General features: G+C 51.4%; 4 protein-coding genes and 1 long non-coding RNA gene across 9 annotated transcripts in view; 2 read left to right on the top strand and 3 right to left on the bottom strand.

The window, feature by feature from the left end:
• Window positions 1-2002, top strand: part of LOC140895970 (uncharacterized) — a 14810-nt gene extending 12808 nt beyond the window's left edge. Inside the window, exon 4 of the long non-coding RNA XR_012154403.1 lies at window positions 1750-2002. This is a non-coding gene — a long non-coding RNA (uncharacterized lncRNA). The remainder of the gene's footprint in view (window positions 1-1749) is intronic.
• SLX9 (SLX9 ribosome biogenesis factor) overlaps window positions 1-110804 on the bottom strand; it is a 117211-nt gene extending 6407 nt beyond the window's left edge. The window contains exons 1-4 of one of the 2 annotated variants that reach the window (XM_073306966.1): window positions 110622-110804; window positions 97822-97930; window positions 13801-13869; window positions 4150-4303 (exon numbers count right to left, since the gene is read on the bottom strand). In XM_073306966.1, the coding sequence (XP_073163067.1) occupies window positions 4150-4303; window positions 13801-13869; window positions 97822-97930; window positions 110622-110750 (461 nt within the window). In that variant the 5' untranslated portion in view covers window positions 110751-110804. Of the gene's footprint in view, window positions 1-4149; window positions 4304-13800; window positions 13870-14210; window positions 15077-97821; window positions 97931-110621 lie in introns of those variants that run through there. The other variant, XM_073306967.1, reaches the window with a different exon arrangement.
• A 30959-nt stretch (window positions 110805-141763) lies between these two features.
• ITGB2 (integrin subunit beta 2) lies at window positions 141764-192432 on the top strand. Of its 2 annotated transcripts, XM_073306964.1 has the most exons (17): window positions 141764-141859; window positions 143145-143308; window positions 162682-162742; window positions 168773-168861; window positions 169983-170166; window positions 173794-173964; window positions 175456-175697; window positions 177003-177158; window positions 177948-178043; window positions 178722-178811; window positions 183252-183392; window positions 185011-185195; window positions 186505-186749; window positions 188191-188410; window positions 189216-189418; window positions 190236-190402; window positions 191342-192432. In XM_073306964.1, the coding sequence occupies exons 3-17, from the start codon at window positions 162685-162687 to the stop codon at window positions 191405-191407; spliced, it is 2313 nt and encodes a 770-aa protein (XP_073163065.1). In that variant the 5' UTR covers window positions 141764-141859; window positions 143145-143308; window positions 162682-162684; the 3' UTR covers window positions 191408-192432. The 2 variants fall into 2 exon arrangements, with proteins under 2 accessions (XP_073163065.1, XP_073163066.1); XM_073306965.1 differs by lacking the exons at window positions 141764-141859; window positions 143145-143308; window positions 162682-162742; window positions 168773-168861; window positions 169983-170166 and adding an exon at window positions 170179-170331.
• A 3328-nt stretch (window positions 192433-195760) lies between these two features.
• Window positions 195761-241697, bottom strand: KMO (kynurenine 3-monooxygenase). 3 transcript variants are annotated; one of them, XM_073306961.1, is made up of 15 exons: window positions 241555-241697; window positions 235264-235333; window positions 229290-229387; window positions 228149-228238; window positions 227262-227310; window positions 223882-223969; window positions 222589-222754; window positions 220651-220722; window positions 218489-218610; window positions 210135-210282; window positions 204760-204817; window positions 202714-202796; window positions 200440-200541; window positions 200286-200345; window positions 195761-197499 (listed from the first exon to the last, which is right to left on the bottom strand). In XM_073306961.1, the coding sequence occupies exons 1-15, from the start codon at window positions 241693-241695 to the stop codon at window positions 197329-197331; spliced, it is 1518 nt and encodes a 505-aa protein (XP_073163062.1). In that variant the 5' UTR covers window positions 241696-241697; the 3' UTR covers window positions 195761-197328. The 3 variants fall into 3 exon arrangements, with proteins under 3 accessions (XP_073163062.1, XP_073163063.1, XP_073163064.1); XM_073306962.1 differs by lacking the exons at window positions 235264-235333; window positions 241555-241697 and adding an exon at window positions 229955-230056; XM_073306963.1 differs by lacking the exons at window positions 195761-197499; window positions 200286-200345 and having other exon boundaries at window positions 200449-201889.
• A 14993-nt stretch (window positions 241698-256690) lies between these two features.
• C11H21orf58 (chromosome 11 C21orf58 homolog) lies at window positions 256691-284132 on the bottom strand. The gene is made up of 8 exons (XM_073304720.1): window positions 284055-284132; window positions 283944-284001; window positions 281432-281505; window positions 280615-280758; window positions 266000-266114; window positions 263410-263549; window positions 257379-257617; window positions 256691-256736 (listed from the first exon to the last, which is right to left on the bottom strand). Exons 1-8 carry the CDS (start codon window positions 284130-284132, stop codon window positions 256691-256693), a joined length of 894 nt encoding a protein of 297 aa, XP_073160821.1.
• Window positions 284133-285156: the final 1024 nt, after the last annotated feature.

The raw sequence follows: 285156 nt of genomic DNA, 5'->3' as shown, positions 1-285156 counted from the left end.
CCCTTTAAGAGGAACCAGTGCATCTGTGGCCGGTCAGCTGATGCCCCTGGAGCTTAAAAAAGGGCACTTGGGCCTCCATGGAGACCTGGCGAGGGGGAGCCTCGGTGAATCAGGCTGAGAGCTAGTCAGGGAAGGGGCAGAGAGTGGGGACCTGAGGCTCTCGCTGCCAGTGCCCCAGGGAGCCAGAGCCCTCCTGGGAAAGTGGAGCCCCAGGGAGCCAGAGCCCCCCAGGAACAGGGAGCAAGAGGCCCCTGAGTCCCCTGGGAACAGGGAGCCCAAGGGAGTGAGGGCTGCAAGACCCCCCTGGAATGGGGAGCCCGAGTCCCCCAGAGTGGGGAGCCTCGGGGAGCAAGGGGCACCAGAGCCCCCCCAGGCGAGGAGGCAGCAGGAGCCCGGGAACTGAAGGGGGAGCCCCTGGAGCTAAGGAACTGTGGGTTATTGACCTAAATTTGATCAGCAGAACTGCACAAAGAGCCCGTGGGCGCAGCAGTGAGTCCTTAGCGAGCAGGGGAGAAGCCCTGCTGTGTAACACCCCCACGTGCACCTCTCCTGCCAGCCCACCCGAGCAACAGAGGGTGCAGCAGAGAGGCCGACCCCCCATCCTCCAATGAATGAGGAGTAGGGGCTGTCCACACAGCTGACCCCCAGCTTGCTGCCCGGAGCCACCGGCCAGAACGTGATGTAACACAACCATCATTCGTCACGTTCCTCAGACGGGACTCGGAATTCGGGCGGGGAACAAACAGCAAGAGCAGATTGCGCCCCCGTAGGAGTTTGTCAGCTTGAACACGCACGCAGGGTGTAGGCGACCATCGCACTGCTACATCCACTATTGTTAAAGGAACATCAAAAGCTGCAGTCCCCCAGGAGAGGACACATCTCCATGTGCTCAGGGTATTTACGTTGCACATGGGACAGCACCTTGTGAGCAGTAAATTCCTCCCTTTCCCTGTCACTGTCCCCTGTTTACCTGGGTCACTGACAGCAGCAGGGATAGAAAACATTTGTTTTTTAAAGTGTGATTGCAAAGCTACAAACACAGGCAGGGAGGGGTCAGAGCAGAGGCTGGGCCTGCTCTAAACGTACTTCACACTCAGTTTCTGAAAGGATTAGCTTTGAAGGTGGCATCTCTCCAGGAAACAAATCCCATTTAAAGGGAAGAGTTCCTAGAAACAACACCTACTGGAGGCAGAATTGCTCCGCACAGTGTCTCTGGGCATTTCCCAGGAGAATCCAGCAGCTCCTGAGAATGCACAATTCTGGCAGAAATTGCAGCAGTTCTGTTTGCAGGCATACCATGCTTCTGATCCATAACCAGACCCATCAGATAGAAATCTCAGAAATATGGGGGGAAGGGTCTCGAGAAGTCTTCAAGTCCAGCCCCCTGTGCTGAGGCAGGACCAAGTAAACTGAGACCATCCCTGACAGGTGTAACCTGTTCTTAAAATCCTCCAGCAACGGGGATTCCCCAACCTCCCTGGGAAGCCTGTCCCAGCACGAAACTATTCCTACTATCCATCCTAAATCCCCCGCACTGCAGATTAAGCCCGTTAGTTCTTGTCCTGCCTTCAGTGGACATGGCTGAAACAATGGATCCCTGTCCTCTTTATAACAGCCCTTAACGTATTTGAAGACTTATCAAGCCCCTCCTTAGTCATCTCCACCCAAGACTGAACATGCCCAGTGATTTAACCTCTTCTCATAGTCAGGTTTTCTAAACCTTTGATCATTTTTGTGGTTCTCCCGCAGACTCTCCTATCTGGCCATCTCTCACCAAGTGGCCGCTGTCCTCCAGCTGAGGCCTCACCAGGGCGGAGTCCATGGGACAACGGCCCCCCGTGTCGGACACAACACTCCTGTTCGGACAGCCCAGAACAACATTAGCCCTTTTCGCAAGGTGTTTGCCAGGAGAAGTGCTTGCTCCCCACTCCAGCAGCGGGGTCCTGAGATGCCGGCCGGCTCGCGCTGGCTATGAATGGCAGCCTTGTTTCATTACACTTTGTTGCCTTCATTCATTATAAATTAGAATAAAAACCTCACTGTGATGCTCTCTTACCCAGCAGGAGATCAAATTCCTGGAGCATCTAATCTTTTATTAATAATGCTGACAAAATCACCGGAGTATTACCCTGCATTTACGCAATGCTTCTAGCCCTATCAAAGCCTCTGCTGGTGATTTCAAACAGCCACACGCACGCTGCCAAAACGCAGGGAAAGCCTGAGCTGGAGGGGGGCTCTTCCCATGGATGGCAGGCAGTGCGGCTGCTCCTCCATGCCGCTGTCTTAGCCCTCTGCCGGCTGCGCTGGCTGGCCGTGGACCCCCTGGCCAGAGCGGGGTGTCTCTGTGTCACTGACACACTGGGCTTTCTGTCCCCCGCCCCATTTACAGAAGAGTTCAGCGTCCAGCGGAGAGAGTACGCCAGGGTAACAACCCTCTCTGTGGGATCCTCACGCACAAATGCAATGCACATTACCCAGCGCTGCCAGAACGGCCTGGCCAGTTCACACAGCTTCCCTGAAAACCCCCGGGGGGAGGTCCCAGTGCTCCACGCCCAGCTGAGGGGCACAGCACTACGGTAGCTCTGTGGAAGATAAGGATTCACCACAAATCCTGGCTCAAAATTCAACCGGCCCAAACCTGAACCCTTGGAAAAGTCTGAAACAACATAAAGGAAAGGAGGGCTCGTGGCACCTCAGAGACTAACCAATTTATTTGAGCAGAAGCTTTCGTGAGCTACAGCTCACTTCATCGGATGCATTCAGTGGAAATAAATGGGTTAGTCTCTGAGGTGCCACGAGTCCTCCTTTTCTTTTTGCGAATACAGACTGACACGGCTGCTCCTCTGAAACCTGTAATAACACAGTGCACTTCTGCACTGGGGCTGGAACCAGAAATCTAAAGGCAGCAGTATGAGAAGTGATTCACGGAACTGGGGATTAGGGGGTCGACTTCCGGGGGCTGGTTTTCAAAGGCACAGCTACAAGTTAGGTGCCTAATTGCTCCCTAACCTCCCCCTTCAGAGGGAGCAGCGGACGCATGGTCTGCGTAGGTGGGGAGCAGTCCAATCCAGCACTCTCTTCCAACTAGCCCTGGAATAGCACGAGAGCTTGTGCTCATGGTGTCTCCAGCCTCGCTCCGTGTGCAAAGAGATTTGAGTCTTCACCAAGCCATCTTTGGAGCCTGGCCCGAATGTAAATCCCCACCAGTTATGGCAACTGCACGTTCCCAGCTGCAGGCCCAGCAGAGTGTGTGCCGATGGGGATACGTTTACATAGAGCATGAACACTTCTCTCTCCGATTTGGCTACTCACAAGATAAAAAACCCACACACCACCTCAGGGAGGCCACACACACGCTGGTCCAAGGTCACGGCTGGCACGGGGAGACAGGCGCTGGGTTAGAGAGAAGTCCCAGGGATGGTTCCACAAGTGCAGGGGGTAGGGTGGGAAGTCAGAGAAAGCTCAGCAGCAGGCGAGGTGTTAGCTACTCATGGTCAGAAGAACAGGAATGCGCACGACTGCTCCAAGAGAGGCTGGCTGCTGCCAAAGGAAGCCCCTTGTCTGTCTCGGCACAGCTCCGCAGAGTCAGCTGCAAGCGGGGCCCTTTCAGCCGGGAACGCCAGGGCCTAATTTATCAGGCACGTCTGTGACGGAACCACCCCCAGCCTCTGTAACCCAGGGGAATTAGCAGCGTGTCCCTGGGGAACTGGGAGGAAATCCCACCGTGCTGTTAGGGCCAAGGGAACGCGCTCTCGCATTAAACGGTCGCCCGCGCGTGGCAGGAGCCTCAGCATGGCTGTGCTGCGACACTGGCCATACGCACAGGGCCTGTCCTGTCTTCGGGGCTAGCTTGGGAAGCGCCTGGCTGTTCAGAGCCTGCCCCCCTGTGCTGCACACCCTGCTGGGCCACACCAGCCTCCCTCCCCTCCCAGCAAGCGACACGCCGTGGCCACGGGGAAGCACCATGCCACCGCAGACACCCAGGCATGCTGCTGCCCCGTGCTTCACGCCGAGCACGGACAGTCCGAGGGACTGAGCGAGGGGAGCGGCCCACCGTGCAGCCCCCAAGATGACCGGCGGGCGCTGCCAGGACAACAGTACCCGCTGCAGGAAGTAGCGCAATAAAGCAGCCCACCAGACGGCACCTACATCTTGGGCTGCTTCCTGGCCTTGCTGGTCGTGGTCAGTTCGGAGAGTTCAGGCAGGGCTTCCATCAAAGGCTGCAGGTCTCCGACCACCGGCGTCGCTTTCCGCTTTGCCTCGGCTTTTTGCTTCTGTCTGGCCAGCTTCACACCTTCTATTTCTGATTCAGAAACAAGACCGTAAAGAGACTGTCAATTTCCAAGCAGCCTAACCACTTCAAGCTCCGTGACACGGCTAAGGAAGGACAAAGATGATTTAGATAATGGCCTGGAGCAATGGTTCTCAAACTTTTGTACTGGTGACCCCTTTCACATAGCAAGCCTCTGAGTGCAACTCCCCCTTATAAATTAAAAACACCTTTTTATATATTGAACACCATTATACATGCTGGATGCAAAGCGGGACTTGGGGTGGAGGCTGACAGCTCGCGACCCTCCATGTAATCACCTCGCGACCTCCTGAGGGGTCCTGACCCCCAGTTTGAGAACCCGTGGCATAGAGAGTACATTGATAAAGTTTGCGGATGATACCAAGCAGGGAGGGGTTGCAAGCACTTTGGAGGACAGGATTAAAATTCAGAATGATCTGGACAAACTGGAGAAATGGTCTGAAATAAATAGGATGAAATTCTATCAGGACAAATGCAAGGTACTCCACTTAGGCAGGAACAATCAGTTGCACACATACGAAATGGGACATGACAGCCTAGGAAGGAGCACTGCGGAAAGGGATCTGGGGGTCATAGTGGACCACAAACTAAAAAGGAGTCAGCAGTGACACACTGTTGTAAGAAAAGCGAACAGCATTCTGGGCTGTATCAGCAGGAGTGTTGTAAGCAAGACACGAGAAGTAGTTGTCCCACTGTACCCTGCACTGACTGGGCCTCAAGTGGAGCATTGTGTCCAGTTCTGGGCACCACGTTACAGGAAGGATGTGGACAAATTGGAGAAAGTCTGGAGAAGAGCAACAAAAATGATGACAGGTCTAGAAAACATGACTTGTGAGGGAAGACTGAAAAAATTGGGTTTGTTTAGTCTGGAGAAAAGAAGACAGAGGGGACATGATAACCTTCATGTGCTTGAAAACAGTTATTATAAAGACAAGAGTGATAAATTGTTCTCATCTACTGAGAACAAGCCAAGAAGCAGTGGGCTTAAATTGCAGCAAGGATGGTTTAAGTCTAGGTCGCACATTAGGAAAACTTCCTAACTGTCAGGGTGGTTAAGCATTGGAACAAACTGCTGTGGGAGGTTGGCTAGCAAGAGAACTGTATTTCCCTCCTACGCACAGCGAGGGGGGGACCTGCTAAGAGTCGGGAAGAGGAGCACTGAAGACCTGAAAATAAATCAGTGTGCTAGAATTACATGGACCCTCCAGTGAGATTGGAGAGAGGAAGGGGAAGGTCCAGGTTTGGCCTCCCATCCTTGACAGATGTCACTGTAACCATGAACCTTACTGACTTTGGCTTTATTTACAAGGGGAAGGATGGTCTTGTAGCAAGTGTCCTAGGTTGGGACTCACAAGACCCAGGTTCAATTCATGGCTCTGGGCCAGTCACCTGGGACTCATCTACACTGGGGACTTCAACTGGTTGGCCAAAACGCAGCATTTGCATGCCAGGCACCCTGAGTGAGTGCAGAGGCCGGGGCCCGCAGGGCAGGCAGCGAGCCCAAGAACACAGGGACTGGTGATGAACTGACAGCATGTGAGCTGTCCCACGGCACTGTCACGCTGCTGGGTGACTCTGCCCTGTCGCTGCAGGGAGATGGGGGAGGGCTCCTGCTGCAGGGCAGGGAAAGAGAGTCATGGGAGCTCCTCTCCTGCCCAGGCCCTGCAAGGCTGTGGGAGCCCAGGGAGAGCAGGCTCTATCTGAGCCCAGTGGATCCAGCCGGGGAGAGGAGGAAGAGAGTGGAGAACCAACTGCCAGTTACAGCTCCCCCATTCTCTGCCCCAGCTGACACTGGTACCCAAGGAATCAAACCCAGGTGGGGACAGCCAGCATACAGTGTGCTCCAGGCACCTCCTGTCCCTGCAGCCTAGGGGGCTGGCTAGCCACTCTCTGGCCCCCTGGGGTCTTCCCCCCACAGCAGGGGACTCCCCAGGAGGCAGCTTCGTAGGAAGTTTCTGCTTCCTTTGCATTTCCTGAGTGATTCTCAGGCTGTGGAACCTGCCCTACAGTATCGACTGTGGCCTTGACCTTCGAGATCGCGCGGCCTGTGTCCAGGCTGAGAGTCAGCCAGTTAGCGCAGGAGCACTGCATGGCCCTGACCATGGTCATTGCCTGATACGTCTACCCCAGGAACCTTGTGAGCCAACCTTTTAATCATTTTCTCGTTTGCTGAACCAGTGAGGTGCTCTACCATCAACAGTCCTGGGTGAGCTGTGATTTCTGCAGTGCACAGAGGTTTGTGAGAAATCTGGATTGTAAACACTGTTCCTTGCAGGCGGCTCTACCAGGGGCCCTGGTTTCTGTTCTGCACCACTTCTTTTTTTGGTCTGGCTTTCTGGAGCGGGGCTACTTCACAGTGCTACCATGCATTACGCTCCTGACGCATCAGAGCAAACAGCCCAAATTCTTCTTCTATGAAATCTTCTTCAGTAAAGGGGCCAGGCATGCTTCTAATGGCCAAAGCTTTGCATCAGTTTTTCCTTAGTCTCTTTCTTATGATTTATTTCTGCTTGGAACGGAATATGCGCTGAGAGTTTTGCATTACACTCTTGGGCTGAACTTCACTGCACTCGGTACTGGGATTCGATGCCAAAAAATGCAGGGAGAAAGGGCACCCAAGAAAAACAAGCGAGTTAAAGAAAAATAATTCATTCCAAGATTACAAAAACAAACAAGAAAGAACAAGTAGCAAATTGCTCCCCACCACATGTAAGGGTGTTTTTAGAGGATAATCCTGGTGGCTTTGTAGGGAACAATGTAATAAACAGCATCTGAGATGAATTAACTGCTCAAGGGAAATCCAGACATTCATTGCAACTCAGGGCCATTTCCTGCGTGCAGCCTGTACCGCACGGCACGGAAATAAATGACTGCTGATCTGTAATCAACCAGAACACGCCAGGCGGAAAAAAGGGCAGTGTCGCTTGTTTTCTTGGATTTCCCCTGGGGCTGTGAGTAAAGACTGAATGACCGATCAAGGGCTCGTCTCAAGCCTTGGAGTGAAAGAGTGATGGACACACATCAGTTAAAGCTGGTGAAGCAGCGACAGACGGGGGCTGTTTGGGTTGGTTTATTTAAACTGTGACTGAATGAAGTTCTGCTCTTCGACAGGAGTTCCGGGAACCACTGACGCACGGGCACGTTTTCAGCTCCCCTGTAAGCCAATGGGATGGAAGGATACACTCCAAGTTAAGCAAGTGCTTACCTGCTTTCCTGTATCAAGGCCTCTATTAGTGCTGGGGCTAAAAGAACTAGTGTTCCCGAGTTCCAGGAACCCGGCTATGCAATCAAGAGAGGACGCTGTGGCTTCATGCAGCTAAGCAAGCTACTCAAGCAGAGAGTAATTTCCAGGCAGTGGGATGGACGCGAGAAGCTGCCGACTCTGGGACACAGAAATGAGAGAAGCAGCCAGGGAGGGGCTGAAAAGTTCCCGTGAGGAAGCCTCCCAATGTGCTTGAAGCAAGAGATGATCACGTCCAAGCAGGACCTTTGCATCACTACTTCTAAGAGCCTGGCAGTGCGATAGCTCCCCAAATACTGGCCCAAGGGGTCCTGGCCCTCCGCTTGGCTCGGCTACTCCTGGGAGCAAATCCCTCAGGCACGCCGCAGACTTGGCTTAACTCACAAACCTCGTGTGAACCTGCCACCATGTAAAGAGTTTGGGGAATTAAAAGCAAAGCTTTAGATTCTGAAACAGCAGCAGGGTTTAGTCCTCAGTAGCAGTCACAATAAACAGCATGGAACCAGCACTGGATCAGATTCTATTCCTAGCTCTGCCACTGAGCTTAGACAAGCCTCTGTCCTGCTCTGTGCCTCAGTTTCCTCACCTGTAAAATGGAGCTAATTATGTAACTATCTCCATGGCAAGGTGCTTTGAGATCCATGGATGAAAGTGCTATTCAAAAGCAAAGCATTGGCCTCCACATTGCTGATCCCCAGCATTCAAATATCATGAGGTAACTCCCAAAATCAGGAGATTGGCCTAAAAATCCTGATTTTAAAATAATAAAGGTGTGTGTCCTGGGTGTGGAGCTTTGGGGGGTGCGGAGCTTTGGGGGGTGGGGTGGGTATCACATTTTCAAGCCTCTCTCCACAATCACAGGGAAGAGAAACTTAAAACCACAAGTGAAGCTGAGACTCCCCAGGATACAATCACTTTTTACTTATTAATTAACCCAGAGTAAGTATTAATACTGGGGGGAGGGGGGCAAACAGCTGTGCATATCTCTCTATCCGTGCTATAGAGGGCGAACAATTTATGAGTTTACCCTGTGTAAGCTTTATACAGGGTAAAATGGATTTATTTGGGGTTTGGACCCCATTGGGAGTTGGGTATCTGAGTGCTGGAGACAGGAGCACTTCTAAAGCTGTTTTCAGTTAAGCCTGCAGCTTGTGGGGGACGTGGTTCAGACTTGGATCTGTGTTTGTAGCAGGCAAGCGTATCTGGCTCAAACAAGGCAGGGCACTGAAGTCCCAAGCTGGCAGGGAAAACAGGCTCAGAGGCAGTCCAGGCACATCAGGTGGCAGTCCCAAAGGGGTCTCTGTGACCCAACTCATCACAGGGGTGTTGACCATTGTAGCAGTGATGTCTGCAGATTTGACATCTTTTGTTCTGGCAGGGTCTGGTGTCTCTTTGAGTTGTGTGTCTTGGTCTGTGGGGAGCTTGCTTCTAATGATGAGCTTGGTGAGGCGCGGGGGGGTGGGTGTTTAACAGCCAGAAGAGGGGGTTCAGGAAAGATTTCTTTCAGGATGGGGTCCCCATCAAGTATGGGTTGTAGTTGTTTGATGATACCCCGAAAGAACCTGCCTCAATACAGGAAAAACAACCACGCATTGACTGCATACGCCTAGTTATCACCTGTCACCAATACAGTGCATACACCTAGTTATCACCTGTCACACTGGAACCCATATGGGGTGACAGGTGATAACTAGGGGTATGCAGTCAATGGGTTGCTGTTTTTCCTGTACTGAGGCAGGTGCTCTCGGGGTATGTGGGTGGCCCATTCCATGATATGATCTACTTCACTAATGTGAGGGTCTTGTTTGGTGAAGGCAGCTTTAAGCATGTTAAAGGTGTTTACCTGGACTTTCTCTTTGGAGCATATTCTGTGTGCCTGTGTGTTTGGGGTGGTTATTGGATCCGTGAAGGTCCATGTGATGATCTGTGAGATTCTTGCATATAGCTGACAGTAGGATTCTGTGGCTGAAGTTGATCATGGTTTCTGGAAAGCTGATACTGGTGTAGGACTGCTCTAGAAAGAGCTGGAGGGAAGGATGGTGGGTTTAAAGTTGTGGAGGAAATCTATAAGGGAGTTTAAATCGTCTGTCCAGAGGATGAAAGTATCATTGAGGTATCTCTGGTATTCAGTGGTTTTGTGGTCTGTTCTTCAAGACATTCTTCCTCAAGGTGGCCCATGAAGATGTTGGCATATTGGGGAGCCATCCTAGTACCCAGGGCTGTTCCCACGGTTTGTTGTTGAATGTATCATTGTTCTGGGCGAGGATGAAATGGATGAGTTTGGCAAGGTGTTTGGGGTGGAGATCTGAGCATTGTCCATTGTCTTGTAGATGTCTGAAGCAGGCTGCAACCCCACACAATGAGGGATGTTGGTGTATAGGGAGGTGGCATCCATGGTGCCAAGGGTGGTGTTCTGAGGGAGGTTGTTAATGTTGCGGAGTTTCTAGAGGAAGTCGATTGTGTCCTGGAGGCAACCGGCCCTTTGTGTGGTGAGTGGTTTGAGGAGAAGGAGCAAATTATTAGGGCCTGCCTACACTTAACATGCTACGGCAGTGCAGCTGCAGCCTTTCAGTGGAGACACTAGCTATGCCAATGGGAGAAACCCTTAACTACGCCGCTCAGGGGGGTGGATTTTTAGTTATGCCGACTTAATCTTAGTGTAGACCAAGCTGTAGTCTCTTATCATCGATTGAGCATTTTGCGAGATCTCCAGGTAGAGTCACAGTCAATTTCCTATTTTTGGGTTAATTCCATTTTCTCATCCAGCACTTTTAAAACATTATATTAGGATTATTATTTTTAAAACTCCCTATATTTTAATACGAGTTTTTCTGCTTCTCTGCTGATGTTTACAATGGGTCTTTTCAGCTGGTGAGACTCTCTCTTGTTAAAAGACATCACGCAAGGCATGAACTGTTGCTGACTTCAGTTCTAGTGATCTTAGAGGATTCTTGTAGCATTAACAGGTGTTTAGTTTTCAGGCACATGTGATTTGCAGGCTGGCATTGTCCCTTTAAAAGCTTGGTGGGCCAGAAGGGAAGCCTGGGGCTTTGGCGACTTTAAGGTTGTTTAAGAGTTTCCCTTCGCAAGGGCCCTTTTCTGTTGTTTAGAACTTCTTCATAAAACATTTACCTTTGGGGTTAAAGGTCCATACTTCTGGTTTCCACCCTCCAGGGAAGTTTTCTGGGAAGTCTGAGTAGAAACAGCTTAGTTTCCGAGTAAGAAGACAGAAAATGACACATTCTTGGCTCCATTACAGGCTTGCTGTGTGACGTTGGGAAGGACCATACCATAGACACACAAAGGGGCCAAATTAAGTTTGCATAGTCAGCTTTAATTCTGGCATTTCTGCACTTTTGAGTGCTTGACTTTCCTACCTCAAACCCTGGGGAGTGCTGCTCACACAAGGCAGAGAGAGTTTTCCCTTTGCTTTTAGCAGCAGAGGGGGCACCGTGATTTTCTTTTATTCCCTTTTTCATACAACACATAATGAAACTATGGAACTCACTGACACAGGATGTCAGTGAGGCCAAAAATTCTGCAAGGTTAAAAGAAATTGAACATTTATATGGAAAAACACGAATATCCAGGTTTCTAATTAATTCTGACAAATTTTGGAAGGGATTTAAAATCTCATGCTCGAGGCTTTAAGCCTCTCTCTGACTAGCAGAGATTTGGACGAAACCTACATGAGGATCATCTGCCTGTTGTGGTGTTTATTGCACCTTCCCCTGAAGGCTCTGGTGTTGGCCACTCTCAGAAGCCAGAGACTGGGCTAGCTGGACCCTGGGCCTGATCCAGCCTGGCAATTCCAAGTCCCATGACTGTGTCAGATGCTACAGAGAAGGTGAGCTGTCTGAGCATGGAGACTGCAGTGAGGATGTTAGGGCTACTGGGGATGTCTCTGGGTTTCGCCCCAATAAGAACCGGATTCAAGGCACCCAGGATGCTGGCAGATGTCCCACATTGCTGGAGCTTGGCGGTTGTTACTTTGTTCCCTTTGTACCCGCAGGACCAGGTGGATTTCGTGTACCATGGAAACCAGCCCACTCCGTAGATCTTGCCTTCCCCCAGGACCCGGAGCATTACCACATGCACCAGGGAAGTCATGGGCTGTCTCAGTCGAGCTTACAGAGAGCGTCTGGGACGTGCAAAGGCAGAGATAGCCATGGGCCACCTGCATGGAATCTACCATCAATTGCTGTGGGGGCAAAGAGGGGAGGAACCGTGCGTGCACCTGACCCAAGAGTGACTCCTTGGTTGCTCATAGGAACCCCCCTCCCTCCCCTTCCCTTGAACCCCCCTCCCACAAAACCAGGGATCCTGGGAGCAGGGGCTGCATGTAAAGTCCCCTCTGCCAGTAACCCCAACAGCCAGCCAGCCAGCCGACAAACCCCCCTGAGAGTTCCGGGGGGCGCAGGGAAAGCAAGACAAACACCTCGTTGCTTATCTGGAAAGAATCGACGCTGCCAAAATCCCATCCAGCTAAACAACAAAAAGAGCTTAAACGTGGAAAAACCCTGCAGAGGCTTCACTGACCAGAGCAAGCCATTGCCCCTGCTGAGCCAGGAAGGGCTGCAGCTGATGTCCCCTGGGGCTGACGTCACCCATTCACAGGCACTTCCTGGTCCCGTTGCTGGGATGACGTCACACAGCCCAGCGTCTGGACAACTCAGGTCATGCAGGAGAATGATGCAGATCTCTCCCAGCTAGGGCTAAGGTGAAGCCTGTTAGAGCAGGGGTAGGCAAACTTTTTTGGCCCGAGGGTATGAAAATTGTATGGCAGGCCATGAATGCTCACAAAATTGGGATTGGGGCACAGGAGGGAGTGCGGGCTCTGGGGTGGGGCCAGAAATGAGTTCAGGGTGCGGGAGGGGGCTCTGGGCTGGGGTAGGCGGTTGGGTTGCAGGGGTGGGAGTGAGGGCTCCGGCTGGAGGTGCAGGCTCTGGGGTAGGGTTGGGGATGAGGGATTTGGGGTGTAGGAGGGTGCTCCAGGTTGGGACTGAGGGGTTCGGAGGGCAGGAGGGGAATCAGAGCTGGGGCAGTGGGTTGGGACATGGGGGGGTGAGGGCTCTGGCTGGGGGTGCGGGCTCTGGGGTGGGGCTGGGGATGAGGGGTTTGGGGTGCAGGAGGTTGCTCTGGGCTGGGATCAAGGGGTTCAAAGGGTGGGAAGGAGATCAGGGCTGGGGTTGGGGCATGGAAGGGGCTCCGTGTGGTGCAGGCTCCGGGCGGTGCTTACCTCAAGCAGCCCCCGGAAGCAATATGTACCCCCTCTGGCTCCTACGCAGAGGTGCGGCCAGGCGCCTCTGCGCACTGCCCTGCCTCCAGGAGCTGTCCCTGCAGCTCCCATTCCAATGGGAACTGCAGGGGTGGCGCTTGGGGTAGGGGCAGAGCATGGAGCCCCCTGGCTGCCCCTAAACGTAGGAGCCGGAGGGGGCACATGCCGCTGATTCCGGGAGCTGCGCGGTGTGGTGTGGTGGCATGTGCACGCAGCGTGGCCCCCAACCCCACTCCCCAGCGGGAGCTCAAGGGCTGGATTAAACTGGCTGGCGGTGTGGCCCGTGGGCCGTAGCTTGCCCACCCCTGTGTTAGAGTGTACAGCCGAGTGCCAAGGAGAGCAGTGTTCCTACTAGAACACTGCAGCCTGGCGTTTAAAGTGCTGTGGCATGACAGGCCAAACGCAGCAAAAAGTAGAGCTGCCAGCAAGGGACCTCATGCCTCTGAGCTTCTAGGAGAGACCCACAGCAAACTTAACTCCTCCCAGGGTTCTCCAGGGCTGGGGAAAACCAGAGGTTTTGTAGTCCCATATTTTCCACGTACGCCATGTAGGACTCTCGGGAAGACAGCATTTCCCAGCACTCACTGCTCTTCGGGACAGGGAGAGCATAGCTGGGAATTATCTCCAGCCAGCCTTGTCCCCGAACTGGGAGAGAGGAGGGGGCTTCCCACCCACCCTGTGGCGGAGCTCCAGCCTCCCGCCCTCAGAGCGGAATCAGCAGTCAGGGTTTTCCCCAAGCCACACAGCGCCTCCCTGAGTCCGCTTCCTCTCCCTCAGCGACTGCACCTGCCTGGCCCCCGGGGTCATTCTTGGGCTCACGCGGTTTCACTTTCTAAACCTCAAAGGGCCAGTACAGTCTGCTACACGTGGCACGTACGTTGTTTAGGAAGCAGTGCAATGCAGGGCTTCTACTGGCCCTCTGATGAGGCCACCACCCCGACAGTGTGATCTTATCGAGGGAATACTTACTCTGCAGCCACCTGTCTTTTCTCAGCTTCATTTTTTCTCTTTTTGACAGAAGTGGTTTTTCTTCTACACCTGAAAAATAAAAACACACGGCAGGCAGTCTGAGTGGTGCTTCCCTGCGCGGCTTTGCCAGCTCGCCCCCCGGGAGGTGGCATCCATGGTGCCAAGGGTGTACTCAAACGTAACAGGCCAGACAATCTGCAATAAGAGTTCTGCTCATCCTTTGCCATGTGTGTAATTAAGGAAGCTGGAGAGGCTGGGTGCTGGTGGGTGGCAATACAGCATCCTGTGAAACCATCATTCAAAAATTCATTACAACTGGTTTGAATGGACCTGACTGAAGGAGAGAGTATCAGTGAGGGTCACAGTTTCAAAAAAGCATAGGGCCATATTTTCTAGTGCTGAGCACCCACCATCTGGGGTTCTCAGGAGCGCAGCACACTGGTAGCGATGACAATCCAGCCCTTCTTCGGGGCCCACCTGGGAAGAGAACTCTGGTGAACCCTTGACCCAATTGTGTGTGCTGAGCACTTTGCCTGCCGCCGGCCGGTACCAATGGGTGCAGCGGTGTCGAGTAGGATCGCCACCAGGGTCCGGCTTAGGCCCGGCTTTACTTCGCATTTGCACTCATGGTCTAGAAAAAGCATGTGAACAGAGGGTTACTAATTGGGAGGGGTCACAAAGACCAGTAAGGACAGATTGCAAGGGACCTAGAACCTTAGTTTCAGAACTGGAAATATACAAACTGATAGGCGGGGGAAAGCCAATGGGGGCGACACACAGCCAAAGGGCAGAGACACTGACGAAGCAGCAGCGCTGAAGAGACCTTCAGGGATGTGAACAGCAAACCACAAACGAGCCTCTAGTAAGATGCAGCAGCAAGAGGGACTGTGCAGACAGAGGCACCTGAGACTGCACCTAGTTAGTGTCGCCTTCAAACCCCAGGAAGAGCTCAACAAGTTATTCAGAGACGTGATGACCAGGCTACAAGGACTCACTCATAAGGAAACGCTGCAGACTCAGACTTAGCTTGGCTAAATGGGGAAGCATGAAAACGATGTGTAAGCATTTGAAGAGCATAAACAAGAAGGGAGGAGAGGAAAGGTCTAGGACTGCCAGAAGGGTATAATGAACAGCAATGGGATTCATTCAGAGGGGAAACTGAGGTTGGCAAGCAAGAAGACTTCCTTAAAGCAAAGTCTACTACTGCTGAGGCATTAAAGTCTCCAAGGGAAGGGTGGAAGCCCTATTTCCTGAGACATCCAATCTTAGACTGGACTAAGCGCTCAGTAGTGTACTATAGGGAACAAACATGAGCTAGGGAGGGGGGGCAGCACATTACAAACACAGGTTTATCCACTGCTCAGAGTTATGACACACATTAGGTAGCATGGCAAAAAATGAATTTGCAAGATGACTTGAGAGGGCCAGAAGTGTAATAATCCCCTAGAAACACACTCCCTGCTTGTGCTGGCCGGACCCTACCAAAAGGATCTATCGATACATTTAGACTGAGAAGGCAGCATGGCCCGCTGGCTGTGCCACTGGACTGGGAGTCCGGAGACCTTGTTCGATTCCCATCTCTATCATGGACCTGCTGCGTGACCTTGGACCAGTTGCTTACCTCTGAGTGCCTGTTTCCCTCCCCCCAGCCTTGTCTGTCTTCTCCGGTTACACTGCGAGCTCTTTGGGAAAGGGGCTGCCTCTCACTCGGAGTCTAGGGCAATAGGATCTTGGTGGCGGCACCGAGGCACTAATTAAGAACAATAATCTGTGTGCCGAAGAGTGAGGCCAACAGCCAGTCATCCAGCTGAAAATGAAAGTCTGCATTTTGAAGTCTAGTACTGCAGAAAACAAAACCATCTCAAGTGCTGTCTATTACAGGGACTGGAGAATTTTACCTTATGGTAAGAAAGGAAAACCTGACTGCAATCAATTTCCCACAAAACCAGCTACCATGCAGGTCTGTCCCAGGATGGAACTTAGCCCTGGGAATGTTGACGGAGGAAGAACTTGGCGTGCTGATGAGTTATTTGCTTTGGAAGTGTTTGCTGCCTCTCCCATGTAGAGGAACTATTCTTAAACGTGGAACAAATATATAACAGGAGATTTACAACCTCCCTCTTTCCCCAAAGATGGATCAAAGCAACAGGATTTCACAGAAACGTAGTAGGGTTCTGTCAACAATCCTCTGAAAGCCGATACAATTCACCAGAAGACAGTGTTGCTGCGGTTTTGTTTAAACCATCCTGTCGAATTCTAAGGCAGGGATATAATTTTAAACAAAATGTTATAATGTAATGTACAGAATGTAACGATACCTTTTTCTATCAAGGCTTTCCAACAGGGGCTAGACTTTAAAAATAAAACCAGGCTTCTATAGAAAGAGGAAATAACTGTTTTCGTATTTCAGACTTTGACAACTTAAATCAGGCTTCAATTAGATCAATTTTTTGTTTCCAAATTCCATTTTCCTGTGGCTAAAACACAAACCAAAACCCCCCGTTGCATTCACTGCAGTAACCGAAGGCTGAGAAATAAAGCCCTCTCTGGACACTGCCGTGTGTTCACTGTGGTTAGGATCATACGGTGGTATTTGTCATGGCTGAAGAAGTTAACATCAATGTCTTTGTCTCTTGACTAAAACACCCGATAAAGCTGTGACATTCCCCTGGGTACAATCTGGACTGCTGAACAGCTGTGTTCCCTCCATTCTCCAACCTGGGGTGCCTTTTACACTCCTCCGCTGCGAGAACAACCACTCCTGGCCCGCTCCCACACAGCCTCCAGCAAGTAAATCATTCCCAGCTGAGTTATCTGCGCATGTTCTAGCTAGCCACTCCTTACATTGCAAAGTGACACCAGCAACTTCCCAGTCCCAGACTGGTCCCCAGAAATGCGTGTATTGTACTGCCCAACTCTTTCCTTCCTGACGACCCTGAAAGTCTATCATTTCATTAATAGAAAATTATATGCACAAACCCCGTTATCTCAAATGAAGTTTCCCAAACACTTCAGTACAAACACATACTGGCTTAGATAAAACAATAAAAGAAGTTTAACTACAGAAAGTTAGATTTTAAGGGATTACAAGTAATGAGGCACAAAAGTCAGAATTGGTTACAAAGAAATAAAAAAGGTAAAATGCAGACTAATACCTTACTTAAAGAGTTAACTGAATTCAAAGCAAAAAGGTTTCTCTCATCACATGCTTACAGCAGTCTGGCTGGATTCTTTCAGCCAGAACCCTTCCCCCAGTTCAATGACGCTTTCTTTGTCTTTCAAGTGTTGTTGATACCATGAGTAGAAATGAGGGGAGAGAGGTAATCTGAGGAGTCTGCTCTCCTTTCTTACAGCATTTCTCTTCTTTAAGAATCATCTCCTGTTGGGGTTCAGGTGACAGCAAGCCTGTGGGATGGGAACCTCCAGCTGTTTCTTTGCCAACATGTTAAATTCTCGCTCACACCCTTTTTTCTGACAAAGAATGGCCGCTTAACCAGGTGATACTCCATTTGATTATTCTGACACGTGGCCGAGGTGCTGGCTAGCCTTTTGTCTCTGGGGAACTGGTTTAAAGCTGTTTCCCTAGACTTGGAACATGACTTCTACAGTAAAATTTTATAACTTTACATACAAAGTTGCCGCACATATTTTACCAAGACAACAATGTTCAGCAGATTATGAGTTTTCAAATGATACCTCACATAGCGTACTTTGTACAAAATTTATCACAGTCTTGTAAAAAGGATGAACATAAGGGTACAGACAGTCAAAAAGCGCACCGCGTTCATTTCTGGGTACACATTTAGCCCCTGGACATCTACACACTAAAGTTCAGCATGTGACTAAAGCACATGAATAGCCCCATCGGCTTTTGTGGGGCTGCCTACGTGCATAAAGCCAAGCATGTGAATATTCCTACAGGATTGAGGCCTTGATCTGTGGTTTCACCTACTTATGCTCCCACTGACTGATTTCCAGACACTGCTTCCTTGCACTAAATACTTGGGACTGCAGCACTAGGGAAGCAAGAGTGAATCACTAGCACAGGATGGCATGTGAATAATAAAACATATCCCAACAATTGCTGAACAACTGCCCAGACTTGACAAACATGCACTTAACATTCATTGCTGGCTAATACTGACTGAACGGTTCTGTATTCCAGCGGTGGTTTTTTCCTGTCTGAAAACATGTTCATTACTTCACTGGAAAACAGTGCCTGGTATGATCTGCTAATGAGAAAGACCACAACCAGCTGGCTAGCTCTAGTAATAACAGTAATTCAGATATGGATTGATTTTTGCCAAACTGAAGCAGAATATTTAAGGAAATGCAAAAGCTGCCTGCTTGGCACAACCTTGAACCAGGCAGAATTATAGGGCTCCCTGCACAAAGACCCAACAGGAAATTACTCACAGACTGGGGAGAGAATAACCCAATGGGCAGAGAGCAAAGTCTCTCTAAAGTGCTGAGGCTTTTTATCCTGAAATGTAAATACCTTAATTAGACAGAAACAGAAGGAAGCCCACTGTATTAGCGCCCCGGTAGATCCCAGAGCTAAACCACCACAGCCAGGTCACACAGCAGGGAGGGGTCCAGCCGCAATGGTAACTCCATCCCACTACACGCTCTGTATGCAGTTTGTGATTAGCAGGAATTTAAACTGCAGGGCCCCCGCCTGAAGCTGGACCCTTGAGCCCACATGGAGCCAGTAATGTCCACAGGAGAAATTGTCTGTTTATGCTGAACTGAAGGCAGGACAGGGACCCGGGAAGCCATCCTCTGAGCCATGCACGCACTTTGTGCCTGCCGTGAATTGGTGTGGGCGGGGCTCCTCCGAGCAGGGCGCGCACGTGTGTGTGTCTCACACATGCTGAGCCCGGTCAGTGTTAATACTCCCTGAACCTACGTTGTATTCGAAGAGCGATCAGGTGTCAACGTCTCACAGATCCAGACACAAGCCAGGAACTGCCAGTGTTAAAGGCTGCATGGGCAGGTACAAACAATTAAAATATAATAAAATACAACATTTTTCTGTCACTTTATCTGGCCACGTGTAGCGTCTTCTATTCCTGCGTGCTGCCCTGTGCAGGCCAGAGCTCACGAGAGTCATTTACACGCGGGACAGGCAGTGAATGAGGCAGGGCTATTGTCAGCTGGGGCTGTCCTCTTCTGCTGGATGCCAAGGCATTTGGGGGGGCTGGAGAGACGGGGGAACATGTCTCTAGGTTTACTTCACTGAAACAGCTGCAACCTCTCTCCTGCACACTGTCCCCACCTCAGCACCTGTGCAGTGAATGGTGAATGTTCAGCATGACCACCAGGGCACAGAACAAGCAGACGAGACAGCCTTGTATTCACCCCACCCCTGGTGTGCTGGAGCTCTGATCTCTATGGGGTGTGAGAAGAGGGACTGGGACAGGCTCCACAGAGTCAAACCCGTGGCAGCTCTGACTTCAGGAGATCACATCTGGAGAAAAGATTCACAAAAAGAGGGGAGAACGCAGGGATGTGCCAGAAGCCCTCAATCCTGCTGTGCCAGCAGGAATCGTCTGTCAGAACTGGCATAGTCTTGTTGCATCACCAGGCGGACCTCCAGTGCCCCCGTCACTGTCTTGAGACTGACCCTGTGAGCAACAGCCCGCTGCCCACACTGCCATGTCCCCTTCGGATCCTCTCCCTGCTAGGAGATTCCCACCAGAGACAGACAGCCTCCTGCATTCCTGGAGGGTTACAGAAGATCCTGAGAATTCAAGGAAGTCCAAGGACGAGTAGCTGACTGTCTTACAAGGGCAGAATAAACCCCTGACACAAGCTGCTGGTTTGGGCAGTCTGCCTGGCCCTTCATAGGGCTGCTTGTTCTTGTCCTGTGTGGCTATTTCATTCCAGTCACACGTTGTTCTTCGGATACAGGTTTCCTCTTCCTCCCCATTTCAGAAAGGGGGATGTGGAGTCCGCTGTGCACATGTAGAGTGAACACTGGGGGGGACAGCGCAGGGAGGTACGAGTCTGTGTACGCAGCAGAGGCATTCAGCCCAACTCTGCTGCACCGTCTCTCCAGCACCAGAGCGGGACAGCTTCCCCCAACCCCTCACCGCCCCACGCAGGTCACACTACCGCGCTCACACGCCCGCTCCCCAAAACGGCTTCCTTTGGGTGTGGATGCTGTGGTGCCCGGGGTAAAAGCAGGCAGGGCGAGGGGAATCACAAGGGGTGTGTCTCTATCTGCTCATGGGGAGCATGCTCAGAAGCTCGGACTTACTCCTTTGTATCCTGCCAAACCAAGCTTGGCCCTAGCCAGCATTTAGCTCTATCTAGTCCCCTCTGTATTCCCACCATGCCCACCCCCAGGACACCTGGCACACATGGGCATGCCAAGCCACAGAAAGTCTTCAGGGCCAGTTCTCCACCTGATCCCCGGGGAGTTGAGTGTGCACGTATGTTAGTGAGCAGCTCAAATCCAGGACTGAAGAGTTGGGCTTTGGATAAGCTTCGAGGAGTTTGGAAGATTCTCCAGACCGCCAGGGGTACCCTATCAGACCCCAGGAACCTCCTTCCCACTACACCCCGCCTGTACACCATTCCCCAGCAAGTGATCGGCTTCTTGCCGAAGACAAGTAAGGAACAAAGAGCTGCTTGGTCTGCCACTCTCCTGTAGGGTTTGGTGGCAGGCAGAGGGGAGAGTCGCCCTGTTCTCTCTCTCCCCCCCCCCCACTCCACAACCTTCTGGAGCAGAGCTGCCCCCTCTCTTCTGGGCTCCCCACACATAGCGGCCATATGAAGGGTCCCACATCTCTCTTCTCCAAGGTCTTTCCCCCACCCTACAGGTGCTCATTTCTCTGTCTCCTCCCTCCTCAATTCTGGGGCACCCTCCCAGTCTCTCCCCATTCCTGAAATCAGGGTTTGCTGGGTCTTTCCATCTTCATTCAAATCAGAGGTTGTTGAAAAGAGGTGCTCAGACTTCAACAATAAAATCTCTCTCCCTCAGGCAAAGCTAAGCCTGGAAACTTCAGCACAAGACCCAACACCATGAACGAGGAGCAAGCGAACAGCGGATGGCATAACAGTACGTCACGCCGTCTAGATAGCGGGTGCTACTAGACCCTGCCTCTCGGGAAACCTGAGCAATGTTGGAGTCTCACTCCAGGATGCACGGATGCAGGAGGGGCCCAAGAACTACATGGGCCCACAGAGAGACCCATAGTTGGCTTGTTCTTCAGTGCAGAAACAAGACTTCAGGGACTGCTGTTGCCAGAATCTTCTGCTGCAGCCTTGGGTCTGACTCATCTCCACATTCAAACCAAGGGCCCCCACAATGTGCCCCACGCAACGCAAGTTACACAGCTTGCTTCTGGCCAGCTGCCACCACGATCCCAGGATGGCAATCTGCAGGCGCTCCCGGGCTATGGCACAGCACAGCGGCTCACACGCCTCTTCCTCCAACATCACGACATCCGAAGGAAAAAGCGGCCGACGCTTTTCCAACATGCACAAAGCAACTGGCAGCTGAGAAACGTTCCAGACAATAAATTCCTCCGCCGGTTTAATTACAGCCTATGCTCTCCCAGCGTGGCTTTTATTTTCTGTCGGCTCACAGGCACCTCTGAGAGACCAAGACAAACTCCTGCTCCATTGTACTTATGTTATTGAGTGAAATCCAGAGGGTTTGGGTTTCTTTTTTCCTTCTAGACACGATCTAGTGAAATTAGCCCTTAAAACCTTGGTCAGAGAACAAAGTTAGCATACACCTACTAACATTAATTGTGTGCAAGTTACATTTTATAACCTTGACATTTACTCCTGTTAGTGGGGAGGTGCCTTTCTATGGGATCTAAGCAGTCGGGAACATTTTAACTGTAAACACACAAAAGGCTTGCTACTCTCTGCATCTCTCCAGATGCTGCTTTCAGGACAGATGAGACAAGCCGCATTTTCCATTCCATTCCTGTATTTCTGAGGGCTGCACTTCTCCAGCGAAGGGACCCTGTCACGCGCTGCAGACGAAAAAGCTATTTTACCTTGCAGTTGCGGTTATCTCCATACTGCCCACCCCAAGCACTCAAATAGCACAAGTCAGGCCCCAAACGATCACAAGATTAGCTTAAAAACTATTCATAGCTTTTGGGTTCTCTGTTTGGTTTTGAGCCACTCAGATCATGTTTTCAAACTCTCCCCCCAGACATGAGGGCTAGAAATTTACTTAAGAGAAGGAAAGAAAACAGATTTGCACCAAACCCCATGACTCCAGGAACTGGGACAGTAACAGAGCAAATACCAGGCTGCTCATGGTAAAAACGGTTATCGTTGACACTGTTACAAAGTAACCCAACCGGAGAGCTCTGAATACCATGCAAAGCCAACGAGCAGAGCATAGCCCCCCTTTCTGCAGGAGCAGTGATTTAACAACTGCTCTCCCCAGAACTCGGCTGAGGATACGTCATCCACACTGCTGCTGCACAAACACACTATTATTTTGGCACAACAGGGCACCATGGCAAATGGAAGCCGAACACTAACAGATGTGTTAATTTCAGCGCCAGTCATATAACTGGAATATAAACCTTCTGGGAAAAGCTACTTTCCCCTACAAACGCCGTACACATGCATCACGTTTAAGACGGGGTTGAGCAGCAGAGGGTATTTTCTTTTAATTCTAAAGCATTGTTTTAAACTTGTTTGGTGTCCCTTTAATTGAAACGTTTCTAAACGGGAGAGAGGGACGGGGCAAGGCATCCACACCACAACCTCCTGCATGTCCCAGGAATGGCTACAAATGCAGCAAAATTAACAAACAAACATTCTCTTCGCTTCCTAGAAAAATAATTAGCAATAAAGTTACAAATAAGCTAGCTGGAAAGTTATTAGTAAGATCACATATAGTACATATATGTACTATAGTAAGTATTTTGGGGGTGGATAGCTCAGCGGTTTGAGCATTGGCCTGCTAAACCTAGGATTGCGAGTTCAATCCTTGAGAGGGTCACTTAGGGATCTGGGGCAATAACTGGGGATTGGTCCTGCTTTGAGCAGGAGGTTGGACTAGATGACCGCCTGAGGTCCGTTCCAAGCCTGATAGTCTATGATTCTATGATCACCGTCATAAGGAGGTGGCTAAACCTGCCCCTACCCATCAGCTAGACAAGGCATTGCTGGCTCGCTGGCCATTTCTGTATTGGCCACATTTCATGCAATCCATGTGTCACTGGAGATCTCCTTCATCCCTCCGTCCCCAGAAGTCACCACAGCCATGACAACGAGAGTGCCTACACCCAGACAAAGACCAGGGGGGTGGGAGGGTTAGTTTGAAGAAGTCGCAGAAGCCATAGGGTGACCAGATGTCCCATTTTTAAAGTATGTAAGCCCCCCCCCCCCCCCGCCACAGGTGTCCCAACTTTTTCTTAAAAACAGGCAAATTGTCCTGTATTTTCTGTCCCCCCCTGCGCCCGATCAGTACTGGTGGGGCAAAGCTGCAGTGCACGGGGCCAGCTGCTCCCTCTGCTGGTCCGTCAGCGCAGCCCCCGCTGCGTGTCAGCTCTCGGCCAACAGGGCCCCCCCGTCCCGTTTCCGGCTGGCTCCGGCACGACGCCTCGGCTGCCCGCCCATCGGCCCTTCACAGGCTCCCCCTCTCGCCGGTCTCTCCCTGCTTTGCCCCTTCACCCCCGCTGCTCCTCCATACCCCCCGGCAAGGTGCGTCCCGCTCCCAGCACTGTGCGGAGAACCAGACCCTGGTCAGGGCGCTGAGCTCACCAACAGCCTGGCTGGCAGGCTCCTTCCTGCCCTCACTGTCCCCCCGCACCATATGTTGCCTCAGGGACACACGGCACCAGGTACCAGGGGAGGCGGGTCCATCCCAGGGGCCCAGCCAGGCATGGAGGGCGGAAAGCCCCAGGCAGGGAGGGTTGGGTCAGCCAGTCACCGCCCCCCCCGTCCCGAGTGAGAGAGGTGTATGGGAGTGTGGATGTGCAACCTCTCCCTATGTGTATGTGCGTGTGTTTGTCACCCTTCCTCGTGTGAACCCTGAAGCCTTAAAGATAAGGTAAATGAAAATAATCCAACTACACAGTATTTCTTTTTAACAGGGGTTCAAGTCAACTTGATGTTAATTTGAACATTTGTACTGCATAGTTCTGATTAATGGCCATTCAACTCGCTTGAATACGAGTAATTTTACCAGGTGTCCCGTACTCAGCATAGGGAAATGTGGTCACTCTCCAGAAGCCAGCAGGTGGCTTTCCAAATTCTGGCCTCCCTACCGCCCCGCCAGACAGATTTTCCTCACTGGGTATCTGTATTCAGCATGAAGCAGATATAAAAGCCGCAATTCTGGGGCTTCTTTTTAATAGCCTGGAACAAGGGTCTCAAACTCAATTTACCCTAGGGCCCGTGCCAGTCGTCAAATCCTCTCAGCGGGCCAATAATGTCACTCATGCCGCCCAGAACCCACCCCCCAAAACTCTGCCCCCCACCTGCCTAAGGCTCTGGGAGGGAGTTTGGGTGGGGGAGGAGGTCTGGGGTAGGGGATTGGGGTGCAGGCTCTGGGAGGGAGTTTGGGAGGATGGGAGGGAGTGTGTGGGAAGGGGGTGCAGGCTCTGTGAGGGGGTTGGGGGTACGGCGCTTACCCAGGGCTCCACGGCAGGACGGGCCGGGGGGTCTCCGCGTGCTTGGAGCCCCAGGTAAGCACTGCAGCTTCCCTTTGGCCGCAGGGCGCTTGGGGCGGGGGCACCACGTGGAGGCATAGCCCCACCCCGGGGCTGCAGGAAGGGGCTGGCAGACGCATGGAGCAAGCAGGCAGAGGCCATTCTGCTCCGCTGCGCTGCCGGGGCCCTGGGCCATTTTAAATCGCCTGGGGGGAGCACCTGGGGGGGGCCAAGGGAGAGACCCGGCCCCAAAACTGCTGGAGCCCCGCGGGCCACAGTGGGGAGGCTCGCGGGTTGCAGATGGCCCACGAGTTTGAGACCCCTGGTCTGTATTAAATTATTGATCTTCTATATAAATACAGGATATGAAAAAGAAGCCCCAGAATTGCTGCCTGCCTCTGCTATACGTAAAGATCTCTCCTGGCCTAGCCGTAGTGGTGGGGTTTCTTGGACACGCACCCCCTCCCGGTGACTCCTGCACAGGCTGGTGGCGTGAGGCACATGGACATACAAGGGGGCAAGGGCTCTCTAGATAGAGGACCTAGGGTCTGGGCTGAGCAGACCAGAGTGGGCCCATAGGAGTTGCAAAGCCTGGGAGAAGGTTTTAGCTGAACTCTGTGTTCCCTTTGTTAATAAAGTCAAGCCCTGGGACGGGGCCATTTGGGGTTGTCCACGCACTGTGCTTTGTCTGTAGAGCATGTCGGGAAAGGCGCCTGTCCACATGCTTGTAAGATTCATGGGAAATAAACCCCGTGGACAACTGTGTCCACCCCCAGCCCCAGCAACGTCAAAGAGAAGAGCTATACAGCGACTGGAGCTCTGCTGGGATCTTCCATTAACCCCCAGGAGGGGAGGGACCAAGCCTGACATCTCGCCAGAGCATCAGAGAGTGAGAAGGGACCACAAGGGTCATGGGGACTTTAACAATCTTACAGCTGAATCCAGAGGGCAGCTCTGCCCCGAAGCGTCAGGTTCTCCGGCCGCTAACTGCTAATATTATCACTAAGGCTAAGATTTTGTCACCGAGGACACGGATTCCGTGCCTTTCAGAGACCTCCGGGACATTTTCCACTTCAGCTTCAGCCCCATGTCCCAGGCAGCGAGCTGGAGCTGTCAGCCATCGCGGGGCCCCTAAGCTCTGACCCGCCACAGGGCCCCCCCGAGCTGTCAGCTGCCATGGGCAGTGAGGGCCCTCGATCTCCGAACCCCCAGCCCTGCAGCTCTGAGCTGCTGCGGGTAGCAGAGATCCTGGGCTCTAAGCTGCCAGCCCTTGAGCTGCCAGTCTCCCCCGTTATTTTTAGCAGAAGTCACAGACAGGTCACAGGCTTCCATGAATTTCTATTTATTGCCCACGACCCATCCGTGACTTTTACTAGAAATAACCATGACAGAATCTTAACCTTAATCATCACAGACATTTTATTGCTTCAAGAAACCCATTCCAGCTCAGAGATCAGGGGTTATCAGACTGCAGCTGTCACTCATCGCTGACCGCTCCGATTTGCACTTGTGTGAAACCTGGTCTCAAATTTCAAGAACTTGGACAATCCAAGGAAGGTGACATCACCACCTAGCCCCTCAATACTTGTAAACAGTGCAAAGCTGATGAATGTTTCCTGCCCCTTATGAACAGTGACAATACCCACCACTCCCTCTTGTTCTTTATCCTGCAGAGGTGTGTGAAGATTTCAGTTCACCTCCCAAAAACTCCGGCCATCCCATGGATTCTCCTAATAGCAAAATACTCAGTGATTTGGCCTATCCTGCTGTTGTGACTCCAAGCAGTGTCCTACTTTCCATTCAGCCCATTGGGGTTCTTGTTTTCGCCTTTGGAGGTGGGTCCATTTTCAATCGCTAAGTGAACACTTGGAAACTACCCACAGTCTCAGCATTGTCCCCTCTTAATGGCAATAGCAGAGCTAGAGATTACAGCGGCTGAGATGAACACACCCAAGAGACAGAACTTGAGGTGAGCCAATTGGAACCGCCTCAGAGAAGAAAGAGACAGACCCCTCAGAGCCAGGGAGCCATGGCATGTAGCTAATGTCAGGAACCTGGCTCACAGGGTCTTCGGTGAGGCTTCCCTAAGCATGGCGAGAAAGTCGATTCCACGTGGTTTTCACAGGGCACATAACCCCAGCAGGGATCTGTGATGACCTCTACCCAAAGGAGAGGCAGTCTGCTTCGCCTGAAGGGATAAAACAGCCACCAATATGCTAATGGAATGTCTTAGTGTTAAGAGACAGGAAAGGTGGCATGAATGCATTGAAAGTCTGGACTTTGCGTACTCAAACCGTAGGACCCGGAGTCTTCATTGCCTTCAGGCGGAGGAGACTCCTAAATGCACCATGCGTCTCAGAAAATGCTGTGGCAGCCCACTTGTGGCCAACAGCCGACCAAAAATTACAAAAATCACGATTGGAAGGTATTGTCTGCTCTCAAACATTCGATCTATCTCCTCCAGCTTCTCCCAGCCATTCACTAAGGAGGAACTGGAATCAGCCATTTCTTTTTCCAAGCCTTACGAGGCTTCTGGACTTGACAACATCCATGGAGAGTTCCGGCATTGCATGAGCTCATCCTGGGGCAACTGTCTGCAAAGAGTCTCTAGTACTTGTCTGGGAGCCTGCCTGGCTCCCAAGGCCTGTCCAAGGTCACACGTAGGGGCACTTCTAAAGCCTGGAAGGAAGGTCGATGACCCAGAAACTATCACCCAATTGCTCAGATCAGCATCACTCAAGAGACTGGTACTTAAATGACCATTGCCTTTAATTGCCCCACATGTATATCATTACCAGGCAGGGTTCTGACTGGACCATAGTGCCCAGGATCAAGTGATTAGACAGACCTCTTATACTGAGGGTGCCACCGAGTCAGCACCATTTTGGTTGACCTTTTGTCAGCATACAACACAGCTGGCACTATGGACTAGTCCTAAAATTATCCCCCATGGTCCTAGACAAAAGACTTGAAGAGTTTATCAGGCAGATGATTTCTAACGGGACCGTGATCCTCAAGTTCACATCACCCATGTCACACAGAGAAGAGGCTTCCCCAGGGAGCTCTACGTGCATTGATGCCCTTTAATATACATACACACACACCCACAGCCCACCTGCCTCAGCAGCTAAGTTTTTGTGCACTGCTAACCTCTGCCTGGCAGTCGCCAGAAAGAGCTTTGAGGAGCTGGAGAGCTGCCTGCCATCTGACCTTGACACCGTGGCCAAGTAGTTTTTGAAGTGGCGACTTAAACCGAATGCACTAAAATTCAGTGCCATCTTGTTTCCATTTCGCCACTTGGTTAGCTCATTGCCAGCCGCAGGTCCTTGGAACAACCAACCAACTGCTTTTGAGCTGTACCCTACTTATCTGGGGATAATGCTTGACCACTCCCTGTCCTTTCCTCAACACGTGGAGAAGACACACCAAAATCCAGTCAAGAGTCCCACTCCTCCACAGGCTCGCTGGCAACTCCTGGGGTGCTGGTGCGGCAACCCTCTGGACATCTGCCAATGCCCTAATCGTTGCACCGGCCGAACACTGGGCAGCAGCAGGGCGCTCCCATGGTCACTGAGACAAGCTGGACCCGATGATTAACTCTGGCCTACAGATCTCACTGGTGTGGCCCGGACACCTCCAATCTCCAACCTTCCAGTCCCGGCTGGCATTGCTTCCCCAGCAAGTAGGCGTGAAGGCAGGGCCCTGGCTGTGTTACTGTGCACAGCCAACTATCAAGAGAGTTTCCTTCATAATTTCATCACAAAGCCAGATCAAAAATACCGGTTAAAGCCAAGACACCCCTTCTCTGACATAGCAGAGGCTCAGATCGTACATCAGGCACCATCTTTCTAAGGAACAGCGGCAACAGGGGGTGTACGACTAGAATGTGGCTCGATGGCACATTTCGTGGCTTACAGACAACTCAAATATGAGTCCCCTAGTGTCTCCGGAGCCACAATTCTGTCTGTGGATACTGCTGTGTCAGTGGAGATGGCAACAAAATAAGGATGAGGTGCACCAAAATGAACACCACACTAACCAAGTGTCAGAAAGAATAACCGAGCTTAAATGGTTTTGCTGTGACCAAAGAGATCAGAAAGTGGAGGACTGTTGCTTCAAGGCCAGCAGACTGCAATAAGAAAGGACAATGCCCAGTGTACATATAGAGGTCAACGCAGTGGTGACAAAAATTGGCCTAGACTATAGGGCAGTCTGGGCAGTGGATGAGGGATCCTCTCTGCTGCTTCTGGAGACTGCGCAAGTGCAGAGAGCATTCTGTAAGCAAAGCTCAGATGCCATTCAGATAGAACGGCAAGTGGCCGGCGATCCCTTAATGACAGGGCTGGACACAGAAGAACAGATCCCAAGAAGCGATCTGGCTCTTTTGCAGCTGGATATCCCTAGCTGGGAGCAGCTGAGACTATAGTCCAGGGCCTGCAGTCCCAGTTGCCTCCCGGGAGGATTATGAAAAGTTATCGAGCATCTCCTGCACCCTTTCATTGGACAGAGAGGAAAGCAGGAACAGAGCCAATGGGATTCTGGCTGTGGAAGCTGAATACAAGAACGACAGGTGTCAGCTGTGATTGCACACTGCAGAACAGGGCAGTCGCCCACTCTGGGGAAAGGAGCAACTGTATCCAGTTAAGTTAGATGGACGTGACAGTAAAAGAAAGAGTGTGACAACACAGTGATCAGCCATGCAAGTGCTTAGCTGAACTTCTGAAAAGCACACTGCAGCTTCCAGGAGTGGTGTGGGCCACCGGAAGGATGTTCAAGCCATCCTGACACTGTAAGAGGGAGGCCAGCCACATTTGAAAGACACCCACCAAATTCCACCTGCTTCCAGCCAAGAGGAGAACTAGAGCCAGAGGGGCCAGAGGCTGAAGGAGCTGTAGGGGGATCGCAGTCAGCATGCTGCACTAAATGCACCTGTTTCAGAGGAACAGCCGTGTTAGTCTGTATTCGCAAAAAGAAAAGGAGTACTTGTGGCACCTTAGAGACTAACCAATTTATTTGAGCATGAGCTTTCGTGAGCTACAGCTCACTTCATCAGATGTTTACCGTGGAAACTGCAGCAGACTTTATATACACACAGAAATCATGAAACAATACCTCCTCCCACCCCACTGTCCTGCTGGTAATAGCTTATCTAAAGTGATCAACAGGTGGGCCATTTCCAGCACAAATCCAGGTTTTCTCACCCTCCACCCCCCCACACAAATTCACTCTCCTGCTGGTGCTAGCCCATCCAAAGTGACAACTCTTAACATAATCAAGTCGGGCTATTTCCTGCATAGATCAAGGTTTTCTCACATCCCCCCCCGCTCCCATACACACACAAACTCACTCTCCTGCTGGTAATAGCTCATCTAAACTGACCATTCTCCAGGTTTAAATCCAAGTTAAACCAGAGCATCTGGGGGGGGGGGTAGGAAAAAACAAGAGGAAACAGGCTACCTTGCATAATGACTTAGCCACTCCCAGTCTCTATTTAAGCCTAAATTAATAGTATCCAATTTGCAAATGAATTCCAATTCAGCAGTTTCTCGCTGGAGTCTGGATTTGAAGTTTTTTTGTTTTAAGATAGCGACCTTCATGTCTGTGATTGCGTGACCAGAGAGATTGAAGTGTTCTCCGACTGGTTTATGAATGTTATAATTCTTGACATCTGATTTGTGTCCATTTATTCTTTTACGTAGAGACTGTCCAGTTTGACCAATGTACATGGCAGAGGGGCATTGCTGGCACATGATGGCATAGATCACATTGGTGGATGTGCAGGTGAACGAGCCTCTGATAGTGTGGCTGATGTTATTAGGCCCTGTGATGGTGTCCCCTGAATAGATATGTGGGCACAATTGGCAACGGGCTTTGTTGCAAGGATAAGTTCCTGGGTTAGTGGTTCTGTTGTGTATGTGGTTGTTGGTGAGTATTTGCTTCAGGTTGCGGGGCTGTCTGTAGGCAAGGACTGGCCTGTCTCCCAAGACTTGTGAGAGTGTTGGGTCATCCTTTAGGATAGGTTGTAGATCCTTAATAATGCGTTGGAGGGGTTTTAGTTGGGGGCTGAAGGTGACGGCTAGTGGCGTTCTGTTATTTTCTTTGTTAGGCCTGTCCTGTAGTAGGTAACTTCTGGGAACTCTTCTGGCTCTATCAATCTGTTTCTTTACTTCTGCAGGTGGGTATTGTAGTTGTAAGAAAGCTTGACAGAGATCTTGTAGGTGTTTGTCTCTGTCTGAGGGGTTGGAGCAAATGCGGTTGTATCGCAGAGCTTGGCTGTAGACGATGGATCGTGTGGTGTGGTCAGGGTGAAAGCTGGAGGCATGCAGGTAGGAATAGCGGTCAGTAGGTTTACGGTATAGGGTGGTGTTTATGTGGCCATTGTTTATTAGCACTGTAGTGTCCAGGAAGTGGATCTCTTGTGTGGACTGGACCAGGCTGAGGTTGGTGGTGGGATGGAAATTGTTGAAATCATGGTGGAATTCCTCAAGGGCTTCTTTTCCATGGGTCCAGATGATGAAGATGTCATCAATATAGCGCAAGTAGAGTAGGGGCTTTAGGGGACGAGAGCTGAGGAAGCGTTGTTCTAAATCAGCCATAAAAATGTTGGCATACTGTGGGGCCATGCGGGTACCCATAGCAGTGCCGCTGATCTGAAGGTATACATTGTCCCCAAATGTGAAATAGTTATGGGTAAGGACAAAGTCACAAAGTTCAGCCACCAGGTTAGCTGTGACATTATCGGGGATAGTGTTCTTGACGGCTTGTAGTCCATCTTTGTGTGGAATGTTGGTGTAGAGGGCTTCTACATCCATAGTAGCCAGGATGGTGTTATCAGGAAGATCACCGATGGATTGAAGTTTCCTCAGGAAGTCAGTGGTGTCTCGAAGGTAGCTGGGAGTGCTGGTAGCGTAGGGCCTGAGGAGGGAGTCTACATAGCCAGACAATCCTGCTGTCAGGGTGCCAATGCCTGAGATGATGGGGCGCCCAGGATTTCCAGGTTTATGGATCTTGGGTAGTAGATAGAATATCCCAGGTCGGGGTTCCAGGGGTGTGTCTGTGCGGATTTGATCTTGTGCTTTTTCAGGAAGTTTCTTGAGCAAATGCTGTAGTTGCTTTTGGTAACTCTCAGTGGGATCATAGGGTAATGGCTTGTAGAAACTCGTGTTGGAGAGCTGCCGAGCAGCCTCTTGTTCATATTCCGACCTATTCATGATGACAACAGCACCTCCTTTGTCAGCCTTTTTGATTATGATGTCAGAGTTGTTTCTGAGGCTGTGGATGGCATTGCGTTCCGCATGGCTGAGGTTATGGGGCAAGTGATGCTGCTTTTCCACAATTTCAGCCCGTGCACGTCGGCGGAAGCACTCTATGTAGAAGTCCAGTCTGCTGTTTCGACCTTCAGGAGGAGTCCATCTAGAATCCCTCAATGGCCACATAAACACCACCCTATACCGTAAACCTACTGACCGCTATTCCTACCTGCATGCCTCCAGCTTTCACCCTGACCACACCACACGATCCATCGTCTACAGCCAAGCTCTGCGATACAACCGCATTTGCTCCAACCCCTCAGACAGAGACAAACACCTACAAGATCTCTGTCAAGCTTTCTTACAACTACAATACCCACCTGCAGAAGTAAAGAAACAGATTGATAGAGCCAGAAGAGTTCCCAGAAGTTACCTACTACAGGACAGGCCTAACAAAGAAAATAACAGAACGCCACTAGCCGTCACCTTCAGCCCCCAACTAAAACCCCTCCAACGCATTATTAAGGATCTACAACCTATCCTAAAGGATGACCCAACACTCTCACAAGTCTTGGGAGACAGGCCAGTCCTTGCCTACAGACAGCCCCGCAACCTGAGGCAAATAATCACCAACAACCACATACACAACAGAACCACTAACCCAGGAACTTATCCTTGCAACAAAGCCCGTTGCCAATTGTGCCCACATATCTATTCAGGGGACACCATCACAGGGCCTAATAACATCAGCCACACTATCAGAGGCTCGTTCACCTGCACATCCACCAATGTGATCTATGCCATCATGTGCCAGCAATGCCCCTCTGCCATGTACATTGGTCAAACTGGACAGTCTCTACGTAAAAGAATAAATGGACACAAATCAGATGTCAAGAATTATAACATTCATAAACCAGTCGGAGAACACTTCAATCTCTCTGGTCACGCAATCACAGACATGAAGGTCGCTATCTTAAAACAAAAAAACTTCAAATCCAGACTCCAGCGAGAAACTGCTGAATTGGAATTCATTTGCAAATTGGATACTATTAATTTAGGCTTAAATAGAGACTGGGAGTGGCTAAGTCATTATGCAAGGTAGCCTGTTTCCTCTTGTTTTTTCCTACCCCCCCCCCCCAGATGCTCTGGTTTAACTTGGATTTAAACCTGGAGAATGGTCAGTTTAGATGAGCTATTACCAGCAGGAGAGTGAGTTTGTGTGTGTATGGGAGCGGGGGGGATGTGAGAAAACCTTGATCTATGCAGGAAATAGCCCGACTTGATTATGTTAAGAGTTGTCACTTTGGATGGGCTAGCACCAGCAGGAGAGTGAATTTGTGTGGGGGGGTGGAGGGTGAGAAAACCTGGATTTGTGCTGGAAATGGCCCACCTGTTGATCACTTTAGATAAGCTATTACCAGCAGGACAGTGGGGTGGGAGGAGGTATTGTTTCATGATTTCTGTGTGTATATAAAGTCTGCTGCAGTTTCCACGGTAAACATCTGATGAAGTGAGCTGTAGCTCACGAAAGCTCATGCTCAAATAAATTGGTTAGTCTCTAAGGTGCCACAAGTACTCCTTTTCTTTTTTTAAATGCACCTGATGTCAAAGAATGGGGATGGAAGGAATTGTGGCCATTTGGAGTTTTCTCCTTAACAAACCAGTTACCCCAACAAGTGCCCCCACCACGGAGAGAAAGTGTTTGGGCTGCAGCTCACCAAGAGGGCTCGGCTCATGTTTACTTACCAGTAGAGATGAGCCCTGAATAGCGCGCACTACTCACAGCAGGCACATCCCCAGTGCATTGATCCCGCTCTCCAACCTCCCTCTTCATTACGCACTACACCAGCGTGCAGGTCTCGTTCCCAGTGGTCTCTGCCCATAGCTCTGACTGTCTGCTGCCCACACTCACCAGGCCTCGCTCCTGTCCTGCCCACACTAGCCCTTTCAGTTGGTGTGCAATTTCACCCTGGGACATGCTCTTCTCTTTCAGGGGTACAGCTCAGCTCCTAAATCCAGATTTTAGACAGCTTGATTTTCAGAAAATCTGACTTTGGTACAAGACAAATGATTGGAAAGCGAAACCACACTAAATTCAAGGAACAGCTGAGAATTGTTCCCATAATAGCAGGAGTTTTGATGCATAGTTCTCTCCAGAAAAATTACTCTGTAATTGGCATTGGAGTGTTTCATATTCATTGTGTATCTCTGATTTCCATATCTAACGTGCCATGATTGTCAAGAATAGGTGCCTTCTCTAGCTACCACAAGGAGCCTAATTTCTGACAAGCAAGCTGGATCTTTTCCATCTCACTCATCACCAGAAAATAAAATTGATCTGCAGGGCAAATTATGCCCTTATTTTTCCCCTCATTATACTCTCAGTTACTCCTCTGTAAACCCAGCGAAGTCCAGCAGAGCTGCACAAGTGTAACTAAGAGCTCAGTTTAGTCTGCTGCATCTTTATTGCTAGGGACGATCCAGGAGGTGGAAAGATTCCAGCTTGAGTGAGACAGTCCAGGGTGAGTCTGCGGAGCTGGAAAGCAGAAATAAACTTCTTTTGACTTGGAAACGGGGCATACAGAAAGCCGTGAGAGACACGAGGAATATGGAGCCCCGCACAACATGTATTTCACAGGCACTTTTCAAGGCAGACTCAAACTGGACCCATTAAGGCCAAGATTTCCACACCCCTGCGCTCCCAAATGTAGGCGTTTCAGTGACCTGACTTTTAAAGATACAGTACATGCACATCTCCCACGGACTCCAGCCAGAGCTCCTGGCGCGCAACACCTAGGAAAAGTCAAATACTTTTACTTCGATGCCCAGCGATGACCGATGGGGCCTTGGGCACCAAGGTTTGAACATTTTGGCAGCCTCCAGGATTTCCCCCTCCCCAGCACATTGCTAAGCGATTCAGGGATCGTTCCTGTCCGTGTCCGAACGAGCTGCCATGCCGGTCAGACTCACATGGGCCGTCCTTGCCTTCCTCGAGTTACAGCCTGGTAACGAACGGAAAGAAACAGCTGCATCTTTTTTGCTGCGTGATGCAAGTCCAAAGGAGGGTACAGCCTATCACGAGACTGAACCCGTTTCTGAACTGCGCTCTCAGGAGAGGAGCCACAAACAGCCAGAAAGGGCAGTGCCACGTTTGTTAACCTGATTTCAGAGGAGCAAGTCGAAGCTCCCCTTTGGCACCCAGCGTCGAATGGGGATTCCGAGCCAGCGTGATAACCAAAGCGCAGCTGAGTGAAGACTGAATGCACCTGCATGAAGTGCTGTCCGGGCTGGGCCCTAGAGAATGGCACAACCTGGCTGCCTAGCCTTGCATCTCCATGAAGCAGAAGGGAACATCGCAAAGCCAGAGGGAAGCGCTGGAATGCCGATTTCTATTACCTGCTGCCCTTACAAATGCTCAGGGATTGATGGGAGGTTGCAATACGTTTAACGGCCATGACTCCGTGCTGTACCCAGTGGAAGTGGGAGGCAGGTGGGCTGAGGGGAGGGGGAGCCAGGTACAGCTCCCTCATCCGGTTCCTGGTTCAAGAGCAGAGGGCTGCTTGAAGCTATGCTGGGTATTTACAGGTCCCAAGGAGCCTGCCGAGGGTCTGGTGAATACTGGTGCTTCCTCCCCATAATGTCAAGGGCACCATTTGGTGGGCAAGGTAATCTAGGAGCTGGTTATGTTAGTTCTATGCCCATTGGGAAGATCTGGGCAGCTTTGGGCCCTCTGACATTCCTGGAGCAGCACAGAGGATGGCGTGGACAGCGGATCTGATCCTGTGCCAGTTTTAAGAACTCCAGATGCTGGCAGAACCCCCTTTCAATAGCATCCCCTGAAAAGGACTTGAAACACATTAATCAGGGTTTTCTGCTTCCCTGGTGAAATCAAGGTGGAAGCAGAGACACTGACCATATGCCAGCTGCTGTCACATGCATTGATGGGATCTTACGCACTGACTGTAACTGTTTACTGACGGATCACAATTGCCAGAGAAGTGTGATTTCCCAGCCGAGCGTGTCCCTTTAAAGAAAGCCAAGCCCAAAGCGTGCTCTCTGCTGCCAGTTCTACGCGTCACTTTAGCGTCTGTGAAGGGACAGGGCTCGTTCTACACGCACACCTTAGCAGCCAGAGTGATGCTGGACCAGGGGTAGCTTCTTGCCGGAACCCAAGAAGTCTGACCCTTAATCAGGCTTCCCTGGCGGGAAGGGAGAGCCACACACTCTGTGGCATCTCCTCTAGGAAGCAACACAAATGCTGTCCACAGGGAACAGTTCCTACCCTCTTCAGCCAGAAGGACGGCTGATGAGAGAGAACTAAGGTAAGGATGGAAAGGGGAGCAAATGAGAGAAAATGGGGTTGCCTTCAGGAGACAGGCTTGTGAGGATGGACTGAGTCTACCTGTGCAGACAGCGCTCGCTAAACACGGAGAACATTGATGTGCTTGCACTGTAAAGTCATTTCTTCCCTATTTCATTTTCCTCGCTGGAGGATCTGGCCAACTAATAACCTTTTCAAACAGAAGAGATCATCAGTGTCTCTGTAAGACCAGATTGGCTGAATCCTGTTCATAGAAATAGCGTAATCCTATTAAGGCACTGCAGCTTCTGTAAGTTACAGGAATAGGAGGGCGAAAAATCCAGAAATTCAATAAAGTGTCATTGCAAATGCAGAGTTTTAATTCATCGCAGAAAGGCTGCAATTCTTAGAGTCAGGCAGCCTGAAGCAGGACAACGTGACAAGAAAGCGTGTTTGGAAAGATGTAACTTTCCTGGGGTTTCTCCCTCTCTTCACTGTCGCTCCCATTCACTGTAATGCAGTTGTAAATGTTACTCCATTACTGGGGTGGTGACATGATCTTTCATCAGATCATGTCCTGAACCTCCTATGGAGCAAATAACGGCCAAATCCTGTTCTCATTGCAGTTGTTGGATTTTTTGTCATTAACTTCAGTGAAGAGGCACCGGCTCAATGCCTGAAGTCCATTAGCAAAGAGGGGTGGGGGCACTTAGCTTCCTGCAGGAATTGAAAGGGCTCCAGTTCAGGGAAGTGGCTGCATCCCTTCCGCGAGCAACCCCGAGGTGAGGCTGCTTTTCCAAGCTAGCCAATCAGGAGTGCCCGAAAGTCACCTGACTTGGTTGGAGCTACCGGAGAAGCATCAGACAATGCCACGTGGAAGTCGAATGGCAAGGTGCCCTCAGCACAACCAGGGCCAGCGTCCACTCGAGTCCCTCTGTACCCCTCCCTTGTGCCTTCCCTGCCCGAACTGCCAAAGCCTTCACCACGTTCCCAGTCACAGGGCTGAACCCGTCCCGTTCATTTCCATCTTTCCTTCCCCTGGCCGTGCCACGCAGTCGCTCAGCGAGCAGCCTGCAGCAGTGTGTGGCCGTTCCTGGCCGAGCTGCTGCCCCTCCTTAGCTGGGACAAGCAGCTCCAGAGCCTAGGGGGGTCGCCTTCATTTATACTCAAGCCGAACGGAGGAGCCATATCCCTGCAGCACAGCCGTGCATTTCCACTCAAAGGAAGGCACTCTGGGGCCTCCAGTCTGCCACCTGTCTCCCAGGACATCTGGCAGAACCCACCAGCCAGCTCCCCGCTGGGCCGGCCACAGCTCCCCCGCGGAGGCAGAGGGGATGCAGCAGCTGAGCAGCAGCGGGTGGCGGGAAGCCAGCTGAACCTTCCCTGCCGCCACCAGGCACTCCCCAGCTGGCAGCCACCTCACTCAGGGCATGGGAAGGTAGCCCGCCGCCCTCCTCCCCCTACATGTCCCTGCCTGAGGACATGGGCCAGTGGGGCAGCAGGGAACACTGAGCCGCAGGGATTCGGGGCTGGCTGGAGCCCCATCACACCAGCACAGCTTTAGAGCCACCTGGGCCGTCAGAGAGCACAGCGGTGGGGAATGCTGCTTACAGGGCAGCCCAGCCCAGCCCAGCAAATGCGTACAGTGGGAGTCAGGCACACTAGGGAGGGCTCATAAAAGCACAACAACATCGTCAGGCTCCGCTGAATGGAAGGACGCTGCCGTGGGGGCACCCGGCCTGGAACGAGATGGGTTAGGGAAAAGAAACCTAACCAAGATCTGTACATTGGTGCGCTACGTCTGCTACGGTTTGGTTCATCCAGTGCGACGCCCAGTTCTCGAGGGCAGAGACGGTCTCTAGTACTCCTAACGGCTCAGCGAGAGCGAGCCCTGAACCGCTGTAGGATCAGAGAAACAGGGAGCGCAGCCTGGAGGAGCAGTTCTCAAACCCAGCCTACTCTGGGCTTAGTCTGAGAAAACGGTGTCACTAGCGAGTCTGAAAAATGGTAGCTAAAATCGAATGGCAAACTGAATGGCACAGCGTATCATTTACCGCAGGGCCTCCCACCCGTGGGCTGGGTCAGCAGGCAGACTGTACCCAAATGCTGTCTCATTCACCATGCCCCGCGATCGACGGAATAGACCTGATTGGCTTAGCCAGAGGCACTGTCCCTCCAGCTCACTAGTTAAGGGCTGGAACATTACCACACATGGACACCGTTCCCTCCTCTCCCAAGGTACATTGCACCAGAAAACAAGCCAACCAAAGCCCCTGGGTTAAACCATGGGGTAAGAAGACTCCTGCGGGAAAGGGTCCTTGTCTGCCGTAGCATCGTCTGTGGCAATGTAAGAGAAAACAGGAATTCTAGCAATAAGCCTAACGCAAGAGCCCCGTGGCCAGCACACCCCGTGCAACACCTCCTGGAGCTTAGCCCGACAGGCGACGGAACAGGACTCACATCATCTTTGCTTTAACACCCGTTTCCTCCTTTGCCTGGGCCCTGTTTCTGCTGCTTGTCTGGGTGCGATGGTTTATTTCTGTAAAGTACCATGCGAACTTGTGAAGCTGTATAAACATTACAAATAGTACCAAGTAACGGCCGAGTGTGGACCAAACCGTTCCAGCTGTGAAAGTAGACCCAGATATGTGAGTCCTGAATCTGACTTTGACACAGCTCTGTTTAAAAACCTGGGTTCTCACTAAGACATTCGCACCTTCTCTGGCCAAGCTGTGTGAAAGGGACAGAGCAGGAACCGTGTGTTCCAGGAGGATTTCAGAACCGAGTTTCTGTCTCAGAGTGGATTAGTCCCCCCCATATCATTCACTGTAGAAAAGCAGGGCACAAACAATGCTCAATGGCCACTGTGTACATGCCAGCTTAGGTCTGACCCAGGATCGAAGGTGGGGGGTGGGCCGTAGCCACTGAAAAGCAGGAGTGAGGTAGCATGGCAGGAGAGGTACAATCAGACCCACTCAGTCACTGTCCTCTTTCCTTTCTCTGGCCTGTTTATTCGGAGTCTTTGCACCATTTGATGTTTGTTCAAATGACAGAAAAAATTTGTCTCCCTTCGTCAGGAATGCTGGCACTCGGCCTCTGCCGGGAAAATGGCTACCAGGAGAGCGCTCACCTCGCTAGCTAGAGTTCAACCCCTCCTCAGCCGCTATTAAGACGCCATCTCAAATGCTGTGCGTAAAGCCAGACAAACAAACATTCGATGTCCACGATATGGTTTCCAGGCTGGCCCAGGCTGCCCACTGGGGCGCAGACAGAATCACAAGCAGAGCTGCTAGACAGGCTGACAGTTCATTGTTCAAAACGACTGTAGAGTTAATCCTCTGCCCCGGCCAGTCAGTCACAAGTGCCCATGGGGGCAGGCGGCCAGCAGCTGGAAGAAGAGAGCCCTGACGGTGCCTTCACCCTGTTGCGAGAACAAAGGGGACTGGGACGGGCCGAATGGGCTGCGCTTGCCTGCCTGAGCATCGCGCTTCGATGGGATTTGTGCTCCTAAATCCTTTGGGTGCTTCGGAGATCTCCCTCTAGAGCAGCTATGAAATGACCGCAGTGGGAATTAGCGAGGAGCCAGGTATGGAGAAGCTACTGCATGACAGACATGGAGAGGCCAGAACAGACCGAGGACAAGTCCACGCTACAAAACTGAGTCAACCTACGTTACAGCGACGTACAGCCACCGCAGTCATTACATTGCTTTTGCACGTCCGCACCAGGCTCCTTATGTCAGCGGTGTGCGATCTCACCAGGAGCGCTTGCACCGGTTTAGCTGTCAGCGTGGGGCACTGTGAGACGGCTTCTGAAAGGCGGCAACAGTCAATGTAAGCGACACAGCATCTACCCGGACACTGCATCGCACTAACTCCATCGACGAAGCGAAACTCCCCTCGCGGAGGCGGAGTTATTACGTCGGCGTAGTGGGCGAGTTACATCGGTGGGAGCTACATTTCAGTGTAGACGCTTACAGAGGTAGGTCAACGTAAGCTGTGTAGACCAGGCCGGGGGGGAAGGGGGAGGTTATATTTGACAAACACCTTTGTGACTTTTACAGCACAGACACCAACAGCTGCTTCTGGAAAGATCAACTCAGTCGGGGACTTCCCGTTCACTTCACGCACAAACACACCCTTGTCCCACTCGTCTCTAGAAAAGCCAGTAAAGTTATCCAGAAACCCATGCTGCGGTAAACAGGTGGATTCTCATATTTAGAATGTAACAGTCCGACTCTGCCCCTCTCTTCCTCGTCCCAGATTGTCACCCCCTCTGCCACCTCCTTCTCTCTGTTCCCTTCTGCCCTGACTCTTACTTACAGCTAGTGTGAAACCAAATCATCTCCATACTTGCAATTAGCAAAGTGCAAAATAAAACTTGATTTTTAACGTAGCCATTGCAGTTCCTGCTTGGCAGGTTCCCTCCCAGCAGCTGAAAGAGAGCCAAGGATTGCGTGTTGCCGGTACACTGGACACAAGCCCTGAATTACAAGGAGGTGATGGCAGCAGCAATCCTGCAACAAAAGAGGCAGCCTGACTCGAATTCCTTTGAAAACATTTTTAGTGAAACCTGGAGACGACATTGTGCATGTCGGCGGCAGGAGTGAGCCAGCGAGTGCAGCAGAGGCACTAATGAAAAGAAGGGTGTCAGCATCAGATTAGCCTAATTTACAGAAATCTAACAGGCAGGGCTCCAAAGGAAAGTCCATCTGTTTTCACTTGGCTACCACAGCTGACTTAAAAATAAAATCCTCCTCTGCTAGATTTTTAAACAGCCGCCGAATGTGGAACGGCTACAGAGAGCAGTTCAATATTGGACAATACATTTCTGTAAGGGAAGGTACTAATGAGCAAGCCCTTTTAAAGAGTCCAAAGATCTGCTGCATTCATGAATACAGTTGTACCTCTTTACATACATACACACACACACGCATGCTAAGTGCTTACGTTTCTACTTGCTTTTGGTCAGATTCTGATACCTTACTCCACAAGCAGTCTCACGGACTTCAATAGGATTACTTCCAGAGTAAGATGCTACTCAGCGTGCGTAAGGCCATCAGAATCTGCCACAATGCCAACAAACAGACTTACGGTAGCTGAAGGCCTGGCTAAGCACTGAACAGTTCCCAGCTACCAAGGATCTCCTAGGCAATCTGTGTTCAAAGGGGCATTTGTTAGACCAGTGTTTATCCGCCTCATGTCAGACACGGGGGAATATCCCAGTTAACGCTCTTCTCTCACAGGTAAGAGAACAGGCCGGAGTGCAGAGGAGGAAGGTGGGAGAGATACACGCTGGACAATGACCTGCAAAAGAGGCAGTAGACCTTCTTGGCAATTGTAGGAGCAGGCGTCCGGTGAAAAGCGTTGGAGAATCACTGCCATGCCTCCACAATAGTCAAGGGCTGCAGAACTTCACAGCAGTCTCTGAGCTATGGCATAGGAAGACACAAATGTCAAACACTCCTGCACATACCAAAGAAAGTTGTCGCGAGCTGACCTAGGCTGGCACATCTGCGCTTTGAAACCAGTCTTCCTTCTCTTGCCCCTGCCCTCACGTTGGGATTTCCCAAACAACATTCCCGTGGTCGCAGCGGAGATGCGAACAGCCTCACGCTGCAGAGAAAGCAGAGCATGGGCAGGCGTGAAGGGTTTGCCCTAACTGATTTCAAAGGCAAAGGGCATCCAGGCAGGAGTGCCTTTTTATCGCACGGTACCCTTCCAGCTTCCAGGACCCATGGAATACAATTACAACTACGCAGAGCTGCTCCTTCGCCCTCCGTTCACAGGCAAGTTCCCCAGTGTCCTGGCTGATAACCCCAACAGAGACAATTGTGACAAGGACAGACCCACCCCACCTCGACACCCTAAGAGGGGAGGAAAGACACACATTCCTGGCTGCCGGTACATGAGAAACTTGCCTGCGCACAGCAGGAGTTTTAGAAGTGCCTTGGCAACAGCACTCCTTCAGCGAGTACCTCCAGGGCAGCGAGTCATTGGTTTGCTCTCATGACTCTGCAAGGGACACAACGGAGACACACCGTTCCAAGCTCTCGCCTCCCCACTTGGGTAGCGAGTTCCCCATAGCGTCTGCAGAATTGCTGCTTTAGCAGACGCAGTAGGGACAGAGCAGCTCCTTATTGCTGCCATCCAATTCCATGTCGTCCGAGAGCCCCAAGGGGCGGCTTGGTCTCTGGATCGGTCGTCCTCTTTTCTACCCAGCATTCCCTGCTTTGTGACATCACAAGCAAGCCCTGCACCCATTGCCATGTAGACCGTAGACAGCCACAGGAGCCCCCTGGGACAATGACTAAAGCGCGTGCTTTCCAATAAAGAGGGCAGCTCACACAGGAGATGGGTAGTGTGTAGGTGGGGCAGTGGGCAACGAGGGTGATGCCAACACGGAGCTCCTACAAGAGCAGAGAATGAGAGTGACGGCCCCCACCAAGCTTCTACAGAAGTTCCCAGATTTGAAAAACAACAGACAAAGCCAGGAAGCTGTCTGGTTTCTCCTGCAGAGCCCAGAAATAGCCACGTTTACCAACAGTTCAGACTCCTCCGGGTTTACTGCTGTGAGAGGAAATTGTGACAGCCCTTTTGACAATGCCTTGCAGGCCTGCATTTTAAAATGTCTCCCCAAAACCTTTGATTCCATACACAAGTCACTTTCTTGCCTTCCAGTGAGATTACCCATCACTTGACTTTCTCACAGAAGGTGTAAAAGAGATCAGGAGTCTGGGACCCTCCACAGTTACTGAGGGTCTCTGGCTATAAAAACCTTGCTAGCTGACTTGGTAGCCAGGGTGCGTGAGGGAGCTGTGCAACCTTCACTGTTTGCCTTTTGTTAAATACAATTCTTAATTAGCTAAATAGGTGAGAGAGACAAGGGAATACCCCCTTTCTGAACTACATACCCGCCCCCACCCTGCACACACACCTCGCGTCTCCAGAGAGCAGCTTAAAATGAGAGGAAAAATCCTTATGAGAAAGGTGTGGCTGTTTGACGTGCTCAATCCACACCTCTAGGAAAGAGCCAACGTTATACCTTATGACACAGAGACTGCCTTTGGTTTCCTTCTGAGCGACTGCACCAGGTGCCCTCCGAGCGCTTGGTACAGCTCAGAATTTGGAAACGTTCCCAGCTTTTTGCGCAATCTCCTGGAGCGACAGGCTCTCCGAGGCCTGGCTGCCTGCCTGAAGTCGGGGAGCTGCTGCATTAGCAACCCAGTAGAGCGCTTTCTCCCCAAGCGAGGCTGTACTGCAATCGCTGAGATTCACTGCAAGCCCCCCCGGGCACGTCCAAAAGGGACGGCTCTGGCATGGCGCAGGCAGGCATGTTTCAGTACCATCGCTATTTGGGTACCCAGAGACAATCCTGAGACCAGGAACTAACCTGACAACCCGATGGTGTCAGAGGTGATGACAAGACCTCGAAAGCACCTCCCGCTCCCCCCCAGTATCACCTCTGCAACCAGGTGCGAACGTTCCCCCGCCACCGACAGCTGAGACACGATGCTCTGCTGGGGACGCAGGGAAGGTGGACAGCTGGGTGTCAGCGCTTCATTGATGGCTTTGAGTCTGTGCTGTCCCCCAGTCTCCTCCAGCAGCTCCAAACAAAGTGTGAGCAGGGCAGGAGGAGAGACTTGAGCTTGGAGGCACTCCACAGAAGGACTCCAAGGGCAGAGAAACAGCTCCCCACGTGGGGTGGGCCTGGAAGAAAGCACTGCAGGCCCCTTAGTGCATTGCCTCTTTACAGGGGACAGCAGCATCCCATACCGATGGTCTCTCATTCCATGGAGAGATCCAGCAACGATCCGACTGCCCTATGTCAACAGCACCATCAGCACGGCTGACTGGCAGCAGGCAGCCGAAGCTAACAGAAGCCCTTCGTTAGTGTCTCAGAACGTGCAAGAATGAGAGGGGAGAGTCGTGGGTCAAATGCATCCAGCAGCCTTTCTTGTTTCCTATTTCATCACTGGGCAGACTGTTGTGTGCTTCAGGGGTGATTATTTAGTTACCTCTGTACAGAAAGAGAGGAGTATCTGCTCATAGCCAGGAGGCAAGGACCAGAGGGCTAGATGGAGTCTGGGATTTCCATCAGTACTTGCAGGATTTCCCATCAGAGGTGTTTCTATGGCCCCCATCACCACAGCGTCTGATCACCTTGCAGTCATTAATGTGTTTATCCTACAGCCCCAGAGCAATTACCCCCAGGATACAGCTGGAGAGCCAAGGCACAGAGAAACTAAGTGATTTGACCAAGGTCGCACAGGGAGGGTGTGGCAGAGCAAGGAACTGAAACCAGGTCTCCAGAGTCCCAGCTTAGTGCCTTAGCCACTGGACCATCCTTCCTTTCTAGGCAGGGAGGGCCTTCTGACAGAGAAGACATCCTATGATTGGATCTGAACTCAAGGCAAGGTTCCTGGCGTCCAGGGAAGTCATCTGGAATGCAGGCAAATTCTCCTGTGTGGTAGGCAGAATTCTTGATGGGGAGTGTGGTTGCTACTTAGTGCTGGAGCTGAGCAAAGGTTGGCAAAGCCATTCACGCCCAAGAATAGCTCAGTGAGATGCAATTTCGTGACTTATGGTGGAGAAGTAGGATCTCTTGGCCTCTTCTGACAAGTCTAAGACACAAGTGCAAGGAATTCCAGGGCTGAGGCAAAGAATCTGCTTGTATTTTTCACCACTGATGCACCAATTTTCTTCTTTACTGTTTCATCTGCCATCGAGATCCATAGGAGTAATGCTGGGGAGGAGCTGTTTCCATGTCAGAGTGGCCAGCGTCTCTGCTAGTTGATATCTCACTTGGGTAGACTTCTTTTATGGACATGTTTGTATTTAATTGGTTCTGGGAGCTTTCTGCAACACACCACGACGACAGGACATTCCTCTTGCCCAGAGACCAGGAGAGTTTGGATCTCTAACTCTGGAAGGTGGTAGTCTAACCAGAAGGGTAATTTTTCTCTTCCTTACATCCAACTCCAGCTCAAAGGCCTGATCCAGGGAAGTATGGAAACTACTGTAGGATTCCACGTGTGCCGGGGGTGGAGGGGAGACTTTGGGCCAATGCACAAGACACCTCGTTACGAATGCTGAAGTCTCACAGGATGATGATTCTTGGGAACTTCCACTGTCATAGAGTTTAAGGCCAGTAGGGAGCATTACACCATCTAGTCTCACGTCCTGTACAACGCAGGCCATTACACTTCACTAGTTTCCCCATATCGAGCCCAACAAAGCACAGCTTCCAGAGAGACCGCCAGTCGCGACTGGAAGGCTTCATGAGATGCAGAACCCAACACTTCCCTGGGTAGGTTATTCCAGTGGATAATCACCCTTGCTGTGAAACATTTGTGCTTTATTTCCAATTTGAATTTGTCTGGCTTCAGCTTCCAACTACTGGCTCTTGTTTTGCCTTTCCCTGCCAGATGAAATAGGCCTTAGTACCCAGTAGTTTCCACTCTGAAGGCGTTTACACATTGGTCTCACCGCGTGCTGTGCCCCCAGAACGTTGGGGCAAGCCTCCTCTGCTCCTTAAGAAACCGGTTCTATTCACACGGCCAAGTTGGTCTCGTCTCTGGATGCACAGATTAAGTGGTTGCACTCCAACGGGTTTTATTATGAGGAAGCCTTGTTTGCATCTGAGTTGGGTGGGAACAGATGGAGCCCCCATTCCTGGATGTCTCCACTGCTGGTTCTTAGATTCTGAGTTTGTCTTATCTCAGCTGTTGGTTTTACACAGGATTATTTTTATATATAATGAATACATGCGCTTCCCGCCTTCTCAGGCGATTGTTTAATTCAGGAGAGTGGCACACGACCATGATAATGTTAGTGTCTAAACCAAGCTGCAGATTAAAACTATAACTGGGACGGGGCTGGAGAAGGGGAGCTTGCAATGTGCAGCACAAAGGGAGCAAGATCCTCGGGGGGAGGGATAGCTCAGTGGTTTGAGCATTGGCCTGCTAAACCCAAGGTTGTGAGTTCAATCCTTGAGGGGGCCTTTTAGGGATCTGGGGCAAACATTGGGGACTGGGGGGGAGGGATAGCTCAGTGGTTTGAGCATTGGCCTGCTAAACCCAGGGTTGTGAGCTCAATCCTTGAGGGGGCCATTTAGGGATCTGGGGCAAAAATTGGGGATTGGTCCTGCTTCAAGCAGGGGGTTGGACTAGATGACCTCCTGAGGTCCCTTCCAACCCTAACCTTCTATGATTCTAAGAGAATACAGCACAGTCGATAGCAAAGGGGCGCATGACACTGCTCCTGTGTAGACATTTTCAGACTTCCAGTGACACTTTCACCCTGCAACTGTCTGTCGGCTGGAACTGTGAGGATGGATAAGGCAAACATTTAAGCTTTTATCTGTTACAGGAAGAAAATCCCAGCAGGGTGGCATCAGAAAGATACCGGGTGAATTGCAAGACTGTTACGCGTTACCTAATTATAGCAGGGGCAGCAGCAAATGCTATGGGTGAGGTTGCAGATGGAGTCCTCCCTTTTCCAGTGGCCCAAGTTGTTTTTGAAGCGTTTGCTCTTTCTCACTGAACTATTCCAGGCTTGGAGCCTGAAACTATTTATATAGCGATATCCTTTAGAAAGTTTGAGTAAAAACAGTTCAAGCTGTGGGGAAGGGTGACCGTGAAACGATGCGACTATTTTCTAACGACTATTTTTTAGACAAAAAGCACTAGCACCAGAATAGCTAGGGACAGACCCTGGGCTTCGACAGGGGGCAGCCCTTCCGAAAAAGCAATGCCTTTGAATACTGCAGGGAACACTGGGATCTGTTGGACAGAGTCACGACTCGTAAGATTATACACCCCAGCCCCGGGAGGAGTACAGCTGTGGTAGGGTGCGTGTGGCTAACTCAGTGGGGAGAGAACCGCATGCTGCAGGTGTGCATGCCCATAACCTACCAGGTTGCACTGTTGGACCGTTGTACTGCCAGACGACGAGAAAAAGGAACAGTACAAGGTTGCCAACATAACTACTAAAATACTAGCATTGGGAAGGAAATGCTGTTCTTGGCCTGGGAAAGTTTTCAAGATTTTGAAATTTTTTGCTGTCCTGAATCGGAACGAAAAATCAAAGTCTCAAAAAAAGGTGTGAGCACACAATCCAGAAACCAACACAGGGGGCAGGGCAACCAAACTGTTTCATTTACATTGCACCCGTTAATTTTTGTAATATATTTCATTACTATAATTAATTTATATTTCTAAACAAAAAGTCATTTCAAATTGAAATACAGAACTTTTCATCTGGAAAATGTCAAGCTGAGGAGATTTGACCATTGTGAAACTCTTCCCAACAAGTTTCAGAGTAACAACTAACCCTTCCCCACAAACAATTTTGGTTTTGACAAACTGATATTTCCCAACAAAAAAAGGTTTGGAAGAAAAATATCGTACAATATTTGTGTTCTTTGAGAAACAGTATGTGAGTGTACTTAAGCCCCACACAAAGAGGGGCAGGAGTTTAGATTACGTAGACAAATTTAGCTGTGGCATTTCCTGACTTAGCAGTAACATTATCTACGTATTACAGAGCCCCACGCTGAGAGAGAGAATGAGCGTGGAGGAAGTGCTTACATCTCTCCAGACACACCCCTAGACATGGGTGACAGCCTCAGGTTTCAGTCAGACCCCAGCGCTAACCAGGGCTCTCCTCTGCATTCGTGCTCCCCGCATGACTTGCACGGATTCCCTTCTCAGACTCCCTGCTGACCAGAGGGTGGACTTTGAGCTACGTCCAGAATGTGCCCAGGGCCAAAAGAAGTTCTGCAATAGAGGCATGAAGGCTACGCATGCCTGACAAGAGAGCACTCCTCAATTCACTAATCCACCCACTGGGCAGTCGCTCTCGGCTACAATGTACCATGGTGACTAGTGAGTATTTTAAGGGTGCGTGGGGTGATTGTGCACCAAAACATCCGACAGGGCACAGCTCCCCCAGGAGGAGATGCAGCGTTCCGGCTTCAGCCAAGTGGAAGGCCATGACTTGAGCATTAGATGCTTGGGCCAATACCCATTGGCTTTATATCTAATCAGTCTCTTCCATTTCATGCCAATTAAACTGCAGCCCTGAGGCTCATGGCAAATTACCAGTGCAGCCATCAGTTTGGGAAAGGCTTTTTCCATCAGCTCCAAGGCCAGAAGGGACCACTGTGATCACTTAGTCTGACCTCCTGCATAGCACAGGCCAGAGAGGTTCCCCAAAATAATTCCCAGAGCAGATCCTTTAGAAAAGCATCCAGTCTTGATTTAAAAATGGTCAGTGATGGAGAATCCACCACAACCCTGGGTAAATTGTCCCAATGGTTAATTACTCTTACTGTTAAAAATTTACACCTTATTTCCAGTCTGAACTCTTCTAGCTTCAGCTCCCAGCCATGGGGCCGTGTTAGATCTTTCCCTGCTAGACTGAAGAGCCCATTATTAAATACTTATTTCCATGTAAATACTCACAGACAGGGCCAGATTAACTCTCCTGTGGGCCCAGAGCTATTCGATTTTGTGGGGCTTCTGTATACAAGTTTTTTCCTAATTTAAAACAAAATGATCACACTTACGGCATTGAGGCTATTAACGCTATACTAAACTTGCCTTTTAATTAATTTCACATGCTGTTAGCATTGGCACTGTTATGGATCAACAGTGAGTTGGAGGAGGATTTTTTGTTTTCTAAATAAATAGCTTTTTTGTGGGGGGAATATCGAACACGGAGTACTGTATGGAATACTAGTGCGCTGGTATTCCTTATGTCTCATGTAGGACGCTCATTTCCAACACCTGCTCTGTACAATGCTGTCATCGCTGCTTGCTGGATGGAATCCAGCCTAAACCAGCACCAGGACTTTCACCGCAGGAAAACACATAGTTTAAACCTGACTTCTCGAGATAGCAGAATTGCAGGTAGCACCCACCCTCCAGTTGCACCAAGACAGCCTGGGCTCCCAAGCCTTTGACGGACGTTACCACGAGAGAGGAGTTCAATAGTACCAACTAAGAGATTGAGTCTCACTCATTCCGTCCCTCTCGGACAAGGAGGGTTGGTAGAGGAAATCCTCTTGTGGAAATAACTGCCCATCCACCGCTGAGAGCAACAGCCCTGCCATCAGCTCCTCCACAAACAAAGAAATAGATTCCACCTCTTTTGTTAGGCAGTTAGACAGGAGGTAGAGCCCTGCGCAGACCCATTTGTTAACCCCGCCACCCCCCGCAATTCCAACTCCCACCCGCTCCCGTATTGTTTCTTGCATTGTTATTCCATTCCCACCCGCAAAACCCTTAGATCCCGCGCGAGAGACAGAGATCCCTCCATGCTACTAAAAACCCATTTGGTTAACATATTACAGAATTCAGACACCATTTCTACTACTAAACGAATAAAACAAATCGTACTTAAACCACATAAAACAATACTTCAACTCGTTATAACAGACATCAAATCTCTTACATTTCAGGGAGCGATAGAAAGTCTTAAAAGCTTTATTTAAGAAGGAAAAAAAAAAAAGCCCCCAGACGACTTTAGGGAGCATCAGAAAAACGAAACCCATGAGTGTGATTCGCTGCCCTGACTTGAGCCGGTGCACTACACCGGATCTGTGGCGAGGGACATAAACATAGACAGGAAAGAGAAGCTCAAACACAATAATTAGCAGTTTCCCAAATAGGCTACTCTTGGTAAACTGACGAGATATTTAGTGCTTTCCTGCAAATTCCCTCAGTCTGGTTTTTTTGCCCACCCAATCCTGCCCACAACAAAATACATTTTACCCGCTTCCCGCGATTACGGCAGCGGGTCCTGCAGGATCCCACTCCTGCTGTGGGGCTTTAACAGAGGCAACCAAACGGCTGAGAATTGTGACTGCAAAGTATTTGAACCTGCTCACTGAAAAACCAATAGAATTTAAGCCACAACCACTGAGGGAGCACAGGGTGTTCCCTGGGACTTGATGACTGGCTGGGAACCGATTACCACCCATGCAACCACCGAGGGCAGGTAACTCCAGCAGATCATCAATCCCGAGGATGTGCCTTGGGCCAAGGTAGTTACTGCGATTAAAGAGGGAAACAAAGACAGATACATACACAGGCACACGGTTTTTAAACCATGGAGAAGCAGTTTAAATCAGTGTGTACACAGAGTTTCTAGAGCAGTAATAGAATTAATGCGTGAGCCAATTCGATTGTTCAGCAATCTCTTTGCTTTCCATTGAGTTAAGGCAATCAATACCTCACTATATTCCCAGGCAAAATACTGGAGCTGGATTGAGCTGAGAGTACATATCACTAATTTAAGCATAAGAACCATCCCAAGAACATAACAATGCTCAGGGTTTAGATAAGGAGAGTTTTGGCAGCACGGGCAGACAGGAACGGTCAGATCCCAGAAATTTTAGCGCAGGAAGAAGCAGCAGGATGAAGTGTGGACTAGGGGCAGAGCTCTTCTTGCCCTGCTGCTCACAAACCGGGAAGAATTAGTAGGGGAAGCAAAAGTGGATGGGAACCTGGGAGGCAGTGACCATGAGTTGGTTGAGTTCAGGATCCTGACACAAGGAAGAAAGGTAAGCAGCAGGATACGGACCCTGGACTTCAGAAAAGCAGACTTTGACTCCCTCAGGAAACTGATGGGCAAGATCCCCTGGGAGAACAACATGAGGGGGAAAGGAGTCCAGGAGAGCTGGCTGTATTTTAAAGAATCCTTAACAAAGGGAAGAAGGAGGATCCTGGGAACTACAGGCCAGTCAGCCTCACCTCAGTCCCTGGAAAAATCAGGGAGCATGTCCTCAAGGAATCAATTCTGAAGCACTTAGAGGAGAGGAAAGTGATCAGGAACAGTCAGCATGGATTCACCAAGGGAAAGTCATGCCTGACTTATCTAATTGCCTTCTATGACGAGATAACTGGTTCTGTGGATGAAGGGAAAGCAGTGGACGTGGTGTTCCTTGACTTTAGCAAAGCTTTTGACACGATCTCCCACAGTATTCTTGCCAGCAAGTTAAAGTAGTATGGGCTAGATGAATGGATTATAAGGTGGATAGAAAGTTGGCTAGATTGTCGGGCTCAACGGGTAGTGATCAATGGCTCCATGTCTAGTTGGCAGCCGGTATCAAGTGGAGTGCCCCAAGGGTCGGTCCTGGGGCCAGTTTTGTTCAATATCTTCATAAATGATCTGGGGGATGGTGTGGATTGCACCCTCAGCAAGTTTGCAGATGACACTAAACTGGGAGGAGAGGTAGATACGCTGGAGGGTAGGGATAGGATACAGAGGGACCTAGACAAATTAGAGGATTGGGGCAAAAGAAATCTGATGAGGTTCGGCAAGGACAAGTGCAGAGTCCTGCACTTAGGACGGAAGAATCCCATGCACCGCTACAGACTAGGGACTGAAGGGCTAGGCAGGAGTTCTGCGGAAAAGGACCTAGGGGTTACAGTGGACGAGAAGCTGGATATGAGTCAACAGTGTGCCCTTGTTGCCAAGAAGGCCAATGGCATTTTGGGATGTATAAGTAGGGGCATTGCCAGCAGATTAGGAACATGATCGTCCCCCTCTATTCGACATTGGTGTGGCCTCATCTGGAGTACTGTGTCCAGTTTTGGGCCCCATACTACAACAAGAAGGACGTGGAAAAATTGGAAAGAGTCCAGCAGAGGGCAAGAAAAATGATTAGGGGTCTGGAACACATGACTTATGAGGAGAGGCTGAGGGAACTGGGGATGTTTAGTCTGCAGAAGAGAAGAATGAGGGGGGATTTGATAGCTGCTTTCAACTACCTGAAAGGGGGTTCCAAAGAGGATGGCTCTAGACTGTTCTCAGTGGTAGCAGATGACAGAACAAGGAGTAATGGTCTCAAGTTGCAGTGGGGGAGATTTAGGTTGGATATTAGGAAAAACTTTTTCACTAGGAGGGTGGTGAAACACTGGAATGTGTTACCTAGGGAGATGGTGGAATCTCCTTCCTTAGAAGTTTTTAAGGTCAGGCTTGACAAAGCCCTGGCTGGGATGATTTAATTGGGGATTGGTCCTGCTTTGAGCAGGGGTTTGGACTAGATGACCTTCAGGGGTCCCTTCCAACCCTGATATTCTATGATTCTATGTTGGCTCAAAAGAGAGGGAGGAGTCAAAAACTAGAGCTGAGATTATGGGTGAAGTGGCAGGGAGGATAGTGGTGCTCTCCACCCTGACAGAGAAAGGGGGTGAGGAGAACGAGCTGGAATGTAGCCATGTTGTATTTTAGTTGACAGCTGGACATCCACAAGGAGATGTCAAAGGCAGGCTGAAATTTGAGTCCGGAGAGAGAGAGAGAAACAGAGACAGGTCCTGAGTAGAGAGGTAGATCAGCAAGTCATCAGCACAGAGAGAAACTTTTTCCAATTAGTCCGGGAACTGTATGAAGGCTGCAACACCACCACCCGCTCCATGGAGGGAGAGACACCTGGAATTCCTATCCGTAGTGGCGTGAAGCAAGGCTGCCCCCTGAGCCCCATCATTTTCAACTTAGCCATGGAGCCGCTCATTCGAGCGATTTCCAGCGTTCTAGGTGTTTCGATCTACATGACAACAGAGCGAATATCCTGGCCTACGCAGATGACCTGGTCCCGATTGCAGACAACCCTGAGAGTTTTCAACAAATGCTTGACATCACCAGCCAGACTGCCAACTGGATGGGACTCCGCTTCAATGACAGGAATATCTGCATATCTGCACGTCCCTGCATATCGATGGCAGTAAAAGGGATTTGGTGAACACATGATCTTCCTCGACGACGGGCAAGCATACCAACATCTTGGCATGCCAACGGGTTTCTGCGTCCAGCAGACACCTGAGGATACCATCACAGAGATTCTACAATATGTGACCAGGATTGAAACCTCCCTACTGGCACCATGGCAGAAGATCAACGCCTTGGACACCTTCCTGATCCCCTGTATCTCATTCGTCCTGAGGGGATCTGCCATAGCGAAGGTACCTCTGAACAAGGCAGACAACACCATCCGGGAGCTGGTGAAGACGTGGATGTTTCTTCCCCAGAGGGCCAGCAATGAACTGGTGTACATCTTGCACAGTAGGGTGGCACCAACGTCCCTCGAATGGGTGGTCTGTGCAATGTTGCTGTGATCACTCATGCCTTCCGCTTCTGACGTGCCCAGATGCCACGGTGAGGAACATCTTGGAAAGCGCTCTGCAGGATGCCGTCAAGAAGCGAATCGCCAGGACCCTCTCCAACCAAGATGTCGCCACCTACCTAAGCGGCTCACTGGAAGGTGAATTTGGAAGAGACAGGGGAGACTTTGCTTTGCTCTGGACTCGTGTCCGCAACACTATGACACGACTGGAGAAGCGTCTCTGCATGGTGCATGGGGCGAGGAACACCAGGAGTTGTGAGTCCTGGTGCCTCCGGTGAGGAATACAGGTCACACTACCATCACTCCAAGAGCTAGAACCATGCTGGAGAGGACCCTGAAGGATGCCAGCCACTGCCAATACGTGGAACACCTGAAATGGAAGCTGGACCAGGGCAAGGTGTTTGAGGAGACGTGCAAGTGGGACGCCAGCAACCACTTTCTCCCTGGGGGCAGCTTCACCCAATTTGCCGACTGGAGGCTCATCCACAGGGCCCGGCTCAACTGCGTCCTCCTGAATGAAGCCGTCTGCCACAGGAATCAGGACAAGCGATGCAGGAAATGCAGCTATGCCAACAAGACGCTACCCCACATCCTGTGTAGCTGCAAGCCCCATTTGAGAGCTTGGCAGCTGCCACAAAACACCATCCAAGATTGCCTGGCTAGAGCCATCTCATCACCCATGGGGAAGGTTGCCGTAAACTCAGTCATCCCTGGAATTGACAGCCAACTGCGACCAGACATCACCACCACCAATGAGGACTGGAAGATGATCATCATGGTGGATGTCACAGTGCCCTTCGAGAACAGGACCCCGGCCTTTCACAATGCCCAAGCTCAAAAGGTAGAAAAATATGCCCCTTGGGCTGACACCTTGAGAGTTAAGGGTTACCAGGGCCAGACACGTGCGCTGATCATCGGAGCCTTCGGCACCTGGGACCCCCAGTAACGAGCGAGAGCTGAGAGAATGTGGAATTAGTCAACACTACGCTCGGCTGATGCGGCAACTCATGGTGTCAGACGCCATCAGGTGCTCGAGGGACATCTACACAGAACACATCACTGGACATCAGCAGTAGCAGGAGGGATGAGCCGGAGTGCCGATGAGAAGCGCAGTCCGGAAAGTAATTCAAATACTTTCTTGATGGACTGTTTTTTTCTCTAAATGGACAACCTCTCCTAATTCTCAATTACTGAGGGACAATCTCCACTCATTGATATACTTTGCTTTCCACAACCAAATCTCTGTACAACTTTTCATGCATGATGTACCCGAGGATTCGGATTCTAATATCTAAACTGTATTGTTGAATCTATTCACCTAAAATTGGGTTATTGCTGATTATGTACTCTCTGTATCATATGACTTTAAAAACAAAAACTTTGTATTTGTGGATAATCCAAGCCCGAGACCCAGATGCACAGTCCCTCTTTTCCCAACCTATGTATTATATAATTTTTTTTAACATTTGCTTTAATAAAAATTTTAAATCTGTTCCTGTCTGTTTAGAATGGGTCAGCTAAGAAAATCAGCCCTTGTCTCAGCTTTTCTTTGGTCCACAGGATCTAACTGGAAAAACCCAGACTCTTCCAACATTGCAGGTCGTCAGGCTCCCTGAGAGGGCAGCAGCAGCAGCGGGGAGGGGGAAGGAGTGGATTGGGAAGGTGTTCAGCTGCTGATGGTGAGGATGCATGGAATATCGAATTACTTCTCGCTAATGGAACGAGGGAAATAAATGAATCACTCATTGACTTCTCTGTTAATGACATGGGAAGGCAGGGCTCAGGGTGTCACTGGGAAAACCAACATGCCATGTGGGGCAGCGTTAACATGGGTGGTACTGGACACTGAGCGAGGAGGCCCAGAGCACTTTATATGGCCAGCTACATGAGACTGAGGCAAGAGGCCAAAGACAGTCAGTTTCGACAGACTGAGAAGAAGCTCAACGCCACCACACTTCCTTTTCCCCTCATTTTACATTACAGTGACAAATATTTAATAGCAACATGCCTCGCTAGGCTAACCTTCTCTCTGCCTTTTCTTTAGCCTAATTAGCACAGACAAATGCCAAACCCCTCAAAACCAGGTTTATAGAGTAACAGGGAGAGGTGCCTTCAACTCCAGCAGGAAGCCCCGGGCTCAGTCAAGAGTTGAACAGATATAAGCGGCACCCAACAAAGGGACACTATTGATTTGGGGCTTGGCGACGTGACAGAGCCTTTCTAGGCCGCTAGTGCCCGCAGGTCATTGCTGTCCGAGTGCAGCGCCACAGAGGACAGGCTGTTCTTTGAGCAGGGTGTGTCTGTAGAATGCTTTCGGACAAGGGGGCCTGACTGGAGCCCCAGGCACTACTGTAACACAAGTAAAGTGGAATGTCAATAATCGGAGCTCAACTCCCAGCAGACAGGTGTTCAGTGGAAAACGTGTCAGCAGGAAGCCAAGGAAGAGCAGGAATTATTTAATATTACGCAAGCCTGAAGAGGCCTCAGATCAGGAGTGAGATCCCAGGATTCTGGGCACGGCAGTTCAGATCCTCATCCTACAAGTGATCCCTCTGGACCCAGGACAACACCCACTTGTGGGGATGCTGACATTACCACCTCCCTCTGCAGTGGCTGTTCTGTCCTGTGCTCTGCCAAGGACTTTTCCCCAGTGCTATGGAGTCTCCTTTACAAAGAGCTCCCACCAGCTAACATTGCTACTGATCTGTTCCTATCCTTAATTATTTCTTACTGTAGCTAGAGAACACCAGGAAGCCAGCTCCAAGATGCCAAATTGGATCTGACTCCTGCTATTACCTTTAATTACCCAGTGTCCAGGGAAAGGCAAACCACAGAGCGATCTACTGAGCATTTCTCCAGAACGGTCGGTAACCTGACACACACTGCCAAGGGAGCGTGGCCAGGCTGTGACCAGCACGGCGGTGCTATACATTGCCTAGGCCCTCCTAGCCACAAACGCACTTTGCAAAGACCCAGTCCTGAGCACAGTTTCATGCAGGATCACCCCCCAGACAAACAGCTAATCCTGCTTACCCCTGTGCCACTCTGGGGCAGCACATGGTGGGGCTGGTTGTGTAGGGCAAGGAATGCACGAGGATGCGCTACAGATGGGATTCGGGGCAATCACGGTTGCAGGCACATGCAAATTTGGGGATGTTTTAAATTTTGCTTTCCTGGTCTCCAGGTACCAAGCCAAAAGCTTGAATCACCCGGTTTCTGCAGAGTCTGTTTCGGTCCATGTGTGCAAGGTATTTGCTCTTTCTTTGGCTTCTGCTAGGAAAGGATTCATATGAAGTACTTGTGGCTGCCATTAACAAATAGCAAATCTAGATTTCTGATAAAGCTCGGAAAAAAACCCAGACACCCGAACTATCCCACGATGGGGACACAAAGAGCCAGAGAGCCAGCCTAGGGAGGTACTGGGGGTGTTCTGGCACAACAAGAATATTGGCAGTAACCACATTTCAAATTCAGAAAGACAGCACAGCCGGGGGGCCCTTTTTATCGCCACGTCCAGAGACCAGAGAATGGCCTCGAGCACGTCCTGTTTTACCACTGTGCCCCCGAGGCTCACCCCGAGAAGGACGTGTAACTGGCAATGGAATAAAGTGCCTTGGCCGACAGATTTTTATATTCTGATATTTCAAGGGACCTTGGGTGGATTTCAGCAGTTTGCTTAGCGGAAATAAATAAATTAAAACCACTGTACCTTCCCCTATCCCCACACTTCTCCTGTGGAAAAAAAAATCTGTTTTTCAATAATTCATTAAATTCACACTAAAATAATAATGAAGGGATGAAAGGCTGTAATCTGGGACTAGCATGGCCCTGTGTCTGCCTAAGTGACTCTAAGTAGATTAGCTGAACTGTCATGGCATTAGACAAATCTACTCCAACGGCAGTTCTGCAGGGAGATCAAAACCCCTCCCTCCCGGCACATGCTATCACAATCCTAGGTGTAAAGGTACCGTTCACTCTCCTGCACGGAGGAGACTAGAGTATCAGAGGATAACAACAAAGGGCTTGGATATATGAACAGTTAGTGCCTCGCACACTGGGACGTAAACCCACCTTGCACCGGCGTGCCGCAGACAAACTGGCCACGTGGACCCTGCTGACGCACACAACAAGTCTCTTCCTGCCTTTGGAGCTACTCCTGTTTCAAAGCAGGGCAGATCACAGCATACTAGTGTCCGCGGGGACAGTCAGCGAGCGGCAGATTTATACCCCAGTTTATACCTGTCCCCAGTTCTCACTGCTGAGAGGTGATGAAGAAATAAAGCACGAAAGGCAGCCGGGTGGGAAAGGCTCAGAAACTGCTGTTAGCTGCAGCCCACAGTCCCAACATCAGGTTTACCGTTTCTGGGCTGCTTTAACCCCAGCTCAGGGAGCAGAGGAATGAACCCTTTTTTCCAACTGAATCTAAATATGCACCAATCAAGTTTCCCCTTTGCTTGACAAACCGGCCAGCCAGGAGGATGAGGCACTCGGCCACCACAGCTCCTGCCATGGGTGAAGTGCACAAAAATAAAGTGGGGGCGGGAGAGGGTGAACAACCCAGCCCCCTCAGGCTCCAGCCTTTGTGACCAACCCAAGGCCAAGTCTACACTACAGCTTATGTCAGAAGTGCGAATAAACCACCCCCCGAGAGAGAGAAATTATGCCAGCATAAGTGCTATGTCGGTGGGAGGGCTGGCTGCACGGGTGTCACTGGGACACCTTTACTGAGAGCGGAGACACACGAGAGAGCAGAGCCCAGCCTGACTCACCAAGCCCCGGCCGCGTGTGTGAAACAGGCATCCTTTACTTGTAAGCCAGGCACACCTGATATGGACTTGGAGTCGACTTGATCTCAGTGGCTCCATTATGCCCAGGTTACAAAGAAAACATCTTTTTACGGCAGCCAGTCTGACACACCTCCCACCTGGGATCTGAAAGTCTCGCTGGGATCGTCCCTTCCCAGACAGCACCACACAAAACAAAGGCTCTGCAAGAACACCTGTGCCACCTGCCCTCAGAAAAACCCTCTGGGCACCAGTCCCTTTGCAGTCCCTCTCAGGTGTGTGCATACACTGAGCCATTCCTGTAGCACACAAAGCCAACACGGTGGCGGAGAGAAATGAAAAGCCCAGGTGATCCCTGGCGGCACAAGAGTGGCAGAGTGGTGCCGAACACAGAGCTGCTCCACGCAACTTTTACAAAGAAAGCAAAGATGCAAGTTACACAAGCAAGCAAAAACGGTTAGTGCCAGGGATCCGGTGAGAGTGGTGTGTCCAGAACATATTTATCCTGACGTGTAGCGGGGCGTCACGGTGGCTCTGGGCTTTCCCCGCCCCAGAAACGAGCTTTTGAGAGGTATTAAAACACGCTGGTATTTTAATATTGCTGCTTTGAACCCCAGTCACGTAACACTTAATTGAATCCCCTCTATTGTGCAAGGTCTGTGTGCTGCTTCAAAACCCTGACCTATGCTACAAAACAGAGACATGTTAGTTAACCCTCAGCCTGGCCCCCCTTTGGTCTCCCGCTCTGCCATCTGGAGAAAACCAGGGAGCACGCCTGCTCCTACCCTAGGGTGAGGGGCTCCTTCCTACCCAACTCCCAGCTCTTCTCAGCTGAAATCCTTTCCTGCGAACAAGCCAAACCCTGAACGTTCCCATCCCAGCAGAACTACGGAACACCAGCTGCTCTTTGTCAAACACGAGGGCTGTCCCTAGAGCCAGGTGCCGGAAAGGCCACCGGCAGAAGTTACTTAGCAGAATGAGTCCATTTGCTGGGAAGAGAGGCAGCATTAGAGTTAAATCCTCCACAGACCCCGTGTTCCAACTCCTAAGAAGGGAAATCTGGGGGCTGGCGCCTCCGGCGAGGGAAGTCGGAGCACTCTCCGCTTCTTGTGGCTCTCTCCATGGGAGTGTGAATAATTAATGAGGGGGGCTGACTGTTCGGTCCATGGTAATTAATCCAATTGATCTCAGCCCTACTTGGTTGACCTTTGTATCCACTTACCACTTGACCTTCTGACAAACAGTTGTTTCTGAGTGGCGGGTCAGCCCAGGGCTCTGGGATACTATTCCCTCACACAGCCAAGCGTCAATAATTTCACTGCCTTCGGTTTTAAAAACCAGCTTTTCTGTGCTTGAATGGTGCTGGGCCCATGCTCCCACTCTGGGCCGCAGCGCTCACCTTGCAGACAAAAGCTGCACTGTCCATCTTGTAGGGAGAAACCTGGAACGGCTGCATCTCCTCCCTACGCTTAACTAAAAGCTCGTGTGTTAGCAAATCCCTGTGGAGCGGCTTTTGAAGTCTGGGCAGGATCGCGCTCCTCTCTCCGCTGTGCACAGAACCCCGTGCCAGCAGGTTCTTAGGAATTCTCCCTGTGGGGGGTGGTGCAGGCTGCGGGAGGATACGCTCCGCTGAGCGTGGTTCCTGGCATTGGATCCTCTGGGCAGACTTCCTCGCACCCGCTACGTACCTTTCACTCCAATCCTATTGTAACGAGATGAAAGGGAAAACGGGTCAAACCCTAGTCCCACTGCAACCGCTGGACAAGCTCCTATTTGGCCCCATGTGACGAGGCTCGACCCAATGTGCAATTAGGGCTTGGCTGAGTGAATGTTTAGTTCGTGGCAAGCTGGGGAGGAACTTTGCCCAGCATGCGCTGGCCTCGTGGGCCCTGCTGATGTACACCAGCAGTTCCTTAGCACACTCTCAGGTTTCAGAGTAGCAGCCGTGTTAGTCTGTATTCGCAAAAAGAAAAGGAGTACTTGTGGCACCTTAGAGACGAACCAATTTATTTGAGCATGAGCTTTCATGAGCTACAGCTCACTTCATCGGATGCATACTGTGGAAAGTATACTGTGGAAAGTGTATCTCTCTGGTCACGCGATTACAGACATGAAAGTTGCGATATTACAACAAAAAAACTTCAAATCCAGACTCCAGCGAGAGACTGTTGAATTGGAATTCATTTGCAAATTGGATACAATTAACTTAGCCACTCCCAGTCTCTATTCAAGCCTAAGTCATTATGCAAGGTAACCTATTTCCCCTTGTTTTTTCCTACCCCCCTCCCCCCCCCGACGTTCTTGTTAAACCCTGGATTTGTGCTGGAAGTGGCCCACCTTGATTATCATACACATTGTAAGGAGAGTGATCACTTTAGATAAGCTATTACCAGCAAGAGAGTGGGGTGGGGGGGGGAGAGAAAACCTTTTGTAGTGGTAAACACCCATTTTTTCATGCTTTGTGTGTATAAAAAGATCTTCTATACTTTCCACAGTATGCATCCGATGAAGTGAGCTGTAGCTCACAAAAGCTTATGCTCAAATAAATTGGTTCGTCTCTAAGGTGCCACAAGTACTCCTTTTCTTTTAGCACACTCTGATCAGCTCCCGTGTTGAACCAGGAGTAGACCAAAGTGCACTGAGGGACTTCGGTGTGCAGCAGGCTTGTGTGGGGAGATTTACACCCTGCCTTACTGCGAATGCAGTGTTTGTGCAGACAAGCCCCTAGTTTATGGGGATACAGTAGCACTCCTCACCCAAACATCCATTCGTTTCTTTGAGATCTAGCATTCTGCTGACCAGAAGTTTTAAAATGAAGGGGCAGAATTTACGTCAGTGCCCCAGAAAAGCAGGGTTTTGTGCTCTTAGGCTTCCTTGGCTGACTGTTGTAGCAGTGAACGGACACACCAGCATTACCTGCATTTTACTGCCATCTTTGGTGATGCTAATGCATAAATGAGGGGAGAGGGGGAAATTTAAAAAAAATGGGGGAGAAAAGGCATCAATGGCTGGAAAACAGATTGTCTTAACTGGCAGAAAGGTTTCTTATTTTCAGGCATTTAAGAGGACTCTGCAGACAATGAAGAGGGGCATAAGAATGGCCATATTGGGTCAGACCAATGGTCCCTCTAGCCCAGAGGATGGGACGGCATCCCTCCCAATCCTGGCTAATAGCCATTGAGTGCCCGATCCTCCATGAACTTATCTAATTCTTTTTTGAACCCTGTTATAGTTCTGGCCTTCACAACATCCTCTGGCAAGCAGTTCCACAAGTTGATTGTGTGCTGTGTGAAGAAATACTTCCTTTTGTTTTGAACCTGCTGCCTATTAGTTTCATTGGGTTCTTGTGTTATGAGAAGGAGTAAACAACACTTCTTTATTCGCTTTCTCCACGCCAGTTGTGATTTTATAGACCTCTAGCATATCCCCCCTTAGTCATCTCTTTTCCAAGATGAAAAGTCCCAGTCTTATTAATCTCGCCTCATTAATCTTTCCATACCCCTAACGTTTTTTGTTGCCCTTCACTGTACCTTTTTCCATTGCAATATTATATATATATATATATATAGCGGATGTATATAGCGACATTAGGATAGGTTCTGTCTTATTGTCTGTCCTTTTCCTAATGGTTCCTCACGTCCTGTTGCCTTGTTTGACCATGCTGCAAGTACATCTAAAGGGTCCCGAACAAGCCTGGGCCCTTTACTATAGACACTTGTCAAAGTCCTTTTAGCCATCAGCCTCCAACTCTGAGTTTAGCTGCAGGCTCCAGCAGGACATGTCGCTTATCACATTCGGAGCAACGCTGCAGAACCATGTTGCTAACAGAATGGACAGCTTTTGGCATATTGCTTTCCACGTCCGCTTCACTTGCCCTGGATCTTGGGATAAGTAAATCAGCGATACGGTGGGGTGGGGGCTTCAGCCAATCCACAGTAAAACACCCAGAGAGCAGCATTTTCAAGAACCACCACAGCTGCATAGGGGCTTGGGGTTGTGTCTCCTGATCAGAGCTGCTTATCGATCCCCGTGTAGTGGGAAAACGACAGGGTGGGTGGGAGGATACAGAATTCCAACGAATGAGAATGTTTCACCAGGGGGAAGCTGGCGAACGCCGAGAGGGGAGGGAATGCAGCTCACAGCACGTGCCTCCGCTGAATTTGGGGAAGCCTCTAGGGCGGCTGGGCAGCCCTGACCATCGACACGGTCAGTGCCACAGAAAGTATCTAGAAAGAGGCTCCCCTAACTCTCCCCAGGCTGCTTGCCCTCCCCCTCCTCCTGCCTGGATCTATACGGAGAGTTCTTCTAGCCCTCTGCTCGGCTCCCCAGAGACTTGCCCAAGTTTGATCACAGATGTCACATCCGCCACGACTGATCAGCACTGTAACGATTCAGGATCTGATCAGCCTTTGTCCGGCAATGGAAACACCCGACAGCGCTTTCACACGCTTCCGAGCCATGCAGCGAAGGTGCTGGTTTGAAAGAGCATCACATGGGATGGGCTGCTTCATCAGGGAAGCAACAAAGCATCTGCTGAGACACAACACAAAGAGCCAACTATACTAAAACTGGGCCAGTGGATCTGGTGCTAGGCAGGAAGTCTAGAGACCGGGATTCCCCCCCCTCCACCTCTGCCCCGACACTGCACGGTGAGTAACCACAACTCCAGCTGGGTCAGTGACAGGGGCAGGTGCTCTGCCAGAATCACCCCTTAGCTATTTAATGCTGCCCACCCCAAAACTCCAGGGCCCAAAGTTAGAAGTCACGTTTGAAAACTTGGGCCTTACCCGCCACATCCAAGCTATGCCATTGGTATCATGGAGCTAATGGGGTTTACTCATCAGTGAATATACGGGTGTCTACAGCCCATCATACAGGCCTAGTTTTGGTCCAAAGATGTATTGCCAGTCCACAGTCAGGCTGAACACCGCAGCACTTCCTCTAGATGTGCTCATGGGCTGTGGTTTCTGCACCCTGATTTTGAAAGAAGCCAGTTCAAATAACTCAGTAGACCCACGCACATTCTGTCCATCTGACGCCATGGGAACAGAGATGGGGCACAGATATGAATGGAAATAACACAAGCAAAAGAAGCAGGGACCTTAAGAGCTCCCTGTTGCTCTGACTTAAAAGCTGCATGAAGTAATTACTCAGAACCTTTATTTTGGAGCTAATTAGGCCCCGAGAAACATTTTCCACCAGGTTAGGGGAAGCACTGATTAAACCTATTTTTCTGGCAGCTTTCCTTGGCGTTCTTTTCACATGTCCATTCTCAATCTCCCCGTAGTTAGTTTTCTCTGCTACCAGCACACTCCACGCAGTCAAAAGAAAATGAAAAAGGTAATCACATGTCAGTGCTTGCCCTTGATTTTTAAATCTTTGCAAAAGATGGGTCAGAACAGAAGGGGGAAGGGCAACACACTAATCTATCTATTGCACAACTATACGTCATGAGTTAATCCAGCAATCTGCAGCTGTTAAGAGTTATAGCACATCAGGAAACCCAACAACCCACCAGGCTTTACAGTACAGGGGGAGGCAAAGGGCAAACTCACCGACCGCACACCACCTGATAGCCACGCTTTACATTTCCACAGATTAACTTCCCTCTTCTCCACTGACTTGCTTCACCATTGTGGGCAAGTGAGAAGGTATTTTTAGCCTCTACCCGTGCAAAGGGCTTCCCTAACCCCCAGCCAGCCTGTTTAGTGCCAACACACATTCATTGTTTCTATAATCAGCAGGTTGCTCACTGGACAGATGCTGGTCACTTTTCACATGGCCAATTCCTTCAGCACCACACAGTTCATGTAGCTTTACTAAGACGAGAAGGTGCAGAGAGCTGCAACAGTGAAGAGAAGAATGAGGGTGAGGTAGAAGAAGTGTGCTGGATCTGGGATGGAAGGGCCCATTACTCACCCACCTGGAGACAACTGGACTGCCACTCCTTCCCTGCCGCCCCCGGAAAGGCATGCAGTCAGGGCCCAGGCCAGCATGGCCACACCGTACTGGTCAGAGACAGCCCTGCTGAAATACTGAGCCCGGTTCTGGGGTGCACACTTTCAAAATGATGTTGACAAAGTGGAACTGGGCCAGGAAAGAGCTAGAAGCATCACTCGCAGCCTGGAAAAGCACCCCTAACAATGGCAGCCGGCGCTCCTTTAGTCTGTGTAGCTTCTCAGAGCGAAGGGTAAGAGCCAACTTGGTCAGAGTCTCGAAGTGCCTATCACAGGGAGAAGAGACCTGGTGCTGCTCCAGGGTCTTTCACCCAGCAGACAAAGGTACAACGGGCAGGAAGGAGACGCTAGGCACATTCAGACTGGAGAAAACGTGCAGGGAGGGAACGGAGCAGTGGACTCGACCACCACCAGATACGGCAAATTCTCTCTCACTGCATCCAGACTCAGTATCTTTCCAGAAAATAAGCTCTAGCTCAGCTACAAATTACTGATGACTGCAGGAATGACAGTGAAATACCAGGGCCCCGCTACGCAGAGGAGTGGATTATATGATCATCACGGTTCCTTCTAGCCATAAAATCTCCAAGTAACCTGAGTCACGAGACACCCTGCAGTCGGCTGTAGAATCCAGGAGAGAAATGCAGGCTCAGAAGCGTGAACCCCCCTCGGTTCCTCCACCAGGGCAAGTCTTCCAAGAATTCGGTCTGAGACAAAACACCACTCATCCCAGAGCCGCTCAGTGACTGACATTTACTTTATTTCTCCGTCCCCCTCCACATCCCTGTGGGCAGGAGCATAGATTGTCCCCTCCGTGAGCCAGTCCGCTAGAACCCTTCGTTAGCTCTTCACCGCTTGCTGCGGGCATCGCTTTCGTTCTGTTCGGGCTCTTTCTGCCTTTCTCCCAGAATGAGCAAGTCCCAGTTCTAAAGCCAGAAGGGACCATTATGAGCATCTAGCCCGATGTCCTGCACAGCACAAGCCAGAGACGGTCGCCCCACGATTCCTGTAGTGCAGGGGATTATCCTTCCCCCCTCAAGCCCGCTCACTTGTGGCCGAACCAGAGCGGCTCTCCGTGCCGAAGCCAAGCCCCCTGCTCCAGGAGGAGGCTCGCAGGGCCTGTCCGCATTAGGACGCTGGGTGGTTGGGTTTTATAAGGGCCCTGCCGGAGCGTGCACACAGAACGGGAGAAGTGGTACTGTAGCTACTCCCGCCTCTCGCGGGTGGACTTTACGAGCCTGTCAGAGGACCCCTCAGAAACCACCGAGCCCTTCCAGCAGGGTCCTGGGCACGACCCGCGTCTGTCAACCTCCGGCTCCCAGCTTGACTCAAACCTGCGTCATGTCCGAGAGGGAGGAGGCAGCAGCTGCCAGATTCTGGCTGTCTCGAGGCGAGAGGGCACCGAACCCTTTCCGGCAGGCCCTGCTCTGCTCCCTCAGCTCTGGCTCTGAGCCGCCCGCTCGCTCGCCCCAGACTGGTCCCCGACATGGAAACACGGCGGCGTGAGGAGAAAAACCACAACACGGGACTCGGAGACTCAACTCTTGGCATGTGCCCTCACGTGCCCCGCTGCCGGCAGAGACAGCAGCAGGCTCAGCGAAACACAGAGCAAGACTCTCTCGCCATACAGCCACCCCCGCACCCCCCCGCCGGCGCCCCCCCCCACCACACAGCCGTCCCCGCATGCCCCCGCCGGTGGCCCCCCCTCGCCACACAGCCACCCCCGCACGCCCCCGCCGGCGCCCCCCCTCGCCACACAGCCACCCCCGCCCGCCCCCGCCCCCCCCGCCACACAGCCACCCCCGCCCGCCCCCGCCGGCGCCCCCCCCGCCACACAGCCGTCCCCGCATGCCCCCGCCGGTGCCCCCCCTCACCACACAGCCACCCTCGCACGCCCCTGCCAGCGCCCCCCCCCTCGCCACACAGCCACCCTCGCACGCCCCACCCCTCACCACACAGCCACCCCCGCCGGCGCCCCCCCCCTCGCCACACAGCCACCCTCGCATGCCCCACCCCTCGCCACACAGCCACCCCCGCCGGCGCCCCCCCCTCGCCACACAGCCATCCCCGCACGCACCCCCCTCGCCACACAGCCACCCCCGCTGGTGCCCCCCTCTCGCCACACAGCCACCCTCTCACGTGTCCCGCTGGTGCCCCCCTCGCCACACAGCCACCCCCGCACGCGCCCCCCCCGCCACACAGCCGCCCCCGCTGGTGCCCCCCTCTCGCCACACAGCCACCCTCTCACGTGCCCCGCTGGTGCCCCCCTCACCACACAGCCACCCTCGCACGCACCCTGCCGTGTTCCTTAAGGCATACTCCAGCACCAAAGATCAGCCATGGAGATCTGCACGACAAGCCCCAGGGCTCCTGCTCACTCTGCTGCCCAAGAATTCATACCCACCAGAAATACTCCAGCCCCCGCTTCACCAAGACAGGGATCACGTTTCCTTTCCAGCACGCTGCTCTTCACGCTGTAAACCAGACACTGACCTTCTGCAGTGAGACTCCCATTCCAGGAGTCCCACCAGACAATGCAATACCCCAGCTCTCCTCCCTGAACAGACAATGCCCATAGGGCAGCTCAGTTCTCTGGTTCACCCAGCGCAGAGCCTTGTAAGAGCACGGCTGGGCTCATGGTGAAAGCACAGCTCTGGGATGCAGGAGATCAGAGGTCTGTTCCTGGCACTGGGCCTCAGTCTCCCCATCTGTAAAATGGGGACACAGAGCAGGAGGAAAGCAGCATTGTCGGTCTTCTCTTCAGAGCCAGGCCTCTCTCTCTGCGTCTATGCAGTGCTCAGCAGCCCTGGGACCTTATCTCAGCGGGAACTTCTAGGCACTGCCAGACTACAGGTATATATTGTTCTTGGAGCTGTTCGTTATGCTTCTATACAAGGACAGCGTCCAACTCAATTTGCTGTTCGCATCCATTATTTCTGACACCACATTTAGCTGTCAAGATTCCTAGAGGGTAACAAACCCATGGCCATTTCTCTCTGCTGCACGCTGTGTAGGAATGTCAGGGCAGCCACAGTCGAAGGCTCACCCCCAGCTCAGAACACACAGGCCCTGTTCCTTGGGCCCACACCCAAGGGTGTGGCTCTCCCAGCAGGGCTGGACCGCCGTACCAATGGGGGAGTGCTCTGTAAAATATAAAATCTCAGCCTCCTTCGCCGCTGGCTCTGTGACCTGATCGGCAGGCACCACCTTGCTGGGAGGTAGGTAACGACCCTCCTGGGCTTGCAGAGGTCAGAAAACTGTTGTAGAAATGCCCATATGCTAAAGGGTATCCACTAACTCCGGGCACTTGAGCCAAGACATCTTGGGCCTGGTCTCCAGAGATGCCAAGCACTCACAGATCCCATGGACTTCAACACCACCCAGGGGTAGGACAGCAAACGGAGTCAATATAGACCCCATTCCCACCTATTGCATGACCTTAGAACATTCACTTCATCTCTCTGGCTTCAACTTCCCCAGCTGTAGAACGGGGAGACGGATATTTCCCCTCCAGGGTAAAGCGCTTTGGGGTCTATGGCTGAGAACCACTGTGTATGTACGTATTGTTCTCAATTAGGGAGTCAGGCACTTGACAGTGGCCCTTTAAACAGGACCTTTCCCTGCACAGTGACATTGCAATATTTATCTTTGTGCCCCAAATAATCCTTTGAAAAGCCAATACCCCCGCCGCCCCCCCAAACCAAAACACGCACAAGCGCACACATTCTTCAAACAAAGGAGGGGCCCCAAGTCCCAAGAAAGCAGCCCCTTCTGTTCAGGAGACGTGAGCCAGCCTTGGAAGATGCGTCAAAGTTACACTAGAGACATTGTCAAGAAATATTCTTCTTTGTACGAAGAACGGCTGGAACAAATCCCAGCATCCCTCACTGCCCCATACAGATCAGTCTGTTCTGTGTTTAGAGCTTCTTTCTGTATCTTTTACGGGGACGTGCCCTACAGCTTTGTTGTTTCACATTAAGGTAAACCTGTTTATCTGTTGACATCAAAGTCCTTCTCCTCCACTATTGAATAACGATGCAAAAAAACCAACCCAACCCCCCAAAATTTGCAAACACGGCTTCACGATGAGAGAGCTGTGGAATGTGATGCCGCTGATTTTCAAAGCCTTGTTCCGCTTCACCACCCCTTTGCCTCCCATTCACTTCACTGCCATTTGCCCCCAGTCTCTCATGAATAGCCATAACCTGTTCAAACAGCAGCGAGATCAAGCAGAAGGGGGGGGGGGGGAGTGTTTTAGTCACTACTTTCAGCCTTTGTCTCTCTCTTCCCAGGCTACGGTAGAGTCCTTGTCGTCCAACATGCATCGTTCGTTCACTGCTTGTACACAAAGGCTTGCTCCCCAAATGTCTGTTTTCCCGAAATTACCAGATTTTCCTCTTCAAAGGAGACAAGCCAAAGACCGATGGTGGTAAGTGGAAGTAGATCAGAGCCCCACTGTGCTAGGGGCTAGGTAAAGACAAGTTCAAAAGAGGGTCGACTCCCGCTGCGCTTCCCCAGCTCCCTGATCTGTATAACGCCCCGCCACGATGAGGTAGGGCGGATGAAACAATCCAAGGGTCCCCCCGCACTAGAGCCTTCCCAGGTAACGTGTCAGCAAGTGCAAAGAACACAGGGCTGGGGACACGTGGAGCAAACTGCAGCCTGACCTCCAGAGCGCCTGGCAAAACTCCTGGACGAGGAGAGCAGCTGCAGTTTACAAGGTCTAATGGGAAGCAGCTGCCCGGACACATTTCTGCGACTACGAAAATGCATCCCCTCCAGCTCGCGGCATCCCTCCCACACAAGCGGACTCGGACTTCCCTCGATCAAGTAGTTTAGCAAAGAGTAACCGGGGGCAGGGCGTCTTCCTTGGAAACCATCTATTTGTGCATTCTGGAAGCCTCCATCTTGTCTGGCTACTGCAGCTTGTCTCTGTTGACGACCCAGTAGAAGCAGATCTGTCTGTCGCTCACTAGCAGCCGATTTTGCTAAAGCCTAAGACCCCTTCTCTCTGCCATACCAGTGCCTTGGATCTGCATGTCCCCCCCAGGGCGGGCAGCATCACCGTTTGAGAACCACTGCTAAGCAGAACATGCGCTGGAGTGATTCACCTCCAGCCAGGGTTTCCAGACGGCCGCTGCCCGCACTGGTGTGCTCCTGTCAACAAAGCCAAGCAGCGCAGACAGTCTATTATGCACACTGCATACTAACTACTGCCTTCAGTGACAGCAACGTGACACTGGGCTGCGAGTCCCAGCTTCGCTCGGCCTGCAAAAGCTGTGCCGTATTTACTGACAGGAGTTATACTCCAGGGGCTCACACGCAAACCTCATTCAAAAAAGCCTTCACATAAAGAGTCGGCTGATTTACACATTTTCTGAGAGGAGACAAAGGAGGCAGCGGCTGGGGGGGTTTGGTGCAGTGGACAATCAAATAGCTGCTGAATGGACACAATCCAACTAAGAATTAGGCAGTTTGGAAAGCAAGTTAGTTGCTAACCAGACCTCTGTGACGCTTTCACACACCCACGCTGCATTAGCCTGCCTGCTTTAATGCTGCCCAACTCCAGGTCCCTTCTGATTTCATTTTTTTTCTTTTGCCCCCAAACAGCTTCTGAGAAGCAAGTTTTCCTATCAGAGAAATCCCTGAACCATTTACACCGGGGCAAAGATTTTGCACACATGCCCCAGTTTCGCAGTCTGGCTGCACAAGGGGCAAATAAGGAGAAAACGGAAAGAGGAATTGGAGCGTGTGTGTGTGTGTGTGTGTGTGTGTGTGTCCGTGTCCTGCAGAACAAGAGACCTGACCTAGAAAAAGGCAGAGCTTTCTGCTGCCCCCTAACGTGCATATCATCTAACACTTACAGCATGTGTGCTTCAAATGAGAAAGGAGAGATACACAGCTTTGTGTTTACTCCCTAAAACACCCCCACATGCACACACGCACGCACACACAGGAGAATACCATCCACAGTCAGGCTGTGCAGGCCACAGAAACAGTGTCGGGTAGGAGCTCAGGCCCAGCCAGCCCTTTGAGCCTGTTCCTGGGACTTGTACAGAGCTTCCCCACAATGACATTTCTTTCCCAGCTCCTTTCCCCATAGGGCACGCTGGCTGCATTTGGCAAACAAGCAGTCACAGACGACATTTCATGTTGATCTGGGCAGTACCCATGGGTTCAGTCAAAGGATAAAAAAAAACCTGTTTCACCCGATATGAAGTCAGACGGTGGAACCGCACCATGGGAACGACGCTGAAGTGAACAAAGGGACTGGATATTTACGTGGGGAACATGAATGTCCGGAGTTGTTAGAACAAAGACTCGTGGAAGGGATATTAAACCTCATGCTGCAAGGCTCAAGCCAACCTCTGACTAGCAGCAGTTACACAGATTATCCCACCCCGTCTCTGCAGGGTTCTTACCCCTCCTCTGAAGCACTGGGTGCTGAGCACTGTCAGAGACAGGGCACTGGGCTAGATGGACCTGGGCTCTGATCCAGTCTGGCAATTGCCATGTTCCATTGCACCACAGGAGCCATCTCTGCTCCCCGACACCCCCGAGCTCTGACTCCCTCTGCCGGACCACGGCAACGCTGCACCGACCCAGCAGATGACTTCCAAAGTGGAAACCACACACTGTGGGTCAAGGTTATCAATACCAAGGACTGCACTGCCGAGGACACATTACAGGACCAAACATTCGCCCACGGAACATGTGATCGGACGCACAGGGATGGCTTGCCTAGTTACTGGATGCCCTCCAGGATGAGAACTAAAATCATAGCTAAGGAAATAAATTCATCTCCTGGTCTTGGCACCCCTCGTGGGAAGCAGTGAATAGCAGCAGCCAAAGTCTAGGGAATAAAGGCTCAAAAGGGCAAAGCAACAGAAATGCTGTTAGATACCAAATCTAGTCACTATGAATTCTTGGGTTTATTGACCTTGGGCAAATTTGCCAATCCTTTTGTGTAGCATGAAGGTACAAAACACGAGGAAGTTATAAGACTAGCTGCCATATAGCTAGAGAACATATGCAAGTAAGAGCGTGTGATCTGCATACACAGAACAATGGTGCAGACAAGGGACCTAAGGCAGTCGTGCGCACACAGAAGGATCCGGAAAAGTGCCTTGGGAAGGATAGAGAGGACTGGGACTAGTCACAGAATTTGAGATTTTGCTTTCTAATTTTAGTCTGATGGCTCCTGCAGTCTGGAACAGCCTCCATCCATCTCCCTGCCTCCTGAGCTCTCCAGCTCAGTTCACATCTCTGCTAGCAATCCCCCTTCTCCCTCGCTGCCGCCTTCTCTCCCTAGGTTATCAAGGGAGTGGTAATTTTGTAAAGCATTTGAGACACAGCTTGTACTCAGAGAAGCTGGGAGCATATTTACAATAAGCAGCATTTAAAAATAACTTTGTAATTTCAACAGGAATAAAAGGGGGGGGAATCATACAAAAACTAAACTAAACGAACATCTGAAAATGAAAGACAGCATACAAGCGGAGTTGTAACACACACATTGTTGTTGTCGGTTTAGCCTGGGTGCAGGCAGAGCTTCCCAGCAGAGGACGCACAAATTGTTCTGCTAGTCAGGCAGATTTTATTTCTTCTTGCCATCACTTTCCACAAAGGGAGAGTGATCAGGTCAGTCAATATGGTGTGACTGACACTACACACATACACAGGAAATCCATCTTTCCTACCTGTCCCACCATATGCCAACCAGAGCCCTGAAAACCGTCCACTTCATTGTGTTCCCAGTCCCCAACTAATCCAGCTATTTCTGGGTCCTGTTTTAAAGGAACTCACTCGCAAAGCATATCATGGAGAATCATAGAATATCAGGGTTGGAAGGGACCTCAGGAGGTCATCTTGTAACAGGGCACAGGCTTAGGCTCTGCTTCGTATGGAAACAACTCTCCAGAAGGACTGGCTACTCTTTCTTACACAAGAAGCTCACAGCCCGTGCCATGCAGCCATCCTGGTTTACGTGGCTACCTTGGACAATTGCAAATCTGGCTGAAGTCACAACTGTAACATGCCTGGAGCACTAGCCATTTAATCTCTGCTGTATTACCTTTCAGTACTCAGGAGAGACAACATCCCTGTAGATCAGCGGTCCCCAAACTTTTCAGGGTCACACCCCTCCCCTTACCCTCTCCTCATCCCCGCCCCAGGAGCCGGGGCTGTGGCTCGAGATTGGGGGATGCAAACAGGAGTAAGGGGGCCGAGGCTGGGGCCCCAGCTGGAGGTGAGTCTGGGGCCGGGAGCAGGGCCTGAGCAGAGCTGGGGGTGTGGCGTGGCAGGGTGGGCCCTGACCCCCCAAACATTCATCAGCACCCTCTAGGAGGGGCACACCCTTCATCTTGGGGAACCTCTGCGTTAGATCTATAATGTATAGCTGCCAAATATATTTCTGAAATACAAGTCATGGGGGTTTAATATAACACCCATTTAAAAACAAAACAAAACACAATACAGAGGTAAGGGAATATAAAAGAACCTCTTCGTTGCAGGGTTAAAGCCAAATTATTCATTGTCACCAACCACTCTATAAATAAAAGGATCCTAGAATCATAGAAGATTAGAGTTGGAAGAGACCTCAAGAGGTCATCTAGTCAAACTCCCTGCTCAAAGCAGGATCAGCCCCAACTAAATCATCCCAGCCAGGGCTTTGTCAAGCCTTAGAAACCTCTACGGATGGAGATTCCTCACCTCCCTAGGTAACCTACTGCAGTGCTTCACCACCCGTCTAGTTTCAGAAATAGTGTTTCCTAATATCCAACCTAGACCTCCCCCACTACAATTTGAGACCATTACTCCTTGTTCTGTCATCTGCCACCACTGAGAACAGCCGAGCTCCATCTCTTTGGAACCACCCTTTTGTTGTTCCTGTGCCCTCAATAAGGCTTCTTTAAAATACAGCCAGCTCTCCTGGACTCCCTTCCCCCTCATATTAGCCTCCCAGGGGAGCACACAATCATAGAAGATTAGGGTTGGAAGAGACCTCAGGTGGTCATCTAGTCCAATCCCCTGCCCAAAGCAGGGATCCTGCCCATCAGTTCCCTGAGGGAGTCAAAGTCTGCTTTTCTGAAGTATTCTGCTGCTCTCCTTTCTTCCCTGTGTCAGGATCCTGAACTCGACCATCACATGGGTCACCGCTGCCCAGGTTGCCACCCACTTCTACCTGTCCTACCAATTCTTCGGTTTGTGAGCAGCAGGTCAAGAGGAGCATGGCCCCTAGCTGGTTCCTCCAGCACTTGCACCAGAAAGTTGTCCCTAATACTCTCCAAAAAAAAACTTCCTGGATTGTCTGTGCACTGCTGTATTGCTCTTCCAGGAGACGTCCGGGTGATTGAAGTCCCTCATGAGAACCAGGGCCTGTGATCTGGAAACTTCTGTTAATTGTCTGAAGAAAGCCTCGTCTACCTCATCCTCCTGGTCTGGTGGTCTATATCACAAACACCCACCACGACATCCCTCTGGGAACAATAATGTCACTTTTCAGGAGCCTCTGTGGCCACCTTTCACCCTAAGAGTAGTAAGAAACTAAATCTCTACATATTGTGTACAAAGAACACTTATAATCCTGCTCTGCTAGTCCATGGACTCCCTGAGCAGAACAGGGCTGAGCACGAAGATGAAACCCCCCATGCTCCTTGGGAAATGCCACACAGCCAAGGAGGGAGGGGTTTGAGAGGCTTGGAAGACTCCATGTTCCAGAGAGTTTCCTGTTTTCCCATAATTATAACTCTAAATGCCACCTCCATTGTAACTGAAGGGTTGCAAGTAGTCTTGTAGAAAGTGCTCTCGCTAAAGGGACTGAACACTTACAGCAGAGCTCAAGTAAGTTAACCCTGTTAGTATTCCATTTAAGGGTAACTTCCAGAGGGCAGTAGCACAGATTACGTTTAATTTGATTTGTAAGAGATTATTATAGGACTGGCTGTTTCCAGGGATCAGTAGTTAGCTATGTGGCCTCTCGGTCACAGATTCAAACCTGATCTGGGTCAGCAGTGAGTGAAAGGTGTTTCCACCTTATGTGTACCGGCTTCCCCTCTCTGGGAAATGAGCGAGCAATCTCAATCCCATGCCAAAGGAAAGTGTACCCACCCGCAATGGGCATTCCTGCGGACACTGGCAAAAGAGAGAAAACTTGATATCCTCCCTCCCCAAATGGCCATGCCCTCTAAATCAGGGCCAGGAGGGCACAGAGGTAAAGAAGGGGGGCTTTCTTTCACATGCATTTCATCCTGCTCCCTGTCATTCTCTACCCGTTTCCCAAACAGAGTGGGCATTAAATATTCAGCTCCTGCCATGCGGAGCCCAGAAATGTACTTGACAGTTCAACATGCCTCTCTCTGGGCTGTCCCCATTCTGCTGATAAAGACTGGACTCTAGCCTCCAGAGCTGTCAGCCTGGCTCCTTTCACAAGCTCTTTATGCTCCCTTAGATCATCGCTTTAGGTTCTCTCACTGGTTAATTGTTCCCTTTGTGCCCTATGCAGGGGCCGAACGGGAACTGGGGCTGTAAGCGCAAAGCAATGCGGTCAGTCTCCTTACAGAGCTGATAATCTTAGAATTGCAGGGTTATGCCAGAGTTATGAAATATTCCAAAACCGAGGGCAGCAATTCCAGTATTTACCCTCTCTTACAGTAAAAGCGCTCTGGCCCTGTCCGAAGCAAGGCTGATGGATTTTGATGTAAGTAATGAGACCTGACCACACTGAGCTGGTTTGGTAAGAGAAAACCATGCTAGATTACATCATAGTCTCTCAGAGTGAGACAGTGAGTCAGGGGACAGCGGTCATGTCCCACAGAGGGCTGCAAGCAGTGGAGCACTCAGGTCCCGATTCAACAAAGCACTTAAGCAGCCCGTAGGAATAGCCATGTGCTTAAAGCTAAGGCAGACACTGAAGTGCAGTGTTGGATCAGGGTCAGCTCTTGTAGAAATGATCCCTGTAAGACCAAGGATCGGCAGAGACCTCAGAGCACAAACCTAACAGGGTGGATTCCATATATTAGACATTCACAGCCACACACTCACCACCCTTAATCTCCATAGAACATGCCTGGTTCCATCCCTCCCCTGCATGCAAGCGAAAATAACCTTATAAAGGCTGCTGCAGCCTCTGAGAATTTTGCCTTGGCAACTAGTAGGATGGATGACTCACCTGGCAGCCAGATATCAGTTACAAGCCCAGCAACCGACCCCCCAGCCGTATCAAGACGGCCCTATCCATCAAGTCAGGAAACACGTCAGGCAGATGACATTGCAAGAATACCAGCCCTAATGAGAATACACTGAGTAGTTCACTGAAGCCTATTTCTCACTACCCGCTGGGAGACCAGAACGGAGTTCCAAGGACGAGCGCTCTAGAGGAAAGAGATCATGGCAGATTTTTTGCACAGCTCCTTTCCGTAAGGAGTATTGTGGCACTCTTGGCAGCTTAGACATTGCATTTGCCCAATATGAGAATTCTAGACAGGTTTATTATGTGCCCATGGCCACCAGAGAATAGAGGGTTGGGTTTTTGTGTTTTGTTAAAGTTTAGGCTCCAAGTCTTAGCTGGCACTAGAATATAGTTCTCAATTAATTCTTCCCATATACTTCACAATGTGGAATCTCTTTCTACAGCCTGGCATGAGACACTGAGTTAGGCTGTTCTTCTGCTGTACAACGCTTTCATTTTCCAAAAAGGGAAGTCACGGCACCTGAAACAACGCAGGTGTTAAGAGAAGAAAGCACCACGGTGATTCGCTAGCCTGACCTTCTGCACAGAACAAGCCAGAGAAACTCTCCCAGGGATTCCTGCAGTGGAGGGAATGGTTCTTCCCCACTGCACAACCATCATCCACGCCAATAACCTGTGGTTGAACTAGAGCATATATTTGATAAACAGACACTCCATGCTCATTAGGGTGGGATTTTCAAAAGATAATAATGGGGTTAGGCGCATAAAATCCCATTGATGTTCATGCCTAAATTCTTAGGTGCTTCTGAAACTCTCCCTAGAGATTTCCCATAATGACGACTTTACCACTTCCCTCCAAACACTATTCCACTGGTTGATAGTTCAGTTTGTCCAGCTCCTACTTCCAGCCCCTGAACCTCATATGACATTGTCCACTATATTAAAGGGCCATTAACGTCAGATATCTTCATCTAGATCTCCTTTCTGTTTGAAAACAGACAGAGAGCTCCTTTAGTCTTATTAGAAGATGTATTTCCCCAACCACACGTCATGGTTCTCATGGCTGAGTCCTTCCTAGATGCATAGTACCCTTTTTAAGAAGTGTGAACCCCAGAACTGGACACAGTTTTCCAGTTGTAGTCTCACTAATCCCACATACAGAGGTAATACCACCTCCCTGACCCCAGGCGATATTCCTGTGTTTATACAACCAAATATCAAATTATCCCTTCCTGTTAAAACTGGTTATTTACCAGGATCCCTAAATCCTTTTCAGATTCACAGCTTTCTAGGATACAGTCCCCCATGCTGCAAGTATGGCCAACATTCTCAGCTCCTAGACCTCTGTACACCCCTTCTTCTCTCCTTAATCCAAGTTCTTTATAGACTTTTCACTACAAGGCAAAGGCAGCTATCTGGTGGCCAGTGCATTAACAGCATTCCTGAAAAGGGGTTACTTAGGTTTCAACTTTGGGATCCTTTCTCCAACTCCATGAAAGAAGCATTTCCACCACTGCCAAACCAGTACATTTTAAAAGGGCAATCATCTAATGAAAAATTAATCAATGCTCTGCAAGGAAAGAGAGCCCTCCTTTACTCCAGACAAGCACAGACACTGCCATCTTCCCATGCTCTCTATCCCCAGGAGCATGTGCTGGGAGTTACAAATGCAGCGTGGTCCCATTCCGATTCAAGCTGGATCAGTGACAGATCCAGGGAATCACGAGGCACATCTCCCTGAGTCACAAAGTGCTAGAACCTCTCCAGCGAGCACTGGATTACAGGAGCGTTATTTGCTGGCTGGCCTCACTGCATTTCTTTGGCTCTCCCACCAGACGCAGCAAGCTAGCCAACAGCCAGGGCCGGATTTCCAGTTAGGTACAGCAGGCAAGTGCCTAGGGGCATCAGCATTCTAGGAGCATCTAAAAGTTAAAAATGGGTTAAAAGTTTCATTTTTTTACATGAAGGTCGGCTGCACTGAAGATGCTGGGCCTAGGGGCCCGTAAGGTGTAAATCCAGCCCTGCCAACAGCTAAGGAGGCTGAACTCTCTGGGAGTTAACAGCAGCAGCAGGGAACGGAGCATAGATCTAGCATTTAAGAAAAGTCACAATCCAAGCGCTTCTCTCTCAAAGCTTGTACTGATGCTGAAAAACACGGAGATTTAGGGCAAAGTTCTCAAAAACAGGGGGCCCAAAGCTGGACTCCTTCAGGGATTTGAAGAGCAGAGGCCTGGCTTTCAGAAGCCCAGAGAACTAGTGAATCAAGTTAAAGTATGGATTGGATGAATGGACTATAAGGTGGATAGAAAGCTGGCTAGGTTGTCGGGCTCAACGGGTAGTGATCAACGGCTCGATGTCTAGTTGGCAGCCGGTATCAAGTGGAGTGTCCCAGGGGTCGGTCCTCGGGCTGGTTTTCTTCAAGATCTTCATTAATGATCTGGAGGATGGTGTGGATTGCACCCTCAGCAAGTTCGCAGGTGCCACTAAACTGGGGGGACAGCTAGATACGCTGGAGGGTAGGGACAGGATACAGAGGGACCTAAACAAATTGGAGGATTGGGCCAAAAGAAATCTGATGAGGTTCGGCAAGGACAAGTGCAGAGTCCTGCACTTAGGACGGAAGAATCCCATGCCCTGCTACAGGCTGGGGACCGACTGGCTAAGCAGCAGTTCTGCAGAAAAGGACCTAGGGGTCACAGTGGATGAGAAGCTGGATATGAGTCAACAGTGTGCCCTTGTTGCCAAGAAGGCCAATGGCATATTGGGCTACATTAGCAGGAGCATGGCCAGCAGATCGAGGGAAGTGATTGTTCCCCTCTATTCAGCACTGGCAACGCTACATCTGGAGTACTGCGGCCAGTTTTGGGCCCCCCACTACAGAAAGGAGGTGGGCAAACTGGAGAGCGTCCAGCAGAGGGCAACAAACATGATTAGGGGGCTGGGGCACATGCCTTACGAGGAGAGACTGAGGGAACAGGGGTTATTTAGTCTGCAGAAGAGAAGAGTGAGGGGGGATTTGATAGCAGCCTTCAACTACTTGAAGGGGGGTTCCAAAGAGGATGGATCTAGACTATTCTCAGTGGTGGCAGATGACAGAACAAGGAGCAATGGTCTCAAGTTGCAATGGGGGAGATTTAGGTTGGATATTAGGAAACACTATTTCACTAGGAGGGTGGTGAAGCACTGGAATGGGTTCCCTAGGGAGGTGGTGGAATCTCCTTCCTTAGAAGTTTATAAGGTCAGGCTTGACAAAGCCCTGGCTGGGATGATTTAGTTGGGGTTGGTCCTGCTTTGAGCAGGGGGTTGGACTAGATGACCTCCTGGGGTCCCTTCCAACCCTGATATTCTATGATTCTATGAATCCCCAATGAAGTCAGCTGGGGGTGCCCTGGGCTCAGCCTGACCCTAGGTAGGCATCTGACACTGCAGATCTGGAAGCCAGGGTTGAACGTTTCCACCATAACTCGTATAACACAAATCATACCATGCTGAGTATTACAGAGATAAAACCCCATGGCTTTTGCATTTTTGAAGCAAATAGTTTTTATTTTGCTTTGCTCAGCGTTTGCCATCCATACCTGCCCCGCCCAGCCAGCAGATATGTCCCAGAGCCTCTCTCTTGCCACACAAGAAGCAGGGCTGGGCTGCCAGGATGTGCAGCAGTTCTGAAGAATGAACAAGTAGCTAGTGTCTGCTAGCCCAAGCAGCCGGAAGCCTTTGACCAGCCCTGAACCCAAGTGCTCAGACTGCAGAGAGGGGCTAAGGCAGCTCATTGTGCTTTACGTTAGGCCAGCACTCCAGGATCATAGCTTCCCAGATCACCTCTGACATCCCCTGTAGACTGTCACTTGTTAAATTACTGCCAACAGCAAGGAGATACCGCAATCGCAACGCATTGGTAGAAAAGCCCTGGAGATTTGCCTCTTCATCTCCTCTCTGCCAGGGGGTTCACCCTCTCTCTCGCACATCGGCAGTAGAGAGCCAACAGGGAAGGGGCGCTGTGTGCCTGTGAATGTGAAGGGGTGCACTGGGCCCTTCTTCAGGCAGTGGGGAAAAGGAGATTAGGCCCGTGTGGAAAGAATACTAGCTTGTGCCCGATCCGGTCACTAAGGCGAGCACCGAGAACTCTCCAGGCAGCTCCTGAGGCAGGCACCTTGCTTTAGAAGCAAATTGTTTCCAACATCTTGGCTCCTGCGCCAGCCAGGTGAGGGTGAGACCCAGGAGGTGTTGCTTCCTGCAGCACATGTGGCATTTTAATCCCACGTAAATTAAGCAAGAGCCAAGGGGGGGTGGGTCATAGAAAGCAGGATGCGAAGGCAGTGAAAAATTACACTTACACCTTTCTGCAAGGGGTTGAAAGGAGGAACAAAATGATCTCTCCTTTACTACACTCCAAAGCAACTGCCAATGTCAGGTTTTATAAGAGGGCACGGCCACGTAGAGTCACACCGTCCACTTGGAGCTGCATTTCATTATGTTGTGGGGGGGGCATCTCGCTCCCTTCAGTCCAGCAAGCCTCTCTCCTCTCCATGCACATGCCTGTGTTAGAGCCTTTAGTTCAGGGGTGTTCAAACATGTGGTCTGCCCTTATGAGCCCCTTCCCGTTTCACCCACGCTCCAGTCACTGCGGGAATCGCTGGGGATGAGGTAATATCTGTTACTGGACCAACTTCTGCTGGCAAGAGAGACATGAAGAACTCTGTGTGGCCTGAAAGCTTGTCTCTCACCCCAGAAGTTGGTCCAATAAAAGCTATTCCCTCCCGCACCTTGTCTCTCATATATCCTGGGACCAGCCTGGCTAGAACAACCCTGTGCACAACAGTGGAAGGGGAGGGTTAGTTACGGACCTGAACAGTGTCTAAGACAGCAGGTGTTCTGGAAAACAATCACACTGCCATCCTTGCCAACCCGCCCTCCCCATTTCCCTGCACACGCTGCCAGGGCTCCTGTCTTCCTGTCCCACGGGGGCTCTATCCCCTGCGAGGCTCCTGACTCCAGTCTGAGCCCCAGCTCCAGGACCTTCCCTTCTTGTCGCAGCGCCTTCTGCTGGACGCAGATGATGCCGCCTCCTCTTGCTCCAGCTGCTTCACAGGGAATCCAGGTTTCTATGCACCGCAGAGGCAGCTGGGAGAGAAGAGGGGCCAGCCCTCTGGGTCCTTGCCTGCTCTCCAGGAGTACATCACGGACCACCATTTCAGGATGGCTGCTCTACTCCACAGACAGGCTCTGCTTGAAGCACACGTAACAGTGTGCTTCCAACACACAGTCCTACAGAGCCCCACAACCGGCCAAGCTGGGGGATCTGAGGGGGTAGGAGCCAATGCATTGCACTGTTGGAAAGAAGACTGCCCCAGCCGGAGCGCAGGGCTGCTGTAACTGCAAGGGCTCCAACCTTCTCTGCCGGGGCTGGAATGTATTGTTTTACACAGCTCATCTAACTGACACTCTGGGGCTGGTTCTGCTCAGGCCATGTCAAAGGACCAGGAATCATCAACCCAGGACTCTGGCAAGGATTGCCTTGGGCAGGGCGCTTGGTGGGTGTACCCCAGCTCGCAGGCCTCCAACGTGGCAGCCCCTGGGCCCTCACGTGCTGGGGCAGGCCTTGGGCACACAGCATACTCAGTACCCCCCCCACCGGTGGCAGTTCTCAGGGGACAAGGGAGAGCAGGCCCCAGCTGAGACCAAGGAACTGTATCACAGAATATCAGGGTTGGAAGAGCCCTCAGGAGGTCATCTATCCAACCCCCTGCTCAAAGCACGATCAATCCCCAGCTAAATCATCCCAGCCAGGGCTTTATCGAGCTGGGCCTTAAAAACCTCTAAAGAGGGAGATTCTACCACCTCCCTAGGTAACCCATTCCAGTGCTTCACCACCCTCCTAGTGAAATAGTTTTTCCTAATATCCAATCTAAACCTCCCCCACTGCAACTTGAGACCATTACTCCTCGTTCTGTCATCTGCTACCATTGAGAACAGTCTAGAGCCATCCTCTTTGGAACCCCCTTTCAGGTAGTTGAAAGCAGCTATCAAATCCCCCCTCATTCTTCTCTTCTGCAGACAAAACAATCCCAGTTCCCTCAGCCTCTCCTCATAAATCATGTGTTCCAGTCCCCTAATCATTTTTGTTGCCCTTCGCTGGACTCTTTCCAATTTTTCCACATTCTTCTTGTAGTGTGGGGCCCAAAACTGGACACAGTACTCCAGATGAGGCCACACCAATGTCGAAGAGAGAGGAACGATCACGTCCCTAGATCTGCTGGCTATGCCCCTATTTATACATCCCAAAATGCCATTGGCCTTCTTGGCAACAAGGGCACACTGCTGACTCATATCCAGCTTCTCATCTACTGTCACCCCTAGGTCCTTCTCTGCAGAACTGCTGCCGAGCCATTCGGTCCCTAGTCTGTAGCGGTGCATGGGATTCTTCCATCCTAAGTGCAGGACTCTGCACTTGTCCTTGTTGAACCTCATCAGATTTCTGTTGGCCCAATCCTCTAATTTGTCTAGGGCCCTCTGTATCCTATCCCTACCCTCCAGCGTATCTACTTCTCCTCCCAGTTTAGTGTCATCTGCAAACTTGCTGAGGGTGCAATCCACGCCGTCTTCTAGACCATTAATGAAGATATTGAACAAAACCGGCCCCAGGACTGACTCTTGGGGCACTCCACTTGATACCGGCTGCCAACTAGACATGGAGCCATTGATCACTGCCCATTGAGCCCGACGATCTAGCCAACTTTCTATCCATTCATCCAGCCCATACTACTTTAACTTGCTGGCAAGAATACTGTGGGAGACTCTATCAAAAGCTTTGCTAAAGTCAAGGAATAACAGGTCCACTGCTTTCCCCTCATCCACAGAGCCAGTATCTCATCATAGAAGGCAATTAGGTTAGTGATGACTTGCCCTTGATGAATCCATGCTGACTGTTCCTGATCACTTTCCTCTCCTCAAAGTGCTTCTGTAACTGTAACTGGCTGCCAGCTCTCAGCTTCCCCTCCTGCCAACAAAGTGCTGTTCACACCGGGACTTGTCGTCGGCAAAACTTGTGTCTTTCAGGGGGGTGTTTTTTCAACACCTCTGAAAGACTAAAGTTTTGTCGTTCAGTTCCCAGTGCAGACAAAGCCTTCATCTTTCTGTTGAAGAGCTCACAGAATAACGAACAGTTTTCCCTCCCTTTCCATTTCTGAGAGCAGCGCAGTAGGACATAACACAGTCCAAAGCAAACAGTGAGCAGGCAGGACAGCTGTTAACTGAGTGTAAACACTGAAGAAACCGGACAGTAACAAACTCCTGATGATCTCACAATGCTCCGTGCGAAGGACACTGTGAGCAAACAGGCTTTAAAACTATCCCACCCTGGAATTTAAAAAAAAAGCAGCAGTCGTTTAAAACTGGGATTGCTGACCTGGAGGAAGGGCGTATCCACTGAGACAGAAATAGGATCAAAATCAGACTGTAAAGCTTCTGAAGCCAAGGAGAGGAAACGCTGCCTTCCGCCTTGCATTGCTGAGCGCTGCCCAGGCCCCAGAGGAAGACGTGTTCCTGCCTCACAGACACACACTGGGGAGCTGGAGGAGGGCCCAGGTCTGAAGGTTGTGGGAATGTTCTTGGCCCCTCAAGGTCTGTGCCTGCAGGGAATTATCCCGGGGAGGCTGTACGGAGAAGGGGCAGGTTTTCATGCAGTGGTTAGGCTGTAAGCTTAGAGGCAGGGAGCGGAGTGAGTGTAGCAGAGATGGGCAGTGCCATCCCAGTGGGGCCTGGAGCTCGATGCACAGGGCAATGGGTAGCTAATGAAGGTTTTGGGCAGCGGTGTTCTGCAAAGGGCACACGATTAGTAGCGAGAAGGCCAGAAAGGAGGGAGCTGCAGTTGTAGTGTGAAAGACAGCCAGAGCAGGGGCAAGGCTTGGAGAGGAGAGGCCAGGGGAGATGGCAGAGTGGGAGAGGCTGGCGCTGGAAACGTTCAGTGGGCATTGTCCCTACTGAGTGGGCAGCCAAAGCCAGAGAGCAAGCGAGGACGCGTGGCGAAGCCGAGCAGACCGATGGCATGACCGCGAGGCTGACGAGCTGCAAGCAGGGGGTGCTGCCGGAGCTGCCCAGGGAACCGTCTGAGGGAAAAGAGAACCAGGAGAGCAGCCGCAGAGCCCGAGGAGGAAGGAAGCAACTGCGGGAAGCAGGAGATCCAAAAGGACACTGGAAGAGTGGAGGGGCTGGGACATAGGAAGGACAGTCGAGGATCTGGCAGGAGCAGCGACTGTGGGGGCAGGAAATGGCCCCCAGGGCATCTCAGGCAGGGCGAGCTGGAGAGAAGCCCAGGCAGGGGGAATAGGCTGAGAGAGACAGACAGCTGGCCACGCAGGCCCATGGACAGAGCCCTCTCACCAGCACTGCCCTCACCCCGGGACCCACGCCACTGGGTCCGAGCGGCTTCTTCTGCCGGACGCTGATCTCCGTCCCCGCTCCTTCTCCCCTCACTCACCCATCTCGCGGTAACCCAGGACTACAGCAGAGCTAGTGTCATCTCAGGGCTAACTCCCAGGCAGGGCCAAGGCTAGCCCGCCAGAGGCCAGGTGGGTCCTCATAACTGGGTCCTCCACAGCATCGCCTCCACAGAGCCACCTTTGCAGTCGTGCCCTGGGCCATGCGGGGCTAGACTCTCTGAGCCCAGAGGGGGTGCGGTGGCTAGCACGTGCGCTGAACCACGCAGGGCCAGTATGATGCCCTTGGCTCACTGAGCAGTGCCTTACTCCTAGCGTGAGCAGGGCGAATGCAGAATCCTACCCCCAGAGAGCTCCCCTCTGGCAGGCACAGAGCTCCCTTCCCAGCCAGCCTCCCGGCTGAGAACGAATTCAAAGCCAGGCAATGCCGCGCAATGGGGGGCAGGAGGGAAGTCATGTGCACTTTGAAGAACTCCAGTGCCCGGTAAATAACTTAGCTGCCTCCTTCCGGTACCTGCTCCATTCTCTAGGCCTGGGAACAGCAACAAGCCCCAGAAGGAGAGCGCGACGGAGAGGGAGACCACAGCCCCACACAGCTAGACACAGCATCTGGCTCTGGAGAGCCGTGAGGAGAGACGGTGGGTGCAGAGTTCCACGTGCGGAGCTTGGGAAGCCCCAAGGGTTTAGAGGCCATCATTGCCCTGGCAGAATGGGGATTACAGGCCCGCTAGAACAAGCGATCTGGCTGCAGGTAGCATTGCACCTATCCCTGGGACAAACGCTCAGGAAAGGCAGTTTCTTCACTTGGCTTCTCCCTATAGCTGGATCGAAGAGATACAAGAGGTTCTGTACGTCTCCTGGACAGAGGATCCCTGGACCCCAAGGGGCTGGTGGGATGAGCCTGCCCGAGGCAGAGAAGCGACGGGTTTCGATGGGAATCTTGCGGGAAGCTTTTCAGGGTGAGGGCAGCGCATGAAGAGCAAGGAGGGAGCTGGACACACGGGGGTGGAACATTCTCACCCCCAGAGGTGCCGGAGGGAGAGGAACGGAGCACGGCAGGTGTAATTCCCATGGAGCCGTTCAGCCACAGCTTCGCCATCATGGCCCCAGGACCACAGAGAAGAGTCCATACGGGTTCAGAGCGGCTCCACCGGCTGGCCAAGCGCCAGATTCAGATCCACAGACAGAGCGAAGGCCCTGACCTGCCCATCTCCTGTTGGATCCCTTCAGGGGTTACCTGAGCGGCTGAACAAAGGAGGCTGACTTACTCCCTCCTGAAAAGCAAACAGAGCTCGGGTGGGGAATCCACTTGGGACGGCAGCGCCTCTCTCTCGTGCCCAAGGGGGACTCGCTTCTGTTACACACACGAGCGTGGCCGTGGAGAAAGGCTTCCTGGACCTTGAGAAAGTGACGGCCCCGCTCCGGGGAAGAAATGAAATTGGGAGCTGGGATCCGAGCCTAGGACACGCAGACATGGAGCTGCAGAGTCAAAAAATGCCCTGCACCACCCAGAGCCTGCTGCTGGCCCGGCCTGGCGAACAGCGAGATGAGCAGTGCTGATGAGTTCAGCCGAGGGCCCCGACAAGTGTTTTCCCAGCTGAGCCGCCAGCCGCCCTACTGCTGGGCCTTGGCTTGTGACTAAGCTCCCCCCCGTGGGTCAAGGCAGCATTGCAGCCTCACCGCCTCCACCCTTCCTTCGGCAAAGGCCGACTCTCGCCCACAGACCGTCTGCTCCCCCACATCAATGCAAGACGCCCCCGGGCAGGGAAGAGCAGCCACCCACGTGGCCCGTTTTATACCTCTCGTACATTACAAGCTGCTACCCGCCAACTGTGCGCTTACTTGCCTAGGCAAGAGCGTGGTTCTGGTCCCCTGGCCTGTGCTCCCTGCCCCAGCCCAGACAGCAGTCACACCCCCTGCTGAGGGTATTTTTCACTGCATGCTCACTGGGGCAGGGGTCGTTTCTGCTATGTCTGGGTACAGCACCTAGCGCAGCGGGGCCTGTTGTCTGCACTACAGCAGCACCTACATGAGCTGAGATGCGACAGGGCAGGGACGGCAAGGCAGAGGCCACGGCTGAGTGCGCTTCCCAGGGGCAAACCACACCATCACCTCGAGACCCTCCAAGGAAAGTCTGTCTCTGTGGATCTTGGCTGGAGAAATAGCTGACTATCTCTGGGGTTTCAATTGCCAGATTGGCAGATATTTTCTACTTTGAGCCATATGCAGGAGAGTCACTTCAACTAAATGAAGACATTAAACATCACAACCATCTGGCCTTTACGTAGACCAGGAACCTAAAAGCAAGACAGGTAGGATAGGGTAGAAATAGCTGAGCACAGTTTAAAAAGCTACCTGGATGGCAACCCTAAGGCACTGGATGGGAAAGATAAAGGGCCCTCTGTCTGTGATGCAGAATCATTGCTAGAGGTCAGCTTCCTTCCTGGGACTCTGGAGGTGACCTGCCTGGCGGTGGCAGAGGTGATGCAGGCAGTAATGAGAAAACGCCATTTCCCCAGGCTGGTCGAGCCAGATTCTCGAGATGCAAGTACTAGCGCGAGTTCAGAGATGCCTGCCTGGAACAATGACCCAGGAGAGTTTAGCCGGTGACTCGGAGATAAACAGGGAGTGCTGCTCCGAGCTCCGGGGACTGGACAGCCCCTCGCAGTGACCGGGAGCATGGCAATGAAACGTGCGGGAGAGCAGCGCGCCTACCCACTCTGGGGCCTTCGACGATCTCCCCCTCAGCACATAGCTGGCTGTAAAGAAGCTGTTAGATATCTTCCGTACTCCCCCTTGGAGGGCAGGCAGCCTTCTCCACGTCGGAACACTAGAGCCCAGCACTTAACACAATTCAGCGGCAGCCCCCCCACCCCAAATACAGAATTTCGTTCACCATGTTCAAAGAATGCAAGACGCCTGTGGTCGCTGTCAGAATGCCGTCACCCTGGTACACCTGGTCTGTGGGGGGCGGTGCTGGGCATTTCAGACAAGGTGCCGGGTGACCTCAGAAAGGGGGAACTAGGAGGAACAATACCAGAGGCACAAATGCAGCCGACGATAAAGAGACAGGATCAGCCTGGGTGAGCAGCATGAGAGAGCCAAAGGCCCTTGAGGGAACAGTGCTGCCCTCATTGTCAGATACGGCAGAATGAGCACGAAATGAGCACGAAGCTCCCTGTAGCGTTAGCCCATTAGTCACAGCAAGAGAAGGGAAGAGGAGCTCTTCCTCTAAGGCAGGAGTGGGCAAACCACAGCCCGAGTGCCACATCCAGCCCTCTAGACGTTTTAATCCGACCCTCCAGCTCCCACCGGGAAGCAGGGTCTGAGGCTTGCCCTGCTCTGGTGCTCCAGATGGGGAGTGGGGTCAGGGTCTTGCCCTACTCTGCACGGCTCCTGGAAGCAGCGGCTCATGCCTCTTCCGGCTCTTACACATAGGGGCAGCCGGGGGGCTCCGCATGCTGCCCCCACCCCAAGCGCTGCTCCCACAGCTCCCATTGGCTGGGAACCACAGTGAACGGGAGCTGCAGGGGCGGCGCCTGCAGACAAGGCAGTGCACAGAGCCACCTGGCCTCGCCTCCACATAGGAGCTGGAGGGGGAACATGCCGCTATTTCTGGGAGCTGCTTGAGGTAAGCACCACCCAGAGCCTGCCCCCCGATTCCCTCCCATGCCCCAACCCCTTGCCCCAGCCCTGATCCCCCTCCCACACTCCAAACCCCTCCATCCCAGTCTGGAGCACTCTCCTGCACCCCCAACCCCTCATCCCCAGCCCGACCCCAGAGCCTGCACACCCAGTGGGAGCCTTCCCACCCTCCAACCCCCAATTTCATGAGCATTCATGGCCCGCCATACAATTTCCATACCCAGATGTGGCCCTAAGGCCAAAAGGTTTGCCCGCCCCTGCTCTAAGGCTCTAAATCAAACCTAAATGCTTCACATGCGATTCTCAACCTAACCAGTCGGACTTTCTGCCCCTTCACAGCAGCAGGTCTTGTGGCCACTCCCATGCCCAGTGAGTCGGAGGCGAAGGCCGAGGGAGAGGGAAGTTTCTCAGGGTAGTCCAGACGTTCACAGCATTCCACAGCTGCTTCATCATCTACTCTTGGCAAAAGGGGTTACAGGGTGATGGGCTGTCAGATCAACACTTGACATCTCCGTTTCAAGAAGCAAATGTGAACAATAAAGAATGCCAGAGCAAAACTCCTCACGCTCCGTTACTCCTGCCTGTGTCGGAAGTAGCTCATTCCCACGCTGCAGGGGCTCTACCGGCTGAGAGTGACGCTCTCGTAGGAGCAGAACATGGCTTTGCCTGGGTTAGGCTACGGTAAGGCGTTTGACTTACACAATGGCAGTGTGGAAACTCAACTGTACCAGCAGGAAGTCATCATTCAAAGGGGAGTGACTCGAGAGCTTAACTAGCTAGTAGAGGCTCCCACGCTGGCCGCCCTTTTCTACCCGCCTGCGACGGTCAAGATGCACCAATGATGGAGAACCGGCTCCAGGGTCTAGAGCACATCAAAAGCAGGGAGCTTCGGTGTGAATGGGTCCATGCCCGGGTGAGGCCTGGGCGACTAGCAGAAATCCACACACGAACGCACACACTTCCCTTTTCAACGCGCACCGAAAGGATGCACGTGTCTTTGTCTTTAGACATTAATTTTCATTTTCCTCTCGCCCCCTTTGCAGGGATCTTGAAGAGTTCTGGTGAAAGTATTCCTAACGCAGACTGGACACGTTCGCATCCTTGCCTTGCATAACACGGCAGACGCTGCTCACGAGCTGGCGCCAAAGCCTTCTGAGCAAAGAGTAAGAGGGACGCACTGTGGAGTGATGATACATGCAAGGGTGCCAGCAAAAATAAGAAATGATAATAATAATGAAAAAAGGCAGCATGCCAGTAATCAACAGGAACATTTCCACTGACTGAAGAGGGGCGCGTGGGGAGCCCAGGCTCTCAGCTCCACGTGCAGCTCCCCACCAGGAGTGCAGCTGCCTCTGGGCTCTCAGCTGCCCGCTGGGAACACAGCTACCCCCTGTCCCCAACCTGGCTATCGGCTACCCCCTGGGAACATAGCTACCGCCCCCCACAACCTGGCTATCGGCTACCCCCTGGGAACATAGCTACCGCCCCCCTCAACCTGGCTATCGGCTATCCCCTGGGAACATAGCTACCCCCCCCACCCAACCTGGCTATCGGCTACCCGCTGGGAACATAGCTACCCCCCCCCCAACCTGGCTATCGGCTACCCGCTGGGAACATAGCTACCCCCCCACAACCTGGCTATCGGCTACCCCCTGGGAACATAGCTACCCCCCCCACCCAACCTGGCTATCGGCTATCCCCTGGGAACATAGCTACCCCCCCCACCCAACCTGGCTATCGGCTACCCGCTGGGAACATAGCTACCCCCCCCCAACCTGGCTATCGGCTACCCGCTGGGAACATAGCTACCCCCCCACAACCTGGCTATCGGCTACCCCCTGGGAACATAGCTACCCGCCCCCCACAACCTGGCTATCGGCTACCCCCTGGGAACATAGCTACCCCCCCACAACCTGGCTATCGGCTATCCCCTGGGAACATAGCTACCCCCCCCAACCTGGCTATCGGCTACCCCCTGGGAACATAGCTACCGCCCCCCACAACCTGGCTATCGGCTACCCCCTGGGAACATAGCTACCGCCCCCCTCAACCTGGCTATCGGCTATCCCCTGGGAACATAGCTACCCCCCCCCACCCAACCTGGCTATCGGCTACCCGCTGGGAACATAGCTACCCCCCCCAACCTGGCTATCGGCTACCCGCTGGGAACATAGCTACCCCCCCACAACCTGGCTATCGGCTACCCCCTGGGAACATAGCTACCGCCCCCCTCAACCTGGCTATCGGCTACCCCCTGGGAACATAGCTACCGCCCCCCTCAACCTGGCTATCGGCTACCCCCTGGGAACATAGCTACCCCCCCCAACCTGGCTATTGGCTACCCGCTGGGAACATAGCTACCCCCCCACAACCTGGCTATCGGCTACCCGCTGGGAACATAGCCGTTGCTAACCCCCTCCCCCCCGCCGCCCCCCCCCCACACACACCCCAACCCTGCTATCGGCTCCTCACCAGGAGCCCGGCACGGCAGCCACCCACCTAGGTTCCCAGTGGAGAGCTCCACACCCAGAGTCCAGCTGGCTACCAGGCTCCAAGCGGGGAGCCAGGAGCCTCCATGCAGCAGGCGGGCTGGAAGCGGGGAGCCCCAGGGGCAGCTGGGAGCCCCCCACCTGCCCTGGGGTGACAGGAACGACAGCCAACAGCCCACGTGAGTAACCCACAGTGCGTGCACAGACACTGCATGGCCCTAAGTAACATCACAGCTGGCAGGACCCCAACGCTGGCCAAATGGTCAATTAGGTCAAGGCAGTGGTGCAAATGAAGTCCCCTGGGTTTTGGGGGGTGGGTTTGTGGGGAGCAGGGGGAGGGAAGCGGTGTCTTCACGTGGCTGAGGGAGATTCCAGGCAGAAAATAATCAGCAAGGATTTTTAAAAAGCCAAGAGCACTAAAAACCAAACGTCAGCTGTTCCTTCCCAAAACTGGGAGCTGGGAAAAATTCATCCTAATTATTCCTCAGGACTGGTCTCCATCACACTGGTCCCAGCACCACCCCGGCCACAGCCTGCTGCTTCCAATGCGCGCGCGCGTGTGTGTCTTCGAAACACACACACCTCCCCCTTTAATAGCGGGAGGTCAGGGCCGTGCTATCCCTTCCAGAGAGAGGAGTATGTATGTGGCATTGAGGGGCAGGGGCCCCCAAGTCTTCCATGTTCTCCTACACTGCTGTTGCAACTGGCGTGAAACCATGGAACAGAAGCCAGGAAACAGTGCTGGAAGGCGGGGAGCATGGGCCTAGCGATGGAGGGGCGACATCCCCCTGCCAACTTCGAGTCAGCAATGCCGCTCTTCCCCCTGCTCCCCACCTAACAAAAGCCAGCGCAGCTGCTGTCCCCTGGGAAGGGGAGAAAGGGAAGAAGCCATTGATGCTGAGCAGCTGCTAAACAAAAGCACCCCCAAACCAAAGATACGGGCAGTGCACCTCTGCAGCTGGCCACCCGGGGGAGGACGTATGGGGAAAATTATGATCCTAGTGCCCAGGAACCCCAGGCAAAGACCAAAGACCCCACTGTGCCAGGTGCTGTACAAAGATGGTCCCTGCCCAGATAGCTGACAACCTGTTTCTGCCCCCCCACCGCCTGCACTCCAGAGCAGCAGGGGTCTAAAACTTCCTGCTGCAGACAGGGAAGGGAGAGTCTGGTCGCTGGGCCCCAGCCCAGCAGTGGAGACTGGCTGCTGGGGAATCATAGAATCATAGAATATCAGGGTTGGAAGGGACCTCAGGAGGTCATCAAAGCAGGACCAATCCCCAACTAAATCATCCCAGCCAGGGCTTTGTCAAGCCTGACCTTAAAAACTTCTAAGGAAGGAGATTCTACCACCTCCCTAGGTAATGCATTCCAGTGTTTTACCACCCTCCTCGTGAAAAAGTTTTTCCTAATATCCAACTTAAACCTCCCCCACTGCAACTTGAGACCATTACTCCTTGTCCTGTCCTCTTCTACCACTGAGAACAGTATAGAACCATCCTCTCTGGAACCACCTCTCAGGTAGTTGAAAGCAACTATCAAATCCCCCCTCATTCTTCAATTCTGCAGACTAAACAACCCCAGTTCCCTCAGCCTCTCCTCATAAGTCATGTGTTCCAGACCCCTAATCATTTTTGTTGCCCTTTGCTGGACTCTTTCCAATTTATCCACATCCTTCTTGTAGTGTGGGGCCCAAAACTGGACACAGTACTCCAGATGAGGCCTCACCAATGTCGAATAGAGGGGGACGATCACGTCCCTCGATCTGCTCGCTATGCCCCTACTTATACATCCCAAAATGCCATTGGCCTTCTTGGCAACAAGGGCACACTGCTGACTCATATCCAGCTTCTCGTCCACTGTCACCCCTAGGTCCTTTTCCGCAGAACTGCTGCCTAGCCATTCGGTCCCTAGTCTGTAGCTGTGCATTGGGTTCTTCCGTCCTAAGTGCAGGACGCTGCACTTATCCTTATTGAACCTCATCAGATTTCTTTTGGCCCAATCCTCCAATTTGTCTAGGTCCCTCTGTATTCTGTCCCTACCCTCCAGCGTATCTACCACTCCTCCCAGTTTAGTATCATCCGCAAATTTGCTGAGAGTGCAATCCACACCATCCTCCAGATCATTTATGAAGATATTGAACAAAACCAGCCTGAGGACCAACCCTTGGGGCACTCCACTTGACACCGGCTGCCAACTAGACATCGAGCCATTGATCACTACCCGTTGAGCCCGACAATCTAGCCAGCTTTCTACCCACCTTATAGTGCATTCATCCAGCCCATACTTCCTTAACTTGCTGACAAGAATACTGTGGGAGACCGTGTCAAAAGCTTTGCTAAAGTCAAGAAACAATACATCCAAGGCTTTACTGGTTCTGTGGATGAAGGGAATCTCATCATAGAAGGCGATTAGATTAGTCAGGCATGACCTTCCCTTGGTGAATCCATGCTGACTGTTCCTGACCACTTTCCTCTCATGTAAGTGCTTCAGGATTGATTCTTTGAGGACCTGCTCCATGATTTTTCCGGGGACTGAGGTGAGGCTGACTGGCCTGTAGTTCCCAGGATCCTCCTTCTTTCCTTTTTTAAAGATTGGCACTACATTAGCCTTTTTCCAGTCATCCGGGACTTCCCCCGTTCGCCACGAGTTTTCAAAGATAATGGCCAATGGCTCTGCAATCACAGCCACCAATTCCTTTAGCACTCCTTTAACCACCTCTTTCTCCACAGAGGGCTGGCCATCTATTCCCCATGTTGTGATGCCCAGCGCAGCTGTCTGGGAGCTGACCTTGTTCATGAAGAGAGAGGCAAAAAAAGCATTGAGTACATTAGCTTTTTCCACATCCTCTGTCACAAGGTTGCCTCCCTCATTCAGTAAGGGGCCCACACTTTCCTTGGCTTTCTTCTTGTTGCCAACATACCTGAAGAAACCCTTCTTGTTACTCTTGACATCTCTTGCTAGCTGCAGCTCCAGGTGCGATTTGGCCCTCCTGATTTCATTCCTACATGCCCGAGCAATATTTTTATACTCTTCCCTGGTCATATGTCCAACCTTCCACTTCTTGTAAGCTTCTTTTTTATGCTTAAGATCCGCTAGGATTTCACCATTAAGCCAAGCTGGTCGCCTGCCATATTTACTATTCTTTCGACTCATCGGGATGGTTTGTCCCTGTAACTTCAACAGGGATTCCTTGAAATACAGCCAGCTCTCCTGGACTCCTTTCCCCTTCATGTTAGTGCCCCAGGGGATCCTACCCATCCGTTCCCTGAGGGAGTCGAAGTCTGCTTTCCTTTAGTCCAGGGTCCATATCCTGCTGCTTACCTTTCTTCCCTGTGTCAGGATCCTGAACTCAACCAACTCATGGTCACTGCCTCCCAGATTCCCATCCACTTTTGCTTCCCCTACTAATTCTTCCCGGTTTGTGAGCAGCAGGTCAAGAAAAGCTCCCCCCCTAGTTGGCTCCTCTAGCACTTGCACCAGGAAATTGTCCCCTACGCTTTCCAAAAACTTCCTGGATTGTCTATGCACCGCTGTATTGCTCTCCCAGCAGATATCAGGAAAATTAAAGTCACCCATGAGAACCAGGGCGTGCGATCTAGTAGCTTTTGCGAGTTGCCGGAAGAAAGCCTCATCCACCTCATCCCCCTGGTCCGGTGGTCTATAGCAGACTCCCACCACGACATCACTCTTGTTGCACACACTTCTAAACTTAATCCAGAGACACTCAGGTTTTTCTGCAGTTTCGTACCGGAGCTCTGAGCAGTCATACTGCTCCCTTACATACAGTGCTACTCCCCCACCTTTTCTGCCCTGCCTGTCCTTCCTGAACAGTTTATAACCATCCAGGACAGGACTCCAGTCATGTGAGTTATCCCACCAAGTCTCTGTTATTCCAATCACGTCATAATTCCTTGACATCACCAGGACCTCCAGTTCTCCCTGCTTGTTTCCAAGGCTTTGTGCATTCGTATATAAGCACTTGAGATAACCTGCTGATTGCCCCTCATTCTCAGTATGAGGCAGGAGCCCTTCCCTCACAGATGTTCCTGCCTGTGCTTCCTCCTGGTATCCCGTTTTCCCACTTACCTCAGGGCTTTGGTCTCCTTCCCCCGGTGAACCTAGTTTAAAGCTCTCCTCACTAGGTTCGCCAGCCTGCTCACAAAGATGCTCTTCCCTCTCTTTGTAAGATGGAGCCCGTCTCTGCCCAGCACTCCTCCTTCATGGAACACCATCCCATGGTCAAAGAATCCAAAGCCTTCTCTCCAACACCACCTGCGTAGCCATTCGTTGACTTCCACGATTCGATGGTCCCTACCCAGGCCTTTTCCTTCCACGGGGAGGATGGACGAGAACACCACTTGCGCCTCAAACTCCTTTATCCTTCTTCCCAGAGCCATGTAGTCCGCAGCGATCCGCTCAAGGTCATTCTTGGCAGTATCATTGGGAAGGGGCGGGGGAGACCAGATGGACAGGAGGAATCAAAGCGGGGGGCAGATCAAGGGAATGTGGGGAGCCAGAGGGCAGGACTCAGAACACCGGGAGAGGAAGAGGTGACCCGGGACATCTGGGAGATGGGTTAGCTAGACCACTGGTGGGAAGCAGAGACTCCGGCAGCCAGTCTCATTCTACGCAGAGAAATAGGAAGGGAAACCCCAGAGCCCTTTGTCCCTCCCAGTCAGCCCCCCAGGGCAGCAGCTGTTGGGTTCTCCGCCTCTGACCAGTCTGGAAGCAATAAGAGCCGTTCCCTAGCCCCAACGAGCCAGGAGCTGCAGAGATGGGGCCTCCCCACTCCCTGGCTCTACGCTGCCACCAAAGAAGCCACACAAGCAGCAGCCAGTCTCGGGGCCTGGGCGTGAGCCCCCCCCACACACACAAACTCACTCTCCTGCCAGCTGGCACTTCTACCCCAGAGGGAGAAGGCCTAGCAGGGTGGCCGTTCCCCCTCAGCAGGGGCGCAGGCTCCGCAACCACCACCCCCCCCGGTGGCACCGCAGCGAGCCTATAGGCCCGGCTCCGAGATGCTGCCGTGGTGGGTTTTGGCAGTGTGGACGGAGCCTGGCCACACAGAGCACACCGGAGCCACAGTGGCTGGAGCCCAAATCCACCTCTTCCCCAGCAGTGGGGCCAGTCCGGACCCTTGCTGGTGGCGAGGCCCCTTTCAGCTCCGGAAGCACCCCAAGCAGCCCGTGGGGCTTTGCCTGGCTCCCGCCTTCACTTCCGCACGGTGGCCCCGCCGCAGATGCTAGGACATCGCTGGCAGTCAGACAAGAGCCCCCCGTGTGGCGCTCCCCGCAGGACGTGGCGATTCACACAGCTCCGGGCTGGGGCAGGCACCCCTGGCCACGTCAGGCTTACAGAGCGCGGCACACTCCTGCAGCGAGGGCATCAGGAAACAACCACTTCAGATGCGGTGTAGCCGCTTTCAAATGGAGCAAAGTCCAGCCTCTCCTGCGCTCTTCCTGGACCCGCAGCAGGGTACCGGCGGAGTCTGTGAACCCAACCTTCTCAGGGCTGGCAAAGCGGGTGGGAGAGAAACACTTCTGTGCTTTGCTACTATAAACTTAAAACAACAGCGTGTGTAGGAGAATTCCTGTTCACCTCCACCCACAGATCCAAGGCCATGGGAGAAATCAGGCTGAACTCCCCGCGGGGGATGCTCTCCCCTGCACACAATGATCCCTGGGGACAAAGCACATACCTCTCATACTGGCTGACCCTTCTCTTCTCCCTCTGGGGTGGTCAGCTGCTGTAGGCAAGACCCAGCTAGAGTTCACTGAATTCATACAAAAAATGTGAACGGATTTCCATAGCAAGCCAACGCCCGTGGGTTCCAGAGCAACAGGAGAGGAAGGGGCCCAGGGAGGGAAGAAAAAGCACCTCCTTTCTGCCCCACTGGTCTCCAGTCACAGCCTTCGGCCCCAAAAGCCTCAGTCGAAAGGAAGAGGCTGAACAGAAGGTGGGGGGGTCAGCACACCGCGGTCTGGAAGAAAGCAGCCTTTAGAATCTCAGGAGAGGGTTAAATATTGCCAGGCACTGCACATCTGCATCATCAGCGCTCCATGGAGACCAGCAGCACGGGTCTATTTATAAACCAGGCCTAGCTGCCAGCGTACAGCTGTGGTCTGCAGTGGGAGACTCAGACTGCCAGCCTGTGACAGTCTATGGCTTACGCAAATGACAAAGGTAGGTTATGTACCTCTCCCCCCAGCCCTCCTGACACACAGACAGAGGCAAGTCGGTCATGGAACAAAGCACCTAACACCTGCACAGGAGGCTGCCTTCGTGGGCTAACGTGTCCCGATCCAACCTTGCTGCTCCCTCACGCCACAGTACCAACACCATCGATCCGTGCACTCGGGCTGCTCCACGTCACCACCAATCACTACCCTGCCTGCGATACTGGCAGGTTTTGTTTTTAGCCCGTTTGATGCAAGAGGACTCAGGCTGGCTGTAATGGTGAAGGAAAGCAAAGGCACTGCATGCTATTTGTTACCACTATTAATTTTCAGGAAGAAAATAAACTTGGACAAGAAAATGCTTATGAGAATCACAGGTTTCAGAGTAACAGCCGTGTTAGTCTGTATTCGCAAAAAGAAAAGGAGGACTTGTGGCACCTTAGAGACTAACCCATTTATTTGAGCATGAGCTTTCGTGAGCTACAGCTCGCTTCATCGGATGCATACTGTGGAAACTGCAGAAGACATTATATACACAGAGACCATGAAACAATACCTCCTCCCACCCCACTCACCTGCTGGTAATAGCTTATCTAAAGTGATCACTCTCCTTACAATGTGTATGATAATCAAGTTGGGCCATTTCCAGCACAAATCCAGGTTTTCTCACCCCCCCCCCCCCCACACACACACAAACTCACTCTCCTGCCTGCTGGCACTTCTACCCCAGAGGGAGAAGTGCCAGCAGGAGAGTGAGTTTGTGTGGGGTGGGGAGGGGGTGAGAAAATCAAGGTGGGCCATTTCCAGCACAAATCCAGGTTTTCTCACCCCCTCCCCACCCCACACAAACTCACTCTCCTGCTGGCACTTCTCCCTCTGGGGTAGAAGTGCCAGCAGGCAGGAGAGTGAGTTTGTGTGTGTGTGGGGGGGGGGGGGGTGAGAAAACCTGGATTTGTGCTGGAAATGGCCCACCTTGATTATCATACACATTGTAAGGAGAGTGATCACTTTAGATACGCTATTACCAGCAGGTGAGTGGGGTGGGAGGAGGTATTGTTTCATGGTCTCTGTGTATATAATGTCTTCTGCAGTTTCCACAGTATGCATCCGATGAAGCGAGCTGTAGCTCACGAAAGCTCATGCTCAAATAAATTGGTTAGTCTCTAAGGTGCCACAAGTCCTCCTTTTCTTTTTATGAGAATCACAGTGTACATTGAGCCATAGTTCCAGCCCAGGACTGAGATTAGCTTCGCACCCACTTTCCGCTTCCGAACGTGAGAGTGGAGTCGGCTTGGCCGCCACTCAGCATCCTGTAGAGACGGAACAGATGAGGGTCCATAGTGCTCCCTCCCAGTCCTCACTCTTCTTCCTCCCTCCCGCTTTCTTCTCACTGTTTGTTTTATGACGGACCCAAAGAAGGGCAGGGAAGGCTCAATGAAGAGCAAGGCAAAAGCTTAACTGCCACCTCCAACCCTCACTTGGAACCCAGTTTTAAAACCCTCTCCTCGGACCCAAGGTCATGCATGCATCAGTATTCAGCAGCTGATTTCATTCTCCTTGTATTAATTGTTCACAGGCACCGCAAGGCTAGATGCTGAACACACACATCCAAACACAGCTAAGGTAAGTGAGGTTACTCGCAGGAGTCTTTCTACAATCTAAGATGGCTACTGTTTGAATCCGCACTAACTACTCAGCTCAGAACACGTTTATATTCTGTGATTGCACACCTGCTCTTCCTTCAGGCCACCACCAGATTTCACCGGGGCTCAGAGGTGCAAAGGAATAACAGCACTGACTTCTTCATGTTTACTTCTGATGGTCACCTGATTCAACATGCACATAGCTATATGCCTAGCTATGAGCATGATACAAGATCCCAGTGGGTACAGAACCTCAGTCCTGAGATCCCAACAAGGCAACTGAAATCCAGCCAACCCTGCAGCAGGTACAAGCAGCCCCCTCTCTTACAGAAGAGAGGTGCTCAGTCTGGCAGTTATCGCTCCCTACAGAGCACCCCTTACCTGTCTGGGCTGAGACAATGCTTCGGGAGTCCAAATCCAACTTCTTCACCAGAGTTTTGGGATCAATCTTCATCCCAGCAAAGACATCAGAGGACAAAAAAGCCCAGTCCTGAGCCAAAGACAAAGTTAAACACGCACTTTAATATTGAGAGGAATAAAATAATTGCAAAGTTCAGGCCTACTCTCCAACAGCCACCACGTAGTAGCCCATTGGTTCATGGTATGTAAAATGTGTGCCATGCCTCAGAGGACACAGCCAAACTACTGGTTTCCAGCTCATTGGTTTTTACTACAAATATGTATGAGTGTCTGTGATGGGCATTCCTGGGGTGCAACGTGGAACTGGGGTACCACTGAGCCCTCTGTCTCACCAACCTGCACTCCCTTTCACACTGTGATAACGTGACAAGCTGCAAACCCCTCAAGGTCCTGCACTCACATAAGCATTCACAGGGAGGGACACACCCCACTTTCGCCAGCCACTCTTGAACCAAACAGAGAGAGGCTCCAGTTAATTCCCCCCAGCTCCCCAGCCTAGAACCCCAGAACTGTACCATCCTGCCCCGGTCAAAAACCTGACCAGTGTAAGTTTATTACCCAGTCTGCCCCTCCCTCAATGCGGAGAGGACATGAACAGATTTTTATTAACTGAGCTAAGATTTTTTTCATGCACTTCACTCAAACTACACTGTTTTTAGGTAAAATATAAAACAGATTTTAAGTGATTATAAGTAATAGCAAAGAGATCAAAGCAGGTTACCTAAGACATAAAACAAAATCGCAATCTAAGTTCTATACACTAGACAGGATTTGAATCAAGCAATGTCTCACCCCGGTGGTACAAACAGTTCACCAATCTTCCATACACAGGCTAGGATTCCTCCCTTCCCGCCTGGGACCACCTCCCCAGCCCAGTCTTTGTTCCAGGTGTTAAGTTCTGGGGGGAGTGAGGACAAGTGATTATATCACTTCCTCCTTTAACAGCTTCTCCCATGTGGCAGAAACTTCAGTGTCCCAAACAAAGCCCCCAGCACAGTTCATGGAAAACCACAGGCACAAGATGGAGTCCAGTGTCCCGTGATCTGGTCACATGCCCTTGCGTGCTTCGATGAGTCATAGCATCCATTGTCCAGAGGGTGGGCACAAGCTTCTTCTGAGGCCTATTGTGTTACTTAATGGGCCATCAGCTTAAATATCATAGAGCATCAGGGTTGGAAGGGACCTCAGGAGGTCATCTAGTCCAACCCCCTGCTCAAAGTAGGACCCACCCCAACTAAATCATCCCAGCCAGGGCTTTGTCAAGCCTGACCTTAAAAACCTCTAAGGAAGGAGATTCCACCACCTCCCTAGGGAACCCATTCCAGTGCTTCATCACCCTCCTAGTGAAAAAGTTTTTCCTAATATCCAACCTAAACCTCCCCCACTGCAACATGAGACCATTACATGGAGCTATTGATCACTACCTGTTGAGCCCGATGATCTAGCCAGCTTTCTATCCACCTTATAGTTCATTCCCAATGTGCTGACTAAACTGGATGTAAACTACCTTGTGGGTGTCACTCCAGGAGCAAACACATTTTAAATACTGGTACATAGTCAATATTCACAACTTCAGATACAACAGCATATACAATCCAACAGGATATCAATGTTCAACAGATCAAGACTTTTAGAATGATCCCTTACAAAGCACGTTTTGTACAAAACATATTCTAATTCTATTACTATGGTGAATTTGGGGGTGCCAGGGCCTTGCTTTAGGGTACAGAGTGTCACAGTCTCTTCTAAGCACATTTAAGGATAGCCACAAGTAGCCACCAGTGGTGTGGGCCCATTTGGCTAGCCAAGCCCCTTCAGTCTGGAAACAGGGCTGCAAGTCTCCTAAGATCAGGGGATGAGTTTGTAGAGTTTCTCTTGGATTTTTTGGGAGAAAGGATTAGATGATATCCTTAAACTCCTGGGTAAAGTGTGGTGTGGGGTCTTCTTTGAGTTCTTTATAGTAAGCTGGCCTTGTTAACGTCGCTATCATGGTTGAGGATTTCCAGCCAGTACAGACTGCTGAAAGCTTTTGAGTGAGAAAAACTATTTTGCTTTTAGAACAATTCACCTTGGTAAAGCTTAGGAAATAGCTTGCGTGTTTATGTTTTATTTCTTTTGTAACCAATTCTGACCTTTATGTCTTATCACTTAGAATCTATCTTCCCTTAGTTAATAAATTTGTTTTATCTAAACCAGTGTGTTTTGCTTGAAGTGTTTGGGGAATCTCTACTCATGTTAACAAAGGCTGGTGCATAATCATTTCCTCTGATGAAGTGACGAGCTATTAACGAGCTTGCATTGTTCAGTAGTGTGCTGGACAGTGCAAGATGTACATTTCTTGGGCGCAAGGCTGGGACCAAGAATTTGCAGGTAGCGCCCTATATGTAGTTCATGAGTGGCTGGAAGAGCATTCATGTAACTTGGCTGGAAGTGACTTTACATGTTGGTGGCTTTTCACTGCAGAGCAGTGTAAAAGGCACTCTGGGCTGGAAAATTAAAGGGACACAGCAATTCAACAGTCCAGACTATACCCTGGGCTACATCACAGACATTTAAAAAAAGACACTATTTCAATATAATGAAGGAAGTGCAAGTTCCTTCTTAATGGTGTGTTGTCAAAAGACTCCATCTAGACATGAGAGCACAGATCAGAGAGAAGGATAGCTATTTCTCTGTAGAGACCTTCACTGTTCCCAACTCTTCAGTACTATAAGTCTCATAATATTTAAAGCCCCAGCTACTGGAATCATGTGATTTTGAGAATCTCAGCTTTCATTTTGTAAAAAGAAGCTAAGTTTCTAGCCCTCATGATTGTAGGGAAAAGCGTGAAAATTTGGCCTCTGAAAGCCACATTTTCATTGTTGCTCTCTTAACTGTTTCCATAACAATCTTCCAGCAATGTTCTAGCTCACATTCAATAAATGTGGGGGTGAAAAGAAAACGAGGGAACTTCATGCAGCATAGTTCCGTTATTCCAGACTTCTGATTGTTCTGCAGGGCACATGTCCTCAGTTAAACAAGGAGATATAGCAGGGGTCGGCACAGCCCCGCTCCAACTACTACGTGCTACAATGGCCCCCTCCAGCTCTCCAATGGGAGCTGCGAGGGCAGTGCTTGCGGATGCTGCAGCACACAGAGCTGCCTGGCTGCACCTCCATGTAGGAGCCGGAGAAGGGACATGCCACTGCATCCACGAGCTGCTTGAGGTAAACGCCACTCGGAGCCTGCACCCCGAGCCTCTCCACAAGCCCCAATCCCCATGCCCCAGCCCTCATCCCCCTCCCGCCCTCCGAACCCCTCGGCCCCAGCCTGGAGCACCCTCCTACACCCCAAACTCCTCATCCCCAGCCCAACCCTGGAACCTGCATCCCCACTCCAATTTTGTGAGCATTCATGGCCCGCCATACAATTTCTATTCCCCGATATGGCCCTTGAGCCAAAAAGTTTGCCCACTCCGGGATACAGTGATGTTATGTTAATTTTCTGGACAAAAGTCAGGATAGGCTTCTACGGGCACAAAGCTCTAAAGATTTAGAGCAGGTTGCACAGCGGAGCCAAGAGGCCAGTGAAGAAGCTTGGCAACATGTGACCTCCAGAAGAAGAAGGGGGAATGTCCGGGTTCCAGTAACACAGACACAGGTAACTAACCGCTTTCATGTTCTCTCCACAGGTACCGTTGCGGAGAGTGGACCAGATGATATGTCTGGGGGGAGAAAGCAGAAGGAGACTCTGCTGGTTGGAAGGCATGAGATGCGCTGTCCTGAGATGGGGGGTTCCACGACCACCACTCCCAAGAGAAGGAGGCGGGTGGTGGTGGTCGGGGACTCTCTACTCCGGGGGACTGAGTCATCTATCTGCCGCCCTGACCGGGAAAACCGAGAAGTCTGCTGCTTGCCGGAGGCTAAGATTCGCGATGTGACGGAGAGACTGCCGAGACGCATCAAGCCCTCGGATCGCTACCCCTTCCTGCTTCTCCACGTGGGCACCAATGATACTGCCAAGAATGACCATGAGCGGATCACTGCGGACTACGTGGCTCTGGGAAGAAGGATAAAGGAGTTTGAGGCGCAAGTGGTGTTCTCGTCCATCCTCCCCGTGGAAGGAAAAGGCCTGGGTAGGGACCGTCGAATCGTGGAAGTCAACGAATGGCTACGCAGGTGGTGTCGGAGAGAAGGCTTTGGATTCTTTAACCATGGGATGGTGTTCCATGAAGGAGGAGTGCTGGACAGAGACGAGCTCCACCTTACGAAAAGAGGGAAGAGCATCTTTGCGAGCAGGCTGGCTAACCTAGTGAGGAGGGCTTTAAACTAGGTTCACCGGGGGAAGGAGACCAAAGCCCTGAGGTAAGTGGGAAAGCGGGATACCGGGAGGAAGCACAGATAGGAATGTCTGTGAGGGGAGGGCTCCTGCCTACTGAGAATGAGGGGCAATCAGCAGGTTATCTCAAGTGCTTATATACGAATGCACAAAGCCTTGGAAACAAGCAGGGAGAACTGGAGGTCCTGGTGATGTCAAGGAATTATGACGTGATTGGAATAACAGAGACTTGGTGGGATAACTCACATGACTGGAGTACTGTCCTGGATGGTTATAAACTGTTCAGGAAGGACAGGCAGGGCAGAAAAGGTGGGGGAGTAGCACTGTATGTAAGGGAGCAGTATGACTGTTCAGAGCTCCGGTACGAAACTGCAGAAAAACCTGAGTGTCTCTGGATTAAGTTTAGAAGTGTGAGCAACAAGAGTGATGTTGTGGTGGGAGTCTCCTATAGACCACCGGACCAGGGGGATGAGGTGGATGAGGCTTTCTTCTGGCAGCTCGCCGAAGCTACTAGATCGCACGCCCTGGTTCTCATGGGTGACTTTAATCATCCTGATATCTGCTGGGAGAGCAATACAGCGGTGCATAGACAATCCAGGAAGTTTTTGGAAAGCGTAGGGGACAATTTCCTGGTGCAAGTGCTACAGGAGCCAACTAGGGGGGGAGCTTTTCTTGACCTGCTGCTCACAAACCGGGAAGAATTAGTAGGGGAAGCAAAAGTGGATGGGAATCTGGGAGGCAGTGACCATGAGTTGGTTGAGTTCAGGATCCTGACACAGGGAAGAAAGGTAAGCAGCAGGATACGGACCCTGGACTAAAGAAAAGCAGACTTCGACTCCCTCAGGGAACGGATGGGTAGGATCCCCTGGGGCACTAACATGAAGGGGAAAGGAGTCCAGGAGAGCTGGCTGTATTTCAAGGAATCCCTGTTGAGGTTACAGGGACAAACCATCCTGATGTGTCGAAAGAATAGTAAATATGGCAGGCGACCAACTTGGCTTAATAGTGAAATCCTAGCGGATCTTAAGCATAAAAAAGAAGCTTACAAGAAGTGGAAGGTTGGACATATGACCAGGGAAGAGTATAAAAATATTGCTCGGGCATGTAGGAATGAAATCAGGAGGGCCAAATCGCACCTGGAGCTGCAGCTAGCAAGAGATGTCAAGAGTAACAAGAAGGGTTTCTTCAGGTATGTTGGCAACAAGAAGAAAGCCAAGGAAAGTGTGGGCCCCTTACTGAATGAGGGAGGAAACCTAGTGACAGAGGATGTGGAAAAAGCTAATGTACTCAATGCTTTTTTTGCCTCTCTCTTCACAAACAAGGTCAGCTCCCAGACTGCTGCGCTGGGCATCACAACATGGGGAATAGATGGCCAGCCCTCTGTGGAGAAAGAGGTGGTTAGGGACTATTTAGAAAAGCTGGACGTGCACAAGTCCATGGGGCCGGAGGAGTTGCATCCAAGAGTGCTAAAGGAACTGGCGGCTGTGATTGCAGAGCCATTGGCCATTATCTTTGAAAACTCGTGGCGAACGGGGGAAGTCCCGGATGACTGGAAAAAGGCTAATGTAGTGCCAATCTTTAAAAAAGGGAAGAAGGAGAATCCTGGGAACTACAGGCCAGTCAGCCTCACTTCAGTCCCCGGAAAAATCTTGGAGCAGGTCCTCAAAGAATCAATCCTGAAGCGCTTACATGAGAGGAAAGTGATCAGGAACAGTCAGTATGGATTCACCAAGGGAAGGTCATGCCTGACTAACCTAATCGCCTTCTATGATGAGATTACTGGTTCTGTGGATGAAGGGAAAGCAGTGGATGTATTGTTTCTTGACTTTAGCAAAGCTTTTGACACGGTCTCCCACAGTATTCTTGTCAGCAAGTTAAAGAAGTATGGGCTGGATGAATGCACTATATGGTGGGTAGAAAATTGGCTCGATTGTCGGGCTCAACGGGTAGTGATCAATGGCTCCATGTCTAGTTGGCAGCCGGTGTCAAGTGGAGTGCCCCAGGAGTCGGTCCTGGGGCCGGTTTTGTTCAATATCTTCATAAATGATCTGGAGGATGGTGTGGATTGCACTCTCAGCAAATTTGCGGATGATACTAAACTGGGAGGAGTGGTAGATACGCTGGAGGGCAGGGATAGGATACAGAGGGACCTAGACAAATTGGAGGATTGGGCCAAAAGAAATCTGATGAGGTTCAATAAGGATAAGTGCAGGGTCCTGCACTTAGGACGGAAGAACCCAATGCACAGCTACAGACTAGGGACCGAATGGCTAGGCAGCAGTTCTGCAGAAAAGGACCTAGGGGTGACAGTGGACGAGAAGCTGGATATGAGTCAGCAGTGTGCCCTTGTTGCCAAGAAAGCCAATGGCATTTTGGGATGTATAAGTAGGGCATAGCGAGCAGATCGAGGGATATGATCGTCCCCCTCTATTCGACATTGGTGAGGCCTCATCTGGAGTACTGTGTCCAGTTTTGGGCCCCACACTATAAGGAGGATGTGGATAAATTGGAGAGAGTCCAGCGAAGGGCAACGAAAATGATTAGGGGTCTGGAACACATGACTTATGAGGAGAGGCGGAGGGAACTGGGATTGTTTAGTCTGCCGAAGGGAAGAATGAAGGGGGATTTGATAGCTGCTTTCAACTACCTGAGAGGTGGTTCCAGAGAGGATGGTTCTAGACTATTCTCAGTGGTGGAAGAGGACAGGACAAGGAGTAATGGTCTCAAGTTGCAGTGGGGGAGGTTTAGGTTGGATATTAGGAAACACTATTTCACTAGGAGGGTGGTGAAACACTGGAATGCGTTGCCTAGGGAGGTGGTGGAATCTCCTTCCTTAGACGTTTTTAAGGTCAGGCTTGACAAAGCCCTGGCTGGGATGATTTAATTGGGTATGGGTCCTGCTTTTGAGCAGGGGGTTGGACTAGATGACCTCCTGAGGTCCCTTCCAACCCTGATATTCTATGATTATGGTACTACATAAGGAACAGTCACAGAAATGTAGAATTTTGCACCTTGCTTGTTTTTTTTTTTTTAAATATTAGCATATTTAAGAAGTCTGAAAAAGAGATTACTCAGATTTGGTTTAGCAGGCGCCAAACCATTAACTGCACCTGCACCACAAATTACACTCCTTCAGTGAAAAATAGTCCTGTGACTCACGCAGGCAACAAGGTGTGGGCGAAGAGGAGATGGCAGAGGGTGGAAGATGACAGACGAACTCCTCCCTGCACGTACACATTAAACACACAGTCACGATCACTGCACATGAGAGTTGTTGTGTTATTAACACAGAGGGAGAGACCAAGACAGATTTTAACAGAAAATTTCTCTTTCAGCTACACCAGGATATGGTAATAAGAGCCAAAGAAAGAGAGGAGAGCCCTAAAATTCACTCTCTTATTGTACATGTGACACTCCTTCTTAGGCTCTTTCACATCACTGATGCATGAACATTGCCTGCATTGCTTGGAAGAATTTGATAGAACGGTTCATTGTCTGTTGGCTAGAGTCTAGTGACAGACAAATAAACAACATTCTTTGAACGCAGTTGTAAGTTGAAAAGCCAAGCACACAAAAGTTAGTGTTGCTGGCACCCAGTGCCGAGAGGCTGAACAACAGCTTGAGTGGTTTGTTACCCAGTGTGGGGGGCCAAAAACACCTGGGCCTAGTGCAAAAAAGCTTTATTAACACTCATGGTTTTCCATCCCCTTAAGTTACCTAGTGGCCATGCCCCAGTGTCCCCAACATTAGGAAAGCTAAAGTTAATGCTGATGGTGCAATCTTTAATTTAGTGCCCTTGTGCATGTGCATTGTGATACAGTCTTTAATTACATGATCGAATACTATCTTTTCCAGAGGACCCCTGCCTCATTCAGTGCACTGGGTGGATGGGCTCACAGGATAAGAGGCATCTGTTCAATATTTGTTTTTATCCTCATCTCTCAGAGTGTGGTTCCTGCTTCACTCACTGCACACCAACCAAACCCTGGACCGAACACAGAATTATTAATTTCCTTGCGAACTCTATGGTGCTGACTGCTGTATCACCCAAGCCTCACAAACAATAATGAATTATCTGCACAACATTCCTGTGAAATGGTGAGGGTTTTTAAACCAGGGGAACTGACTGGGAAATTTAAAGCCAAAATCCACAAGTGACCATAAACTTCAGGTCCCTCAGGGATCAGGCACCCTTAATTTTTCAGCACACTGGGCATTTTTGTAGCCTGTCTACATTCAAAGCAGGGCACAGAAATTAAACAGCCCAATGAGCCCAGTGGGTAAATATAGAGGGAAACAAACAGAAAGGCCACCGAGAGCCAGTGGCCCTGCCAGGCTGCCGGAGGTGCTAAGCAACCACAACTTCTAATGGAGCGGTTCCCAAAGAGTGGGTCATGACCTCTGCACGGCGATCCCTACTGTGCAGAAGACGCCATTTTGCTCTGCACAGAGTGACCTCGCATGTACAATGTGTGTGAGGTCACTATTCAGGGAGGATGCTATTTTCCTCTACAAAATGGCATCCTCTGCACAGCATGAGCTCACATACACCATACGCATGAGGTCACAGGGTGCAGAGGATGCCTTCTAAACAGCAAAATGGCATCCTCCTTGCGGTGTGACCTCACATTCCGGTGCATGCAAGGTCACACTGTGCGGAGAACACCATTTCGCTCTTCAAAATGGCGTCCTCTGTGCTGTCTGGGGTCCCAGGTGGAAATATGCATTAAAATGGGGTTATGCCAGCAACAAGTTTGGGAACCCCTGTTCTAATGAAGAAAAGGAGGACTTGTGGCACCTTAGAAACTAATCAATTTATTTGAGCATAAGCTTTCATGAGCTACAGCTCACTTCATCGGATGTGTCAAATAAATTTATGCTCAAATAAATGTTAGTCTCTAAGGTGCCACAAGTCCTCCTTTTCTTTTTGCGAATACAGACTGACACGGCTGCTCCTCTGAAACCTGTTCTAATGAGTTCGGGTGAGAGCTCAACACTTCTGAAAACCAGGGCCCAGATGCTTCAAGCTGGGCTCCTGGCCATGCAGAATGCTCCATTAGTGACCACCTGTGCAAGAGGTTTGAAGCTGGGAATGGGCGACAGGGGATGGATCACTTGATGATTCCCTGTTCTGGTCATTTCCTCTGGGGCACCTGGCCCTGGCCATTGTCAGAAGACAGGACACTGGGCTAGATGGACCTTTGGTCTGACCCAGTCTGGCCGCTCTTATGAACGAGTCTGAAGTTTGGTTTAAGAGGTCTGAAGATCAAATGAAATTTTCAAGCTTCTTCCATCCCTAAACCCAACATCCTGCTAGTGCTATTTTCCTTACGAGCTCATCTGTTTTCCTTTGGGACAAAATTCCAATTCTGCTTACCTCAGATAGGACAAAAGTAAGGGCATTTGATCTTGCCCACTGTTCATCTGCAAAGCCCTGCTGGCGAGAAAAATCTTTTTGGTTGTGCTCCAGTGTCTTCTACAGAAATGCTCTTAAGAATACTAATGAATAGAAAGCAATTCACAGTGCCTTCAGTGGTGCAGGAACCCTGTAGCTTCTCACTCTCCTCCATCTACCAATATCTCACAGTCAACATCTCAGACACCTTTCACAAAGCAGCAATGCAGGCCAGATGGACTTGTAAGCAACTAAGATTTATGTAACATCTCAGCTAGTCTCTCTGTTCCATATCTCAGATTCTTACTCTAAGGGCTTGTCTTCACTACGGAGCTAAATCGGCGCTGCTGCAACCGATGCAGGTCTAGTGAAGACACGCTCAATTAATGGGAGAGCAGTCTCCCATCAATTTCTGTACTCCACCTTAACAAGAGACAGAAGCAGTGCTGGTGGGAGAGCATCCCCCGTAAACAGCGTACTGTGGACCCCGTGGTAAGTAGATCCAAGCTACGTCAACTTGAGTTACGCTGCTAACATAACTCAAATTGTGTAGCTTAAATCGACCAGCAGCTGTAGTGAAGACAAGCCCTGACTGTGAGCTTTCAAACATGATCAACAAGAAGTACAAGAAACCAGTTTGCAAAAACACACAAAAAATATAAGCCATGCATACGTCTCTGCCATTCAAGAATATTTAAACACAGGGTTTGAAAAACAGATCCAATCTCATCAGTTTCTCTGTTTGTTGAAACAATACCTGAATGTGCCTCAGAACCTCACCCTCCCACTCCTGTAACAGACCCCTAACCTCTGGCTGAGTTACTGAAGTCCTCAAACCATGGTTTAAAGACTTCAAGTTACAGAGAATCCACCATTTCCACTAGCTTAAGCCTGCAAGTGCCCCGCATCCCAGGCCTTGTTGTCTCATTTTCTCATTCACGGAGATAGGAATAAAAGTATTTTCCTGGAGTATCTCATGGGGATGTTCCAAAATGTTTGTAAACAACTTTAAAGATTAAAAGTGCCAAATGCAATAAACACTCAACAACAGATACTCAAACGGAGTACTTTTTGTTACTTCTCTGAACAAGGCTGAGACTAATACCTTACATAATCCCTTAAATCAAAAGCTTTTACACCCTTTTCCTAGACACTCCACTATCGCATCAGGTCAGTGATCAACTATAAAGCAAACAAACAAAAACGAGGCGTCCTTGTGGCACCTTAGAGACTAACAAATTTATTTGGGCATAAGCTTTCGTGGGCTAAAACCCCCTTCAGTCACTATAGACCTCCCAGTGTCGCCCAATCACCCTGGATTGTCTTTCCTGCTTCTCCCAGAATGTGACAAGAGTTCTCCTGAGAGCTCACAACCCAGCATTTAAACAGCAGCAGGCAGGTAAAAAGACACATAAACAAGGAGCAGCGTGTTGGCCACAGAATGGAAGACTGGAGTCTCTGGTGGCCACCAACGTAACTGGTGCCAACAGGAACCATGTGTAGGGATGAAGGGAAAAGCATGTTTCAATTTAATTGAATTTTAATTGAATTTGAATAATTGAGAGATTTAAGTGAGGATGGGGCGGGTTTACAAGTTCTGATGGACAGGGACAGGAGAAAGCAGAGGTGCCTGCAGGAAAATGAGGGGATCAGGGTCAGTGTTATGAGAAGAGCAGAGGTTGGACTTGCAAGGAAGGGCATGGCTGAATGTTGCAGGGAAGACCAGGCATTTGAGCCTGACTTGAAGGAGGCGGGATGTGGAGGAGAGAGGTGATCACACGCAGGCCACGGACCTGGGCCGAGCAGCAGCCTTTGGGAAGGAGATGAGATGGCCAGAGCGGCGAAGGCTCCAGCAAGGAGGACAGGCCACGAACAGGCCAGACAACGGACAGCGAAGGACACGGGCTGAGGCAGGCGCAGGGGGCTCCCACGTGGTGGCAGGACGTGAGGCCAGGCCCAGCAGCCGACACCTGGGTCTCCCGCTGCAGGGTGCTGGGACACAAAGGCTGCCTTGCTGCCAGCGTGGGCCCTGCCAGGCCCCACAGCTCACACGGGCTGTCGGCAAAGGGCTGCACGCGCCAGAGACCCAGCAGGCGTCCAGAGCAGCCACGAGCACGGGAATGCCCTCATCCAGCGCGAGAGCTACGTTGGCACTGTACATGGCCCGCCAGACCACCCCCCCCCGGCTCGGCCGCCCCACGTAGCACCCCTCCGCCGGCATGGGGCAGCCCGCCCCTCCCTGACCCCCGCCAGTATGGAGCAGCCCGCCCCCCGGCATGGGGCAGCCCGCCCCGCCCCCATGGCGCAGCCTCCCCCGCCCCTCCCCGACCCCCACCCCCGCTGGCATGGGTCAGCCCGCCTCTCCCCAACCCCCACCCCCACCGGCATGGGGCAGCCCGCCTCTCCCCAACCCAACCCCCACCCCCGGCATGGGGCAGCCCGCCCCGCCCCAACCCACACCCCCGCCGGCATGGGGCTGCCCGCGCCTCCCCGACCCCCATCCCCACCCCCCCCCGGCATGGGGCAACCCGCCCCGACCCCCGCCCCCATGAGGCAGCCCGCCCCTCCCCGACCCCCACCGCCCCTATGGCGCAGCCCGCCCCTCCCCGACCCCCACCGGCATGGGGCAGCCCGCCCCGCCCCCATGGCGCAGCCCGCCCCTCCCCGACCCCCATCCCCACCCCGCCCCCCGGCATGGGGCAACCCGCCCCGCCCCCCGCCCCCGCCCCCATGGGGCAGCCCGCCCCTCCCCGACCCCCATCCCGCCCCCGCCCCCATGGGGCAGCCCGCCCCTCCCCGACCCCCGCCCCCGCCCCCATGGCGCAGCCCGCCCCTCCCTGACCCCCACCGCCGCCGCCGGCATCCCCCGGTCCGCTGCCATGGTACAGCCCACCCCTCCGCTGCTGGCGCAGCCCGCCCCCCCAGCAGAGCACATGGCACGGCCACGCACTAGTACCTCCTCCCGCTCCTCATGCGGGATGGTACCGCCCGTCAGGCTCTGCCCCCCTCCCCGCACACGAGATGGTATCGCCCGGTGCACCCCTTTTACCTTTCCGGGCTCCGCCCTCCAGCCGCTGGTCCCGCCCGCTCCATCGTGGCCGCCCGGCTCCGGGTCCCGCGGGCCCCTCGGCCTCGGGGCCGCCTGGTGCAGCCTCGGACGCTTCGCTTTCCCCACCATGGCCGGGCTGCCGGGGCTCGGCGCGTGTGCGGCGGCTATGGCCCTCCCCGGAACGCGGCGCCGCACAGAGCGTTCCGCCCCCCGCAAGGGCCGGGCGGGGCCCGGGTGCTCCCGCCTGGCGATGGGCCGGGGCCGGTCCCGGGTCGGACCCGAGCGGCCCGGCCTGGGGCGCTGGGTGTTGCCCGCTTCCAGCTTTGCGGGCCGCGCCCGGGCTGGAGCCGCTGCGCAGAACAGCGCCAGCCGCTGTTAACTCTGAAGCCTAATGGTGCCAGGTGAAATGCCAGTGACTGATTGGCGGCTGCAGGTTGTAGCCGCTCTCCGGAGAGGTGCCAGGGCAGGCTGCTGCGAGGAGCTGGTTGCTGGCAAGGATGGTGGGGCGGAGAAAATGCAGCCCCGTTCCCATAAAATAATTCCTGCCTATATCCCCCACCCCCAGGGAAAAACTCCTTCCTGAGCCTAAACACGTTGATCACAGGGGCCCTGGGCCAGGAGCCTCACAGCAATTAAACCAACACCAGGTATAGACCAACCTGGTGCTCCGGGAGTAGGGGGAGGCGGAAATAACCTTATAGAATTAGACAAAATACACTTACTGCTAACAGAGAAAAAGCTACATTTCTTTTTTTAGAAACATATTTCTGTGCTCTTTCTCTCTCCAGGGAATTGGGAAAGCAGAAACACTTATACAGCTGTCAAATCAAAACACATTTGTTCTTAGTTTGCCCGCCCCCGGCGAATTTACTTGGCAGCTTGTTGTTTCATAGATAAAGATGGAATATGGAGCACCAATGGTAAGAGATGTGATGGAATGAGCCTCTGTGAAATACCTGTTTTTCTCTCCAATTTAGACCTTCGTTCAGGGGTCCATTTTCAGTGAATCTTAGGACTCTCACCAAAAATACTTTCCCCCATTAATGTTAGTGCAAGTTATCTCCCTTCCCCTTATGAAGAGAGGGGCATTTTGTTTTAGCTGTTGACAAATAAGAGTGAACACTTAGCCAGAAGGCTGTAAGGGTTTGTTCTACTGCAATCTAAGCATGTGTTTCAGGGTGTAATGAACCAATTTACAGAACAGACAAAAGGCATAAATACCCAGCCCACTGGATATCTGTATCTAGGTATGTGTGAGGGTGAAATGAACAGCTTCTTATCTTCCCCCTCCGGAACTAGGGGATGCAACCTCACAAAATATATTTCTTCTGCTTTTCTTTGGGTCTTCCACTGCCAAGTATCTGCCGGCCTATCTCCCCACAGCAGGACTGCATGTAACACTTGATGATGACTCCCTCTGCTGGATCTGCACCAGGGTGGATAAAAATCAATGATCTAAAGAAAATTTAAAAAAAACAAAACAGATTTTTTTTTGATGTAAATCAGATTTTTTTGATAAAATGCTTTGAGGAGAAAAGTTAAAGATGGTTTTAATTAAGACACATTATAGCTCAAAGATATCTCATCATGGAATAGGGATTATAAATTCTAATTCTATAGTATGAAACAATATATTCATGTAATGTTTAAGAAAAGTTTTGTAAATGAGCTCCAATAGTTCATGGATTAGGGACGCAATCCTACAGAGGTCCAGGGGCTTCTGCATAGATTATTTAGGTTAATCTTTCTATCTACCCAATGGGACTCAGTGCTTAGTCTAGAAGATACCATCAGAGGTGGTTAGTTTTGCAGCTCTCAAACTCTGGATTTTTGTCTCCAGAGATAACATGTTTGTTAACAGCAAAAACAGCTAACCTGGTGGCTGAACTTTGTGACTTTGTCCTCACCCATAACTGTTTCACGTTTGGGGACAATGTATACCTTCAAATCAGCGGCACTGCCCTGGGTACCTGCAAGGCCTCAGAGTATGCCAACATTTTTATGGCCGACTTAGAACAACGCTTCCTCAGCTCTCGTCCCCTAATGCCCCTACTCTACTTGAGCTATATTGATGACATCTTCATCATCTGGACCCATGGAAAAGAAGCCCTTGAGGAATTCCACCATGATTTCAACAATTTCCATCCCACCATCAACCTCAGCCTGGACCAGTCCACACAAGAGATCCACTTCCTGGACACTACAGTGCTAATAAGCGATGGTCACATAAACACCACCCTATACCAGAAACCTATTGACCGCTATGCCTACTTACATGCCTCCAGCTTTCATCCAGACCACACCACACGATCCATTGTCTACAGTCAAGCTCTATGATACAACCGCATTTGCTCCAACCTCTCAGACAGAGACAAATACCTATAAGATCTCTATCAAGCGTTCTTACAACTACAATACCCACCTACTGAAGTGAAGAAACAGATTGACAGAGCCAGAAGAGTACCCAGAAGTTACCTACTACTGGACAGGCCCAACAAAGAAAATAACAGAACGCCACTAACCGTCACCTTCAGCCCCCAACTAAAACCTCTCCAACGAATCATCAAGGATTTACAACCTATCCTGAAGGACGACCCATCACTCTCACAGATCTTGGGAAACAGGCCAGTCCCTGCTTACAGACAGCCCCCCAACTTGAACCAAATACCAACAACCACACACCACACAACAGAACCACTAACCCAGGAACCTATCCTTGCAACAAAGCCCGTTGCCAGCTGTGCCCACATATCTCTATTCAGGGGACACCATCATAGGGCCTAATCACATCAGTCACACTATCAGAGGCTCATTCACTTGCACATCTACCAATGTGATATATGCCATCATGTGCCAGCAATGCCCCTCTGCCATGTATTGGCCAAACCAGACAGTCTCTACGTAAAAGAATAAATGGACACAAATCAGACGTCAAGAATTATAACATTCATAAAGCAGTCGGAGAACACTTCAATCTCTTTGGTCACTCAATTGTGACCTAAAAGTGGCAATTCTTCAACAAAAAACTTCAAAAACCGACTCCAATGAGAGACTGCTGAATTGGAATTAATTTACAAACTGGATACAATTAACTTAGGCTTGAATAAAGACTGGGAGTGGATGGGTCATTACACAAAGTAAAACTATTTCCCCATGTTTATTCCCACCCCACCCCCCCCCGGCTGTTCCTCAGACGTTCTTGTCAACTGCTGGAAATGGCCCACCTTGATCATCACTACAAAAGGTTCCCCCCGCCGCTCTCCTGCTGGTAATAGCTCACCTTACCTGATCACTCTTGTTACAGTGTGTATGGTAACACCCATCATTTCATGGTCTCTGTGTATATAAATCTCCCCACTGTGGCGGTTCAATACAAGACAGGACACGGCTTTAGGCAAGCAAGCAGGCTGGTCTGCTGACGGGATCTCCCCTGTCAGCTTTTCCACCTCTCTTTTATTTCTCTCCCCCCTGCGCATTACATACTCTGACCGCAAAAGGCATGAACAAAAGGAAATAATATGACTTTGATTAATATTCTTATTTACCAGCCTCTATCTACTACAATCTTTGTTCTCAGGCCTTGAGCCTAGGCCAAGGAAGCTTCCCACGGTTGATGTCCTTATTTTGACTTCCCAAATGGTCCATGTTTTCATGGTCCATGTCCTTGGACAGAGCAGAGCAATGTGTGCATTGCTCCTACACAACGGTCAGGGTGTGCCCTGACTGTTCCCATGTGCATGAACGCTACATGAACTCTTCATCCCCCCTTTTTTTTGTTATTTGTGCTTGGCCATCTCATGGTAGCCATCAATTTGCTTTTGCAAGCGATTTAACTCCCAGACTGACAAGGACATAACTCGGGGAGCCTGCCAGGGCGGGTCTCTACAAAGCCTTAGCAAAGAGGGAATACATTGTATACAGCAACAGCAAAATATAAGCCCAACAATTACAAACACAGCATAACCGAAAAGTTGTCGCAGCCATCCTAGAGAGGGCAGCCATCCTGTAAGCCAATTCCAAAAGCCCTCAAACCCCAGATCCTGGCGTATGTGTGCCGTAAGATTGGCCAATTCGGCCAGTCTAGTTTCGATGGAGCGACTATTATCAGTTAAATTAAAACAACACATATGCCGAAACGTGGAACAGCCTAGATGGTGTTTCAAGAGCAGGAAATCAATGGCTGCTCTGTTATCTAAAATTGCATCCCTTAATTCGTGCTGCTCTGTGTTAAGTAGGGCAATTGCCTGGGATGTTGTATTAATTGCCTTTGCCGCAAAGCATGCCAGGTTATTTAAAGTTCTGGCTGTATAAGTGGCAAGCCCGGGAACTCCAACAATAGAGGCCGCTAAGGCGGTATACTCAGCGCGGCTAAAAAGATCAACATCTGCAACACAGTCTTCTGAAAGGGGTACACCTCTTTTACTGCGCTTTTGGCCGGCAAAAGGCAGAATGAGTGTCATTCTGCTGAGGCAGCAAAGTGTGCCATCGCTTAAATTTGCGGGAATGTAACTAAAGGTGCGTGAGCCGCAGGTATAAAACCACCCTGATGGTAGGATGATATGGCCATAATTGTACGAAACATTCACAGCGTGGGAACAATTTAAAAGGGGTTGAGAAATTTGCCGACAGCCCAAGGGCACCTTTGTACTAGTGCAGTTAACCACACGCGCACAGGTGACATTGTTGGCCCCGGCCGGGTACGGTGTGTGGAGGGATATGGCCGTGTGAGGCAAGGTATAGTTGACAGGGCCCCAATTAGCCATGCCAGAGTACTGGGAAGAGAGATTCGCGTAAGCAGCGAGCATCGTCTCATTCCCAGTTTCCTCAGGGTGATGACATACTGGAATAAGGCATGTACCTAACAATTCTCCGGCTGCTACAGAATTAGATAAACAAAAGTGGGTAACATTTGCTATTGAAGCCAATCTTTCCCATAGGTTATATGTCATTCGGGCCCGTAATGGAGAAAGCGCTTCCGAGCCAACCCCTACAGGAAATAGCAGGCACAAAAAGCATACAATCAATACAGAATTAGCAGTAATTTGGGCAAGAATTGCCACAAACAAGGTCTCAGGAGTCTCTGGCTGTTGGTTTGCTGCCAGTCGTCGTTGAGCCACAGCGACCAATGCTTTTACTGCTCCCCATGTCACGGGCTGGCTTGGGACGCTACGCCTCTTACTTTTTCATCCCTTCGCTGTCGACCCGGGAGGCACCGCGCTCTCCTCCAGGGTCAGCTGAAACTCCGGTATGGGTGTTTTCCTGGTGCCACGCCATGCTGCTTCAGTGCCAGTTGCACACACCGGGCCAGAACCCACAACGGTCCTGCAGGGAGAGACACAGCAGCATATCCCCAACCCCAAGTGATTAGAGGTACTGGGCCCAGCCATTGCGGATCGGGCAGCTGACGGTAATAGACACGCGGTCTTTCCAGTACCTCGGATTTATGAAAATGCCGATCCGCAGGGGTCTGCTGATCTGCGTTCAGCGTTAAATTATTTAAGGTGAACAAAAGGATATGCAATTGTTGCTGAATGTCTCCTAAGGGTCAGAGACGCAGCTCCCCTTGTTTTAATTGTTTGTCAAGCAAGGTTTTTAGCGTGCGATTTGCACGTTCAACAATGGCTTGGCCCGTGGAATTATAAGGGATCCCGTGTGTGAGACGGACATCCCATTGGACACAAAGGGTGGAAAGGGCTGTGGAGCAATAGGCTGGGGAATTATCTGTTTTTATCTGGCTCAGGCGACCCATAACAGCAAAACAGGCTAGCAAATGGTGAATAACTTTGGGAGTGGCTTCCCCACGCTGTGGGGTCGCCCAGAGGAATCCCGAATAGGTATCAATGGAAACATGTAAAAATGAATAGGGGCGGAATTGTGGCACGTGAGTGACATCCATTTGCCACAGCTGATTCGCTGCGGCACGTCTGGGGTTAACGGCATAAGAAAAGGTAGGGGCAGCAGCGGCACAGTGGGGGCAGGAACGAACAATGGAACGTGCATGATCAGCAGGAATGTGAAACTGCTGGGCCAAAACAGAGGCAGACTGATGAAAAAAGGCATGGCTTTCAATGGGGTCAGAAAAAAGGGAATTTACCTCACCACGTAACGCGCGATCGGCGCGCGCATTGCTCTCAGTGAGTGGCCCAGGCAGAGGGGTATGACTGCGAATATGAGCAACAAAGTAAGGGAAATTACGAGTGGTGATGAGATACTGTAAAGACAAAAACAGGCGAAGGAGGTCTGCATCGACCTGAGGGGTAATGAGGGCAAGGGGTAAATGATCAATTACCTGATAAACATAATGGGTGTCCACAATCAAATTAAAGGGACAATCAGCAAAGAGTTGAAAGGCCAAAATAACAGCAGCCAGTTCTGAGCGCTGCACGGAACGCTGAGGCAGCGTAAAACGAGAATGCCAATGAGGGGGGTCACCTAATTGATAGCTGACAACACCTCAACGTGGAGAGCCATCAGTAAAAAGAGTGACAGCTGAAACAATGGGTTGAGAGCGGCTAAGACAGTGGACAACTAGGGGCACCTGTTGGGTAATTACCAATCGGGGATCTTTTGGGGGATTATAAGAGATCTCTCCCACATAATCACAAAGAGCAACCTGCCAGGCCAAGGAGGTGTGGCACAAGAAATCAAATTCACTACGGGACAAGGGGAACACAATGGCAACTAGATCAGTGCCCGTGAGCTGCACTGCACGGTGGCGGGCTTTACGAACAAGATCAGACAGGGCGTCTAAATAAGGATAAATGTTCCGAGGAGGAGTGGATGACAAATATATCCACTCTATGATGGAGATGGCTGTGTCCGTATGAGGTACAAACAGAGCCGCAGTAGGCGTATGAGGGGTGGCAAGGAGAACCAACCGTAGGGGACGGACCTCAGTGAGTCTATCCACAAACTGCTGACTCAACACTGCATTGATTTGTCGAATGCAGGCAATGTGCTCCTCAGTGATGGCAATAACTGCGCCCAGTGCCCGAGCTCCACATAGGAGCTCGAACAACGGCTGCAGCATTGATGTGGGGAGATGGAAGTAGGGTCAAATCAAATTTAAATGACCCAAAATCTGTTGTAATTTAACAAGGGTTAGGGGTTGAGGTAGAACCAGTTCTGGGCGAACAGGGGCGGCATAGGTTTGTAAAACCTTATGCCCAAGGTAGTGGTAGGGATAAGAGCGTTGGATTTTTTCTGGTGCCACTAATAGGCCATTTTGGCCGAGAATCTGGGACAAAGATTCAAGCTGTTCTGCCGTAACCTGGGGACCACTAAGCAAAATGTCATCCATATAATGGTAGACCTTTAGTGTGGGGGTATCGGGCACGAAAAGGGGCGAGGGCCCGATCCACAAAGAGCTGACACAAGGTCGGACTATTTTGCATTCCCTGGGGCAAGACCTTCCACTGATACCTATGAGAGGGTCGCTGATTATTATATAGTGGCACCGTAAACGCAAATTTTTCGCGATCTTGTGGGCAAAGGGGGATGGTGAAAAAACAATCCTTTAAATCTAACACACAAAGCTCATCGGTTTGAGGAATTAAATTTGGGTTCGGCAAGTCAAATTGCAAGGGGCCCATGGGTTGGATGCGTTTATTTATTTCCCTTAGATCATGTAACAGCCGCCAAGCACCCGATTTTTTCTTAATAACGAACACCGGGGTGTTCCAGGGACTGGTGGAGCGTTCCAAGCGCGGCGCATGCAAATGAGGCTGCACAAGCGAATGAAGCGCTCTTAGCTTCTCTAGAGGGAGGGGCCACTGGTCAATCCACCCGGGCTCTAAGGATTGCCACACCAAGGGTAATGCTGAAGGCATGGCGGGTGCGGGAGGGTTTTGGGCCATTAGATATTAATATCGAGGGTGGTGTCCAGCTTTGTAAGCAAGTCACGGCCCCAAATATTGAGGTGGACAGGGAGTACAAAAGGGCGGATAGTAGCAAGGGTACGGCCTCCCGGTTTAGAGACCGTGACCCAAGACAGACTTTGGCGCCCGGGTTTACTACCCCCGATCCCCCACAACTCTTTAGAAGGAACTGTTGGCCAACTGACCGGCCACTCCAGATCACGAATCACCGTAACGTCAGCTCCAGTGTCCACCAGCCCTGTAAAAGGAACATTATTTAAGAGAAGTGTTAACTGAGGTTTCGAGGGGCGGACCGACATGGTTAGAGCAACAAGTGCAGAGAACATGTTGTGAGATGGCGACTGAGCCAGCGTCGATCCAAAGCCGCCTCCGCCCCGGGCTCGATCCTCTGCAGCTGGCACCTGATAGGGGACTAAAATCAATTGTGCAATTGACCGTCCACGCGGGAGCGACTGTGGAAGATGGGTCCATACCTGAACCTTAATAACGCCAGTGTAGTCGGCGTCAATGACCCCTGGGATGACAAAAAAACCCTGTTTCCCAGCGTGTGAGCGAGGGAGAACCAGACCCACAAATCTGGCAGGGAGAGGTCCCGTCACCTGGGTAGGTATGGCGCAAACCTCCCCCGGCAACCGAAAGTCAGTGTCCTCCTGCATAATCAAATCAAGCACTGCACTTCCGGCAGTCGCCGCCTTCATGGCGTCTATGGGTTTTAAAACAGAGGAACAGTTGTCTGAGTGGGAAACACCCCTGTTTGGCCCTGGGTTCGGGGGGGACCCGTCGTGCGGTTTCCTGACCCGCTACGACACTGATTAGCCCAGTGATAGCCCTTCCAACACTTGGGGCACTTCTTTGAGGGGCGAGAGGGTGCCGTTGATGAGCGGCACTCCCGCTGAAAATGACCCTCCTTACCACAGCGGTAACAACGCTTCCCCTCCTTCCCGCTTTTCCGCAGGGCGGCAGCCAGAACTCCAGCCTTATGGGCTTGGGTGCCAATGTTTTGGCACGCCCGCAGCATGTCTGACAGCTCTAGAATCCCAGAGGCTTGTGCCGCCTGGAGAGCACAGCGGCAATCCTCATTCGCATTTTCAACTGCCATTTTTAACAGGATCTCCTGAGCTGTCGCAGGGCTATCCACCTGTTGGAGGATAGCCTCCTGCAATCTGTTGGTAAAATCCATAAAGGACTCTGACGCACCCTGAGGGATACTGGCAAAGCTTTTGGTAGGCTTGCCTGAATCCGGGACCTTCCGGAAAGCATGCTGGGCGCAGGTGGAAATAATGGGGAAGTAGGCCGGAGGGAGTTGAGACTGCAGCTGGAGAGTAGCAAACTGGCCCTCCCCTGCCAATTGCTCATAAATGACACCTTGCTCTCTATACACCTGGGCTTGGCGTTCCGCCATCTGCCGAAATTCACTAAGCCAAATAACATACTGACTGGGTGTCAGCATCATGCGCAACAGTGCCTTCCAGTCTTCAGGGACCAGAGAGTACCCAGAACCTAGCCCTTCAATGAGACCCCGCACATACGTGCTGGTCAGGCCGAACTCGCGAATCGCTTTCTTTACCTCTCTGATCACCGAGTAAGGCAAACTGACCCAGTTTGCAACCTGGTTGCCCTGGCCATCATCCTGCCAGGTCACCAGACAGACTGAGACCAGCTCAGCCAGCTCCTCTGCTGTAAGATCTGAACAAAGTCTTCGCTGCGTGAACCATTTGTTGCACCAGCGAGAGCCCCTGAGCAGACGCGGACGACCCTCCGGGGGGCCCCGGAGCATGGGGCCCCATGGGGGGAGGGTGATCACACACCGGCTCTGGTGGGGAAGGCCAGGGAGACAGTGGTAATAGAGGCACTGGGGGCGAAGCAGGGGGAGGAATGGTTGCAGGAGCGGACGGGGGTGGCGAGATCGGCAGCCCCTCTGTTGGTGCAGGAGAGGGCCTTTCCGAGGCGACACATTGTGTCGCATCACTAGGAGGGGGGACGGCTGCAGGAGCGGACGGGAGTGGCGAGAGCATCAGCCTCGCGAGGGAGGGCCTGTCCAAAGCGACACGCTGTATCGCATCGCGGCAGAGGTGCCAGGCATGTAAAGCCTGCACGGGCGCCCGAGGCTCCTTGTGCAATGTCTGGCCCAACCGCTCCCAGTCCGCTAGCTTAAGGGTTCCAGCTTCCACGGGCAATGTACCACGGGCATTGGGCACTCACCTCCTGTAGCAGGAGAGTGAGTTCTCAAGTGGGACAGTCATGCTGAGCCTTACGCAGCAAATACTGTAGCTCACAGCGGTGTTGCACTTGCAAAGCAGAGAGGGAGCTTCCCATACTTACCACAATGAAAAATACTCACCGGGATCCACGAAGTGGATGAGTGACGCGTCTGAAACCCTTGCCGGGCGAGGTGAGTGCTGAGGGCCCCACGTTGGGCGCCAGTTGTGGCGGTTCAATACAAGACAGGACACGGCTTTAGACAAGCAAGCAGGCTGGTCTGCTGATGGGATCTCCCCTGTCAGCTTTTCCACCTCTTTTATTTCTCTCCCCCCTGTGCATTACATACTCCGACCACAAAAGGATTCAACAAAAGGAAATAATATGACTTTGATTAATATTCTTATTTACCAGCCTCTATCTACTACAATCTTTGTTCTCAGGCCTTGAGCCTAGGCCAAGGAAGCTTCCCACGGTTGATGTCCTTATTTTGACTTCCCAAATGGTCCATGTTTTCATGGTCCATGTCCTTGGACAGAGCAGAGCAATGTGTGCATTGCTCCTACACAACAGTCAGGGTGTGCCCTGACTGTTTCCAGGTGCATGAACGCTACATGAACTCTTCACCCCACTGTATTTTCCACTTGAATGCATCCGATGCAGTGAGCTGTAGCTCACGAAAGCTTATGCTCAAATAAATTTGTTAGTTTCTAAGGTGCCACAAGTCCTCCTTTTCTTTTTGCGGATACAGACTAACACGGCTGCTACTCTGAAGCCTACTATCAAGAACTGGCCTAATCTGATGACAGTTTGTGAACAAAATCGTGAAAAAATAGATGGCACTGTCACAGCCAAAGTTCTCAACATTGGTCTGAAGAGAAATGTTGGACACATGCTGAGTACCCTGAAGCCTATTTCTGTAGCCTCAAATGAAACACAGGGAAATCGCTGTTTTATTGCTGACACTGGAAATTTGGAAGTAACTGAGCGAGATCTTAAAGAGAGAAATGTGCAATGACAGAGTTAAATTAAAAGCATTAAAAAAACGAATGGGGTCAGCACTATCTCCAGCTCAATTTCTTGCAGATATTCTCAATACTCGGTACCAGGGTCAAACCTTAACTGCTGAAGAGGAGTTGGCGATGACATGGACATCCAGCAATGATCCCTCTATAATGCCAACTATAATAAACTTCAGAGCTCAGGGTGAACCATTCAAGAAATATATGTTTGCTGATGATATTTTAAAGAAAGTCACACCAGTGAACTGGTGGAAGTCACGTAAGCACTTGGATTCAGAGACTGTTGAAGTGGTAATCTCACTTTTAACAGCAGTAGCTTCTTTTGCTAGTGTAGAAATAATATTTTCTTCCTTTGGACAAATTCATTCCAAATTGAGAAGTCGTTTGGGACCTGAAGAAGCAGGGAAGCATGTTTTTCTTTTCCAGGTTATGAACAAACAGGAAAATGAAGGTGAAGACGACTGAGTTAGCTGCAGAAGCCAGTATTTTAAGTTTCTCATGTTGACCTGGCTGACATTTTAGTTAAAAACAATTTGAACACAAACAAACCTGATTTTAAAAAACTTGAATGTTTAACTAAATTCAAAAATTTATATGCTTGTTTTGTTAAAATATTATATGTTTGCTGTTGAAGAAAAAAAATCCAGAATACTTAATGTTGTTGTTTTAGTTAAATAAAACAATTTAAATGTCTGTCTGGCGATGTTCTCCTCCTAATACAGCATGGCAAGAAAATCCTCCAAACATTAATGATTAACCCGTTGAATTGGAGATAGTTCACCTCCCAGTGACTTCATAAATATCTGCTTCAATTACCTTTGGTAAATGAAATAACCGAACAATTATTCATTTTCTAATATAGCTGTAAAACTAATATGAAAAGTTTTCAGAATAAATCATTTTAAAAATGTATAGTGTGTACCATCTAAAAATGAAACCTACATCTATCTCTGAGTTGTGAAGAATATGTATTAAGGTTATAACAACCAACAAGAATGCACTTTTTTATATAGAAACCCATGATTAAATAGAGTGTTCCTGACTAGTGATTTAAATCAAATCCACCCTGATCTGCAGCCTCTCATCTTGCAGCAGGATGCTGAATGACAATACATTCTACCCATGAATACACTCTTGCATCGCTGAGCTAGCTGCTGGGCTGTCTCTTGAGAGGAGCAGATCTACAAAGGGAGCACATTCTACAGCTCTTTGACATTTTTAAAGTTTCCAGTATTTCAGCACAAGATTGTACAATTTTGCAAGGAAGTTTCATGCCAATTTATTTTGCCATTTTTCAACCAGTTCACAGAGGTGGTTGACATTTTGTGAAAATACTATTTACAATGTTGCTGAAAAATTGTGAACATTTTTCTGAAAAGCTGACTGCATTTTTGGACCAGATCCAGTCTATTCCAACCTTTCTGCGCTGTTTTGCTGTGTTTTCTGGAGGCTGACATTTTAGGACATGATATGCTAAAAGCCTGCCTGTTCTTCCTTCCTCAAAAAGATAACTGCCAGTATTTGAACTTATTTTCCTTCAACTCCATTTATTCATCAACAGCAGCCACTAGATGGCACACTTCTTTTCAGAACCAAAGATAACTGAACAACCTGTCTAATAAAAACATATCTACCTCTTATATAGTTTTTCCATCAGTAGATCTCAGAGCTCTTACAAAGGAGGGCAATGTCCCCATTTTACAGATGAGTAAACTAAGCAACAAGGTAGAGAAGTGAATCTTCACCTCCATCATCTCTTTTTCCAGGTGGAATTACAGAATTCTCCCACTCTCAGACCAGGCCCTGGGCTGCAGTCTGCTCTGCTCAGCCATGATTACCGCAGCAGGGCCTGACTTATCTTCAGCTCCTGCAATTTTGTTCCTGCTGGGAGTAATGACAGTGGTATCCAATAACCAAACAGCCTTCTCAAAGCAATACCTCCTTTAGTAGGAACAGAGGCAGTTAGGAGAAAACAGATTTTAAAACAATAAACTAGTGTATACTCATGCCTGCGTCTCCCAAAGGCTTACCATTCCTTGAGCTCAGGAAGGCCCAGCTCCTTCAGATTCCCTCTACTGGGTCTCTGTCAGTCTGTCCCACTGGGTAGCCCCTGACAATTACCAGTCAAGTGGGATGGGGCTCGGGGTCCAATTCGCTGTTGTCTTGAAGCCTCTTTATGCAGGTGTTATGATGGCGGTTGGGTGAAACCATTGAATCTGGTAGTTGTGACAGCCATCCTTCAGGATAAATGTAAGAAGCAGTTAAGCTCCTTTTTGGAATAAGATAGCTGGAATAATAGGAGCCCCCACCCAAAACGTAGCTACATGCAAGGCTGGTCAGAAAAAGAGCTATTTGGGCAGAGGAGTTTCACTGGCTATTGTTTGATGGAGGCATGTATATCTGGAGCAGAAGCACTCAGAGGCAGAGAGAAGCCAAAAAAAAACCCCAAGCCAACAACGAGAGAAGAACTGGGAAAAAGGCCCTGAGAGAAAGTGAAGAGAAGTCGCTTTGCAGGGGGAGTGCTGGCTGGAAAAAGGTTTGGAGCTGCAAGCAAGGAAACTGCCTCCATGAGTTTGATTCCTCCTGTGTTCAGGGAAACAGGACTTTGTACATTGTTTGTAAATAAACAGGATTCTATCAAAGAAACACCTGACTCCATCCTCAGTTTCTTCTCCTTACAAAAACAGCCCATGAGATGCCAAGTATTGGCTAACTGAGCAGGTTGAAGAGGTGACCACTGGTTACAGTGGCACAACAAGGTCCCAAAGCTCCTTTGCCCCTAGTGCAGAGCTAGCTCTGTCATCTCCTTCACAAGAGTCTGGAGCACCAGCAGCATGTTGTGGTGCATAGGTTGTATGGCTGTGACAGTCCTGCTATTCCATAGCTACCACAGGGCCCATCAGGCAACCAATGACCTTTAGGAGAACTCCATCAGAGGATATATCTTCTGGTGGGCAGTGGGCAGGAGAAACAAATGAGGTTTGTTTTTAAAAAATTCCTGGTTTGGTTTGGGGTTTGTTTTTTCTTCCTTTAAGTAAACGTCCTCTAATAATAAAGAATGAGGAGGAAATATAGGAACTCGGTGGTAGAGTTTTCAAAAGAGCAGGGTTTTCTTTAGTAGCAAATGGGTTGCATTGCTGAAACAACATGGGGAATTGGCAGCTTGATATACAAACTATTCTCTGAGGGCATAGTCCATGGTTCATAATGGTGGAATTTTGTTAAAGTTTCTAAAATAGAAGCTGAAGAGTCCCCTTTACTGTCAGTGGGATTTGTGCTCCTCAGACACCTTCGTGCTTTTGAAAATTCCTGCCTAATTGAGCCAAAGTTGCATTGACCTTAATGGGAGCTGTGCTCAGTGAAAGTTGCAGAGTTTGGCCCTGAAATCGGTGCAGATGCAACTTGAAGACGGTCATCTTCCTTTAAAAGAAGATTTGCAAATGTGTTTGAAATTTTCTTCTTAGGGACATGAATTTAGTTGAAATCATTCAGTGATTGTAGCAGGTTTGTGAATTGGAGCAACACTTGGGATTAATGTACTTCAGCTTCAACGCAATCTAAACCTGCTCCAGAATAAATCTCTGTTGCGGCAAACTCGTGTTAGCAAGACCAGGGGGGACTATATAAACCATCATGTGGGATGAACAAGGAAAGAGTCATATTCCTGTTTTCTCTGTACATGTACACTCACAATTTCCTAGACGCAACCTCATCCAGATGATAAGATGGAGCATTATTATTATTACTCTGCTAATTGTGTGAATTTCTGGCAAAAGCTGTGCTTATTTATAGCTGTTTTTTTCCATGCTTAAGCAAGTGTTAATACACATATGTCTCCCCACAGGTCAGATGTTCCTTTTCTCTGACACCCATTCAACAATGGGTCCTAAGTACATGCATCAAATTAATCATATACTTAAGCGCTTTGCTGGGTGGGGACCAGTAACTGGTCCATAGTGGTTATTCCAGTAACAGTCTCATTCCAAAAATATGGCTTTAAAAAGCGATATTTAGAGAAAACGAAGAGAAATGTGAAAGTGGATCCCAGTCAAGTAGTGCAAACTCCTGTCTTGTCTGAGCCCGTATCTGCACTGGCAGCAAGGGTTAGGGGCTAGCCACAGGGGTAGCTGGACTGGTTCAAACTCATGCTGCAAACAGACAAAGCTGTTATAAGCTGTGATTTGCATCTGTGCAGCTTATCCTTATTTGAATCTGCTGTATCAGTGTGAGTTGTGGTCTGTAGTGGCTTTGCTTGTCTATTTTAGGGGTTTGTTTCACTGCAGCTACATGGATGACTAACCAGAGCAAATCCCCAGTGTACACAGAGCTTATCACAACCCACAGGCCTCGAACCCGGGTCAACAGGAATAGCCACCCTGCAACCCTCCACTTGGCAGCCTGCTGATGCAGGGCCCATGAAGCCCAGCCCCAGTTTGAGGCTCTTCCCCTAACACTCCACTGGCAGAGTCCCAGAGCAGCGGATTGGCCTACAAGAACAGGAAGCTGTCTGAACAACTGAGATCCAACCTGCTTCCACTTGACTTCCCAGAATCCTGACCTGACTTGGCTCCAGACCTCTGACTTGTGGTTCTGATTCCAGTGTGTCTGTGGCTTCTGACCTCTTGGTATCCTGACCCAGCTGGCTCCTGACTGCGTACTCTGGCTGCCCACAACGTGGCCCCGACAGAGCTTTGCTAGATGGGATCAAATCTTATAGTGACTAGAAAGTTTAAGGTAAAGACCATTTCTTGCATTCTTGGGGCTCCTCCGTGTCTTTCCCCATCCCACTAACAAGCTCATTCCTTCTCCGTTGAAATCTACGGGCATGTGTGTGCTCCGGGGGCACAGCTGGAGCGCCATAGTGTAGGCACTCCCTACACTGACGAAAGCAGGTTTTCCATCACTCTGGGCCAGTGGTTCTGAACCTTTACTGCAGCCTGCACCCCTTTGAGTCTCAAAATACGTTCTCACACCCCTTATCAAAAATCATCGAAGTAGGTCAGTTCTTTAAACCTAGAGATATATTTTTGTTTGTATATTACAGTAGTCGTTAAAAAATGGAGAATGTTAATGCATAGGTTTGACGAAACAAAGTTGTTGTACTTATGTGCCCATGCATAATTTGTGTTTTCAGTGATTTACCTGCTAAAAAGATCTGGCCTGTCTCGCACACCCAGAAAGGGCATATCACACCCCCAGGGGGTGCGTGCACCCCTGGTTTAGAACCACTGCTCTAGGTAATCCACCTCTCCCAGAGCTAGGTCGATGGAAGGCCTAGCAGCGGCTACACCAGGAGTTAAGTCTCCCTGACTATTGCACTTGGGAAGCACCAATTTTCACAGCCCTGAATGACGAAGCGAGGCCAATCTAATTTTTAAGTTTCAGAGTAATAGCCGTGTTAGTCTGTATTCGCAAAAAGAAAAGGAGGACTTGTGGCACCTTAGAGACTAACCAATTTATTTGAGCATAAGCTTTCGTGAGCTACAGCTCACTTCATCGGATGCATACTGTGGAAAGTGTAGAAGATCTTTTTATACACACAAAGCATGAAAAAATGGGTATTTACCACTACAAAAGGTTTTCTCTCCCCCCACCCCACTCTCCTGCTGGTAATAGCTTATCTAAAGCGATCACTCTCCTTACAATGCGTATGATAATCAAGTTGGGCCATTTCCAGCACAAATCCAGGTTTTCTCCCCCCGCCCCCACACACAGACCCACTCTCCTGTTGGTAATAGCTTATCTAAAGTGATCACTCTCCTTACAATGATAATCAAAGTGGGCCATTTCCAACACAAATCCAGAGTTTAACAAGAACATCTGAGGAGGGGGGGTAGGAAAAAACAAGGGGAAATAGGTTACCTTGCATAATGACTTAGCCACTCCCAGTCTCTATTCAAGTCTAAGTTAATTGTATCCAATTTGCAAATGAATTCCAATTCAACAGTCTCTCGCTGGAGTCTGGTTTTGAAGTTTTTTTCTTGTAATATCGCAACTTTCATGTCTGTAATTGCGTGACCAGAGAGATTGAAGTGTTCTCCGACTGGTTTATGAATGTTATAATTCTTGACATCTGATTTGTGTCCTCAGGCCCTATGCTACCAGCACTCCCAGCTACCTTCAAGACAGCACTGACTTCCTGAGGAAACTACAATCCATCAGTGATCTTCCTGATAACACCATCCTGGCCACTATGGATGTAGAAGCCCTCTACACCAACATTCCACACAAAGATGGACTACAAGCCGTCAAGAACACTATCCCCGATAATGTCACGGCTAACCTGGTGGCTGAACTTTGTGACTTTGTCCTTACCCATAACTATTTTACATTTGGGGACAATGTATACCTTCAGATCAGTGGCACTGCTATGGGTACCCACATGGCCCCACAGTATGCCAACATTTTTATGGCTGACTTAGAACAACGCTTCCTCAGCTCTCGTCCCCTAACGCCCCTACTCTATTTGCGCTATATTGATGACATCTTCATCATCTGGACCCATGGAAAAGAAGCCCTTGAGGAATTCCACCATGATTTCAACAATTTCCATCCCACCATCAACCTCAGCCTGGTCCAGTCCACACAAGAGATCCACTTCCTGGACACTACAGTGCTAATAAACAATGGTCACATAAACACCACCCTATACCGGAAACCTACTGACCGCTATTCCTACCTACATGCCTGCAGCTTTCACCCTGATCACACCATACGATCCATTGTCTACAGCCAAGCTCTGCGATACAACCGCATTTGCTCCAACCCCTCAGACAGAGACGAACACCTACAGATCTCTATCAAGCATTCTTACAACTACAATACCCACCTGCGGAAGTGAAGAAACAGATTGATAGAGCCAGAAGAGTTCCCAGAAGTCACCTACTACAGGACAGGCCTAACAAAGAAAATAACAGAACGCCACTAGCCGTCACCTTCAGCCCCCAACTAAAACCCCTCCAACGCATTATTAAGGATCTACAACCTATCCTGAAGGATGACCCAACACTCTCACAAATCTTGGGAGACAGGCCAGTCCTTGCCTACAGACAGCCCCCCAACCTGAAGCAAATACTCACCAACAACCACATACCACACAACAGAACCACTAACCCAGGAACCTATCCTTGCAACAAAGCCCGTTGCCAACTGTGCCCACATATCTATTCAGGGGACACCATCCCAGGGCCTAATCACATCAGCCACACTATCAGAGGCTCGTTCACCTGCACATCCACCAATGTGATATATGCCATCATGTGCCAGCAAGGCCCCTCTGCCATGTACATTGGTCAAACTGGACAGTCTCTACGTAAAAGAATAAATGGACACAAATCAGATGTCAAGAATTATAACATTCATAAACCAGTCGGAGAACACTTCAATCTCTCTGGTCACGCAATCACAGACATGACGGTCGCTATCTTACAACAAAAAAACTTCAAATCCAGACTCCAGCGAGAGACTGTTGAATTGGAATTCATTTGCAAATTGGATACAATTAACTTAGGCTTGAATAGAGACTGGGAGTGGCTAAGTCATTATGCAAGGTAACCTATTTCCCCTTGTTTTTTCCTACCCCCCCGCCCGACGTTCTTGTTAAATCCTGGATTCGTGCTGGAAATGGCCCAACTTGATTATCATACACACTGTAAGGAGAGTGATCACTTTAGATAAGCTATTACCAACAGGAGAGTGGGGTGGTAAACACCCATTTTTTTCATGCTTTGCATGTATAAAAAGATCTTCTACACTTTCCACGGCATGCATCCGATGAAGTGAGCTGTAGCTCACGAAAGCTCATGCTCAAATAAATTGGTTAGTCTCTAAGGTGCCACAAGTCCTCCTTTTAATTTTTAAGTGTAGATGAGGCCTAAGTGTTCATCTTCTGCATTGTTCTGCCCCTCGGCGAAGGTCTCCCTGATCTAGCGTGTGCCCTTCCCACTCCCGCTGTACTTTGCAGTGCCACAAGCTACACATGGGTCTGCTGATGAACTGTATTTGGGGAGGGCAGCTGCTGCTGCTACACAGAGTGTTGCCAGCTCGGATGTACCAAAACATGCAGGACTTCTGGTATGATCCTGAGCCCATAAAGGGGGGGTTGTGTGTGGACTAGACGAGATATAACTGAGTTTACTCAGCAATCAAGACAAGACAATGTAAATGGGTGTAGCTAACCCATTGAGGGGTCAGAAGAGAGCAGTGCAGCAAGAAAAGCCCGTCAGGGCTGGGGTGAGTTCACTAGGTCACTCTTTCATTTATACATTCTGGGTCTTTGGGGTGGAAATCTCAGCCACTAAGGGCTTGTCTACACACACAAGGTGCACCCGCTTAACTGGAAGTGTGATGCTAAACTGACTGAGTTGAACTGGAGCCAACGACTGTGTGGATGCGCTGGTTTTGGTTTAAGCAGACTTCTTTCCATGGAGCTTCAACTGACTAGCAACAGATTTGAACTCAACCGAAATAAACCTCCAGCTCTTGCACAGCACTTTTTACCACTTTATGAAGGCGGCCAGTATCATTACTTCATTTTACCTGTGGGGAAACAGGCAGAGAACAGGGCTGTGACTTGCGCAAGGTCACCCAGCAGGTCAGTGGCAGAGCCAGGAATATAATCCAAATCTCCTGAGTCCCAGGTCAGTGATCTAGTCCCAGGCCACCCAATTACACTTAAACAAACATAAGTGTCCACACAGGTGTTTTCACCAGTCTAACTACCCAGTGGCAGTCGGTGTGTATCCATCCCCTTCAATACCTCTAGGCATCAGAGGAAGACATGACTGAAAAGGGGTTTAGCTAATCCCAGTTCCCAGCCCCCCTCTGACTCAGATCCATGCTGATCACTTCCTCTACTTACTCATTTGGATTTGTGCACTAATAAAAGGGGGCCTCTCGAGAGCTCTAGGAGCTCTGAAACATGTCACAAAAACACAACGACAAGGAAGCAGTGACATCTCCCTCCCCACTCCCTGGCAGCTGACAGAGCTGGCTGGGCTATGGGAAGGGAACCACATGAGCAGCACGGATGGATGTTCTCCTGCTGTCAGCAGGGGGGACAGGAATCCATTCTCATCCTCCTGGACCTCTCTGCAGCATTCCACACTGCGGACCATGAGGTTCTGCTGAGCTGCCTGCGAGAGGTGGCAGAGCTTTGAAAACTCGTGGCGAACGGGGGAAGTCCCGGATGACTGGAAAAAGGCTAATGTAGTGCCAATCTTTAAAAAAGGGAAGAAGGAGGATCCTGGGAACTACAGGCCAGTCAGCCTCACTTCAGTCCCCGGAAAAATCATGGAGCAGGTCCTCAAAGAATCAATCCTGAAGTGCTTACATGAGAGGAAAGTGATCAGGAACAGTCAGCATGGATTCACCAAGGGAAGGTCATGCCTGACTAATCTAATCGCCTTCTATGATGAGATTACTGGTTCTGTGGATGAAGGGAAAGCAGTGGATGTATTGTATCTTGACTTTAGCAAAGCTTTTGACACGGTCTCCCACAGTATTCTTGTCAGCAAGTTAAGGAAGTATGGGCTGGATGAATGCACTATAAGGTGGGTAGAAAGTTGGCTAGATTGTCGGGCTCAACGGGTAGTGATCAATGGCTCCATGTCTAGTTGGCAGCCGGTGTCAAGTGGAGTGCCCCAAGGGTCGGTCCTGGGGCCGGTTTTGTTCAATATCTTCATAAATGATCTGGAGGATGGTGTGGATTGCACTCTCAGCAAATTTGCGGATGATACTAAACTGGGAGGAGTGGTAGATACGCTGGAGGGCAGGGATAGGATACAGAGGGACCTAGACAAATTGGAGGATTGGGCCAAAAGAAATCTGATGAGGTTCAATAAGGATAAGTGCAGGGTCCTGCACTTAGGACGGAAGAACCCAATGCACAGCTACAGACTAGGGACCGAATGGCTAGGCAGCAGTTCTGCAGAAAAGGACCTAGGGGTGACAGTGGACGAGAAGCTGGATATGAGTCAGCAGTGTGCCCTTGTTGCCAAGAAGGCCAATGGCATTTTGGGATCTATAAGTAGGGGCATAGTGAGCAGATCGAGGGACGTGATCGTTCCCCTCTATTCGACATTGGTGAGGCCTCATCTGGAGTACTGTGTCCAGTTTTGGGCCCCACACTACAAGAAGGATGTGGATAAATTGGAGAGAGTCCAGCGAAGGGCAACAAAAATGATTAGGGGTCTAGAACACATGAGTTATGAGGAGAGGCTGAGGGAGCTGGGATTGTTTAGCCTGCAGAAGAGAAGAATGAGGGGGGATTTGATAGCTGCTTTCAACTACCTGAAAGGGGGTTCCAGAGAGGATGGTTCTAGACTATTCTGCGGCACCTGCCCTCTGCGGTCTATGCTGGCTTCCTGTGGGAGGCAAGGTCAAGGTCTGGCACAGGTGCCGGCTTCTTCCTTTCCCAGGGGCGCTCAGCCCCAAGCCCTGCCCCCACTTCACCCCTTCCCTTAAGGTCCACCTCTGCCCCGCCTCTTCCCACCCCTGCTGCACCCCACTCCACCCCTTCCCCTAAGGTCCCATCCCCGCCCCACCTCTTCCTGTCCCCACTCTGCCCCGTCCCCTGAGCGCGCCGCATCCTCGCTCCTCCCCCTCCCCCAGCTCCTCCTGCACGCTGCGGAACAGCTGATCCACGGCGGGCAGGAGGCGCTGGGGGGAGCCGGCTGCCGGTGGGTGCTAAGCACCCACTAATTTTTTCCCCAGGGGTGCTCCAGCCCCGGAGCACCCACGGAGTCGGCGCCTAGGAGGTCTCGGTCCTTATCTTTAAGCTGTTCAATAGCCTGGGCCCAAGAGCTCTGAGACAGGCCAAAGCTGTGGGACGCGGACAGTGGTCAACAACTCTGCTCCTCTGGCACAAAAGAAATGCCTACCCTCGAGATAAAGCTCACCTGTGCAGGAGACAGAGCTTTCTTGGGGGCTGGCCCCAAAGTGTGGAGCGAACTCCCGCCAGAAGCTCAGAACCACTCCAAACCTCCCCACCCTCCGCTCCGACCAGCCTTGTCTGACACAAACAGCAGCACTGACTTGTAAAAAGACCCCCAAAGCCAAACCAGACCCTACCAAAGCAAAACACGGCACCACACACCAGTCTCTGGCTGGAGAGGGAATGAGAGAAAGGCCAAATTCCCGGTGACAGCTGCTAGTCACACGGCCTCATGTGGGAGTTCTTCGGCCATGTCGGGACGTGCTGCACCGATCCAGCTGCGCTCTCCCGTCGGTGCAGGAACCCCAGCTCGGCGAGCGGCGGAGGCTGTGCACACAAACAGGGACATCCGTGGAACTTGCGGCTCAGGGGGGTGGTTTATTGATGCTACAGTGACGAGGAGGACACGAGAACTGAGCCCCTCTACAAAACTCCACCCCCCGATGCAGCTCTCACACCCCTTCCTCCACAGCAGCCTCTGCTAATAGATGCACCGGGCAACATGCCCTGAATGTCAACAGGGTCAGGCTAGTCTGGCCCAGGGGAGGGGAGCTTGCTCCAGAACTGAGGGCCCCTATCACAGAGCGGCTGGCACCTTAAGGAGATGGCCTCAGCCCCAGCTGTGATGAGACCAGCTCACCTCCCCAGCTAGGAAAAGGATTGTGGTCGCTACCAGAAGGTCAGGCCAGGTGCAGGTTTATAAGGGAGAGGCCGGGGGAGCCAATAACTCTCCAGCTAGGCAGGGCTGGGAGCGCCAGGCAGGAAGCCTGGGATGCTGCAGGGAATACAGGGAGTGTTTGAACTGAACCCGGTTCCAGGCACGCGGGGGCAGGGCATTCTGATTCCAGAAGAGACACTGAACTGGGGCCTGGAGGGCCGATGTCGGTATAGACTAAATACATTGCCTCCCCCTCCAGAAACTGAATGTTTTAAAATGATAGGGTATGTAAGTTACTGAAGAGTCCAAAAGGGGAAACTGAGGCAGGGTACTGTGGGACACCCCAGGCAAGGAGGGGGCACTTAGTTACAGCCCCTCCTGGAGAAAGGGCTGGTAGCAGAGCACCCCTTCCGTTGAGGGGGATCCAGCTCGAGTGCCTCCACTGATTGCAAGTGTGGCATGAGGAGAGAAACAGTCTCTCATGGAGGAAGGTCCCAAGCTGTGTAGGGCTGGAAGGCCAAAGCCGCTGTGCCCATCTCGGAACATTGATCTGTAGCATGCTTGCGAATATGGCATGTGACCCCGTCAGTGAGATCGTCACGGTATCACTAGACTGGGCTATTGGGCTTTCCGCTCTGAACGTATTCATCACCAGCATGCCAACAAACACATGAGGGGCAGTTCCAAGGAAATAGCCAAGTGGGTGTTGTGACAAAGCTCTGTCCTTATCTCTGTGAGTCCCGCATTTCCTGGCGGATTTCGCTAGCCTCAGAGGCTCACTGTGACCCTCCACGTAACCCTTCTTTCTCTAGAGACAAGGGTCACAGTCTACTGAGCCATTTTCATCATAAGCCAGCGAGGGAGGTGAGGAGAAGTTATCCTCCCGTGTACAGTCTCTGTTGTCTCCCAGTCTCAGTGATTAATCAGGGGGTGCGGGCAGGCAAAGAGGGGAGCCTGGGCCCATCCTCTACTCCAGGCTCGAGCCCAGGGACCCTAATAGTATCAGCTATGGTAGCTGACCTTTTAGAAACATGACACGTACAATTCCCTGGGCTACTTCCCCCACAGCAGCCCCCACTTCTTCAAGATCCACTTCACCCTTACCTCAGGGCCTCCTTCCTTGTGCCTGATATGGTGTGTACTGCTCAGCCTCTCCAACAACTCAACTTCCTCCCACAGCTCCTGACATGCACCCGCACCTGACTGACTGGGAGACTTTTAACTAGTTTCAGCCAGTCCCTGATTGGCTTCAGGTGTCCCAATCAACCTAGCGTTCTCCCTGCCTTCTGGAAACTTCTCAATTGGCCCCAGGTGTCTTAATTGACCTGGAGAAGCTGCCATTTAACTTATCCTGGTACCAGGGATTTGTTTAGCCTGGAGCTAATATATCTCTCTCCCACGACTTTTCTATAGCCATCTGGCCTTGCCCCGTCACAGTAGCCATGAGGATGCTACGTCCAGATTCCGTGGCTGTTTTGCCATGGCCAGGAGCTACCAGAGGAAAGGGCTATAAACCATTCAAAAGTGATATGATCCCTGTGAAGAGTTTGATCAAAGGACAGGGCAAGATTTAAAGTCACACTCCCTGAAGCAAGGGAAAAGAGAACTGGTTTTGAGTGTTAAGGGAACAGATTATGCCCCCCCCAGACCCTAGCAGTCTTGGGGGTCTGCTGGAAATTTAACTCTACTGGTACCCCCAGGTGGAAGATGTCATCACGGATCCACAAGGTATGTGCTATACCCCAGCTTTTAAGCAGTCCCTTGGAGGAACCCTTTCAGTCTGCCAGACCCCCAAGAGTCTTCCTTAAGGGTGATGCCGCTGAGACTGAGCCTCTGGGCTCCAGCCCACCTGCTTCACTGGCTGAGCAAGTCCAACTGAGGGAGACTCCTGGGTAGAAACTGTTACACTCCTCAGGGATCAATGCACCTCAGCAGGTATTTGCAGTGACACCAGGCAGCCTTTTTCAAATAGAGCAGGGTTAATTAGTCAACTGGAACGCAGCATCGGGAAGTCCATGGGTTAACATGGAGATGTAAAGGTGACGACACAGCCCATCAACCCAGCCAAGCCAGCGCTCCACCCAGCCACACTGCTGTGGAATCCATGTCTGGTGCTCAACCTCTGCGCCTTTGACAGTCCCAGGTGAGAGCTGCTGAGTCTCTCCGAAAGCCAACTCCTATCTCCCTCCTGTCACCTCTCGGTGCACTGTCTTCCTGAAGACCCATGCTGAGGTCACATGCTCCATCAGGGAGAGTGTCCCTTGGATAGGTGGTAAGTGTTCAGGCCTTGGGGCTCCCATTCTCTTTCCATATTGTCTACTGATAGACAGCAGAACCTCAGGGTTACGAACCCCTCGGGAATGGAGGTTGTTCGTAACTCGGAACAAAACGTTGGGGTTTTTCTTTCAAACGTTTACAGCTGAACATTGACTTAATACAGCTTTGAAACTTCACTCTGTGTAAGAAAAATGCTGCTCTCCCTTTTTTTATTTTTGTAGTGGTTTACATGTCACAGCCCTGTACTGTATTTCCTTGTCTTTTCTTTGGTCACTGCTGCTGCTGCCTGCTCGTGTACTTCCGGTTCCACATGAAGTGTGTGGTTGACGGGTCAGTTTGTAACTCTGGTGTTTGTAATTCTGAGGTTCTACCATTGCCAGTTCTTTAATGACCTATTCATTCCACCCCAGACAGTTTCCTGGTACACACCCCTCGTGTCTCCTGCTCTGTCCAAGGAGCAAGCTCTGTAACCCTTTTGCACCCGCTGAGTAGCAATTCAAAGTGCAGAGGGACTGAAGCACGCATCATGTGTAAGGCTATGTTTTAGTCCCAGGTATTTTTAGTAAAAGTCATAGACAGGTCACAGGCAGTAAACAAAAATTCACGGCCTGTGACCTGTCCATGACTTTTACTAAAAATACCAGTGACCAAAACTTGGGAGGGGCTGCCTGGAGGCCCTGCAGGTGCTGCAGGAGGGCGGCCTGGGTGCTGGGGGAGCTGGTGGGTGGTGGCACACGGCCCAGGATCCCTGCTGGTGCTGGGGGCAGGTTGGTGGCGCCAGCAGACTCCCTACCTGGCTTCACGCCTCCCCCACCCAGCAGCAGAGTTTGGGTGTGGGAGGGGGCAGGGGGTTGGGGTACGGGACGGGGTGAGGCGGGCTCTGGGCTGCGCTTACCTGGGGGGCCCCCCAGAAGCGGTGACATCTCCCTCGCTCAGCTGCTAGGCTGAGGCAAGGCCAGACAGTTCTGTGTGCTGACTCTGCCTGCAGGCACCGCCCCCGCAGCTCCCATTGGCCACCTGCCTGAGCTGCCCCTGAGCCAGGCACACCGGCTGCTGCAAAAGTCACGGAGGTGACAGAAACGGTGACTTCTGTGACCTCCATGACAAACTCGCAGCCTTAACCATGTGCCTAATAGGGAGATATCTCTTGAAGAGACCGATGGGGCGGGGGAGTGAGTTGTGTTTGCTATTGTTGTAGGCAGATTTAGCACTCCACATCCAGAAGTTTTGGGAATTCGGTGTGGTAGTTTTCGGGCTGCTCCAATAGGTTCCCTGTTGCTGGGGCCAGACTTCATATGTGGGGAAGCAGTGCCCTATTGTGTGAGTTGGGCAAAGCTGAGCCCAGGAGCAGAGAGCAGGCGGTTTTCCCTGACTCAGAAGCTTTTTGCAGCAGGTTAGTGATACTGTTATAACCCTCAGGGAAGCATGGCCAGTGTTAATTACAGAAAAGGGAAATTGGGCGGGGAAACTCATTTCTTTTCTTTTAACTGTATTCTGGGAATGTTGTTTGATTTTAGCCAAACTGTTTTAGTTAAATTGTCTCAACCAGTGCGATTCACCGCCTTTTCTTAAACGTGATAATGGGGAAAGAGTCAGTTATATTTTGCTGTTCTCACTTCTGTATTTTCTTGTAACTGGGCTTTTTTGTTTTTTTGTTTTTTAAATCTATACACTTAACTGAGTGGTTGGTTAATCGGTTGACTGGCTACCAGTGATTTCAGCAGAGGTTGGAGAAGGAAGAGCCTGCGTGGATTCCAATCTTTAAGATTCCTACAAGCAAGTGGAGGGAAGATGTTTTAGAGTCCGCAGTTTGTATAGAATTTGGTGATCAAAGATTCTAACGGAGACTCCAGTGAACTCAGCCTAAACTTTTGGGAATGCTGAGTTCCTTCTCATTGTGTTTCTGTGGGGACTGACCTGTTTAGGTTTTAATTGGTTTTCTTTATTTATGTTTATGTAGAACTGTGAAGATAATATCTGTGGATTATAAAGTAGCAAAGTTATGTTGTAAAATTAAATTATTATTATTATTTTTTATGTTTCTTTATCATAAGATTTTACAAAGTTGTTAATAATTCAATTCATTCCTTTCACTCTGTTTGGGACTTGGATGTGGGGAGGTTGACCCTGAGCAATCCTTGCTCAAAACCCTTCCGTAGCAAAGCGATGACACACCAGTGCGGCGCCTCCTGCTGGTCATCCTGGGAATTAGCTCTTTCCAGCTCCGGAGCACCCTGTGCTGGCCGATGTCTCGCCTGCCTCAGGCCCCCCGTGTCCCTCCTGGACTCTGGTGCCCCTTACCCTGGGGTTCTGCCGTCTGCAGTACCCCCGCTCTGGGTCTCCCCTCCCAGGGGACCCCCCCAATCCTCTCACCCACTTTGCCTCAGTGGCTACTGCCAGTCATCATCTAGCCCCTGCTCACTGGGGCAGACTGCAGTGTAATGGCCACTCATCATTGGCAATGGGGTAGGACCTGCTGCCTTTGCCTATCCCCGGGCTGTCCCTCTGCATCCCCAGTACCTTTTGGGGCCTTTAACAAGGCCTGCAACCTGGGGGTTTGCCAGGCTGGAGCTCCCCAGCTCCCCTTTGCTCTTCCCCAGCACTACTCCACTTTTCAGCTAGCCCTTCCCACTCCAGGGCTGGAGAGAGACTCCTTCAGCTCCTGGCCCACAGCCCTCTGATCAGGGCCAGCTGGACCCTGATTGGCATGGCCCCAGCTGTGGCTGCTTCCCCAATCAGCCTAGCTTGGCTGCTTTTAACCCCTGTTCTGGGAGTGGGGCAGCCGTCCTTCAAAACTGAATTCTGGGTCTCCAGCTACTTTCCTAGGGGAGTTGGGGTTTTTAGGCACTGGAGAAGGGGAATGAAGTGAACTTCTAGCCCATGCAAAAGTCATACATAGTCATCCTGGAAAATATTATAGAAAATTCCCACTTTGTCCCAGCTAGATCGACCCTGGGACATGTGCCCTGCATATATGCAGTTCCGTGCTCTAAAATCTTCCTCCTCCGGAATGCTTTGGTTCTTAGTAAACAAGGTTTTGTTTTAAGAAGGCCGTCTGGTCGCTCCCCACCACTGCTCAGAGCTCCCGAATGGAACAGCACTGCAGGAGCTGAGCCTAAGGCAGGCCTGCTGAGATGATCATGGTTAGCCGCGGGGGACTGCAGCCAGGGCCCAGTGGGAGGGTGGGAGAATTGTGGGATTCCACCCCAGGAAAGGTAAAGTCACAAGGCCTGAGACCTGAGGGGGCACACGCAGAGACCCAGAGGGGTTGGCAGCACAGATGGTAGGTGTGACCACGCGCTAACATTCAACCCAGAGACCAACAATCATCCAGTCCAGATTATGGAACAACAGTGCCCATGCTGTGTTGACAAACTGTGGTCAGTTGCTTGACCACACTTGGTGTCATTATGAAATATTATGAAAATTTAAGAGGCCAAATAACCAATGTCGGTTAGGTTTAGTGCTAAAAGTCAATAATAATATAGTAGAGGACAAAGGTTCAATACGATACCAGTATCCGGGAAGCCATCTCATGCGTCTTACACAGAAGGCAAAGTGACACATTGCAGGTATTTATAGGATGACTTTACACATTACAAAACTCTTTACACATCACTGAAATCCCACCTATGAGTGTGTCCTAGTTCCTCAACTTCTTGTTCTGTTCCTTCCTTGTCTTTGTTTTGGATATGAGCGTTCCAGGTACTGGTCAGTGAAGGCACCTCTCTGGCTTGTACTAAGCGGGCCTAGAACAATGTATCTTGATTTTGACAAATTTCCTATTTGCTTATATGCCAAATGCTGGGTTGTGCTACGGCAGGGCACTGGGGAAGGTAGCTTAGATTGAGTGGACAGAACTCTGGGGAAATCACAGGCCTTATAGCTTTTATGACTGCCAGGGACATGTTGGACCAGTAAGTAGTGATATATCTGGATGGCTTACTTGTTTTCACTGATGACACAGGGTGGTACACCATGCCTGTCTGTACTGTCCTCAAAGGCTATGCTAGCACGTCCTCTAGACCAAGCTAGAAAAGTGTGTCTTTCACCAGTCCTCTGTAGAGTTTGGGGGTTTCTCATGTCCCCAGAGGGTGTCAAGATGGACCCACACCAGGTGAGGATAGTCCTTGTTTGGGCAGTGCCTTGGAACATTCACAACCTGCAGCATTGCCTGGGATTCGCTAACTTCTATCATCAGTTCATTCCGAGGTTCTTGGAACGAATCTCCCCCCTCACCTTTCTGCTCTGCAAGAGCATCAACTTCCACTGGCCTTCCAAGACTCAACAAGCCTTTGAATGGCTAAAACTTGCATTCACTTCTGCCCTGGACTAGTGCACCGGGATCCCACACTAGCCTTCACCACTGAAGCAGATGCATCCAACGTGGTTATGGGGACAGTGCTTTCCCAAGGCATGGCCCCCAACAGGTCTTGTTTTCATGTGCCTTTCTCCTCCAGGAGACTTATCCCCACAGAACAAAACTATGAAGTCCTGGACAAGAAGCTCTTTGTGATTAAAGTCACCTTTGAGGAATGGTGCCACTATCTTGAGGGGGCCTGCCACCTGGTCCAGGTGTATATAGACCATAAGACCTATCTGTGCAGGGCCAAGGCCCTTAGTCAGTGGCCCTTAATCAGCTTCAGTGGGCTCGGTTCTTCTCACACTTCGATTTTGTTATTTCCTCTTGTCCAGGAACTAAAAATAAAAGGCCACTCACTGTCCCAGACCTTGCTGACCCTAAAGGCCCGAGCCCCAAAGCCTCAAGCATCCGGAACTCTCTCTGTGGGACACCCTGTCAAGACCTACTTGCCTTGATCTGGTTGGTCGTAATCCAAGGGGTCCACCGTGACAAACTGGAAGTGCTAAACAAGGAGGCCTCCAATGTCCACTATGGGATATTCTATGTGACAGAACGTATTTATGTCTCCCCCTGGCCTCCAACAGTCGCAGCTCTGCAAGCCTGTCACAACTCCCCCTGGCTGGGCATTTTGACTGTACCAAGACCCAGCAGCTTGTCCTGCATGCGAGCCACAATACAGACCTATATCGCCCCCATAACACCCGTGCCCATGCTAAAGATAAACCCCTTGGCCTCCTGCAGCCCCTCGAGGTACCATCCAGCCCCTGGGCAGTCGTCAGCCTCAGTTTCATAGAGGAACTACCCAAACCAAACGGATTTATAATAGTCCTGACCACACTAGACCACTACTCCAAGATGACCCACTTTGTTCCCTGCACCAGCCTTCCCCACTCTGAGGAAACTGCCCATTTCTGGGTGGACCACGTCATTCATCTTCATGGTCTTCCAGAGCGCATCGTGGCCCACAATTCATGTCCCGCTTCTGGCAGGAGTCCCTTCCGAATATTAGCAGTTTGCTCCAGCCCCTCATCCGCCTACCACCTCCAGACAAATGGAGGAATGGAGAGAACGCACCGAATTCCGGAGCAATGCCCCCGGTGCTATGTTAATTATCACCAGAGCGATTGTTCCTCCACACTACCTGCGGCAGAGTTTGTGTACGACAGATTGCACGTGTGGAGGGTGAGGTGCTTCTCCGGGAGGCACGGGGCTGCAATCGATTAACATGGCAACTTGATTCCAAACTCAGTGTGGTGCATTTTTAGCACGGAGCAACACAAGGGTTAGGCTATGACATCCACAGCTCATGCTGTTCAGTAACCCAAGGGGCTTTGGCTAAGGGGTAAGGTAAGGCAGGTTTTTTCCTATCTGCCTTTAAGGACACCTCCGGTGCCTCCCAGGGCCAGGTGGAAAGCCAGTGCTTTTATGCATCCACATTTGTCCAAGCACATCACTGGTGCTGGATAAATAGTAAGGCGACATCTGCCAGGTTTAACTCCGAGAACTGTGGCTTTCCATGCTGTAGAGAATTCTTTGGGATCAGGGTGGCCTCAGACTGGCTGCATCAGACATTTGGGCGTTCTCACAGTGATTTAGCACTTTTTGTTTCAAGCCTGACTCTGTGGTAATCTCCTTCCTCATTGCAGAAAACACAGAAGCCTTCTCGGTCTGCCCCTCATGCCATGCCTCTAGCTCCGTCCTGTTGTGGGGGACGCGGGAGGCAGGCTTTTCTCCCCCATCTCTCCCATCTCATCGCACACCGTGCCTGGTTCTTCCCACCACTCTGCCATCACTCCTGTCTCCCCCTAGGACCACCGGAGAGCGGGACGTTGCGTGCTGCTCTGATCCATGCACTGCCCAGCACTCGTCCCCATCTCTCTGGGCGTCCTGCGAGTGGAGTAGCTCTAAGGTATTTACACTGATAACTGCGCACATCTCCAGCTTTTGGGGGGCCGGTCAACTTTCTCTATTGCACACAGGGCTCCCCCTTCCCAACCCAGCCTCCCGCATCCCCCTAGGCCCTCAGCCTACTCCTCCCACTCTCCACCCCAGGGAGAGCCTGGGGAAACCTTTGCATCACAGCCTGCCCTGCCCCTGGCTACCCCCTGGTTCTTGTTGACTTAGGAAGGGAGGGGGAAGGTACATTTCAAAGCCGAGGAGCCTTCAGCAGGCTTTGTGATTGCCCCAGCCTAGCCAATACAAAGGGGGGGAGGCGCCTGGCAATATGCCCAGCATAGGGGCCCTCTCGAAGTTGCCAAGGGCACCACAAACCCCAGAGCGGGAGATGTGGTGGGGGCATGTCAGGGCCAGCCCAGTGGTAAGAGGAGGCGTGGCCAAGGGAAGCCCCCAGCACTACCCCAGTCGGCTCCAGGGGCTCAGCCTGCCCATGCAGCCCCAGCCCTGGGGAGGCGTCAACTGCCTGCACATGGCCCCTGCTTGGGCGCAGGAATTAGCTTGGCCCTGCCTGAGAATGCCCTGCTGCCAGTCCGCACCCACTGTCAGCACAGCCCTCGTGGCAAACGTCTCTCAGTCCCTGGGCCCTGGGTCTGTGAGGGCTTTACAGGTGAAACCCAGCTGCTCCGGCCTCACCTGGGTGTCAGTGCGGAGCCAGGCAGCGCCCGGTGTGTTATGATCATGTCATGTATTGAAAATAGTGTCACATTTCCACGCGATCCCTTTCCGGGTGGAAGGGTTTCCTGCAGGCTCTGGGGTTGTGTGGAGAAGCAGCAGTTCTAATGTGCCTCCTGTCTCTGGGTGCAGGACACCTGCCAGTGCAGAGGTGGATTCATGACCGCCCTTACTGCTCTGCTGGGCCTGGTTGGGTAGGGCACTACAGAGGGTGGCCTGCACCAGTTTATTACCCCCACAATTACTGGGTACCCCCAGGTACAAGCTAAACGTACAGTCCCCAAGGGAAGCACGTGCTGCCCCGAGGAGCTGCCAGTATGCAGCGGCATCTCGGGGGGAGATGCCAGCACCAGGTGATACAGCCCTGAGAGGCATGTTAAGCTTGGTGAAACATCCCAAGGGGTAGAACTGAGCCCCAAGCCCAGTAACTGACTGATACTCCGCAGCGCACCCCCGGAGCTACTCGACTCAGTGCTAGAGGCGTTCGAATGCAGCTATTTGGTACTTTCAGAAAACCTCTGGCCCCACCCACACCCAACTCTTCACTTCCTCCCTGTCCCGCACAGGCTGCCTATATATCAGCACTAGGAAGGAAAAAGCAGCAGAGCGTGTTGCAAAGATCCCGGCAAGTGATTGCTCCTCACCGCTCTTCAGGCGGAACCTCACACCCAACAACTTATTTCACAACAGCCTGCGAACAGCTGGCCAGGGGCCAAGGAGAAGACTTGATGTATGGTAAAAACAATTCCTTCCTGGTGCTTCCATGCCCTTGCAGGGGGAGCTGCTCTGCCTGTCTGTGGGTTTTCCCATCGCACTGCTTGCTGCATGGCAGCGTATTGCTTGGGTTACACTCCACTCTGTCCAGAAAGGACGCGGGGTCTCCCGATGTGTGTCCCAGAAAGCTTGGAACAGTCTGTTGGGGGAGCCCAAGTTCGGGTCCCTGCTCTGCCCCAGGTGGCCTTGGGCAGCGCTCACTGGGCCTCACGCCCCCATCCGCGGGGGGCGCTATAGTCCTGCCCTGCCTCCCAGGGGTGTGCTAAGGAGACGGCACGCTCAGGTGCTACAGAGACAGACAGAGCTTCTCGCCCACTGCCGCCTCAGACTGACTGGGGGGGATGCAGGGAGCCCCTTTCTAAAGCCAAGCTCTGCCTTTTGAATGTGCTCCGTGTTAGAGGGGGAGACAAGCGTGGAATTGTTGACGATTGAGATGCAGGATTTGGGGCCCAGCGCACTATTGCTCTGCCCTTTGGGGGGTAAAGCAGAGCAGGGTGGATGTAAAATGCCACCGTTCTGGTCTGATAACACCCGCTTGGCACTCAGTCTGCGTTGGTGCACATGGCTGCCCAGGAACAAGGGAGTGGGGGATGGGAGCCTCAGTCTGTACACATGGACAGAACAGCGCATAGTCTTTGTTAGGACAGGGAAATGCATCTGTCACTCTGAAAACGGCCAAGATTATAGGGTTTACCAGCAGATTGGTTAGATGCTGACGGTGACTGCTTGCAGCATGCTCTGTGATTGTTCCTGTGTAGTAACGATCTGTGATAGACTGGGCTGGTGAGCTCTGATCTGATTGCTGTGCGTTCTCACTCTAGCTATGCCTAGAAGCTAAAAGGAGAAATTTGCCAGTTGTCTGGACTCTCGGTTTTTAATTTCCACTGGTGAATTTGCAAATGTTGATCCTTCCTGTCTGTAGAGGGCAATGTGTCTGAATACTGGCTAGCATTTCAGCATGCCCTCTCTCTGGGCTTGCTCTTAGGTTTGTTACAAACCCAGATGCAGACATTAAAAAAGCCAACACGCTCAGTAATGAACAATGGCAGGGCTGGGAACCAGCCCCAGATCATCAGCGAGCCGGACAGGATGTGGCATTACAGTCAACAGGCTGCTCAAGGATCAGACTGCAGCTTCGTGCTCTGAACAACAACAGGGTCAATGTCACCTTCAAAGCGTGCGCTCCCCAGCGAGGCTCTGCTCAGCCCAGGCAGGGGCCAAGAGGGAGCACCGCGCCAGCCCACCCCCCAGGGAGAGGCCCCAATCTGGCCCTAATGTACTGATAGGTAGCTACAGTCTTTACTCCTACTTTCTGACAGGCTGTGTCTGGGAATGCCCTCTGCACAAATAAATTTGTTAGTCTCTAAGGTGCCACAAGTCCTCCTTCCCTCTGCTCTGTGTGTTTGTTTGAAGAAGGGCTTCATGTAACTTCCTTGGAAGTGCTGCCCCGGCTGAAGCTAGGGCAGCCATCTGCTAAGCCAGGGCTCCTTTGTGCTGGTGGGATTGGGCCTGCCCTCTTGAGGGAAGGTAGCAGAGCCAGGCAAGGAGATGGGTTGCCTGCTCTTTGCTGTCTTTGCTCCTCCATGCGACACCTAATAACACTGCTAACTGTTGCTGTTAATACAGAATCAAAGATGTGTAGGGCCCTTTACAGACAAATGCCATGGCCCTGAGGAGCTCACAGTCTAGGGCAGGTACAAAATCACATGCGGGGGCGGCTGGTGACCCAGCCGTTGGGGGAGGCTAGCCCCTGGCCCCAGCCCTCCCCATCTGCCCCCCTCCCCTCCGGAGCCCATAGCACCCCACGGCGGGCCCCGGCCCCAGCGCCGAGCGGCCAGGGGGTGAGGCCCCAGCCCCCGTGCTCTGGGCGGGGCAGCCAGCCTCGGTGCTCTGGGCAGCAACACTCCAGCACCAGCCGCCCCGACTCCCTGCGGCAGGCCAGCCGGCCAGCCAGCCCCAACCAGCCTGGGCAGAGCAGGGGAACGCAGCGGGGGCCTGGCCTGGGGGTGGAGCGTGGGCGGCCTCATGCGAGGCTGTTTGGCAAGGCGCAGCTTCCCCGTGCCTGTGACCACATGGCCCCGGGAGGGAAGAGGAGCAGTGGGAGGAGAGCTACACAGCACAGGGGCAGGATTATGGCAGGTCGTTTCCAATGCCTAAAAAGGGCAACATCCTATTTTTAATGAAAGAAAAGGAAATATTTAGGCAAACAAAATGGCTTCAGTGTGTGGTGTGTCATGGGAATGCAGGCCAGATAAATAGCCTTTATTTTACAGTCAGCATTGTTTTACCCCATTTAACAGTAGCCAAAATCCCATAAACCCACCTTCTACTCCCCAGGGCAGACTCACAGCCAAATTTGGGAACATTTGCAGAGGAATCGTACTCAGACGCAAACACATGACTTCTTGTGAGAAGAGCCTAGATGTCATGGTTTTTGCCATAGCAGTCACATCCTGCCTTAGTCATGAAGTCACTTGGTTTTGTGTGTTTCATCTCTATTTTTATTCCAGTTTCTTTTACATTGCAGACCAGTACAATACCTAACATTTCCAATAGCATTTTCTACTTTCAAAGTGAAATAAAAGTTCAGAGGCCGAGATCTAAATGCCAGAAGATCACTCGATCCTGATCATCTAGTCTGATTTCCTGTATAACTACAGGTCAGAGAATGTCACCCAGGGATTTGCCAATCAATTATTGTGGAGCTCAAATGTTTTTTTTAAAAAGACATCCAATCTTGATTTAAAGAAGCCAGGTGATAAAAATCCATCACAAATCTCATGGCACCGTTCGAATGCTTAATTCCCCTCACTACTAAAACTTTTCTCCTTATTTCCAGTTTGAACTTGTCTGAGTTTAATTTCCAGCCATAGCCCCTCATTCAGCCTTTTCTCCTAGAGTAAAGAGCCCTCTAGTATCAGACAGCTTTCCTCTGTGGAGGTACTTGCAGAGGTTGATCGAGTCATCTCTTCACCTTCTCTCTGATATGCTCAAAAGATTGCGCTCCTTTATTTTCTCACCATAAAAGTAGGTTTTCCATCTCCCCAATCCTTTGTGAGTCTCTCTTCTAAACCCTCTCCAACTGTGCGATACTCTTCCTGAAATGCGGACACCAGAACTGGACACCATATTCCAGTAGCCATCACACCAGTGCCAAATACAGAGGCAATACCAAATCCCTGCTCCTACTTGCTCGTCCATTGTTAATACATCAGAAGATCACGTACGCTCAGTTCCATTCACTTAAATTCAATGAGATTTTATCGGTACCACAATCTATGCGAGCACTGTTAGGGGAGTCATTTTCTCCATGGCTCGTGTGCAATCAGTTCTTCATTAGGAACCCCACGCCCTTCTCAGAGGGGGTGCTTTCCAGGAGGATGCCCCCCAGCCTGTCTGTGTGACCTGCTTCTCTGTTCCTTGCACCTGGCTGAAATGATTGCTCCTCCTAGCCCACTATGCAGCATATGACTGAGCATTATTGCCCCAGGCTGGACCCGGAGAGGGTCAATAACTTGCATGGCAGGGCAGGGTACCGCAGTGTAGTGATCTAGGTTAACGGACTGGAAGAAGGAAAAGCCTGGCTCTGCCCCCAACATACCGTGTGCCCATAGACCAGTCACCTCCCCTCTCGGAGCCTGGGCTGGCCCCTTGGTAGAGAGGGGTTAAGAATACCTTACGGGGAGGGGCTTGGGGATGGGTTTATCAGGTAAGCAGCTTGAGTGAAATTGGAAGAGCCTGGGAACAGAACGCAGCCATTGCTGGCTTCCAGCTCTCTGCCCCGGCTGCTGGCTAATGCAGCTCTCTCCTGCGTCCTGACAGCGTTGTGCTTTTCATAGCCACGGAGCAGCCATCTGCTCTCAAGCAGCGTGTGTTTTACTTCAGGGGAAACCAGTGAGAAAGAACAAGCTGAGGCTCCAGGGAAGAGCCCGGTGTGTGGCTGCGTGTCTGCCCCTGACTGCAGCCCCGATTGGCAGCTGGCTTGGGAGAGCCCACTTAAAGGGGCCCTATACAGAACACAACCCTGGCAGCTCTGTAGCTATCCCCACCACAAAGCCGAGCTCCCGAGGGCTGCCAGGCCTCCGAAGACCACTAGGACCCATTGTTCCTATGTCAGCGGGGAATGGTGCATAAGGGAAGTGCCCCAAACCCTGAAGCAGGTTCCTGAAAGGGTGTTATGAGGAACAATGCAGTAAAGATTCTGAGGACCTGCAGCCCTGGGTGCCCCATAACTAGCTATGCTAGAGAGAGGCACTGTGTATTGTCAGCAAGGAGTTAATAGGAAAATTTTCAACATTGCACAACTAAGCAAAAGGAGAAATGACACCAGCTTTCCCTTCCGTGTTACATTCCAGGAGATGTCATATCAAAATGCTGCAATGTGGCTACCAAAAGGCACTGAAACTTTAAGCCCAGATCTTCAAAGGTCTATTTAGGCTCCTAACTTCCATTGATTTCAAGTTAGGAGCCTAAATACCTTTAAGAATAAAGGCCTTGGCCCTTATGGCAGTGAGAGAGGAGCAGACTTGTTAATTGTACATTGAAATATCCCAATCAAACATGAAAACTCAGCAATGCCCCCTAGAATATGTCTGACGAGAACCCCGTGTGCTGGAGTTGTAACCGATGCAACCGAGACATCAATGTATAACATTGCTCAAGCCTTAACTCAGAGCAGACACTGCACAACACCAGCTGGCAGTTCTTAGAAACCTGTCTTGGGCTGGTGTGCTTGCAGGGGCCGCGTCGGGCTGGGTAACAATGCGAGAACAAATTCCCACATTTTCTGGAGCAAGAAGCTTTCACAGGATTCAGTGCATGTGAAGCTGAAGTTATTCTATATTTGGAAACTGGAGAGTGAAAAAATGTAACCTCCCAGCTGGGCCTGAGATGGAACATCTGCCCAGTCAGGGTCATACAGTGGTGTAACGGGCCAGTTCCCCTTTTCTGGAGAGCATGCAGCCAGCTAATGACAGGGAAAGGCTGGTGAGGCACTGATTCACTGCATTCCCAGTGCAGCTGCTACATCCCCTTGGAGAGAGAAAACCAGCCGTTCCTTGCCATAATCCCCAAGGGAGGGCAGTGATGGAAACCCAGCCTGCCCTTCCCTGGTGATGAATCCCTGGACTGTGGCCTTCACTGGTTGAGCACAGCAGGGGTGAACCTATCTCAGTGCACCGCCAGCCAAACCCGCTGTGTGTGTGCCGACTCTGGATCCGAGCTGCTCTGTGCTGTAAGTGTTGGTATGATGCGAGGTGGTGCGGAGAGCATGTGGGAGCCTGCACTTCACACCTCCTCAGAGTTTCTCAGGAGGAAGCTGCACGTCAGCACTCTGACAAAACCCCCTTTTTGTAACAAGAGCAATATTTCAGTGTTGGTTGTTTCTTTGACCTAGCTCATCAAATGGTGCCTGCAGGGCTCAGGGGTTCGTCACTGGAGTCTGGCTGGTGGGGATCGCACTGAACAACAGGTGCCTTGGGGCTAGCTTCCAGCAGGGCCATCACAGGGGAGCACTGACTGACATGGCTCTGGAAAGAGGGTATCACTGCGGGTGGCTAGCCAGCCAGCCCTGAGTACTAATCAGGGACAGGTATTCCCTATAAGGAGCTGCCAGCGGGAGGAGGTCCCCTGAAAGGAGGGGGAAGCTGGAGAGGAGGCCCTGGAAAAGGCCATGCCCCAGGCCACTAGATGGGAAGAGGCAGACAGGGAGAAGGATGCCAGAGAAGAAGCTGTGAAGGTCAGAGGTTTGGGGGGAGCTGGGCCTCCCGGGAGGCAGCATTCTATACCAAAAGCAGGGAAGAACTGCAGGGCCTGGGGGGGGCAAAGCGTCTGCAGAGAATAGAGCCCAAGAAGGGGGCCGAAGTTGTGTTCTGTTTGCTGTGGGCACTGGAGAGTGCAACTGAAGACAAGCCCAGGTGGGGCAGAAGCTCTTGTGTTTATTGCTTTTGATTTATGGGACGCTGTGGGTTTAAAAGATGGGGGAATGGAAGTGAGTGTCAGCTGTCTGGAGGGCCAAGTCTCCCCACAGGCCACTGGTATCCCAAGGAGAGCTGTGAGGGCGTGCCTTTGGGACAGCAAGTCGGTGATGCTGCTGTTAGTCATGGAGTGTAAGGCCAGACAGGACCACTCAGTGATCTAGTCTGACCTGTGCAGCACAGACCAGCACACACACACAAACCCAGCCCGAAAGCACGGGAAAGAAGTCATTAACCACAGAGATCTTCTCAGTGCAATGACAGGCCATGAGGTAGTCCCTTTGGCAATGCTCACAGCCAGCTCTATTCCCCTCCAGAGAGGGAGGCTGAGAGATCTCTCTTCTCTTCTGCCAGGGCCCCTGCAAAGCTGCCTGCAGTGGGACCAGCCTGCGCAGTGTCTCATCAAGTCAGTGCCTTCGCGTGCTCCCAGCACCTAAAGGCTCCTGCCATGGGGAGCGTGTGTCTGACTTTGCAGAAAACCCTGAGATGACGTGGCACAGCGTCAGGGTCTCACTGAACTGGAGGAGAGCAGAATGGGGTGGAACCCCGTTCCCCTGACTGAACCTGGCCCAGTCTCTGAAAGGGTGGCACTAAGGCTATGGGGAAGATCTCTGCCCCAATGAAGTCAGGGTCCTTGGCTCACCGCTGACAGACAGGGCTATAAGGGTCCAAGTTGCCAACTTATGTCTGACCCTTGCTCAAGAAAGATGGTTCTGCATCAGCAGGGTGCAATGTAAGACAAGCAGGCATTCCCCTAACCCAGTGGTTCTCAACCTTTCCAGACAACTGTCTCCCTTCCAGGAGGCTGATTTGGCTTGTGTACCCCCCTTTACACCTACTTAAAATCTACTTGCTTACAAAATCAGACATAACAACACAAAAGTGTCCCAGCCCACTATTCCTGACAAATGGCTTTCTTTCTCATGGTTACCATGTAATTCTAAAATATCTCGATGGGACTGTAGAGATTGTACTTACATTTCAGCGCGTCGTATACAGAGCCGTATAAACAAGTCTTTGTCTGTAGGAAATCTGAGTTTGCACTGACTTCGCTGGTGCTTTTCCTGTGGCCTGTTGTAAAACTAGACCAATCCCGAGATGAGTTGCTATACCCCCTGGAAGGCCTGTGTGTACCCCCCGGGGGACACATGCCTCTGGTGGAGAACCACTGCCCCAGCAGTGGCTGGGAGGTAGAAAACTGAGGCACACCCCTGCTACTAGGGGAAGTCGCTGAAGGGGCACCACAGTGCTACAGACGGGCACTTCAGCAATGGGAATGCCAATGCCATTAATGCTGCCCCGGCTCCTGACAGGGAACAGCGGGGGCAGTCATCCCGCCCCCCCACGATAACGAGTTGGTGGGTAGGCAAGGGAACACAAGCAGCGGCATCTGAGGAGTGGTTATGGGGGAGGGAGGAAGGAAAGGTCTGGAGGAGACAAGATGACGGCTCTAAACTGGCCCCCTCTGCAGCCGTCTGTGGGTGATGGCAGGGCTGGCGGCTCACTCAGCCTGGAGGGCGCTCAGCTGACGACTGCACTCTGTGCCCAGGCTAGTCTTTACAACATAAAATGAGCTGAAAATGGCTTTCGGACCAAAAAGAACTGCTGCAAACCTGCCAGGCTCCTGGGAGGGGGAGCAGGGTCCACACAGCCAAGGGAACCTTTTCAGGTATTCGAAAAAAGATACTGACAATGGGTGAAAGGCACTGTGGTGCAGAGGGCCCCCACACCAGGCTAGCACCCCATTAGATCCCACTGACACCCTCAAAATGGGCTCAAAGCAACCTGCAAAGGGTTGTAAATAAACTGGGCTTGGCACCATTTTTGCTTCTTTATGATGGAGAAAGAGCCTGAATTTTTTAAACTCTGTTTGTTCTTTACCTCAGAAATGGCTGGTGTGCCAATGTGAAGACTTCTGGGACACCTCAGGGATGTCTGGCAGCTCTTAACACCCCAGCTGTAGGGCTGTGGGGGTTGAATCTTTAACAAAGGCTTCCTCTATCCTAAGTGCTAGTTAGTACTTGGCGTTCACCGGGTGCTCAGAAAGAGAGAACTCCGACAGTCTGACTAAAAACCTCTCCCCCGCAGCTCAGCTTACATGCTGGTGGTTCTGCTGAGCTTACCATTACACTTGCTCTCCAGTCAGGCCTAGACAGGACATGAATTTCTGATAACAAACAAGCAGAAAAGAAAAGGCCTCACCCATTTTTGGAGAGAGCATGTGCCCAGTTTGGTTCTTTTGCAGAGCCCTAGTTCTTGCCCTCTGCTCAGGGCTGAATTTCACCCAGTCCCGGGGGAAAGAGCCTATAACTCTTCCTTCACAACTCTCTCTAGCCCTCTGCTAACAACTCTTTTCCATAATGATCCATCCCCTGTGTCACCCGCACCTCAAAAAGCCAAGTCTGATAGCAGTGAGTTATGCCAGGGTATGTATGAATAATGAAAGGAGCCAGGGATTTCTGTGTACCCCCAGGATACACCAGTGCCCTGTGACTGTGCCCAGATGGAGAGTTCCTAAGCTACTCCAGCTTCCCCCTGTGAGAACACCTCAGTGCACACAAAGAGGAAATGTCCTCCCATTCTGGGGGCAAAGCAGTTGCCTTTAACATTTGAAAGGTTTTCAAGCCCTGCTTATAAAATAAACCCTGGGGAACAAGCTCCAGGAGAGCCCAGTGAGATTGCCTCGCGCAAATTGAGCCGGCTGCTTCTCAGGAGTGATCTGACGAACGGCCAGCCTCCCTAAGCTGAAGACCAGCTGGGGAAGTTCTCCTTGATTCTCTAAAATACTGGCTGTGTTGGGGCTCCCCATTTATCTCATACAGGCCCTACCCCACCCCGGTCACTATCAGCCACGGATAAAAGGCCTTGGGAAATATTGCTTACCAGGGAGTGACTTTTTCTCTCTTCAGACATGTATTCGATATGACTAATTTCCCCAGGTTTTCTTTGGAGGTTCATAACAGCAGGGGTGAGTTCAGGAAGAGGAAGAAGCACATCACATGATGGGGGAGTCAGATGGGAAGGGGCTGAGCTCCAGTGACAAGTTTCCAATCACCCAGCCGCTGCTCTGTCTTTATGCCTCAGGGAGGGTCGAGGGCCTCAGCAAACTACTTGTTATATCCAGGTAATGGCTACAGTGGCCTTCCTAACACAGACCCTGCAGTGATGCTGTGTAATGCTGCACACACTGGTGGGAGACCTCTCTCATCACAGTGAAACTGGGCAGGAGATAACTTATATGAACAACGAATCTCTTTCCTTCCGCAACTTCAGCCACTTCTATTAAATCCCTGAGCTGGGGGTACTGCAATCCTGGCTGTGTGGCAGTCGACTGCTCTAATCCATTCTGCCCACTTGCTAGCTCAAGGCTTCTCAGATGTTTACGGTGTGACTCATAGTGTGGTCTCCTGGCCAACGTCCCCTCCATTCCCAACCACAGAGACCATCGGCCTTCCCAGCTTATACCACATCACTTCTCTGTAACAACCTACGTGGGACAATAATCCTAGCAACTCTTTTCAAGGGTTTTTTGTTTGTTTGTTTGTTTGTTTAGCTTTTTAAGATGTAATTTAAGAGCTGGAAACAAAGAGAAGAGTAAGGCTGTGTGAGCAGACAGGTCATCAGCAAGTGGTCTGTGGGTAGTGTTACCATTCATCCGGGTTTTCCCAGACATTGCTTCTTTTTCGATTCTCGTCTTCTGGCCCGGCGGATTTTTGAAATACAGCGGAACCTCAGAGTTCCAAACCCCTCGGGAACGGAGGTTGTTCGTAACTGAGAACAAAACGTTGGGGTTTTTCTTTCAAACGTTTACAGTTGAACATTGACTTAATACAGCTTTGAAACTTCACTATGCAGAAGAAACATGCTGCTCTCCCTGTATTTTTTTTAGCAGTTTACGTTTAATCCAGCGCTGTCCCATGTCTGCTGTTTGGTGTTTTGGTCTCTGCTGCTGCCTGACTGCGTAATTCTGGTTCCCAGTGAGGTGTGCGGCTAACCGGACAGTTTGTGACGCTGAGGTTCTTCTGGAAGAGCCAATGTTCATGAGCTGATGCTGCAGCTCAGAAAGAGCACCAACTGGTCCACCTCCCAACTGGCTGCTTCCCTGCATCCACATTTGATTGCCTCCTGGCAGCTGCTGGATCCCGCCCGCCCCGGCCCCGGCTCCCAGCGCTAGGGAAGGGGAGAGTCCCGCAGGGAGGCGATGACGGAGCTGGTGCTGTGTCCAGAGTCTGCTCCAGCTGCCCTGCTTCTGTGACAGGGAGTGACACTGCCCCCCACCTTGGGAGTGGGGCCCCAGGTACCCCCTCCAGCACCCCACAAATACCCCCTCCCAGTACAACCCACTTCCACCACCCCCCAGGTAGCCCTCCCAGGACACCACACATCCCTACAGCACCCCCCAGGTAGCCCTCCCAGGACACCACACACCCCTACAGCACCCCCCAGGTACCCCTCCCAGGACACTACGCACCCCTACAGCACCACCCAGGTACCCCTCCCGGGACACCACGCACCCCTACAGCACCCCCCAGGTACCCCTCCCAGGACACCACGCACCCCTACAGCACCACCCAGGCACCCCTCCCGGGACACCACACACCCCTACAGCACCCCCCAGGTACCCCTCTGGGACACACACACACCCCTACAGCACCCCCTAGCTGTACCCCCTCTGCCCCTCCAGCAGTGTCCTCTTTTGGGGAACTGAAGCATGGTAACCCTCGTTTTTAAGGCCCAGCTTGACAAAGGCCTGGCTGGGATGATTTAGTGGGGGATTGGTCCTGCTTTGAGCAGGGGGCTGGACTAGATGACCTCCTGAGGTCCCTTCCCACCCGGATATTCTATGATTCTATGGTCTATGGGACCCATGGGAGGGAACAACTCGGGGATGTTTCACGGGCACCCCCTCCCCATGCCATGTGAGCAGCTACATACCACTGACACTAGGGCCTTGAGAGCAGATTCTGCCTCTGCCAGGACTGGTGGCTTTTGCTTTTTTGTTTTCCCCTGTTCCGGTTGCTCCTCTTTGGTTGCTGCCCTGAGGCTTTGCAGAAGGGTGAGTGTCACACAACCCTCCCCCCGCTGCACACTCACCAGGCTGCGGGGTTTGGGTGCCAGCAGGCCAGACCTGTGTGACCCTTTGCTTCTGAGTAGGTTGCCATAGCCTCTCTGGCGGGGCACAGGCTCTCTGTCTGTAACCCCTTCACAGAAGTGAGACCCTGCGGCCCAGCTGCCCTCCGCCCCCAGGACAAGTGCTGGCCCCCCCAAGCCTCGCAGTAGCTTAGCACATAACCCTTTCCCAGAGCTCCAACCTTGTGAGCCCTCCGGGTTTTCAGTTCACCTCTTCAGGGACACATGAGAATGGAAGGAGACAGACACGGAGGCTTTGTAGGGGTTCCCCAAAACCAGTCATGCATTAATCTAGCTAGCATAAGAAATATACAGATCTAGACAAATCCATAAATGCCTACACACATTTCTCCACCTCAGTTTCCTCACCCCTCTTGGAGTGTTTTTGGGTTGGGGTCAGGATCCCCTTGAGGAGTCCAGGATCCGCCTTCTGCACATGCCTTCTCCTCCAAATAATGGTCTCCTTCTCTCTCCTGTGTAGCTAGTTCCCTTCTTCCTCAGCTGGTCCTGCAGTTAAACAAGACCTCTCTGCTCCCAAAGCATGCCCCTCTCTTCAGCTCTCCTGCTCAAGTTCCCAGCATGTGAGTCCTTCTGAGTTTCCCCTTAGTCTCTCAGTCTCAGTGGCTTTCACCTGATCTCCTTGTTCTGCTTCAGGGGAAATTCCACTGCTCTAAGCCCCAGCCATGCACACAGACTGAGGTCCCTGGGCTTCAGCCATCCCATTGGCCTCAGGTGCTCCCCCTTGAATGGGAGCACCTTAGAATCAGTGGCCCTCAATTGTTCCTGATTGGGGAGATACATAGGCTTAGGAGCATGGGGTAACCCTGCTTACCCCGAGGCATTCAGTGCTACATCATTTCATAAAATCAACCAGAATTCCTAAGTTGTACGCAGACAGCTTTCCCACACAGGCTTGCAGCCTTTTCTCACAGCCAAACACTGCTGCCTGAGTGCCATTACTAGATAAGGCTGGTAGAACTGTCAATAACAAAGCTGAAAAGGCAGACGTAGCCAGTAAATATTTCTACTTTGAGTTTAGAAAGAAGCTGGCTGACTCATTCACAGCATACCATCATAATGAAATGCTTTCTATTCCGACAGTAACTACAAATGTTAACCTGCACTGCTAAAGTTAACCTTTGACAATCGCAGGACTGAATAACTGGCACCAAAGAGTTTTAAAAGAATTAACTGAGGAGTTCTCTGGATGTTTGTTCAAAATCTTCATTAATGATCTGGATGATGGGATGGATTGCACCCTCAGCTGGGGGGAGAGCTAGAAAAGCTGGAGGGTAGGGACAGGGTCCAGAGTGAGCTAGACAAATTGGAGGATTGGGCCAAAAGAAACCTGAGGAGGTTTCACAAGGACAAGTGCAGAGTCCTGCACTTAGGACGGAAGAATCCCATGCACCGCTACAGGCTGGGGACTGACTGGCTAAGCAGCAGTTCTGCAGAAAAGGACCTGGGGGTTACAGTGCGTGAGAAGCTGGATATGAGTTAGCAGTGTGCCCTTGTTGCCAAGAGGGCTATTGGCACATTGGGCTGCATTAGTAGGAACATTGACCGCAGACCGAGGGACGTGATTATTCCCCTCTATTTCGCACTGGTGAGGCCACATCGGGAGTATTGCATCCAGTTTTGGGGCCCCCACTACAGAAAGGATGTGGACAAATTGGAGAGAGTCCAGTGGAGGGCAACAAAAATGATTAGGGGGCTGGGGCACATGCCTTACGAGGCGAGGCTGAGGGGACTTGGATTGTTTAGTCTGCAGAAGAGAAGAGTGAGGGGGGATTTGATAGCAGCCTTCAACTACCTGAAGGGGGGTTCCAAAGAGGATGGAGCTCGGCTGTTCTCAGTGGGGGCAGATGACAGAATAAGGAGCAATGGTCTCAAGTTGCAGTGGGGGAGGTCTAGGTTGGCTATTAGGAAAAACTATTTCACTAAGAGGGTGGCGAAGCACTGGAATGTGTTACCTGGGGAGGTGGTGGAATCTCCTTCCTTAGAAGTTTTTAAGGTCAGGCTTGACAAAGCCCTGGCTGGGATGATTTAGTTGGGGATTGGTCCTGCTTTGAGCAGGGAGCTGGACTAGATGACTTCCTGAGGTGTTTTCCAACCCTAATCGTCTATGATTCTATAACTAAGAAATCTTGGAAGACTGTGTGAATTCCAGGGGACCGAAAAAAGCTAGTGTTATGCCAATATTTAAAAAGGGTAGACAGGATGACCCGGGCAATGATAAGCCAGTTAACCTAACATGGATCCTGAGCAAAGTCTGCATCAGTAACACATTAAAGGGTGGCAGCATCGTTAATGACAGTATGGGTTTATGGGAAATAGGTCTTGTCAGATGAATTTGAAATACTATTCTTTGCTGAGATTAAATTTACCGTGGGAGGTGCTATATTCCCAGGTACGTGAAGGCTTTAAATCCAGCTGAGACACCTTTTTAAGAGATAAACTGTCATTCAGCCAGAAGTGATTGAACTTGATTCAGAAATTACTGGGTGATATTCGCTGGCTTGTGTCATGCAGGAGGTGAGGTTAGATGAGCCTTGAAATCTAAGAAAGCTTTCCCTGGGGGTGGGGTACTGTCCCACAGCTGCATTGTCCCAAGTTGTGAATGGAGGGGCTATGGCTGGATGTGGTGGGGTTTCTATCCTTTGAAATCTTTACATCAAGATTGGGTGTCTTTCTAAAAGATACCATCTAGTTCTACCCTAAATCATGGCCTCTTGTTCAGCAGGTCAGGCCAGAATGGTCCCCTCCAGTCTTAAAATCTGTGACGGAGCCCGGCTAAACATCAGACCAGTCACATGGTATCCTGCAAAATTCCCTTTACCTGTGATGGGAAATGCCATTTATTTAGCTTTCCCCTTGACTCTGAATCCTTTCCCCATGCACACCCGGACTTAATCATCCCCTGAGGAGCCCTAGAGGCGAAAACTGCACTGATTGGGTAACTCTTTATCTGCATTACTATCACACGTTATCTGACACCTTATGTCTGCTGATGAGTTTTTAAAAAAATTCACTACATCTTGAACAGGGATCTTTGTAGCAAGCGTGTTTACTGCTCAGGCCTAAGAGCCTTTGAAAGAGTTCGTTTATTTGCTCCTTTCTTGTATCAGGGCTGCTAATTTTGGACATTTCATCTGCGGTGAAATTGCACTCATGTTTCAAGGGGAAATCATTCACTGTGCAGGAGTTTACGGGTATTTCAAACCTATTTTCCTGGTGCTGTGACTAACACTCCAAAAAGGGTAACACCCATGTTTCTTTATTTTCTTTGTTCCTTTTTTTTAACTTAATGACCCTTTCCTTGCTCCCTTGCAGCATTCAGCACTGTAGGGCCACACTGGCCATGTCTCCAACAGTGAGTTGCATTGATCTGGAAAACGTGCTTCAAATAGCACACTGGTAAAACCCAATTTTGCCCTTAGTGCAGACAAAGACAGTCCTGTTTAGAGTCCTGTTAGCTGATGCTGGTGAACGCCAGGAGCTCAGCTAACATTTGTTTAAATACAGCTTGTTCCCATCTAGACCAGGTGCTCAGTCCTGCTTACCAATGTTAAGACATTTTCTATCATGGTGCATTTCTCAGACATGGCCTATGACATGTTATCATATCTGACCTGGTTATGAACAGTCATTTTACCTGACATGCTGCTGAACATGATTTAGCCATCTGAATAACCTGGGGGTGATGGGGGGGGTGGAGGCAGCGGGGGCCAGGGAGAATGGGGGATTGGGTGACCAGCGGGAGGCAGCAGGGGCCAGGGGCAATGGGTGGGGGACCAGGGGATGCAGTGAGGGCCAGGATGCCAATATACAAGTTTGCCCAGGGTGCCATTTTCCCTAAGGCCAGCTGTGGCAGGGGTGCCATGGTCAGGGAGGCGCCGTGGTCAAGAGGCTGTTGCTGGCAGGTCCCTTGGCAGTCACCTGGAAGTTGCCGGTGGCTGTGGTAGTGAGTGGGGGCCCTGCCATTGTGCCCCCCACTATCAGCAGTTATCACTTGCCTATGGCTTTATCTTTATTTTTCTTGCAACCAATTCTGACTTGTTTGCCTCATTACTTGTACTCACTTAAAGTCAATCTCACTGTCGTGAATACACTTGTTTTATTGCTTTATCTAATCCAGTGTGTTTGAACTGAACTGTCTGGGAGACTCCATTTGGGGTAACAGGATATATGCATATCATGTCTATTAATTAAATGATGGACTGTATACAAGCTTGTATGTGCAGAAGAGACTGATTAGGGGACTGAGGGAGCTGGGATTGTTATGAGTTATGAGGAGAGGCTGAGGGAGCTGGGATTGTTTAGCCTGCAGAAGAGAAGAATGAGGGGGGATTTGATAGCTGCTTTCAACTACCTGAAAGGGGGTTCCAAAGAGGATGGCTCTAGACTGTTCTCAATGGTAGCAGATGACAGAACGAGGAGTAATGGTCTCAAGTTGCAGTGGGGGAGGTTTAGATTGGATATTAGGAAAAACTTTTTCACTAAGAGGGTGGTGAAACACTGGAATGCGTTACCTAGGGAGGTGGTAGAATCTCCTTCCTTAGAGGTTTTTAAGGTCAGGCTTGACAAAGCCCTGGCTGGGATGATTTAACTGGGAATTGGTCCTGCTTTGAGCAGGGGGTTGGACTAGATGACCTTCTGGGGTCCCTTCCAACCCTGATATTCTATGATTCTATGATTCTAAGAGGGCTGGGTGGTGCAGGACATCCATTTCTGGAGGAAATCTAAGACTGGGGTGTGTTGGGGTCACCGTGCAGGCTGGTTGCAGCACCCACAGACATAGCTGGGAGTGACTTAAACCTGGATGCTGCGAGCAGTCCAGGACTGGAGGCTGCAGCAGCAAAGCTGTGTAAAGGGCCCCCCAAGTTAGGGGGCAGGGGACACAGCTACTCACTGGTCTGCATTGTACCCTGCTATGTCCCAATGGCACCGGGGGAAGACTTTGGAGAGGAGAAAGGAGCGATGTGGGAGGGGGAGCCCTAGAGGAGAGTCCCCCAAGCTCCTTGACACAGCAGTCAGCACCCATGGTTCTGGATCAGCTTACCCAGCCCTGGTAGCCACTCCCTTCAGCCCCGCTGAAAGCAGCGCGGCTTGGCTCGGGGCTGGTTCCCTTTACCTCAGGGAAGGGCTGCCTGCCCCAGCCATCCCAGCCAATGAGTTCAGAAATTCTCATCTCATGTTTTGTGGTTAGAGGCCCACAAGCTGGGTGCTCGGCATGACCTCAGGGCAGGAAGTTACAGGCTTCAGGCGCTGTGGAGGCCCCGGAGCAGAGAGGAACCATTCTGCCACGTGACCCCGTGCTTCCACAAGCACAAAGACAAACCCGGCCTCTCCCCCCCGTCAACAGGCAGGGCCTGGCACTTCGCAGCGCCCTGTTCAGCGCAGCCAGGCGGATGTGGCTTGGCTTACCGTGCCATGGCTGCACCGGGACGTGCTGAGGGAAGGGTTGTGCAAATGGATTTTATTTTCTGTTTTCACAGCTCATGAGTGGCTTCCCCAGCCACAGGGCCCTCCCACGGGCCGCAGCCTGGGGCGGCTCGCTGGCTGCACCCAGGGGTGGCAGCACCTGTGGGTGGGGGGGCTGCTCCAAGAGCATTTGCAGAAGTGCTCCGGGGTGCGCCAGGTGCCGGCAGCATGGCTAGGCCAGGAGGGGCAGGGGGAAGTGGGCCAGCAGCAGGCCTTCGCTGGCTGCTCTGGTTCACTCTTGTTTTACACGACACCTTCAGGGAAGGAAGAAGTAGAAGCCCAGACTGCAGCTCGTGAGCCACCTGTGTCTCTCTTACAGTTAAAGTGTAGGCTCCCAAGCCACCGCATTCTCTGCTTGCCAGACTGCGGGAGGGTGCGGGGGCCCCCCCTCGGGGCTTCTGCCTGCAACTCCCCGGCGTTAGCACCACGCAGAGAGGCAGCTGCAAATGCAGCGGGTGTCCCTTCAGCTCCCAGCTCTTTGCTGCTGCCTCTTCCCATGGCTGCAGCTCCCAGCTGGTTGACACCGGCAGCTGCTGTGCCGCGAGGGAGGAACCCAATGCACAGCTATAGACTAGGGACCGAATGGCTCGGCAGCAGTTCTGCGGAAAAGGACCTAGGGGTGACAGTGGACAAGAAGCTGGATAGGAGTCAGCAGTGTGCCCTTGTTGCCAAGAAGGCCAATGGCATTTTGGGCTGTATACGTAGGGGCATTGCCAGCAGATCGAGGGACGTGATCGTCCCCCTCTATTCGACATTGGTGAGGCCTCATCTGGAGTACTGTGTCCAGTTTTGGGCCCCACACTACAAGAAGGATGTGGATAAATTGGAGAGAGTCCAGCGAAGGGCAACGAAAATGATTAGGGGTCTGGAACACATGAGTTATGAGGAGAGGCTGAGAGAACAGGGATTGTTTAGTCTGCAGAAGAGAAGAATGAGGGGGGATTTGATAGCTGCTTTCAACTACCTGAAAGGGGGTTCCAAAGAGGATGGCTCTAGACTGTTCTCAGTGGTAGCAGATGACAGAACGAGGAGTAATGGTCTCAGGTTGCAGTAGGGGAGGTTTAGGTTGAATATTAGGAAAAACTTTTTCACTAGGAGGGTGGTGAAACACTGGAATGCGTTACCTAGGGAGGTGGTGGAAACTCCTTCCTTTGAGGTTTTTAAGGTCAGGCTTGACAGAGCCCTGGCTGGGATGATTTAGTTGGGGATTGGTCCTGCTTTGAGCAGGGGGTTGGACTAGATGACCTCCTGAGGTCCCTTCCAACCCTGATATTCTATGATTGTATGAGGGGGCCCTGTGGCAGATGTCTGAGCAGGGTCAGCAAACCCTGGCAAAAACATGACCCCACTTGCCATCCCTAGCATTGCATCTGGCTTCTTCCCAGCAGGGAGGGGATCTTGGGGCTTCAGCCCAACGGGGCGTGACTACCAGGGCTTGGGGCTTCACCGGGAGCAGGGCTGAAGTTTGGCCACCCTGGCCTATGGGGTAGGTGCTGGGAAGGGCCAGAGGAGGTGGAGGGCTGAGAGGGAGTGGGGTCTGGGATGCCTGGGAAAGGGGAGGGGCTGGGAGGGGGGCCAAAAGAGAGGACACATACAGTGCTGAGGTTGCAGGGTCCCACCTAAATCTGCTGGGTCTCCACCTCCTGTTGCCAGCTGGGGAAAGGAGGCTGCAGCGTGGGAGGCTGGGAGATGCCCTACAGGTTCTGAGTCTGAGGGGACCTTCCGTGACCGCACCGGGGAACCAGGAAACGGGCATCGGTGGCTCTGAGTCCCAGTGGGCGCTCCACCAGTGCCAAACCCCAGATGTGAACCCCCATGGGAGCCCTGCTTCCACCAACGCCTCACATGGCACCCCAATGGCTGACAGCCACGGCCAGGGCTCTGCCCCTCCTCTACCTGACGTCCCCCTCCTGCAGCATTCACTTACAGAGCAGCAGCAGCTCTCAAACTCCAGTCCTGCCCTTCCCTCTGGTCGGGGGCTTCGCCGTGCATCCAGGTGCTGGGGAGGTGTCCTGTCGCATTCAGCCACAGGTGCCTCTGTGAGGCTCACCGTGTAGCTTGTGAAGTCTGGCCCTTAGGGCTGGATTTGGATGTGTCACACCCCTGTGTGAGGCCAGGTCAGCTCTGGCTCCCATGCAGAGCAAGAAGGACCTGGGCTGTAGTCCATAGGATGACAAACCATCTCAACATCTTTCCAGCCCTTCCCCTTCCCCCTCTCTCTGTGCTTCCAAGATCCTTGCTGACTTACCCCTGCTGCATCCTTCCTCAGGGCTGTGTCTAAACCACAGCCAGGGATTCCAGAAGCACCTATGGGAGTTAGGAGCACAAGTCCCGCTGACTTTCGGTGGGGCGGCTGTGCTCCTAACTCCCTCTGACCCTGCTTTTGGAAACCCCACCCACAATCTGGCCCTTCGTGATTCCTGTTTAACTGTTCCACGGAAGTTACTCTGCTGTCTGGCTGAGAAAGGGGTTGATGAAGGACTTGTTCACAGTTGGGTCTCTGTGAGATTGTCAGACCCATTTACGCTCCGCTTCCAGAGATCTAACCTGGGCTTGGCTCGTTCTGTTCTCTGCAAGTCAGCCTCCAGAATCTCTGTGGGTGCCCATGTCAGTGGGCGCCGATATCATTGCAGCAGTGGCCTGGCTCCGTTGCACACATGATCCCAAGGACTTCCTCCAGGCAGCTCTCCTGGCGGGCTCTGAGCCCTGACATGTCATTGTGGTGCTTTTCGTCTTGCAGGCGATGACGCGTTATTGCTGCCTCCTGATGGCTGCGGCTGGGCTGCTGCTGGCAACAACAGGTGAGCTAGTACTTGTCTCCGCTGCTTTACCCGGCAGGCAAAGTAGCCCCTGAAGCATGTTACACAGTTAGTAACACAAAGGCAGAGGAAAAAGAACCCCCAAGACATAACTTCCCAGGGAAGCATTTTGTTACCGTGATGGTAGGGTTAGCACTTGGCATCCTACACGTTGTTGCGTGCCCTTACTCAGCGGATGTGTCCCTGGCACCGGGAGCTCAGCGCCTGCCAGTGAAGAGCAAACCAATTCACAAAGACCTCTCTCTGTCTCTCTGTTTGGAGGTACCTCACGGGTTCTGGTGATATCCATGTGATGAATTGCAGAGACGTGCCTTAATTACCTTTAGCATACACCTTTGACAGTCTCCTTCTGCTGAGACTATGCGTAACATTGCAAACCCCTGAGAGGGTCCCAAGTAGCTGCCATGTAAAAAGAATGAATACCCTGCCACAGAAACTGTTCCTCCTCCACCCCATGTGCTCCCTAATGATCTCTGCACAAGGCTCGAGATGGACAATATTCACCACTGAACCAGTGACTCATTCACATGTCAATATCTCATGAACCTTCAGGGCTACAATCTGTAGGCTCTTGTTTCTAGCCCTGGTAGATGACAAGATCTCAAACCTTAGTGCTGTGGCTCCATGATTAGAAAAGAGCTATTTTAGATCATTTTCAGAGGTTTCCAAAACATAGTCATTATAATTTTTCTCTTCTTCTGAGGCCTGTGCAGTTGGACTCCCGGTAACTACATGAGGCTGGACTTATGGAGAAGGGAAATAGTGCCAATTAAAAAAACTCTAGTAAAATTTAAGTATCAAAAGCTTCCTTTTGAGCATCTTGCACAAACAGAATTTGTGACTGTGTGACGTGGAACTAAGGCTGAACTGGCTCTTGTTCAAGATGATCTGTCAACTCAGTGGTGGCTTTGCCATTCATGAGTCTTGTGCCCATCCAGTATGCATGGATGTGAAATGGGATAGAATATTCAAAATATTATAATGCCATTATACAAATCAATGAAATGGCCTCCCCTGGAACAGTGTGTTCAGTTCTGGGAATCCCATCTCAGAAATGGGATAGCAGAATTAGAGAAGATTCAGAGACAGGTTTTGAGAATGATTAGAGCACCGGTTCTCAAACTGTGGGTCGGGACCAGGGCTGGCTTAGACTTGCTGGGGCCAGGGCTGAAGCCCCCACCCCACTGCCTGGGTGGTGGGGCTCAGGTTACAAGCCTGCCACCTGGAGCCTTAGCCCTCTGTCCAGGGCGGTGGGGCTCAGGCTTTGGCTTTGCCCAACCTAGGGCAGTGAGGCTTGGGCCGGCTCAGGCTTCGGTCTCCCCTCCTGGAGTCATGTAGTAATTTTTGTAGTCAGAAGGGGGTTGCGGTGCAATGAAGTTTGACAACCCCTGGATTGAGTCATAGAAAGGCATCCAGGTGAAAAGAGATTGAAAAGCCTAAGCTTGTTCAGTTTAGAGAGGAGATTAGTAAGGAGCCCCATTAATAGAGGCTCAATTTAAATGTACACCCCAAATTAAAAAACATAGTAAGAGAACCAAAAAAGAGCCATCATGGCTAAACAACAAAGTAGAAGAAGCAGTGAGAGGCAAAAAGGCATCCTTTAAATAGTAGAAGTTAAAGCCTAATGAGGAAAATAGAAAGGAGCAGAAACTCTGGCAAATGAAGTATAAAAAAATAATTAGGAAGGCCAAAAAAGAATGTGAAAACCAGCTAGCCAAAGACTCAAAAAGTAATAGCAAAAAATATTTTTAAGTACATGAGAAGTAGGAAGCCTGCTAAACAACCACAATGGGGCCATTGGACGATCGAGATGCTAAAGGAGCACTCAAGGACGATAAGGCTATTGAGGAGAAACTAAATGAATTCTTTGCATCGGTCTTCACGACTGAGGATGTGAGGGAGATTCCCAAACCTGAGCCATTCTTTTTAGATGACAAATCTGAGGAACTGTCCCAGATTGAGGTGTCATTAGAGGAGGTTTTGGACCAAATTGATAAATTAAACAGCAATAAGTCAACAGGACCAGATGGTATTCACCCAAGAGTTCTGAAGGAACTCAAATGTGAAATTGCAGAACTACTAATTGTAGTCTGTAATCTATTATTTAAATCAGCTACTGTACCAAATGACTGGAGGATAGCTAATGTGATGCTAATTTTTAAAAAGGGCTCCAGAGGTGACCCCGGCAATTACAGGCCAGTAAGCCTGACTTCAGCACCTGGCAAACTGGTTGAAACTATAGTAAAGAACAAAATTGTCAGACAATAGATTACCATAATTTGTTGGGGAAGAGTCAACATGGTTTTTGTAAAGGGAAATCATGCTTCACCAATCTACTAGAATTCTTTGAGGGGGTCAACAAGCATGTGGACAAGAGTGATCCAGTGGATGTAGAGTATTTAGATTTTCAGAAAGTCTTTGACAAGGTCCCTCACCAAAGGCTCTTAAGCAAAGTAAGCAGTCATGGGATAAGAGGGAAGATTCTCTCATGGATTGGTAACTGGGTAAAAGATAGGAAACAAAGGGTAGGAATAAACAGACAGTTTTCAGAATGGAGAGAGGTAGATAGTGGTGTCCCCCAGGGGTCTGTACTGGGCCCAGTCCTATTCAACATATTCATAAATGATCTGGAAAAAGGGGTAAACAGTGAGGTGGCAAAATTTCTAGATGATATAAAACTACTCAAGATAGTTAAGTCCCAGACAGGCTGTGAAGAACTACAAACGGATCTTTCAAAACTGGGTGTCTGGGCAACAAACTGGAAGATGGAATTCAATGTTGATAAATGCAAAGTAAAGCACAGTAGAAAACATAATCCCAACTATACTTAAAATGGTGGGGTCTAAACTAGCTGTTACCACTCAAGAAAGAGATTTTGGAGTCATTGTGAATAGTTCTCTGAAAACACCCACACAATATGCAGTGGCAGTCAAAAAAGTGAACAGAATGTTGGGCATCATTAAGAAAGGGGTCGATAAGCAGACAGAGAATATCATATTGCCTCTATATAAAACCATGGTACGCCCACATCTTGAATACTGCGTGCAGATGTGGTCGCCCCATCTCAAGAAAGATATATTGGACTTGGAAAAGGTTCGGCAAAGGGCAACAGAAATGATTATGGGTATGGAATGGCTGCTGTATGAGGAGAGATTAATAAGACTGGGACTTTTCCACTTGGAAAAGAGACGACTAAGGGGGGATATGATAGAGGTCCATACAATCGTGACTGGTGTCGAGAAAGTAAATAAGGAAGTGTTATTTACTCCTTCACATAACACAAGAACTAGGGGTCACCAAATGAAATTAATAGGCAGCAGATTTAAAACAAACAAAAGGAAGGTTTTTTTCACACAACACACAGTCAACCTGTGGAACTCCTTGCCAGAGGATGCTGTTATGCTAGGAGCTATAACAGGCTTCAAAAAAGAACTAGATAAATTCATGGAGGATAGGTCCATCAATGGCTATTAGCCAGGATGGGCAGGGATTGTGTCCCTAGCCTCTGTTTGCCAAAAGCTGGGAATGAGCGACAGGAAAAGGATCACTTGATGATGACTGTTCTGCTCATTCCTTCTGGGGCACCTGGCATTGGCCACTGTTGGAAGATAGGATACTGGGCTAAATGGACCTTTGGTCTGACCTAGTGTGGCCGTTCTTATGTTTTTAAGGGACATGATAAAAGTAGAGAAGATAAGGAATGTGATACAGAAAGTGGATCAGGAACTTGCTTTCACCCTTTCTCATGTGTGAAAGGGTCAGGCCAGATGGCTACAAGAGAGTGCTAGAAGGCAGATATATTAGCCCCAGGTTAAGTAGGTCCCTTTTCCGTGGGTAAGGTAACAGGGAAGGTTCCAGAACAATCAGGAACTTTCTGGAAACAATTAAGGCAGACAGGCTGATTAGAACACCTGCAGCCGATCAAGAAGCTGCCAGAATCAATTAAGTCAGGCAGGCTAATCAGGGCACCTGGGTTTTTAAAAAAGGAGCTCACTTCAGTTTGTGGTCTATGTGTGGGGAGCTGGGAGCAAGAGGCGCAAGAAACTGAGAGGGAGAAGGCGTACTACTGGAAGACTGAGAAGGACAAGCATTAGCAGACGTCAGGAGGAAGGTCCTGTGGTGAGAATAAAGAAAGGCGTTGAGCAGAGGCCATGGGGAAGTAGCCCAGGGAGTTGTAGCTGTCACGCAGCTGCTATAGGAGCCACTGTAGACAGCTGCAATCCACAGGGCCCTGGGCTGGAACCCGGAGTAGAGGATGGGCCCGTGTTCCTCCCATCCCTCCATCCCCTCAACTCCCTACTTGATACCAAAGGAGTTGACCTGGACTGTGGGTTCCACCAGAGGGGAAGGTCTCTGGCCTGTTCCCCGATCCACTAGGTGGATCAGCAGAGGCTGAGGGGATTGTTCTTCTTCCTTTTCCCTGTGCTGGCCAGTGACGAGGCTAACTGAGTGAATGGCAGATTTGAGCCACGAAAGTGGCCAAACTGAGGGCTGCCGTGAACCTCTGAGGTGAGCAAATCTGCCAATAAGTGCAGGACCCACCAAAGCAGAGGAGGAACTTTGTGACACATGATACAAGAACAAGGGAGCATTCAATGAAATTACAAGGTGGCAAGTTCAAAACAGACAAAAGGAAATTGGTTTTTATCCAATGCACCGTTAGTCTGTGTGGCTACAAAACATTCCTGAGGCAAGACTTGGAGAAGGACTGGAGAGCCAGAATATCTACAGTGACATTAGACCGCGGAAAAACCCGCCAGCCTTTGGAAGGGTCACAAACCTTCCGGCTTGAGGCAGGCAAGAAGCCAATTGATGGGTTTACAAAGCAGTGTCCCCCTATGGGAGGTTATTGCTTAACTGCCTCGTCAACATTTTGTGCACTTTTCTCTGATGCAGCTGGTTCTGGCTAGTGCTGGAGACTGGCTATTGCTTTATTAACTAAGTACAAGTCAGCGGGTCTATTTCCATGTGCTAGTATAGAGTGAAGTGGAAAGCACATATGCTCACCTCCCGGCTGGATGAGAGACATGGGTTGCTTCCCTCGGACTTGGCTGGGATGCAGGGGCTGGGGAGGAAAGCGGGGTGGGTGGGAACTGACATGAGACACCCATCTGGACTATGCCCAGTGAAGAGGCACACCTTGGAGACCCAAAGTGAGGTGACCCAAAGTGAGGTGACCATATTTTCAAAATCCAAGAGCAGGACACTTTTCTGACGTATTTTAGGGTCATGAAAACTGGTACAAAAGAGGCACTAGTTAGAACTGTGTGCTGGTGATGCTACTCCCTGCTTTGGGCTCCGCCGCATGGCGGGCGCGTCCCTCCGGGTGCAGGCTCTGCCCAGGAATGCAGGCCAGATCTGCACAGGGTGACCAGACAGCAAATGTGAAAAATTGGGAGGGGGGGAATAGGAGCCTATATAAGAAAAAGACCCCAAAATCGGGACTGTCCCTATAAAATTAGGAAATCTGGGCACCCTAGATCTACACAAAAACTGGCACCACTTTAACTGAGGGTATTTTTAAACTGATTTCATTACACCAGCCCCAGTTTGTGTGTAGACACCCTTACTTCGGTTTAGCATAATCAGGTATGAAACTAAACTTGAATAAGCCACTCTGAGATGGAAATAAGAGAGCCCTCCCCCAGATGTGCAGCCCTTTTGCTGAGTGTTGAGTTTCAATATAGGGTTTCTGTTTGATCTGTAATATCACCCTTGTGGTATGTCCGCTTGGACTTCCCACTGCCAAGCCACACTGTGGTTCGCAAGGTGCCTGTCAGGATTGCTTCCTCTCTCGCTCTCACGCCTGGCTTCAGCGGAACTGCTGTTCTTATCATTGGCCGTGTGGGCTCAGGGCGGTGTGCATGGTCTGGGTGACAAGTTTATCTAGATGGAGTGAGGAGGGCTGGCACACACCAGGGGTGGCGGTAGGCTGTCCCCAAGGGTTGAGCCTCTCTCGCGTGGGCTGGCCGAGCTCCCATCACGGTTCTTCCCCACCCCCCTCTGTTACAGCTCTCGCCCTGGAATGCCCCAAAATCAAAGTGAGCACCTGTCAGGACTGCATCCGGTCTGGCCCCGGCTGTGCTTGGTGCAAGAAACTGGTAGGTCTGCATTTCCTTTCATTGCACCAGCTTGCAGCTTCTGTGCTGGCCTCCCAACCCACCACCCTCCCCCATGATGGTGCTTGGCCACACTCACTGCTCTGCAGAAGTCACCCCGCCCTTGGGAGAGGAGGCTGGGCCAAGGGGATCCCCAGAAAGACCTCCCACTGGCCCAGACTGGGGCAGAGGGAGTCTGTTTGCAGTGGCCCTGCAGAGGAGTCGTGCCCCATTGCTGTTCCAGGGGGAGATGGACACTCCCAGGTATGTCCCCTGGGCTCAGGGAGCTCCGATGGAGGCATTCTCCCGCCCTGCCTCCAGCTGCCCCCGCACACCCCCTGCAGCCGGTTCCTGTCGCTAACCCATGGGAGCAGCATCTGCTTTCTGCAGCATTAGCAGCAACTCTGGCCTTGTCTAGACAGGGGAAAGGTTTTTCCCACAGAGGCTGTTGGAGGTCGCTGCCTGGGCTGTCCATAGACCTGCTGCAATCCCACGGACGGCGTTCCCCTGCTTCCAGGCTGGTGTTCAGCGGGGCTTTTGGCTGGCTTACACTAGCTCCATTGTGCTAACTCCCCCTTTCCCCTAGCCTAGACTAGGCTTCTGCAGGAAACCGTGTGGCTGAGCCCCTGCTTGGGGCTCCTCCCCGGAGGGTAATCTGGGCCCTTGCTGACCTCTCCCCATGGGGAGATGAAGGGTTAATGCAGAATGCAAGGAGGTTTATTTCCTGGGAGGGGGGATGGAGCCAGCCGAGGAGTGCCCCACTCATGCCCATGGCTGGGCGAGTGCAGGATCGGCAAGGCAGGTGGGGAGCCGGAAGATGAGCTGGGCACAGTGTCTGAGAAAGGACGTTCCCTGTTTCCTTGATGAGTGAGTTGCTCCATCTTGATGGCCAGGCCAGTAGTTAACTACCAAACCCTGCAGCTCCAACGCTGTGCTTGTGGCTGTGGGGAGGAGGAGGGGAGAAGCGGGGCAGGGGGAGCTGGGAGGTGTCTGGTGGCGGTAGGCTCTGTAACCTTCTTTTCTGTTCCCAGCTGTCCAATGACTCGCTTGGGCAGGTCTCTGAACTAACATGGCTTGTGCTCAAGGATTTCCCTTTGTTCCCCCTTTGGTTTTGCAACGCACAGAATTTCACCAAAGCGGGCGAGCCAGACTCCATTCGTTGTGACACCAGAGAGCAGCTGCAGCAGAGGGGATGTGACGCAAAAGACATCGTGTTCCCAGAAAGCAATTTCATCCAACTAAAGAACACCGCTCTAGAGGACAAGACACAGCTGGCTCCCCAGAAAGTGCGCTTGCTCTTGAGACGAGGTACAGTTTGCTGGGAAGCCGGGTTGGCGGCCGAGTCTGACCACGGGGGGGGAGCAATGCCGTGTGGAGGAAAGCACAGGCCCATAGCCACTGATACGCATGGGACCGGTTCAGGCCCAGAATGTGTCCGGGTCCCTCTTTTCCTGCAGCGTGTTTAAATCACAGGTGGGTGCTTCGTTCGCGTGTGGAAACCGGTGCATGAGAAAAATCCTTGTGTCAGCTGAGACGGGGGGTGGGGTTACGTCCGGAAATTAGCGCTGAGGATGGTGCGATGGTCGGACAGCAGCAGGCTCACTGCAGCCAGGCGGGCTCGCAGAAAGCAAGTACACATTCACTGGCAGGGTGATTCAAGTGCAGAGTTGAGGCAGCTCCCCCACAAGATGGATGCCTGCCCTCCTGCCCTTGCCCAGTGTGGGGAACAGAAGGCAGACCCAAAGGGTGGGGAAGCAGAAGGGCCATGACCCGGGAAGGAATGTCAGTGTCTCCAGAACAAGCAGACAGCCCGTTGACAAGCACCAGGAATGCTCAGCAAAGGTGCAGCTTCCCGCCCTCCCCAGCACCACGCAGCCATGACTCTGCCCCCTTGGCCTGCCAGCACCCCCTCTTCCTGGTTCCTTGTGAGGGAGCAATATTTGCCCAAACATGCAGAACAGTAACTAGGAATTGCCCTGATGCCTCGTTAGCCTCGTTAACTGTGATTGTGCTTCTGGAGAGGAGGAGGAAGAGTAGCTCAGTATACCCTGTGTGATCCCTGTCAGCCAGCAGCAAGGACCAGCTAACACTGAAATGCTGTGGGGCTGTAGGAACATGAGTCTTGACTAGAGCTGTGGGGGGTACCAAGAAAATGGCCTCTTTTGTTTGGCAGGAGTAAGATCCAGTGATAAGCCCAGTTCCTAGCGTGGTCCCAATGGGGCAGAATTAAGGCCGAGGCTAGTGGGGTGTGGCAAGCAGCACCTTAACTCTGCATTCCCTGTGGTTCATAAATTTGTGGTGAGTTTTCTCTTGTCACAGTAACTTTCTTTACAGGGCTGTGTGGAGAGAAGTTTGGGGCTTTCGGTCTGAAAAGACACAGGGGACAAAAGGCCCTATTGTGCGACACTGACCTTATCTCCACCTTAACACAGTTCTTTGTACATGACTTTCGTTTGTTTTCCAAATGTGTGAAAGAACCCAGCTGGCAAGGGGCCCGGCCATCTCCCTAGCAGCAGAGCAGATGTACTCTCTCCTGGCTGGGACAGAGAATCTTTACAGACAGTATTAACCATTGCTGTAGATCTCAAGGAGTCAGACCTTGGGGCCCCCCCAACCAACAGTGCTCCTGGAGAGCACCTGCAAACACAACAGCTTTGAGAGCCAGTCTCATCCAAGGGATGAGCCTCATCACCACTGACAATTGCACTCATTATATACAGAGGTTTTTTAGGAGCTGATGAATTATGAATAGATGTTACAAGCATGTTATAAGCATGCCTAGTATGTGTTACAGATGGTTATCAGCATATGAGTAGAACTGGGCAAAAAATTTGGCTAAAACTTTTTTCTAGTGAAAACTGGAGATTCAGGTTAACTAAAACACTTAGCAGATTTGTGTCAATTTTTTAAATTTGTTTCAGTCCAAATAAAACCTAAAAAATATTCCAAAAAATGGAACTGCTTTGTTTTGAAAATGTTGAAATGAAACATTTAGATTGTTGGATTTAAAACAGCTTTTTGTTGTGAAATTTCCTTCAATTGTAGAAAGGCAGGAACATGTCGCTTTCGATGAAATGTCATTTCAGAAACAATGGAAGTGTTTCAGTAAGGTCGAAATTTTCCATTTCACAACAAAATGTTTCGAGTTTTCATTTCAAAATGAGTTTCTATTGAGAGAGCTACATTATTGTGTTACCTTGAACCAGCTACTATACCAGCTATTCAACCATGACCAGTTGTTTTATTTGACAATTTAGAAATAATTTTTAAACCCTAATTTTAAAATATTATAAGAACAGAATAAAAACTACATGAAATAAATATAAAGTCAAAATCAAAATGAAATGTTTTGTTTAACCCCTGCCCCTTCTTTTAAATTTTGTTGTGCAGGACATTTTGAAATTTCAACTTTTCATTCCTATTTGGAATGAGGTTTTTTCCCCAAAATGGTGGAATTTCCCCTGGAATGAATAATTCAAGTTTTGACCAGCTGTAATTGCCTTTATAATAATAATAATAATAATAATAAGCACCATAGTGCCTAGAGCCCTAGTGATGGAGCAGGACTGCCCTGTGCTAGGTGCAAGGATAGACGCATAGTAAAAAGACAGTTCCTGCTCTGAAGAGCTTACACTGTAAGTATCAGAGACGATCCAAGAGATGGAAACAGATCTGGGAGTACAAGGAAACAATGAGATGCACTGGTCAACAGGACAGGCACACCAGCAGCCGAACCAGGGTCCCAGGAGATGGTGATGGTGACAGCTGCCATGATGGTGAAGGTCACGCCTTTCTCTTCTCCTGTCCTTCAGTGATCCGCTCCTGTGGTTGTGACAGCTCAGTTCTCCCCGAGTTTTGTCTTTCAGGGACCCCCAAGGGAGTGAGGGGTGGAATAGCCCATCCTCTCCTCCTTTTTCTGACACCCTGACTTTGGTGCACTGATTTCAGGTCCCACACCGGCATGATCCTAACACAGTCCTTGAGTCAGACCAGGAGGCTTTTCATTTGGATTAATTCAGTCTGTCTGTCTCTCCCTTTTGCACCTTTTCTCATCAACGTTTGTTGTTGTAGGTTATTGTGATATTTTGTGAACTTTCACTCACTTCTCATAGTTGAGCTCACAATGGGAGTAAATTGGTAGGCCAAGTTATTACAACAGGAAATGGCCAAAATGATGGGCTAGGAGAATTATCTTTGCAGCTGCATTCTGAACGGCTGTGAGCAGGACAAGATGGCATTTGTGAAGGCCGGAGAAAAGGATTTTGCAATAATTGAGACGTGCGGGGCAGAGAACCTGCAGGAGAGTTTTAGCTGTGTGGATGGAGAGGAAAGCCCAGTTCTTATAGACGGTATTCATGGATTCCAAAACCAGAAGGTACCATTGTGATCATCTGTTCTGGCCTCCTGGATAGCCCAGGCCAGAGACCTGCCCCATAATAACTCTAAGAGCAGATCTGTTAGAAAAACACCCACTCTTGATTTAAGAATTGTCGCTGTCTTGGTTGTGCAGTGGAACAGGCGATAACCTACTAGGATCCTTGGTAAATCTTTCCAATGGTTCCTTACTTTCACTGTTTAAAATGTACACCTTATGTCCAGTCTGAATTTGTCTAGCTTCAGCTGCCAGCCATTGGATTGTGTTACAGCTTTCTCTACCTTCAGGAGCTCACTAGTAAATACTCATTCCCCATGTAGATACGTATAGACTGTGATTAAGTCAATCCTTAATCTTCATTTTCTTACACGAAATAGATTGAGTCTATCGCTCTAAGGCAGGTTTTCTAATCCTTTAATGGTTCTCATGGCTCTTCTCTGAACCCTCTCCAATTCTACACCATCCTTCCTGAATTGTGGGCACCAGAACTGGACACAGTGTTCCACAGCAGTCACGTCATTCCATTGAGCCGTTTCCACGCTCTGCCTCTCCCCTGGCAGGTCAGCCGGCTGAGTTCAACGTGACCTTCCGCCGGGCCGAGGGCTACCCTATTGACCTCTACTATCTGATGGATCTCTCCTACTCCATGCATGATGACCTGGAGAAAGTGAAGAAGCTGGGAAGGGACCTGCTCGCAGCTCTGAACTCCATCACCACCTCCGGCCAGATCGGTAAGTGGTTCTCTGGGCACTCACGCTCTCTTGGCAGCATTGAAGAGCCACTAGCTAAATCCAGTTCTAGCAAGAACAGAGGAAGATGTACCACACAGCAGTGAATATGGCCACGTGGCCAGCCTGCAGTAGCCAGGCCAGGAGAGACGTCAGGGCTGGGGGAAGAGGTGTTCAGTAAGCACACAGGGATAATGCAGACTGGGCTCACCCTCTTGCTCTGCCCAGCCCCTCCATGGAGAGCACTGTGCTCTGCTTGGTCACATGTCCACGGAGGGGAAGGGGGCCCGTAGCTGCAGCCAAGAGACGCATTGGCTCCATATGTGCTTGCTTCAGACGCTGCTGCTACATTCGGGTTTGGTTCTGCTCTCTGTGAGATCACTGGCAAAACTCTCCCTGGCTGCCAGGGAGCCTAGTGGCTGCAGACTCTCAGACCTCCCCATTTTCACTTAAAACCAGCCTGGAATGTCTGACCCATTTGGATCTCTGGCAGCAAAGAAAACAGGCTAAATGGAAAAGGAACTGGGCCAGCCGGAGACAGCAGCCCTGGGGGAAATGTGGCCCACCCAGGCACCTCAGTGCGCATCTCAAGGCTCTCCTAGCCAGAGCCCTCTGCCAGGGAGAGGCAGCTGGGGGCAGGGTCCATCAGAGAGGGAGAGGGAGCCACCAAGGGAGGGGAGAGCAGGACAGAGGGGCCAGTGACATCCCAGGGCGGAGGAAGGGAGAATGGGGCTCAGGAACCACAGGGGGAGGGGAGAGGCAGCAGTCACCAGTGGGCCATGAGGAGATTCCCACTTCGCTGCTTGACTGCAGCCTCAGAGGTGGATTAAGCTTTTGTGGGGCCCTGGGCCAGAGCAAGTGGGGGGCCTCCCCACCGCTTCCACCTGAAGTCCCCCCGCCCCTCTCTGTGCTCCTGCTGGGGAAATGGGGTTGGGGCACAGGGCCTTCCCCCGCCTGCCTGATGCTCCTGTTGGGGAGCGGGATCTGGGTGTGGGGGGCTTCCCCTGGTCCCCAGCAGGAGGGCTGGGCAGCTGGAGCGGGGTGCCAGGGCACCCATTTTTCCAGGCGCCCTCACTTGGCCAGTACCCCTGGGCATGGGCCCTGTTGGTTCAGTGGATAATCCACCACGGTGTGTCCCTGTGTGGCTGGGTTGCTCTACTGCTGGGGCAGGATGCTGGTCTAGATCCCTTCTTCATGGATGGGGCTGCATAGCTGACCTGACGTCTGCACTTAGCTCGGGCCCGGCTTTCCCCAGAGCACTCTAACTCCAAGTGACCCTCGCGCTCCTCCCTGGACAAGCGGCTGCCTCCCACCGGCACCCCTCATTTGCCGTGCGCTGGTTACTTGCACCTTCCGCCCACGCCCCGTGGCATAGTGACCCCTGGGGTTTATTACATCCCCACAGCTGCACCCGCCAAGTCTCTGGCCGTGGTTGTTTGAGGGGTGTGGTACTGGGCACTGCTCCCTAATGCTGCGTCCCCCTGTGCACCCCAGGCTTCGGCTCCTTTGTGGACAAGACGGTGCTGCCCTTCGTGAACACGCACCCCGAGAAGCTGAAGAACCCCTGCCCAAACAAGGACACCACCTGCCAGCCGCCGTTCGCTTTCAGGCACGTCCTCTCCCTCACTGGAAATGCCGATGTGTTTGATAGGGAGGTCAAGAAACAGTCCATCTCGGGGAACCTCGATGCCCCCGAGGGGGGGCTGGATGCCATGATGCAGGTGGCAGTCTGCGGGGTAAGTCCAGTCACCATCACCCAGCTTAAGCTGGTTACCGGGTGGGGATGACTCAGAGTTAGAGCATGTGTGGTCAGATGTTGAGGGGCATAACGCCAGGCCAAAGGGACCATGCGAATGACTGGAGGGTTAGACACCAGGACTCCTAGGGAGAGACTCAAGGAGCTCAAGCTAGTTATCTCAACCCAGAGAAGGTTGGGGGGTGACTTGATCCCAGTCTGTAAGTCCCTACATGGGGAACAGATATTTGATAATGGGCTCTTGGGTTGAGCCGAGAGGTCTGACACAGCCCCATGGCTGGAAGCTGAAGCTAGCCACGTTCAGACGGGAAATAAGGTGAACATTGTTAATAGTGACAGAACAGGGAGCAACGGTCTCAAGTTGCAGTGGGGAAGATCTAGGTTGGATATTAGGAAACACTATTTCACTAGGAGGGTGGTGAAGCACTGGAATGCCTTACCTAGGGAGGTGGTGGAATCTCCATCCTTAGAGGTTTTTAAGGCCCAGCTTGACAAAGCCCTGGCTGGGATGGTTTAGTTGGGGTTGGTCCTGCTTTGAGCAGGGGGTTGGACTAGATGACCTCCTGAGGTCCCTTCCAACCCTGATATTCTATGATTCTAAGAATAGTGACCAAGCATCAGGCTGGATTCTCCATGGCTGACAATTCTCCATGACTGACTCCAGGCCAGCTGTTTGTCTAAAGGATCTGCTCTCGGGATTATTGTGGGGCAGGTCTCTGGCCTGGACTACAGAGGGGGTCAGCCTGATGATCCCCATGGTCCCGCTGGCGGGAGTCGGCATAGGCCTGCCTATCTAGGCACAGAAGCTGCCCTCACTTCTAGGGATGCAGGCCCAGGAGCATAAATGGGGTCTGGGTCTGCCCTGGAATGGATTATCTCTGTCTCCCCTTTGGGTCCATCTCCCTGGTTTCCATTAGGCAGGCATGAGTCTCTATTTGCCTGCATTGGTCTCGGTGTGCTGGGAAGTGCAGGCCCATGTCTGTCTATAGCAGGGCCATGCACCTCCACGCACTCCTTGCTTCATGGAGTGGCTGTATGTCTATATATTTCCTCACATTGCTCTTACTCCCCACCTGTTTCCAGGGAACTTGCATGCCAGTGTCCTGTCTCTTGGTGGTATGAACACGGAGTCTCTCTTTCATTAGGACGTGATACTCTATATTCCTGAGGTGGCCTGGGCTCTCCCATTCTTGGGCTCTCGCTGACCCTGTTGTTTCCTTGTTCAGGTAGTGAAAACAGGTCTTACCAATCCACTGCAGTAAAGTCCTCTCCTTTCTGTTCTCAGAACAAGATTGGCTGGCGCAATGTAACTCGTCTGCTGGTATACGCCACGGATGACGGCTTCCATTTTGCTGGGGATGGTAAACTCGGAGCCATTCTGACCCCTAATGATGGTCAATGCCACCTGGAAGAGAACATATACAAAATGAGCAATGAGTTTGTAAGTGACCTTAGCAGCATGTTGGCTCTAACTCACCCTGGCTTCCGCAGTGAGCAGCCACTTTGTAGACTAGCTGGAGCCAATTCCCCTCCAACACTTGACCCCCTTCCCATCCTTGGCCGCTCCCCTGGTACATCCCCATGTCAGGGGCAGAGCCTGCTCCTGTGAACTGCATCCAAATGTAAAGTTTGCAATTAAATCTGCATTTCTTAGCCAGCTGCTGGCAAGCACTTACCTGCTGACAAGGGTCCCCCGTGGTATCAGATTGTAAGAGACTGTAAAGCAGGCGCCCTGGTGCTCTAGGGGGGTGGGGGTGGGGGTGGACTCCAAGGGAGGTTTTCTATTACTAGGACAGACCCCTGTTTTACTCTTAGAGCATGGAGGAGTGAATTAGGTGTTGGGGTTTGTGTCCTGAACACTCTGGCAGGCCTTTCCTGTAGCAGCCACCCAGATAAATGCTTTAATCCATTCACACAGCAAGGAAGGCAAACCGGAGAAATTGAAATCCCTAATTCTGGGGGCTGCTCCTTTTTCTCTCAGTTCCATCTGGGAAAGTCAGGGGGATGGTGGTTAAAAGTCTGTTGCTAGGTCCACAAGATTCTGCTGGAGAAAGGAAAAACCAGTCAGCTACTGGCTCAAGAGAGCAGATCCCAGGGGATCTCACTCCATCAGAACCCGTGACCACGCTGGTACTCTGAGTGGGTCTGGAAACCAAGCATATTTATCTTCCCGGTAGCAAAGAAGTGTCTAAAATATAAACTCACAGCTGCTGTTCCCTTTCTCCCCCAGGACTACCCGTCCGTCGGCCAGCTGGTACAAAAGCTTGCTGAAAATAATATTCAGCCCATTTTTGCTGTCACTAGCAGAATGGTTGGAATATACCAAGTAAGTAGAACTTGAACAGTCCCAGAAACGTTGCCCAGTGGTTCAGTGCGTCTGAGAGACGAGGATGAAAAGCAAGTGGAAGCCCAAGTCTCTCCTTCCACTCTCAGTGACATCAGCACAGCTCATGCTTCCTCTTCTGCTCTTGCACAGATGGGGTGTACAAACCCCACGTGAATCGGGAACAGGTCAGTGGGCTGGTTGAGCCCAGTCATCCCTGCCCTGCCACGCCTGAAGCAGGGGCCTGGCTGGGAGGGAGGAGCTCAAATGGGGGCCCAGCTCAGCTGGCTCCTGCTGTGGAGGAAGCAGTGAGAGAGCCGGCTGGCTGGGGGGCAGGGACAGAAGATGTAGGCTGAGGTGGAAGCCAGTGTTGTGTTGGTACTCAGCAGACGCTGGGCTGGGGGAGGAGTCAGAGGAGCAGGAAGCCCAGGTGGGAAGGCAGAGTTTGGACTTTGGGTACCCTGGATGGATGAAATGTCTTTGAGACCTAGCCACAGGGCTAAGCCAGCTCAGCCTAGAAGGTGTTCCAGGTGGGGTGAGTTAGCGGAAGACCAGGAGGGAAACTGAGGCAGAATGATCGTCATGCCGCACAACACCTTTGGCAGTGCAGGGAGAGTACATGCCCATGCTCACATGATTAAATTAGGGGATTCTTTTCATGTGTGTGCTCTCCATTGGTAGAAGCTCAGTGAAATGATCCCCAAATCAGCAGTGGGGGTGCTGCACGAAGATTCCAGCAACGTCATCCAACTCATCAAGGAAGCCTACAACGTAAGTTTCACATCACGCGCTCAATGTATCGTTCTGGACCTTGCCAGGCCGCCTGCACCAAGAGCCCTGTGTGCCTTATACCATCTGGGGGGAGAGGGATGGAACGGGAAGGGCAGGTTGCTCAGCCAGTTATACAAAGTATAAACATACATGCTGCACCCCTTTCTCCCATGTCTCTGCCTGAAGTCTGTGCACTGCTCAGGCATGCCTTCTTCATCCCTCTGGCAAGGACCCAAGGCTGCCACCTGAACTGCTGTGTCCCCCGAACGCTCCAGCCCCGGATGCCTTTGACACTGCTTTGCTAGTGAATAGCAGACCTCCCCAGGCTCTGCTCACTTACAGCCACCAGCTGAGTATATGAATGCTAGGTCCAGCCATCCAGGATTAGATGGCACCCTCATATTCCACAGTCCCAACCTTGCCCCCCAAGAAATATGCCTCTTGTGCCACTGGACTTACAAGCTCATAAATTAGTTCATCATTCCAACAAAGTGTAATGAATATGCACCAGCCTCGTTTACCTGGGTAGAGATTTTCCCAAACACACTGGTTTAGACAAAACAATGAAACAAGTTTATTAACTAGAAAGAGATAGACTGTAAGCAGTGATCCCTCTAATTTTTCCCACCCATGTATGGAATGAATTTTGTTATGTGCACCAATATGGAGGCGAGGTGTGACACATCACCTTCATATTGGTGCACATAACTAAATTCATGTGGTGGGGGTGGGGCCAAGGGGTTTGGAGTGTGGGAGGGGGCTCAGGGCTGGGGCAGAGGTTTGGGGTGCAGGGGGTGAGGGCTCTGGCTGGGTTGCGGTCTATGAGGTGGGGCTGGGGATGAGGGGTTTGGGGTGCAGGAAGGGACTCTGGGACTACAGCGGGGAGAGAGGACTCCCCACAGCTCTCTCTCCCCGCAGCAACACGTGGGCTGGGGGGAAGAGGCACATCTCCCCACCGGGTCAGCTCCGGGGCTGGGGCCGCAGGATAGCACAAGCAGGTCTGGGATGGGACTGGGTTCAGGCCGAGGGAGGGGCACCATGGCAGGTCCAGGCCAGGGCTGGGTCCAGGCTGGGCCATGCCGGCTGCAGCTGGGTTGAGGCCGGGCTGCCCCAGCTGGGTTCAGGCCACAGTAGGGGTGCCCCAGGCAGTCCAAGCGCCCTGGCCATGGCAGAGTTGGGGCCATGGGAGGAGTGCCCCGGCCGCGGCAAGTCCGGGCTGCCCCAGCCGCAGCAGGTTGGGGGCCAGGCTACGTTGAGGCCGGGAGAGGAGCACCCCTCCCCTGGCCCCCGGGCGAGTTCCCTGAGTGCCTGCCTGGTGATAAGAAGGCTGCTGCACAGCCACACAGCTTACAGGGAACTTAGATTGTAAGTGATTATAAGTATTAGGGCATAAAAGTCAGAACTGGTTACAATAGAAATCAAAAGATAACACTGCAGTCTAATTCCTAAACTTTACCAAACTAAATGAGATTTGAAGCAAACATCATTCTCACCACACCAGATACTGCAGCCGGTTCTTAATTCACAGGCTGGATTTCCTTTCAGCCTGGGACCACTCCCCTTTAGTTCAGTGTTCTCTAGGTATTCCTTGATGTTCTGAGCAGAGTAACATAAGGTGGAGAGGTGAGGTGGCCTGAGGCATTTCCCCCCCCTTCTTATAATCTAACCCTCTGTACTGGAAAAGTCTTTGCTGGGTCATGGGGTCAGGCAGTTCCATGACATACATGAGCTGCCAGATGTCCTTCAGGTGAATTGTAAATTTCTTGTTTACAGCTGGTGAATTTCCAATTAAGCAGGTAATGACTCTTTAGCACCCTGCTGGTGTGAAGTCTCTGAAAAACTAGTTTGAGCCTGCTTTTCTAACTTTGTAACATGTTAAAGTAAAATCATTGTTATCGATTAGAGTCTCGTAACCTTACATACAAAGTTGCCACACATATTTTACCAGGCTAATAATGTCCAGCTGATTATGAGTTTTCAAATGATACTGCACAAGGCATGCTTAGTACAAAATATATCATAACCATATAAAAGTGGTGAACATGGGGTACAGTGTGTCACATCCACTACTTAGTACGGTCTTCCTAGGGGTTTCAGCTTCTCAATCAAATCAGTTCCTGGACTATCACATCCAACTGAGTTTTATCAGTTTTAGGGCTTCCAGTCTCTTTCAGTCACCTGGCTGTTTTCTTGGAGGCAACCTGGTGTGGGGTTGTCACCCCTTTGCTACCTCAGGCCTTTCCACCTCTGTTTCCATCTCTGTTATGTGCCCTTTATAGCAGGTCTTGTTTTCTCTACTGGTTGCAGCTGTGGGTGCCTGCCTCCATGATTGGCTGTTCTGGCAGCTGCTTGAGAGTGAGATCAAGCTGCTTGCTTGTAAAGAGGAGACTTTCCTGCCCCCTCCCCATGTTCAGTGGGGGGTCTGCAAACCCCATTACTGAGCACCAGGAACAAGACTAATATCTCGCTCTTATGCAGGAGTATTAAATAAAACCAATACTGGCTCAGGATAAACGAGAAGCAAAATACAACATTTCAAAACCAGTACTGAGAGGTTGGAAGGGACAATGGAAATTAACATGGGTTTCACCTGCAAATTTTTTAGTGAAACCTGAATTTTTTTGTGCAATCTTTGTTTTTGCAGCAAACCATTAATTACTCACAGATCCTTAATTTTCTGTATGAGATCTGTAGCCCACAGGATTATTTTGCTAGCTATTATATCCTACTAATCCAGCCAGTCGTATCAAATAATATGCTTCTCTTTCTGAATTAATCCATTTCATTCTTATATTTTATCAGTATTAATCCCTATGAATTTAGGATGTGTTGAAGTATATGATATGTGTTTCCTAATAATTATACATAGAATAAGTTTTGTTGAAATGCAAGAAGTTTACGGCCTGTATCCAGTAAGATCCACGAGATAGCTAAAAGTATAATCAGTTAAGAGTAAGTCAGCATAAAAGCTGGCAATGTTTGGCACAGATAGGAATGGTCCCTGAACTTTGGGGAACCAAAGGGAGGACCTATACAAAACACTGAACAGGTTCATCCAGCGTCTGCAACCAGCTGGTATCCGCAGGGCACACCACAAACCAGGAAGTCTCCAAGAGAGCCTAGGTTGGCAGTCTGGGGAGTGAGATAATCCTTATTAATATATATTAATATATATTAATATAGAGTAAGTGTCATAATCCACTAACATATAGGATAAGGGCATCCATACATTTCTTAGGGTACGGAAATAAGATTGGTTGGGCCTGAATTACTCAGTGTCAGGATCCTATAAAATACCATGTAAGGATATCATAGAAAGCTCTTTTAGTCTTTAGCTCTTTCTTTTCTGTGTTCTCCTATATTCTATAGACTATCTTTTTATCTACCTATTATTCTATCTTCTATCACGCTACCAGCTCAGCTTGTGTAGTATAGTATAACTACTCAGCATTCCTAGCTATTGGGGAAGCCAGCACCATCGTGTTATCAGGCACACCAGGAGTAAGGCTGGTCCTTCACCTCCTATTACCGGGTCCTCAGGGAAGGGTGTGGGTATGTTAAGTTAAGGTACTTATGATAGAAATGTTACCACCAGGAGTTTTGGAATTCTTTTACTGTTTTGTAGTCATAAGTTTCATAGCATTTATTATTCTTTTGTTAATCTCAATAAAGTTTTTATCAATTTGGTATTGTCCTCAGTGTAAGTGTTTTTGCCAAGCACCCCGAGAGTCCTCTCCCGATATAGAACTCTTTGAGTTCTCGGACCCTGTAGTCTGAATTGGAAAAGAACCTATATATAAATTTTCTGGTCGGATGTGATCAGTGGTGAGCCATAACAAATAACCCATAAAATTCTGGTCAACAGAATTCTAACATGCCAAGTATCTGACTTATATTATACATACAGGTGCTGTGCACAAACATTACACTAAACATGAGTCATTGCCAGAGAAGGAACCAAAATCTTCCTCCTTGTCCTTCCACTGTATGCTCTCATATTGAATAATGGACATATTTCCCCTGTCTGGAAAGACTTAGAGCAGTGTAGAATCCAAGCGGAAGTCCCCAGTTATGTTGCCTCATTATCACAGAGTAGGGGTGATGTATCTGGGGTGGGAAAGACTGATCCACTCTTCCCCAAAACAAACCATACATTGCACATCCCAAATCCTGAGTCATACCCTAGCAATCCCATTTCCACCGCATTTACCAGAGCTAAGCTCTCACTTCCTAGTCCTCCCTCTCAGTCATCCCTTGTATTGAACTGATTACAGTTACACCCAAAGGAAAAGCAATAGCGCCCGGCAGGAGGTATAATACACTGTGATGCAGGCAAGCCATCCTCAAGGAGTGTTTATTCTGAGGCGGTTCTCAGATTTGATCCCCTCTTTGTGATGCTGACATATTTCTGTGTCATTTTCTTTCTTGTTTTCCTCACAGAACTTGTCCTCCAGAGTCATCCTGGACCATGGTACCTTGTCGGACGTTTTAAAAGTCACATACGATTCTTTCTGCCATGGCAAAAAACCCACCATGGATGGCATGAGAGGGGAATGTAGTGATGTCAAGATCCATGACGAGGTAGGAGAGCCCTAGGGTGACCAGATGTCCTGGTTTTATAGGGACAGTCCCGATTTTGGGGTCTTTTTCTTATATAGGCTCCTATTCCCCACCCCGACCCCCTGTGCCAATGTTTCACATTTGCTGTCTGGTCGCCCTAGAGAGCTCTGGCTCAGTCCTTTCTGTAACCTTAGTTTCTCGCAGAAAGATCAGGAGCAATACTCAGGTCCTAGAGCTCCAAGGGAACACAGGATCCTGAGTGCAGAGTCCCTGTATGTTCTTTACATAGCAGAACCCAATCCACTGCCCCCCTCTCCACGGTCAGGTGAAGTTAGGGTTGAGGTTACCTGTCACATCAGGACCTTCACAATGCGATCTGTCAGCGCTGGCTGGGAATTCTCCAGCCACATGTTCATTTGATAGAAAATGTCGCTTCTGCAAAATCAACATGTTTCCATTGATTTTACAGAGTTGTTTTTTTGTTTGTTTGTTTCCAACTGGGGAAAACTGAAAACTAAATACTTTGTTTTGGGTTGGATTGACCTGAACCAAAAATTTCAGTTTGTTGAATCAAACCAAAATGTTTCATTTCGGGTCAGTTAGACACTAATGTGTAAAAGGAAAAGGAGTACTTGTGGCACCTTAGAGACTAACCAATTTATTTGAGCATGAGCTTTCGTGAGCTACAGCTCACTTCATCGGATGCATACTGTGGAAAGTACAGAAGACATTTTTATACACACAAACCAAAAAAATGGGTGATTATCACTACAAAAGGTTTTCTCTCCCCTCACCCCACTCTCCTGCTGGTAATAGCGTATGTAAAGTGATCACTCTCCTTACAATGTGTATGATAATCAAGGTGGACCATTTCCAGCACAAATCCAGGTTTTCTCCCCTCCCCGAACACCTCTCCCCCTCCCCAAAAAAACCCACTCTCCTGTTGGTAATAGCTTATCTAAAGTGATCACTCTCCTTACAATGTGTATGATAATCAAGGTGGGCCATTTCTAATGTGTGTCTACATGAGATGTTTCATGGGTGCCTCATGCCTCCATTGTCCCCTAGGGACTGGATTCTCTGGCTAGACTTCATCTCCTCCCATGCACCGTGGCCTTGCCACTTAATATGGTGCATCATGGGAATTCCATGGCAGCAGTGTATCATGAGAAATGTAGTCCAACCCAGGAGCCGGGCCCATAGAGGAGGATGGGGGCATGGGGCACCTGCAATACCCCATTGCAGCTTAGTGGACACTATTTAATGTCAAACTGACCTGACACAAAGTGTTTCAACCCTTCTGGACCAGGCATTTTTTTCTTTGAACTTCTAAATTTTTGTGGAGGGGGGGGAGGGGGTTTGATATTTTGACTTTTTTCATGATTCAGGACAAAAACAAATGTTGAAACAGAAGCATTTCCCGTAGGATGAAAGTTCCAATGTTTGACCATCTCTACTGTGTTCTAGTGAGAGATTTGTAAAGGGACCCCACAGACCCGATTCCAGAAATTTCCTGTCTCCTGGAGGGGACATTTCAGGACAGAGGCAAATTTAGGTTAGGGCTGGTAGCCTGAGCACCTTGACCATGATGCTTTCCTAGAAAACAGTCCCATAACCTGGTTCCTTCACCTCCTTCCAGGTTACCTTCCGGGTGAAAGTTACAGCAAAGGAGTGCATTGAAAAAACGTTCTTTACCATCCGGCCCCTGGGCTTCACAGACACACTCACTGTGGAACTGGTCAGCCGGTGCAACTGTGACTGTGATGAGCGACCCAGCCGCACTGACTGCAGTGGGAATGGTACAATCGTGTGTGGCACGTGCAGGTAAACGATCTGAGTAACATCATGCCACAGAACCCGGGGTCCGAGGGCTCCTCAGGAGCTTGGGGATCACTGGGAATGGGCAGCTTTCCAAGCACCAGGCCAGCAGATGGCTGTACTGGCATTCGTGGTGATGCTGGGACAGTCTTTGTGCACAGGGACCATGAAATCCACCAAGTGTGAGGCACAGACACTTACTTCAGTCAATCTAATGTGCCCACTTCTTTTCTTCCCTTGAGAACTTTCAGCAGGTTGGTTTTATTTTCAGTGACTGGGGAATGTCACAGTGACAGGACACAGTTAATGGGCCAAGTTCTGCCTGTCAGGATGTCCTGTAGGGGTCAAGGGATAGCAAACAGATCAAAGCCGATTACCTAGCAAATAAACAAAAATGCAAACTAAGCCTAAAATACTAGAAAGATTGGATATGAATTAGCAAATTCTCACCCTGGCTGATGATACAAGCAGGTTGGCAGATTCTTAAGGCCCAAGCTGACTTTGCTTTGCAGCTTGGAATCCCCAGGTGTTTCATACACAGACGAGAAATCCCTTTAGCCTGGGTCCAGCACTTCCCCCACTTCAGTCTTTGTTCCTCAGATGTTTCCAGGAGTCTTCTTGTGTAGGAAGTGAAAATCAACCGAGGATGTCACTCCCTGCCTTATAGAGCTTTAGCATATGGCGGGAACCCTTTGTCCCAAATTCAGTTTGTGGAAAAACACTGACATCCCAAGATGGAGTCAGAGTCCTGTGGCCTCGTCACATGCCCTTGCATACCTTGCTGAGTCATAGCATCCGTTAGTTACAGGCTATCGGGAGTGTTCAAACAGGAGGGTTAAGTTCTTCCAGGGTCCATTGTCTTTGCTGATGGGCCATCAGCACTGTCTGGCTTCTTCTTTGTTGTACCAGAAAGGCTAATTGTGGGTGTCACCCAGAGTAAGCAGGATTGAAATACAGATCCATAGTCAATATTCCTAACTTTAGATACAAAAATGATACATGCATAGAAACAGGATAATCATATTCAGCAAATCATAAAACTTTTCCAATGACACCTCACATGACCCATCTTGCACAAAATGTATCATAATTATGCCATAATCATATCATAATTATATCACTATGAAGAATACGGGGTGCCGTGGTCACAGGGATGAACAATGGAAAACCAAGGGGGCTTCAGGGGCTCAGCATCTCTGGGAACCTTGGCACAAGCTGTTTGTGTTGCTGTGGATGGTCTGACCAAGGTCATGGTTTCCATCCCGGTCCACCTGCCTCTGACCCTGATTTCTGGGTTCCTCTCCTCTCACACCAGGTGCAAGCCAAGCCACACTGGGAAGAACTGCGAGTGCGAAACAAAAGGTAAAACCAGCAAGGAGCTGGAAGGGAGCTGTCGGAAGGACAATGCCTCAGTCATCTGCTCAGGCCTGGGGGACTGCGTGTGTGGGCAGTGCACCTGCCACACCAGCGACACGCCCAACAAGCAGATCTACGGGACCTTCTGCGAGTGCGACAACATGAATTGCGAGGTCCATAATGGCCACTTGTGCGGCGGCGAAGGTGAGTGACGGCTCCGTGGTCTGACTCAGCCCCTTCCCTTCCTGTCCTATGGCCACTGTTCCAATGGCTACCTGCTCCAGGACACTGACTGCGGGCCCCTGCTGTGCACTCACACGTCAGTGAATTATTCTTAGCAGACCAACTCCTGAGTTAGACCCGGGCCTTATCCCAGAGAAACAGCCGGGTTAGTCTCACTCGGAGCCTCCGTACTAGCCTGCCGCGTGCCCTGGATCGCCATCCCATGGAGCTGTAAAGGCAAGACAGCCCATTTCCCAGTGCTTTGCAAGCACAATCGCCTGACGGGAGTGCAGCGACGGCTGTGCGGGCAGCATGCTCCGTGTCCTGGGGCAGGCTAATATTGCAACGGGAACATCCTCCAAATGCTTCTTTCCACTCCACATGTTCCCTCACTGTCCTCACAAGTTCTCCACGAGGCCGTTCCTTAAACACCCAGGGCTTGGTGTGCTTGAACAAGGGATGTGTTGTGAGAAGCTAGCAAGAGAGCCCTAATGTCCGGCCTCTTTCTCTTCCCTCTGAACTTCCCACCCCCGCTGTGGCCCTGCGGGGACTAGCTAAATTGGAGTGCTCCACTGGAGAAGGAAGCCGCATGCTTCCAGGGTGTCCCGTAGTTATGCTGATACAGCCCACGCTACCCAGGTCACGAAGTGAGATGCCTTAGAAATGTGCCCGCTGCATGGTGGGAAGGAGGTGTGGAGCCCCTACCCGGAAGTCCATGTCACGCTAGGGTCCTGCAGGACCCTGCTTGGGAAGGTTTTCTGCCTCTGATACAGGTGGGCTGAGCCCTGCTGAGCGAATCAGTGCTTGCAGGTTAAGCCTTCTGATTCCAGGAAGGAAGGGCCCCTTGTGCAGGGCTTAAAATCACCCAGAGCTGCCTGGAGCAGAGCTCTGATAAATATTTTCAAGCCCACAGGCCTGAAGCCCCAAGCTCTGCAACTCCCCACAGAGTGGAAACTCTGAGCCCCGACACTGAAGCCCCAAGCCCCAGTGCACCCACAAAGTTGAAGCCCCAGGTGCCGGTGCGCCCCACCGAGCTGATGTCCCAAGCCCTGGCACATCCCGCGGGGCAGAAGCCCCGAGCCCTGGCGCTTCCCACGGAGCTGAAGCCCTGAGCCCTGGCGCCTCCTGCCGGGCTGAAGCCCCAAGCTCTGGGGCTCCAGGAAATACTCTGGCAATTTAAGCCCTGCCCATTTGGAAGAAGGGACGAGTTCTGAGCCTGTCAGTGCTGAGACAGGTGAGGATGAAAATCCAGGCTGGCAAAGGCCAGGCTGGTGAAGGAATCCATATCTCTCACATGATCAGCCCCTAGATTCTTCTGTTACTGTAGAGGGTCATAGCTCCCGGTGGCCCCACCCAGACACCTGCCTACAGGATTTGTCCCAGAGCAGCTGTATTGACTCTAAAATCTCTGCTCGCCCCCCAGAGCGAGGGCGCTGCGACTGTGGGGAGTGCAAATGCAATGCTGGCTTCGAAGGCAGCGCTTGCCAGTGCAAGAAGTCTACCGACGGCTGCGTGAACAGCCAGGGAAACGTGTGCAGCGGCCGTGGGTACTGCCAATGCAATACATGCCAGTGTAAGCCAGGCTACCAGCCCCCGTTCTGTGAGGAATGCCCTGGCTGCCCTTCGCCGTGCGCCCGACACATGTAAGTGACCTGCGGAAGCGCCCGAGCCAGGCTTGTGTTCGGAAGCCTGGCTGCTCCCCGTGCTCTCGTCTCCCCTGGCCGGAGCAGGTGCCGGGAGCCCAGGGGCGCAGCGCGGGGGCAGTTGCTTCTCACATCGAAGGTGGCTGTTTCTGTTCTAGCCTGGAAAGCTTGGGCTAACAGCCACTTCTGCCCCACAGGTGTGGGGTGGAGGCAGAAGAACCTGCCTCTCCAGCTGCCCTTGGCCCGTGAGTGCCCCCAGCAACTCTGCCCCCCATGAGGCTTCTGTGGTCCGTGGAACCCCGGTCACAGACAGCCCCCTCCTCCCCACCATCAGTCTGCCACGCCCTGCCCCATGTGCCTGATTCACTGCTAACCAGTCCCAAGCGTAAGGCCAGAAGGGAGCACCGGGTTGTCTGGTCTGACTCCCGCATGTCACTGGCCCGCAGCACCACCGGGCGCCCGCACACTGCACCCAGCAGCTCACGGACGACCACAGTGCGACAGCCCACAGGAGACGAGCCTCTAATGTGCCCCCGGCAGAGAACGGGGGGCCAAGGCACACCAGGTTCACACTGCTCTCTTCGGCTGTGTTGGTTTGTGAGGCAGCTGCTGGGTACGTGCGTTACACCCGGATAATCCTGGCCAGTGACGCACACGCCGCGCTGTAGAGGAAGGCAAAGCCCCCAAGGTCACTGCCCGTCGGAGCTGGGGAATATTCCTTCCCACCCCACACACAGGTCCCTCCCTCCCTGAGCTGCGGCCAGCCTATTGTCCGAGACATGCGCCTCCTGTGTCTGTCTTCTAGCTCCTGTGTGGAGTGCGAGGCGTTTGAGAGCGGCCCGTTTCAGAAGAACTGCACAACCGCGTGTCTGAACATCGTCAAAAACAGTTTGTTGACAGGCGGCCGGCAGTGCCGGGAGAAGGACTCGGAGAATTGCTGGATTTCCTATCTTATGAGACAGGAGGATGGGGAGGACAAGTACTCCTTTCAAGTCAATGCCAAGAAAGGTACCGGAATCTCGTCCCACACCCGTCTCTGTACTCCGTAAGGGGGGGCGGGTTTCGCTCCAGAGCCAGAGCTTACAGCCTCCCCTACAGGCGCAGCAGGAGGGGAATTTTCAAACAGAAAGAAAGTATGGGGGATTTTGCTTCATTCAAAATAACGATGCCACGAGAAACACGCCCCGTCCTTGCCGGTGGGGAGTCCCCTGCCCCCGTCCCAGAGCAGCGCCCCCCCATAGTGGGAGGGGAAGAAGGCTGTCACCCTGACAGAGAACATTCTGGAGGCGGGCATGGCTCGTGCTGGTACAGAGGAGCCCCCAGCCACAGCCAGCGCTGGGTCCCTCGGTGAGCGCAAACAGGCCTTGATGGCCCCTTCCCTTTCCTCCCGCCAGGTTCTGAATCCTCCTCCCTTCCTCCCCTGTTCTGTCTTTCCTGCCCAGTCCTGCTCCTCGCCGGACGCAAGCCACAATGCCCTCCCCCCCGCCCCCGGAAAGCGGGTCAGGCAGTGCCGGCGGGGTGCTGCAGACAGGCCCCCAGAATGCCAGTGGGGTAACAGCAACCAGCCTGCCGAGCTAGCAGCTGAATGGCTGCACCCTGCTGCCCGCGCCAGGCGCCTGGTGCTGTGGCTGCTGCCATGACTTGGCGGCGTACAGCGCACGGTAGCTGCCATAGAACGGCCCCCGTCAGGCTCGGTGTGTGGCCCGCTCTCATCACACACTGCTGGAGGCGGCAGATGCCCTTCCATGTCGCCAGCCTGCCTGCGGGCAGCAGGGCTGAACGCTCGGTCCCGTGAGGCGACTCCTGGGCTCTCTCTGATCCCCAGAGTGTCCGCAGCCCCCGAACATCGCTGCAATCGTGGGCGGCACCATCGCGGGCGTGGCCCTGATTGGGCTGCTGCTCCTGGTGATGTGGCGGCTGTTGATGGAGGTGTTCGACCGCAGGGAGTACAGCAGGTTCGAGAAGGAGAAGTTGAAGGCCAAGTGGAACGAGGTGAGCTGGCTCTGCCTTTCCCGTAGCACCCCACAGACAGCCGCCCTGCTCCACCTGCCCTGCCTGATCCCCAGAGCTGGTTGGAGCCCTGCCAGCCTGACGGGTGTCCGTTCTTAGTTGTGGGGCGGCTGGCTCTGGGGAGGAGGCCTCAGGCCCTCTTGCAATCGTGCAGGTGTGGGAAATAACTGGGTACAGGCCACTGCCAAGTGGTTCCCTGGCTGGTGTCCTGTACCCTCCCCAAACACAGCACCAGGGCCAGCGGCTCCTTTACATCCCCAGGCTGGGGGTGTGGAGATAACAGACAGAGATGCTGAGGGGCTCTCCTGGTTTGGGTGCAAGATGGGGTGGACTTTCCCTTCTGCAGTGCGGGAGACATAGGGGGGCCCAGAGACTTACCCAAAGCAGGTTTATCTGGGGGCCCCTGGCTAGCTCAGATATCTCCCATTGGACTTTGCTGCTGCCACTCATGTCCAGGGTTGGTCTCATGGCAGGAAGGAGGAAATGCCCATGCAGCCCTCACCTGAAATCATCAGCACATGGCTGGTGTGGGGGCCTGAAAAGTTAAAAGTTGCTGAAGTGAATTGTATCGCCTCTCCACTGGCTGCCTGCTCCCTCTGGGAGGGACAGCCACCTGGCCATGCCAGGCTCTTTACAGTCCAGAAGCTCACACCTGGGCCAATGCTTCTGCACCTGAGCGTGAGTATTGGAGGGCTGGAGCGGCGTGTCCGCCTCATGGCGCAGGAGCGATGGCTCACCTGTCACCACGCTGTGGGGAGAAAGCTCCCCGTGCCTGGGGGAGGACCACACGTGAGCAGCCCCTCTTCCCTCAGTTTGTAATGTTCACTCGATCCGATCCTTAGCCAGCTGGGTGAACTGAGGCTCTGTTTCTGGATGATCCAGGCAGCACTCACAACGTACCTGTCTGGTATTTCTTCCCAGGGTGACAATCCCCTTTTCCAGAGTGCTACCACCACTGTCATGAACCCCAGATTCAATGGAGAATGACGTGGAGCTACCCTGCAAGCCTGGGAAGGCTCAACTGTTAAACCAGGAAATACCAAACTAAGGGCACCAGCATTTTATTCTCAAGCAGAGATCTGCCGTACGCTGTTCCCTTCTTCCATGACGCTGCCAGTGACGGGTGGGCTTTGTCCGGCGGGCAGTGTTGTGCGGTCTCTTCTCCAGCAGTCTCTTCCCTCTGCGTGGCTCCTGCAAGCTGTGTTCATAGGGCTGTGAGAAGGCAGCCGTGCAAGCTTTGATTGGTGGGATTATTGTCAGTTTGCATTAGCGTGGGCGCCTGGAAAACAATCCCACCATCTGTCTTAACTCATGCTGCACATAGGTGCCATGCACTGGCACCAGTTGCTGTTAGAGCTTGAACAGAGCCTGCATTGTTACTCGTTTTCAACGTACAACCAGTATTGATCTTCGCTTGGCATTCTGCCAGAGGCCACCTTCTTTCTGGCCTAAAGCCCTCTGCTCAAAGGCTGCGGTCACTCCAATTCCCTGTCCAGCTGTGCTGTGCTCGGCTACGGGACTACTGCAGGTCTTGTCGAAAATGCTAAAATCATTCGGGGGTCAGGCCACATGCTGGTCTCCGGAGCAGTAAACCTGCAGTGAGGAGGGCGGTGGCCATAGGGGTGGGTGGATGCTGGTGGCCGGAAAGAGGGAGCCGTCGGGGACATGCCCCACATCTTCCTAAATCATTGCCCTCTTGCTCGGACCCTTCGGAGTGGGCCTGCAGCCCTGGCTGCCCCGTAACCCTTGGGGTCTGAGCCTTCTCCGTGATGGGTTAGTGGCAAGGAAACAACTGTTCAGAAGCAGCAGTCAGATTTCCACGCTCACTTCATCCCCCCTCACAAGGCGTCTCCTCCCCTTGACAGCGCGCCAGTCGGACACACGCAGCCCAGGAGAAAGCGACAGGCGCATCCCGGGGCTTTCTCGGAGCTAGCTGGACGTGGTGCATTGAATGACTAATTCTTGCTTCAGAGGGTCATGCCTCTAAAAGTCTGTATGACTCTAGAACGGGGGGGGGGGGGGGCTTTTTGGCCTGAGGGCCACATTGGGGTATAGAAATTGTTTGGCAAGCCATGAATGCTAATGAAATTGGGGGTAGGGTTGCAGGAGGGGGTGAGGGCTCTGGCTGGGGGTGTGGGCTCTGGGGATGAGGGGTTTGGGGTGCAGGAGGGGGCTGCAGGCTGGGACCAATAGATTCAGAGGGCGAGAGGGGGATCAGGGATGGGGCAGGTTGTTGGGGTACGAGGGGTGAGGGCTCTGGCTGGGGGTGCAGGGCTTGGGGTACAAAAGGGGGCTCTGGGCTGGGTTTGAGGGGTTTGGAGGGCAGGAGGGGGATCAGGGCTGGGGAAGGGGGTTGTGGTATGGGGGGGTGAAACCACTGGCTGGGAGTGCAGGCTCTGAGGTGGGGCTGGGGATGAGGGGTTTGGGGTGTAGGGGGGGCTCTGGGCTGGGACTGAGGGGTTCAGAGGGGGATCAGGGCTGGGGCAGGGGATTGGGGCGGGGGGGGGGGTCAGGGATACAGGCTCCAGGCAGCATGTACCAGAAGCAGCTCCTGGGAGCATGTCGCCCCTTCGGCTCCGAGGCACGGCCAGGCGGCTCTGCACCATGCCCCGTCTGCTGGGGCCACCCCTGCAGTGCCCATTGGCCAGGAACCACAGCCAGAGGGAGCTGCGGTGGACGGGGCAGGGTGCAGAGCCGCCTGGCCGTGCCTCCACAAATTCCTCAGGAGCCGGAGGGGGGGTCAGGCCGGCTGCTTCCTGGGCAGGGCCGGCTCTAGGTTTTTTGCCGCCCCCGAGCTGAGGTGGGGCTGGGGCTCGCAGGCGGCGCTGGAAGCGGCGGGAGTGGCGTCCCCTTCTCCCAGCGCCTGCGGGGGCTTTCCCCCCTCCCCCGCCCGGCCGCGCAGAGAAGCCCCCAATATAAGGGGTGGCACAAGGCAGCGCAGCAGCCAGGGCGCAGATGAGACGGCAGGACTCGCCCTCTCCTCCCCAGGTAGCGGCTGGGCCCTGGCAGCTCAGCATCCCGGGTCTGGGGCTTCCCCTTCCCGCTGTGGCCGGGGGCATGGCGCCCTCGCCCCGTCTCCGAGAGCGCCGCTGCCCCGAAAGAAAAGCGTGGCCGGAACGCCGCCCCTGGAAACATGCCGCCCCCAGCACGTGCTTGCTTTGCTAGTGCCTCACGCCAGTCCCGTTCCTGGGAGCTGCGGGCCAGATTAAATGGTCTGACGGGCCGGAGGTGGCCCGCGGGCTGTAGTTCCTTCCCCCCAACCCCCCCTTTCTAGAACTTGCTTTATGTGTGAGAACAAGTTGCCTGTAGTGACATGTCACGTCCCCACCCTGGTCTATTAATAAAAATACATCAAACCCGGCAGCTGGCCTGCAGTGCGTGATGGCGTCTGCTGGCTGCCGCCAGCCCCTCGAGGGAGCGAGCCAGGTGAGCCCACCCCAGGTCACTTCACGTAGCTCTTCTGGATACGGGTACACCTGGCCAGAGGTGACGTGGGCTTCCCTTGTCCCTCCCCTTACTGAGCTAGACCCCCCTTAGGCCTGCTTCCCCACCCCCCGACCCGCGTCTGCCCATGTGCTAGAGCGGCTTGTGGCGGCAGGAAAAGCAGCGCGGGGGTTACTGGACCTTCCTCCTCCTGCTCCGCTCCAGCCTGTGCGGACTCCAGTCAGCTCCCGCACACAGCGGTCAAGCAGGTGCAGCCAGGGCCAAGGGGCTCTGCCGAATGCCGCCCCCTGACTTTGGCTCTCGAGCTGTGACGCTCACGATGCCCCCGGCAACACATTGCACCCTGGACGGTCACGCGATCTGGGCTCGCACTGTCAGTGGGGGTGGCAAGCCCCGGGCAGCAGGCTTGAGGCCCATGGGACTGACTGTGGGCAGTGGGGGGTTGTGGCAAAGCCGGGCTGCCCACAGCCTGAAGCCAGCAGGTGCTTGGAGCCAGGCTCCGGGTGCGGGACCACCCTCGTTTGAAGGCTGACGGATGGCATGCCCAGCGTAGCGGAGCTGGGGGAGCCTCAGTTATTACCGCTTTGCTGCCCTGCGCGCGTGTCCCCCCCCCCGCCGCAGGAATCTCTGGGCCCCCCCCAGACCCCTCCCGGGGGCAGAACAGGTCGGTGACGTGCACAAAGCTGTAGACGCGCAGCTCGTGAGTTAATGTGGACTTAGGGACGGGAGCCTGCCCCCTGCGCTGGGACGTCAGACTCCCAGGAGAGCTGAGGTGGCTGCTGCAGAGCCCCAAACGCCCCCGTTAGGGAGTGAGCGGGCCACGAAAGCGCCCGTGATGCCGAGGTGCAGCCAGACGCCCTCTCTGGGGCTGCAGCCAAAACCCACACGGGGAAACCCATCCCAGGCTCAGGCCACACACGGCTTAGACCTTCAGGCCCCAGTACAATGAGGTGTAAGTTTAAATACGTGGCCACGGCCCATGACATCGTAACAGCTGTGCTTTGCTGAACTGGGGCCTTTAGCACCAAAGCCCTAGAAACAGCTCTGAGCACATATGCACAAAGCAGCCGCCCCTTTCTGCTCCCAGAAACTGGCCCCACCTCTCCCTAGGCGCAGCTGCCCCTTGCTAGGATCAAACTCACAAGACCCCAAGCCCCTCCCTACAGTCTGGCTTGGAGCAAACACCCAAGCGCAGCACCGGGAAGCAGGGTATATAATCGCGTGGGGCTCCAGTAGGGGGCACTGAGCGACCCATACCCCTTGCCACAGAGATCATGAGCCCAGAGAAACAAACCAACCAGACTAAGCTCAGTGCTGTCTCTCAGGAGAGCTACTCGCAAAGCAGTGCCTGGCCATTTATCTCCACCACCACTCCCATCCGCCTTTTCTGCTGGGCAGGGGCTGAAATGGGGCCGTGCTTTTCCAGCACATCCCTGGAATTTTCTACTGACAAGTTGTTTCTTTTTCAAAAAAAAAAAGTTTTCAATTTTGAAAGAAGGAAGCTGTTTGAGTTTGCAAACTCGCAGCCTGAGATCTCACACTCAGTCCTTCTGCTCCCACTCTCAGGCCCACAGCGGGCACTAAGAGGGTGCAGTCTCGGGGTGGGGTTGCCGGTACTAATCCCGGTTTTGCATTTTACTCTCCCAGGCCTGGACATTCATAGCAGTGAGGTACAAAAGCTAGTAGCTAGCACTGTGGCACCAAATGACAATCCCAGGGAGCGATCGCTGTGCCTGAATCCAAAACCAGTGCAAAGCACCCACGTTTCTGTGAACAACAACCAGCCAGGTTGTGCCAGTGACTAGGAGACCCCGCAAACAGCCCAGGCAGTGCTGAGCACTGGCTAGCTGAAGAAGCACCCAGTGGCAAAATATGTCTGAATCACAAAGGTCCATCTTTTGGTTTCAAACAGCTTTTATTTGGGTAGACAAGGATGACAAAATAACAGGAGTTCACGGATTAAAAATCCCATGTGTTACATGAGTGCTTAGGCCTCATTTCATCCAGTGTCTGACTTTAGGCACACGAGTAATCCCACTGAACTCAGTGGGACTCTCCACTTTGCCTAGAGTTAGCCACATGCCCAAGGCTCTTGCTGAATCACGGATAACCCTAGGTGGGTGTATCCTAGTGCTCCTCCTTCCAAACAGAGGGATGGGGTTGCAGGGAAATCCTTGAGTCCTGAACAAACTCAATAGCAGGAAAACTTTCCAGATGGAACCAGAACTGACCTGTTTCAGCGACAGTGATCTCTGATCAGGGAGCTGACTGCCTGCAGACCGCCTTTCAATCTTACCAGGAGACCCGGTAAGCACCAGTTTGAAAACCATGGAGTAGCTTTCTCTGCAGAAAGTCCTAATGGGAGTTTGGTCCCATCCCGAGTGGCCAGCAGCCTCCCCGTGGAGACACATGGCTTGCAGTGAGCGTGACTGTACTGAAGTCCGAGTCTGATGAGGTTCATTCGGGAACATCCTGCCAGACAGGGACTTCCTGATGCTCGGTCCATTTGCTCCAGGCACAGATGCTGTGGAACTGTCCACACTTGTCGACCAGCGTTTTCAGCTTCAAAATAACAAGCATGGCTCCCGCTTCGTGGTTACAAACGCAGCCAACGGGGACCCCTGGCGAAATCTCGGTTTTAGCCCGAAATCAGCAGGCTGGTGGGTGACAAGCAACTCCCCAGAGGCCAACCCAGCGGCAGTGTTCAGGCCCAGGAGGGGAGCACTGGGCTAGCGAGTGGCTAGGAAGCAGGGATGCAGGTTGTGAGGTGCAGCGGCATTTCAAAGCAGCAAGGCAGCTCTCATCAGACAAGTACCAATGTGTGGCGCCTTGGAAGGATCTCAAAGCACTCTGCACTGCCTATGGCGACTCGTGGGGGGGGGAGGAGAAGGGTCACATGACCCTCCCCAAAACTCTGGGGAGGGGGGCAAGGCTGGCAGCCGGGGAGATGAAGGGGCAGGGCCAGAGCTGGAAGGGAAGAGGCAGGGCCAGAGCCTCTCCTCTTTCAGCCACGCTGCCTGATATGGCACACAGCGGCTGCTCTCTCCCGGGCAGCCTCCAGCCACGCTGCCTGGTGTGGGACAGCCCATAGAGAGCAGCCGCTGTGTGCCGCCCCACGGGCAGTGTCCCCGGCAGGCAGCGTGGCCGGAGGCTGCCCCTGGGAGAGTGCGTTAGTGGCTCCACACATGCCAGGGGGACTGGAGCAGAGCCCCCCCTCCCTGCCAGGTAACGTGGGATGGGAGGAGATGGGGAGAGTGCAGGGCCCCCGGGCTGGGGGTAAGGCGGGGACAAGTCACATGGGGGGATCACGTGGGGAGCAGGGACGAGTCACTTGTGGGAGTCATTTGGGGAGGTTACATGCTCCCCTTTAGCTGGTGCCCCCTTTGTGTCCCTCCCACTAGTCACCTCTCTGAGTTTACAGCCTAGGCCTTTGCCAGGTGTCCCCTCCACCGCTCCCCTGACATTTATGCCAGTCGTGTTCCCGGTGGGAGACTTCCAGTTTCCTTGAGACGAAGTATCCAGCTCCACAGCTTTTCTGTGCAGGAGTCAGACTTACGGGATGCCCACTTTATGAGCAGGTAGCTGCCACCCAGGCCTGCTGCTGCCCCAATTATGAAGAGTCCTTTATTAATCACCTGCAAGTGTAAGGAGAAATTCAGCCTGGCTCAGAAGGTTTGTTTTGACCCGAGCAGAGAGAACACACCACTTTATAACACTCCCTTCTCGCCCCTGCCCTCGGACAGGGATTACACCTCCCCCAGCATGGAGCCTTTCCCACAGACTGGGGCACTCCAGAGGAAGGCTCGACTGCTAAGCCCAGGCCAGAAGCCCCCGTGTGATCAGGAAAAGGAGTTTGCTGAGAGGAGGGAAGTCAAGCCTGGCTGGCTAAGCATCAGCACAGGGCATTGCAGGCCGCTCCTCTGGTCAAGAGCAGCATCTCCAGCCACACAGCTGCCAGTGGCGACATCTCAGGGGACTTGTCTTCACTCCGAAAAAGGGGCGTCCTTCGCTCAGGTTAGCTGACAGGACGGAAAGTCCTAGTCGGGACAGGGCAGTTTGTGGTGTTCACCTGTTAGCAGGTTGAAGGAAACCCTGAGCTCCTCATGGTTAAGTCAAGCTGGGGAAGGTTAGGGTTTGCCTCAACCCGCTAAATCCTGTGAAAACCACACACCACCTTGTCTTCACCAGGGCTTCCCTCACCTAGGATAACGTGAGCAAAGTCACACCTTCCTTCCTCCCCAGCGGGGACGCACTGATACAGGAAGGGCTTGCTGCTCTCGGAAGCTCCTGTGGGGTTTTGAGATGGGGCACTCACCCCACACTGGCCCTGGAAGGGCTAAGGCAGGTTGAGAAGGGGGCTAATTAACCCAACAGGCCACAGTTGGGGGGAATCAGCTGGGGGGAATCACCTCCTGCCCCTCCGGCTGAGGGTGGGCTGGGTTTGGAAAGGCAGGAAGGTGATAGCAGAGGGGGCAGCTGGGAAAGGCCGCAGTCACGCCTGGGAGAGGGAGGAGGGTCTGGAGGCTGTGGAGACAGGCAGTTGCTCCCCGGGAGGAGGGAGTGGGGGGGCGGGCGGGTGCCAGATGGTAGAAGAGGGCTCAGGGAAAGGCCGTGAGGTCCCAGAGGGACCAGACCTTGGCTGCTGGCTAGAGGGTCCCTGAGCCAGAACCCGGAGCAGAGGGCAGGCCCAGGTTCCTGGCCAGGAACTGAGGTGTGGCCCCAGGGGGCAGTGAACGGGGAGACGGCCTGAGGCTGCTCGGGAGTGAGGCTCTGGTGCCCTGGAAGGGAACAACGCGTATGGGGAGCTGGCCGGAGGCTGAGTCACAGAGAGGCAGCAGCAGCTTGTGGAGCAAGAGCGGGCTGCATGCTGGCAGAGAGAGACAGAGCGATGGCCTGCAACCGCAGGAAGGGGCGTTGACCCGGCCAGCTGTTCCACAGAGTGGCCAGGAGGAGGTGCCATCCTGGCGGTGAGCGGAGCCCCCTGTCACAGGTATTCTCCAGGGCTGGCAGATGCTAGCCACGCCGGTCACTCTGAGTAACTAGCCGGAAAGGATTTTGTCAGACAGGCCACCTACGCTCGGCCCAATGACTGGCCATGGGCGGCACTGGTTGCGGGAGGCTAAGCCCCAGTCCTGCCCCTTCCACCTGGGGCCCTGCCCCTTCCATGCACCCGGAACCCAGAGCACCCCCCACTGCGGCCGCCAGCCCCTGCCCTAGGCTGGCTAGTGCCCACAGGCCGCCCCCCCCCCCGGAGCGCCGAAGCAGGGCCCTGGGGGCAGAGTGTGGGCAGGGCCAGGCCGGGCAGTTTGGGGAGGCACAGCCTCCCCTACCCACCGCCCATATGACTGGCCTAAGTTCAGGCCAAGACATCCGATTCCCAAGCAAGGCAAAAGCACCCTGTGTGCTGGAGGAGGTGTGCCGGCTGGACAGGCGTCTTCGGGGGCATGCTTATGATAAAGTCAGACAAGGGGGACTGGGCTGAAAAGGCTGCATGCTAAAGGCCTGTATTCATGCTGGCACGTGGGGCTTAAACCCACAGCTACCATAGCACCAAGAGGACACCCAGGGAGTCATACCAGATGGAAGTTTCCAGCCTGTCATTTGCTCTTTCCCAGCAAGAGGAAGAGCCACCATGCACAAATCAATGGTGTGGAGAGCTGAAGCATGCCACCTCCCCAGGGCTTTCGCACTGTCCGTCCCTCACCCCACCCACTCAGCTGTTCTGGCTGAACATCCATTCAGGTAAAAAGACATGAGAATCTCCGTATCTGAAGGGCTCTTTGGCATTGTACTCAATTGTCCTCACTTGCTAGTATAACCCCCCCCCCCCCCTTGTCACCAGGACTTTCAACACCACTAGCGCAGACCAGCTGAGCTAAAGGAGCACCTCCATTAGTTAGCAGCAGTAGTAGACTGTTATCCACTAGTGCACTAGTTACTGGCGGGGGACATGATGCACACAGTACAAATGTGCTACACTGAGCCATGGGGAGACGCTGCAGGGAGCAGAGCTGGAATGGGGCCGAACCAGCGTCTGCTCCTTGCAGGAACCTGGGGCAAGACACGGGCTCTCTGTGCAGAGTGGCACACCTCCCTGCATTAGGGTTATGGGAAATGGCCAATCAGCAGCCTGGGGGAATAGCCCGCCGAGACGGGAGCACCACCGTGCCGCTCGCTCAGGAAGCACTGAGCCCCTGGCCCCTACTTACTCAGTTTCAGCTCTGGCAATGCAGATTCACAGCCAGCGTGTCGTGAGCCAAGGGCAAGCAGTGCGGCACAGCCAGAAGGGGCTGTGAAAAGTACCTACCAGTAGCAGGGACCCTAGCATACCTGCTTCTATCATCTGAGGAGGGCAAAGGGGGAGGGCAGGAGATGCTCTGGACATCTGGGTCAGTGGAAATCGGCTCCAGTTCCCACTCACCTTGTTCTGCCATTTCCAGCGCTGCAGCGCCTCATGGTAGCGGATTCTAGTGAACGTGACCTGCACCAGATTGCAAAGGCTGTTAGTCCTTTGGGGTGACCAGAGACAGCCTGGGGTGGGGAGAGCAGGCAGGGGACAGAAAAGCAGGTCTTACCATTGTGTATAACGGGATAATGGTGGAGGGCATGAGCCGGTGAAGAAAGTTGTCCACGTACTTGCGGAAAATGAACCACTTGGAATTAACATGTGCGCGCATCTGGAACAAGGCGTGGAGTTTAAAAGGTGGGGTGCTTGCGGGGACCTTTCCCCTCGTGCTGTGGCTACTTGCTCTCATCCTTTTCAGCCACTCAGTGCTCTCACTTCCTACCACTAAGGCTAGGACCACCTACTGTCCAGGGGATTGGCACTCGGTCTGAGCACCCTGGCTAGCCGAGCCTGGGCGTGAGCATCCCCACAGGAAAGCCTGACCCGGGTTACTGTGGCCTCACCATTTCTGCACCCGCCTGTGTGTGTCTGAGGGCATATCCCACGATTCTTTGTGCTGAGACGCACTAGGAGTCTTGCCTTGGCAACTGCAGAAAACGTGGTCTGTGCTGTGGGGGCTTGTGGGAAGGCCTGGGAGCCCAGCAGCACTGGAGTGATGTAGCCTGTGTCCTCGCTGCAAAGTGGTGGGTTCTAGCCTGAGTTAAAGCAGCGCTTGGCTCTAAGCCCCTGCCCTCAGCCAGGCCCGGTAGCTGGTGGGAACCACCTCCCAACCCAGGTCAGAGGTTTTGCTGGGGTTAAGGCTAAAAGCCAGGGAAGAAGCCAGGCTAACCGTGTAGTGTAGACACCAGTCTCCCACTGTATTAGCAATTTGCAGCGGAGTTAATTTAAAGGCCCTCTTAGGCCCAGGTCTCTCTGTGCTCTGCCACAAACAGATACAGGATGGAGCGAAGTGCCTGACAAATCATGAAGCCAAAACAATGCACAGCAATCGGCACAGATGAGAGGCAGCATGGCCCAGTGGGCAGAGCACTGGCATGGGAGTCAGGAGAGCTGGGTGGCCACAGACAAGCCTCTTCCCTGGCTGTACCTCTGTTCCCACTCCCAGCCTGTGTCTGTCTTGTCTACACAGGCAAGTTTTACCAGTTAGATCAGTATAATTAGAGTTACCCCAGTATAAACCCACCTGCACCTCTTCCAGCGAGGACTCTTTAGGCCAGAATAAAAACGTCTTTTTTTTTAAATTTATTTAGCTTAAACGCCTTCCAAAGAGACATCATCTAAACTGAAAAAAGCACCTTCTATACAAGACTAAAAGGGTCCCCCTGGGAGAGGGGGATTGGACCAATACAGCTCGAGTGCTTTAAATTCACATCTTCGCTTCGACTGGCAGAACATGCCCATGGTGCCTAGCCCGTAGCCTGCAAGCTCTTCAGAGCAGGGCCTTTCCCTCTGGGTGCATACAGCACTGGGCCCAACCAGATCAGCCTCTCAAGTGGGACATCTGGGTGCCACAGGAATCCAGAGGACAGACCGAGAGGAGGAGCCGGGAACTCAGAGCAGCACATTTGACATCTCTGTTTACATTAGTTAGCAGGGCTGGTCTCCACACAGGCCAGGCACTGATGGAACAAAAGGTGTGACGATTTGTGGCACTTGTACAGCCAAACATTCAGAAAGTGGTGTAAGGGAGTAACTCCAATTTGTGTGTGTGGGTGCTGGAGAGTAACTGATCACACCCCTGCCTCTCCGATCCTGCCCTCAGGCCCTCGCAGTGGGGGGTGGGGGAGGAGGGATTTGCCCTCCTGATCTGGTAATACGCAGTTCTGGAGAGAGGAAGGGATGGCTGCTGTCTGTAGCCAAGCTTCGAGTTCTGGGCATGACCCAAAGCATCTCAGCGCTCTGGAAATCTGCCCCCCCAACCCCTGCGCCCCTACCAGCCCCTTCCTGCACAGCTGGGGAAAGGCTGCTCTTATCAGAACCATATAACTGCAACAAAATACAGACACGAGACATCTCTCTGACTACACTAAGGGCACAGCAGACCTGCCACTTAAAACAGCATGTGCACGGGGCCGGATTTCCAATTAGGCACAGGCCTAGGAGCACCGGCGTTCTAGGGACGCCTAAGAGTTAAAAGTGAGTTGAAAGTTTACAGAAGTTTACAGAAAACACAAGGTCGGCTGTCGGCGGGGGGGGGAGGGGAGGCGCTGATGATGCTGTGCCTAGGGGCGTGTAAGGTGTCAATCCGGCCCTGCCTGGGTGCGTGCGCACCCACATTTCAGCAGAACTGGCCAGCTTCCTAAAACAGCTCCTCTTCTCCCCCGCAGGGCTTTGCCTGAGCCCAGGACTGCTCACTGGCATCTAGCGCTCGCAGGCGCCCCCGCGGCAGGGGAAGATCCGTGCCACGCGTAGAGCGTCTGCACGCCCTGCTCGGCTGTCTTACCTCTATGTAGTTGTACATGGCTAGATCGGAAATGGCATGGTCGTCGGGCACTCGCAGCTGGGAGAACTTGGGCAGGCAGGCACCTGGGGAAGAGGGAGCAGTTCCATACTAGTTAGGCTGCAGTCTGCTCCCTGGCTCTGCCTTCTGTCCTGGTCCCTCTCCCAGCTCCTCCAAGCCAGGGAGTGGGGCATTCCATGGTGCATGCAATTCTCCCCAGGGCACACGGCACGACTGCCCGTCACTCGACTGAGCCTGCCTCTCAGGAGGTGGCTAGACCGAACGCCAGCCAAAGGAGGGTAGCTTCTGGGACTGCAGCCCAACAGCTGGATGAGCTCCAGCCTCTGCAGACTGTCCGCTCCGTGAGCCCTGTGGGCACTGGCTCATCCCCAGTTGCGAGCACCGTGCAGTTCCCAAAGGCTAACGGGGAGCTGCTGTGGTGCTGTGCTGGTGGTAGGGAGGGTTTCTGGCTGCTGGGTCCCAGGGCTGGCACCAAGCTCTTCTCTCTGAAATGAGTCTTGTCTGGCCCTGTCTCCCCATCCCCCAGCCTGTCTTCTTGTCCTGCCTCACTTGACTTGCTTCCTGCACCATCCAACGAGCTACGCATGAGCACAGGGGATACGGGGCATGTCGGTGTCGCAGGCAATGCAGAGTGGCTTCAAGGAAGGCATGCTGCTGTCAGCCCACCGGGGCAAGGGGAAGAGGCGATAGGAGTGAGGGGAGAGGTGCCTGGGGAAGGCTGAAGCGGGGTGGGCTTTGGCACATCTAGTGCCATGTGCCATTCAGGCAACAGAGGAACATCAGAATGGCCATAATGGATCAGACCAAAGGTCCATCTAGCCCAGTATCCTGTATTCTGACAGTGGCCAATACCAGGTGCTTTAGAGGGAATGAAAAGAACAGGTTCTCGTCAAGTGATCCATCCCCTATCTCCCATTCCCAGCTTCTGGCAAACAGAGGCTAGGGACACCATCCCTGCCCATTCCAGCTAGTAGCCATTGGACCTATCCTCCATGAACCTATCTAATTATTTTTTGAACCCCTGTTATAGTCTTGGCCTTCACAACATCCTCTGGCAAGGAGTTCCACATAGTCTTTTCAATGTCTCCTCATGTGGAAGCTGTTCCATCCCCCTAATCATTTTTGTTGCCCTTCTCTGTAACTTTTCCAATTCCAAGATATCATTTTTGAGATGGGGCGACTAGAACTACATGCAGTATTCAAGATGTGGGTGTACCATGGATTTCTATGATATTTTCTGTCTTATTATCTATCCCTTTCCTAATGGAGCCTCACATTCTGTAGGCTTTTTTGCCTGTCATGGCACATTGAGCGGTTGTTTTCAGAGATCTATCCATGATGACTCCAAGATCCCTGTGACACGGGCTCATGATCTGCCCTGTGTTCCTAGTTCCTGCACTAGGATCACTCCTCTGGAAGCCTGTGGAGGCCAAGGCATGTTGAGAGACGGAAGTGGAAACAGAAATGACTGGGTAGTATCTGAGTGCCCTTGGTTCTTTTCCTTCTTGTTGTGTGAGATTCTCAGTGTGGTGGGGGTTCCCCACTCTCCCGAACGCCCACCCCTAGCCGTGGGGTGGAGACCCGCTCAGCCTGTGGGGAGGTAGAAATTCACCCAGGGATCACTGTAAGGCGCAGATCTATCCCACCGCCGTTCTCAGCACAGAGAGACCCACAGCGTGGGTGAACGGGCAAAGGGAGTGAGAGTATAATGCAACAAACCCAGAATGCTTTCCAAACCCCTGGTGCTGAAGCTCATGAGCAGACAGTGGCCAGGACTCGACTAGATGGGGTTAGATGAGGTGACCCTTGTGGTCCCTAGGACTGCCCCTTCCTGGGGATAATCAGATACCATGGGAGACTCCTGGCCAAATGTTTAATTCCTGACTGTCCCTCACAATAAGCGTCCCCCTTGATCTCCTGGGTAGGTCAGGGGCCATCTCTGGGAGCACCCATTTGGTGACTGATGTCAGATGAAACTGCCCAGAGTTCCCACCCAGGTCTGTTTTCCATGCCCAGGGATTTACTCACTGAGATCATTGTGGAACTGGTCCATTAACTCATCGAAGACCAGGCAGTCTTCAAATCCCTGGAAGACACAATAAAGGGAAAATAGCTGGCAGCAAAAGCCTTATTGCTCCTAAGCTGGGGTTGACACGCAGGGGGCAGGGAGAAACACTGGCCTGGGCTAGACCAGCTGCCCTGTCTAAACAGGGTTAGTGGCTGCTCAGGGTATGTCTACAGAGCAAAAAAATCAAAACACGGCAGCGAGTCTCAGAGCCTGGTCTACTGACTTAGGCTCACGGGGCTTCCGCTGCAGGGTTAAAAATAGCAGTGTAGACATGTGGGCTTGGGCCGGAGCCCAGGCCTGAAACCCGACCCTGGACTCCAGCCCCAGGCCAGATGTCTACACTGTTCTTTCTAGCCCCCAGTGCAAGCCTCACGAGCCTGAGTCAGCTAGCCTGGGCTCTAAGACGCATGGCTGCAGTTTTGAGGGGAGGTGGGGACTGGCTGCGTCGAGGTATCTTTAATGGCCTGGGGCAGCAGCAGGTGCCTCTGAACCTGATCTCTGGCTGGACCCTCCCTTTCTCAGGGAAGGGGGGACGAGCCTGGCTCCAAAGGAGGTTGATGCCAATGCAGGGTGCTGCAGGACCAGTAGGGATGAGCTGATGCATCCCCTACACCCTGGGCAGGAAAGAGAGGTCAAGAAAATCCTCCCTAAACCTTTTGGGGGGAAGAGAACCAGCCCTGCCCTCCTGGAGAGAATCCCAGCCACAGTGACAGCACCTGCTCCCCGTCCTTTGGCCAGGGGAGGGAGAAGAACCAAGAGAAGGTTGAGGATATGGGGCAAGGCAAAGCGAGAGCTGGGGCACCTAGGACCCAGGGGTGGAGGAAGAAAGCGAGGGCAGCTCTGGAAGTGAGAGAGATGCCAGCGAGAGACTCAACTACTTTTCCCTATACAAACCCCACTATGTTAAGGCTGGTCTCTGGGTCGCACTGGAAAGTCGGGACCAGGCACGCTGAAGTCTGGCCGAGCAGCCCTGACCTTGTCCCTGGTGCGGATGTGTTCCAGGACAGGGATTACTGCACTATTTCCCCCAGAGTTGCTAAGCACCCACAACGCCCATTAGCTGCAGTGAGAGCTGTGGATGCTCAGCACCTTTGCAAATCAAGCCCCTTGTACTGTGGTCCCTACTGTGAGGGAGCCGAATCTGAGACGTTAATCTCTGTGCTTCAGTTTCCGCAGAGGTAGACAGCAGGGGTAGCCCATCTACTGCCCAAAGTGACAGTGACGCAGTTAAGGGCTACACAGCAAAATAACTCTGGGGAAGGTCCAAAGAATCACCCCATTATGGGCCCCCCCAACGCCTCCGCTCAGCGCTCTGTTAGGGGTGTGTTCTTGGTGGACAGAAGTCCCTTACAGTGGGGGGCGGGGCATGTGGCACACAACTGTGGGGCAGACCCACTCAAAAATGCTAAGGCTGGCTCTGGTGTGGGGCTCTCAAATACTAGCAGCCAGTGGAAACAATCCAGCTCGCTCTGGGCACTGACGAAGGAAGCACACCCGGGAAGTACAGCCATCACCTTCTCCGCCACCAGGAAATCACAACGGTGCAGTGAGAAGAGACGGCAGCAAACTGTGCAAGGCATTTCTCCGGCTGCACACAGGCTTTGAAGCTTCTGAATAGACTTACGAAGTTTGAACCAAGCAAAGACCCCGATGAGCTAAGAGAGACTCCATGCTTTGAACCAGTACCAGCAGCAAAACAGTTACTGGGCTGTGCACCCATCTGGTGTCCCAGTGTTTGTGACCGTGAGCAATCAGTACCCCAGCTATGCCACAAAATGGAGCAGAGAAAGCGATTTTGGTGCAAACTTAAAAGGGGGTTATTTCCCCTAACGCCAGAGCTGTGATCTCCAGCCCTGCTGCACAGAGCCATCCAGAAGCACAGGGAGTGTATGGGTGTGAAGGGGAGATACAACTCCGAAGGGACTCAGGAGAGCCTGCAGCCGTGGGGTGCACAGCTCAAGCGGTGGGGAAGCCAGGTCCTCACTGGAGCACCTTTCCTGGAAACCCACCCACAATCACCCCCCACTCCCCCAGTGGGCTGTTGGCCCAAGCCCTGCAGGGGGCTGGGCTGCGGAGGTGTCATGCTGGAGAAGAGGTGCTCAGGGATAAGCAGGATCCAGCCTGCTTAGAATCATAGAATCATAGAATATCAGGGTTGGAAGGAACCTCAGGAGGTCATCTAGTCCAACCCCCTGCTCAAAAGCAGGACCCATACCCAATTAAATCATCCCAGTCAGGGCTTTGTCAAGCCTGACCTTAAAAACTTCTAAGGAAGGAGATTCCACCACCTCCCTAGGTAACGCATTCCAGTGTTTCACCACCCTCCTAGTGAAAAAGTTTTTCCTAATATCCAACCTAAACCTCCCCCACTGCAACTTGAGACCATTATTCCTTGTCCTGTCCTCTTCCACCACTGAGAATAGTCTAGAACCATCCTCTCTGGAACCACCTCTCAGGTAGTTGAAAGCAGCTATCAAATCCCCCCTCATTCTTCTCTTCCTCAGACTAAACAATCCCAGTTCCCTCAGCCTCTCCTCATAACTCATGTGTTCCAGACCCCTAATAATTTTTGTTGCCCTTCGCTGGGCTCTCTCCAATTTATCCACATCCTTCTTGTAGTGTGGGGCCCAAAACTGGACACACTACTCCAGATGAGGCCTCACCAATGTCGAATAGAAGGGAACGATCACGTCCCTCGATCTGCTCGCTATGCCCCTACTTATACATCCCAAAATGCCATTGGCCTTCTTGGCAACAAGGGCACACTGCTGACTCATATCCAGCTTCTCGTCCACTGTCACCCCTAGGTCCTTTTCCGCAGAACTGCTGCCTAGCCATTCGGTCCCTAGTCTGTAGCTGTGCATTGGGTTCTTCCGTCCTAAGTGCAGGACCCTGCACTTATCCTTATTGAACCTCATCAGATTTCTTTTGGCCCAATCCTCCAATTTGTCTAGGTCCCTCTGTATCCTGTCCCCCCCTCCAGCGTATCTACCACTCCTCCCAGTTTAGTATCATCCCCAAATTTGCTGAGAGTGCAATCCACACCATCCTCCAGATCATTTATGAAGATATTGAACAAAACCGGCCCCAGGACCGACCCTTGGGGCACTCCACTTGACACCGGCTGCCAACTAGACATGGAGCCATTGATCACTACCCGTTGAGCCCGACAATCTAGCCAGCTTTCTACCCACCTTATGGTGCATTCATCCAGCCCATACTTCCTTAACTTGCTGACAAGAATACTGTGGGAGACCGTGTCAAAAGCTTTGCTAAAGCTTGTCAGGCTTTAAAGATGGGCGCCAAGAAGGTCACTCAGGCCACTAGCGCACGGAGCAGCGGGGTAGGTGATGTCAGGGAGCAACACCCCTGAGCACACAGGCAGCTCCTCTTTGCTCCACCTGCAGCTCCCAAGGGACCTGAGCGCATAGCCGTAGCCCCCGAGGACCCAGGCTGGAGCCGTGCAATGCAGACAGGTGACAGATGGCAGTTTCCTGCAACTCCCGGACAGATAGTGCTGAACGAAGTTCAACTTTACTGAATGAAGTTTACACACCATTGTGGGCCAGAGATTGTATGTAATTCTCTGGGGGAGGGGGACCACAGCCCTCCTGGGACTAAGCACAGTGAGGGGGGTTAGGAAAATTCACTCAGGTTGTCAAACCTCCACAGAGCTCCCACCGCCTGGAGGGAGACTCACATAGACTGGTTCAGACTGGATTCTCCAGGGACCAACAGGCAGAGAAAGGACTTTCAGTTAAATAGCCTGAGTTAAAACTGACTCTGATCATAGAATCATAGAAGATTTGGGTTGGAAGAGACTTCAGGAGGTCATCTAGTCCAACCTCTTGCTCAAAGCAGGACCAATCCCCAACCAAACCATCCCAGCCAGGGCTTTGTCAAGCCTGACCTTAAAAACTTCTAAGGAAGGAGATTCCACCACCTCCCTAGGTAACGCATTCCAGTGCTTCGCCACCCTCTTAGTAAAAAAGTTTTCCTAATATCCAACCTAGACCTCCCCCACTGCAACTTGAGACCACTACTCCTTGTTCTGTCATTTGCTACTACTGAGAACAGTCTAGAGCCATCCTCTTTGGAATTCCCTTTCAGGTAGTTGAAAGCAGCTATCAAATCCCCCCTCATCCTTCTCTTCTGCAGACTAAACAATCCCAGTTCCCTCAGCCTCTCCTCATAAGTCATGTGTTCCAGTCCCCTAATAATTTTTGTTGCCCTCCACTGGATGCTTTCCAATTTTTTCACATCCTTCTTGTAGTGTGGGGCCCAAAACTGGACACAGTACTCCAGATGAGGCCTCACCAATAGAGGGGAACAATCTTGATTGTTCCCAGCTTCTCATCCACTGTAATCCCCAGGTCCTTTTCTGCAGAACTGCTGCTTAGCCAGTTGGTCCCCAGCCTGTAGCAGTGCCTGGGATTCGTCCATGCAAACAGACAAGATCTCTGGCCCAAAGTGGGTCCCAATCCTTGGGGAAGGGTAGGAAGGACTTTGGCCCCATAAAACTGGGTGTTCTGGTTCTGAGCAGAAGGCGCTATGAACTTGTAACCACAGGAAAACCCCTGGGGAGGTAGGAAGGACTGTCCACCAGCCAGGATCCTTGTTGGAATCAGGGGGTGATCTCTAGTGGCTTATTACCATGTGTGTAGGGCTTCTATTGTTTTAATTTTCTCTGTAAGGCTTTTACCTTAAGAATAAATGTACTTGCTTAGAAAGAGCTGTGTGGTAACTGAACTGGGGCCATTTCACTATTTACCACCTCTGAAGAGAAAAGTAAGGAGAATTCACAATGTAGGTAGGGAGCAGGCAACCTGGAAATACCCGGCTCAGGAGGGAGAGAGGCACCGGTCTTCATGCAAGAGAGGCAACAGCAGATGTCTAAGAGTGGGTGTTCTGGATGCCTCAGAAGGGAAATTCAGGTGCAATTGCCCTACACTGTGACAGTCTACCTGAAAAGGGAAGATGCAGCCTTCTGGCCTGAGCATGCATGATCAAATGCATTTCCCTACACCGCTATCCCGACATCCAGCAGCAGCTGAAGATACAGGTGCCTCACTCTGAAGACTTAGTGACTCTGCAGGGAGCAGAAAGAACCAACACACTTCATAGAGGTCCCCCAGCCTATCAGGGCATCTCAGTCTTGTGTGGATCCAGACCCAGTCAACTCCTCCTCCTCCTCCAAGCCTCAAACCCGGCAAGACCCAGGGCCAGCCAATCAATTGTGTAAGCAAATGGAACCAACTGGAGCTAAATGTCTGAACTCAAAAGAAGTGGCTTTTTGGTCACAAATTATGCAGGACGTTAGGAACAGCAAACTCACAGCGTTCATGCCTTGTCCATAGAATGGTACCACGGCGTGGGCGGCGTCTCCCATCAGCACACACCGGGAGGTGATGTGGTATGAAGAGCACTTCACAGAGATCATGGCCTGGGGTGGCAGCAAAAAGTAATCACGCTGCAGCTCTTGCCTTCAGCCAAAACAATAGAAAGTTTGCATGAAATGTGTGATGTCATCATTGGAGACGAGAGAATCAGTCATCGATGTAATACGTACTGTGCCAGGATTCGAAATCAAACCTTTACATTGGGGTACTTGTGCTCAAAGTTGTGGGAAACCTGAACAGCTAGATCATTAACTTCAACCCAGGGGATTAAGCAGCCGCATGCCGCAGAATGTAATGGTAATTTAATGGAGGCAGACATTTGCTGTTCCCCATCAGGTAGTATATTACTATACAGCTAGATATTCGTATTTAACACTATCCCTCATGTTTGTGGTCCTGCTTACACTGCATCCCTTTACAGCAGTGGTCTCCAATCTTTTTAAGCACAAGATCACTTTTTGAATTTAAGAGCAACTCAGGATCTACCCCCATTTCCCCAAGGTCCCGCCCCTTCCCTGCGGCCCTGCCCTGCTCACTCCATCCCCCCTCCCTCGCTCTCCCCCACCCTCACTCTCACCAGGCTGGGGCAGGGGGTGCGGGCTCTGGGCTGGGGCCGAGGGGTTTGGAGTGTGGGAGGGGGCTCCGGACTCAGCCTGGGGCACAGGGTTGGGGTGCAGGAGGGGGTGAGGGGTGCGAGCTTTGGGAGGGAGTTTGGGTGCAGGAGGGGGCTCCGGGTTGGGGTGCAGGAGGGGATTTGGGATGCGGGCTCTGGGAGGGGGCTCAGGGCTGGGGCAGGAGGTTGGGTTGCAGGAGGGGGTGTGGGGTGCAGGAGGAGGTACTGGGGGTTGGGGTGCAGGAGGGGTGTGGGCTCTCGCCAGGTGGCACTTACCTGGGGCAGCTCCCGGGCAGCTCCCAGACAGTGCATTTATTAATATGTTGAATAGGACTGGTCTCAGTACAGACCCCTGGGGGACACCACTATTTATATCTCTTAATTCTGAAAACTGACCGTTTATTCCTATCCTTTGTTTCCTATCTTTTAACCAGTTACCGATCCATGAGAGGACCTTCCCTGTTATCCCATGACAGCTTACTTTGCGTAAGAGCCTTTGGTGAGCGATCTTGTCAAAGGCTTTTTGAAAATCTGAGTTCACTATATCCACTGAATCACCCTTGTGCACATTCTTGTTGATCCCCTAAAAAAATTCTAGTAGATTAGTGAGACATGATTTCACTTTACAAAAACCATGTTGAATTCTTCCCCAACAAATCGTGTTCATAGAATCATAGAAGATTTGGGTTGGAAGAGACCTCAGGAGGTCATCTAGTCCAACCCCCTGCTCAAAGCAGGACCAACCCCAACTAAATCATCCCAGCCAGGGCTTTGTCAAGCTGGGGCTTAAAAACCTCTAAGGAAGGAGATTCCACCATCTCCTTAGGTAACCCATTCCAGTGCTTCACCACCCTCCTAGTGAAACAATTTTTCCTAATATCCAACCTAGACCTCCCCCACTGGAACTTGAAACCATTGCTCCTTGTTCTGTCATCTGCCACCACTGAGAACAGTCTAGATACATCCTCTTTGGAACCCCCCTTCAGATAGTGGGGGGCTGCTGTTAGGATACAGATATTCAGGTCTATCTCTAAAGGCCTAAGAATTTAGGTGTATTCTTATCACTTAGCTAGTTATAGAGGTACAAAACAAGATCAAAATCACAGTCTGCCTGTTTATAGGCCTTCTCTCACTATGATAGTCTAAGGGCATGTTCTTAGGCTAAGGTCTCTGGCTAAGCAGCAGAGGTAGCCATAAGCTGGGAAGTACATGGTCACATCCTTACATTCCAAACTGGTCACACTGAAATAAGGTGCTATTGGGCTGTTAGGAATACAATCCTGTCCTGATAATGCCTGTCACCTCCAGAGAAAGGGAAGAGCCTAGAAGATGTAAATGTAAAGTAAAAGTAAATGTAAAATGTAAATGTAAATGTAAAAGTAAACTTAGTTTCATAGCATCCTGTCTGGCAAGAACTCACTTACCAATAGCTGGGATGTAAAATCCTCATTTCTTTCTTGTTCTATCACTGTAGTCTCCACTTCCCTATTGTTTGTCTGTATAATCTCTGTCTGGTTCTGTGATTGTCTCTGTCTGCTGTATAATTAATTTTGCTGGGTGTAAACTAATTAAGGTGGTGGGATATAATTGGTTAAATAATCATGTTACAATATGTTAGGATTGGTTAGTTAAATTTCAGGAAAATGATTGGTTTAGGTATAGCTAAGCAGAACTCAAGCTTTACTATATAGTTTGCAGTCAATCAAGAAGTAAGGGGGGGAATGGGAACGAGGAATGGGATAGGGAATGGGGGTGGGGGAATTGGAATCATGTTTTGCTAAGGGGGGAATGGGAACAGGGACACAGGCAAGGCTCTGTGGTGTCAGGGCTGGGAAGGGGTGATACTAAGGCAGGAAACTGGAATCATGCTTGCTGGAAGTTCACCCCAATAAACATCAAATTGTTTGCACCTTCAGACTTCGGGTATTGTTGCTCTCTGTTCATGCGAGAAGGACCAGGGAAGTAAGCGGGTGAAAGAATAAGCCCCCTAACAGCTGCTATCAAATCTCCCCTCACTCTTCTCTTCTGCAGACTAAATAAGCCCAGTTCCCTCAACCTCTCCTCATAAGTCATGCGCCCCAGCCCCTGAGGGAAGTGGCCAGGGCAGGGACTGCAGTCTGCCACTGAGACCAGTGGCTAGAACCTGGTCTGCAGCCTGCCACTGAGGCAAGTGGCTGGACAGATGACTGCTGGCCCCTGGAAAGGGGGAGGAGAAAACCGAGTGGGGCACAGCTGAAGGGCTGTGTCCAGAAGAGGACACCGTAGTCCTGAGAGTGACACAGGTCCTGATGACTGAAGCAACAGCGGCGAGATGCCAATAGATGAAGGCGCACCGGCAAACCAGAGCTAATTCCCACAACGGCCAGAGGAGGTGCCATGGTGGTGAGTCCTGCCCCGTCACACTCCGGTTTAGGAATCTCCTTCATATTCTCAGCCGTGAAGACCGATGCAAAGAATTCATTTAGTTTCTCCGCAATGGCCTTATCGTCCTTGAGTGCTCCTTTAGCATCTCCATTGTCCAGTGGCCCCACTGGTTGGTCTGCAGGCTTCCTGCTTCTCATGTACTTAAAAAAATGTTTGCTGTTACGTTTTGTGTCTTTGGCTAGCTGTTCTTTAAATTCTTTTTTGGCCTTCCTAATGATATTTTACACTTTATGTGCCAGAGTTTTTGCTCCTTTCTATTTTCTTCGCTAGGATTTAACTTCCACGGTTTAAAGGATGCCTTTTTGCCTCTCACTGCTTCTTTTACTTTGTTGTTTAGCCACGGTGGCACTTTTTGGATTCTCTTACTATGAGTTAGGTGGGAGAGCACCTGTTTTCCCCAGCTCGGGAGCCACTAGCAGAGACAGGCCCCGCCCTGAAGCCTGCATTTAGGCACCCAACTCTGTGAGGGAAGTGGGGCTTTGCACGCACCTCTCTTGTCGGCATCTCCCATTGGCTTGCTGACGCAGCGCCCGCCTTGCGTGTGGCCTTTTATGGACGCCCGCCCCAGCGCCTGTCTCTCCCTATGTGTCGTGTAGGACCCTGGGTGCCTCGCTTGGGCTGTGGGAATTGCAGGACGCTCCTGGGGTTTCTGAGGCCCCTGGAAGTGAGGCGTGGTGACACTGAGCACTGCAGTGCCTACTCCTACTCCCAGAAGCTGCCCCCATCATCTTGATGGGCCTTCGCACCAGGACCCACTGCCCTGGCAGCCTTGTCACCAGTGCAGCTGATGACTCCCGAGCGCAGAAGGAGGAGGGTGCGCTGGGCCAAGCACCCCAGTCAAGCAAAGACACCCACTGTGGCTGAGGTAAGTCCTGAGGGGGCCCTGCTGCCCCCAAGAGGAGGGGAGCCTGTGCCAGTTCCCGAAATATGCCATCGCAGGCTGGCCCATGGGCCCTCCTGCACTGGGAGATCTGCCCAACTCAGGAGCGGGTGAGGGACGTTGCCAGTGGGGAAGGAGGGTCCAGTGGTTAGGGTATCAGGCTGGTAGCTGGGAGATCCAGCTTCAATACACTGCTCCGCCACAGGCTCTCTGTGTGACTTTGGGCAAGTCACTCAGTTTCTCTGTGCCTCAGTTTCCCACCTGTCAAAGGGGAGCTGTGAGGATAAGCACATTAAAGATGGCAAGGCACTCAGATACTGCGCTGATGGGGGCCTGCGTTAGGCTTATACACCACCCGGGTCCTGAGGGCTAATGGGTGCGTCAGCCCGCAGCTAACCTAGCCCTTGGCACCTAGAGGGGTGTTAAGTAGGTCAGTCACCAGGGCCACCTGGAAAGGAGACCGACTTCCATACAAGGCCGGAAAGAGTTCCTGGAGGGAGGCGGTTGGGTGGGCGTGTCTCTCAGGGGATGGCTACAGCCATGGGAGGGGTGTTCTGTCGCTGTGGTAAATCCCCTCCCATGAGAGGCCGGTGCTAGGCTGACTCTCTGCCAACCCAGCGGTGTCTGCTCTGAGTTACCTCTTCAGGGGGGTAGGTTTCCCCTGAGGGACGGAGCTAGGTCAGCCAAGTTTTAGGTAGAGGCCAGGCCTGGGAAGGAGCAGAGTAGCTGGGCAGGACTGACGCTCCAGCCCAGGAAGAGCCAAAGGGTTGAGGTTTGGGATCTGTTGGAGGACTGTGAGTTGTGGCCTGGAGGGAGGGGTGCAGTCCCAAAGCTCAGGGAGCCTGAGGGGGTACAGGGACAGGGGTACAGGGCCTGGGAAGGGCCTGCTGACGAGGTCTGGTAGGAAGAGGCCCAGGGAGGTAGCAGGGGATGGGTTTGAAGAGACAGACAGTGCCTGCTCACTGCAGGGTTCCTAGGCTGGAACCCAGAGGGGAAGGGGGGCCTGGGTCCCTCTACCAGCCGCCAGGGAAGGTGGCATGAAAATCCCCCTGATACAAGGGGATAGGGACTTCTGAAAGCCCTGGGACGAGAAGGTGTTTGGGGCCTGGCTCTGGGCCCTGTGGTTCTAAAACCTGATGTGAGGGTGTTGGACTTTCTGTTACCCTGAATGGACAGGGTGGAAATAAAACATGACCTGGCTGGACAGCCAAATCACGAGGAGGGGCAGCAGGGTGACCAGACGTCCCGATAAAATTGGGACTGTCCCGACATTTAGTTGTTTGTCCCGCATCCCGACCGATGTACGGTCGGGACGCCATTTGTCCCGATATTTTGCTTCGGCGGCACTCCGGCTTTTATTTTTTTTGCTTGGGGCAGCAAAACCGAGAGCCGGCCCTGGTGGGGGCGTGAGCCTGTGGATGCCCCCCCCCCCCCGCCATGTGTCCTGATATTTTGTTCTTGTCATCTGGTCACCCTAAGGGGCAGACCACTGCAGGGCAGAGCAACCACAGGCCAGGGTGCTAGAGAGGAAAGAGCTGCTACCCCATGCTCAGCCACCAGGGGGTGCCCCAGCCATGAGTCGACTCTTCCACACGGCCAGGTAGGTCGAAGGGCGGATAAGGGGCCAGTTCTGAATCTGCCGGAGAGAATCTGGCCTGGTTACAGCTCCCCTGATTCTCATGACACACCCGCCCCAGCAGGCTGCTCTGGCTTGCACCAGCTAATGGGACCCTAAGTGCAGCTGGAGCCCATAACGCCCTTTCTGCTCTGGGCTGAGTGGAGTGGATGGTGCAGAGGGCAAGTCGGGCATCCCTTATGCCGGGCGGACTCTCGGCTGCCTTTTGGCCCCTTTGTACCACCTGAGGATCACAAAAGGGATGCAGTTGAGAACCGGGCCCATTGTCTTTTCCACAGGGCCCCTGCCTCATTCAGTGCTCAGGGCAGACTCTGCTGAGGGAATGAGGCAGGAATTCAATGCTTTGTTTTATTCATGTTCTTCAGTGTGTTGTTTCTGCCTCGTTCCCAGTGCACTAGTGCCCCCGGGCTCTGAATACAGAAATATTCATTCCCTCATTCTCTGAGGAGCTTCTCTTGCCACTCGTCACCACAGAACCTGAGTGCCTCCCCGCCACTGCGGGAGAAAAACGAGTGGCCAGTGTGGAAAATGTTCTCTGATGAAGTAACTCACGCTCTCCCACTAGTCTCTCGGGAAGGCAGCTGTGTAAAGCTGGAGACTGGTCTGTAGGTGGCAGCAAGGATGCACATCACACTGACTTCTCTGGAAATCAGGGCCCAGTTAGGGGATATTGGAGTCAGCGACAGGTGTCACGTATCTCATTGTTCTGCTAGCAAAAGGGCAATGTCAGGACCAGCCCAGCGGGATTTAAAAATGACACCTCTGATAATCAGCCCTCAGGGGGTCAAACTGGCCACCCAGCGAATGAGGAGCACGCAGTTAGTGGCCACCGGTGACAAGGTTGGTTTCACAGCATCACGCAGAAATTCTGTGGCAGGGTCAGAGATGGAAGCCAGTTGTCTGAACCATAAGACTGTCCCTTCTCCTCTGGCAATCCCTGACTTACTCACTACACACCTTCCAACTTCTGCAACAAATGAGACAGGGTCCTACAGGCACCAGCCTCCTTCACTGCACAGCCCGGATTCAGTCCTGAGCAGATCCATCCTTGGGCACTGAATGAAGCAAAGGTCTTGTTGCAAAACGGTATGTGATTGTGTAATAATGACTGTGTCGTAATGCACATGCACAAGGGGGATGAATTAAGGTGGCTCAGCGACCTTAATTCTGGCATTTCCTACCTTCGGAGAGCTTGACTTTGCAATGTTCTTTGGACATTGGTGGGTTTTGTATGTAATTGTGCCAGAGTGGCACATGTCCATATGAATTGTGTTCTCCACTTCGTATTGTGTGCTGAACTTGTCTAAACTTGCCCAAGGCAGCCTATTGAATGGCATTCCAGAGAGCTGCACTGCCCAGAAAAGGAGTTTCACAGAAAAGTCACTAAGACCACAATCTGGGGTTATCAGCTTGACTGGCTCTCAACTACTGGCTCACCCCTATGGATCAATGGGCTTTTCTACACAGATGGGGCAAACGTGACTGGGGAGGGGGCTGGAACCTTCTCACTGAGCACATGGTTAAAAAACAACAGACTCTATTTAAGGGTGGGGTGCCGCTGACCATCACCACCTGCAAGCAAGAGACACAGGAGAGGAGGAACTCTGCCTAGCCTGAAATATGGAGACACCTTGGACTCACAGGAGGGGTGAGATCAGTCTGGAGTACCTCAGAACTTTTATTTTCTGAAGACCTGTAACTCATTAGTGCTTACGAATACAATGACGGTGGTTAAGCCAGTCCTTGGCTAAGCCCTGTTCCTTGCTTTCCTGCAATGTTGTCCCTGAAGGGGTTAAGCTAGAAGCCAGAGTGACCACAGGAAGGTGGAGCTCTGGGGGGCTTGGGAGATCTGAGGCACTGGTTCCAGAGGCTGGAGCGGCTGGAACCCCGAGTTCCATGTCTCAAAGATGGGCTCAGAAAAGAGGTCAGAGCCTGGGACTGTACGTTATGGACCCAGAGCTGGGAATGGGGACTAGACTCTGCCCAGATCCAGCTACCTTGGAAGCACATGGGACCTTGTGGTTGGGTCTGCTTGCTACAGACTGATGGCCCTACGCTGCAGTAATGGGCCAGGCTGGGACAGTGACTTTCTAGGTTTTCAATAAAGGAAAATGGACAAAGCAGACATTCAATCATGTGCAGCCAAATGGCCCTCACACGTGTTGTCACCTAGGGCCTTCAGATCCAGAGCTCCGACCTCTACCATTGAGCTAAAGCATTAATTGTTAGCAGTAGGAGGCTGTTATCCCCAACATGGTCCAGTGGGGTATGTGACATACACCTGGCCAGTCACTAGAAGGATATGTGATATCGACACCTGGCCAGTGGATTACGTAACTGGTAGATTTAAGTTGAATGCTGGGAATCAGAACTCCTGGGTTCTGTTTCTGGCTGTGAGAGTGGCATGTGGTCTAATGACTACAGACAGCATAGCTTATCACCTGGTGAAGGGCAGCCTGACCTTCCATCTTGTTATGCCAGTTGGAAGTACAAATCAGACTTCAGTCTCTTCTCCTACCCATCCGTTCTGCAATATATCTGGTGTCTAGAGAAATACAGAGCTCCACTCCCAACGAACCTGTAACGTCCTGTACTTGTCACTTGAGGCAGAGTCCCTGCTGATCCGCACTAGAGTATGAAGTCACCAGCCCCACGTGAGCACTCGAGTGCTAGACATGTGCTTGTTGCTTTACGGCAGTGCACTAATTAACAAAGAAACACCAGAAATAACACTTACGCTCCTATGAGGGGAATTGAATCCGGGAAGTAGGTTTGGAAGAAATCCAGCACTTGATCGCCTGTCGTGAGCCGTTCAAAATCCTCGAAGGGCATGAAGAGCGTGCAGGTGAACGACTTATCCTGTGGGTTGAAAGGGAAATGCAAAGAGATGCTGAGAGGGTCGAGATGAGCCCTGTGTGCTTGGAGATGCAGCACAGAGCTCAGCTGGTGACCCAGCGAGGGAGGCAAACAGCTCAGCTTGGAAAGGGGGTGAGGACTATGTTCTGGGCCAAGGTGTTCGAAGCACCGCAGGCCGGCAGAGGTACTCTGAGAAAACGAGACCCACACGCAGCTAAGCAGCGATTTATTGGCTTTATTGAAGGTTAGTGACACACCCGCAACGGGGACTCCAAGCGTTGCTGTCACGGAGGCGGAGAAGCCAGCACACCGGAGCTGTGCCTGGGACGGAGTCTGACGAAGGGGTGAACAGCGAGCCATAACAAGCAGTACACAGAAACAGCTTGTGAATATATAATTAGGTACTTCCCTAAAGGGGCTTTCCGCTACCTGGCAACAGGCCATGCAAGGCAGACACAACCGGCCTAAAACCCGTTCAAGGTGGTTCTCCATGGCCTGCAGTGACCGGGCGGCCTCGAGAAAGCGGAAGTTCCCTAGCTAGGCCGTAACAAAGTCTTCCGCAGTCCCTTACAGACTGCGACAGCTGCCCCATTTCCCGTCTTGCTTTTGTCATGGATTGTTTGTATCCTCATAGCGCCCACAACGGTCTCGGCATGCACCAAGTGCCGAGGACAGGCCTGTCCCCGAGCACACACAAGCCGCAGACAGGGAGGAAAGGGGGGAGAAGGAGCTAGAGCACAGATTGGTCATGGCCATGACTTGGTGGGGCAGGTGATGGCGGGTGCGGTACAGGGGAATTGGGGGTGGGTAGAGAGTGGGAGAAGTGGGAAAGGAGGGAGTGGAGCTCAGTGCTGGAGTGTATCAGTGCAGGGATCCGCTGGTGAGGCTGGCAGGAGGAGCATGCTGTCCTGTGCAGCAGGACGGGGGAGGCCTGTTAGGGAGGGGGCACTGGAAAGGCCCAGTTTGTTCGCCAAGCCTTCTGCCAGTAGGATGGGCTGGCTCTGGCTTGCTCCTGCCAAAGTCAGTGACCAAACTGCATTACTTCCAAAGGAACAGGAGCAGGCCCTTTGCTTTTGTCTGCACCCGCATTATGGAGCATTCTCTTCACCCATGTGCCAGGGGCTGGAATCCCCAGCAGACCCAGCTACCCAAAGAACATTTATCATTGCACCAGGTGTACATTGCACCAGGTGTATCATTGCACCAGGTGTATCATTGGACCTGGCCGTCTGCCCATGTGCATTCATGGTCATAGCTTTTCAGGGCAGGAGGGAGCACTCTGACCTTCTGCGGAGCACAGGTCATATACTGAATGCAGCCCTCTGGAGAGCAGCTTGGACCTCGTCTCCATCTGCCTTACTTTGGAGTAAGGGAACTGAACCTAGTGCCATGTTCCATAATAGTCTCAGCCCCACATTCTGGGACCTGGCACCATTGCCAAGTTCACCAGAAGGGTTGGTGTGAGGGTCCAGCACAGGGAGGCAGCAGTCGGGGGAGTTCTGACATTGCGGGCATTTGCCATCAGGAGTTTCTAAAGAGGAGTTGGGTTAAAGTGCCGATGAGCTGCAGGGAGGATCCAGGCTGTATCTGCATGGGCTAGGTGTGTCCTGCCAGCCTCTGTGGGGCTGCTGTTTCCACTTCCTGCTGTTCCTCCCCCACTCGCGTATTGCTAGACCGCTTGCTAGCCGTGTGTTATGCACTGCCGCCAGGCCCAGCTTTGTGTCAATTGGGGGTCAGGCCCTTTCACACAGGGTCTGCACTTTCCTGGTCTGTTCCACAGAGGGTCAGATTGTGGTTGGCCTTTACGTGGGAATGGGGCACAACCAGGAGAGACCTCTCCCCACCCCATCATGGCCCCAATCAGCAGCAGAGCACGGATTCAGTCTGTGAGCCTCCCTGGGTTAAAGAGTCCACCCCGCTCACCATGGCAGCGCTAGGGTCTGTGTATCTCCCCAAGCCCCCTCCTGCCCCCAGAGCTTCTGCAGGAGCCAGGCCTGGAGCCGTCCCTGTGCCCTGAAAGGAATGGCCGTGGTGGGTTCTTACCAGGTTAGGCAGCGCAATCATCATGAAGGTGTTCCTGGGCCAGATGTGAAGGTAATTCTCTTCCATGGCAAACTGAAAGGAAGGGACTGGTCAGTGTCTCTTTAGCAAGCCCATTACCCACAGATCAGCCCTGCAGAGAGGCAGGCAGGGTAGACGGAAACTGCACCATTTCACAGGTGGTAAAAGCCTTAGCAAGCTGGGTTGTTTCCCCATCATCCCCACCCCACTCACTCCTGCCTCTTCCTTAGGGTTGCCAACTTTCTAATCGCACAAAACCGAACACCCTAGCCCCGCCCCCTGCCCCGAGACCCCTCCCCTGCCCCTTCTCGAGGCCCCGCCTCCACTCACTACATTCCCCCTCCTCGGTGGCTCACTCTCTCCCACCCTCACTCACTTTCACTGGGGTTGGGGCAGAGAGTTGGGGTGCGGGAGGGGGTGAGGGCTCTAACTGGAGGTGCACGTTCTGGGGTGGGGCTGGGGATGAGGGGTTTGGGGTGCAGGAGGGGGCAGGCTGGGGCCAAGGGATTCGGAATATGGGAAGGGGCTGCGGGTTGAGGCAGTGGTTTGGGCTGTGGGAGGGCATATGGGCTCTGGGCTGGGGGTACGGGCTCTAGGGTGGGGCCGCGGGGGCTGGGGTGCAGGAGAGGGCTCTAGGCTGGGGGTGGGGCCGAGGGAGTCTGAGTGTGGGAGGGGACTGCGAGTTGATGCTGGGGGTTGGGGTGCAGGCTCTGGGGTGGGACTGGGGATGAGGGGTTCAGGGTGTGGGAGGGGGCTCTGGGCTGGGGCAGGGGGTTGGGATGCAGGGGAGGGTGAGAGCTCTGGCTGGGGGTGCAGGCTCTGGGGTGGGGCTGGGAATGAAGGGTTTGGGGTTCAGGAGGGGGCTCCAGGTTTGGGGGGGCTCAGGGCTGGGCTAGGGGGTTGGGGCACCGGCTTACCTCGGGCGGCTCCCAATCAGTGGCACAGCAGGGCTAAGGCAGGCTCCCTGCCTGTCCTGGCTCCGCACTGCGCCCCAGAAGCAGTGAGCCGCAGGTCCAGCTCCTAGGTGAGGTGGGAGGCTCCACGTGCTGCTCTCGCCCACAGGCACCGCTCCCCCAACTCCCATTGGCCGTGGTTCCCAGCCAATGGGAGTGTGGAGCCGGTGCTTGGGGAGGGGGCAGCGCGTGGAGCCCTGTGGGGCCCACCCCCCGGCCTAGGTGCCAGACCTGCTGCAGCCCCAGAGCCAGGACCGGTAGGGACTAGCCCGTCTGAGCGCCGCAGCCCCACCGACCGGACTTTTAACGGCCCGCTCGGCGGTGCTGACCGGAGCTGCTAGGGTCCCTTTTCGACTGTCGAAAACCGGACGCCTGGCAACCCTACTCTTCCTCCATTTGCTATCATTAGTGCCCCGCCCTAGTGGTGTCCTAGACTGTCTGCTGACATCACCACTTACTGGCTTCCCAGAGCCACAGCAGCACTCCCTTCCCTTTTCCTTCAGCATCAGAGACTGACTGCAGGAGCCCTCCCCCAAAATGAAAGGAGCTGTCGGTTCGGTGAAAGCTGCGTCTGATTCCAAGCACTGGTGGGAGAGGAGGGCGTGCAGAGGGGCATCGGTGGGTTCTAAGGTCTCCCCCCAGGGATGCTCGGGCATTGAGCAGAGCCCAAATACTCACTGTTTGCAAGTCCTGTGCTAACAAGCAATTGCCTTGTGCTACCACCTGTTTTAAAGCCAAGATTAACTGGTTCTACCAGCTCTTATGGATCCTGTGATAATCTTGAAAACAGGGACATTGCAGTGATGTCTGCCTGAGTCTGCAGGGAGCCTGAAATAATAGCTCTGAGAGGCAGGACCAGCCCCATCCCTCCCCCAGAGCCAACATTCTTAAAAGGGATTTCTAGAGGGTTGCTGTGGCAAGGACCAGGGTGTTACAGCAGAGCACAGGATGGAGGGCGGCTACTTACGTCCCCATCCTTGGGTGGGATGGTCAACTCCATGTACCCATGAGGAATGTACACATGGCTGTAGTTAAAGCAAGTTTGCCGCATGAACGGCTTTCTGACTGTAGAAAAGGCTCCATCACATCCCACAATGAGGTCACAGGTGACTTCCATGGGTGTTTGGTCAGGTCTGAAAAACAAGAGAAACTATTAAAATGAGGCTGCAGGACTTTGGCCTGGACCAGTGAACTCCCACAGCACCAGTGGCCAGGGTAGATGGGCCGTTTGCTCTCTGCTGAAGAGGTGTCTAAGCACTCTTTTGGACTTGATTTTTGGGTGCTGTGTTTAGCCTTCAGGTGTATGAAGAGACTGTCTGATCAACGTAGATTTTATAGAGTTCAAGGCCAGATGGGGCCATTGAGCCTGGCCGCCTATCACAGGCTGTTACATTTCACCCCGATACCTGTCCTGAGTTCAGTGACTTGAGTTAGACCAAAGCATTTCAGGCCTCAGGAGACTAAACTCCTGTGTGCCACAGGCAGTGACCAGGGGAATGCGAGGTGCCACGTGTACCCAAGGCCCTGCAGTGGACGAGGTGACATGCCCAGGTGATCCCCGCAGGCAGCCTCTGCCCCATGCTGCAGAGCAAAGCGTGGAACCCCAAGGTCCCGGCCATCAGTTAATAAGCTCTGGGGGTGGAGTAAGGACTTAGTCTGTAGGTTATTAAAGATGGTGTTTGTGAACTAGTCTCCACAGCTTTGTGTAAAAGGCCTCTGTTTACAGGGTGACCTAGTGCTGACAGCAGCCGCCAGTGTTTCAGGGCCATGCGGGGCCATACGATACGTCACGCTCAGCTAGAACAGGGTGTATCTGAATACCCAGACAGACACCGCAGCCACCTTTGCGCAATGGCCACCAAGATCCCCTCACAGGAGAACAAACACATCATAAATCTGACGGACTGGTTCAACGCTGACGGTGCCGGGGTGTGATCCAAACCTGCCAGGTCACAGAAACCAAGTCATCACCTTGCCTCAGGGGAGACTGTCTAGCCAGGACATGGATGGAAAACTAAAGGTGGCAAGACAAGCATGTTTGTTACTTGCACAAACAAATAAATCCATGTGTCTGGCTCATTGCTGATGTAGATGCTTTGGCACTTTTAAACTCTTCATGAAAACTGCTGCAATGTCTGAGTCTTCACAAACCTGACGTCAAGGGTCAGCTCAGAACAGCCTTGCCCAGTTGTTTGTTTTGATTAATTATTAGGCAAAAGCTCTCTGAAGAGAGCACTCTCAGGGATGGGGCCTGCATTACCCTTGTAAGGTTAATAGCCCTGATTCAATGTGGCAGCGGAGCAGCTTGTGTCCAAAGTACAACTTAGCGTTGGGGTACTTCTCAGCAGCTGTGAAGAGAAGAGAAGTTTCAATGTAATGGATTTAGCGAGCCCACACAGCTATCCCAGAGAGCGCCCTTTTCATCTCTTTGATCAAATTAGATTCCTTCTGTGGGCGGGGGCAGGGAGGGAGCGAGATTTTATGGTTAAAACTTGTGAAAAGTATTTACTAAGTGCAATACATCAAGGCAAAATATTCTTGTTCACCGAGACAATGGTAATCTTCAGATACCGCTATGACTCCTGTCCCTGCAGCATAGGAATCATCACAGAGACTGGGCCTGTGTGACCCCCCAGCAGCCAACGGGAGATATGTGCATGCATCCAAGGGCAGAATGTGGCCACCCAGCTGTACGGCTGACACGTAACTACTTTGTAACATGCTGCAAGTAATGACTTTTTTCCTAGTAATGTTGTTAAATCACTCCATGTTGCACTCCAAACTCAGTGTTCAGTTGGACTCAGTAGAATGCAAATACACTGAAGAGATGGGTTATTTAGCTTTCCTGTCAACTTTCCCCTTATTTATACACAAAGCAGATAATTAGGAACAGTTCAAATTATCTCACCCAATCTTCAACATCACACACCATCAAAATCCCCCGTGATATCAGCTGTTTTTCAATGAACGTCTAATCTGTGGGCTCAGTTTCCATGTGCACCAGGATGCTCTCTCTCAGAGCTAGTGCTCTGGAAATCAGTCCTTAAAACAAATTTACATATCAGAGCCACATTTGTTTTAAATGCTGCTGCTGGTTTCTCCCTTACATCCCCATCTTAAAATGTGTTCTAGGTGCCAGACCAGAACGCAGGGAGTTTGGAATCCTAAAGCCGACTTCCACAGCAGCCACAGAGTGGGAGTGAGAGCCTGGCCACATAATTCAGGGCCAAATGTTCAGAAGGACCTGCTAATTCTGGCACCCAGTTTGAGACAATTAGGCAGCCCCAAAATGAGGCACCCCAAAGTTTGTAGCAACTTTTGTAACATTGGACCTTACTCTCTCTAGTCCAAGTTTGTTCCTCTGTCAACTGAGCACAGTGTTTTCCTACCATAGAGGTGTGTTGGGGGGTTAATGTTTGTAAAATGCCTTTCGACTTTCAGATAAAAAACACTCTAGATAAGTTTTAAGTATTATTCGAGACGTGTCTTCAAAAGCTACATGTTAGTCTGTACTTGTAGACTCTGTTAGTGGCTTCTGACTATCGTGAAGAGACCCAGAACTCTTGGAGAACCAGAGCAGCATTTCCAGAGGAAACCATGGAAACTTAGCCCACTTAAAACTTAGATCAACCTAGCTCTGTAGCTCAGGGGTGTGAAAACTTTACAGCCCTGAGTGCCCTAGTTAAGCCAACCTAACCCCCCCCCCACACACACACACACCCTGCCCCTGTGTAGACATGGCTAGGTCGACAGAAAAATTAATCTATTGACCTAGCGACTGCTCCCTGGGGAGCTGGATTGCCTACACTGATGGAAAAACCCCTTCAGTTGATGCAGGAAGCATCTATATTATGTCTCTACAGCACCATAGCCTTTAAATTAGGGCTGTCAATTAATTGCAATTAATCACAGTTTTAATCACACTGTTAAACAATAGAATACCAATTGAAATTTATTAAATACGTTTGGATATTTTTTGACATTTTCAAATATATTTATTTCAATTACAACACAGAATACGAAGTATACAGTGTTCACTTTATATTATTATTTTAGATTACAAATATTTGCATTGTAAAAATAACAAACAAAAGAAACAGTATTTTTCAGTTCACCTCATACAAATACTGTAATGCAATCTCTTTTTATCGTTAAAGTGCAACTTACAAATGTAGATTTTTTTTGTTATATAACTGAGCTCAAAACCAAAACAATATAAAGGTTTAGAGCGTACAAGTCCACTCAGTCCTACTTATTATTCAGCCAATTGCTAAGACAAACAAGTTTGTTTACATTTATGGGAGATAATGCTGTAAACAAGAAGCGGGCAATGTCACCTAAAAGTGAGAACAGGTGTTCGCATGGCACTGTTGTAGCTGGCATCGCAAGATATTTACATGCCAGATGTGCTAAAGATTCATATGTCCCTGCATGCTTCAACCACCATTCCAGAGGACATGCTTCCATGCTGATGATGCTCATTAAAAAAATAATATGTTAATTAAATTTGCGACTGAACACCTTGGGGGAGAATTGTATGTCTCCTGCTCTGTTTTACCTGCATTCTGCCACATATTTCATGTTATAGCAATCTCGGATGATGATCCAGCACATGTTGTTTGTTTTAAAAACACTTTCACTGCAGATTTGACAAAACGCAAAGAAGGTACCAGTGTGAGATTTCTAAAGATCACTAAAGCACTCGAACGAAAGTTTAAGACTCTGAAGTGCCTTCCAAAATCTGAGAGGGATGAGGTGTGGGAAGCATTCTTTCAGAAGTCTTAAAAAAGCAACATTCCGATGCGGAAACTACAGAACCCAAACCACCAAAAAGGAAAATCAACCTTTCTGCTAGTGGCATCTGACTCAGATGATGAAAATGAACATGTGTCAGGCCTCACTGCTTTGGATCTTTATTGAGCAGAACCTGTCATTAGCATGGAAGCAAGTCCTCTGGAATGGTGGTTGAAGCATGAAGGGACATAAGAATCTTTAGCGCATCTGGCATGTAAATATCTTGTGACGCCAGCTATAACAGTGCCATGCAAACATCTGCTCTCACTTTTAGGTGACATTGCCCGCTTCTTGTTTACAGCATTATCTCCCGTAAATGTACACAAACTTGTTTGTCTTAGCAATTGGCTGAACAAGAAGTAGGACTGAGTGGACTTGTAGGCTCTAAAGCTTTACATTGTTTTGTTTTTGAGTGCAGTTATTTTTTGTATATAATTCTACATTTCTAAGTTCAACTTTCATGATAAAGAGATTGCACTACAGTAGATGTGTGACGTGAATTGAAAAATACTATTTCTTTTGTTTTTTTAACAGTGCAAATATTTGTAATAAAAAATAAATATAAAGTGAGCACTGTACACTTTCTATTCTGTGCTGTAGTTTTTGAAATAATATTTAATTTTGTAATTTTTGTAATATTTGAAAATGTAGAAAACATCCAAAATATTTAAATAAATGGTATTCTGTTATTGTTTAACAGCACGATTAATTGCGCTATTGATCTCGATTAATTTTTTTTAATCGCTTGACAGCCCTACTTTAAATCCTTGGTCCAACCCTAGATTTTCTTAGGTAGGACAAAGTGAAAAGGGCCTAGGAGCACTCCATAAAGGCCAGGACACTTACCTGTTAGCAGCTCTTTGTTTAAATTTGCTCTGTCCACAGAGAGAATGTACTGCAGGGAAACAGTTTTAGGAAGTGAGTATTTCTGAAGCATTTTTTGCAAAAAATGTTTGGAGGATGACATGATAGGCAGCAGTCCTGCAAACACTGACATGAGTCCTTAACTGTAAGCACATGAGCTGTCTTGCTGAAGGTGAGACAAGGCTCTGAACCTTCTCCAGTTTTTCAACCAGAACTGGACACAGTCTTCCAGCAGTGCTCTCGTTGCTGTGGGGGGCAGTGGAGGGGGCAGCAGGGCTGGGGGAAGGGAATGCTGGGTGAGGCAGGGAGGCTGCATGTGGGGAAAGCCGGGAGGGAGAATGTGGTGGAGCAGAAAAACCGGGTGTCAGGGCTGGTGGCTGAGAGGAGATGGGAATGGGGTGGGCCCCCAGGTGGGATTGCAAGGCATAGGGAATTGAGGCCACGTTTACACAGTTGGATTGTGAGAAACAAACCATTGGGACAGTTTTTGTGAGGACCCAGAGGAGTTAAAATATTTGTGTTTTATGGTTATAAAAAACATTACAGTGTCCCTTGGCCACAAGATATTTTTTGCATTAGAGGCAAAATAGCCAAAATATGTACTTTGTTCCACCATTATGGTGCTAATGGTGTACAGTCCCTTCCCTGAGGGCTCAGAGCACAGCCCCAGCCAGACAGGGTGCAATGGAAAATGCAGAGAGGGGGATAAGGAAGGTTTTGTGCATAATTACTCTTAACTCACTCCCCAGGGCATCCTTTCGTCCACACACGCTGGATGCGATCACTGAGCATTACACATTGCTGTAACACCGGTCCGGTGAACGTAAACAAAGGCCCCTGCCCCCAGGGCATGTGTGGAAGGAAAATACCTGGCTCTTTGTTCCATAGGGGATGGAATATGTTTTTCCCGAGGGCGTGTGTATCCTCCTGGCCCGCATGGGGATGCCTTTGGCCACAATCTGAAATCAAAAGGGAAGAGACTTCCATTACCTTCAGCTCCAATAGTGAGGCTGAGGGGCCAGTGTGTGACTCCCTGAAGCCCACTAAGTCCAATGGGGCCTAGGCCCAGCCCAGCGAGTCAGGGATCCCTAATCCAGCCCTGGCAATGTGTGATGTGCTACGCTATAAAACTGCTGCAGCTCACTGAGACAATTAGCTGCCAGCTCCTTCTAATAAGAATCCCTGGCAAGTTGGTTTGGCCAGAAAAGGTCCGTAAAGCCCCCAGCGCCTGTGTGGGAATCCAAGCCAAGGTGCTGCACTGGGGTATGAGCTGTGTATGACCTGGGCTTTATTCTCCCCTCAGATCTGAAAGGGCACAAGCCTGAGCAGCTGCAGTTAGACCCCACGCGGCAGGGGCAGGGCTTGCAGTCAAGCGGGCTGTGCGGAGCTCATGGCACGCTGCGGGCCTGAGCCAAAGCCCAGTGAGGTCTGTGGAAAGGCTCTGATTTCCATGGCCTTTGCAGCAGGCCCTGGGCTGAGGATATATGGGAAAATTCAGCTTTATCCTTGGATGGCTTGGGGCCTAGACCTGAAAATCAGCCCCACTGTTCTGCTCCCTAGCACCACTGCCCACACCTGGCTTTCTAGGGATGATGCTTCCACTGACTGCATCGTACTTGCCCTCCCCCCATCCTTACTCCTCTGAGGGCTCTCGGCCCAGATAGCCGCCATGAAGAGCCGGTGCTCTCTCTCTCTAGGTCCCCTGGCACGACAGCAGAGCGCCAGCTGCATGGCCTCCCCGCACGCCTGCTCCAGGGGACACGGGACTCGCCCTGCCAGGCTGCCCGCACCTTGGCCGCGTGCCCTGCAGCAGAGGAGTGCCCGGCGTGCAGGAGAAGTGGCGATTATCTCAGGAGGCCGTGCCAGTGGACGGCTTTGGTGTGTTAACGGCTCCCGGGCAACGTTAGGGAGAAGCACAGCTACGGCCTGTCCCTAGGGCTTGGAGCTGTCCCGGCCGGCCAGCAACTGAAATGAAACCTGTGCTTGACGAAAGGTCGGCAGTGCGGCTACCTGCTCTTCCATCCCAATGGCCTTGAGGGCCTGGCGTCCTCTGTGAGACAGCGCCAAGTTTATGCTCCTGCCCCGAGCAGCTCTGGCGACGCGTGTGTCTGAAAGGAAACAGCAGCTGCGGTTTGTCCCTGGGGCGGCCACGGCTCGTGCGCAGAGGAAAGCCTGTGCACGCGGCCGAAGGCTAGCCAGGCAGGAGTCGAAGCAAAAGCTTTACACTAGCTTCCCATGAGAGCAGGCGTTTATTTACGCACAGCTTCACAAGACTGAGGATCCTGCAGCAGCTGGCGGCAGGCCTGGTGGTTTGCTCCAACGCCGTGCCGGAGACATGCGCATGTGACCTGAGGGGGCTGGGACATGGCAGGAGCCTGGCCTCCACCAGGCTTTCTGCCTCCCAGGCCAGTGGCACCTTCCCCCACCCCTCCCAGGGAGAGGCCGGCACATCCCTCGCTTCCTGGAGGGCAAGTGCATCACCTACGAAGGACCTGACCTTGCCCCCTCGACACCAGCCGAGCGGTACCTTACCCCAGGACTAGCCCCATGGAACGCATGGCGTTACTCTCAGGACAAAGGGCCACTCGGCCTGAATAAGGCGGCAGACCTGGTCCCAGGCAATGGAAGGACTCATCACTTCAATGAGCGTCGGATCTAGCCCTTAAAGCATGTACGTTTCACGCTGCTGTGTGAGGTGGGCCCGATCCTGCAGCCCATGCTTGGCCCAGGTCCCAGTGGCTCCAGAGGGAGGTTGGCTGAGTGGAGCTGGTCAGCAGAGGCCTGTTTTTAAGGTGAACGGTCCTCTTGAGTCTCCCATTGAGGAACCAGAGTAACACCCCTGCCCCCCCCCCCCTGTGACCTTGGCTCTCTGAGGGTGACCAGTCCAGCGACGCTGGAGGGCCAAAAAGGGCGCAACAGAGATTTGGGGTTGGCTTTGCTTCACGAGTGTTGCTGTAATTTCAAGTCAGTGACGTTGCTTGCTTGTTTTCCTTTCGTGTGCCTGGTGCCTGAGCGAGGTACCAAAGGCGCTCCCAGACTGCAGCACCAGCCCAGCGCACCCCGGCGTGAGTCAATTCATTCATTGCTCTGGATCTGTTTGAACTGTTAATTTTTGACAGCTGCACTGTTAGTGGTAAACCACCTTTCTGTGTGTCATTTCTTACAGCAGCAGGTGGGCCCTCCCTCCACAGCTGTGGCTGGAGCCGAGTAACCGGAAAACATGAAAGCCTGGATGTAAAAACCAAGTTCTCTTTTATGCTGCATTCAGTGTGTCCATTTCCTCTGCAATGCAGCTTATACCAGCAGAGCTGAGAGCAGCCAATGAACATCTGTGCTGCTCCCAGCCCTATGGGAATGGCAGCTGCTCTCCTGGACCTAGCTCAGGGAGATGGGCAGAGGTAGGTCCAGGAGAGCAGCCATCGTGGAGAGTGGTCTCTGAGGCCTGCCCAGGGCAGAAGCTATGCTGAAAGGGACCCTAAAGGGAGCTGGAGAAGAGCCAGCCAAGACAGCATTTGGAAAGAGTCCATTGGAAGAGCTTAGAGGTGGCAGGAACAATAGCTAGGCAGGGACACTAGCCTGTGATTGAATGCTGAGGGGAAGGAGCCACCAGCCCCATCCCAGCGATGCAGCAAAAAGAAGCAGCATTACACAGGCTTGTTTAGTTGTTTGTAAGGGTGGCTGATCAGCAGGGATAAAGCAAAACCAAACCAAACCAGCCTCACTTCCTCTTTGGTTGAATGTACACTGGGAGATCTCTGTCTCAGAGTTTCTACTATGTTGTGTTCCAGTCACATATGACGCATCCTTTCAGCAAAGCATACCGAGAGCTGTTCACAGCTGTCAGTGCTGGGCTCCACTAGCCGAATTACGCAGTCTGGGGGCAAGCGAGATCACTGTGCGGAACCGCTCCAGGCTGAGGGTAGAAGTCCTTTCAAACTCTTTTACCAAAGAGGTACAGCCCTGTGCAGAGTCTTTGTGCTACTGAGGAACGGATTCAGAATGGGTTTGGTGCCCCCGACATCCTAATCCTCTGTCAGTGTCCTACAGTGAACCTGGTGATGTTCTCAGGCAGTGTGGGGATAGAGGGGCAATTTGGGGCCAATCAATGGTGGGGCCCATCAGGTGGTTCTGTATCTTTACCAACACATTGACACCTTGGCCTCGAAGCTGGGCACTTAGGCTCCAGCATGCCCTAGGAGAGCAGAGAAGAGTCAAAAGCTCTGGGAGCCAAACCAGCTTTATTAACTCCCCTGGATGGACGAGCCCCTGATCTTTGCCTGGATTAGGTGCTGGTTAAACATTTGTGGTGTCTTCCGTGTTCACACCCAGACTGAAGCATGCCTGGCTAAGTGTGTTTGTCTGGAGCACCCTACATGAATACTACAGTTTCAGGTGAGCTGGGAGACCAAATGCTAACGTGTGCTTGGTGTTATTTACGTGCAAGTCGAGGTCACCCAGCAGCAAGAGCAAGGGCTGTGCACACTTCCCCACATAACTGCCAAGCTGCCTCAGCCCTGACTTGCAGCATGTCTTGTCCACCGTGAGCAGCGTCCAGGTACAGAGAAGTGGTTCTGGAACATGCACAACGTTAACTTGGACAAGGATGCAACAAACCTAGCGTTGTTTTTGCAACCTAGGGGTGTAATCCTGCAAACATTCGGTACTGAGGGGTGGTGCTGTGAGGAGCGCCACTGAAGCCTGAAACTGCCCCAGTAAAACGAATTATGCTCAGTGGGAAGCTTTGTGAGGACGTATGACTCTTCCGCTGACCTGGACTCTTCCTTGTGAAGGAGAAGCAGAACAGCATGTCATGGAGTTCCAGTGGACGTGATTTTTAAGTCAACTTCTAGTTCCTGGTACAGGAAACCCAAACCAATAAATATCCCACATATATTTTTCCAGTCTATTCTGACTGCCTTTAGCACTATATACCAGTATAGGTGTCCATTAGCAAAACGTGTGGTGTGACCATACTCCACTTTCCTAGCTTTGCTTAATGGCTTTTAAGTAACCAGTAACCTTTGCAATTTTTTTGGAAATGAACCAGGGTAGTGCATGTGTCTGCCTCTGGGGGAAGGGGGTTCCCTTCCTCAGCAAAAATAACCTGAGCTGCTCATACCATCTCCAAGGACGAGGGTGTGCACGGGGCCCTATTTCTTGCAGCTTACCTTATGCTGGACCATCAGCTGAGGCAGCACTGCCAGGAATTGCAAAAACCAGGGTTTTATTCATATCCCTCTAATATTAGCTGGTCTTTTGCCAACCAGCTAGATGCATGTATGGGTTATAGCACATCTGTGAGCCTTTAGGACGGGGTGGGCAAACTTTTTGGCCCGAGGGGTTGCAAAACTGTATGGAGGGCCGGGTAGGGAAGGCCGTGCCTCCCCAAACAGCCTGGCCCCCACCCCCTATCCGACCCCTCCCATTTCCCACCCCGACTACCCCCCTCAGAACCACCGACCCATCCAACACCCACACCCCCCGCTCTTTGTCCCCTGACTGACCCCTCCCGGGGCCCCCCTGACCCTAACCACTCCCCTGGGACACCACCTCATCCAACCCTCCCTGTCCCCTGACCTCTATCCACACCCCTGACCCTAACGGCTCCCTGGGACCCCACCCCCTATCCAACCCCCCCTGCTCCCTGTCTCCTGACTGCCCCGACACCTATCCCTACCCCTGCCCCCTGACAGGCCCCCCGGGACTCCCACACTTATCCAACCTCCCTGTCCCCCGTCCCCTGACCGCCCCGCCCCCCAGAACCTCCACCCCATCCAACCGCCCCAGGCTCCAAGTCCCCTGACTGCCCCCCAGGACCTCCTGCCCCTTATCCAAAGCCCTGGCCTGGCCCTGGCCTCCTTACTATGCCGCTCAAAGCAGCATGTCTGGCAGCCATGCCGCTCAGCCGGAGCCAGACACGCTGCCGCGCTGCCCTGCAGGAGCACGCAACCCCGCTGCCCAGAGCGCTGCCCGCATCGTGGCATGGCTGCGAGGGAGGGGCTGGGGGCTAGCCTCCCTGGCCGGGAGCTCAAAGGCCAGGCAGGACGGTCCCGCGGGCCGGATGTGGCCCATGGGCCGTACTTGGCCCACCTCTGCTCTAAGTAAGGGGACTGTTGCCCCCTTACTAACATTCAGTGGGGGTGTTTTGGTTGCTAACTCCCAGTACCAAAAGGGGAAGGGTCGATGGGAAACGAGGACCCTGAGACGGACCGTCCCCGGGGGCAGTGGGGAGAGGCCAATGCTCCAGGTCAGCCTGATGGCCAGGGCGGGCAGGCTAATGATGGAGTCAGGAGGCCAGGGAGGTCCCATCCTCCGGGTGACCTGGAATTGCCTGGGTCAGACAGAGTGGGGCCAGCTAAGGAGAGAGCAGGGGCCCGAGCTGAGCTGGGGAGCAGAGGCGGGCCAGCCAGCGGGGCAGAGACACAGCCCAGGGAGAGCAGACCCTGGGCTGGGAGCTGGGCTGCAGCCACAGAGCCAGGTGTGGTGAGCCACTGGGGCCAGGCAAGGCGGGCCTTGGGCAAAGGGCCCAGCGCAGAAAGACACCGCCAGCCAAGGGTCCTTGCAGGCCCGAATGGGAGGGGGATCTGAACCCGACGGGGGGCTGACTCTCAGAAGAAGGGTCCCACCCCCCAAAGCCCAGAGGGGTGTGGCCACCATCAGAACAAGTGTCCGACCGGCAGCATCCTTGCGGCACAGCCAGGGCCTGAGAAGGGGCCTGGGACTTACAAGGAACCAATTGTGAACGGCCCTGACGTTCCCGAGACATGGTTTGTGATGTTCCCTGCCACAGAGCGGGGTGATGTGTTTTCCTTTCATCTTTCCCATTTTTCTTTTTAAATTTTTTAAATTAAATTAATTAAATTAATTGCTGATTAAATAAACTGTATTTGCTTTAAATTGTATGTAATGATCAGTGGGTCAGAGAAGCGCCCAGTGCAGAGAGTACCCCGGAGTGGGGACACCCGAGCCCCTGTCCTAGGTGACCGCAGTAGAGTTGGGGGTCGAGCCCCCCAGGAATCCTGGGCCCAGCCTTGTCAGGGTTACAAGGACTCTGCCAGACAGGAGAGTGGAAGGGGAGTCCTCAAGGGCAGGGAGGCCACTGGGTAAAGGAAGTGGGAGCGAGGACTCAGATCCTTTCGCTAGCCCACTTCACCGGGGTCGTGCAGACACCAGGGAAGTTCCCCACAAGAGCGGGACTATTCCCCCGCTTACATCTAGGAAGATCCAAGGTTAGCTCTTGGCAGTGTAAAGACTTCTTCGGGTCCCTGCTGAAGTTGAGAAACTGACTCAGCGGTACTGGGTATTCATTCACATGTATGACCGTATCCTCTTTTTTCCTGATGCTTTGTGTATATGAGGCTTTAGTCACCGTTACCACTAGCCTCGTCCTTAGCAAAAACTTGTTAAGAGGGTTTGTTACCTTTAAAAGTTAAACACAAGCCCTGGGCGCAATAACTTCCTCTTTCGGTATCTGTGCCTCTTGCAGCTCTTTCTCCACATAGCTTTGGGACTGAGGGGAATGGAGCACTCAAACCTTGCGCAACCTTCAGCCTTGACAAACCCAGGGCGTCAGCAAATATTCTACAGCGTTAATCATGCACTGGCAAGCTTCTGGGACAGCTTCTGCATCACTATACACATCCTGTAAGGAGCCCAATTGTCAGACTTGGGCGTTCAAATCAGCCCTTACCATAGGTGCGTAAAAAGAAGGGCACCTGTAAGTTCTGAAAGCTGGGTTCATTGTGTTACCTGCATGCACATTCAGAAAGGCACATTGCAGAGTAAATGCTAGCGTTTCAATCACATGTTCCGAGTGAAAGCTAAGGAAATATTCTAAAGACACATTTTCAGATTCTGTTTGTTCCACAGCCTTTGCCCATAACATTCCTTTCCCCCCTCCCCACCTCACCCCTTTTTAGGAGCTGGTGGAAATAAAGAATTGATCAGATTAGTAATTGTGTAATTATAGTAAGACTGGGCTCACCTTCTCTGGCTTCATACATATCAACTTGGAACCCTCTTCTTGCAAAGAAACAGACATTTAAAGCACCCACCTACAAGAGAGTTACAGAAACATGTTACAGTTATAGAACAATTTCCTTGCAGAGACTCTGAATGTGCTTTCCAATTATAAACATGTAGCATCACTGACAGGCAGCTTCTTATAGAGGGGACGGTGACAACCAACTGGTACACAGCTCAGCAGGAAACGGGGCATCTTGACCATGTACCTGAGAGATGTCTTCTTCTAGGAAAAGGGCGCTAGAATCCCTAACATGCATACAGGGTAGCTAGGACTTGGTGGTCAAAGTTCCCAATCAAAGATCCCTTCACACTGAAATGTAGGCCTTGTCTACACTCAGGCACACACACCCCTGATTCAGCAAGCATTGTAACTGCACCAGTGCTGACTTCTACATGTAGGCAAGGGTAAGCTGGAGTTTGCATCAATTGTCAAGCCCCTATTTATCTACCATGAGAGAATTTAGGGTGTTGTGGTGTTTCTCTTGTGAACTGACTTCAGGGAACCTATGGCTGGCTAACTTTGCCTAGATACACAAAGTGCTACAAAGGCAAATCTAGATTGTATATTGCCCATACACCATGCTTTTGACTGTTGCTGTGACCTAAGAACCTCTTAATGCCAACTGGCAAAAAAATGCGGAGCGGTTACAGGAATTTCCTGCATCTGCCATGTACATTCCTGTTCACCAAAGAATGATCTCAAGTGAAAGCCGGAGTCATGCTGGTTATGAAAAGCATCAAGAAATGTATGTACAGATACTAGATAAGGAATCACGTGTAGATACTGAAAATATGTTCTTAAAGTCAGTATCAAGGTACTGGTCACAGCAAAGGTGAAAAACAGTTTTTCTGTCAGACAAGAGATGTTTATCCGGCTGCCAGTTTATGTGTCGACGGAGTATTGTCTCATTTCATAATGAGTCTTTATCACCAGTCTGAACTGCATGCAAATGAAAGACTGAGGGGTCTTCAAGAAGAGAAACTAACAGGAAGAGAAAAACAGCGTGTGTGCGGGAGAGAGAGAACCCTGTCTAGAGCTACACACCAGAGATTTGCTCCACTATATTTGGGAGGCAAAGACGACATGTTGGCATCCTTCACTGAGAAAGTAAAAGGCCAGTGACTTTGCTTCATGAAAAAAGGGGGCTCAGCCAGACTTGGTTGGAAACGCTGGAGAGAACTTTGGGTGTGATAAGCTTTTTTAGACAAAAGCTATCCCCGATAATGTCACGGCTAACCTGGTGGCTGAACTTTGTGACTTTGTCCTTACCCATAACTATTTCACATTTGGGGACAATGTATACCTTCAGATCAGCGGCACTGCTATGGGTACCCGCATGGCCCCACAGTATGCCAACATTTTTATGGCTGATTTAGAACAACGCTTCCTCAGCTCTCGTCCCCTAAAGCCCCTACTCTACTTGAGCTATATTGATGACATCTTCATCATCTGGACCCATGGAAAAGAAGCCCTTGAGGAATTCCACCATGATTTCAACAATTTCCATCCCACCACCAACCTCAGCCTGGTCCAGTCCACACAAGAGATCCACTTCCTGGACACTACAGTGCTAATAAACAATGGTCACATAAACACCACCCTATACCGGAAACCTACTGACCGCTATTCCTACCTGCATGCCTCCAGCTTTCACCCTGACCACACCACACGATCCATCGTCTACAGCCAAGCTCTGCGATACAACCGCATTTGCTCCAACCCCTCAGACAGAGACAAACACCTACAAGATCTCTGTCAAGCTTTCTTACAACTACAATACCCACCTGCAGAAGTAAAGAAACAGATTGATAGAGCCAGAAGAGTTCCCAGAAGTTACCTACTACAGGACAGGCCTAACAAAGAAAATAACAGAACGCCACTAGCCGTCACCTTCAGCCCCCAACTAAAACCCCTCCAACGCATTATTAAGGATCTACAACCTATCCTAAAGGATGACCCAACACTCTCACAAATCTTGGGAGACAGACCAGTCCTTGCCTACAGACAGCCCCGCAACCTGAAGCAAATACTCACCAACAACCACATACCACACAACAGAACCACTAACCCAGGAACCTATCCTTGCAACAAAGCCCGTTGCCAACTGTGTCCACATATCTATTCAGGGGACACCATCACAGGGCCTAATAACATCAGCCACACTATCAGAGGCTCGTTCACCTGCACATCCACCAATGTGATATATGCCATCATGTGCCAGCAATGCCCCTCTGCCATGTACATTGGTCAAACTGGACAGTCTCTACGTAAAAGAATAAATGGACACAAATCAGATGTCAAGAATTATAACATTCATAAACCAGTCGGAGAACACTTCAATCTCTCTGGTCACGCAATCACAGACATGAAGGTCGCTATCTTAAAACAAAAAAACTTCAAATCCAGACTCCAGCAAGAAACTGCTGAATTGGAATTCATTTGCAAATTGGATACTATTACTTTAGGCTTAAATAGAGACTGGGAGTGGCTAAGTCATTATGCAAGGTAGCCTGTTTCCTCTTGTTTTTTCCTAAAACACCCCCCCCAGATGTTCTGGTTTAACTTGGATTTAAACTTGGAGAGTGGTCAGTTTGGATGAGCTATTACCAGCAGGACAGTGAGTTTGTGTGTGTATGGGGGTGGGGGGGATGTGAGAAAACCTGGATTTGTGCAGGAAATAGCGTAACTTGATTATCATGCACATTGTGTAAAGAGTTGTCACTTTGGATGGGCTATCACCAGCAGGAGAGTGAATTTGTGTGGGGGGGTGGAGGGTGAGAAAACCTGGATTTGTGCTGGAAATGGCCCACCTGATGATCACTTTAGATAAGCTATTACCAGCAGGACAGTGGGGTGGGAGGAGGTATTGTTTCATATTCTCTGTGTATATATAAAGTCTGCTGCAGTTTCCACAATATCCATCCGATGAAGTGAGCTGTAGCTCACGAAAGCTCATGCTCAAATAAATTGGTTAGTCTCTAAGGTGCCACAAGTCCTCCTGTTCTTTTTGAGAATACAGACTAACACGGCTGTTACTCTGAAACCTGTAATTAGACAAAAGAGTAACTCGTTAGTTCTGTCTAGTCTTTAAAAAGCGCGTTATGATTTGTTTTATATGTAACCCTTTGTTTCCAGTACTCTTACTCACCATCACTTGAGTCTCAAGTCTTTGATAATAAACGTAGTCTTGTTTTCCACTACAAATATATCTCAGTGCTGGTGTGTTAAGCAAAGTTCTGGTCCTGAGTTGAAGCTCACTTATTGGCATGTCCTGTTCCTTTGGGACCAGCAGGCCTGGTCATTCGGTGAGCGTGTGGTGGATAAGGAACTGGACACGGCAGGGAATGCGCCATGTATTCAGGCATTGGCACATGCCTATCACTACCTGTATAGAGAGCGAGGCCTGGAAGGCTGGGCTGTGCTGGCAGAGGCTGGTGGTTTCAGGGCACTGAGCCCTGGCAGGCACAGACAAGACTGCTTCACGCAAAAGGCAGAGGGTGGAGAGGTTTCAGAGTAGCAGCCATGTTAGTCTGTATCCACAGAAAGAAAAGGAGGACTTGTGGCACCTTAGAGACTAACATTTATTTGAGCATAAGCTTTCGTGAGCTACAGCTCACTTCATCGGATGCATGCAGTGGAAAACCACTGAATGCATCCGATGAAGTGAGCTGTAGCTCACAAAAGCTTATGCTCCTTTTCTTTTTTTAGATGGGGGAGAGGCCTACCAACCTGGGAAGCGTCCACAGCTGCTGCCCTTGCTTTCTGCATATCCAGCATCCTTGCCTTGTGTATTTTCCACAAGGTCTGCTACAAATCCATGCCAGAAGACAACCCGGACCCTTTGTTTCAGGAGTCTGTTCCACTGACCTGGCTAGTCAAGGAGCAAAGATCTGGCAAACGTGTCAAATCTGCCTTCACGCTACTGTTCCCCATGTATGTTATATTACAGCATTTGATTTTAAGTTCAAGGAAAAGGAGATCAACAGTAGGGAGGAGACATGAATTTCATTATTCTTGTTGTTATTTCTTTCTTTGTATCACTGTTGCGTAGGGGCTCTCGTCCTGGACCAGGCCACCCACTGTGCTGGGCCCTGCACCAGTGCAGAACAAAGAGACAGTCCCTGTCCCAAGATGTGCACAATCTTTATGTAAGACAAGAGACAACACATGGATACAGACAGATTGGAAGCAACAGACAATCCCATCTAACTAGGCCAGAGAGTCCGAGCGTGGGGGAAGGAACGCACCAGCAGAGTGACTTGTGTGATGCCACCAAATGCACATTAGCGCCACTGTTCTTTGGCGGGGAGGCAAATGGGCGGGGGGGGGGGGATCAGCTATCTGGAAAGACAAGGGGAGTGAGGGGGACAGGGCAGTGAGGGGGGAGGAGGGTCAGGGGTGGAGTGAAGGGGGAGGCTGCGGGGCGGGGTGGGGTGGGGGGCCTGCACACATGCAGAGGGCAGCAACTCTGATAGGATGGCCCACCGCCCTGTTCCCAGCTCTCCCGAGGCTTCCGCGGCCACAGGACTGGCTGGGGCTGGGACCGTCTGGGGATGATGTAAGAGGCTCCAGCTCCGTAGCAAATATGAGGCTTGCATGGCGGGAAATACGCCCTCTGATTGGCCGCCTGCCCCACTGCCCTGCCTCCTGGAGTAGAGCAACCAATCAGAGCTGCTGTAGGAAGAGTTCTCTCTCCCCCTCGCAACCCAAAGCCATTCTCACAGGAGGGGAGGGGGGAAGCGAAGAGCCAGCAGCTCAGGGCAGCCCCACTTCCCCCCCCTCCTGTGAGCAATGGGGATGGGATGGGTCTTGTGCTCCTCCCCCAACCTCCTGCACACTGCCTGGTGGGGCAGAGGGGGGCAAAGAGTCCCTGGAGCTGCCCCCATCCTCTGTCCTGAAGGGGGAGAGGGATCTCTAATGCATCACAGGCTGGGGAAGGGCTGGGGGGGAAGAACCCCAGGAGGAGCACGGGGGGGTAGGGGGCAGGATTAATTTCTGGGCAGGCAATGGATAGACATGGGGTGAGAGTTCCTGCAGCAGAGCCAGAATCCCCCCCGCCAACACATCCACGGTCGCCCCTGTCCCAGGGGTGGGCCAGGGGAGCTCAGCAATCCAGGCAGAAGGGTAAATGTTAGGCTGGGGCACCCGTAACAGCTGCCAAGGGGTGGAGGTCTGTGTAAGGAAACAGTCGAGTCACTGTTAACTGTTGTTTAAATGTTGCTTCGGCGACACTCCAAACCCTGCTGACACGGTTCTGGGTCGTTCCCCCTTTGCGTGAGGCTGACTGGGAGCTGCAACGAACAGGCCCACGCAGCCCTTTGCACACAGCAATCCTGAGGTGTAACGCGGGGTAAAGCTTTCAGAGGAGCCAGACCGTGGCCTGGGCTGCCTCCTAGAGTTCAGCTGCGAGGAGGAAAGGGGCCCCGGGGGGCAAGAGTTTGTCCCCAGCACTTGAGGCAGACCAGGGACTGCCGCGAGTTACACCGCCAGGTGTCCGCAACACACGTCCACCGGCTCCCACGCAGGGCACTTCCTCTGGGAAACTGGCAGGGACTCTGTGCAGCAGGGGTGGCTTTTCACACCCAGTCCTGGCACTTGTCTCACCCTAGTGTGTTACTCGTTCACATGCTCGGTCTTCAACAGCCTCTCCCTCAGCGCCCCAGCAGAAAGGCTCGACCCAGCAAACGCAGCCCTGGATGTGGTGCAGAGTCCTGTCTGCACCAACACGCTAGGCACTGCTCCCCCAGCAGTCGCTCCGCTGAGCCCATTCCAGCTTCCAGGCTGCTCCGGAAAGAGCCGGTGCCGTAATGAAGACAGAGGGCAACAAGGAGCCCTGAGGTTTAAACTCACCAGCGGAGTTGGTGTTATTCCCTTCGTTTACAAAGCAACTAGTTAGGTACAGACAAGCAAATACTGTAGAAAGGAGGCAAAAGAGCTGGCTGCATTTCAAATGCTTGCAACCATCACGATCAGCTATTCCCAGCAATCACGCCTCCCCCAGGGGCAGCTGCCTGGATTGGAGGAGCCCACTTCTGTCAGTGGTAGCCGCAGCCCGCCCAATGATTTACACTCTGAAAGCCGGGCCTGAACTGGCCAGTTACACAACCCAAGCACCAAGCACTTTGCTACAGCTCTTCACATTTTCAGGTCTTGCTAAGAATGGCTTGCCCGGGCGGCAGTCTGTTCTCATCCCAGGCCGCAGCCCTGGATCCAATCAAACCACAACACAGATAACAGTGAGTTTCTTACCAGACCACCTCCAACAATGGCTACTTTCCCCTTCTGAGTGTCAGTGGAGTTCATGACTGCAACAATCTCACTGCAGCATGGTTTTTGTGGTCTTCTGTCCCCTGAGAGAGGAGTGACGCTGCTCACACAGCCGGGCTGCATTTGCCAGTGAGCAAACAGAGGGGAGGGGAAGCAGGCAGTCTAGTCATGCTCTGATTCACCTTCCTTGGTTAATATTCAGGTTTTTCTCCAACCTCAAACTCATCACTGGATCAGCTCTGACCATATGACAAGGCCAGATCCAGGCAGAGGGCCCAGCTCGGCTCAGGTACCTGGGGGAGAGGGGGTGCTATTTACAGCGGGGGGTTGCAAACACAAAGGTATCTTTCAAATTTCCAAGAGTCCATTGCGTGACTGCTGTGCCGCATCTGTCACCCCCCCCACCCCCGCCGGGTGAGGTGTCCTGTCCCGTCTAGCGGCACCGAGACCAGAGAGAGACGGAGACAGAGAGTTAAATGAGTCTGGCTCTACAGATTTAGCTAGCAGCCAGTGGGCTTTTAGCCCCTGCCCCAGCCTGGAGCCTCCTCCCACACTCCGAACCCCTCACCTCCCCCAGTCTGGAGCCCCCTCCTGCACCCCAACCCCTCATCCTCGGCCCCACCCCAGAGCCCGCACCCCCAGCCAGGGCCCTCACCCCCTCCCGCACTTCAACCCCCTGCTACAGCCTGGAGCCCTCTCCCACACTCTATACACCTTGCCCCTCCCCAGCCTGGAGCACCCTCCTGCACCCCAAACCCCTCATCCCTGACCCCACTCCAGAGCCCACACCCCATACCCCTGCCCCATCCCGCAACCCCCTCCCACACTCCAACTCTCTTGGCCCCGCCCCCCCCAGCCCAAAGCCCCCTCCTGCACCCCAAACCCCTCATCCCCGGCCCCGCCCCAGAGCCCACACCCCATTCCTCCTCCCACACCCCAACCCTCTGCCCCAGCCCAGAGCCCCCTCCCACACTCCGAATCCCTGGGCCCCAGCCCAGAGCCTCCTCCTGTGTGTACAATATTTAGCATGCTTTGGGATACAATGAATTGCTGTACTGACAAAACAGGCAAAATTTAAAAAATGTGCTAATTTGTGGAACTTGCCACAATATGCTTTGGCTAATGACATATAGGAATTATATATGGAGCTTAAGTTGTATTTACCCACATCAGGTATGTCTGTTTTCTAGTCTGTCTGTACAGAAGTTTAAGGCCATTGTGACGGGGTGCGACTCACCACTGCGGCGCCCCCTGCTGGGTGTCCGGGGGATCAGCTCTGCTAGCCAGTGCACCCTCTGCTGGTGGCATCTCGCCGCTGTCACTTCTGCTCCAGGGACCCACATCACTCCAGCACAGGGGCCTCCTCTTCATGACACAGCCCCTCCCGCACGCCACACTCTGTGCTCCCCCCTTCCGGGGGAATGGCAGTCCTCTGTCCAGCCACTTCCTCAGTGGCCAGTGCGTGGGGGACGGGGACCCAGGCCCGCCTACTACTCCAGGTCCCAGCCCAGGGACCCTGTAGGTGGCAGCCATGTGCTGCCTCCCTGTAGCGGGGCAGTTACCCCACTCCTGAAAAGGTAGGCTGATTGGGAAGGCAGCCACAGCTGGGGCCACGCCCAATTAGGAGACAGCTGGCCCTATAAAAGGGCTGTGAGCCAGGACCTGGGTCAGTCTCTCTCTCTCTCTCTCTCTCTGGAGAGAGATGGACCTAGTTGCCTGAAGGAGCAAAGGGTACCGTGGCCAAAGCAGTGCTGGGGACCTCCCAAGCTGCGGCCTGACAGGAACGCCTAGAGAGCTACTGGGCTGCAGAGAAAGGCAGCAGGTCCAAACCCCCCCCCCCTTGCCAATGATGAGTGGCCACTACACTGCAGTCTGCCCCAGTGAACAGGGGCATGATGATGACTGGCAGTAACCAGTGAGGGGGGCTTATAGGGCTGGGGGTTCCCCTGGGACAGGAGACCCAGAGAGTGGGGATACTGCTGCGGCAGAACATCAGGGTAAGGGGCACTGGGAGGGACACGGGGTGCCTGAGGCAGGTGAGCCACATGGCCAGCAGAGGGGGCTCTGAGCTGGAATCGAGTTAATTCCCAGGGTAACCAGCAGGAGGCGCTGCATGGTGAGTCTCACTTCGCTACAGTCCCTTCCAACCTCTCAGTCTACTTCCCTGGGCCTCTTCCTGCAGCCCCAGCACCTTCTCTGCCCTTGTCTCAGGGCCTCAGCACACCAGCAGTCAGCCAGCAGCTCGCTCCCCGGATCCTGCCCAGGGTGCTGGCTTTCTTCCTCCTGCCAGGCAGCCAGTCCTCCCTCCCTTGAGCTCCAAGGAGCAACAGAAGCTGCTCTGCCCTGCAGCCCTCCTGATATAGGTCAACCCCACCCTGACTGGCTGCTCCCTGCAGCCCCTCTCTGATTGGATGCCTCTTGTGCAGCCTCCCTAGGGCTCTATTAACCCCTTATGGGCCAGTGTGGGGCAGATGCCCCATCACAACCATGTCAGAATCAAGGCCGCTGTTACCATGATAGTACCTAGATTAGGATCAAATGACTGTTGAATTGCAGTCTAGTGCAGTGTTTCCCATCCGGTGTGCCACGGCACGCTGGTGTGCCGCCAGACATGTAGGGGGGTGCCGCAAAATTCTGGAAAAATCACTTGGGAGGTAAAAAGATTCTGATTTATTTTAAGTAGTGTCACAACCAAATCACATTTTGTGCCATTGCTCTGTGGATGTACCTGTGTGAGGCAGACGTTGCATCACGCTATGCTCTAAATGACCTTGCTCTTCGTCTGGTATCCCGTAGTAGCCCTGGTTTCTTATTGGCCCTTAAGGTGCAGTGGTGAATTTTCAATTGAAGACTCAAAAATGGACAAATATTTGAAGAAAAGAAATTCTGGCGCCTCCACATTTACTTTTGCCGATGAAGCTGAACCTAGAAAGCCGATCAGCTCTTCAGTGGCTGGTGGGAGGTGCTTAGGGGAGAGGACTGAGGGTATGTCTACACTACGAAATTAGGTCGAATTTATAGAAGTCGGTTTTTTAGAAATCGGTTTTATATAGTCGAGTGTGTGTGTCCCCACAGAAAATGCTCTAAGCGCATTAACTCGGCGGAGCGCTTCCACAGTACCAAGGCTAGAGTCGACTTCCGGAGCGTTGCACTGTGGGTAGTTACCCCACAGTTCCCGCAGTCTCCGCTGCCCACTGGAATTCTGGGTTGAGATCCCAATGCCTGATGGGGTTAAAACATTGTCGCGGGTGGTTCTGGGTACATATCGTCAGGCCCCCGTTCCCTCCCTCCTTCCATGAAAGCAGCAGCAGACAATCGTTTTGCGCCTTTTTTCTTGAGTTACCTGTGCAGACGCCATACCATGGCAAGCATGGAGCCCGCTCAGGTAACCGTCACCCTATGTCTCCTGGGTGCTGGCAGACGCGGTACGGCATTGCTACACAGCAGCAGCAACCCCTTGCCTTGTGGCAGCAGACGGTGCAATAGGACTGGTAGCCGTCATCGTCGTGTCCGAGGTGCTCCTGGCCACACATGGGTGCAGGGACTACATTAGAAGTGACTTGACCAGGTCATTCTCTTTAGTCCTGCAGTCAGTCCTATTGAACCATCTTATGGTGAGCAGGCAGGCGATACGGATTGCTAGCAGTCCTATTGTACAATCTTCTGCCGAGCAGCCATGAGATGTGGATGGCATGCAGTCCTTCTGCACCGTCTGCTGCCAGCCAAAGATGTAAAAGATAGATGGAGTGTATCAATACAAGAAATAGACCAGATTTGTTTTGTACTCATTTGCTTCCCCCCCTCCCCCCCGTCTAGGGGACTCATTCCTCGAGGTCACACTGCAGTCACTCACAGAGAAGGTGCAGCGAGGTAAATCTAGCCATGTATCAATCAGAGGCCAGACCAACCTGCTTGTTCCAATAAGAACAATTACTTAGGTGCACCATTTCTTATTGGAACCCTCCGTGAAGTCCTGCCTGAAATACTCCTTGATGTAAAGCCACCCCCTTTGTTGATTTTAATTCCCTGTAAGCCATGTCGTCAGTCGCCCCTCCCTCCATCAGAGCAACTGCAGACAATCGTTCTGCGCCTTTTTTCTGTGCGGACGCCATACCAAGGCAAGCATGGAGGCCGCTCAGCTCACTTTGGCAATTAGGAGCACATCAAACACCACACGCATTATCCAGCAGTATATGCAGCACCAGAACCTGGCAGAGCGATACCGGGTGAGGAGGCGACGTCAGCGCGGTCCCGTGAGTGATCAGGACATGGACACAGATTTCTCTGAAAGCATGGGCCCTGCCAATGCATGCATCATGGTGCTAATGGGGCAGGTTCATGCTGTGGAATGCCGATTCTTGGCTCAGGAAACAAGCACAGACTGGTGGGACCGCATAGTGTTGCAGGTCTGGGATGATTCCCAGTGGCTGTGAAACTTTCGCATGCGTAAGGGCACTTTCATGGAACTTTGTGACTTGCTTTCCCCTGCCCTGAAGCACATGAATACCAAGATGAGAGTAGCCCTCACAGTTGAGAAGTGAGTGGCGATAGCCCTGTGGAAGCTTGCAACGCCAGACGGCTACCGGTCAGTTGGGAATCAATTTGGAGTGGGCAAATCTACTGTGGGGGCTGCTGTGATGCAAGTAGCCCACGCAATCAAAGATTTCCTCCTTCCTTAGAGGTTTTTAAGGTCAGGCTTGACAAAGCCCTGGCTGGGATGATTTAACTGGGAATTGGTCCTGCTTTGAGCAGGGGGTTGGACTAGATGACCTACTGGGGTCCCTTCCAACCCTGATATTCTATGATTCTATGATCTGCTGATATCAAGGGTAGTGACCCTGGGAAATATGCAGGTCATAGCAGATGGCTTTGCTGCAATGGCATTCCCTAACTCTGGTGGGGCCATAGACGGAACCCATATCCCTATCTTGGCACCGGAGCATCAAGCCGACGAGTACATAAACTGCAATAGTGCTGCAAGCTCTGGTGGATCACAAGGGACGTTTCACCAACATCAACGTGGGATGGCCGGGAAAGGTACATGACGCTCACATCTTCAGGAACTCTGGTCTGTTTCAAAAGCTGCAGGAAGGGACTTTAATTCCCTTGTTTAATTGTTTGAACGCCAGCAAACATACACTGCAATGCTTTGTTCTTCAATGATTCCCGAGTACGTGTTACTGGCCTGGAGTGGTAAAGTGTCCTACCATGGAGGACGCAATAAGGCTGCCCTCCCCAGAAACCTTTCGCAAAGGCTTTGGGAGTACATCCAGGAGAGCCGCGAATGCCAGGGCAAATTAATCCTTTCACATGCTTGCTTTTAAACCATGTATAGTATCTTAAAAGGTACACTCACTGGAGGTCCCTTCTCCGCCTGCTGGGTCCAGGAGGCAGCCTTGGGTGGGTTCGGGGGGTACTGGCTCCAGGTCCAGGGTGAGAAACAGTTCCTGGCTGTCAGGAACACCGGTTTCTCCACTTGCTTGCTGTGACTTATCTACAACCTCATCATCATCTTCTTCTTCTTCGTCCCCAAAACCTGCTTCCGTGTTGCCTCCATCTCCATTGAAGGAGTCAAACAACACAGCTGGGGTAGTGGTGGCTGAACCCCCTAAAATGGCGTGCAGCTCATCATAGAAGCGGCATGTTTGGGGCTCTGACCCGGAGCGGCCGTTCGCCTCTCTGGTTTTCTGGTAGGCTTGCCTCAGCTCCTTAAGTTTCACGCAGCACTGCTTCGGGTCCCTGTTATGGCCTCTGTCCTTCATGCCCTGGGAGATTTTGACAAAGGTTTTGGCATTTCGAAAACTGGAATGGAGTTCTGATAGCACGGATTCCTCTCCCCATACAGCGATCAGATCCCGTACCTCCCGTTCGGTCCATGCTGGAGCTCTTTTGCGATTCTGGGACTCCATCATGGTCACCTCTGCTGATGAGCTCTGCATGGTCACCTGCAGCTTGCCACGCTGGCCAAACAGGAAATGAGATTCAAAAGTTCGCAGTTCTTTTCCTGTCTACCTGGCCAGTGCATCTGAGTTGAGAGTGCTGTCCAGAGCGGTCACAATGGAGCACTCTGGGATAGCTCCCGGAGGCCAATACCGTCGAATTGTGTCCACAGTACCCCAAATTCGACCCGGCAAGGCCGATTTAAGCGCTAATCCACTTGTCAGCGGTGGAGTAAGGAAATTGATTTTAAGAGCCCTTTAAGTCGAAATGAAGGGCTTCATCGTGTGGACGGGTGCAGGTTTACATCAATTTAGCGCTGCTAAATTCGACCTAAAGTCCTAGTGTAGACCAGGGCTGAGAGGAGCAAGTTAAAGGGGATGGGGGGCGCAATGGAGTGGGATTGGGGCTCAGGGCAGAGCCAGGGTCAAGCACTCACTAGGAAAAGCAAAAGCCCAGGCCTATGACCCACCCATTCTGCACAAGCCCTACAATATGGTCCATGCGTCTCTAGACTTTCCGTTTTCATCTCCTCATCACATATCCTCCGCTTCTGTGTGATGTCAGAAGAGTGTCTCCAAACAACAGTAAACCAGAACTGCAAATGATGAAATGCCCTTTCGATAGTGTGTGAAGAGATTTGGAATGCTGTGATTATCTGTGTAGGTGCAGTTCAGCTCTCTTCACTTGGAATTTGTGATGAACTGACCGTATCCCTGTTCTACCTTTTGAGAGTGCAGTTAGTAAAAATAATATTGCGCTTATGAATGATACTTCTTCAGGGGAAGCCGATGGTTCTCACCTGGGAACCATGTGTCAGGATACTAGGGCAGGGCAGGGTAAACCCCTTTAAGGCCCTGCCAAAATGCTGGCTGCAGCCTGCTCTCTGGCCAGGAGGCCAGGTGTAGAAATACAGGTACTCAGCAGGGAGCCCAGCTGCAAGCCGTAAGGAGGGCTGGCTCAGAGGAACATGCTGAGCTAAGTAGTGACAGCTGGGCTGAGGCAGGAGAGGGCATAAAAGCCCTGGGCAAACCTCAGTGGGGGGCTAACCTGGGAGGAGACAGGAGGGTGGTATCACTGTCTCCTCACCAAAGAAGGAAGCCTTAAAAGCCAGGAGACCCTGGGGAGGGTCTATGGGGCACTAGCTGTTGTGGGATCTGGGAACTGCATAAACACTGTAAATAAAGACACTTGGGTGATCCAGCAAAAGAAGTCATGGAAGATTCTTTATTATACCAGCCTAAACACAGGGCACAGGCTCAAGAGGGAGAAACCCCCAAGAGTTGTACTCCTCTATCAGGGAAAGGACCTCTTCCAAGAGCCAGAGCACTGTTTCCAGTGAGATGCACATGGAAGGGTGACAGGAACCCAGCCAATATAGCCCAGATGACCCGAGTGCAGGTGTGTCTCACAGCCACATTACCTTCACAATCTGTATAAAGGTTATGCAATATGTCTGTTGCATCTCTGGGTTTTCTGTTTTCAAACCGATTCTGTTACTTACATCCTTCTCGGTGGAGAATGTCTAGTCAGAACAGTATCTCCAAATAATGGTAAGTCAGACTTAAAAATGAGACCCTTTTTTTAAAATTGTGCAATAAAAGATGTGGACTACATGTATGCAGAGCTTGACTTATGTTTGAAGATTACTGCATATGAATGCAGTGATTCAAACCATAGCTAAGATGAATGCTCGTCAATGGCTCTAGCAGGGGAGAGTAGCTATAAGACAACAGTTCGGGAACATTGGCCTCCAATATCCAGAGCACAGACTTCTGAATGATGCACTGAGAAGGATCACAGGAACATCACCTAAAAGGGCAGTTCATTCAATATAGTCCTAATAGCCCAAGGGCCAATATGTGCTGTGGGCAGATCACCCTAAGCGGTTGGATAGGTTCTATTGCTTTAGTCAAGGGAAAGTCTGGGCTCTCCGGTTGTCATCCTAAGAAGTCCTATGATGCTGCAGAATTAGATAGAACCAGCTAAGATAATCTGTGATGTGGTGCTCACGCTTCTTTTCATATCCGTGATGTGTAATCTCTGAACACCAAGGCAATGTCCATCTACACGTTTCTTTTCCACCTCCTTCTATAAACCATTAATAAGCATTGTGTCCATGTCACTAGTTATCTTTTGGAGACTGTCCTGTAGACAGAAATGTTTTGAGAAACACAAATCTAGAGTGACTTGTCAATACAGTGATAAAGTTGTTGAGTTATTTAGTCCTGGGAAGCTTACCACACTCTGTCACCATGTCAGGTATGGAGTCTAATTTGTGGAATATTTATTCTATTTGGTGAAATGAAGACGACACTGGATGGCCATGTAGGCCAAATGTGCTGATTTGTGGCATTGTTTAAAACTATTAGTGATGCGTCTGCAGAAGAATTGGGGTCCAGAAATTCACAATCAACATAGGTGGCAGATACAGTAAAAGTTTTACTGTGGTTGTGCATGTTTTGAATAAACTAGAAACCTGCTTTGTTTCCCGTGGTAAACCCATGGTTGGCCCTACTCTGTCTATGTTTGCAGATAGACCGGAACAAAGTCCGTTCCGAATGCTTGTAGCATTAGTTAGAAATTGTAGTGAAGTCAGTGAAAAGATAAGGGGAGGGAAAGGTTACCCAAGCAATCTAAGGGGCGTTATATCTGTTACTGAAAATCCCCTGGGTAGACGCCTCATGAACAAGGTGCCTCTGTGGAGATACGATTAGAGTACAGTTCATTTTTCATCTGGAATTACATTTTCAAAAATAGGTGCCAGAGTTTCCCACAAGCAGGCAGCTGCACACCTAAGCGACCCTTACTGCAGACCTAAAATGCATTGGAAAATGTGGCCCTGCCTACGAAGTCTTTTTCTTCCCAAATGATGTAGGTCCTTCTAACTGTGCCAAATTTAGCTTCCCAAATATTGAAGGCAGTTCAGGGTAAGATGGACTAAACACCCCATTTGCAGATTGCCTCCCACTGTAGCTTCCCTCCTTGTAGCAGGGTGCTGGTGCAAAAGCACCTAATTAGCCCTGGCCCAGTCAGCTCCAATCAGGGGAAACAGATCGGGGCTGATGGAAAAGGCCTGATGCCAGACTGAGGATTGGCAACGCCTGCTGGCCTGACAAGCCAGGGGCTATAAAGGCTGGGAGGGAGGCAGGGGCCAGCCAGGGAGGGAACTGGAGGTCTCCTAGCTGAAGGCTGACCCTGCCTGTAAAGGAGGTGACTAATCCTGTAAAGCTTGTATATCGATGGACACTGGTGGTGGGACAACCTTAAGTAAATAACGACATGGGTGTTGCACAACCCTGAAGCCTCTCGGAGCCTTATTGGGGGCAGCAAGTGGGTCCCAGGAAGAGGGGCGGGTCATGGACCCTGTTACACGTGGGGGCTTGTCTGGGATCCTTTGCCAGAGACACCGTTTGGCGACCCGGAGATGGAGGGAACTCTGCAGTGGCTCACAGAGCAACATGGGGAGATGCAGAAGACGCTGCAGGCCTTTCAGCATCCCACCGGCTGGAGCAGCAAGCTTTACTGGCTTGGCAGGCCGAGCAACAATGGGCTTGGCAGGACTTTATCAAAGAACAGGCCGTGGTGCACCAGCAGCTCCTGCAGAAACTGGTGCGTCCTGCGGGGGGAGATGGCACCTGGCCCCTGGGCCTCAGCCTCTGTAAGATGGCCTTGGCGAACGACCCAGACGCCTTTCTGGGTACCTTTGAGCAGGTGGCCCTGGGCGAGGGATAGGACAGGATAACCTTGGCCCTGCAGCTAGCCCCATATCTTGCTGGGGAGCCGCAAGCAGCGTATATGGCCCTGATGGATGCCCAGTCTAGACTATGGCATGGTGAAGGCAGCCATCTTGGACCGCCTGGGGCTTTTGTCGGAAAAATACCGGCAAAAGTTTCAGGCAGCCCGGTGGGCAGGGGGTGTGCGGCCCTGGGCCTTCGCCCAGAAATTGACAGACTGGGCGATGCGGTGGTTGAGGCCCGATGCCCAAACCGTGGGGCAGATCAAGGATCACCTGATCCATGAACAGTTTGTGCAGTGCCTCCCAGATAGCATGCGGGTCTGGGTGCAGCGACATCAGCCTGCCACCATAGAAGCCGCCGTCAAAAGGACGGAGGAATATGCAGAGGCAGACCTCCCCTCAAGGGAGCATTGGACCCTGTGAGACGCAGAGGGAGGCAAGAAACCCTGTGAGCACCCCGCTGGGAAGCCGGTAGACAAGCGACGGGAGGAGCACAAGGGAACCCCTGGCCGCCCAGGGCAGCTTGTGTGCTGGTGCAGTGGACAGCCGGGGCACAAGAGCTGTGACTGCCCTGTGATGGACTGTGGGGCCGCTGAATTCTGTGGTTGGACCAAGGTTGGGGGGGGGCGGAGAAAGAGGTGTGGAATAGCCACCATCCCCATGCGGGTGGGGGGAGAGCCCCAGAGGGGTCTAGTGGATACAGCCTCAGCCCGCTCCCTCATACAGTGGGGCTTGGTGAAGCTGCATTGGCTTATCCCTGGAGAAAGGATGCTGGTGGAATGCATCCACGGGGATGGGAAGTATTGTTCCGCGGCCCAGGTACTCCCGGAGGTGCAGGGAAGGTTTGCCTGGAAGCGGGTGGGGGTAATGGATCCTGGGGTTGGATTGGAACCCTGCCCCAAAAGGGAAAGAAGGCACAGGGAGGAGACTAACAGAGAAAGCAAGAGAGAAGGACCTGGAGGGAGGGGGCCAGGCCCCTGGGGGGTGGACCCTGAGAAAAGGGAGTCTCCACAACCTCAAGGGGGAAAGGATAAGAACCCTAGACAACACTGCCAGGATACAGACCCTAAGGAAGTGACTGATGAAGGAACAGAAGTCTCAGGACGGGACCACTGAGGGGAGGGAATCCCCATGATAGAGGAAGAGCAGCTGAAGAAAGTTCAGAGGGTAGGAACCCAAAAGGAGGAGGCTCAAGATCCAATAGGCAGAGGCCCTGAACCAGAGACACAGGGCAGCCTCTGGCCAGTTGGTGCCGATCTGTCTCCCACACCAGGGAAGGAAAGAGAACATCCGGAGCGACCTGCCCAAGGTTGTGACTGGTGTGACAACCTCTGGGTGGAGGTGGACTTGTGGGGTGGCCCACCCCCTACCCAATGCACCTTTTGTGGGTGGGACATGCCAAAACCCCACAGGGTTGAGCCCGGGGACCACCCAGATGGGCAGGGAGGCCATCCCTGGAGTAAAACCCCAGGCCGAGAAAAGCGGGGCCGAGTAAGATCAGGCCCAGTATCTGCTTAATGGGGGAGATATGTAGCAGGGTGCTGGTGCAAAAGCACCTAATTAGCCCTGGCCCAGTCAGCTTCAATCAGGGGAAACAGATTGGGGCTGATGGAAAAGGCCTGATGCCAGACTGAGGATTAGTAATGCCTGCTGGCCTGAGAAGCCAAGGGCTATAAAGGCTGGGAGGGACGCAGGGGGCAGCCAGGGGGGAACTAGAGGCCTCTTAGCTGAAGGCCAACGCTGCCTGTAAAGGAGATGACTAAACCTGTCAAGCTTGTAAATAGATGGACACTGGTGGAGGGACAACCTTAAGTAAATAAAGACACAGGTGTTTCACAACCCTGAAACCTCGCTGAGCCTTACTGGGGAGAGTGAGCAGGCCCCGGGGAGAGTGAGCAGGCCCCAGGAAGATGGGGGGATTGTGAACCCTGTTACACTCCTCTTTGTAACAGCTCTGGAAGGACTTGAATTTCACAGATTACCTTCCTGGAGGACTTTGTCATCTCACTTAGTCATAAATTGTAGATACTTGTCTCAAGTCAAAAACAGTTCTGTAGGTACCTTGCTGTGATGTTCCATTTTTATTTCATTGTAACACTCGTAGAATGTGTCAACTCCAGTGTTGGAAAGCTGAATCAGTTAACCTCAGACCAGTCTCCTTCACAGGCATCAGATGGCTCCAGCATAAAAACAGGACAAAGCAATTTATTATCTACAGTTCAGAAATGCCCACCCTTATGGATACTCCTGGCCTAGGTCAAAGAAGCTCTCTGAAACCATCTTGGGCAAATTACAGAAAAACCAGAAGAAAAGGAACTGGAACAGCTGCAAAAAAGTGTGAAAAGCTACTTCCCATGGAAAAAAATATTTGAAAAATAAGGAGGAAAGGAAGAATAAATAAAAGGAAGGATCCATTATTCTGCACTGGACATAATTCAGAGCACAGAAGATAGTGAAGAAGAGAGAACTCAACCAAAACCTCAAAGTGAGTCTCTTCAAATGTCCCTGAGAAGACAATGGAAAGAGAGAGAGAGACAGGATGAACTCAAAATTGCAGGTTGCCATATGAGAATTGATGGACAAGGACAAAACCTTGACAATTCTCAAAATACAACTGAAGAAGATGAAATTCCTGCAGGTTCCAGGAGAATCCTCTTGAACTCTCAGAAAAGAATTTACCAGAATTGACCTTGACTGTATGGGTAAAAGTTTGTGGAATAATGAAACAAGTGGGGGAGAAATGCCTGGTCGACTTAAGCAACTTTCGTAATATTATCCAAGAAAAAACACTGGCTAACACCAGGTAGAACGAATCGCTGTATGTAGCCCTCCTGGGGAAGAAGGTTAGAACTTCAAGGAAGTGCCTTTGAGCAGGAGGCTGCAGCAAACCTGTCGTTTAGAAGAGAAATGGAAGGATCTGAGACCTGTTGGTGGACACAGCTATGCTGAGGAAAAAGGGAATTCTGGAGGCCTGAAATAAGATGCGTATTGCAAGGCTAATAAATGCCTGTTACTGAATGCTACACAGTTCTGTGCATTTATATTAAAGAACAAGAAATACAGCTTCTTTTGTGACTCCTGATCCACATCTGCACTCTCCTTCCCCCACCAGGCATGGCCACTGTCGGTATTCTAGTCCCTGAATCACCTAGGAAAGGAGGGGCTTGTTTATACAGACTTAGCCGTGGCAAGCTGGGCTGTAAATCTACCATGCAGTAGCCTGCTGTGTGGTAACTGGCTGTCTGGACCTTGCTACTGAGCACGAAAAATTCCGCATTGGACAGAAACCCTGTTGGTGGCCCAGACTCACTCTGCACTTCAGGCCTATGGGATTGGGGGGTGGGGGAGAAAGGGCTTTTTGTGAGTTTGGTTTTGATTTTTGAACAGTTGTGGCTGTGTTGTAGCTGGTTAGGGGGCTGGAACGACTGACAGGACACAGGTTAAATGGATGAACTCGGGGACACTGGTGAGGTGGCTGAAGGCAATGATACTGCTATGGGTTGGGTTCTACCTCCGTGAAACTGGGGAGGGGTGTAGCCTTTGCCCTTCATTTAAGCTAGTCGTAAGAAGCCATTGAGCGACTGCATGGAACCAGGGAGCTGGAACAACAGGGGTCTGCAGTCAGAACAGAGGCACATGGGAGGCCACTCAGGAATCTGAAGTAAGTGGGCAGAGGTACTTTTCCTGGGTACTGTTCCGGTAGATCTGGGGGGAAGAGTGAGAGAAAAGCAGGAGAAACACCACGAAAGGAGACAGAGAAAGCAGCGAGGAAGCACCAGACCCAGCCACCGAGACACTGGTAGCATGACCCTGAGGAAAAGTGAAGGGCGTGTCTACGCTGCGATTGGCAGCACGTGTAGCCATGGCTTGAGTAACAATAGCTGTGAAGCTATGGCAGCCCGGCCAGCTGCATGGACTAGCCCTGCCCGACCATGACCCTGGGTGCACACCTGAGTGGCTGCCACCTCCTGTCTGCTGTGGTTTCATTGCTATTGTTATTCACGCCAGCAACATCAAAGCAAGTTTGGTTGCCTACACCTGCTGCGATTACACCTCCTGACTGCAGAAGAGACGAGCCCTAAGAGCTTTTGGGTCAAGGGCTGACTAATAGAAGCTTAGAATTGTGAGCAAAGAAACTGTCTCCTGTTGTTTGCGTCCTCTTGTGTTCTAGGAATTTAGAACTTTATTCACATTCTTCGTGAATAACCAGGATTGCATCAAAGAAATAGCTGACTCTATCATCCATTGCTCCTCCTAATGGAACCGCCTCAGGGCCCCCAAAGGTTTGGTTAACTGCCCAGAGCCAGAAGAGGTAACAATGTTTTTGGGTTTTTTTTTTGCATTTCCACAGTTTTACACCATTCTGCCATCTCTCCCTTGGTTATCAGCTCCACTAATGTCACGTGACTATTTATACAGCAGATTCCTGTCAGCCAGAATCTGTTAGGAGCTCTCTAAAACTCATCTCCAGTGATGCTATGCTCCACGTGCATGGGTGACGCAGACAGTCCATGTCCACTCACCAGCCACCTGCAACAGAAAGAAATGGCTGTAAAGTGTATGATGCTAGCCCCTAGCATATGCTTAGTGTATCTATAAAATGATGGTGCCAAGGGCATGGGGCACAGGACCCTTGGCTAGAGAGGGAACTTTAGAGACAAAGGGGAAAATCCTTTTCAAAGGGTGTGGCCCAAATCTTCCCAGGCTAGATGCACAGAGGCAGGTGAACACTAGCAACTCACATGGACTTCACTGAGACTTACAGATGCCCCGCGGTGTTTCACTCTCAGAGACTAGTTCTTCTACCCTGCAGCACGCTGTCCAGCAACAGGGTTAGGAGTGTTCAACATGCCGTGATCTGTTTCGCTAACCCTCTCCTGGGCTGTGGTCCCAAGCTCAGATCCCACCGTGAGCAGTGTGGGATGAATGAAATGCAAACAGACCCCGTCCATCCCTGCCCTCACTACATTCCAAGGGGCAGCCTCTGCCTCTGGTACTTTGTTTACAAAGCATTTCCAAGCTGTAACGTCAGAGAAATAGCGCTGAAACAAATGCAAGTTTCAAATGAAAGCAACAACAGTGCCATGCGACAAACCCCTCAGCTACTGGGCCAAATTCTCTCACTGTAGTTGCCCATTGCCATGACATGATGATCCACCTGTGTCTTCAGATTCCTCCTCACGGCATGCTCAGACCGTGACACTCCCAAGGAACTGGCTGGCTAATAATGGCCAGGTTGAAAGGTCACTGAGGACTGTGCAAAAACAGTCTCCCCAGGGGAGATTTGGTCACAACCAAAAGCCAGCCCCAGCAGACTGTACTGCAATTGGCAATATCCCAGTCAAGAGAAGCTGTGGGAGAGCAGGGAACACACAGGGCAGAGGTGCACGGGGGAAGAAAGAGCTGAGCTGATTGGTTACCTTTGCTACAGGCTTGAGGAGTCTACAAACCCGGGGGCAGGCTGCGGAGGAGTCCATCGGTTACTACACTTAGAAAAAGAAAAAACCAGTTAGAAACATGGGTGTATACCAAGAGCTCAGCTTTATTCCAGGAATAAATTCTTCTTCTTCCTGGTCAATAACTATTTGCCGTAGTGTATAGTCTTGTTCATAAACCTTTGACTGTTTCTCTGGTGTTTTAGGGACATCACGCCTGAGGGCACTATTAACCCGAGTTAGATTACAGTGGACGCTTTCATTCAGCTGGGCATTCTTGGGTTATAAAGGGCTCTGCTGAGTTCTCATGGAGGCCCAGGAGCCACAGAACAACATTCCTGCTACTTGTTCCAAAAAGCAGTTGGGATCTTCCAGCTGGCGTTTCCACAGGGATAGTATACCAATCACCCTTTCCAGTGTCGGGGTTGTAGCTCTTGTGTGACACTCCCATTTGAGCAGCAGTCAGTGAGGGTTAGTTCCTATCGCAGAGTCTCTCCCATTGCCACAGTACTCTTGCTGTCACTTAAACTCAGTTTGCAAAGCAGTTTGCAAACTGTGCTGTAGTCAGAAACCAACGGTAAGTCAGACCTCAGGGCGTCTGCTGCTCTGGCCTCCTGTGAGCCCGCTTAGCCACCCCAAGGTGGCAGGAGGAAAGGGACTACAACAGCTCCTGGCGGGGCAGCTTGTTTACTTACGTGTGCATTGCAGGGAAGGTGCTAGTTGGGCCAGTCATGTGATGCACAGTGGATGGGAATCCTCCAGTCTGTCCCATGAGGCTGGATGACATCATGGGGGGCCACATGGAGTAGCCAACCGGGGGCGGCTGAGAAGGAATGGCCTGCACTCCTGGGGAAGGGTAATGGTGGTGATGATGCACCGCTGATGGCCTTGGTTTTTCTGCTTTCACAACAACTGGAGCAGCAAACTGGGGATCCTCAATTTAAAGGAAAATGGGTAATTTGTTAAATTTGTATCCATATGGCAGGTGAGCACAATGGTCTGTTCCTCACCAACGCAGTGCCAGCTTGGAGCACTCTTGAAAAGAGCAGTCCCTTGTCCTGGGCCCAAGGCCCAGCTACACGGACTACAGTGCAACAACAACTGCATGGGTGGCTGGGTCCCATCGAGACAGCCAGGGTCTATCGACCCTGCAATTAGGCTCCACCTAACGAAGCGAGGAAAGAGCATCTTCGCGAGCAGGCTGGTTAACCTAGTGAGGAGGGCTTTAAACTAGGTTCACCGGGGAAAGGAGACCAAAGCCCTGAGGTAAGTGGGGAAGTGGGATACCGGGAAGAAGCACGAGCAGGAGCATGTGAGAGGGGAGGGCTCCTGCCTCATACGGAGAAAGCGGGACAATCAGCGAGTTATCTCAAGTGCCTATACACAAATGCAAGAAGCCTGGGAAACAAGCAGGGAGAAGTGGAAGTCCTGGCACAGTCAAGGAATTAGGATGTGATTGGAATAACAGAGACTTGGTGGGATAACTCACATGACTGGAGTACTGTCATGGATGGATATAAACTGTTCAGGAAGGACAGGTGGGCAGAAAAGGTGGGGGACTTGCACTGTATGTAAGGGAGCAGTATGACTGCTCAGAGCTCCGGTATGAAACTGCAAAAAAACCTGAGAGTCTCTGGATTAAGTTTAGAAGTGTGAGCACCACGGGCAATGCCATGGTGGGAGTCTGCTATAGACCACCGGACCAGGGGGATGAGGTGGACAAGGCTTTCTTCCGGCAACTCGCAGAAGCTACTAGGTCGCACGCCCTGGTTCTCATGGGAGACTTCAATCACCCTGATATCTGCTGGGAGAGCAATACAGCGGTGCACAGACAATCCAGGAAGTTTTTGGAAAATGTAGGGGACAATTTCCTGGTGCAAGTGCTGGAGGAACCAACTAGGGGCAGAGCTCTTCTTGACCTGCTGCTCACAAACCGGGAAGAATTAGTAGGGGAAGCAAAAGTGGATGGGAACCTGGGAGGCAGTGACCATGAGATGGTCGAGTTCAGGATCCTGACACAGGGAAGAAAGGAAAGCAGCAGAATACGGACCCTGGACTTCAGAAAAGCAGACTTCAACTCCCTCAGGGAACTGATGGGCAAGATCCCCTGGGAGAATAACATGAAGGGGAAAGAAGTCCAGGAGAGCTGGCTGTATTTTAAAGAATCCTTATTGACGTTACAGGGGCAAACCATCCCGATGTGTAGAAAGAATAGTAAATATGGCAGGCGGCCAGCTTGGCTTAACAGTGAAATCCTTGCTGATCTTAAACACAAAAAAGAAGCTTACAAGAAGTGGAAGATTGGATAAATGACCAGGGATAAGTATAAAAATATTGCTCGGGCATGCAGGAGTGAAATCAGGAAGGCCAAATCCCACCTGGAGTTGCAGCTAGCAAGAGATATTAAGAGTAACAAGAAGGGTTTCTTCAGGTATGTTGGCAATAAGAAGAAAGCCAAGGAAAGTGTGGGCCCCTTACTGAATGAGGGAGGCAACCTAGTGACACAGGATGTGGAAAAAGCTAATGTACTCAGTGCTTTTTTTGCCTCTGTCTTCACGAACAAGGTCAGCTCCCAGACTACCGCACTGGGCAGCACAGCATGGGGAGGAGGTGACCAACCCTCTGTGGAGAAAGAAGTGGTTTGGGACTATTTAGAAAAGCTGGACAAGCACAAGGCCATGGGGCCGGATGCACTGCATCCGAGAGTGCTAAAGGAGTTGGCAGATGTGATTGCAGAGCCATTGGCCATTATCTTTGAAAACTCATGGCGATCCGGAGAAGTCCTGGACGACTGCAAAAAGGCTAATGTAGTGCCCATCTTTAAAAAAGGGAAGAAGGAGGATCCTGGGAACTACAGGCCAGTCAGCCTCACCTCAGTCCCTGGAAAAATCATGGAGCAGGTCCTCAAGGAATCAATCCTGAAGCACTTACATGAGAGGAAAGTGATCAGGAACAGTCAGCATGGATTCACCAAGGGCAAGTCATGCCTGACTGATCTAATTGCCTTCTATGATGAGATAACTGGTTCTGTGGATGAAGGGAAAGCAGTGGATGTGGTGTTCCTTGACTTTAGCAAAGCTTTTGACACTGTCTCCCACAGTATTCTTGCCAGCAAGTTAAAGAAGTATGAGCTGGATGAATGCACTATAAGATGGGTAGAAAATTGGCTAGATTATCGGGCTCAACAGGTAGTGATCAATGGCTCCATGTCTAGTTGGCAGCCAGTATCTAGCTGAGTGCCTGAAAGGTCGGTCCTGGGGCTGGTTTTGTTCAATATCTTCATTAATGATCTGGAGGATGGCGTGGATTGCACCCTCAGCAAGTTTGCAGATGACACTAAACTGGGAGGAGTGGTAGATATGCTGGAGGGTAGGGACAGGATACAGAGGGACCTACACAAATTGGAGGATTGGGCCAAAAGAAATCTGATGAGGTTCAACAAGGACAAGTGCAGAGTCTTGCACTTAGGACAGAAGAATCCCATGCACTGCTACAGACTAGGGACTGAATGGCTAGGCAGCAGTTCTGCGGAAAAGGACCTAGGGGTTACAGTGGACGAGAAGCTGGATATGAGTCAACAGTGTGCCCTTGTAGCCAAGAAGGCCAATGGCATTTTGGGATGTATAAGTAGCGGCATTGCCAGCAGATCGAGGGACGTGATCGTTCCCCTCTATTCGACATTGGTGAGGCCTCATCTGGAGTACTGTGTCCAGTTTTGGGCCCCACACTACAAGAAGGATGTGGAAAAATTGGAGAGAGTCAAATTGGAATTGACAGGCAATTGGAGGGCAACAAAAATGATTAGGGGACTGGAACACATGAGTTATGAGGAGAGGCTGAGGGAACTGGGATTGTTTAGTCTGCAGAAGAGAAGAACGAGGCGGGATTTGATAGCTGCTTTCAAGTACCTGAAAGGTGGTTCCAAAGAGGATGGATCTAGACTATTCTCAGTGGTAGCGGATGACAGGACAAGAAGTAATGGTCTCAAGTTGCAGTGGGGGAGGTTTAGATTGGATATTAGGAAAAACTTTTTCACTAGGAGGGTGGTGAAACACTGGAATGTGTAACCTAGGGAGGTGGTAGAATCTCCTTCCTTAGAAGTTTTAAGGACAGGCTTGATAAAGCCCTGGCTGGGATGATTTAATTGGGGATCGATCCTGCTTTGAGCAGGGGGCTGGACTAGATGACCTCCTGAGGTCCCTTCCAACCCTGATATTCTATGATTAGACAACAGCGGCTGGCCCATGTCAGCTGACCTGGGTTAAGGAGCTCAGGCTACGGGGCTTTTTAACTGCACTGTAGACATTCGGGGTCAGGCTGGTGTCTGGGATCTACCCCCTTGGGGGGGTTCCAGAGCTTGTGCTCCAGCCTGCACTTGAACATGTAAACCCAATTCAACAGCCCCACGAGCCCATGTCAGTGGCCACGGGCCAGCCACGGGTGTCTAACTGCAGTGCAGACCTACTCACACTCCGGCTCCACTCACACTTCCCCACCTCGGGAACGGCCGGGGCAAAGCAACTGGCCTTGCCATGGGACGTAAAGAACGAGAGGGCAGCTCTGCTTGTTCCTTGGCTCTTAGGTGCAGGCTTGTGAACCTTTACTCGTTTCATTTCCCTTAGCCTGCAATTAGGCTGTTTGCTCTCCCCTCCTGCAGTGTCAGGCACCGCATTAAACAAGGCTCTGCCTTTCCGTTCAACGTGGACGAGACTATTCACCTGGGACGTTAAAGCCACCAAAACTGGAGTGAGGAGAGTACAAAGCAGGGCAGAAAGTGTGTCTGCGAGGCAGGCCGGGGATCCCTCTGGCGGGACTGGGATGCTCGTCGTGCACTACTCTCCCTTTAAGACAGTGCTGCAGTGTCCTATGAGCACCCTGATTCTCCTCATGCGTGTCCCTATGAGCACAGGTGTTCCCGCCCTCCCCGGCCCCGCTCACACTGCGCACGGCTCGGGGGTGCGGTGCAAATGCCACTCCATCACAAACCTGGCTGAGAGCAGGCACAGCGGAGAAGATTCATGCTTCCCTTTGTGCAATACTCTGCCAGTTGGCAGTGGCTGCTGCAGAGTTTGTCCTGAAACAGGAGCCGACAGCTGCTCTTAAACACTGGAGTATGTCTGGTGTAGAGAAGTGGCCTGAACCGGTGCAGCAAATGCCAGCTCCGCCCACCACAGCCAAAGATGATCAGGTAGAGAAGGGTGTTGTGTTTCCTACCAGAGCCCTGGGAACGCTAGGGGGTTGGGTTGTGTAAGCCAGCTGTCGGAGCTGGAAATAGCACCCAGCGCAGGTTTTACGAGCCGGGTGACTGTTACAAGCTCAGATGTGTGGTGGGGATAGTCTTAACACAAGGGGGGCCCGAGAGCATCACACCTGAGTGAGGCCAGGAGCCAGACTACTTTCTGGTCTGTGCGCACAGAGAAAAGAAAAGGCCCTGGCATGCATGCAGGTGTGAAATGGGGAGGGAACCCCAGGGCATCTCAGCACAGCGTGAGGCATCCAGGGGAACTCCCAAATTAACTGCCCTTCCTGCTTAGATTGGAAACCCCTCTGGGCAGGGGCTGGGTAACATTTTCAAACACACCTCAGTGACTTAGGTTCCTGTGTAACATTTCAATCTTAGGTGCATTTTAGGCAAAAGGATTTAGGTACCTAACTTCACCGCTGAGTTCAATGGGAGTTAGGTGTCTAGATACCTTTAATAATCTGGGCCTTAGGCACTTAGAGCCAGATTTGTAAAGGGATTTAGGTGCCTAAAGATGCAGAGAGGCACCTAGGGGGGTTTTCAGATGAGCCTAGGAGCCTAACTCCCATTGACTTTCAATGAGACTGAGGCTCCTAAGTCACTTAGAGCCAGAGTTTAAGGGTATAAAGGCACCTAACTCCTGTTGATTTCAGTGCGAGTTAGACAAATCTTTACAAATCTGGCCCTTAGGTGCTGTTGGAAATTCTTCTGGCTCTACACGTGTGGGTGTGTCCAGCTCTGAGTACGCAGGGCCCTGATCCTGACTGGGGTCTCTGGGCCCCACCATCACATCCATTCCAGCCCATCGCAAAGCACCAAGCCAGACTTTACCAATTACGGGTTCCATCAAAATAAAAGCTTTCAGGAAATGGAAGGCCCATAAAAATATACCCATGAATGTAAATGCAAGTGTGTCTGCCCCAGCCTACGGCAGAATCCCAGGTTCCCAGTCACTATGTGGGCATCTGGGAAGTGGGCTCTTCCCTGGATGACTGAATGTTTTCTTATGTGAAACATGCAGTTCAGCTACGCTCTTAGGGCTGGAGTGTGCCCAGCCCGCGGGAGTGCAGCAGCAGCCTGCACGTTGCCAAACACAGCCTGGCCCCAGGCCTGTACGAGGCCAGCGCTGGGCAGAGAGCAGGTGAGGTTGTGGCAGAGCAGAGCTGGCCTGCTGTGGGCAGGGGGGCATACCCTGTACGCCCTATCCAGAGGTCGCATAGCAGCTGAACCCCTCCATCACCCTAGGCAGAGTCAGGAGACATGTGTGGGGGTTCAGCTCCAGAAGACGCCATCCAGCCTGAGCTCATCCCATAGACCAGCCAGTGTGTGCAGTGCCCTAGGACACGCATCCATGGGCAATGGATTCTGAAGCCACATTCTGGCCCAAATATTCAAAACGCGCTCCCCAGGCCCTGCCCCGGCATGTGGAGATCAGCCCCCCCTCTCCTGCCCCAGCGTCTCTTTGTAGGGGTGAATGTTGTTACCTGCTGGGTGTGCTGCAGCGAGGGAGGCCCGGTCCCACTGGGCTGTGAGAATGCCATCGGTGGCAGAGCTTTCAGCATCATGTTCTGCATAATGATCTGGTGCATCTGAGCGTTCTGCATCAACATCATCTCCACCATGTCTGGGAACGGACAAATTCCAAGGGGAAAGGGACAGCATTGCCAGTGAGAGACAGAGGGCAAAGGGCATCTCAGTGGGTCAGATTCTTAGCAGAGCGCCCAGACAGCTCTGACTTAGGGAACGCAGCTGAAAGGAGATCTTGAAAGGGCCTTTCACACTTGGAGGAGGAGAATGTTAATAGACACCACTATCTCCTTGGCCAGTGACTGCCATTTATGGCAGATACCTAGGGCTGGATGAGAGTGTTCAGGCTCTTAGCCCAGCTTAGCTTTTCCCTGTCTCTGCAAAGAAGCCCTCACTACGCGTTTGTGACCCAAACTAAGGCAAGCCTCACTGGTTTGGGCTTGTCCAGACTCTCAAATGGAGATGGATTCAGAAGGGGCAGACCCTAGCTGACCAAAACCCTGCACATGCAGGTCCAAAGAGGCTCATCACAAGTCTTTGCGTAGGAACCAGTTTGTACGGCTTTACAGGCCAGAAAATCCCACAAGGTTCCCGTTCAAACACCTGGTTTGCCTATGGCTGAAACATGTCACCGACCCACATTCACAGTTCAGTGTCACTGGATTCCTGCCCATTTGAACCATGAGAGCATTCCCAACACGCAGGGTAACTGTGGGAGGTACAAGACTGATGCAGCCATGGGGACTGGGACAGTGTGCTCTGTTCTTTGTTTTTCCAGCTGAATTAGAGAGGTCAGTCTGAGAAACTCCCGGACAACAGCTTCTGCTGGGCTGGGCTGGGCTAGCCCCGCTGGCCACAGAGCACAACCACAGCCAACCAGGGCACAGGAGGATACTACATGCTTTCCACTGAGTGACCTATCCAAGGAAACCAGCCTCATGCCGCCAGCTGAAGCCTGCCCAATTCTGGGGGAAGCCAGGTAGAGAAAATGTTTCACAAAAAGCTCCTTGTGGGCCGTTTGCAGGAACGAACGAGAGCCCAGCCGGCATGGCTGGGTCCCAGACGTTGCTCAAACATGAGCTGACGTTGTGGGGAATTTTGCTGGTTAACGCAAACCATTCCTGGTGCTCTAGTGAGAGCCCACACAAACTGAAAGTGAAAGACGGTCTGCACCTACTCCTCCCTGGAGCCCAAACCACTGCGCGACGCACAGCTGCAGTGCAGGCCTGTGTCTGGGACCTTCGTTTGCTGCCATGAAAATGATTGAGAGGCCTCAAAGTCAGCATCATCCCTTCACTGCAAGATCACACAGGGAAAGCTGCTGAGGGACAAACTGTTAATCAGCTAGGGCTTCTATAATCAGAAAACATGACCAGAAATTTTAGGGAAAAAACTTCTTTTAAATGTTTGTTTAACATTTGTTCCCCAGCTTGAAGAGACATTAAACTGTCACCCTGAAATTTCTTTCCATGTGGCTTTAAAAATGCATCTAGAGTGCATATATCCACCTTGAGCCGATCACCCTGGTATCTTGGCACCAGAACCAATTCAACCACAACACAAAAACAATTAAAGTAACCAGGTTTTTCATTTAACTGGACACATTGAGCCAAATTCGTCCCTGGTGTAAATGCATCATCTTCAGGGAATAGAGGGACAAGATGGGTGAGGGAATAGCTTTGATTGGACCAACTGAGCCCCACAGAGCTCTGTTGGTCCAATCAAAGCTATTCCCTCACCCATCTTGTCTCTCTAATATCCTGGGACCGATATGGCTACAGGAACACTGCATTCAACTTCAGGGTGGTCAGACATAAATGTGGTCCATTTTGTTTTAGAAAATAAATTGATTCAAATAAACCAGAGACTTTATTAAATCCCCAAGCAATGGACTGTGGAGTTGCTCTCGGATTTTTTCATTTCCCTGCAGTACCAGGAAACCCCATTCAAAAATCTGAGTTGGGGAAAGAAGCCCAGATATTAGCTCCATGTGCTATTCCTGGACCTTGCTCACTTCTGTTTAGAAACACAAAACAAATTTGTTTATGTGCACGCAGGGTAGCACATTCAGCTGCCCCCTCTTGTTTCCAACGACAGACCATTCCTACACATTTTAAAATAAACGCTTATATTGTACTAAGGAGAATGGACAGTGGGTACAAAAACCCCATTTGCTCATTTTGGCATTATGAGTTGTTTGTGAAGTTTTAGCTGCAAACGTCCTTGTTAATATTTAACCAGTATCTTCCCTTGTGCTGTTCTACTTCCCCCAAACCCTCTCCACTGCTTAACCTGGTTTTTGCCTCTCTGTCTGTTGCAAGATAAAGTGCCCAGCAGCACTAAAGTTATTCTAAGTTCCCATGTCAGAGGGCCCAGATATTTGATTGGCAAGATCAGTAATTGCATTGACAGCCTGGTTGTGCTAGGTCACAAGGTAACTTGAGTGCTGTCTCATGTCACCACAGTGATACTTTCACTGCTCCGAGATCAGAGGGAGCTCAGGAAAGCAGGAGAATGACCCCGCATGTTGGGGTGGCTGACGCTTACCTTCCTTAATGCTTCCAGAGCGGGGGGCTGGGAGGGGCTGTGGAGGTGGGATCTGTGTGATGAGAGGTGGCTGCTGAGGTAACTGTTGGATGATGGTTGCAGGTTGCTGAGGCATCTAGGAACAAGAGGAAAACAAGAGGAATCAGGGTTGCCGTCTGCCTGCAATCCTGGGCTCTCTGGGCTACTGCGTTTCATTTTCTGATGCCCTGCATGCTTCACAGCTGAGCCACACATGATACCCGCAGATGTTCAGCTCAAAGATAAGGGTGTGACCCCATGCCCCATATTCGTCGCAGAGATATGCTTATGATAAGAATATGACACAACTAAGATACGTTTTATGCAAGATGGGTCAAGTGAAGTTGTAATCATGACTTTGTGAGTCACGACTGAGAATACCAAATTCAGGACAAACAGCTGAGAAATAGAGCAGACACCCCCCGCCCCCCTCCCCGCCCAAACTGGTGGTTATTCTCCCATAAGATATACCATACCAGCAACAAAACTAAATTCCTGTTTCACCACATTGGCTAACAAGAAGTCAGAACAGTGGTTTCCTTAGGCATTCCAGTCCTTGTATCACCACCAAAAACACTAGACTTTAAGATGAGCAGTTTTTTACAACCAATTTCATCAAATGAAAGGTTCTTCTGATCCCAAAGGATCAACTCAGATATATACAACTCAGATCTTACCCGATAATCATGCCATTGCCAATCCTTTAGTATCTAATATCTAAAGGTTTATTTATGGGCAGGTTCACACTACAGAGGGGATCAACACTCTGAGATCGATCCACCGGCAGTCGATTTAGCAGGTCTAGTAAAGTCCCGCCAAATTGACTGCAGATTGCTCTCCAGTTGACCCCTGTACTCTACCCCCAACAAGAAGAGTAAGGTAAGTCGATGGGAGATTTTCTCCCGTTGACTCCCCGCAGTGTAGACCCCGCGGTAACTCGACCTAAGATACATTGACTCCAGCTACGTTATTCACGTAGCTGGAGTTGCGTAGCGTAAGTCGACTTACCGCGATAGTGTAAACATAGCCTATAAAAAGAAAGAAGAAAAGGTGAGAGTTAAAATTGGCCATTGGCCTTTATCTTTGAAAACTCATGGCGATTGGGGGAAGTCCCGGAAGATTGGAAAAAGGCTAATGTAGTGCCCATCTTTAAAAAAGGGAAGAAGGAGGATCCTGGGAACTACAGGCCAGTCAGCCTCACCTCAGTCCCTGGAAAAATCATGGAGCAGGTCCTCAAGGAATCAATTCTGAAGCACTTAGACAAGAGGAAAGTGATCAGGAACAGTCAGCATGGATTTACCAAGGGCAAGTCATGCCTGACTAATCTAATTGCTTTCTATGATGAGATAACTGGTTCTGTGGATGAAGGGAAAGTGGTGGACGTGTTATTCCTCGACTTTAGCAAAGCTTTTGACATGGTCTCCCACAGCATTCTTGTCAGCAAGTTAAAGAAGTATGGGCTGGATGAATGCACTACAAGATGGGTACAAAGTTGGCTAGATTGTCAGGCTCAACGGGTAGTGATCAATGGCTCCATGTCTAGCTGGCAGCCGGTATCTAGCGGAGTGCCTCAAGGGTCGGTCCTGGGGCCGGTTTTGTTCAATATCTTCATTAATGATCTAGAGGATGGTGTGGATTGCACCCTCAGCAAGTTTGCAGATGACACTAAACTGGGAGGAGTGGTAGATACGCTGGAGGGTAGGGATAGGATACAGAGGGACCTAGACAAATTGGAGGATTGGGCCAAAAGAAATCTGATGAGGTTCAACAAAGACAAGTGCAGAGTCCTGCACTTAGGACGGAAAAATCCAATGCACCGCTACAGACTAGGGACCGAATGGCTAGGCAGCAGTTCTGCAGAAAAGGACCTAGGGGTTACAGTGGACGAGAAGCTGGATATGAGTCAACAGTGTGCTCTTGTTGCCAAGAAAGCCAATGGTATTTTGGGGTGTATAAGTAGCGGCATTGCAAGCAGATCGAGGGATTTGATCGTTCCCCTCTATTCGACATTGGTGAGGCCTCATCTGGAGTACTGTGTCCAGTTTTGGGCCCCACACTACAAGAAGGATGTGGACAAATTGGAGAGAGTCCAGCGAAGGGCAACAAAAATGATTAGGGGACTGGAACACATGAGTTATGAGGAGAGGCTGAGGGAACTGGGATTGTTTAGTCTGAGGAAGAGAAGAATGAGGGGGGATTTGATAGCTGCTTTTAACTACCTGAAAGGTGGATCCAAAGAGGATGGATCTAGACTATTCTCAGTGACAGCAGATGACAGAACAAGGAATAATGGTCTCAAGTTGCAGTGGGGGAGGTTTAGATTGGATATTAGGAAAAACTTTTTCACTAGGAGGGTGATGAAACACTGGAATGTGTTACCCCTAGGGAGGTGGTGGAATCCCCTTCCTTAGAAGTTTTTAAGGTCAGGCTTGACAAAGCCCTGGCTGGGATGATTTAGTTGGGATTGGTCCTGCTCTGGGCAGGGGGTTGGACTAGATGGCCTTCAGAGGTCCCTTTCCAACTCTGTTATTCTATGATTCTATGAAAATTGGTTAAAGGAATCAAATACATACAATAATTGCAAAGTTCTTGGTTCAGGCTTGTAGCAGTGATGAAATAAACTGCTGGCTTAAATCAAGTCTCTGGTTGCTTCCAAATCATTGGAAGGTCCTCAGTCCCTTGGTTAGAATGCTCCTGTCAAGGTTCCTTCCCTTCTCTGAACTCTAGGGTACAGCTTTGGGGACCTGCATGAAGGACCCCCTGAGCTTATTCTTACCAGCTTAGGTTAAAAGCTGCTACCACCAAAGTGTTACACAAAGAACAGGGGAAGTGCCCACTTGGAAATGTCTCCCCCACAAAATATCCCCCCCAAGCACTACACCCCGTTTCCTGGGGAAGGTTTGATAAAAATCCTCACCAATTTGTATAGGTCAACACAGACCCAAACCCTTGGATCTTAAGAACAATGAAAAGCAATCAGGTTCTTAAAAGAAGAATTTTAATGAAAGAAAAGTAAAAGAATCACCTCTGTAAAATCAGGATGGTAAATACCTTACAGGGTAATCAGATTCAAAACATAGAGAATCCCTCTATGCAAAACCTTAAGTTACAAAAAGATACAAAAACAGGAACATATATTCCATTCAGCACAACTTATTTGATCAGCCATTTAAACAAAACAGAATCTAATGCTTACTAACTCTTTACAGGTGTTCTGACCTGCATTCCTGTTCTGGTCCCAGCAAAAGCATCACACAGACAGAGAGAACCCTTTGTTTCCTCTCCCAGCTTTGAAGGTAACTTGTCTCCTCATTGGTCATTTTGCTCAGGTGCCAGCGAGGTTATCTTAGCTTCTTAACGCTTTACAGGTGAAAGGGTTTTTCCTCTGGCCAGGAGGGATTTAAAGGTGTTTACCCTTCCCTTTATATTTATGACAGCTCCCATTAGTGTAAGTCCATAGTCCAGAGGCTTGAGCAGGAAAGAGGCAAAATGGAGATGTTTCCAGGGTCTTTTATAGCTTCCCTCCATGTGGAGGGAAACCCATTGTTTCAAACAAAGCCCTCAACACAGCTAGTGGAAAATTACAGGTAAAAGATGGAGTTTGGAGTCACATGGGCAAGTCACACGTCCATGCATGAATTCGCTTAGTCATAGCAGGAAAGTCCATTAAGTGTAGATCAGCGTCTCTCACGGTCCATTGTGAGTTAAGTATACCTTGATGAGCCACTTAATTTGAATAGTCCCTTCAAGATGTGCAGGCTAAATACCTTGTGGGCGTTACCCCAGGAGCAAACATCTGAAATCCAAATACAAAAATGATACATGCATACAAATAGCATAATCATATTCAGCAAGTCATAACCTTTCCATAGACTTCTTACATGCCACATTTTGTACAAGATTTGTTGCAATTATATAACAGTGGTAGCAACAATGATCTACATGGACATATTTTAATCGGATAATATCACAGAGGTATCATTGGAAATGTTATGATTTACTGAATATGATTATCCTATTTATATGCATGTATCATTTTTGTATCTGAAGATACAAATATTGACTATATAACAATTACAACTGTGTTTACACTTGGGGAACGTCCAGCAGACCGTATGCAATCAGCCTGGATGGGCCATTAGGAAAGACAATAGGATTTTGAAGATACTAATTTCCCTCCTTCCTGAGAAGTTCCCTAGGATGCTGCTTTGAAAGGGACACCATCTTGGACTTCTAGTGTTTTTCCATTAAGAGGAGGTGGGGGTCAAACTGGGAAATAAATTATTCCTGCCATAAGAAAATCCTATTTAAGGCTGGGGAATGAGTTAATCTTGGTTCTTCTCCACTGCCTCCCTGCTCAAGAAGGAAGACTGCTGAAAACACCTGAAGAGAAAGGAACTAAGCTGGGGGTTGGGCTGAGCTCAGGTGAGAAAGGTCTTGCTTGTTAAAGGAATACTTGGAGATTATTAAGCTGCAAGCAGGGCAGGTTACTTCCAAGACGCTCTGCAACCTGCACAACCCCCGAAGTGAAACAGAGTTAGCCATACCTTGCCCCAGGAGGCCCTGGCCCTTTAAGGGCGATGGGGCTCAGTGGCACGCTGGTGCTTGCTGCCTCCCCAGGGGGAGAGGATGAACGCAAGGCTCATGTGACTAAAAGCCAGGCCTGCTGGGCTATAAGAACAGTCTCGGGAGTCACCAGGAACACCGTAGGTGGGAGGCAGTGCTCCCTCTAAAGTAGGAGGCTCCCCAGGGAAGGGACTGTGAAGTGTCCCTGAGCAGGAAGTTACAGGACAGACAGCTGGGTTGCTAAGGGTTCCCAGGGCTGGGAACCATAGTAGAGGGTAAGCTGGGCTCCCCCTATGCAGCCAAGCAGTGAGGGGTGCAATGAGCCCTGTAAAGCAGGGAAGGCGGGAATGGTCAGAGCCCAGAGGAGTGAAGACAGGGTGGCAGAGGACAGACCACAAGAGGAGAAGGCTGTGCCCAGTGGAAGAGCCTGGGGTGGAAGATTTGGTTTTGGTTTATGCTGGAGTTAAGCCCTGGAAGGGGGGGGGGACTTTTGGACTTAACTGAAGGGCTACGTCACTGCCATGACCTGAGTGTGCTTGGAAACTGAGACAGGGTCTGACTCCAGCCTTGGAGAGACCTTGCTACATGCCTGCTTAGGCCACAGCTGAATATAGCCCAAAGAGTCCAGGTTCCTTCATGTCTGTTGTCATTCCTGGCTTGGCTCCTGGTGACGCAAGATGCCATGAGAGGCAGCCCCATGCATGAGCCGGGGGGCGGGGGCGGCAATACCATGGCAAACACATCTGCACATCGAAGGCAGCCCAAGTATATATCATCACAAGCGTGACTCCATCTCCTGAGGCACCGCACAGAGGCAAGGTGGAGAGGCACTCCTTTCGCCCTTCCTTAAACCCAGCAGGGCTGTCCTGAGACCTGGCCTGACCAAACTGCAGCTGTGCCCTCATATGCTGGCATTTACCATAAGATTTCTAGTTGGGGTAGATGGTATTTATACCAGCAGGCTTTTGACATCCTGGCAAGGGAAGACCCACTGCTGCGGATGGGAAACATCTGCTTAGCCCTTAGGGAAGGAGCTAATTCAGGTGGATGTCACTCAGTTGCGGGCAGGTTCCTAGGATTAGGTCACTGTGGGTATCTACACTGCAGCTGGACACCCATGATGGGTCTGTGCCAGCTGGTTCGGGCTAAGGGGCTGTTTAATTGCGGTGTAGAGATTCAGGTTTGGGCTGCAGCCTGAGCTCAGAGACCCTCCCAGCTCACGGGGTCCTAGAGCCTGAGCTGCAACCCAAATGCCCACACTGCAATTAACCAGCCCCTTAGCCTGAGCCCCACGAGCCTGAGTTGGCTTGCACAGGCCAATGGTGGGTTTTTAACGGCAGCGTAGACCTAGCCTTTGGGTACGTCCCATACTGTAATCGGCCTGGGTCAGCTGACTCAGGTGGGCTACAGCCTGAGCCTGAATGGAGGGAGTGGGGAAGAGGCAGGGCTCCTTTTCAGGGCCAGTCAGAGGGCCAAGGCACTGAAGAGGAGCATGATAAACAAGTGCCATAGAGCGGGGATCGGGTAGCTAATGAGGCTGTGAAGCCGTTTAATCATAGAGCAGGTTAGCCCAGCTGCGATGAGCTGTGCTTGTCGGCTTGACACAGAATATCACGTATGTTCAGCTCTCTGAGAACATGATGGACAAGGAATTGGGGGGATATTGGTGTGCTGCCGTAATGATGCTGTATAAACCACTTACCCAACCCAGGTTCATAGAATCCTAGAATCACAGAAGATCAGGGTTGGCAGGGACCTCAGGAGGTCATCTAGTCCAACCCCCTGCTCAAAGCAGGACCAATCCCCAGCTATGTATGGATCTGTCATCATGTTCCCCCTTCCAGGGCTGTGAACACAGATGTTCAGAACCAGTCCTGAGCACTAATCTCTGTTCCGCCGCAGGACACAGCGGGCTCAGAATGGAGCTGGGGTACATCTGGTGTTAACGTGTCTAGTAACAGTGCTATCTCCTACCCCCATTCCAGCAATAGCCCATAGTGTCTGCAATTCAGTGACACAGCCTCTGTAACAGACCCACAATCAGATGCTGCTTGTCTCCTCTGAGTACTGAATAACCACTTTAATAACGCTTGGGGATAGCAAGTATTCTCAGAGAAGGGAACTAAAAGAAATCTCAAAGGGAAACTGAGCCAAAGTAATAGAAGAACTAACAACCAAACAGTAACAGCATCTATCCCTGTGACACTAAGTGGGAACCTCCACAGATTGTGTGGTTAGAAGAATACACGCTTCCCTGTGGGACCTCTAGTGGTGGTGAATACTACCCGTTGGTATAGGATAACAGTCTGTAACCCAGACCCAAGCCAGGCAATAGGGAGAAGTCTTTCAGCAGCACTTCTGTCTCTCACACCTTTGAGTGGTGGGTAGAGGGTAAGGGCAAGGGTAACGACCATTGGTGGGCAGAATTGAACCTGGGAACCTCTGAAGCTGAGTGTATGAGCCTCTACTGCATGAGCTAAAAGCCCTGTGGCTCTTAGCCAAGGCTGTAGCAGACTTATCAATCTCTAGATGGTCTAGGCGCTTCTAGAGGGGGGACAGAGAGCCACACCAAGCAGGCCTGGGTTATACATGTCCTGCCAAACAGGAAAGAACTAGAAGCACAAACTATGAGTTAGCCTATCCTCTTTGCACTGGAGGCTCCTTTGCTATAATATGTATTGTTGTAACCTCTAAATGTATGGCGTTTTCCACACCCATTCCATCTCAGCCCTGTTGGGGCTATTCTGTCACTGCAGAATGTGTCTGCTTCCATTTGTAAGCTACTTTTTTGGGGGTGGGGGGGGCAGGTGGGAGCACAGATCTCAATATAGTCCCACATGGCCTTTGAAAGATTAATACAGAAATCCAACATGTTGAATGACATAGGCATGAAAAGGTCATTTATCTCTATCTTCCCTCTAAATCTCACTCAGCACAAGGGTGTGTCAAAGCCTGCATTACCCGACCGCTCTCAGAGTTTGGGGGTAAATTCTGTTGTAATAGTTTGTAGTCAGAGGATTATACCTAGCCTGAACATTGTTGTAGATACTGTCAGGCAGCCAGATCCATCTGTCTCCGAGAATCTGGGCCAGATTTTCAAAAGCAGTCTCTAAAATTGCAGACAGTTCTTCCATCACTAAGTTTTTGCATGTGAAAAGCTCCAGTTTGATCATACAAACTGCATTTGCACACCAGAATCATGTGGTTCAATAACTCACCCTGATCAAAACCTCAGAATCTTCCCATTTCTCTCCTGTTTCAATCCCATCACCACCTGCAAAGTTCCATTTCACAATCACCGTTTTCCCCAACCAATGAGATTCAAAGGCGCAGGTTTTAAGGTCCAAAGTGATCATTCGATCATCTAGTTGGATTTCCTGTATAACACAAGCCACAGACTTTCCCCATTACCTCTGTATTGAGACCAATAACTTGTGTTTGGCTAAAACTTATCTGTAAGGAAAAAAATATCAATCCTTTGGTGGCTTGTTGCAATGGTTAATCTTGCCCTTTGTTAAATGTATGCCTTTTTTCTAAAGTGGGAGTGGATTTCCATTAGAGCCTGCCAATCTATAATCCCCTCGACAAGTCTTGTAAATAAAGCAACATGAAGCACTTCTTCCCATGCGGTGGGGAGTGCTTGCAACCTGTGCAGCATTCCCTGTTTGTGCTAGACTAGGGAGCGAGGCCTGGATGCACACAAGGAGTTGTGTGTTGTGACGCTGAGTGTCACACGGATTAAAATCCCTGGAAGACACTGCAATTCACAAAGCCTGAGTTACTCACTGTGACGAAGTGAGGGGTGGTTCTTGGTTTGTTTGGTTTTTTAAATGGTTCGCATGCAGAGGGGGTGGAACTCAGTTTCCCTGGGCGTTATTGGTTTACCAAGGTGATGGGAGAGGGAGTTTGTTGTTACAGAGGACCAGCGACAGAACTTGGGACCCCGGACATACCGCTGCAGGTTGTACTTGACCCACGATATTCCCCTTTTGGGGCATCACGGCATCCAGCACACCAGGCAAAGGCTGCTGCAGAATTTTTACTGGCCTGGGGTCTTTGACGCAGTCTAACAGTATTGCAGGTCCTGTGACTCCTGCCAGAGGGTGGGGAAGGCCTGGGATAAGTATAAAGCAGCTCTAAGATCTTTGCCCATCATAGAGGAGCCTTTCCAAAAGATGGCTCTGGACATCACGGGGCTCCTCAGCAAGGCAACCCGGTCACAGAAGAAATACATTCTGGTAGTGGTGGATTTCGCTACTTGCTACCCCAAGGCGGTGGCTTTGTCCTCTATCAAGGCAGAGACCATGGCCAATGCACTGCTGACCATTTTCAGCAGAGTGGGGATCCCTAAGGAGGTCCTTACAGATCAGGGGTCCAACTTCATGTCAACCCTGCTCCAGTGCTTGTGGGAGAAGTGTGGGGTCTGATGCACCTGGGCCTCGGCATATCACCCTCAGTCCAACAGGCTGGTGGAGAGGTTCAATGGGACGCTAAATATGATGCTGAAAACATTTATGGACCAGCACCTGCAGGACGGGACAAGTATTTATCCCACCTGCTGTTGGCATACAGGGAAGTGCCCCAGGTATGCACAGGGTTTTCCCCGTTTGAGTTGCTATATGGGAGGAGAGTGAGGGGACCCCTGGACTTGATGAGGGATCAGTCAGAGGGGAAGGCCTCTCCTGATGGAGAATCAGTGGTGGAGTATGTACTGCCCTTCCAGGAAAAGGTCGCTGAGCTCATGGGCTTGGCCAGGGGAAACCTAGCCAAGGCACAAAGGAAGCAGAAGGTCTGGTATGACCACTCAGCGTGGGCCCGCTCCTATGCTACCGGGGACTAGGTGATGCTTCTGATCCCCATGAGGAAGAACAAGCTGAAAGCTGCCTGGGACAGCCCCTTCAAGGTCATCAGACAGGTAAAGGAGGTGAATTATGCAGTGCAACTGTCCAACTGGGCTTACAGCCATCCGGTATATCATGTCAACATGACAAAGCCATACTGGGACAGGGAGAAGTTGGTGCTGGCTGTGTGTGGGCAGTGGGAGGAGAAGGGAGAGGATCCCCTGGTGGGTCTCCTCCCTAAGCCGGGGGCTGATCCCTCGCTGGAATCAGTTCCCCTCTCAGACCAGCTCACCCCTGCCCAGCAGGCCGAGATCAGAGCGGTGCTGCCTTCATACCAGCAGCTGCTCTCCAACCGGCCTGGGCTCACTAACCTGGCTGTTCACCGGGTGGAGATGGGAGCCAACCCTCCCATCAGGTGTTCCCCATTCAGGGTCACTGGGAAAGAAGCCCAGGACCTGGAGAGAGAGGTCGGAGACATGCTGGTTTTAGGGGTGATCCAGCCGTCCTCCAGCCCCTGGGCCTCTCCCGTGTTGGTCCCCAAGAAGGATGGGTCAATCCGGCCTAGGACTGATGAGATCCTAGATAAGTTGTGGGGGCTGCCCAGTACCTCACTACTATGGATCTCACCGAAGGCTACTGGCAAGTGTCTTTGGACCCAGAGGCCAGGGAGAAGTCTGCTTTCACCACCCAGGTAGGGCTCTTCGAGTTCCTGGCCCTGCCTTTTGGCCTCAATGGGGCACCTGCCACCTTCCAGCACCTGGTGAATCAGTTACTGAGGAGGATGGAGGACTTTGCTCTAGCGTATATTGATGATATCTGTGTCTTTAGCCAAACCTGGGAGGACCATGTGTCCCAGGTGAAGAGGGGGCTGAGTCACCTCCAGGATGCAGGACTGACTATAAAAGCTGGAAAGTGCAAGGTGGGGATGGCAGAGGTGTCATACCTGGGCCACAAGGTGGGGAGCAGCCACCTGAAGCTGGCCAAAGTGGAGGCAATCAAGGACTGGCCCGCTCCCCAGACTAAGAAGCAGGTCCAGGCTTTCATTGAGATGGTGTGGTACTACCGGAGGTTTGTGCCATGCTTTAGCTCCCTGGCAGCTCCCCTCACGGAGCTTTTTAGGAAGGGCAAGCCAGACAGGGTGGTCTGGACCAAGCGTTCCAACAGGACTCTCTGTGTGCTGAAGGGGGCACTCATCCAAAGCCCGGTCTAGGTAAACCCGGATTTTTAATAAACCCTTCCTGGCGTTCACCAGCGCCTCAGACACCCAGCTGGGCACGGTGCTAATGCAAACTTATACTAAGGGGGAGAGACATCCCATTGTGTACTTGAGCAAGAAGCTGCTGCCCCGGGAGCAGCACTATGCGGCCATAGAGAAGGAATGCCTGGCTCTGGTGTGGGCTCTTAAAAAGCTGCAGCCGTATCTATTTGGGCAGCACTTCACTGTGTACACTGACCATTCGCCCCTAACGTGGCTACACCAAATGAAAGGAGCTAATGCCAAGCTCCTGAGGTGGGGTCTGCTCCTGCAGGATTATGACATGGAGGTGGCCCATGTGAGGGGGAGTGCCAATGTTATAGCTGATACCTTATCTCGGGGCGGGGGCCCTGAACTTCCCCAGGTCACTGGCTAAGTGACACCTCTCAGTTCAGACTCGAAGCAGGGAGAGATGTGATGAAGTGAGGGATTTTCTTGGTTTTTTTTCAATGGTTTGCATGCAGAGGGGGTGGAATTCAGTTTCCCTGGGCGTTATTGGTTTAACGAGGTGATGGGAGAGGGAGTTTGTTACAGAAGACCAGCAACGGAACTTGGGACCCTGGCCAATGACCAGGAGAATGAATACCCCAGCGACTGGTGCCTGGTAACCAGAAGGCCCAGCTTGGACATCACAGCCGGATCTGGCCAGTGGGAGGACAATGGGCTCAGAGAGAGGACCCTGGTGACCTGACCAGCCAGTGGGGAACAAAGGATGGATGTTTTACACTGGCTGAGAGTCGCTCCGATCTAAAGAACAGGATTGCATTATTCCCTCTGCGGCCCTGGGGGTCCAGAGTGAGTGGACTCCCTGAGGGGGCCCCGGCAAGAGACAGACATGCTAAAGGCTCAGAGAGAAGCAGTTCCAGGAGGTGGAGGGGCTTAACCCCCGGGAGAGAGTGGACTCCTGAGAAGGGCTGTCACACTGAAGGGGGTTCCGCACAGGGATCGTACGGGGCCAAGAGTGGGCATGACCTGTGAGTCCCCACAGCACAGACATACCCCGGTAGGTACATTACAGTTGTGTCCGACCAGTCTCCTGATATGTCACCAAGAGGGTCGGGTGTGTTCTTTGCCAAAAGCTGAGAACATGATCATCATGGTGTTGATGTTTGGAGAGATGTAGAATATTATGTTCCAAAGCTGTTGGAGATGAAGCGTGTCACCTGAGTGGGGGCTGGGTCTCTGCTAACTCAATCAAAAGTGATCACCAGATGCAGGTCTGAGCATTTACAAAGAACCCCAAGAAAAGACCCAAAATAGGGGACCCTCAGGCCTGAGCTGAAGGTAATGAAACTCCCTGATTATGAAAAGAGACACAGTCTGGGGCTGTATAAGAGAAGAGGAAAGTGCACAAGATATTATCTGTTATGGAGGATACATTCTCCCAGCGCAAGTGTCTCATGAAAAGTGGATCCCAGCTCCCAGGACTGGACCAGTGCTGTAAGGATTGACCATAGGGCGAGAAATACCTTATTGGCCAGGAAAGTATCTTGTTAATAAGTATAGGCTATAGATTGTTTTATATTTTTCTTTTACATGTAACCTTATGCTTCCAAAGCCTTTTACTAGCTTTTATGTGACTTTTTAACTCTAGCTTTGTTAAATAAATTCCTGTTTGGTTTCATTATCAACACGTCTGAGTGCCTTGTGCAAAGGAGGTGAAGCCAGTAAACTAGGGTGCTCTGCTTGCACAGAGGCAGTGGATTGGTGCACACTGCAGGTTCCAGAAGACAAGGCACTGGGCATTGAATTGTAACAAGGTGGGGTGTGCTCATTGCTGGTGTGCAGAGGGGAAGAGCGAGGCTCGCGGAGCCAGGGGCAGAACACTTGTGCTGCTGGCAGAGTTGGGAGGATTTCCCTCGGTGGGCCCAGACTAGACTCTCTTGTGCTGTAAGCAGGTGGTAGTGATTCACCCTGGACACCTTGGGGGAACCCCCAAAAGCATAACAGCTCCCCTAAAATGGATGGGGGAGAGATAGGTGCCTCCAATTGTCATTCACAAAAGCCACCTACGCTGATGGAGCCCTACACCAGACTATCCCATAGCCCAGTGATACTCAGGCTGAGGCCCACGAGCCGCAAGTGGCTCTTTCATGTGTGATTCGATCATTACCCAATTACCGTGTTATTAACTTATTGTAGAATACTTGGTCAGTCACTTTGTTGTGAGAGTGTGTGTGTGTGTGTGGCAAATGGAACAATGAACTCACACTACTGTGGCTCTTTCAGGTAATGCTGATCATCTATTCAGCTCCTGAACCCCCGAGGCCTGAGTCTCACTGCCCTCGCCCAATGGTTAGGGCACTCAGCTGAGAGGTGGTAGATCTCTGTTCAAATCCTTTCTCCCCCGTCAGTCAAAGGGGAGCTTGAAGGGGGGGGGTCTCCCACATCCCCGGTGAGTGTCCTGGCTCACTGGGCCTCCTTTTCTCTCTCCTAACCTCCAAGCCATCTTGTAGGAATTGGCCTGAGGGGTCCAGTCGAGTAGGTGGCTGCTAGAAATGCCTACCAGATGGGGGCCTACACACGACTTAGGCAGCAAAAGCCTATCTGCCCTGGGTTTTTAAATGGCTCTGGGGCTTAGGTTCTGGTGGCCCTGAAGGCAGCAGATGTGAACACATTACAAGGACGAAACACACGTGCTCAGGGAACTTTTTACTGCAAAACGTAGGTGCTGAGTGAGTTTAGGTGCTCCAGGGTTTTTGTGAATTGCAGTGGTGCCTCAAACTGGTACTGAAGTGTCTAAATCACAGACTAAAACACCTAAGTACTTCTGTGAATCTAGGCCTGAGAAACCACTTGCTCAGCCAGAATTTTGATAGCTGCCTTGCTGTGAGAAGTTGGGTACTGTACTTGTCTCTTATAACTAAGTGTGGTAGGGTGACTGCCCTACACAGGTAGATGGAAGGTTAAAGCAGCCCTCAGGGAGGCTGTGCAAAACCCAACCAATGGGAGGAGGACTTGTAGAGAGCCAGTCAGGAGAAGGTTTGTTGGAGCAGCCAATCGGAGCCAGGGAGGGCCATATAAAAAGGGCTGCTCAACAGCACAGAGTTAGTCTCTCACTGGAGTGTAAGGGAGAAGGACTGGCTACCTTAGAGGAGTACTTCAGAGCAGAGTTGGGGTCAGAGGAGCAATAGGTAGCTCCAGGCTGAGGCCCTGATACAAAGGGCTAGGAAGGTGCTAGGGCTATGGGGAAGTGGCCCATGGAAATAAGCAGTGGGAGTTGGAGGAGTGGCAGCACATGGCTGCTGGCTATAGGGTCCCTGGGTTGGGGCCTGGAGTAGTGGGCAGGTGTGGCCTGAGTCCCCCATCCCCCTCACTCGCCACAGCGGGGGTGGCCAGTATTTGGACTGCAGTTTACTCCTTGAGGTGAGGGGCTAGCCCAAAGGCTACAGTAGGCCATAGTGGCAAGTGGCTGGATTAGAGACAGCTGGTTCCCCCCAGAAGTGAGAGGAAAAAGTGGAGTGGGGCACAGCCCAGATGAGGATGCTGTGGTCCGGGGAATGATGTGGCTCTTAGAGGTGGAGCAGAAGTGATGGTGGTGAGACACCACTAGAGGAAGGTGCGCCGACAACCAAGAGCTAATTCCCAGCATGGCTAGCAGGAGGTGGTGAGTTATGCCCCCTCACACTAATGTTAAGATTTTTGTCACTGTTATTTCAGTAAAAGTCATGGACAGGTCACAGGCTTCTGTGATTTTTTTTGTTGTTGTTGTTGTTTACTGCCCCTGACCTGTCTGACTTTTATTAAAAATAATGGTGGGGTTGGCTGCTGGGGGGAGACTGGCAGCTCTGGGGCTCCTGCTGCTCTGGGCACAGGGCTAAACCTGAGGCAGAAAATGTCTCGGAAAGTCACAGAATCCATGACAAAATCTTGCCCTTACTTATAGCGTGTACTGTTGGGGGTATGCACTGGTTCTGACATGGGGAAGATCTTACTGTCTGCTGGATGATCCTTGGTGGTTCTGGTGCAGGAGCCAGAGGGGACGTCAGGTAAACAGGTACTGGCTCCGGCCGGTAGTTCTTTCTGGGGCCTCCTGCCAACACACAGGGCTGTGAAAATTCTTCCAAAAGGTGCTGCTCCTGAAAGATCAGTGACACAGGGGCGGGGGGGAACAACTCTGTGCAGTAAAGGCAGGAAACATGAATATGTTCACAGGGCTCCACTTGGCCCTGATATAACTCTAGCAACTCCCCACCAGGGTTGAATTTGACCCACAGGGGCTCCACAGTCATAGGACATGACCGGCTAACTGGAAACATCCCAAAGCCTGGTCAGCCTCTGCACTGGCACAGCTATGGGGGCACGGAGTGCCCTTTGGGGCAAACGCAGCTTTCTCCTCTCTTCCCCCCCCTCCCCCCCACAGCTTTTCTAGGGATACTCGGTTCCCTGGCTGCCTACAAGCCCCATAATACTCACATGGCCCCACGAGCAGCTGCCCAAACAACAAGTTCCCAAAGACCCTTAGGGGGTGATTTGTCTGTCTGGAGCATGCCCTGGGGCACGAGGGTTGGACCTGCTCCTGCAGCATTTCCCCCAGTATCCCAGGAATAAAAAAAGCACTCATGGATTTTTGCTTCCCTTTTACATTCTTCTCAAAGTTCAATCATGCAGTCCCTGAGCCTCCCAATACCAGCATAGTCTGGTAACTGCTATTGCAATTGCCATTATCCATGGGTGATGCACACTCCAGGATACTGTTTAACTACTGAAAGCCCCTGCAGCAGTCACCTCGTAGTACAGGGAAGATCTTACCCTAAGCTTCCGCAGGAGGTCTTTCCTTTGCCTCAGCGCATTCTGCAGTGCATCCTCCTGTCCATCGTTACTCCCTGAAAGAGGAATCTGATAGGCTCTGTTGCCTCCTTAAAGGATAACTAAGAGAAAGGGCTGTTCTAGCCAGGACTGGCTCTAGGCACCGGCAAAGAGAGCACGTGCTTGGAGCGGTACAATTCCAGGGGCGGCATTCCGGCCACCCTTTCTTCTTTTTTTTTTTTTTCCCTTGGGCAGTTGCGCTCTTGAAGCTTGGGGTGGCAAAAAACCTAGAGCTGGCCTTGGTTCTAGCAGTTACCATAGTGGGTTAACTCTAGAAAATGTGATACTCTATTGTTATTACTTTTTTCCAGTCAAAAAAAAATATTTTCTGGTCACTTTCTTGACAATCCTGTCACAAGAATGAACGAGGATTTTATTGTACCAACTACAGCAAAGATAATATCACCTCTCACTGGCAGATGGTTTCAGTAAGAAAAGAACAGACTGATGGGATGTTTCACTTATACACTGAATTCCTATATACAGGAGGTCCCCTTGGCCCTTACATCACCCCAATACATTTGTATCACTTGTGTCTGTTATCTTGACATTCTTTGCACAAGTTTCACAGCAACCTGGGGAATATGGATGTTGGTTTCCAATTGCATCTGTTTGGCCAGCACAGCTTACTCCCTGGATTTAATAATCTGGCATCCTCTCTCTCCCATTTGATTCGCATTCTACAAACTGTGATCTGTGTTCTTCTCTGTACAGCTTTGCTGGTGCAAAGCAGGCCAACACTGACTTAGCAGGTGCGTGAAGGATTATTCCTGCTTAGGGGAATCCTTGGGCAGGGCAGAGCTATCATAGTGGCTCCTTTACACACACCCCTGTCATGACTGCTGGGGGTATGGCCTTGGTTACACTAAGCGCTGCTCAGAAATAGCTGAGGATCTGACCCTGTCTGCTCTTTTGTACAAATACAACTCAAATGGGGTGGGGGGAGAAATTCCACCAATCAAAAGGCTGCATAGTGCACTGTGCCCTTCCTCATCACCCACGGAAGCAATTGGTATTTCATTCCAGCACTGATTTCAAGATAGGTCGCTGCTGAGCGGCGAATGCTTTCCTCCCATTAAGGGCTGTGTCTTCACCCTGCCCCAGCTTCTGCTGGCCTGTGGAGCTGCAGAGTGGAGTGGCTGTCTTAGTGTAAGTGGGAGAATAAGCCCGCTATTGTGGGGAACTTTCCTGGCTCATACGCTACCCCCGTGAAGTGGGCTAGCGAAAGGATCTGAGTCCTCGCTCCCACTTCCTTTACCCAGAGGCCTGCCTAACCTCAAGGACTCTCCTGTGGGGCAGAGTCCTCGTAACGCCAACAAGGCTGAGCCCAGGATACCTGGGGGGCTTGACCCCCAACCTTGTTGGGGTCACTTAGGGCAGAGGCCAAGGTGTCCCCACTCCAGAGTGCTCTCTCTACACTGGGTGCTTCCCTGGCCCACTGATCATCACATACAGTTCAAAGCAAATTCAACTTATTTAAACAGCAACCAATTTTTAAAAAAAGGAAAACATGGGAAAGGCTAACGGAAAACCCATCACTCTGCTCTGTGGCATGGGGATCCCACAGCTAGCCAGCTCTGGAATGTCCAGTTCACAGTCTGCTCCTCCCATGTCCCAGGCCTCCTGCCCAGGCCCTGGCTGTGCTGCAGGGATGCTGCAGGTCGGACACTTGCTCTGGCGGTGGCCACACACCCTCAGGCTCTAGGTGGCAGGACCCTTCTTCCCAGCATCAGCTCCTTCTGCCTGGGTTACGATCCCATCCCCCTCCAAGTCTGGCCTGCAAGGCCTCTGGGCTGGGGGTGTCTCCCTGTGCTGAGCCCACTGCCCAGGATCCCCCCCTCGCTCTCTCCAGCTGCTCCCTGCACCTGGCTCTGGACTGCTCCAGCCCCAGCTCTTGCTCCACTCTCCTCAGCACTGATGCTGCTGCTCTGCCTCCTGCTCCCTGGGCTGCTTCTCAGGCTCTGGTTGCTGCAGCTCTCCTCCCAGCACAGGTCTGCTCTCTGGGCTGCTTCTCTGCTTTTGTTATTGCAGCTCTGCTCTCCAGCTCAGATCGGGCTCCTGCTTTCTCCTTAGCTTGGCCCCACTCTGACACACACACAGAGGATGGGACCCCCCCGGCCTCCTTACTCCCTCATTAGCCTGCCCACCCTGTCAATCAGGCTGACCTAGCGAATTGGCCTCTCCCCATTGCCCAAGATGCCTAGACTGAGGGAAGGAAGTTCCAGGAGTTTGAGGCCACTTTCCTGTTCCACTGTTAATATTTCTATCACCATAACAAACATAGGGTGCTTTCTGACTGCCTCACTGGGTGTGGTGGGTGAGAGCAGAGATGCCTCTCCTAGATTTGAAGGCTGGAAGAGACCATTGACCTCCTGCATAGCCCAGGTCCAAGAACATCACTCAATGATTGCTGTATGAAACTATGATCTGAACTAGAGCAAATCTTTTATCTTACTTGTTGTGGAGAGGGGCGACTCAATATTCTCCAGGGTCTCGCGTTCATTTTCTAGTTTCTGTGGATAAAACCATTGTGAGAACAGATTAAAAGTCAGGGACTGAGGCTCACAAGAACATCCAGTCCTGCATAACTAACAAACACTTTTGGGACACAAGGAAATAAAAGGGGGTTGGAAAGAAGGGACATCTCTCACTTCCTGCTAGTCACACTTAGGCCTGGTCTACACTATGAGTTTGTCGGATTTAGCAGCCTTAAATCCGAATTAACCCTGCACCTGTCCACAGAACAAAGCCATTTTTTTGACATAAAGGGCTCTTAAAACCGATTTCTGTACTCCTCCCCAACGAGGGGATTAGCGCTGAAATCTACATCACCATTTCGAATTAGGGTTAGTGTGGACACAATTCGAAGGTATTGGCCTCCAGGAGCTATCCCACAGTGCACCATGGTGAGTGCTCTGGACAGCGCTCTGAATTCAGATGCACTGGCCAGGTGTACAGGAAAAGCCCCGGGAACTTTTGAATCTCGTTTCCTGTTTGGCCAGGCGAGCTCATCAGCACAGGTGATCATGCAGTCCCAGAATCGAAAGAGCTCCAGCATGGACCAGACGGGAAGTAGTGGATCTGATCACTGTATGGGGAGAGGAATCCATGCTATCAGAACTATGTTCCAAAAGACGAAAAGCCAAAACATTTAAAAAAATCTCAGAGGCCATGAGGGACAGAGGCTACATCAGGGACACAACACAGTGCCGCGTGAAACTTAAGGAGCTCAGACACGTGTACCAGAAAACCAAAGAATCAAACGGACGCTCCGGGACAGAGCCCCAGACATGCCGCTTCTACGCTGAGCTGCATGCAATTCTAGGGGGGCCATCACCACTACCCCACGCCTGTCTGTGGACTCCGAGGATGGGATACTCTCCGCCATGGCTGAGGATTTTGCAGATGGGGAAGATGAGGAGGAGGAGGAGGAGGACAAGCTTGGGGAGAGCACACAGCACACCATTCTCCCTGACAGCCAGGATCTTTTCATCATCCTGACTGAAATACCCTCCCAACCCAATGAAGCCAGAGAAGGGACCTCTGGTGAGTGTACCTTTTTAAATATAATACATGTTATAAAAGCAAGCGGTTTTTAATGATTAAGTAGCCCTGAGGACTTGGGATGCATTCGTGGCCAGTACAGCTACTGGAAAAGTCTGTTAACG

This window comes from Lepidochelys kempii, chromosome 11 (assembly GCF_965140265.1).
Source record: "Lepidochelys kempii isolate rLepKem1 chromosome 11, rLepKem1.hap2, whole genome shotgun sequence".
NCBI lineage: Eukaryota > Metazoa > Chordata > Testudines > Cheloniidae > Lepidochelys > Lepidochelys kempii.
The sequence above is the reverse complement of the archived record's forward strand: the minus strand, read 5'-3'. Positions and strand labels throughout refer to the sequence as shown.

What these genes read in the sequence shown, in the direction of transcription:
- ITGB2 (XM_073306964.1), top strand. Translation starts at nt 162,685, where the DNA reads ATGACGCGTTATTGCTGCCTCCTGATGGCTGCGGCTGGGCTGCTGCTG. An exon ending in GAATGGTTGGAATATACCAA is followed by an intron (nt 178,044 to 178,721) that starts GTAAGTAGAACT and finishes CTCCATTGGTAG; the next exon opens with AAGCTCAGTGAAATGATCCC. An exon ending in ATGTCAAGATCCATGACGAG is followed by an intron (nt 183,393 to 185,010) that starts GTAGGAGAGCCC and finishes ACCTCCTTCCAG; the next exon opens with GTTACCTTCCGGGTGAAAGT.
- KMO (XM_073306961.1), bottom strand. Translation starts at nt 241,695, where the DNA reads ATGCAGCCCGGCTGTGTGAGCAGCGTCACTCCTCTCTCAGGGGACAGA. An exon ending in CCAGTTCCACAATGATCTCA is followed by an intron (nt 202,797 to 204,759) that starts GTGAGTAAATCC and finishes CCTCTTCCCCAG; the next exon opens with GTGCCTGCCTGCCCAAGTTC. An exon ending in TTATCCCGTTATACACAATG is followed by an intron (nt 200,346 to 200,439) that starts GTAAGACCTGCT and finishes AATCTGGTGCAG; the next exon opens with GTCACGTTCACTAGAATCCG.
- C11H21orf58 (XM_073304720.1), bottom strand. Translation starts at nt 284,132, where the DNA reads ATGTCCCTTCTTTCCAACCCCCTTTTATTTCCTTGTGTCCCAAAAGTG. An exon ending in ACCTCCTGCGGAAGCTTAGG is followed by an intron (nt 280,759 to 281,431) that starts GTAAGATCTTCC and finishes CTGATCTTTCAG; the next exon opens with GAGCAGCACCTTTTGGAAGA. An exon ending in CAAGGATCATCCAGCAGACA is followed by an intron (nt 266,115 to 280,614) that starts GTAAGATCTTCC and finishes TCTTGTTCCTAG; the next exon opens with ATGCCTCAGCAACCTGCAAC.